Source organism: Heterocephalus glaber, unplaced genomic scaffold (assembly GCF_053883595.1).
Source record: "Heterocephalus glaber isolate CG9 unplaced genomic scaffold, H.glaber_assembly_v1.0 deba00001457, whole genome shotgun sequence".
Lineage (NCBI taxonomy): Eukaryota > Metazoa > Chordata > Mammalia > Rodentia > Bathyergidae > Heterocephalus > Heterocephalus glaber.
In genome coordinates this window covers 20,591,716-20,880,073 of record NW_028258305.1, presented here as the reverse complement: position 1 = coordinate 20,880,073, position 288,358 = coordinate 20,591,716, and the positions used below count along the sequence as shown (strand labels likewise).

General features: G+C 40.2%; 1 protein-coding gene, 1 non-coding gene and 2 pseudogenes across 6 annotated transcripts; 3 read left to right on the top strand and 1 right to left on the bottom strand.

Moving 5' to 3' along the window:
- Window positions 1-125,071: 125,071 nt before the first annotated feature.
- LOC101718266 (small ribosomal subunit protein uS5 pseudogene) lies at window positions 125,072-153,548 on the bottom strand (annotated as a pseudogene).
- LOC147826977 (U6 spliceosomal RNA) lies at window positions 145,916-146,021 on the top strand. Its single transcript, XR_015453310.1, has one exon. It is a non-coding gene; the product is annotated as a U6 spliceosomal RNA (small nuclear RNA).
- Window positions 153,549-165,087: 11,539 nt separating the features above from the next.
- Window positions 165,088-236,767, top strand: Foxn2 (forkhead box N2). 5 transcript variants are annotated; one of them, XM_087216414.1, is made up of 6 exons: window positions 165,088-165,108; window positions 190,904-191,454; window positions 218,205-218,299; window positions 221,744-221,808; window positions 230,690-230,758; window positions 232,354-236,767. In XM_087216414.1, exons 2-6 carry the CDS (start codon window positions 190,918-190,920, stop codon window positions 232,869-232,871), a joined length of 1,284 nt encoding a protein of 427 aa, XP_087072540.1. In that variant the 5' UTR covers window positions 165,088-165,108; window positions 190,904-190,917; the 3' UTR covers window positions 232,872-236,767. The 5 variants fall into 5 exon arrangements, with proteins under 5 accessions (XP_087072540.1, XP_004839472.1, XP_004839473.1 ...); XM_004839415.3 differs by lacking the exon at window positions 165,088-165,108 and adding an exon at window positions 165,409-165,548; XM_021253839.2 differs by lacking the exon at window positions 165,088-165,108 and adding an exon at window positions 165,639-165,763.
- A 2,580-nt stretch (window positions 236,768-239,347) lies between these two features.
- On the top strand, window positions 239,348-260,557 carry LOC147826976 (BAG family molecular chaperone regulator 2 pseudogene; annotated as a pseudogene).
- The last annotated feature ends 27,801 nt before the right edge of the window (window positions 260,558-288,358 follow it).

Sequence of the window (288,358 nt, the reverse complement as noted above, 5' to 3'; positions counted from 1 at the left end):
ATTCCAGGTTGAAATAGACTCTAATACCATCAAGTTATGAGGTCCCCAATTTTCTAGGGTTAGGTTCTAAGCAAGATGAATAACGGAGAGATTGGAGGACCAACATGAAGTCCACCCATATGTGGGCAATCTATAGGCACCCACAGATGAGAACATATGGGAATATTGATTTTGGGAAGGTGCCTGCCAGACATGGAGGAACATAAGACTCCAGTAGTATTAATGAAGACCTGATGCCAGGCCCCCTCAATGTGGTTGGGCCCAATGAAAGTATGATTCATATACCACTGGAGATGAAAGGGAACACAGTAAGGGCTATTAGTGACACTGGAGACCAAACAGAGGGGGACTTCTTCAGCCAAAAAGTACCAATCATGAGGTAGTAAATGCCAGCCATTGGAGTATACAGAGTGGCTACAATACCTACTCAAATCCCTGAAAGGGCCAGGAGGGGGCAGCCAGGTTCTGCCAGCATAAGAGTATCACTGGAAGAGAGGGGATGCTCAGGGTCCATGTAACTATATCAAAAACAGGAGGTGTAAGTATAACATGGCATATACCATGCCACTTACTTTTGGTGTACAGCTAAACAGAGGTGGAATAAAAAGGAATCACTTTACCTTTACCATCTTAGAGTTATAGGTAACTTGTGTTACCACTGCCAGAAAGAGGTTTTCTGGAGCGGAAGGGAGGCCATTTTTTTGTAGAATTTGTTTAGCCTGTGCAATAAGTTTTTAGTCTCTCCCCAGGTAGGTCCCAAGGATTGTGTTGTAGAAAGCAACAGATCCTCTCTCCTCTTCTTGTTGCCCCTTCCTAGTGGAGATTGTAGAGCCATTGCCTGAAGCTCAGGGATGAGGTTGCTTCTCACTTGGTGCCACATACAGCTTTTTGGGGAACCCAGAGAGGGCCTGTGGGTGATAAAACAGATGCATATCCCCTCCCTAAATTGAGCAATTTCTCAGGGCCCAACCATTCAGTTCCAGATAATGGGTACTGATATAAAACCAGGTCAGGTCTTTCTTTTGCCTATATAAAATGCTTTTCAACTGTTGCAAGTGCATCAGAATTACAATTTTAAAACACTAGAAAAGAGTGCTTTGGAGAGTTATTCCATGGAAAGAAGTTTCTCTACAGTGTCCCCCCACCCCATTTTTGTTTTAATAATTGAGTTTTAGGGAAACCATGGGCTCTTTCTACAATTGCTTGTCCAGTGGTATTATAAGAAGACCAGTGGCATATTTAAAATGCCAGAGTTGGAAGAATGTTTTCAAGGAATGAGAGGTATAAGCAGGACCATTATCGGTTTTATTTTGTAGTGGCAGGTCCAGAACAGAAAAACAGGAATGTAAATGATGTTTTACATGTTTGGCAGTTTCATCTGATTGGGCAGAAGCATAAATATAACCCAAATAAGTGTCTACAGTAATATGAAGAAATTTAAATTTCCCAAAATGCTTGTAGTGAGTCACATCCATTTGCCAAATTTCATTACCTTTTAAAACACAAGGATTAATGGCTGCTTGTAGAATAGATTTTAGTTGTTTTTGACATTTGGGGCAGGTATGAACAATTTCTTATGCTTGTTCATGAATAATTTGAAAGGAATGGACAAGGACTTTAGCTCCCTGATGGAAAGACTGATAAGAAGCTGTGGCCTTGTCAAGAGGAATAGAGAACATAACTGAAGTGTCTGCATAGGCATTGCCCTCAACTCTAGGGACTGGAAGAGTAGAATGAGAATGTATATGGGTGACATAAAAGGAAAAAGCATGCAGTCTAATCAGCTTTTGCAAATGTCTAAACATGTGAAAGAGAATTTTGTCACTGCTATCATGCATAAAAGTGGTTTCTAGAACTTGTAAAACTCCCACAACATAAGATGAATGAGCAACAATGTTAAGTGGTTTATCAGGAAAATGTTGAAAAGGAGCTATAGCAGCTGCAAATTCTGCCCTTTGAGTAGAGGAGTGTTGAATAGTGTAGAAATGCTTCCAGAAATTATTTTCTTTCCAAGTAAAAACTCCTTTACCAGTTTTTCTGGACCCATTGAGGAAGATAGTAAGTGTATGAGGAATGGGGCTAGGAGATAAGATGGAGGCAAGAGAAAAGGGGAGGAGTTGGAGACTATGAAGAATTCTAACATGAGGGAGAGCCAAAGTAGTCAGCTGAGGCAATTTGTAAGGATTCAGATTGTCTAAGAATGGCTTGAAGTTCAGTTTTAGTAAGGCCAGGATTAATTACATCAGGATCTGTTCTTGCTAACATTTGGCAGCAACAGGGTCTGCCCTATTCTATTAAAGAAACCCTTCATTGAGATTGAGTGCATAGCTTCTTCTTAGGATGGTGAGCTTGGAAAATCCATTCAAAAATTCCCAAAGATGGAAGGAATTGGCCTAAAAGTGTGGTAGGACTATGAGGTGTATTAAGAATAAGCAGATGAATAGGTTTATGTAAGTCTATCCAAGTAAGCTGTCTAGTGCAAATCCAAGCCTCAGTTTGTGCTAATTCTTGTTTAGCTTGGGGCAATGGAGTATGCAGAGAAGAGAGATCAGGGTCCCCCATTGAGGGTGTCAAATAAGTTCTGTAAACTATAAGTGAGAATCCCCATGGAGGGGTGAAGCCAATTAATTGCCTGAGGAGCTGTTGTAAGGAATTTAAAGTAAGTTTAGAAGGAATTTTAAGGGAAAGTCACTGAGGGTGAATAATTTTTTGAGTTATAAGATATCCCAGGATTTTTGCTAGCCTCTGCTTACAAAGACAGTAATGTCAGCTCCAGAATTTATAAGGCCAGTGAAGGGTTTTTGATTAACCAAAAGAGTGAGCAGAGGATGCTCAGATGATAATTTGGCATCCCAGAAGACTTACATATTACCAAATCCCTGCTTTTCTTGCTTCCTATTGTGAAATCAAGGAGTAAAGAAAGGAAAAAGAACAAGTTGAGCAAGGCAAGTTCCTTTGGGGAGAACACAATATCCTAAACTCCTTATCATAATTTTAATTTGTCCTTGTTACAATCTGAATTACTTAACTAGGAATAACTTGGACCCCCTTGCTAGAAACCCCAGACTTGCCCATGATTACACCTGCATGTCTGGATGGTAAAGGCCCCCAGATGCTGCTGGATACAGCTTTGACCTCATGGGACACCATTTGTCATTGTTCATGATTATGGTGGTGCAAAGGATGAGAGATTACTCATAGTCCATGTCTGGTTTTACCTCCAAGAGGCCCAGAGAGTCTGCTTTTACCTGAGTTGCCTCAGTGTCAGAAAGTCTCAGGAAAAACAGCCCTGCCCTGAAACTTCTATGGCTTTTTATTAATAGAACCAGGAAACACAGATAAAAGACAAAAGAAAGACATCCATATAGGAATTCATGTAGGGGACAGGGGAAGGACAGGGTGGTCTGCAGTGACTCATAATTCTCTAAACAAGCCATAGGGGAGAGAGAGAACAGTGGCTGGAGCAACCATATCTAAGGATAATCTATATTGTCTCCTGCTCAACTCTTGGCCTTGCAGGCCTGCTCTAATCTTTAACCATGCATTCCAGGAAGTCTGGGCCATTGTTAGAGGGGATTCTTTCATCTTAGCAATTGTTTCAATCACTCCTCCACTTGGAGTCTCCCCACAAATTGAGAATGCTAGAATGAAAAAAAAAAACATTGTCATGAAGACTTCCTTCAACAGACTGGATGCAGTAGAAGAATGAATAAACAAAATTATCTAAACTGAGATGAAAAGAAAAAAATAGTGGAGGAAATAGAATGCAGCATATAAGAGCTGCACTGTATGGGGTCAATATTAGTCTAATATGTATATAATTAAAGAAGTAGAAGACAGCAGAAATTTGGAGTCATAATGGCTAAGAATTTCCTAATTTGATGGAAAAAACCCATAAATCCAAGTAGCTCAGAGGGACCTAAACAAAAGAGGGAAAAGAAACTAAACACATCATAAAGAAATTGCTAAAAGTCAAAGATAATGAGAAAATATTGAGGTAACCAAAAGAAAAAGAAAAAACAAAAAAATACACATAAAGGAACAAAGGTAAGAATGACAATAGAGTTCTCGTGAGAAACAATCCAAGCTAAAAGACAATGGTGCAATATCTTCAAAATATTGGAAGAGAAAAAATTGTTATAACTCAGTTTCATAGCTGAAATTATTTCTATTTCTAAAAGATATTTCAGACACATAAAATCTGAGAGAATTCATTTATCAAACCTGAAATACAAGATATATTAAAAGAAGACAGGTAGAAACCTGACATTATTTTGAATGATAATATTATAAAAATAGACCCAATAAAGTATACATTTATTATCAGAATTAATATAACTTAGCAAAATACCTAGATGTAAATCCACATACAAAATGAGTATTTACCTGCTTCTGAAAGATGAAGTAGACATAGTTTTCTACTACTAAAATTTACTACTCACTACTAAATTTAATATTGGGGAATATTATACATATAACAAACATAAGCTTCAGAAAAGTGGAAAGAAGAGGGTGGACTGGTTAGGGACCTCAGGAGCTAAAGACAAGATCTCTGGGTTTTCTTTTTCCCGGGCTGGGTGTTAAAGAAGCTGGCAACCCAGAAATGTAAATGGTCACAGACAAAAATGAAAACAAAAACCAAAACACTAAAATCTCTGCCCTCTCAGCCAAAGGACCAAAAAAGAAATGATAAGCTTTTCTCTCTTTTTTTTTTTTTTGTACCAGGGATTGAACTCGGGACCTTATGCTTGTGAGGCAGGTGGCAGAACCACTGAGCTAAATCCCCGGCCAGAAATGATAAGCTTAACAAGAGAGAAAATTTAGAAAGTAAAACTGTGCTGTAATAGCCATACACCATAGAAAAACTTTGATCCCATACTAGCAAAGACAAGGAGGGGCTTAGACTTCCACCTTCCCAGATGCCTGCAGGTGTGGTGCCAGACAGCCAAGGGGGGCTCTCATCCCATCAGATGGTAATAAAGACCACACTCCCTGCACACATGCACACACCCTCAGTGAAGACTATGTGGGGAGCTGTGACTTCTACCTCTACTGGCAGTGATAAGGCAATCCTACCTTTCCCAGACACCAAGCAACAGGAACTCCCGACCCCACCCAGTAGTACTGAGGAGCAATGCCTCCCCTTTGAGTGTCAGCAGAATGAATGAGGAACCTGGACTCCTACTTCCACCTGAAGGAAATGAGGTGCCACTCACTCTTCCTCAGGCAGCATGACACAGAGACAAACAAAAGTTCTAAAGAAGATTTAGAGTTGCATAACTTATGACTCAAAATTTCTTGGTTTCCGTCAAAAAAAATCACTCCTCATAACAAGAGCTAGAAAGATTTCATAGGGAAAGAAAAAATAATCAAAATATGCCAACACTGGTATGACAAAGCCTTTAAGGCTTTCATGTCTCAACAAAGATATGCAAACTTATAAAAAGTAGAAGATGTAAAAATAACCAAATGGAAATTTTGGAACTGACAGATAATAGAATAAAACACTCAGTAGGAGCTGAGAAGGTAGCACACATTCATAATGCTAGCATCTTGGGAGGCTGAGGCAGGAAGTTTGCAAGTTCGAGCCCAGTCTAGGCAAGACAGCAATTTAATGAGATCCTATCTCAAAAAAAAAAAAAGGTAAGCGTTGAGGAGGTAGCCTTGTGAAGGCTGTGGGTTCAATTCTTAGTAACTGGGGAAAAAAAAAAGAATCAGCTAAGAAAACATTCAATGGATGGGCTCCATAGCAGAATAGTGGAGGCAGAAAAAAAGGAAGAACAATGTAAATTACTTAATCTGGAAAATAGAAAAGACAAAATATGGAAAAAAAATGAATAGAGCCTCAGGGATCTACTGAACTATAACAAAGTATTCATCTCATTGGAGATATGGAAGGAGACAAGAAAGAGGACTGACTGTAAAAGAGCTTGAAGAAATAATGGCTGAAAACTTGGCAAATTTGGCAAGAGACATAGTCTGCAAATTCAGAAAGCTGAGAAAACCCCAAGGAATCCCAAGTAAACCCAAAGAAATTCACAAGAAGACATACTACAGTCAAATATCTGTAAACTAAAGACAGAAAAAAAAAAAATCTTGAAACTAGTGAAGTGGAATGGCCACTTTACTTACAGGGGGAAACAATTCCAATGACAGAGGTTGTTTTATCAGAAATTATGGAGGCCCTGAAAGAAGTGACATAATCTTTTCAAGTACTGAAGAAAGACGTTGTCACTGGTTGTAATGCCTACAACCCCTGGTACTTGGTAAGCTAAAGCAAGAGGATTGAAACTTTGAGGCCTGATTGAACAACTTAGCAAGACCTTGTCATCTCATCTCAATGTAAGATTTTTAAAAGGCTGGGAGTACAGTTATGGTAGAGTGCTTGTCTAGCATGTGCAAGGTCCTGGATTCTATCCCCAGGACTGGAAAAGAAAATTGTCTATTCAGAATCCTATACCCCAGTGAAGATATCCTTCAGAAACAAAGGGAAAATCAAATCAATATATTCCAAGATGAAGAACAACTAAAAAAAAATAGGTGAGAAGCCTGACCCTCAAAGAGCAGCTCAAGGAAATTTTCTTAACAGAAAGGAAATAATAGAAGGAAATTTGAATACTCCAATAAAAGAAAGAACATAGTAAGCAAAAACATGGATAAATACAATAGACTGTTCTTTTGAGTCTTCTAAATGTTAAAGGTTGAAGTAAGAATTATAATGTTGTCTTATGTGTTCATAAAAGTATGTAATAGGGGAAATAGTTAAGAGAATTGTATTATAAGTGAGGAAGGGTAAAAGAATGTAAAGGAAAGTAATGTTATTACACTTTATTCAAAGGAAATAAAGAAAGCATAGAACTGGGCCCTACAAATATTACATAAATTTATTTTATAATTTTAAAACTCCCAAGAAAGACTCTCCAGTTACAGATAATTTCACTGAAGAATTAGAAGATACATTTAAGGGATGAGGATTTAGCTCAGTGGTGCCGCGCCTGCCTCGCAAGTGCAAGGTCCTGAGTTTGATCCCTGGTACTGAAAAAAAAAAAAAAAAAAAGGAAATTAGAAGATATATTTAAAACATGCCAGTTCTACATAATTTATTCCAGGAAATATAAGGAAAGAAAACACTTTCTAAATCATCTTATGAAGTTAATATTATCCTGATATCAAAATCTGACAAAAACAGTACCAAAGAAAGGAAGAAAATTTTAGATCAATATTTCTCATTAAAGATAAAAAAAATCCTTAACAAAATATGAACAGACTTCAATATGCAAAATAAAGTATACACCATGATCAAACAGTATTTTCCTGGACATGCAAGTCTGGTTTAATATTTGAAATGGGGTCACTGATACATTGCTGGTAAGAATGTAAAATGGCACAGCCACTTTGGAAAACTTTGTCATTTTCTTAAAGAATTAAACAAGGGCTGGGCATAGTGCTGCACATTTGTAATCGCAGCACTCCGCAAGCCTGAGACAGGAGTATCTCAAGTTAGTGATACAGAGTGGGACTGTCTCAAAATAAAAAATAAAAAGAGACTGAGATATAGCTTAGAGCAAAGGCCCTGGGGTTAATCCCCAGCACTGCAATCAATCAAGCAAGTGATTATCATGTGATCTAACAATTCCAATCCTGGACACTTACCTAGGAGAAATGAAAGCTTATGTTCACACATAAATCTGTATTTGTAATTGCCCACAATTGAAAGCAATCCAGGTGTTCTTCAATGAGTGAGTGGTTAAACTGTGGTACATTCATACCATGGAATACTACTCAGCAGCAAAAAAGGAAAAACTATTGATCTAGAACCTCTTTGATGAAAATCTAGAGAACTATGCTCTGTGAGAAAGTCAATCTCCAAAGATATGACATATATGACATGATTCCATTTATTATAGTATTTCTGAAATGATAAAATTATAGAAATAGAGACAAGATTTTTGGTTTTCAGGGATCAAGGAAGGGGTAGGATTGGAAGCAAAATGGATATATTTATAAAGGAGCAATATGAGTGATTTTTGTTGCAATGAAAACCAATAAGCTGGTTGTGATATTGTATTCTAAATTTGTTAAATGTTACCAGTGGAGTAATTTAGATAAAGGGTGCATGGGATCTTTCAATATTATATTTTATAATTGCATGTGATTCCACAATCATCTCAAATGAAAAATTTAATTAAAAGAAACAATGATTACATAAGAAAACTATCAAAAAACTTTATGCAAGTTCATTAAAAGTATCAAGTTCTTAAAAATAAGTAACAAGATAGGTGTGAGAACACTTTAAGACTATAAAAATTTACTAATAGAAATTAAAGACTTTAAATAAATGTCTTTTTCAGTGTTGCTAGATTGCAAGACTCATAGATTACATGTGAATTCTCTGTGAATGCATCTATAAATTGAGTGCAATCACAATAAAAATCTCAACACTTTAAAAAACATTTCACAAGCTGATTCTAACATTTATATAAAGGTACATGTGCTGAAAAATAACCAATACACCGCTGACAAAGAACCAGCTTGGAGGAAGTACTGCTGTAGATATCACAATTTATAATCAATAAGGCAACATGGTATGTGGATAAGGATAGATGAATAAACCCTTGAAGGAGACTGAGAGCCCAAGCACCAATCTGTACAAATATCATCATGTGATTTATGTAAAAGAGGGCTCTACAGAACATTGGTAAGAGGGACAGTCTTGTCAACACTGGGCAATTAGGTGTCCACATGGGGAAGTTTTAAATTGGAGTATTACCTCATACCCTACACAGGACTGAATCTAAATGGATTGATATTAGTCAATATATGAAAAGAAAAACAACCAAATTTGTGGAAGATAATATAGAAAAATCTTACAGAAGACTATCTTTATGACTTTGAAAATGTTTCTGAAAATATCTTAAAGAAGAAATGCTAAACAAGAAAGCACCAACCATATATGAAAAGATCAAAACAACTGGCTATTGTAAAATTAAAACTTTGGTTTATCAAAAGACACTATAAAATGTGAAACAATACAGAGGAAAAAAATATTCTCAAGACATTCAACTGACAGAGGACTTGGATCCATCCAGTAAGGGGAAAGGATTTTGACATCTCTTACAACTGGTTAATAAATATATTTAAAAGGCACTCATTGCATTCGTAAACAAGGACAAATTAAGACTACATTGGGAAACCACTACAAAAGCATCAGTTTGGCAAAAATCAAGAAGTATGACAATACAATGTGCTTGTAAGGATATGAAGTCATGGAAACTTACACGCTGCTTATAGGAATGTAAATATAGTAGTATTAGAAATAACTAGGTTAAAATGTAAAAAATAACAATAATAAATTGAAGATAGGCATTTTTTGTTGTAGTTGTTTTGTTTTGTGGTACTGAGGATTGAACCACAGCCTCACACATTCTAGGCAAGCACTCTACCACAGCTACACTCCTGTAACTGTATTTTGAGACATGGTCTCACTAAGTTGCCCAGGCTAACCTCAAACTTGGGATCCTTCTGCCTTGGCCTTCTGAGTAGCTAGGATTATAGACATGCATCCCCTTCATACTCAGCAAGATATGTATGTTCTACAAGTCAGCAATTTCACTTCTAAATATCTACCCTAGAGAAATGTATGAACATATATATTAGAAAATGTGTAACAAAATGACCATGCTGAAATTATTAATCAAAATCAGCCCAAACTGGAATCAACCCAAAATATTCAATGACAGTAGAATGAGTGATTAAACTGTGGTAAATTTATATATTGAAATGCTACACAACAATGAAAATGAACAAACTGCAACTACACAAAACAACATGCCACAATGTTGAATGAAGGAACTAAGGAAAAAAAGAATTCACATGGCATTTAAAGTTCAAAGACCAAACTATTTTTTTTAAAGGATACTTATTTGGCAGAAAGGAGAAAAAGAAATGGTTACTGTAATAAGTCAGGATAATAATTATCTGTAGAGAAGGAAGGAATGGGTTGTAATTGGAAGAGACACATGAAGTAGACTTCGGGCTGCCAGTGATGTTCTTCTTTGATCTGTAGAATGACTACATATGCATTGCTCACTAATTATTCACCATATCATATCTATGTATTTTATGTGCTTTTCTGTGTTTTGTGTTTTTGAAAGTGAAAGTTTATACGCACGTAGTTTTAAAAATCAGGCAAATGTACACTGTAGGACTCTGGCTGGATTGATTTTATTTCAGGGCCAGCCATATGACCAAATCAGGCCAATGAAACACAAGTCATTTGCTGAGTTCTTGAGAAAACACTTTCACCTTTTCCACTGCTTTCCCATCCAAAAAGGTCTGGAGCTCTGATGATGGCAATTCCCCCTCCACTGGCTAGTCTAGTCCAGCCTAATGTGGTACAAGCCCATGGACTTAGTACAAAAATAATCAGTTGAACATCCACTTTATTCCCCACCTCTCGTGTCAGCCCTAAGGTAGATATAAGAGAAGGGAAAAAGACAGTCCTTTTGTTCAGTGACTTGACAGCCTAATTTTGGAGATAGCACTGAAACATGTGCCACAGGGCTGGAACGGCTGGGCAGGTCTGAAGAGCAGGTACATGACTGCTAAAGAAAGCACATTTAGGACCTAGGAAATTTCTGGTAGCCCAACCTTCTCAAATCCCTTCACAACTAGTCTATCAGAAAGGGGGTGTGCTTACCACACCAAAATACAGTCGCTTTTTTGTGTGCAATCCAAATTCACTAAAACAGGGAACGCAAGAGGAAGTGTTAGAAATCAGAAGCTAGGCATGGTGGTTCACACCTGTAATCTTAGCTCTCTGGGAGGCTGAAGCAGAAGCATCTCAGGTTCAAGTCCAGCCTGGGCAATTTAGTGACTTAGTGAGATCCTATTTCAAAAAAGAGATGAGGATGTAGTTCGGTGTGAAGGCCCTGAGTTCAATCCCCAGTACCCTCCTCTAAGTCTCAGGTCCAGCAAAAATGAGTATACATGCTTTTAAAAATTTTTATCTTAGTACATGTTTGCAGTATATCCATTTTACAATCATCTTGGGAAGTTGGTACATGTACATAGAAATGAATATAAGTGTTGACCAAAAGATGCGAACTAGGATGATCAGAAGCACTATGTGTTAACAGCTCACCAATAGGCAACTAGCCCCCTGTCCATCAGCTGTAGAATCGCTAAGTTGCGTATCTGTCTACTCGATGGAATGCTACATGGCAAATAGAGTGAATGAAGTATTGCTAAATGTAAAAACATGGATGCTTTGGGAAAGAAGCCAAGGACAAAAGAGTAGATGAGTAGATACTATATGATTCCGTTTGTATCATGTGTAACATTTTAAACGAATTTGAACTTTTACGAGTGATGATAGTGAGAACCCGGGTTGGGAGAGTTCAGTGAGCGGAAGCGCCGTGAAGACCTCTGGGGTACGGGTAGTGTTTGGTGCCGCTCTGTTTTATGACGTGTGCACATTTTAGTGTGTAAATTATATTTCAATACAAAACTAAAACTACAAGACAGGTAAAACAAGTAAAAATTGGCTTCTGTATTAATTTCTACTTGTCCAGCATCTTACAAGTTGTAGAGCGTGCTCAAATAACCTTGTAAGGTATGAACTTCATCTGTGTCTTACAGATGTGGAAACCGAGTCAGGGTCAGAAGGACTAAATGACTAAATGTACGCGCTGTCACACGGTTGTCGAGGCGGACCCGGGGGAGTGGGGCTCAGCCCAGTCTGTGGCACGGGTCCCTGGGCCGGCTCTCCAGGGTCGGTGCGTAGCAGGCGCGGAGCCCGAGTGGGCGGCGGCAGCGGCTCGGGGCGCCCACGGCAGAGGCTCCTTCCGGGAACCGAGCTCTCGGGGGTGCGGCGCAGACCCAGGCCAGCCCTAGATACAGTTACCAGGCGCCAGCACAGGCCCGCAACGAATTCTCCGGGAGGTGGGCGTGCTGCAGGAGGAGAGATCTGACTCGCGACCCGATTCCTCCCGAGCATCTGTAGGGCAAATGAGGAGAGCAGCAGAGCCCAGGACGTGGGCCCGAGGACACGGACGTCCCCTACACCCCGTATCGTAAGGGTGTGTGTGTTGGGGTTCTTCATGCACCCTCCGCCGACTTCCTCGCCCCTCCTTTCACCCCAACTGGGCGCAGTGCGTACCAACCGTCGCTTAGCCCCCGCCCTGTGCTGGGAGCTCCTCGGTGCTTTCCGGAGCCAGAGGGGTTGGGGTTCCCAAGGTTTCCCCCTCCAGCGGCCCCGCCAGCCTTGGATTTCGCATCATCACAGCGACACCTGGTGACCGAGTATGGAAAGCCCGGGAGGCGGAGACCAGGACGGTTCCAACTCTGCCCTTTGCGAAGGCTTCCAGGACCCGGTGCCTCCGGGGCTGCCAATTCCACTTAGCCCTGAATCACATCCTGTCCTAGGTTGCTGTTTCTTGTGTAGTCATTTTAAATCACTTCACCCAGACCAAGGTTGTGAGGCCATTAAAAGCCCATCTTTTTAGGATCCTCTCATCTGACCTACTTGTTTTTTCAGATGCTGAAAGGCAGCGGGTGAGGAGTGAGGGAATTGTCCAGCCACTTAAAAATGAGGTTTGGACCGGAGCCTGGGTCTCCTGCGCATTCCCACCCCAGGGCTTTCTGTTGCACCATGCTGCTTCTGTGTGTCTCTGCCATGCTTGCGCTGATAGGGTGGCCAGACGGTAGGTCCTCCATAGATCGTGACTGCCTGGAAGGTCGTTTCCTTGCTTGTCCTGGAGTAAGTTTCCAATGGTCACCTGGACCATCTTTCCCCTGGGGCCTCATGGGAGGGAGTTCTGGTCATTAAAGCGGCACTCTCCTTCCAGTAGGACACTGTCCTTTCCGTTTATAAAGCACATCGTGTGGATTCAAGGGAAGAGGAAATGAAGATGAGATGCACAGCTTAAAAGTACCACCTTCTCCCTGAGAATCTTGGTAAAATACTTTAGTATAGTAGGTCTGGGGTGGGATCTGAGATTTCACATTTCTAACCAGCTTCTGGACGCTGCTCACGTTGTGAACTGCACCCCCCAACCCCCCAGACTGGGGCTTGAACTCAGGGCCTATGCACTGAAGCACATTTCCAGCTCCCCCTGCCTCCCTTTTGGGTTTTTGAGATAGGGTCTTGCTACATAGTTCAGGCTGGCCTTGATCTCACCATGGAGCACAGGGTGGCCTTGAATTTGCTATGATCCTCCTGCCTCAGCCTTCCAGAGTGCTGGAATTAAAGGCATGTGCCACAGTGCCCCAGTTGAATCGCACTTTGAAGAGCAAGGCTAACCACACCTGATTTAACTTCTGATAGGGCCAGGTGTCCAAGCTGAGCCCTTCCCTCCATCCCAGGCAACTGTGGAGGCCCCTCTGACCTTGGCGGTAGAGAAAAATGAAAGGCACTTAAGCACCTGTGAGCAGTGTGAGCCCTGGGGAGTCATTCCAAATCCCTTGCCTCACCCTCCAGCCCTGGGACACCCCTCCCAGAGATCCTGCCCTCAGGCCAACTACAGAAGGCAGGATTGAATGGGACCAAAACAGTGCAGAGAAAAGAGGAGACAGACTTGCTGTTGATGGGCCTCACAGTTTTCCTGAGCAACAACAGCCTTGTGTGGTAGCCAATGTATGTCCGGGTGCTAATGACATCCATATAAGCCACAGGGTTCTCTTTTTTAATTATAAAAACTTTTAATTTATATAGTTTAATTAAAATCTGTATTTATGGATTCTATATATTTTCATTTGTGTGATTCTTGTTCAATCACTAAATATACCACAAAAAATTTCACTAATGCAAAATTTGAAAAGAAGGAAATGGAACATTATGGGGCCTCTACTATGTGACCAGAACTGTGAGGAGCACTTTCTTGTCCCCCTTCAAAGAAAGGTGCTCTTACCTTGTTTTACAGATCAGGAGATGGAGGCCATGGAGTTTGGATACCAGGACCACCCAGCAGGGGCAGGAGTCCAGATATGTTTGATCAAAAAGTTTGTTAGTTGGGCTGCGCAAGCGCAATGACCCAAGTTCAATCCCCAGTACCAAAAAAAAAAAGTTTGTTAGTTGGGTGTGGTGGTGCATGGCTGTAATCCCAGCACTCGGGGAGACTGAGGTAGAAGGGTCACAAGTTTGAGCCCAGCCTGGGTAACTTTGTGACTTAGTGATAATAATAATAATGAAGGGCTGGGGACAAAGCTTAGTACAAAGGCTCCAGTTTCTATCCCCTGAAAAACAGTTTCTTTCCACTACAATAATAACACATGCTACCATTTGCATTGTGTTTACCAGACACTGCTCTAAGCAAATGTACTAATTTATATAATATTGACATCAATCTTATGTGGTGGATGGATACTGTAATCACCATGTCTTCCAGGTGAACAAACTGAGGCACAGAAAGGCCAAATGACTGGCCCAATATCACACAGCTAGTAAGTGATGAAGCTGAGATTTCAATCCAGGCAGCCTGGCTTCAGAGAACTACTCTCACACAACATGCAATAGTGCCTGTCAGTTTCCACTGATTTCTTCTTACAGTTGTGTAGAAATGACCTCCCTTCTACTTCTGTCATCCTTTTCTTGTTCAGTATGTGCTGTGTTGTCCTGGAAAATTCTTGTCTACCACATTAGTAAGCAACCACATTTCTGTTTCCAACTAGGACTGCCTAGGTCTTTGGGCTCTTTATGTGTCTGGCAGAGGCTGGGGTGGGGGTGTGTGTGGGGGTTCTTCCTGGAGAAACTGCTTCCTCATTGGCTGGAATTTGAAGGAGTTAGTTTCAGAAGTTCTCATTCGCTGGTCACTCTCTTCCACTTTGGCTGGCTGGCCTAAGAAGGAGGTAGAAAAGATGAGGCTCTGGGCTGGGTGGGCAACTGAGCAGAGCTAGCCCTGTGGAGACCCCTTGACAGCCACCATCAAATTGAGTGTGCACACAGGGGCCTCTCCCTCCTGACTGGCTGGGAAGGTCTTGTTGGTCGGTATGGTTTTGTATCTTCGCACTGCCTACCTCCTGTCTGTTTTTCCTACCTGGAGGGCCCAGAAGTGTCCGTGGCTTCACATTTGTGTGCTCAGGAGTTGAAGCCCTGTGCATCTCTTCCAGCTCTCCCGATGCTTGTGGCACTGTGGGAAAGTTATTTAAACTTTAGTTTTCTCACCTGTAAAGTGGGAATAGTGAGAATGTACTTCAAAGCACTGCTGTGTAGGAAAAACATGTTTAAAGGAGCCTACCATAGGTCAATTAAAAGTAGCTATTTATTAATATATTTTATAAATATATGAATGAATGAGTTGAATGAGGAAGGTTGAAAAGGCCAATAAAGGAAGGTTGAAAGGGCAATCTGATTTCCCTAAAGCCTATAGACAACTTCCTTAAAAGTGCACATTTAGAAATTTTTTATTTTGAGTGAGAACTGGCTAAAAAGAGAAACTCATTGAAGGTTGTATGGGAAGACTCAAAGGACAAACTTCAACTTAATAGCTTTGCTGGGGACTAGGCTGATCTTGGCAGGTGAAGGTAGGAACAGCCTCCCAGATTTTCCTGTGTCCCAGACCTGATCCAGCTCAGAATTTAAACCCCAACTTTCCATTGGAGACTTTTGTGGCTGGATTTTTTGTTTTAGGAAGTGGGGGGTGGAGTGTGGAATATGATGCTTTCTGGGAATGGAACACAATAACTGATTTGTTGCTGCTTTTGAAGTAGAAAGTAAGTTTCCAAAGAATTTAAGGGTGAACCTCCCCATAAGAGACTTTTTTTTTTTTGAGGTGGAGAAACAAAGTCTGAAAGCAACAAATAGTTTTTCTTGTATGTGGGAAGATAATAGACTTTAAAATAATAAAAATTTAAAAAATTGGTCCTTTTTAAAGCTTGTGGTGTCTAATGAAAGGGGTATTGGTCTTGAAAACCAATTATTCTCTAAATCAACATACCTCTGGTTTACTGAGGGTAGTATCCCTACTTTTTTTTTTTTTTGGGTACCGGGGATTGAACTCGGGACCTTGGGCTTGCAAGGCAGGTGGCGGCACCACTGGGCTAAATCCCTGGCCCTGCCTACTTTTTAATAAATGGATTGTATTTGACTTGTAAAAGTAAAATAAAATACAATTAACATTGCCTGTATGCAGGCTGTAATGAGCACATGACTCATGAGTTTGAAAACTCCTCTGACCAGGTTTCTAATGTGATTACAGTGGGTCGTAAAAGTGGATGAGGGAAACTAGTTTCCCAAGTTAGGGTGTCTATTTACCATCTACTGGAATCTATGACACTTTGGAGTAAGACAGTAATCAGCCGGGAAGAAATGACTGGTGTTGACTCATGAATCCATGCAGTGCACTAATTACAGTGCCTCAGTTTCCCTATTTTATAAAATGAAGAAGTTGTCACCTGCCTGCCTCCCTGTCGTGTTTGGAAAGTCTGGGGAGATAATGGTCTTTGAGTGGTTTGAAAATACAGAATACATCATAAGTGCTAAATAATAATAATAACAATAATAATAGGGAGTCTTTAATAACAGGGGTCCTTTGATAATACTCATCAAGTATAATAACATTACAAACCAGTAGGAACAAGACAGAGGGCGTCTCTGTCTTCTTAATCATGAGTTTGTCTCATGGGAAACGGGTGGGGGATGGAGCTGCAGTGGGGCTGCTCGTGGTGTCCCGGGAGGCAGAGCCCCTCCCGCGACTCCGGCCGCTCGGGGACTCTGCAGCTGACCCTTGGGTGCGTCGGGAGAGGAGCGGACAGGAACGCCCTGGGGACCCAAGGAGAAGATTTTAGTATTCCAGTCGCTAGCTGACTGGGGAAGGACGCAGGAAAGCTGTGGGCATGCTGCTCTGGCGATGGGCCAGTGTGGCCAACCACTCCTGCCACGAGGTGGCGACAACCCGGCTGGAAACGCGGGCCGGGTGGCCCTGCGGTCTCGACCGCGGACACAAAGCAGCCTCCTGTGCCGCATCCCAGCCCGAGCCCCCGCGGCTCAGGGCCCCGCAGACGCCTCCGGGAAGCAACGTCCCGGGTGCTCTTGGTGGGGCCCGGGCCAGTGGGGTCCAAGGCGGGGCGCCCTGTGGGTGCTTTCGTTTCGGTTGCGTGTCGGAACCGCCACGCCCTCGAGAAGCCTGGCTTTGGAGCCGCGGATTCCCATCGCGCGGTTCCCAGTTCCCAGTGCGGTTAGGGTTAGGGCTCGTCCTGGGCTGCAGAGCTGGGCGCTGGCCAGCCCGGCCTGAATTGCTTTTCAATGTCCAACTCGGCCTGAGCCCAGCAAGCCGGGCCCACCCCTCCTCATCTGGCCTTGTCAAGCACTAGGGAGCAGGGGAGGGAAGCCCAGAGCCACTGGAACCTACATTTCAATTGGCCACTGATCTGGCCATCCTCCTGGAGTGTGAGGTAGGAGTAAGGGTAGAAAGAGAAGTCTGTAATCCCAGCTACTCGGGAGGCCGAAGCAGGAGAATCACAAATTTGAGGCCAGTCTGAGCAGTTTAGCAAGACCACGTGACCCTGTCTCAAAATAAAAATAGAAAGGGCTGGAGATTTAGCTCAATGTTAGGGCATTTGCTTAGTATATGCAAAAGCCCTGGGTACTGGCGCGGGGAGCGGATATAAAAGTAGAACGCATGGACTGAACATGTGCCAGATACAATTGCCTTATTTAAGCCTCACACGCCATTATTATCTCCATTTTATAGATGAGGAAACCAAGGCTTAGAGATGTTGAATCATTTGCCCAAGGCCATACAACTCTTACATAGTAGGGCTGGGATTTGAACACAGATCCACATCCAGCTTCACTTCCTCCTTAGGCAGCCCCTGCTTCCCCACTGTGAGACAGATGGATGAAGAATACAGAAATACTTGGTACTTGGAGTGAGCTTAACACCGTGATGGACAAACACGAGTTATTTGGGGCTCTTCTTGCCATTAAACACAAGTGGGATGGAGAACTGGACTGGTACAGCTTCCTTCAACCAACTTCCTTCCTTCAACCAACGTTTACAACTCATGTCACATACCTGGGACTTTTCTAGACACTGAGACCTCTCAGGAAATGAGACAGAACACTCTTACTAGCCATGTGAGCAGCGCAGTGGTTTAGTGAGGTAGTTAGGAAGCTACTGGTTCTCACCCTAGCCCACTGTGTGAGATGCTGAAAGCCCCAGTTGAGGAAGACTGAGGGTACTGCTTGCTGCTGGCTGGCTGTCCTTGTCACTTCCTAGGTCCTGGCCTCCAGCTCTCTTCAGTACTCCCTTACTGTGTCATCCTGTCCCCTCAGAAGGGTCAGCAGGGCACAGCTAGGCCTCCTCTGCAGCCTGAGCCTAGGAGACTCCTTCTCCGAGCTCCTAGGTTTTCATAATCCAACCTCTTCCTCTCGCTTTCCAGCTCTGGAGTGTGATGCTTTCTGTATTCCATTTTCTCCAGTCATGCAATACTTATAACCAGTGCTGTGTTAGTAAATATTTAACCAGTTCTCAGAAAAACCAGAAAGAAACCCAGTTTGTAATGTGTGCCAGCTTCCATATCAGTCATTCAGCAGGGACAATTTTAAACTACCTACGTGGTATCTTTGAACTTCACAAGTTGGTTCGAGCAGATCCAGGACAAAAATGCCTGCAACCACTCCCCTAAAACAATGATGGTGAACCTTTTAGAGATTGAGTGCGCAAACTGCAACCCCAAACCTACTATTTATTAAAGAGTACCAACACTGCAATTAAACCTGAATACTGAGGTTTTAGTTTAGAAAAGAACAACTGTTACCTACTACTCTGCCCCTGGGGCAATGCTGGGGAAACTTGGCTCATATGCCATAGGTTTGCCAACGCTGCCTAGAATCTAGGGCCTAGGTGAAAATCTTGCTATTGAAATACCTACTTGGATTTCTATTTTCACGCTGGGCTCTGTCTGATAACATTTAAGCCTCTGAGCATCTGTTTTTGGATATAAAAGGAATTACTACCAGACCTTCCGATCAACAGAATTGTTGGAACAATATGAGATGATATTAATGAAATACTCTAAGAATGACTTCTAAAAATTGGGGACTATCGCACAATTTCTGGAAATGTCTGCTGGAAGGATAAAAGCTGAGGAGATGAAAGTAGGCAGAACATTTTACTGACTTTTGTAACCCAGGGTGACCTTGAGCAGGGGAGCAGGCTGATGACTCGGTGAGTGCGTTCTGATGTCACACTGTGCCTGTAGATACTTTGTCCTTCAAGAGTTCCGGGACTGAATATTGCAAAAACCAAGAAAAGAGCCAAACCCAAGGGGCAAGCCATTTATCTTATTCAGCTAATACTACACTTGTGGAGCAGGGTTGACGCATTCCATTATTCAGTTGTATTAAGAAACTTTATTTTTTCATAATTGATTTAATTTCTCCCTCAAGTTTCCCACTGAGTAGTGAAGGAAGAAAATAGACTTTAAACTTGCAAATCACCCGGATCTTCACTTCTGCCATTTAAATAACCTCTTTCTAGATGACCCAGAGGTTGAATAAATGCTTAGTCTTCCTATTTCCTCTCCTTGCTCCTTTCCAAGATGATCTTTGGGATGCATGGGATATGTGGAAGTCAGTATAACCTCTAAGCACAGGGAGAAGAGGACTCTGATCCTTATGTCCTCTGCTTTCTTGCTTGTCACTAGCCTGGCACCTGGACAGGCCTCATGTAGTCTCCAGTCTCTTCTTGGCACACACACCTGGCACCTGAAGTCTCAGATGTGTACCTCTGATTTATACCCCTTACATACCCGCACATCCACTCCCACATCCACATTGCCTCTGCAACCTGGACCCAGATTTTGGCTATTGGTCAGGCCTCAGCCCTTGTGCCATCTGATTAGTGCAGTTGGGAACTGGTAGATACTCTGTCACACATGGGCTTATGGGAGCTGGGTACACTGCCTGTTTCTCTTGCCCTCTCTGAGACTACACTGTGACTGCCCCTCACAGTCAGATGCAGCAAAGCTAATGGCTGGACTCTCCCTAGAGGCTTGCAGATACCACAGACTATGCCTGGGATGGAGACACCAAATTGGATTAATTTGGGTTCCCCATACCTAACTGGAGGCCCTTACAGCCTTCTCTTGAGAATGGGGCCTTCTTCTCTCTCTCTACTATGGTCTGTGTTGATATGGAGCCTCAGAAATCTAGGAACTATGGATTACAGAGAAAGAAAATTCATTGGCTTAGTGGTCTCAAAATATTATGTGCATGTGTGTGTGTTGTGTGTGTGTGTGGGGAGAGAGGGCACGATCAGAAGAGATAGAACACAAGATATGCTTTTATAATTTAAAAAGATAATTGGTTTTTCTGCTTGCTAAAGCTTTGGATGCATATTGTAAAATAAACGAACGAACAACCTAAAATATTTTTCTCATATGTCCAACAAAAAGATGAGGGCTCCTCAATTCTCTTAATTTGGCCAATAGCATTCAGGTGATAAAGATATTCTTCCTTTAGGATGTGTGAGGATCCTTTCAAGGGCTAACGAGCCATCACCCCTTCTAAACCACTGGGAATCTTCTTTTTTGAAAGTCAGGGAGGGCCCAGAAAGGATATTCCCTTGAGTTTGGAAAGTATGAGCCAGAGGAAAAGAATGAGTCCTGGGGCCAGGCAGAAAGGTGTGTGAGGGGTCAGGGGTTAAGGATGCAAAGCCTAGCTGAACGTGTGTGAGTCTGGAAAAATCTAGATTGGATTTCCAGCTGCACTTCTGCAATGCCTTCCTTATGTGTGTACAGGGACTCAGGCGTGACTGAGCACGTTCTACAGTGTTTGATTACACTTACAAAATTGGGTGGGAACATAGGTACTGTGATGTCCATTGTCTGTTACAATATATGCTGTGAGTGAAATAGGTTGCTGGGCACTGATGTAACACAAGTACATTGATGAGCACCATGTGTTTTTACTTCCGTTCTCCTGTGGCAGCCTCCAGACAGCCTCATGTGATGGAAAACTCTAGTCAACAAATGAGGAAATGGGGCCAATAGTGGTCAAAATGGCTGCATAGATCCCACAGACTGTGAAAAGTAGAACTGGGACCACCTCCGTCCAGGTCTCCTGATCCTGAGTTCAGGGTTCTTTTCTCCATATCAAGCCCACTCTGTAATGCAAGGGAGGAAGAACCAACCAACTCTCCTTCAATCTCTTTCCAAGGCTGAGTGTTCCAGATAAGAGCTAAGGTTCCCTGCTCTACTGGAAAGTTAGACAATTAGAGTGAAAATAGCAGTAACCAAATGTCCAGGGTACTCCAGGCAAACAAAACAATGTATCCAGAGCACCCAACCATAAAAGCCATGCTATGTTTGAGAAACTGTAATCAGTCCACAGTGGTCAGAGTTCAGAATTGATGTGAATAAGGCAAGATGACAAAAGCTTTCTAAACTGTGGTATAGATTGTATTATTGTTTATGAATTTTCAGTGACCTGCTCTGTGGGAATGTTGTGTTTCCCTGCTGTGTGGAATTCAGATTGTGGTCACATAATTTGTTCCAATGACCTCAGGTGGGATTTGTATAAAAAGAAATGAGTTAAAGAATTAAGAGAGATAAAGGAAAGGTTTAGATTTTATGATTTCACTCACTCATTCATTTATTTATTCAGTCATTCACCCAATAAGTATGCATTGAATTTCTACTTTGTTCAATATTGTTCTAAGAGATTTAGGGTTGGGTGTGGTGGCACATGCCTATAATTCCAGTTACTTGGCATCTAAGGCAGGAGGATCACAAGTTTGAGTCCTTACACTAATGTGTATAGCAAGACCACAATAAAATTTTTATTGTCTCACAAAATTAAGGAGTTGGGATATAGCTCAGCGGCAGAATGCTTGCCTGGGAAGGTGAGAGAGAAAGAGAGGTGGGGGGAGCTGGGGACAATATACCTTTCCAGGTCAGCCCTCAGTGACCACCTCCATCCTGGCCAACGGAACATTTAGCTACTGACCTCCTCGATGGATCCACTAATGTGTATAGCGCCGCCATGATCCAGTCACCTTCCAAACACATGAGACTTTTGGGGGACATTTTAAATCTAAACCATAAAAAAGTGCCTATGGAAAACAGTATGTGGGTTCTCAAAATATTAAAAATAGTATTGCCGTATAACCCAGTAATTCTTCTGGGTATATACTCAAAAAGATTGAAATTAGAAGCAGGGTCTTGAAGAGATAGTTGCACACCCACGTTCGGAGCAGCATTACTCACAATAGCCAAAAAGTAGAAGAAACCAAATGTCCATTTATGGATGAATGTATAAACAAAATGTTCTATGTGCATATGATGGAATATTATTCTATCTCTAAAAGGGAGAAAATGGAGGAACTTTGAGGACTTTGTACTAAGTGAAATAAGCCAGCCACAAAATGACAAATATTATAGAAAGCCACTTATATGAGATAACCTAGAGTGGTCAAATTCAAGGAGCAGAACATAGAGAGTGGTTGCCAGGGTAGGGGGAAGGGAGAATAAGACATTCTCATTTAAAGGGTACACAGTTTCAGTTCTGTAAGATGGAAAGAGTTCTGGAGACTGATTGTACAACATTGTGATTGTACTTAACACTACTGAGCTATACACATAAAAATGGTTAGGATAGTAAATGATATGTTTATATGTAGTATTTAACAGAATTACAGAAATAAGTTAGGTAGATATTTTAGGAATTATGTAAGGGGTCAGAAGTCTCTGGGCTTTGTTCAAGAAAAGAAAGAAAGTAAACTGAGATTAGACTGACAAATATAATTTATCTTTTGTACCATTTTGCCAGCCTCTGGATTGCCTAGGATAAAAGAATAAGATCATTCATATTAAATTGTCAAGTGGGCCGGGGATTTAGCTCAGTGGTTTCACCGCCTGCTGTGCAAGCACAAGAATCCGAGTTTGATCCCCAGTGCCAAAAAAACAAAAACAAAAACAAAAACAAATAAATTGTCAAGTGCTAGACACTGAATGTTTATGTGTCGAAATCCTAACCCCCTATGTGATAGTATTTGGAGGTCTTTAGGTCATGAAGATGTAGCCCTCATGAATTATATTAGTTCCCTGATGAAAGAGACCCCAAACAGTTAGCTTTTCTCTCCTGTCAGGTGAGGACACAGTGGGAAGGCACCAACTATGAACTAGGAAAAAGGACCCCACACACTGATTCTGCCAGCACCTTGACTGGATTCGTAACAGTCACCATTCACTTGAGAAACAGATTTAATATAAGATATTAATATAAGGTGGATTTACAAGGCAAGCTTACAATGGCTGCCTGCAGAGTCAGGTGTGGAAGAGTGCAGAAGGTCCATCTATGCACTGGAGATCTGAAGGATCCAGTCAGAAGTCAAAGGCCTGGAGCTCACTGTAGAGTTCCATGTGAGTCCATATCAGGAAGTCAAAGGGCCTGTGCTGCAAGGCTGAAGAGTCTGCACTGGAAGTCAGGAGACAGATGTCCAAGGCAATGGTGAAGACAGGAGCTCCTCTGAAGAAACAGAAGTGAGACTTCCTTCTTTTTTCTATCCAAGCTACAAACCTATTGGTTGGTGCCACCCATACCCAGAGTGGGTTTTCCCTCTTCAGTAAGTCCATCATTCAGTCACACCCAGAACTATGCTAAGCCAATCAGCTGGACATTTCTTACTCAAGTTGATACAACAGTTAACTATCCAGATTGCCAGCATTCAGAACAGTGAGAAATAAGTTTCTGTTGTTTATAAGCCACCTAGTCCATGGTACTCTGTTATAGTAGCATGAACAGGAAAAAGTCTTTAGAAACAGGTGGATTAAGGAAGCTAAAATGCCTTATAATATGAAAGGACTTGCTTAGCTGGGATGAAAGGCAGAAGGCCAAAGACCTCAGAGAAAAAATAACTCCAAAACCTACAGGTGGGAAATGCATCCCATGATAAGATAAAATAGCAAGAATATCTCTCCACCCTTGGTAGAAAGAAGGGATTAGCCAGCACTAGCATACTTTTCCTCGACTTACCCATTCCTCTATGATTTTTGAACAATTTATGAAATAATTATAATAGTTGAGCTAAAGTATAACCAGTAATATTGTTGTTTTTTATTAAAAGATCTATAAACTAAAGAACCAGAGTGGGGAACAGATGAAAATATAAGGGATGGTTATGAAGTAGTGTGATAGGATTTGTTCCCTTCATAAAGAAACCAAAACATTAAATATCCAGAGGAACATTGCCTTTTTTTAAAGATGTCAGTCTTGTTGGAAGCATTTGCCACTCATTCCAAAGACTTTATCCCTGAGTCCAAACTTCTCTTACTCTGGAATTTCCTTCAAATGCTGTGGCATTTATTTTTTACTTCTTTAAATGTTGGCAAACCTACATCCCTTGAAGGTCAGCTTGAGTTTCTGTTGAGTGGGCTGGCATTGTGCCACATCATCGTACCAAGTGGTACTATGTTTCCCAGAATCCCTTCTCTATGGAGTTCTGGGTTGGAATTGGTCTTGAGAAATTCTTGGGCAAGATTTGGAAGGTGGAATTGAGTCAGCAGCATAATGCTCCCTCTGGTGCTGGTGCCAGCTAGTGCTGGGGCTCCTTTTGTGGATCCAGGCTTAAGAAGCTACCACTGAATTGCCTACTCCAGCTTCTTTAACTCTGTCACCAGACAGGGTCCAAGGAGGTCACCCAAAGAAGAGATGGGGTTCTCAACTCAGCCTGCTGAGTAAGTTCTTGACTTGTGTCAAGGAAAAAGATTTTCAGGATGCATCAGTGTCCCTGGTCCACCTCAGCCAATCCTTAAAAGCCTTTTGTGAGGCCAGTCTGAGCCCCTGTATCAGAGTGTGCATCCTCCAGCTACTCTAGATGGAATTTTTTCCTATTCTCCTTTACTTTCTAAATTTGTCTAATGTGATATGCTTCACACCAAATTTCAGTTCTGGTTTCCATAGTTTCTGAGGAATCTTTATGGCTTGAAGGACAATTCAGTTCACCTGAGATCATTGTTCATGCTTCGTGGGTGATTTCATCATGGGGTGGTGTGTGATGCTCTGTTTATCCTGGAACCTGAGATGATTACAGGTCTGGAGATATCGCTCCAAGGGGGTCTGGAACAGGGCATTGTAAAAGTTGGTAATCAGTTGTCCTGTAAATCCTGAAAAGTAGTTATTCTTATCTTGGTGTCCTCAGTCTTCACAGGGGATGAGATTGGCTAGGAAAATTCGGGACAAATAAACCTTGTTTTGCCAAATTTTCCTAAATGATTAATATTCCTATGTGCAAGAGCTGAGCAGGAATTTGATCCAGAGTCTTAAAGTAATAAAGATGACAAAAAATTGAGTTTCCTTTTTTCTTTCTATTTTTATTTCTTCTGTATTACCTCATCTCCAGAGGCAGATTCCAGACACTGAGCTACCTCCCATCTCCAGCATGGCTGCTTCTGCTTATTGTGTTGAAGGCTTGGTTGCTGATGGGCTTTTGGGAAGTCATTGCATCATGAGCTTATAATATGATGGCAGGTAATTGAGAGGTAATGAAAATTTAAAAGATGAGCCCTAGTTGAAGAGAACAAGTCATAGGCACATGACCTTGGGGACTATGTCTTGTCCCCAGCCCCACCCTTCTCCTCTCTGGCTCTTCCCCCTAACTCTGCTTCCCAGAGCAATTTCCCTCAGCCATGCCCTTCCACTACAATGGTTCTGCCTCAACAGAGGGCTAAAATCAATGGAGTCAGCTGACCATGAGGTGAAACCTCTGAAACCATGAGCCAAAGTAAACCTTTTCTCCTTGAAGTTGATTTTCTGACATATTTGAGCACAAGTACAGAAAGCTGGCTAACACATACAGGTCATGAATATGAGAGTGGAGGCAGTGAGAGAACCACATGAGGTCCAGGTTGTTTTCACCCTCCCCACTTCATGTCACTTTTTTTCCTAACTGCTGACTCAGCTGGGTAAGACCTCATATCCACACCAGACACATAGGCAACGGCTTCTTTACCATCTCCACGGTTGTATAAAGTTTAATCCATAAATTATATTTCTTAATCTGTGTCACTCATAGTAGCTTTGCTTTTTTATTAAATACTGCTGTTGTGATTATATACAAGTCATTTAGGCACTGAAAGGCTGAGGGAGGAGAATCCCCAATTTGAGCTCATTCTGGGCAACGCACTGAGACTCTGTCTAAAAATAAAGAATAAAAATGGGCTGGGCATGTAGCTCAGTGCAAAGGCCCTGGGTTCAAGACCCAGTATTATAAAAAAATAATTTGGAATCAAGTCTGAAAAAATAAGGTAGATGAAAAAGCTGAGTAAATCTATTTTTGTATAGTTCACACATGAGATCTGAAGGTCATTCCGAAAGAGAATTTCCAAAATTATTTTGAATAAAGACTATTGGAAAAACAATATTCATTTGGACACACTTTGCAGTGTTTGCAAAATCCCCTATTTGACTTGTTTATAGTCACTCTCCACTATGCACTGGTTACAGAAGGATGATGTGACCCACAGTAAATGAGAGCACACACAGAAACTGAACGTAACCCAGTTACAGACTCTGTGTTGTTGGCTCAGAATACTGTTGAAAATGAGGGAGGACAGGGGAGTTGGGATGAGCCTGGGAAAGCTTCTGAAAGCAGATGAAATGTGATTGAAGCAAGGGATGGAGCTTTACATGGGATCCGTGTAAATCAAAGTACAGAGGTGCTGTGCAGCAGGGCACAAAGCCATTGACCATTGTGAGTGAGCATGTTGGGGGAGTAAGTTCACCAAAGCTCCCCCTTGCTGATGGAATCAAAACCAGACTTTTGCTTGAAATAGCCTTCTTCATGTCTGCACCCTGTGTATTCTTCATTCTTTTTTCACCTCCTCCATCCTTACACCTGCTTCCATCCGTATTAAGAACTTGAAGTGCCACTGTGTCTATTTATTCACTCAACAAATAATTCCACTATGTGCCAGGGTCTGTAGTGGAAAAGAAGTGTATGGAACCTGTCTTCATTGATCTTAGGATTTAAGGAAGGAGATGGATAAATTAGCAGGGCATTATATTGCAGCATGGCCAATGTGATAGGGTCAGATTAGCAGGTGAAAGTCAAGGAAGATGTCCATCAAAAGAGACCAGCTAAGACCTGAATGATGACCAAGAATTAACCAAATTAAGAAGAGTTAGAAGAAAAGGAGTGACAGGAAATGGGAACACCATGTGCAAAGGCTTGGAAGATGGAGAAAACCTATACTGGGTAGGAGCTCAAAGTATCTTCTAGTGATTGGCATTGAGAACGAGGACAGCTGTGGCTGGAGAGGAAGTGGGGACAGGCCTTGCAAACAAGCCCAAAGGAAATGGGAACAAGGGAAGCAGGGAAAATAAAGGCAATCATGGAAGCCAATGACCGCATAAGATGTTACCTGGAGAGGAAGACTATGACCTAGAGGCAGTGGAAATGGAGAGAAGTGAGTGAAAACCATCAAGAGATATTTAGGAAATAGAATAGACAGGTCTGAGAGGGTTGTTGGCTGGGAGATGGTGAATGTAAGAGGAGGAGAGTGACAGGCTGTGGACAGTGGCCAGGTGTTTTGTTGCACTGTTTAGTGTTACTATTCCTTGACCTAGAAAATGGAGGAGGAGGAGGAGGAGGCGGTGGCTGGGGACAGGCAGGTGATAATGACCCTGGTTAGGGACTTGGTGAGTCCACTGGGCCTGTGAGACATGCAAGCAGTAGGCAGGGAGGTCTGGAACTCAGGGGACTGATGATGGCTGGGTATACCAGCACAAAGTGATTAAAAACCATGACTGAGGTTGTGGATGGTAAAATGAGAAGGAAAAGGGAGCAGAAATAGAACTCAAAGAACAGGACACTTAGGACACTTAAGAGAGCGGCATGGAATGGAGATCCAGCACAGGAAACTATGAAGGTGTGACTGCAACTGTAGGAATCTCATCATCACCCAAGTGAAGAGAAGAAATTTGTCAAAAAGGAAGGGTCAGGAGGGGCCAAGTCTTCCAAGAAGGATCCTAATAAGAACAATATTAATTAGGACTCTTCAGTGGCAGGTGACAAACCAACCTGAGTTAGCTTAAAACAATAAGGAGGTGGATTTTAAAGATACAGAGTGTTTCATAAACCCAAGAGCAAGAAGGACTGTAAGCAAGAATGTGAAGGTCTTAGCACCGTTGACATTTTCTCTATCAGCTGCATCCTCAACTCTTTGTGAAGATGTCTTCCCTTGATTCATGGGGCTATATTGGGAGTAGAAGATGGATACCTATGGTTCTAATGTCGTGCCTTTTTTTGGTTAGAGGACTTGCCTAAATAAACTAGAATTCCAACTCTTGAGAGAGGGTAGGAAAGAAGGAGAGAGGGTAAAAAGGAGGGAAAGAGATGGTGGGAAGAAGTAGGGCTATGGAGAAGGTAGAGAGAGGAACATTGGGAGGGGAGCATGGTAGAATTGATTCAGATGACCATCCATGTTTCAGCCATCTATGGCTGCAATTAAGAATCTCAACGTGCAGTCTGGGATACTACAGGTTCATCTGATTGGGAAACAGGTCAGTTAAAGGAGATATCATGAAATGGGCCACTACCTTAAATTGGAAATTCTGTTATAAGAACTAAAAAATATCCATAGAATTTTGAGGCTAAAATGTACTTGTCAACTTTGGCAAGAGCAGTTTTCATGGAATCGATCTGCTGATCCATTGCAAAGGGCTGAGACTGGAATGGGGAAGTGAAGACAGTGTTCTAAGGCTTGCACATGATTCATGTTCCCCAAGAGTCATTGTGATTAAAGGCTTGGTCTCCAGGGTGCTGCTGCTGGGAGCCAGTGGAACCTCCCAGGAGCTGGGGCCTGGGAGGAGGTCCTCAGGCTACTGGGGACATGAGGTACTTCATGTGTGACCCCTTTGGTAGTTTTCATGCTATTCTTTTGGTGGTTCTCAAGAGTTGGTTATTATAAACAAAGCAAGTGTGATCCTACCCATCCTTTTTTCCCTCTACTCCTGGTTCAAGATGTCAGTACTTGCTTCAACAGGTCCTCTGTCCCTTTTCGCCTGTACCATGAGGCGATACAGCAAAGGGTGGCACTTGCCAACTCTGTGCTATGTTATTTGGATTTTTGGCCTCCAAAACTGTGAGCTAAATGAGCCTCTTCTTTGTAAGTATCCAGTGCAAGGTATTTCGCTATAGTAATTCAAAGCTGATTACTACACAGTACACAGAGACGACTCTTTCAGGTTTGCAGTGAAGAGTGTTGGAGAGCTGGTGTAGAAGGTTTTGTTTGTTGGTTTGCTTGTTTGTTTTTGAGCTTCCAAAAAGGAATACCTTTATATGCTAATTGGAAAAAATTATGAAGAATGGGAATAACAAAAATTTTGGTGTCTTGATAAATGTATGGAATCCCAAAACCTCTTGGGTGGAAGTGGACTCCAACACATAATTAGTGGGGAATGAACTAGTGTAGACTAGGCCTCCTATTTAAAAGAAAAAAAATTGCCTGTTTTCTAAAGCTCTCTCTCAGTTTGTCCCTGTGCTTTTTACTTGTTGTTTAATGTGTCACTCCTTTGGGAATGAAGATACTTGGTGGGAAAGTACAGACCTCATAGGCACATGGAAAAACAGATCAACATGATTAGTCTTCAGGAAAGTGCAAATTAAAGCTACAATGAAATATTGCTACTCATTCATCACAATGGCCAAAATTAAAGAGTAAACATACCAAGTGTTGGCAAGGATGTTGGGAGCATAAATTGATTCAATTACATTGCAAACTTTGCCAGTAACTACTAAACTTAAACGTACCTTATGATCCAGTAATTCACTCTATATCTTGTACACAAGATGTAAAAAATATTTATAAAGCTTTATTCATAATAGTTCCAAACTGGAAACCCTGAAATGTTTGTCAATAGGAAAAATGGATACACAAAACATAGAATAGTCATAGAATACTACACAGCTAAAAATAAATGAACAAAGAGATCACACTGTATGATTTCATTTATATGAAGCTTAAGAAGAAACAAAATTGATGACAGAAATCAAAATAGTGTGTACCTTTGGAGGGGTATAGACTAGAAAGAGGCACACAGGAATCTTGTGAAGTATTAAAAATGTTCTACGTCTTGGCAGTTGTGGGTATATACATGAGTGAAAATTATTCAAACAGAACACTTAAAATGTGTACATTTTACTGTAAGTAAATTATACCAAAGATACTCCCTGCTTCAATGCAGCTAGAAGTGAGATATTATTGCTCACCCACTAGAATGGCTAAAACTAGATTGTAACTTGTAATCTAATTTTTATAATCACTGCAAGAAAATGATTCAATGATTCCAATGTGGGTGGAATGAGCTGCTTTTTCCACTGATATGTCTCAGTGGTTACTGATGAAGAAGGTGTTGTAGGGTGATATCCAGGTACTGTGGTCTTTAGAGGCCTTCTGGGCCTACCAAATGGTACCCAGAGAGTCAGAACCCTCTCCCTTCTCTTCCCTCTGGCCAGCCCTGGGCAGTGGAGGGCAGTCTGAGGCAGTGTGAGCTCTTGGGATCCTGAAGATGAACATTTTAGACTCCAAGCCTGAGGCCATTTTCATGGGAGGTGAGTGGTGCTGGTCATTTTGGGGTATCTTTTCTCCAATTCCCAGACCTGCACTAGAAGGTTGATGGGAACCTTGAGGATCTGAACAGGATGATTTGAAGATTCAAATAAAATACCCAAATAAAGGCCTGTTCACACTTAGGGCACAGCACTTGTTTTTTGTTTTTTGGTACTGGGATCGAACTCAAGACCTCACACTTGCCAGGTTGGTGCTGTGCAACTGAGCTACATCCCTGGCCACAGCACTTGATTTTCTGCCTCCCCCTATTGTTTTAAAACATAGCGGAGCAAGGATGATAGGAATTAGGATTGAAATGACAGACAGTGAGGAGGAACTCTGCTTTCTCTTTCCTTTCTTGCACATCTGAAACCTTGGTGTAGATCTGCACACGACCACATCCATCTTTGCTCTGAAAATGCTAAGTTCTACATCCTCAGGGGAAAGGAGAGAATTGGGAAGGCTGTGGGTCCTTCCTGTCCCTGTGGTGTATTTCAGGTTGGGGCTGCTTGCTGGCAGGGGCACAGTGCCCTCCACAAGCAGACAGCATCACAGACGCAGGCCCTGGTTTCCTGCCTGCACTCTGCTTTTCTTCTGAGTATCTGAGATTGTGCTAACTTTGGCAGCACATATACTGAGTATCTGAGATTGAGTAAAATGAAATCTTGTCCCCAGGCTCGGTCTGCTCACTCCTTTTTCAGGAGGAGTCAATTCCAGCCGGTCATGAAGTCTTGGAGAACAGATGAGTGTTTCTGTTGAGAGGCATCAGTGGCCGTCAGTTTGCATCCAGCTTGGGTTTTGGGTCTTTTCCCAGAGAGTTCAGAGAGGCATCATGTGCCTCAGAGGTGAAAAATAAATTTGAGTCTGTGGAATCACCATGGATTGGAAACTATGTAGTTAGCCTTTTTACCATAAACATAACTTTAAAAAATTCAGAGGCTTTTGTGTTTTTCTCTCATGGAAAAAAATGTGGTTTTCTATACACATACACACTGAGGGGCGGGGTGGGGGTGTTCAGAACAAGATGTTTCTCATTTCATTTGTTTCAAGCAATAACTCAGAGGCTCTGGAGAAAATAAACTGTACATAAATAGTAGAAAACAGACGGCATCTTGTTGCTATGGCAACACCCTACTTATATCACATTAAGCTGATTCATGCCTTTTCTCACCTCACTGTTAATAAATTATAGTGGCTGATGAGAAGTAAGCTGGATGGAAGAGTTGGCATGGACAAGATGCATATTACTTTGTCATCCAATTCTGGATGTACCATGATCTTTTTTATCAAAAGAGAATGGTTACCCTTTACCAAGTTACGTATTTTAATAAATTCTTTTAATGTCTTTCACTAAAACCATGCAGATAAGAGTCTCGGGTTTGCTTTCTGGTTGCTCCAGGCTTACGGCTCCCATGCAAGAAGAAAATGCACATGAGCATAGAGCTTGTTTATTTTCCTTTTGCCTCATGTTCTTCATTCCAATTCAGGCTTCATTCCATTGTAGGGCTTTAAACAATCCCTCCATTCTTTTCAGCTGCTTTAATTTGTATATATTATATCCTTACCGATCTACATGCCTACATACACACACACACACACACACACACACACACACACAGTAACAACGTGACACCAAAAAACTGGGTGAGACCACTCCCAGTGCAGAGGAAGGGACTTCTGAGCTGCCATACCACCACTCCCAGCACAGAGGAGGTGAGCCGCATGGGGGCCAACAACACACATAACCCTTAGCACCTCCACCCCCATCAAAATAAGAAGACACATAAACAAGTCTCAAAACCAGCCTTCCAGATCACCTATAGCAACCCCAAAGGGAAATGAGACAGAAAATTGATACTCAACCACCTGGACTCCATGAACTGGCAACAAAAGAGGATCTGGAAAAAATGAAATCAGAAATAATTTTTCAGGTAACAGCAGAGATTGTGTTCATAGTGCAAGACATGATTGATAAATCTAGAGAGCAACTGAGGAACATGATGGAATTCCAACATAGGAAACAAATGGAATCCATAAAACAGATGCAAACAGATTTCCAGGAGAATAAAAACTCCATTGAAAGTCTACACAGCAGAATGAGCCAATGTGAGGATAGAATTTCAGATATAGAAGATAAGATTGCAGTTAGTGACCAGGAAAAGGAAAATTGCTTCAAAATTGTAAGGGACCATGAGAAATCAATCCAGCAGCTGCTAGATGATGCAAAGAACAATAACATAAGACTGATTGGCGTCAAAGAAGAAACAAGAAAGAATGCATATGACACAAAAAAACCGTTCACAGAAGTAATGGCAGAAAACTTCCCAAGTAGGGGAAAAGAATTTGACATACAGGTAAGTGAGGCATATAGGACTCCAAATAGCCTTGATCAAAAAAAAATCTACACATAGGCATATAATTGTTAAGATTCCAGAAACCCAACAGAAGAACAAAGTACTGCAAGCAGTTAGAGAAAAGAAACAAATCACATACAAAGGAAAGCCCAATAGAATCATAGCAGACTTCTCAATGCAAACCCTCATGGCAAGAAGAGCTTGGAGTGATGTATTCCAAGCCCTGAAGGAAAACAACCTCCAACCCAGATTGATGTACCCTGCAAAATGATCTTTCAAAATTGATGGAGAAATGAGATACTTTCGTGACAAAGAGCATCTTAGGAACTTCATGAATACCAAACCAGCACTCCAAAAAAATTTAGACAATATCCTAGGAAAAGACAATGAGGATCACAACCCCAGGAAGCACAGCAGAATGAATCCATCAGGTGCGACAAGAAATTAAATGTAAAGGGGGAGAATCCAACAAAAAGAAAAAGTCATGACAATGATAAGTCAATACATATCACTTATAACCATCAATGTTAATGGTCTCAACTCACCAATCAAAAGAAATAGACTGGCAGAATGGGTCAAGAAGCAAGATCCAACAATATGCTGGACACAAGAAACACACTTAATTCAAAAAGAAACTCATAGACTGAAAGTTAAAGGGTGGAAAACAATACTCCATGTGATGGGAGCCTGAAAAAAAGCAGAAGTAGCTATCCTCTTTGCAGATCAAGTAGATTTCAAACCAGCACTGATTAAGAGAGACAAAGAAGGACACTACATCCTTGTAAAGGGAACAATCCAACAGGAAGAGATGACAATCTTAAATATGTATTCACCAAATGCTAGTGCGTCCAACTATATAAAATACAAATGGACATGAAAAGTCATATATGCACTAATACAATAGTAGTGGGGGACCTCAATACCCCACTGTCACAAATAGATAGATCAACTAGACAAAAAATAAGTAATGAAATACTACAACTCAATCGAACTCTTGAACAAATGAACTTAACAGATGTTTACAGAGTGTTCCACCCCGCAAAATCAGAATACATGCTCTTTTCAGCTGCACACAGGTCGTTTTCCAAAATAGACCACATACTCGCTCATAGAACATGTTTAAGTAAGTGCAAAGGAATTGAAGTTATCCCCTATATATTATCAGACCATAGTGAGATGAAATTGGAAATCAATAGCAAAAGAAACCACAAAAATTTCATAAACACATGGAAATTGAACAGCACACTTCTTTTTTTTTCATTAAGTTTATTGGTACATTTTAGGTATAAAATACAGTTACATTCATCATTGGGATCTTGTACCTTGACATGAGTATCTTGCTTCTGATTTTTTCCCCTTCCCCCACCCTCCCTTCACCCCCTCCACCCTTCCCTATTTGCAAAGACTTTGTTTCCATTTTTTTCCTTTTCTCATATTTTTTCTTTTCCCATCTTTCATTTCCCCTATCCCTCCCACTTCCCCTACTCCTTTAGCCCTTTTCTTCCTATTACACAATATCAATTATACATTTTAAAAATTACAATATCAAGATTTAGAAGACAATACCACAGACTTTACAGACTTTAAAAGGATATAGAAAGCATATTACAAAAATACTTTTTGATATAAATTGGACAACTTCTAAGAAGTACCTTGGAAGAAAAATTAATGAAACTGACGCTGGAGGAAATGTAAAATTTGAATGGCACCTATTAAAGAAAGTACATTCCTAGCTTGAAAACCTACCTATATGAACAACAGGCTCATATACATTTTAACTGATAAATTATATCAAATATTTAAAGCAGAAAGAAAAAGATACATGATCCTGTCAGTAGTTGGAGAAAAAGTATTGGAGTAAATTCTAAAGCTGTTCATGGTAAAAGCTATTAGGAGACTAGAAGTAGAACAGAAACTTCTCAACAGATAAAAGACATGTACTCCATACTTCCAGGAAAAATGCCTTATATGAATGGAGAACATACAATGCTTTCTCCCTAAAGTGGGGAACAAGGGGAGATATGCCTACTCTTCGTCTGTCCATTAAACTTTGAAACATAGGCCCAAACCAAAATAGTCTGGCAATAAAATGACACAATGAGGATAGGATTGGCAAGGTAGAAGTAAAATCTTTATATGTAGATGAAATGATCATCTACAGAGAAAATACTAAGAAATCTTGAGGAGCCCCTAGAACTTGTATTTGAATTTAGCAGGATTAGAAAACACTAGGTATATATAAAAATTCAGGTCTATGTATACTTGCTATAAATGAAGAATTGGATATTTAAAAAGTTATGTAGGAGTACAAAGGATCCAGAAAAAAGAAAACAGTGTTGGAAGACATTTATTATCTAATTTTAAGACTTCCTCTAAAGCTACAGTAATCAAGGCAGTGTTGGTGTAAGGAAAGACATATAGATTGTTGGACTAAAACAGAGAATCTAGAAATAGAAGCACCCATATATAGTCCACTGATTTATGAAAGATTATTTAACATGAACATTTTATAGAACATAAAGTCAATTCAAGAGCAGAGGAAAAGACAGTGTTTTCAGCAAATGACACTAGAACACCTGGTATCGGTATATAAAAAATTAACCTCAACCCGTTATTTCCATACATAAAAATAATTAAAAGGATCTATGAACCTAAATATGAAAGACTAAAATTATAAAACTTTAAGAAGAAATTATAAGGGAAAATGTTTATAAATTTAAGGTAAGCAAAAATTTCCTAGGATATAAAAACATGATCCATAAAAGAAAAAAAATTGATAAATGAGATTACATCAAAATTTAGAACTTTAAATGATATCATTAAGAAAATGAAAAGTAGTCCTTAAACAGACCACATTTATTCAACATCACTGGTCATTTGAAAGATGCAGATGAAAACAACACTGAGATTCCACCTCACCCCACAAAGAATGGCTGCTAACAAGAAATCAACCAATAACAAATGCTGGTGGGGGTGTGGAGAGAAAGGAACCCTTCTCCATTGTTGGTGGGAATGTAGATTGGTGCATCCACTATGGAAATCAGTATGGTGATACCTCAAAGAACTAGGTCCCATTTGACCCAGCTATTCCCCTACTGGGAATCTTCCCCAAAGAATTAAAAGAATCATACCACAGCGATATATGTGCACCTATGTTTATAGTGGCACAATTTGTAATAGCTAAAGCTTGGAAACAGCCCAAATGCCCATCGACTGGAAACTGGATAAAGAAGATGTGGTTTTTTAATAAAATGGAGTACTACTCAGCCATAAAAAATGAGAAACTAGAGACATTCATAGCTAAATGGATGCATATTGAGGCCATACTCTTAAGTGAAATAAATAGGACTCACGTGTATATACTGAATAGTTTCTCTAGTGTGAGAAATTGAAAGTGTAAATAAGGATGAAAATGATTAAAATGAATAATTGATAATTTGAAATAAGAAAAGGTCCAAGGGTTTGGGGATAGTGGAAGGGAAAGGGGAAAGGGAAGAAGGCAAAGAAAAAAATTATGAGAAAAAAAAGTGGAATCCAACTCTGTGTAGATAGGGAAGGGTGGAGGGGGTGAAAGGTGCACAGGCAATGGGAGAAAAAATAAAAACTAAGTTGCATCATGTTCTTGTACAAACACCCAATGATAAATGTAAATGTGTTTTATACCTAAAATGTACCAATAAATATATATATTAAAAAAAAAACCAGATCACATTTATAATGCATATAACCTATGACCAGAATATGTAAAGAACTCTTACAGTTCATTAATAGACAATCCAATTAAAAAGTAGACACAAGAAGATGATAAATAGCCAGTACAGCACAAGGAAAGGTGTGCAACATTAGAATCAGAAAAATATTGCTCAGTACAATAACAAGATTGAATTACACACTCATTAGGGAGAAGTTCATGACTGTTTCTTTTTGTTGGATTCTCCTCTTTTACATTTAATTTCTTGTCTCATCCCATGGATTCATTCTGCTGTGCTTCCTGGCATTGTGATCTTCATTGTCTTTTCCTAGGATATTATCTAAAATTTTTTGAAGTGGTGGTTTGGTATTCATGAAGTTCCTAAGGTGCTCTTTGTCATGAAAGTATCTTACTTCTCCATCAATTTTGAGAGATAGTTTTGCAGGGTACATCAATCTAGGTTGGAGGCTGTTTTCCTTTAGAGCTTGAAATATGTCACTCTAAGACCTTCTTGCCTTGAGGGATTGTTTTGAGAAGTCTGCTGTGATTCTGATGGGCTTTCCTTTGCATGTAATTTGTTTCTTTTCTCTAGCTGCTTGTAGTACTTTGTTCTTCTGTTGGGTTTCTGGAATTTTAACAATTATATGCCTATGTATAGATTTTTTTTGATCAAGGCTATTTGGAGTCCTATATGCCTCACTTATCTGTTTGTCAAGTTCTTTTCCCCTACTTGGGAAGTTTTCTGCCATCACTTCTGTGAACAGTTTTTTTAATGTCATCTGCACTCTCTCCTGTTTCTTCATTGACTCCAACCAGTCTTATGTTATTGTTCTTTGCATCATCTAGCAACTGTTGGATTGATTTCTCATGGTCCCTTGCAATTTTGAAGCAATTTTCCTTTTCCTGGTCACTAATTGCAATCTTATCTTCTATATCTGAAATTCTATCCTCACATTGGCTCATTCTGCTGTGTAGACTTTCAATGGAGTTTTTAAATCTCCTGGAAATCTGTTTGCATCTGTTTTATGGATTCCATTTGTTTCCTATGTTGGGATTCCATCGTGTTCCTTAGCTCCTTTCTAGATTTATTAATCATGTCTTGCACTATGAGCACAATCTCTGCTGTTACCTGAAAAATTATTTCTGATTTCATTTTTTCCAGATCCTCTTTTGTTGCCAGTTCAGAGAGTCCAGGTGATTGAGTATCAGAGTGTTCCATCTCCTTTCTCTTTGGGATTACTGTAGGTGATCTGGAAGTCTGGTTTTGAGACTTGTTTCTGTGTCTTTTCATTCAGATGGGGGTGGGGGGGTGCTGTTGGTGCTCACGTGGCTCACCTCCTCTGGGTTGGGAGCAGTGGAATGGTGGGCTGGAAGTCCCCAGAAGCCCCTTCCTCTGCCCTGGGAGTAGTGTAACAGCAGCCCGGAAGGCCCCAGAAGGCCCTTCCTCTTGGCTGGGAGTGGTGGTACATGGCCCAGAAGCTGCTACCTCTGGGCTGGGAGCAGTGCAACATCGGTCTGGAAGCCCCTCCCTCTAGGCTGGGAGTGGTGGAACGGTGGCACGGAAGCCTCTACCTCTTGAACAGCACACTTCTGAATAACCAATGGGTGACAGAAGAACTTAAAAAAGAAATCAGACAGTTCCTTCAATTAAATGACAATGACAATACAATGTATCAGAATCTATGGCACACAATGAAAGCAGTCTTACAAGGGAAATTCATAGCAGTGAATATTCATATTAGGAAAACAGAGCCACCCAAATTAAACAACCTGATGCTGAACCTCAAGCTTCTAGAAAAAGAAGAGCAGGACAAACCCAAAGCTCATACAAGAGAGGAAATTATAAAGATCAGAGAAGAAATCAATTCAATGGAGCCTAAGAGAAAAACACAAAAAAATCAATGAATCCAAGAGTTGGTTCTTTGAAAGAATAAACAAAATTGACAAAACCTTAGCCAACCTTATCAGAAAAAGAAAGAAAAGATCCAAATCCATGCAATTAGGAATGAAAAGGGTGAAATTACAACAGACCCAGCAGAAATCCAGAGGATCATCAATAACTACTTCAAAAACCTATATGCCAATAAGATGGAAAACACAGAAGAAATGGATAGGTTCCTAGATATATACGAATAATCAAAGTAGAACAAAGAAGACCTAAAAATTCTTAACGACCCAATATCAATCAATGAAATTGAAAATGTAATTAAAAAGTTACCAACTAAGAAAAGCCCAAGTCCTGATGGCTTCACTGCTGAATTCTACAAGACATTTAGAGAGGAACTACTGCCACTACTGTTTAAACTCTTCAATGAAATTGAAAGGGAAGCAAAACTCCCAAATTCATTCCTGGAAGCAAGCATCACCTTGATCCCCAAAGCAGAGAAAGACCCAAATGAAAAAGAGAACTATAGGCCAATCTCACTAATGAACATAGATGCAAAAATCCTTAATAAGATACTGGCAAACAGAATGCAGAAGATCATCCAGAAGATCATACACCCTGATCAAGTGGGATTCATCCCAGGGATGCAGGGATGGTTCAATATACGAAAATCAATTAATGTAATACACTATATCAATAGAGCTAAGGACAAAAACCATATGATTATCTCCATAGACCCAGAAAAAGCATTTGACAAAATCCAACATGCATTTATGAGAAAAACCCTACAAAAAATTGGAATAGATGGTCTCTACCTTAAACTGATAAAAGCCATCTATGAAAAACCAACAGCCAATATCATACTAAAGGGTCAAAAACTGAAATCCTTCACACTAAAATCAGGAACAAGACAAGGATGTCCACTATCTCCACTCTTATTCAATATAGTTTTGGAAACATTAGCCATGGCAATTAGACAGGAGAAAGAAAGAAAAGGAATAAAGATAGGAAATGAAGAAGTCAAATTGTCATTATTTGCAGATGACATGATACTCTATATAGAAGACCCCAAGAATGCCACCAAAAGTCTCTAGACTTAATAACCAAATTCAGTAGAGTAGCTGGATGCAAGGTCAACACACAAAAATCAATAGCTTTCCTCTACATGAACAACAGACTCACTGAGAGAGAAATAGGGCAAACAATTCCTTTCACAATAGCATCCAAGAAACTGAAATACCTAGGAATCAACCTAACAAAAGAAATCTGACCTCTTCTCTGAAAACTATAGCACTCTGAAAAGAGATATTGAAGATGATATCAGAAAATGGAAAGACATCCCCTGCTCCTGGGTAGGAAGGAGCAACATAGTGAAAATGGCTATATTTCCAAAACTGCTATATAGATTCAATGCAATCCCAATTGAGATGCCAGCAGCATACTCCATGGACCTTGAGAAAACAATCCAAAAATTCATTTGGAAGAAGAGTCCCAGAATAGCAAAATCAATTCTAGGTAACAGAGACATGGCAGGGTGTATCACAATCCTCAACTTGAAACTATACTACAAAGCTACTGTGATAAAAACAGCATGGTACTGACAAACAGACCTGAGGACCAGTGGAACAGATTAGAAGATGCAGAAACAACTCCAGACACATTGAGCCATGTCATCTTCTATAAAGAAGCCAAAACCCTCACTGGAGGAAAGATAGCCTCTCTAATAAATGGTGCTGGAAAGATTAGGTTTCAACTTGCCAAAGATTAAAGCTAGACCTATATCTCTCGCCATGCACTAAATTAAAATAAAAATGGATTAAAGATCTAAATATTAAAATAGAAACTCTGAAACAGCTGGAACAGAGGTTAGGTAGAACTTTTGAAGACATTGGTGTAGGAAAAGATTTTATGAACAAAACCTCAGTTGCCCGTGAACTAGCACAAACAATCAGCAAGTGGTATCTCTTCTTCTTTTTTTTTGGTACCAGGGATTGAACTCGGGACCTTGTGCTCGCGAGGCCAGCACTGGAACCACTTGCTAAATCCCTGGCCCATGGGATCTCTTCTTATTAAAAAGGTTCTGCACAGCAAGAGAAACTACCAGCAGTGTGAAGAGACAACCCACAATGTGGGAAGAAATCTTCACCTGCTGTTCCTCAGACAAAGGTCTACTATCTAGAATCTATAAAGAACTTTTAAAAAATCAGACCTCCCAAAATTTTAAGACCTAATCCAAAAATAGGCATCTGAAATGAACAGACATTTCTCACACAAAGAAGTAGAAATAGCAAATAAACTTATGAACAAATGTTCTCTATCACTGGTTATTTGAGACATGCAAATAAAAACAACGCTGAGATTCCACCTCACTCCAGAAAGAATGGCTGTTATCATAAAATTAACCAATAACAAATGCTGGTGGGGCTGTGGGGGAGAGGAACACTGCTCTGCTGCTGGTGGCAGTGTAGACTGGTGCAAGCACTGTGGAAATCAGTATGGAGATACCTCAAAGAACTAGGACTGGAAGTCCCATTTGACCCAGCTATTCCCCTGCTGGGGATCTTCCCCAAAGAATTAAAAGAATCATGCCACAGTGATATATGTGCACCCATGTTCATAGCAGCACAATTTGTAATAGCTAAAACTTGGAGGCAGCCCAATTGCCCATCAACTGGAGACTGGATATAGAAAATGTGGTCTTTTTAATAAAATGGAGTACTCGTCAGCCATAAAAAATGAGAAATTAGAGACATTTATAGCTAAACGGATGCACATTGAGGCGATACTCCTAAGTGAAATAAACAGGACACACGTGTAAATACTGAATAGTTTGTCTAGTGTGAGAAACTGAAAGTGTAAATAAGAACTAAAAGGTATAATAGATAATGTGAAATAGGAAGAAAAAGGCAAAGGGGAAGGGAAAGGGGGAGGGGGAGGGGAAAGGAAAGAAGGGAATGGAATTCATATGAGAAAATGAAAAAATGGAAACAAAGTCTTTGTAAATAGAGAGGGATGGAGGGGTTGAAGGGAGGGCAGGGGAAGGGGGAAAATAATAACCAAGTGAGATTATGTAAAGGTGCAAATTTTCAATGATGAATGTCATTATATTGTATATGTAAAATGTACCAATAAAATAGTATTTAAAAAAAACTGGGTGAAAAGATAGATCACATGGGGAAAAAATAAGAACCAAGATACATGATGTAATGGTACAAGTTCCCAATGATGAATGTAACTGTATTGTATACCTAAAATGTAACAATAAACTTAATGGAAAAAAAAATCACAAATCATAATGGACTAATTATAATAATATATTAAAAATTTAAAAAACAAAAATCACAAACTTTTTACAAACCAAACTCTAAACTAACCAATAGACAATCCATGTTATAAAAATATTGAAAAAATTGAACAGATATCTGAAAATATGCTTAGTTATCTTAAATAAGTTTAGTTATCTTAAATGGCAAAAGTTGCAAATTTTCCTCTACACTAGATAAGGAAGCATTAAGTAGCTCTTTACTTCGGAGATTGATATGGTGGGAGAAAACAAGCCCTCTCAGACATTGCTTATTGTAGTATAATTTAGAATAACTTTCATAGAATTAAATGTAGCTGTTCTTATCAACATTTTAAATGTATATACTTATTACCCAGCAGGTCTATTTCAATGAATTTATTTACTGTATGAATATTTTTGTATATATGATTAAAGGTGTTTTTACAAGGATAGCCACTGAAACACTGATTGTAATGGCAAAATAAATCTAAAAACCCATTCAGAACATAAATGGCCATGAACAGATGGTTGGTTGACAAAATTAGTTTATTCATGCAATGGAATACTACATAGCTGTTAAAACAGAAAGGGGTTGAGAATATTATAAGTAAAATTTTTTGGGGTTTTTTTTTTTTTTTTGGTACCAGGGATCGAACTTGGGTCCTTGCGCTTGCGCAGCAGGCAGTGAGACCACCGAGCTAAATCCCCGGCCCGATAAGTAAAAATTTTTAGTGACAAGTAAAGTTATGAAGTTTCAGAACTATACGTATAACAATCCCATTTGTGCTAAAATATATTTTATAGTTGGGTGTGATGGTGCTTGCCTATAATCCCAGCACTTTGGGGCTAAGTTAGAACAGTCCCCAGTTAGAGCCCAGCCTGGTGAACTTAGCAAGACTGCCACAAAATAAAAAATAAAAAAGGGCTGGGGATGCAACTTACCGTGAAAATTGTAAGTTCAATCCCCAGCCCCTCCCCCATCTCTCTCTCTGTCTCTCTCTCCCAAAGGAAACTCAGAAAGGATTTAGAAACTCAGAAAAATTAAGAAAATTTAAACTTCATTTTCCATCTCTTTGAACTTTTAAATCTCTTTTTTACATGATGATATATTACCTTTATGATACAAAGCTTTTAAACAGTGTGTGTGCATGTGTGATTTCTTTATCTCCATGAAGAATTAGAAGATAATTAAAATGGTTACACCCACAGCCTAGCTGGAAATATATAAAGTTAATAAAAGTACAAGGAATGTTGTACAGCAGATATTGCTCACATGCCAATAATTAGCATGTGCAGTGGTATTCTAGGAAGAAGAGAAAAGTCCTTATGAGAGCTGTAAGTACAGAAGATAAGGGCATGAGCATCTGCCAGCATCTCAGTACAAGATGCCCCAAACAGTAGCAAAGAGAAGTGCTTGCTACTGCTAAAAGTGGAGCTGAGTCAGCTTTGCAGATAACAAATCACCGTCTCCAAGTCTCAGGCTGTAAGTGACTCAAGTCCATGCCAAAATTTATACCTGTTCTGCTTTTGAAAGCTCTTTGCCTGCTGGCAGTAAAAAGTGCTGATGGCTAATTTCTACTAGGAAATGTACAAGGCCCTGCAGTACAGAGAGAAATTGCTTCATAATTAGTATTGACCTTCTGTATAGGTCAAGAGCCTGAGCTGCCTGTGTGGTATTAACCCCAATGTAACCACTTGGACCATGTGTCTAAAACTCTGCATTATTGGAAGTTCCTTCTCCTGAAGAAACCAAGCATTGTGGTTAAAACCGTAGTTAAGATTGTAGGGTCAGTATCTGCATATATTTTCAGGGTGCACCACCTACCAGCTGTGTTTCCTTAGAAACATAACCTAATTTTTTTGTGGCATGGTTTCTACTCCTGTAATGTAGGAAATTATAGTATCAACAATCTCATTGGCAAAAGCATCATCACGTGAACAATACCAAGGTCTGCCTCCAGCATGAGCAATAGCTGGGCCCCCTTTTATTATGGCTGGAGAGGCTTCTGAGCACTTGGATGACTGAGCATGGTAAAATAAATCTTGGGGAAACTTCTTAGGTGGCCCTGTGAGAGCAAGGTGCTTAGCACTCTCTTCTCAAAGCAAAGTCTTTCAAAGGAGTTTTTTGTTTTGTTTTGTTTTTGGTACCAGGGATCAAACTCAGGACCTTGAGCTTGTGAGGCAGGCTCAGTGCCACTGAGCTAAATCCCCGGCCCTCAAAGGAGTTTCTTGTAAGAAATAAATTGTGTGGTGGGAGTGGTGGGGCACACATCCATAATCTCAGCACTTGGGAAGCTGAGACAAAAGGCTCACAAGTTCAAAACTATCCTGGACCACATAGTGAGATCATATCTAAAATAAAATTAGAACACACCATTCAGTTCAGCACTTCACGAGACTTATTGAACATAAAAATGACTATGGAGTTAACCAAGAAAGCTAAAGCTATTTTGAGACAACAAGGAGAGGAGTAGAATGTGTTAGTGCAAATCCTCAGCTGCTATAATAGGAAAAAATAGGTTATACAGAAATTGATGCACCAAGAGAGCAGAACATACCTTATCTGGAGAGAGGGTCATAAATACTACAAGAAATATCAAATGGGTGCTTTTTGGAGGTGGGAAAGCAGGATCAGTAAGGGCAGTGATTGTTATCTTTTATTGTGTCACTTTTAATACTACTTGACTTTATAAACTACATGAATGTTTAAGCACTTGGAAAACTTAGCATTTTGACACTTCTGAAATGATTCTTCATCCTTAATCCAGTATCTATGAAAATCTGAATCAATGACGTCTTAAAATAGGCTATTATGCTTACAGTCAGTTTAAAACAGAGAGAAGAGTGTATATTTTTCATCATTACTTTTCCCTTAACTTTATAGATTTAGCCTTTAAAAAGCTAAAGACAAATGCCTATATGTTCACAGATGAATGAATAAAGAAAATGTATTTGCATATAGTAGAGTAATACTCTGTTGTAAAGAAAGGTAAACTTGAGTCATTTGAAGGAAAATAGATTCACTTGAGACTATAATGTTAAATGAAATAAATCAGACAAACAAACTTAAATATTGCATGGTTTCTCTTATATGAGAAGCCCAAATTATAGATAGAGAGAAAAATAAAAGATAGGTAATAAAAGTAGGGAGGTAGATCTTTTTCAAATGGGAAGGGGATCACGAGATAGGGTGGGTAATGGAGGGAAAGAGGATGAAAACAGGAATGAAGATGTGTGATGTACATGTACCAGCTGCACACAAGGAATGTAGACATTATGAACTCCAAATATGTTCTAATACAATAAATAAAACTTTAAAAATATATCCATTCACAGAGCTGGGAGTGGTGACTCAAGTCCGTAATCTCAGCACTTGGGAAGCCGAGGCAGGAGGATCACTGTGAGTTCAAGGCCAGCCTGGGATACATACTGAGTTCAAAGCCAGCCTGAACTATATAGTGAGACCCTGTCTCTAAATAAAATAACATAAAACAAAAATAAAATTTCACAGAAAATATGATAAAACAATTGATGAAACTGGGTAAAGAAACATCTTGTGCTATTGCAAATTTTCTGCACTTTAAAAATTACACCAAAAGAAAAAGTCACCAAAAAATTCAAGAGACGTGAAAATCAAAACGGACAGTTCTAAAAGGAAAATTAGTGGTCTGAATTTATAAAGGAGACACTATCCTACATCTCTAAGAAAAAAATTTTAAAAAGGGAAATTAGGAATAAAAGGATGAGCCATGGAAAGCATATTAAAAAGTCTTAAAATGAGGATAACATATGTTCTAGATAGAAAAATAAAAGAAGGGATGCAAGTAAGAAAGAAGAGATAGAGATGGAGGTGCAGCTCATGGGGGTGGGGCAGAGATTTTGCTTCCAGACTAAAAATGTTTTCAGATACAAAAGGCTCATGAAGTGCCAAGCAGAATTCAGGAAGAAGAACAACCCTGACCTCATCCTAGTGAGATGTCTTCACATCAAGGATAAAAAGACATTTTATAATTTTCCAGACAGAGTTGGGATTGCCTAAATGAAAAGATAACCAAGCCTAGCTCAGATTTATTATCCACAACACTTGACTCCAAATATAGTGAAGAACATTTATAAACATTTAGAAAAGACTACAAATCAAGATTTCTATTCTAAGCCATGTTGTCATTATATATGAAAGTGAAAGACAGTCACTTGTTCAGATATATGATGGTACAGAAATTATATGAACATATGCTCTTTCCAAAGAAATTGGTTGGGAAGTACTTCAACCAAATAAAAATTAAAATCAGAACAAGGATCTCAAAATAGTGTAAGACAACAAATATAAAAGAAACTGCGGTAAACCATAAATCAGATGCATTTCATAGTTAAACCTAAATAAATGATGATAACATCACTGAAAACAGCCATGTAAAGATTGAAAAATGGTTCTTGATTTGGGTGTGGTGGTGCAGGTCTGTAATCCCAGCACTGGGGAGGCTAAGGGAAGGGGTTGGAAGAGAAAATTCAAGAAATGAAAAATTAAAAATGTTTAATTTCATTTAATGCTGGCAAGCATAGTTACCAGTTGATCAACCCACCAAAATTAAGGAAAAGGAAATGAGAAATATTTACATTAGTGATGTAAAGCAAGGTTAACAACACTAAGAGCATATAAATGAGTTGTAGTCCCTATAAAAATAAAAGCTCTCAAATATTTTTTTGTCTAGACCTTGCACAATCTTTGATAAAAATTTCTTATAGACTTCTGCCCAGATTTTTAGACTTCTGCATCAGACTTCGGCAGATGCATGATTGTCCCAGCTCTCTATTATCGACCTTTTGGTGTCTCTGGATAGTGTCCATTTGGAAAGGCAGGGCTAAAGACACTGATGTAGCACTTCTGTTCTTAACAACAGCAGCTTAAAGTATCCAGTAGTATGTGGCACTTAAAGGGACCCGAGGAAGCTCTTTAAAACTACTGAAAAGCTTCTACCTAATGAGATAGTCTAGCAATTTTTCCTAGTTTTGCATCTCCAGCTCAGTAGAAATATTTCAGTGATATGTGACCACCTGATGTGGAGTGTGGATTTCTCTATAATAAATCCCTTTGCTAAATGCAGGAGTTACAGACTTGCTGATGGCAAGAGTAGAGCAAGTGGGCAAGTGAAACTATCCTGGTGCTGGGAGCATTTTCCTATAGTTCAGTCTTGATAAACTCCTCCTGTCAGTGGAAGACTTGGACTCCTATGAGGGTTGTATACATTATCGCCTGACAGAGCTCCCAGCCACTTCTGGGCAATAATGTTGGCATTATTTGAGGTGGCAGGTATGATACCTGTCTTCTAACATATTTGGGTGAGAAGCTGAGTCAGCCGGGGGGGGAGGTTGGATGATTAAATGAGAAACAAGAGACTCTCAGTTAAGCTGAAGACTTCATTTACTACACATTTTTCTTGAAAAGTATGCATTTTTCCCCACAAAATTTTTTGGAAGTTATGTTATTGAGAGATAAAGTGAGATGAGTATGAGGAGGTTTTGTTTAATGCCCTATGTACTAGAAACCTGAAGGCCTGCAGCAGATTTAAATTCCAACTCTTGTTATAATTTTTAGAAGATTGTGAAGTTACAAAAATGCACATGAATCAAGTTTTTCTTTTGTATTAAATTCTTTTATTGGTACATTGTAGGTATACAACACAATTACATTTCTCATTGGGAATTGTACCTTTACATAATGCATCTTGGTTCTTATTTGTTCCCCATTCCTAGCCCTCCCTTCACCCCCTCCACCCTTCCCTATTTACAAAGACTTTATTTCCATTTTTTCCATTTCTCAGCATTTTTCCTTTCCCTTCTTTCCTTTCCCCTGCCCCTTCCACTACCCCTACCCCTTTGGACCTTTTCTTCCTATTTTACATTATTGATTACATGAATCAAGTTTTGATATACTGTATAATGGGTAGGTGAGGCTGTCCATTGTACCATTTCTTTTTTTTTTTCTTGAGTTCTTTTATTGGTACATTTTAGGAATACAATACGTTTACATTTATCATTGGGTGCTTGTACCTTTACATGATGTATCTTGGTTTTTATTTTTTCCCTATTACCTGTGCGCCCATCACCCCCTCCACCCTTCCCTATTTAGATAGACATCATTTCCATTTTTTTCTTTTCTTATAGTTTTTCCTTTCCCTTCTTTCCTTTCCCCTTCCCCTCCCTTCATGCCTACACCTTTGGGCCTTTTCCTATTTCAAATTATCAATTATTCATTTTAATCATTTTAACCCTTTTTACACTATCGGTTTCTCACACTAGAGAAACTATTCGGTATTTACACATGTGTGTCCTATTTATTTCACTTAAGAGTATGGCCTTGATATGCATCCATTTAGCTATAAATGACTCTAGTTTTTCATTCTTTGTGGCTGAGTAGTACTCCATTAAAAAAAAAAACTCCACATCTTCTTTATCCAGTTTCCAATTGATGGGCACTTGGGCTGCTTCCAAGCTTTAGCTATTACAAACTGTGCTGCTATGAACATGGGTGCACATTGTACCATTTCTATCTTTGGATTCTGAGGCATGGTTCGGCAGTGCAAGAACTCTGTTAAAAAATTCAATGAAAAGTAAATATATGGACCATGAAAAAATATAAAATAAAGCAAAATATTTTGTCTAAAAGAACTGTACCAAGAAGAAAATGATTAGGGTTGAAAATAAAGTTCATGAAAACACAAAGAAAGTGTTAGAGATTGAATTATGTCCCCTAAAAAGGCATGCTGAAGTCCTTGTGATCTTGCTTGGAAATAAGGCCTTTACAAAGGTAATAAAACTAAAATGACTGGCATATAACTGGTGAGATTTAGATACAGAGACAGACATGCATGGGGGAGATGGCCATGTGAATGGAGCAGTGCATCTATCAGCCTGAGAGCGAGGAGGATTGTCAGAGAACACCCATAGCTGGAAGAGGTGGGGAAAGATTCTCCCCTCACAGCCACTGGGAGAGCCTTACCCTCTGACACCTTGTTCAGACTCTAAGCTTCCAGAGCTGTGCAACAGTACGTTTCTGTTGTTTTAAGCCACCTAATTTTTGGTATGTTGTTAGAGCAGCACTAAGAAACTAATACACAATTTAGCAGAAACACCTCAGTTATCATCTGATAATAAAGATTTCAAAGCCACAAATGTTAAATGTGAAATGAGCATTCTATAAAGATAAGTAAGAACCCATCAAGGAAAATATAACATTTTTTGTTACCAAACATCAGCACAGTGAAGCATTTATGGCAAAAATGTTCAGAAACAGAAGAATGTGATAAAATTACTTTCAGATGAGAGGAAGATATTTCTCTTTCAGAATTTGGCAGCTTGAGTTGACAAAAAGTAGATAAGGGACAAACAGGACCTAATTAAGACAAGCAACAAATGTAATATGAGACAGACAGGTCATCAATTAAGTTATGTATTTACACCTACAACTACTTGGATATGTTAAATAAACAAACAAAAACATTGTAATTTAATTTCCTGCAATTATCTCACCTTCTTGACTGGGTGCTACAGGAACAGTACTTAGGTTTGCTAATTAATGGTATTTCCTCTCAAATAGTTTGTATTTTGTCCCTTTTGAGCACATATTCAGCGTTCTGATTTCTTCTTCCTCTCCCTAGTACTCCCATGAAGATATCTGTTAAGTTGTAACAAGGGGTCAGGGCTTGGATCTGTGTAGGTAAGACCTGGTGTCATCCTTGGAGATGACCTAGTCACTTTCTTGTCACTGAGACACAATACCCCATACCCACAGCTTACAAGAAGAGAGGTTTGTTGCAGCTCACAGTTTGTAGAGGTTTCAGTCCGTAGATGATTGGCTCCAGGGCAGGATGGCATAGCACAGGGGTGCAGCAGAGGACTGCTGTAACTCAGAAGCAGACTATTGCTGCATGACAAATCAACCCAAACTTTAATTGCTTACCACAATAACAACCATTATTGCCTTGTGCACCTTCTGTGGTTTAGGAATTCAGGTGGGCCGGGTGGCTCTGGCTCAGGGTTTCATGAGATTGCCTTTGGTCATTAGGTCCAGATGGATTCATCTCAGCAGCTTCTTTACTCACATATTTGGTGCCTTGGCTAGGGAGACTCACACGTCTGGGATTGGAACAGCTGGAATCCAATCTGTATGGAGTTTCTGCACATGGTCTGTTTTGATTATCTGTGATTGTGTAAAAACTCATCCCAAAAGTTACAAGTTTACAACAATGACAGTTACATATTATTTCTCACAAATTCTGTAGAGCAAGAACTTCACAAAGAGCTCAGCTGGGGGTCTGGTAAGGTTGCCATCGTGTGGCCAGCACTGGTTCAGGCTTTGTCCCTCACACACCCAGTGCCTAGGCTGGGGGTGGTGAAGTCTGGATCGGCTGGGATTCCTTAGGCATTTGTGTTTCTACTCAGTTTTTTTACATGGTGTCTCCAGCAAGGGTGGCCTCAAGGCATCCAGACTTCTAACATGGCAGCTAAGGGCTCTACCAGGGTATGCTCCAAGAAAGAGAACAAGGCAGAAGCTGAGTCAACTTCCATGATGTAGGCTCAGAAGTAATAAAGCTTCCCATCCACTGTGCTCTGCTGGCCAGTTTAGATTCGAGGGAAGGGTACATTGGCTGTGCCTCTTCATGGAGGAGTGGCAGGTTCTAGAAGAGCCTATGGGCCTAGAAATATTGTTGCAGTCATGCATAGGAGATACTGTCTGCCATAGTGACAAAGAGAGTCCAGAACGAACCCCTCCAACAAACACACTGCTTAACTTTGAGACACTAAGAGCATTCCACTTAAGATTGGAAATTAAATAAAGATGCTCATTATCACTACTTTTATTGAACATTGTACTAGAGGTTCCTAGAAAATGAAATAAGAAAAAAATACATACATAAAAGAAATAGAAACCCTGAAATCAATTGCAGACCATATCATTGAATAGTCAAATGAACATCTGATAAATTGTAGTTAGCAAAGAATTAACCAAAGTTCTTGAATCCATCAATATACAAAAATCAGTAACATGTTTAAGTAGCAGCAACAAGAGTAAAAACTGGGAAAAACAAAGACAGGTAAGACAGAAAAAGACCTATATACCAGCAAAGACCTATATGCTAGCAATATTTTCTTAGAAAATAGTATGTAAGTAAATACCACTGGTGGATGGGCCAAATACATGAAACTGAGTAGAGAAAAATAACTTGGACATTCATAGAAATTTAATGAATTGTAAAGATGGCATTCCACATCAAAGGACAGATGATGTACTCTTCAATAAGTCATGTTGATAGGAATGGCTTAATATTTCATAAAAAGTAAAGTTAAAACAATGATTCATTCTTTGCATAAAAATAAAATCCAGAGGATCTAAAATATAAGTTAAAAACTAATAAATAAAGCCATAAGAGCACCAAAGAAAACAAAATTGAAGGAAATGTATCATTTGCAAAAGCTTCAAAAATACAAAACAGGAATAAATTTAAGACAAGATATGAAGACCTCCACCAGGGAAACTATAAAACATTACTGAGAAAAGCTAAAGAAGACTGAAATAGTCAAGTTTATGAATTGGTAGGTTAAAGATGTCATTTTTTTATAAATTTAGCTATAGATTGAAATGTAAATCAAGTTAAGATCCCAATACTTTAAGACAAATCTTTAAGACTTTAAGATAAATCAACAAATGGACATGGAAGGGCAAAAATCCAGGAACATCAAGGGCTGGGGATCTAGCTTAGTGGTTCCACTGCCTGCCTCTCAAGCACAAGGACCCAAGTTCAATCCCCTGTACCAAAAAAAAAAAAATCCAGAAACATCAAGACTCTCCAGAAAGCGAGCTTGATTTGCCAGCTGTCCTGATTTACTCTAAAACTATGGTGACAAGATAATCTGCCTTAGGAACAGGAAGAAAGGGAAATGGAAAGTACAGAAACAGACCCAGACACAGGTGGAAATTTGGTTTTTTGAACAAAGCTAGGATTACAATCTCTGAAGAAAGAGCAAACTTTTCAGTAATGGCTCTGGGGCATGGTATGAGAAAAATAAAATTAGAAACATTGTAGATTATATATTTTTTTCCCCTTTTCTTTTAGAGGATTCTGCACTCCCACCCATTACTATACCATCTCCAGAACCTACCTTCTATGGTTTGGATGTGATTCGTCCCCACAGATTCATGCACTAGAAGCTTGGTCCCCTGTGGGGCAGGGCTGAGGTGGGACCTGGAGGGTGGGGCCAAGGGGAAGGGAATGGGTTCCAAGGCTGCACCTTCCTAAGTGGATCCACGCTGGCTCAGAGGGCTGAATTACTTCCTGGAAGTAAGGAGCTTCGCCACCTTGACCTGTTGTCCTGCTTCTTGCTTCACAGAGCAATGTCTTTAGGTGCACTTGTGCCATGGTGCTGCCGTCTGCCCCAGGTTCTCACCAGAGCTGAGTAGATGCTTTTGCCTTTCTCTTGAATCTCCAAAATTGTGATCTCAATAAACGTCTTTTCTTTATAAAGTACCTAGCCTCATCTTTTTTTTATATATCAACGCTAACAGACTAAGACAGGCTCAGTGGGAGGAAATCTTAAGCACGCTCCTACACCACATGAAAATAGATTGAGAGGTTCCACTCCTCTCACTGCAGAGGTAGGGGCCTCCCAGCCACCTTTCCACTGCTCCCAGGACAGAGGAAGGGGCTTCTGGGCTGCCGTATCACCACTCCCAGCGCAGAGGAGGTGAACCACATGGGTGCCACAGCAACCCCCAACCCCCCACATCGTCGAAATGAGAAGACATGTAAATAAGTCTCAAAACCAGACTTCCAGATCACCAACAGCAACCTCAATGGGAAATAAAATGGAACACTCTAATACTCAACCACCTGGACTCCCTGAACTGGCAACAAAAGAGGATCTGGAAAAAATGAAATCAGAAATAATTTTTCAGATAACAGCAGAGATTGTGCTCATAGTGAAAGACATGATTGATACATCTAGAAAGGAGCTAAGGAACACGATGGAATCCCAACATAGGAAACAAATGGAATCCATAAAACAGATACAAACAGATTTCCAGGAGATTAAAAACTCCATTGAAAGTCTACACAGCAGAATGAGCCAATGTGAGGATAGAATTTCACATATAGAAGATAAGATTGCAATTAGTGACCAGAAAAAGAAAAATTGTTTCAAAATTGTAAGGGACCATGAGAAATCAATGCAGCAGCTGCTAGACGATGCAAAGAAGAATAACATAAGACTGATTGGAGTCAACAAAGAAACAGGAGAGAGTACAGATGACATTAAAAAAACTGTTCACAGAAGTGATGGCAGAAAACTTCCAAAGCAGGGGAAAAGAACTTAACATACAGATAAGGGAGGCATATAGGACTCCAACTAGCCTTGATAAAAAAAATCTACACATAGGCATGTAATTGTTAAGATTCCAGAAACCCAACAGAAGAACAAAGTACTACAAGCAGTTAGAGAAAAGAAACAAATCACATACAAAGGAAAGCCCATCAGAATCACAGCAGAGTTCTCAACGCAAACCCTAATGGCAAGAAGAGCTTGGAGTGTCATACTTCAAGCCTTAAAGGAAAACAGCCTCCAACCCAGATTAATGTACCCTGCAAAATGATCTTTCAAAATTGATGGAGAAATGAGATACTTTCGTGACAAAGAGCATCTTAGGAACTTCATGAATACCAAACCAGCACTCCAAAAAAATTTAGACAATATCCTAGGAAAAGACAAGGAGGATCTCAATCCCAGGAAGCACAGCAAAATGAATCCATCAGGTGTGACAAGAAATTAAAAGCAAAGGGGGAGGATCAAACAAAAAGAAAAAGTCATGATAATGATAAGTCAATAGGTATCAGTTATAACTATCAATGTTAATGGTCTCAACTCACCAATCAAAAGAAATAGACTGGCAGAATGGGTCAAGAAGCAAGATCCAACAATATTCTGGACACAAGAAACACACTTAATTCAAAAAGAAACTCATGGACTGAAAGTTAAAAGATGGAAAACAATGCTCCATGTGATGGGAGCCCGAAAAAAAGCAAGAAGTAGCTATCCTCTTTGCAGATCAAGTAGATTTCAAACCAGCACTGATTAAGAGAGACAAAGAAGGACACTACATCCTTGTAAAGGGAACAATCCAACAGGAAGAGATGACAATCTTAAATATATATTCACCAAATGCTAGTGCGTCCAACTATATAAAACAAATATGAACGGACATGAAAAGTCATATATGCACTAATACAATACTAGTGGAGGACATCAGCACCCCACTGTCACAAACAGATAGATCAACTAGACAAAAAATAAGTAATGAAATACTAGAACTCAATCAAACTCTTGAACAAATGAACTTAACAGATGTTTACAGGGTGTTCCACCCCACAAAATCAGAATACACATTCTTTTCAATTGCACATGAGTCGTTCTCCAAAATAGGCCACATACTCACTCACAGAACATGTCTAAGTAAGCGCAAAGGAACTGAAGTTATCCCTTGTATATTATCACACGATGAAACTGGAAATCAATAGCAAAATAAACTGCCAGAATTTCATAAACACATGGAAATTGAACAGCACATTTCTGAATAACCAATGGGTCACAGAGGAAATTAAAGAAGAAATCAGACAGTTCCTTCAATTAAATGACAGTGACAATACAACATATCAGAATCTATGGGACACAATGAAAGCACTCCTACCAGGGAAATTCATAGCAGTGAATATGCATATTAGGAAAACAGTACGAGCCCAATTAAACAACCTGATGCTGAACCTCAAGCTTCTAGAAGAAGAAGAGCAGGACAAACCCAAAGCTCATACAAGGGAGGAAAAAGATCAGAGCAGAAATCAATGCAGTGGAGACTAAGAGAATGACACAAAAAATTAATGAAGCCAAGAGTTGGTTCTTTGAAAGAATAGACAAAATTGACAAACCTTTAGCCAACCTTATCAGAAAAAGGAAAGAAAAGGCCCAAATCCATGCAATTAGGAATGAAAAGGGTGCAATTACAATGGACCCAGCAGAAATCCAGAGGATCATCAATAACTACTTAAAGAACCTATAAGCCAATAAGATGGAAAACACATAAGAAATGGACAGATTCCTAGATAAGTATGAATTATCAAAGTTTAACGAAGAAGACCTAAAAATTCTAAATGACCCAATATCAATTGATGAAATTGAAAACGTAATTAAAAAGTTATCAACTAAGAAAAGCCCAGGACCTGATGGCTTCATTGCTGAATTCTATAAGACATTTAGAGAGGAATTGCTGCCACTACTGCTTAAACTCTTCAATGAAATTGAAAGGGAAGCAACACTCCCAAATTCATTCCTGGAAGCAAGCATCACCTTGATCCCCAAAGCAGAGAAAGACCCAACCGAAAAAGAGAACTATAGGCCAATCTCACTGATGAACATAGATGCAAAAATCCTTACTAAGATACTGGCAAATAGAATGCAGAAGATCATTAAGAAGATCATACATCCTGACCAAGTGGGATTCATCCCAGGGATGCAGGGATCGTTCAACATACACAAATCAATGTAATACACTATATCAATAGAGCCAAGGACAAAAACCATAAGATTTTCTCCATAGATGCAGAAAAAGCATTTGACAAAATCCAACATGCATTTATGATAAAAACCCTACAAAAAAACTGGAATAGATGGTCTCTACCTCAAACTGATAAAAGCCATCTATGAAAAACCAACAGCCAATATACTAAATGGTCAAAAACTGAAATCCTTCACACTAAAATCAGGAACAAGACAAGGATTTCCACTATCTCCACTCTTATTCAATATAGTTTTGGAAACATTAGCCATGGCAATTAGACAGGAGAAAGAAAGAAAAGGAATAAAGATAGGAAATGAAGAAGTCAAATTGTCATTATTTGCAGATGACATGATATTCTATATAGAAGACCCCAAGAATGCCACCAAAAGTCTCTTGAGTCAAGGTCTTGCTAAGTTGCCCAGGCTGGCCTGGAACTTGAAATCTTACAGCCTCAGCTTCTCTAGTATTACAGGGTAGGATTCTCTAGGATTACAGGCATACACCACCATCCCTGGATGCAATTTTTAAATATTTTATTTTATTATTTTGGCAGGGCCTTTGTCTGAGCTACATCCCCAACATTTTAAAAAATGTTTTAAAAAATTTAGACAAGGTTGTTAAGTTGCTAAATTGCCCAGGATGGTCTGCAATCTGCAATCTGCAATCTTCCTGTCTCAGCCTCCCAGTGTGCTAGAATTACAGGCATGTACCACCACCACATACAGCTATTTTTTCTGCCACCTTTTTTTTTTTTTTTTGGTATCGGGGATCGAATTCGGGACCTTGAGCTTGCAAGGCAGGTGGTGGAACCACTGAGCTAAATCACTTGCCCCGGCTATTTTTTGTATTATATTTCTTTTTACATTTCCCCCTTTCTTTAACTTCACATTTTAATTATTTCTTTCCTTCTTTTTTTGGGAGGTACGGAGGATTGAACTTTGGGCCTTCACACTGAGCTATATCTCCAACCCTTTAGATAGGGTCTTTCTAAATTGCTAAATTGCCAGTCTGGGCTTTAACTTGTGATCGTCCTTCCTCAGTCTTACAGACTGCTAGGATTATAGGTGTGTGCCACCATACCCAGCTTGGGTTTTTTTTGTTGTTATTGTTTTTTTGGGGTTTTTTGTTTGTATTTTAAGATACAGCCTTGCTATGTAGTTCAGCTTGGTCTTGAACTCACTATGTAACCCAGGTTGGCTTTGAACTCATGGCTATCTTCGTGCCTCAGTCTCCTGCCACCACACACAACCTCAGGTTATTTTTGATAATTTCTGTATTGGAAATCCTTGATGATCTAATGTACTAGTTCTTGTTTTGGCTGGCTTTCAATTATGATATCTTGTTCCTTCTTGTATTTTGTGATTTTTCTAATTACAATATTATATTTTTGGGGATTTTATCTATGGGAATTCTTGAGGCCTATAATAAAGGTAAGTTTTCTTGCACTAGGTACCTACCAGTATACTTTGTCCAAGAATACTTTAAACTAAATTCTTGCTTGACCAAGTGGTGGCAAACCTATGGCACGCATGTTATTAGTTTTTCTTTTTATGATTAAGATGTTAATGTAGAGTTGTTTTTTCTAAACTAAAACCTCAGTATTCAGGCGTAATTGCAGTGCTTGCACTTTGCCATAAAGAAGGGGGTTTTGGGTAGCAGTTTGGCCACTCATCTCTAAAGTGTTCACCGTCATGCTAGACTATAGATCATGGGAATTCAGGCTGTAACCCTACATGATTTATAAAAGCATGATTTTTTTTCTTTTCTATTCAGTAGTAAGTTTTAAGGAAGAGAATTGATTCTCTTGGAAGTCTCTGGAATATGTAGTGGGGAAATGGGTTTAGTTTCTGTTTCTCTTTTCCTTCCTTTCTTCCTTCATTTTTTCTTTCTTTTTTTGTGGGTGCCAGGGATTGAGCCCAGAGCCTCATACATGCTAGGATGGAAGCATTTTACTGCTGAGTTACATCCCCAGCCTTATGTTTAATTTCTTTAGGTTTCATAACATATGCCTCCTCACTGTCACTTAGTTATTTTGACCTGATTATGCTTAATTTTCTCTCTAGACTACTAATGGATTTTAAAACATGGTTGTTCATTGTATCATTTTTATTTGTTTCACCTGACATTTGGCCAGGTTACTGAAGTTTGGTGTACAGCTGGAAATGGACATCTTTTCTATAGATATATTATCATTAGTGATTGAACTGTAGCTTTTTTGATTTCAGGCAAATCTTTATTAGATTTTAAGGTATTTCTTACTTTTGATGTGAAGACAGGCTGTCCTTTAAACCAACTGAGGCAGGAGATTAGGGCACGGCAAAGTGGCTGGGCAATAGGGTGGAACCTATCAATCAGGAGGTTCAAAACACACATGCAGAACAGCTTTCATGCTCTGCACCTGACACAAATCAGAGTGCTGTCTTCAGTTCTTTTGACACAAGATCAGGCAGGGTTTTGATACCATGGCCTAGATTTGATGTCAGCATGGGGACTATAAAGGCAGGAGTCATGAAGCTCATGGATGCTGTAAGCCTTTGCACCAGCCTATTGGGCACTTTGCAAGGCATACTTTTTTTTTTTTGGATACCGGGGATCGAACTTGGGTCCTTGTGCTTGTGTAGCAGGCGGCGAAACCACTGAGCGCAATCTCCAGCCCAATGCAAGGCGTACTTCTTTTCCTACCATACCTGGCCCACATTCACTCTGCAGAGCACTTTTTTTCCCTTCTTGTCTCCCTACTTTTACCATTAATAAATATAAAACCTCTGTTTTTCACTTGTCTTGTCCAATTCTTTAATCAGAACAAGAGTCAAAGGGTCCCCTGGGCACAGCTTTTTCAGAACTCTAATCTTATCTTTTTCTTCACCAGATTAACTCTCCAAGAGTGACTTAATTTCTAAGTCGCCTCAAGTCCTGGGTGTAAGTCTTGGGGCACAGCACTGAGCCAAGATCTATATGTCTCTATTCTTGTCTCTATTCTTTTCTACCATCTTTGCAAATCTTTTTGTTACTTGAACATTACAAAGTTGTTATTTAGGATGAGAAGTAATGTCTTTTGAAATGTGCAGATTGGAGCCAAACAACTATGTGTAAATAGTTAATTATGTAAACAGAAGACATAGGTCCTTGACATCTATCAGGATACCCAAAGTCATAAATTTGCTATGAATAGCCAAATTTCTAAATACCACCACATGCTACCAGCCTACCCTACCTTACATAATTAGTGAAGTAATATCAACTGTAGACATGCCAAATCTAGCCATGCATAGTGGTACATGCCATAATTCTAACAATTGGGAGGCTGAGGCAGAAAGACGATGCCATGAGTTTGAAGCCAGCCTGGGATACATAGTGAATTCAAGGCCAGCCTGAACTACATAGTGAGACCCTGTTTCAAAAAAACCAAAGCCAAGCATGCCAAATCCACTGTGTGCTAATTGTTGTAAACTAATAATTGCTGTTCAGAATGGCTCTAAACAGAGAAGAAAGACAAGTCACAGTCCATGAGCTCCTCCTGATCTTCAGGGTGATCATCGAGCATCAGAGTTGGAAGAAAGACAGGAAAGGGATTACTGAGATAGATAATAACACTAAAACAAAAAGCAAATGCCTTCCCTACCACACACCAGGAGGCTTGCATTAATTAATTAGTTAATTAATTGTATTGGGGGTTGGATCCAGTGCCAAGCAGTTTACTATTGAGCGACCTCTGCCCTTTTAATTTTTTTATTTTGAGGTAGAGTCTTTCTCAGCTTCGCAAGTTGGCCTAGAACTTGTGATCTTCCTGCCTCAGTCTCCTAAGTAGCTGGGATTACAGACATTGGGTACCTTGTCCAGCTCAGAGGGCATGATTAATGTTTTTAGTGCTTCTTAAGGAACAACATGGCCAACAATGGTCTCCTTTGAAACTCTGAGTGTTTCCTCCCATCAGGATAACACTAAGCAATCAGTTATTTTCTGGCTAACCACAATCACTTAGATTTTTCACCTTTTCTGCAGCAACATTAAGACCTACTGCTGTCTTTTGTGGGGCTCTTCCCACAAAAACCAAAGAATTCTCATCTCTTTTGGGATTTTTCCCATCCACAGCTGATGGAGAACAGCAAGAAACACAGATGCTGCTGCCACCTGGGGGCTGGCACATCTCCCAGACTGCACAGTGACCTGGGTCCCCCACGTGTGTGGCCATCTATTCAGATTTGTGCTTTTACAAAATGACATGATTCTTCCTACAATGAAATCTCAGGATCACCTGAAGATAGTCAAACCAGAAAACATGTAGTCTGCAAATGCCTGTGACCAGGCATAGCAAAACTCGTGGAGTTTACTTCTACTGTAATTCTTTCAGTCTTCAAAGACTGGTTCTCATGGCATTTTACATAATTCAGCATATTTCATTTCCATCTGTTAAACTCTACAGAGAGTAGATTTTGTATTTGCTCTTGGAAAGAAACTGGAGACTTAGTTCATTGAAAGTTATCTGACATTAAACATCAAGACCAACCATGAGAACTGTTATTTTGCTGCTCAGACCTTTGCATTCATTGGCTTTCCATCTCCTCTGAGCACTAATTCTGAATACAAAAGAATCTAGCAAATTTCTCTTATGCCAGAGTTTATGGTTATTTTTCAGACAGGTTTTCTGTGTTCTTTCCTTCTTGTGAGTGGCTCTCCTCATTGCTGGAGTGATCACTTCGCTACTAGAAGCGAGGCAAGGGGAAGATTTGGCCGAATGATTACCGTCTTACCCACCTGGTCTGCTGAAAGGAAAGGGCCTGCCCAGGAGCACGAATCACAGGCTCTAGGACACCGCACAGTGCTGGGACACTACTAGAGATCTCTAGGGAAATTAGGTTTAACCTTTAGAATTTTATCCTTGTGTTTTACCCTCCAAGTAACACATATGAAAATTAATGTTGACTCAAAACTCAATACACACCCACAAAATTTACCAAAGGTGCTTCTATTCCAAGAAAAACTGAGTTGCCTTAAAAAAACAGCTACAGATTTTTTAAAAGATATGTTTTAATCTGGGTGTGGTGGTGTATGCCTATAATTCTAGCCACTTGGGAGGCTGGGGCAGGAAGATCAGTAATATGATTTTGCTCACATTTTATTAACCAAAATCACATTTTCCATTCTTCAGTGGAAGCGGAAGCTAGGTGTGGTAATACACACCTGCAATCCCAACTACTCACTGGAGCAACCCAAGTTCAAGACCAGCCTAGGCAATTTAGCAAGACTCTGTCTCAAAATAAAAATAAAAGGGATGTAGCTCAGTGGTAGAGCACCTCTGGGTTCAATCTATAGTACTGGGAAAAAAGTGGAGGGGGCTGGACCTGGAAGTAGAAAAAAGCTATTAGTGGATAGGAGTAAATTGCTACAACTATTTCCATTTTTAAAATAGACATACATTTTGAAGCCCCGACACATCCAAAGAAGAAAGTAATTGCCCATCAAGTGTTCACGTTCCACTCCCCACCCACAGGTCCAGTATCTAGTGATGTGACTTGTGCTCAGAAAGGCCCCACAACTGGGGTTAAAGTCTTTGCTGTTGTTGTTTTGACATCCTTAATCTTATCTGTGAATTTGTATTCTGTAAATGAAGTCCAGGAAACACACATCTGTAATCTTAGAACTCCGGGAGGCTGAAGCAGGAGGTTTGCAAGTTTGAGCCCTGTCTGGGCAATTTAGCGACATAGCAAGACTTGTTTCAAAATGTGCACATACAGGGGCTGGGGATTTAGCTCAGTAGTTTCACTGCCTGCTGCGCAAGCACAAGAACCCAAGTTTGATCCCTGGTACCAAAAAAACAAACAAATAAAATGTGCACATACAAACTGAAATCCAAACCTATAATTTTAGTGATTCTGCATATGATTTAAATGTTTGCATATCTGCATTTGAAACTGGTATTGCACAATACAGAGATGTATGCTACATTTTATGTTAACAGCTTAAAACCCAGAATGACATTAAACAACAAATAAAAACACAATGACTAGTCAAGAGAAAGGAAGCGTTAAATTTTAGTTCTCTTAATGTTGCCCCTGCCCCACTGTTTTGTGAACAAGGGGCCCTGCACTTTGATTCTGCACAGGGCTCTCCAGGTTATGTAGCTGACCCTGCCCACTCACAGGTTCCGGAGATGCGGTGTAAGAGGGGACTTACTGAGGTAGGAAGTGTGAGCTCAGAGAGACATTACAGGTCATCCAATCCAGTGATTTCTCTCTTCTCAGCAGCAGACTGTTGGGGTGAACATCAGTGCAGGTCAGTTCAATGCACTTTGGTGTGGAGGGGAAGGGACTGGGCTTGGAGGCTGGCCCTCCTGACCTCTCTGTCCATGCCCAGGCAGCGTGTGGGTGGCAACGGGGAGTCTCTGTGAACACCCTAGGATTTCCATTGAGGCTGCAGACACTGGTTTGCACCTAGCAGATTTGTATGCCACAGATTCATGACAGGGAAACTCAGAGAGAATGCAACCATGCTTGGGACCAGTACTGGGTGGTGACAGGCAGGGACTTCGGGGTGAGGAAAAGTTCTGGAGCAAGCCCATCTTTAGCATAGCAGATAATCGCTTCTTTTAATTTTATGTCTCCAAAGATTCCTTTGACCAAAAACCTCTCTCCTACCGGTTGACCAGAATAGTCAACATCACTCTTACTCAAGCTACTATGCAACTACAACTCCTCTCAAAGCTGTGGTCCTGAATCCAACAGGTTTTTGTGCTGGGAAATCTCTCTCTCTCTTCATTTTTGTTCCATCCAATCCAGTTCCGAACAACCACGAGAGCACCGGAGACCTCTGTCAGGCCTTGAAGTAGGGATGTGGGTGGCCAGGGCTCAGTCCCCCTAGGGGACCCGCAGTGACCCCTTCCCCTTCTGGGCCTCCCTCCCTCTCAAGGCCGGCTGGAAATGCGCACAACTCTGCTTCTCCACCCCTACATCGTACCTTCAATCTCCTGACATCATCTGGTTCTGGAAGAAATCACTCCCCACCCTCTTTGTCTTCTTGCTTACCACTTTAGTCTCTTCAATTCCTTAGGAACCCTGCAGAAGACAGGCAGAGCTGTGTCCCAGCAGCTGCTCCTGCTTCCCACCGTCCTTTCTCTCTAGTTCCCTTTGTCAGAGCTCTTCTCCAGAAATCTGCGAAAGCTCTCATCCTTGAGAAACTACCCATCCTGTTCTTGCCCTTGTGGGTATTTTTCTTTTTGTAATAACACATCTGACTTCAGTGGGTTTCAGAAAGGACAAGAAGTAAATTTGGGATTTATTCTATCATCAGGGATTTTCAGGGCTGAGGTGGAGTTTGGTGGTAGAGTGCCTGCCTGGTAAACCCCTGGGTCCAGTACCCTGCAGAAAACAAAAATAATTTTCATTTGTTAAAATGGTTTCTTTGTTCTCAAAAGATTTGTAGGCAGGATTCTTTGGAATCAATTCTTTATATATACATATAATATGCCTAGAAGTTGAATCCTAGAAAGTTGAATCACATTATAAAGGAATGTTTATTTATAGAAAGTCAGAAAATGATTAAACAGGTTATTATTATTATTATTATTATTATTATTATTATTATTATTGTAGGATCTAGCCAAGATCCTCCTGCCTCAGCTTCTCAAATGCTGGAATTGCAGCTCTGTGCCACTGTTCCTGGCTGATAAAATGCTTAATGATGTCTTTTCCTTCAGATACATTCTTCAAATTATTTCCAGCTTTCAAATGTGCATGTCCTTTAATTTCGTTTTTGTGCAGTAAAGGAGATTGATCCTAGGGACTTCACACTGTGTTAAATCCTAAATCCCCAGCATTTTAAAACAAAATTTTTTTAAAATTTTGAGACAGTCTCACTAAGTCACTAAGTTGTCCAGACTGGGCTTGAACTTGCCAATTCTCCCACCTCAGCCTCCCCTAGAGCTGGGATTACAGGTGTGCACCACCGTTCCTGGCTCCTTGTCACTCTTTTTAAAACTTCCATTTACCAGGGTTTTTGTTATGTTTTGTTTTTATAAAATAAGAGCAAAATACAAAAGAAGTATTTAAATAATGGTAAACTCATTCCTGCTTAGGAAGGAAGGATTGAAATCCACGCAAAAAACCGGTGGTATAGAAGTATCAGTGTACAAGGTTTCAAAAGGCAGATGGTATGAAAGTTGGTTGTCCCAAGTCAAGGACAGCATGTATGTACTGAATCATAGAAGTATTTCGGAATAACCACTCCTATCAGGGAGAGATGGTACACATACACCTGTAATCCTAGCTACAATGAGCCTGAGACAGGAGAATTGAAAGTTCGAGGCCAGCCCCATCAACTTAGAAAGTTCCTGTAGCACAGAGAAAAGGGGTTGCTCAGTGGCAGAGCAATCATTGGTCAGGGGAACCAGAGGCGGAAAATGACAAGAGATTAAGGAGCTGTGACAGAGTGGATTAATTTGAAGTTTTAGAACATACCTCCCATTAAATATCCATTAATAATGAGGAAAACACATCTATGAAATTACAGTACAGTTTGTTAAGCATAGGGCATTGTACCTAGTAGGTATTCGATAAATATTGGCTGCAACTGATTTATACCAGAGATTTAATCTACCTAGAACTTTTTTTTCAGTACTGGGGTTTGAACCCAGGTCCATCTCAATGAGCTACATCCCCAGCCCTTTTAAATTTTTTTAAATTTTGAAACAGGGTCTTACTAAGTCAGCAGTCACCTAAGCTGGGCTCCAACTTGTGATTCTCCTGCCTCAGCCTCCCAGAGTGCTGGGATTATAGCTGTGGGCCACCAAACCTGGTTCTTACCTCAGACTTTTGAGGAACTTGCCATAATAGCCAGTCTGTACTGTGATGGATGGCAGGACTCCAGGTGTGATATTCAAGATACTGTGTCTTGGCGTGCAGAGTTCTTGGAGCCAAAGGAGACTGGAAAGGCCTCAGAAGCAAGCTCTGTCCTTCTGCCTGGCTCTGCCTTGTAGTGAGTCATAGGAGCCAGAATTTCTCTTCCCAGGGGTGGGTCTTCTCCCAAAGCAGGCCATAAAACCTGGAACAGTCACTCACCTTTCTTCTTCTTCCTTGAAGACCCTGGCCTGGGAGAAGGAATGTGCCCAGAATCCCACAGACAGGTCCTGCGGGGGCCCCTCGGGGTGTTACAGTTGATAATTTCCTTTTGTTTAATCACTTCTGTGTCACGGAGCCTGAGGGTCAAATAGCTTTCTGGGTCTTTCTTTGGTGTTGTACAGAGCTGTAAATGAACTTACTATGCTTCTGTCCTGTTGGCCCAGCCTTTGTGACCTGAGCATTGGAGGAAAGGAATCCTCCATCTGGGCTCTTGTTCCTGCCCTTCTCATGCTACTAAAGCAAAGTCAGGCCCTCCTTGTTGACCAGGAGGTTTAGTGCTTTATATTGGCTTTTCCAAAATGCTGATTAACTTGAAGGATTTTGTTTTAGCAAATGAATGTTCCTGAAGCACAAAGCATCTGCAGCATTAATCCTTTCCAGGGCAGATTTCTTCCCTTCCCTTCCCTTCCTTTCTTCCCTCTCTCCCTCCTTCCCTCCCTTCTCCTTTCCTTCTTTCTTTTTCTATTATTGTGGTGCTGGGGAGGCAAACCACGGCCTCTGGAATACTAGGCAAGTGCTCTAGCTCTGGGCTCTGTCCCCACGCCCAGGTCTCTACCTGTAGGCGTCCCCACCTCTGGGGCAGATTTCTTTCCCAAGAATTTACCTTGTTGGCTATAGGCAGTTTACTCTCCCATAGTGAATAAGCACTTCTTACACTCCTTTTAAAATTTTTTATTTTGTTAGTACATATTAGTTATATAGAAAAATGAGTTTAATTTTGGATCATTTGCACATGCGTATAACATACTTTGATATTTCCAGCCCCATTATTCCTTCTGCCCTTCCCTTCCTCGTTCCTGTCTTCCTAAATCGTCTATTTTCATTTTCCCTCCACCCCCCCCCCCACGAGAGAAAACATGATATTTGTCTTTCTGGCTTGGCTTATTTGGCTTAACATGTTGGCAGGTTCCATCCATTTTTCTCCAAAAGACACGATTTCATTCTTTATGCGTGAATAATGGCACTGAACTGCTTCTTTGAGAAAATGAAACATATTCTATGTGAATAACTAGAAATTGAGCTCGGGTTAAAGAGAAGGGTGACAGAGGCATTAGCAATTGTGTTTTGGAAGGTGGGTTTTTGAAGGGGATTATTTTAGCATGAAGGCAGGAGGGCAGGGAGGAGTACCCACCCTCAGCTACCTGGAGAGTGCCTAAAGTGTGTCCTCAGCCTGCTCAGGAGGAGCTGAGGCCTGGAGCTGACCAAGGTGGCTCCGAGGCAGTTCTGCTGCTCTGTAGGAAAAGGTGATACAGGAGACCAGGGAAGGAACTCTTCACTGCGTGAATGGCTCCTCACTGCATTTTAATGTAATGGAGCGGTTCCTGTAATGTAAAAGGCTTTGACCTCAGTCCATGGTTGAAGCAGATTTATTGGGTGGTCAGTATTGATCTGGGTTTTAAACTTTAAAATTTTTCAGCCCGTTTGTTGTGTAAAGTAAGATGCCATTTGACTTTCAATTTGTGAATTTGATGAGAAAATATGAAGTGTGCACGGACGCTACGCCCTTAGTTTCCTGGAGTCGCGGTCAGCGCAGACCTCTCGAAATTCCCTGGACAGCATTTCCGCCTCCCCCTGTGGCTGTCCTGTGGGATAATGTGGCTTGCGTGTGTCTTGAGTTTTCCGGATGAAGTTTCGACATGGTTTTTATGTCTTTCCTGCTCCGCTAGGCTGGTGTCACACTAACAGCGGTGACGCCCATGATGATAACGATGACACTGTAACAGACTTCAGAAGGGACGAGGACCCCGGTGTGGGGTGGCTGTGCCAAGAGAAGAGCTGGTGCTGGCCCAGGTGAGCGAGAACACAGGCAGGGGAGTCTTCCCGAAGGAAGCGGCAGCAGCATTCGCCCGGCATTGTACAGAGGCAGAGCTGAAACAAGGAGAGCAGCTGGCTCCTTTTATTCATTTTATGTCTGAGAGAAAAACACGATAAAAGACCAGGCAAGGTCTGATTGAACTTTTTTTTGCCATCAAAGATAATTAAAACCGTAAAACGTGCCCCACTTGGCAAGCCAGGAGTCACCTCCAGAGTAGAGGCTGAAGGCTGTGATGCCAACGGAAATGCCCGCGGCCTCGGTAGTTTGATTCTTCTGTGCAAGGAGAGAGTGGTGTCTGTCACTGCTGGGTAAGTAGATCCCAGCCAGCACTGCCAGCCGTGGCCGGCAGAGCTCCCCTGGCCCTTGGGAAGTAGGCTGGCATCAATGAGGGCCAGGCACCAGTGCTTTGGACAATGGCTTCTAGGCACTGAAATGATTATACATGTGTGTGTGTGTGTGTGTGTGTGTGTGTGTGTGTGTGGTACTGGGGATTGAGCCTTTGCACTGAGCTACATCTCACGCAATCACTAAATTGTCCAGGCTAGGCTTGAACTGGTGATCCTCCTGCCTCAGCCTCCCAAAATGCTAGCATGACAGGCATGTGCTACTACACCCAGCTCATGTACTTAGTTTTAAGAATTAATATTCAGCTGGGTGTGATGGTGCAAGCCTATAATCCCAGCACTTGGGAGGATGAGGCAGGAGGATCACCATGAGTTTCAGGTCAACCTGGGTTACATAGTAAGTTCAAAGCCAGCCTGAACTACATGAGGGAGACCCTGTCTCAAAAAAACAAAACAAAACAAAAATAAAACAAACAAAAAATTAATATTCAAGTTGTTAAAGTTACAAAATAGAAAAAGCTAGTTATTAAAGTTTTAAATTTAGTTTACACATTATAATAGTCTATGTAATACTCTAGAACAATTTTAATAATCTCTTTGACATGGCCTTTAATTATGTTGTATATCATTTACAAACTTAGTAAGTTAAACTCTTTTAAATATTTCAAATGCATTTATACATTTAATAGGTTCTATTTCCTTTTTTAAAAATTCTTTTATTGGTACATTTTAGGTATACAATACATTTACATTTCTCATTGGGAACTTGTACCTGTACATGATGCATCTTGGTTCTTATTTTTTCCCCATTCCCTGCCCTCCCTTCACCCCCTCCACCCTTCCCTATTTACAAAGACTTTGTTTCCATTTTTTCCATTTCTCATAATTTTTTCTTTCCCTTCAAGGTTCTATTTCCTTTGAAGAGATACAATTCTCTGACCAATAAATACTTTCTCAAGAATTTAAATCTTTTAAATCTAAGAATAACATTTGTAAATATAGTGACTCTTATCTTTTTTCGACTGTCTGATACTATTAACAGCAATAGCTCAACCTAAAATCACAAGTTTAAGTAACCCTTCAATTATATTTTTTCATTAACCCTAAACTTAATCTGTGAGATACCCCAAGGTCCCAGATTCTTTTTTAGGGGAGAGGCAGTGTCTCACTCTGCAGCCCAGGCTGGCCTCAAACTGAGAGCAATCCTCCTGCCTCAGCCTCCTGAGTGCTGGGATTTTAGAGGTGTACCACACACCCAGTTGAAGTCCCAAATTCTTGAACATGAACAGTACATAAATGCCAAATATATAGATTATTTCTAATATTTTAATTTGACATATTTTATATCTGTACTTAATTATAAATATCTATTTCTAACCCATCAAGGAAATAAACATTCCATCTAAGCAATTTTATTTTTTGAGATTGGATCTCACTTTGCAGTTCAGGCTGGCTTTAAACTCACTATGTATCCCAAGCTGGCCCTGAACTCATGGCTGTTCTCCTGCCTCAGCCTCCCGAGTGCTAGGATTACAGGTGTGTGTCAGCTAGATAATTAAAAATATATATATTTTTGAGACAGGGTCTCACTCTGTAGTTCAGACTGGCCTTGAACTGACTATGTAGCCCAGACTAGCCTCAAATTTGTGTCAATCTTCCTGCCTCAGCCTCCCCAATGGTGGGATTACAGGCATGGGTGTGCTATCACAACTAGCATCTAAGTAATTTTTGTCTTTCTTTTTTTGGTACTGGGGATCGAACTTGGGTCCTTGGGCTTGTGAACCAGGCACCGTAACCACTGAGCTAAATTCCGGCCTGATTTTTATCTTTCTTTCCCTGCAAACTTTGGAAGAGTTGTTCATGGACCAGAGATGTTCTCAAGATTTGAGAGGTGGAGCTGGAGGCTCCAGGGTAGTTTTCCTTGTGGCCCAACTGTCTTTCTTCTTTTTTTTTTTTCCTTTTTGGTACCGGGGATTGAACTCGGGTCCTTGTGTTTGCAAGGCAGGTGGCAGAACCACTGAGCTAAATCCCCGGCCCTCAACTGCCTTTTGAGCTCTTTCCCTGGTCAGACCTCTTTCCCTGGTCAGACCTCTAGAACTTCTAGAAAGATGTCACATCATGTTACCTAATAAGGACTTCTCTGATCTACCTGGGAGATTACTGCATTCTGCACTTCTTTGATTCTTCAGACACTGGACCATCTTTGTGGCTAGCCTGAAGACCTTTGGACTTCCTGGAGTTTTTTCCCTATTTCCTGTGTGGTGAAGCCATGTCTTCTATCCATTTTAAAGTAATATCTGATTGAATTTTAGCTTTACCTCAAGTTTTAGTGGGAGTAGGTGGTGGCTTCCAAGGTCATTCTACTGATCATCTCCAGGAAAAGAAAACAAAGGGCCAGGACACGAGGACACCAGCAGCCAAGGGTTGTATAGAACAATGTAGGATCTGAAGTTTTTACTTAATATTTGCCAAACGTGACAATTAAATGTAATGTATCATTCTAGCTTGGATTCTGGTGGGTAATGAAGTAATGGAGGGGGTTAGAGGGATTGGCATAAAGAACTTTATCAGGATATTAACAGATTAACATGTTTCCTGTACAGTAGATAATGGCATTGTATCAATGTTAATTTTCTTTAGGTACTTTTATTGTGCTTATTTAAGAGAATGTCCTTGTTCTTAGTAAACACATATGGAAGTATTTGAGAGTGAAAGAGCTCATGTCTATTTCTCAATGACTCAGGAAAAACATTGTACACATATGGAGCCATGAAGCAAATGTGGCAATATGTTAATAGTTGCTCAATATTTGCAATTTATAAAACTGGTCTAGAAGATAAGAACTCACTTTTATGGGAGTCTGTATTTTTATCTTAACGATAACTATCTTTAACAGGTAAGTCAAGCAAGTATTTGGACAAAGCATGAATAATACTGTCACTTGGGAATCAGATGTCAACTAGACCTGTTGTGTAAAAGCTTCTAATTTTTTTTTTTTAACCCTCACTCAATATCAGGACTCAGTACTTATATAAGTAGTGCCTTGTGGTGCAGATGTAAAATAGGATTTACTGGGCACTGACTTGCAGATGTGCTAATCCCCAGGCCCGCATCTACAGAGGTGGCATGGTTGGACCACACTCTCTAGGTTGGTTTCCAGTAGGGAATCTCCCCCATCCCCCAGTGCTCCATTTACAGGGACAAAAAGCAGGGATTTTTTTTTTTCATCCCTGGAGATTGAATCCAGGGCTTTCATATAGAACCATATCCCCTGCCTTTTTCGTATTTTTTATTTTGAGACACAGTCTTGCTAAATTAATAAGTTACCCAGACTGGGCTCCAACTTGCGATTTTCCTGCCTCAGCCTCTCCAAGTGCTGGGATTGCACTACTCCCACCAGAGGAAGGAACATTTATATGAGTGTATAACAATAGATGAGAGTGGCCTGGTAAAGAAGGGGGCCGATGGAAAAGAAAGTCTAGAGCTTGGGAGCTGATAGCAGTCTGTTCTTCCATTGAGTTAATTCAGACCTGCTTAGCCAACTGGCACTTGAGTCACCAACATGAGAGGTCAGCCACCTCCAGGGCGGGGAAAAGACTGTTTTCCAAAATCATTTGCAGCTTAGAGCAGCCACATAACTGAACCATAATAATTGGATTTGGAACAGAAATGACATTCGTCCCGCAATGTCATTCAGAGGGAGCCCGTGGCTTTCCCTTACTTTATTCTTTCTCACAGAGTGGAGTGAAGATGGGGTGACCATGATTCAGCCTCAACCAAGAACACAAGAATGAGAACAACCCAGCAGGCAGAAAGGGGTGTAGCTCAGTGGCTCAGTGTACAGGCCCTGGGTAATTCCCAATGAAGAGAAAGAGAGAGAGAGAGAGAGAGAGACAGAGAGACTATTATTAAATGAGTTCCTACTATAATTGTTCTTTTATGCCAATGATCTAGTAATGTCTAGCCTCATATCTTTTTTTCTCAAACTGTTTTTGGTCTATTTCTAGTGCATCATTAGATATACAGTGGATGATACAATGCAAATTTAATGGAAACTGATCAGAAAGTGAAGCAGTAGTTTATAGAAGATACAAAAGTTCATGTCATGAAAGTGAGAAAGAACTCCTTGAACCATGAGCAAAGCCAAATTGAAAACAAATCTACAAAGGTATGACAGAATGAGCCTTCCAAGGAAAAGTCCTTGGAATATCACGAAGGACTAAAAAGAAATGAGCTACAAAACACACAACCACATGATGGATCTCAACATGCTACACACAGAGAAACATGCCAGACACAAAGAACTATGCATTGTACCAATTAATTTTTATGCAATTTAGAATAGGAAAAACTAACCTATGGCGGGAGAAATCAGGTAAGAGTCTGCTTGGGGAAGGGGTGCTGAAGGAGCTTTCTGGGTGATAGAAATAAATGTTCTATCTTAATATGAATTCCTGATTGAATGGTACACTTCAGCTCTGAGCATTTCACTGGATATCAATTATATCTCAAGATTATAGTTATCCATGTTTATAGCAGCACAATTAATAATAGCTAAACCTAGGAAATAGCCCAGATGCTCATCAACAGATGAATGGGTAAAGAAAATGTAGAATTTGTGTACAATGGAGTTCTATTCTGCCATAAAGGAGGATAAACCTTGAGTCATTTTTAGGTGAATGGATGCACCTCGAGACCATAATATTAAGTGAAATAAACCAGATCCACAAGTTTAAATATAGCACCGTTTCTGTTTTGTGAGAAACTCAAAGGGTAAATAAGAGCAAAATGGAAGATAGGTATCAGGAAGTAGGAAGAATATGTTCAAATGGGAAGAGAAATGGGGTGGGGAGGGAGGAAAGGAAGGGGAAAGGGATGAAAAAGATAGAATGGAAGGGAAAAAATGGAAACAAAGCTTTTGTAAATGTAGAGGGGAAGAAGGGTTCAAGGGAGGGGAGGAAAATGAGGAAAAAGAAAACATTATATATAGGTACAAATTCTCTACAATGAATGTGATCATTATGTATGGCAAATATGTACTAATAAAAATTTAAAAGATCAAATCATAAAAAAGATTATATTTATTTTTACAGAGAGACAGAGAAGTGCTTAGGAAAATTGACAAGATCTCAAATATTTTTCCAAAAGGTAATCCTGTTTATGGTCATACCATAAAAGTTAAATAAGGAATTAGCCTAAATTATAGCATGCTAACCAACAATTTTGTCAGAAAAATTATACACCCTCCAAAATAAGAAATATTTGGCTCATACTTTGCTCTAAGAATAACCACAGTTGTCATTTTGTGAAATATATACTAAAATATGCTTATAACTTTTCCTTTCTTTCAGTCTTTTTCTTTTTTCTTTGGGTAATGGGGACTTAACTCAAGGTGCTCTACAACTGAGCTATATCCCTAGCACTTTTTATTTTTTAATTTTGAGACAGGGTCTTATTAGTTGCCCAGAATGGCCTTGAACTTGTGATTCTCTTGCCCTCCTGAGTAGCTGGGATTACAGGAGTGTGCCACTTCCTGAATTTTAGGGGTGGTGGTGGTGGTAAGGGGGATCAAATTCAGAGGTGTGCTCCACTGAGCTACACCCCTAGCCTGCTTTATTTTTAAAAATTTATAATTATTATTATTAGAAGTTTTTTGGGTTTTTTTTTGATACCGGGGATGGAACTTGGGAACTTGCTCTTGCATGGCAGATGCCGGAACCACTGAGCTAAATCCCGGGCCCACAAGTTTTTTTGTTTGTTTGAAAGAGTCTCACTATATATTCCAGGCTGGCCTTTAACTCACTGTGTAGTCCAGGGTGGACTTGAACTTGCAGCAATCTTCCTGGTTCAGCCTCTCCAGTGCTGGGATTACAGGTGTGCATCACTATGTCTGGGTTGGTCTTTCTTTTCTTTATCCCTCCTCCCCTCCCTCCCCCTCCCCCCTCCTCCTTCCCTCCCTCCCTTCTTTCTCTCTCTCTCTCCTTCCTTCCTTCCTTCCCTTCCTTCCTTCCTTCCTTCTTTCTTTCTTTCTTTCTTTCTTTCTTTTTTTTCTTTCTTTCTTTCTTTTCCCAGACAGGGTCTCACTAAGTTGCCCAGGCCTGATGTGAACTTGGAATCAATCCTCCTGCCTCAGCCTCTGTCAGTTCTGGGATTAAAGACATGTGCCACCATCCCTGGCTAAAGATAAATTCTTAATCAAGTTTGGTTTCTCATTTTAATATTCATTCACTCAACAAACCAGGCACTGTTCTAAGTGCTTAGTATCTTCTGTCAGTGACCAACAGCCTAAGACTCCAGGCCCTGTGGGGCACACATTCTCACATGAGCAACAAGCATAAATGAAGGCAGTAGAGGAGATGAGGGGACTCTGGGTGCAGTGTGCATGTGCATGTGCTCTGAGGTTTAAGCAGTGGCTTGAATGAAGTGAAGTTCGGGAAGTGGACATCTGGGGGAGAATATTCTAGCAGAGGAAACAGCCAGAGCCAAAGCCCTGAGTGGAGTGCCCTTGTCAGTTTCCAGAGAGGGACAGAGGTCAGTACAGCGGGAGCAGGAGTGGGGATGGGCCCAGGTCAGGTGAGTGCTTGTTGTCTTTTCCTGGTATTCGATCCTCGTACTCCCTATATAGCTGGCTTTAGTGAGAGCAGGAGTTGTGTGTGCCTACAAGTGTGTGCATGCATGCATGCATGTGTAAATTCCTTTCACTCCCCTCTAGATGTATCCACCCTGAGGTTGTGCAGTCACCTCATAGCAATGTTGGAAACAGAACTCCCCAAGCACTCAGAGCTACTCTTCCTCCTGTATTTTCCATGTCTGCTAAGAGCGTATTTCTAGCCACCTAATAAAGCTAAAAACTCCTTCCCTCTCTCACCCCAAAAGCTGCACAAGATCTACCCCACCAGGCTCTGGAACTCACTCTCTCTCCCCATTGCTGCTTCGTGGTCACTGTGGCCTCCTTCCCAGCTTCCTGCCACACCCTCCTCATGCCCTATCTCAGCTTTCAGATTGGCCTCTTTCAAACTTGCCTGATTTCTTAACTCCCCCGCTTCAGACCCTGGGTGGCTGGCCCTGGCTACAGGGTAAATCCCTTACTCATCCTCCACCCCAATCCCACGCCTCTGGTCCCATCTCTGTCATGGCCCCTGGCTCCCACCACTCTAGTCTTCACCACCAGGATGTACTTTGCCTGTTCACGCCTGGCTAGGGGCTATCTGTAAATCTCCAAGTGCTTTCCCTCATCCCTGGGCTCGGGTGTGCTTCCTTCAAGGTGAAACTCAAGGGGAAGCCACACTGCCTCCTCCCTGTCCTCCCAGCTTCCCAGGCAAGCAGATGCTTCTCTGCACGCCCTAGGACACCTGCACACACCTCTGGCTTTGCCCTTCCAGTCACGAGTGTAATCACACTTCACTACTGCATGGTTTCACCCACTCTGAGTGGCTCCCGCCTCCCACTCCCTCCAGCATGCTCCTACCTCCCCACTTCCATATTTCTAGTCCTCCTTGAGCTCACAGCTCAGTTCAGCCAGTGCCTCCAAGAGACTGGTTTGTTTTATTCCCCTTTTCTTCCTACACTGAGTACAATCCTCCCCTGAGTATGACCACGCGTGCATGGGGTGGCAGAATTGGGGTTGGAACCATTTTCCTTTCCTCAGGCAGATGCAGCTCTATATTTGTGTCTACATTTATGCAGATTTAAAGTTTTAAAACCCTTAAAAGGCTTAAGGGTTATACTGCAGAGATATGTATAAATATGTACTCAGGAATCCCAGATTATTCTACAGCTTACTCATGTACATTCACACATATTTAAGAGGAAAGTTCCAGGCTGGAATGCAGCTTAGAGACAAAGCATTTGCCTATCGTGCATAAGGCCTTAGGTTCAGTTCCCAGTACAGAAAAAAAAAAAAGCAACAAACAAACAAACAATAAAAAAAAGAAAAGTTCTATCCTTAGGAGGTTGTTTGTGACAACATTCCTACCAATAGGTATTTATGGGTCTTGATATCACTGCATAAATATGTAACTGAATACTTATGGCTGAGTATATTTATATACATACCATTTATAATTTTAGGATGTAAGTAGTTACTACTAATCATCTACTACTAATATCTAGATACATGTGTAATTTTAGAGTTCCAGCAATAACTGACATTATAAATATTGCAATCATGTGACCTCTAGCCACTCAGCCCCCAAAGGAAAAGTCACTTCTCACACTAATGGTGTTTCTGCCCCCTGGAGGGAATGGAAAGTGCTCATTGTCTCAGCAGACTCAGCCATTCAGCTAGCTGTCTTTGAGCAGATGACAGTGGATTTGTCGGTGGGGAAATGCTTGCCTCTTTCTCCGGGATCCCAAGAGCTGTGAGGTTCCGCCCAGTGCTGGGCCAGTTCCCTTCCAGGCTTCACAGTGTTGGGCAGAGCTAGGACTAGGCCAGGACCGAGGCGCCTCCCACACCTCCAAGGCTGCTGGTGCTGCCAGGAGCCTCCTGGCTTCCTTTTGTGATCAGCCGGTGTTAGAAGGCTGCAGCAGATGGCTAATTACCATAATGCACAGAGCTCTTGAGGGTCCTGGGTGCAAACCCAGGCGTGACCGAGCCAAGAGCAGCTGCATCTGCTGCGGCATGTGGCACTAAAATTAGGCTTTACCCACACACCCATCCGACCTTTCCAACAGGAGGCTGCCGGCATGGTTTGGAACAGATGGCCAAGAGAAATACAGGGAAAAGCCCTCTTGGCCGGCTGTTGTGTTTCTTTTCCAGCCTCGCCAGCTGAAGTATCAGAGTTGACATGAAGCTCATTGTCCCTATCCGTTTTGCCTTCTCTCACTGTGTTTATCCTCAGGACAAGTCTGATCCCTGAGCTTCCGTTCTTAGTAGCCAAGCAGTCATCGCGGTGGAGAAACTTGGTCTCTAAACCAACAGACATTTACAGCAGTTTGTGCCTGCCAGCCCCTGCCTGGCTCCTGACCTTGGCAAGCATTTGTCCCCACAGGAAAATGCCCGCCAGATAATTTGGCGCTCCCTGGGTGACACTAGACCCACTCTTTAACTTGGAGGCATAGAAGAGGCCCTTGTTCATCCTAGGAGTTAACATCAGATCATACTAGATAACATCTGCTGTTGACGTTGAAGGCTTAGAACTGAAAACAGAATATAGTAACAAAGTGAAGAGTTTTTGTTTTTTTGTAAATCAGGATTCCTTTAAAGAATGAACCAAATTTTTGCTTAAGAGAAATGTTTGACATCTGGGGATAGTGCTCAGTGGTAGAGCATTTGATTTGCCTGCTCAAGATCCCAAGTTCAACCCCTAGCACCACATGCACACACACACACACACACACACACACACACACACACACACAGAGGAAACTCTCAGTATGCAGGTGAGACACAGCAAGGATGCTTAGCACAGGTCCTCTAAGGCACAGTGCCTGAGCAGGGTCTCCTGGCCTCTGGGTCATAGAGCAGAAGTGCTTCTAGGTGAGCCTCTTGAGTGGAACAGGACGTTAAGCCCGAAAGCAGGAGAAATTAATAGGAGTTTGGTTGTTAGAGAGCAGAAAAGTAAGAGATTGAGCAATATGTATGCGCTTGCTGCAGGATTACCCCACGGCCACCCCATCTTCAGTAAAGTCTGCTATGCACAGAACAGTCGTGTGTGACTCAGTGGTGGTGGGTGGGCAATAGAAATCAAGAAAAGGCGCTGACTCTGAATCTTGATCTATACAGGAGGCAGCATGTATAGTCTAAAAAAAAAAGATCCTCAAACAATTAATTCTGCAAAGCAGGAAATGAGAACTAAAATTGACTATGAATTTTCCCCTGGGACTTTGAAAATCGAGGAAAACTCTGAACTTTAAACAAATTGAGGAATTAGTCAGTCTTGGGCAGCTGTAAAGGGAAGGGTGACCTTGGTTACACTATAGCATACATGTTTATAGCTAAATATTAAAAAGCACAGCTTTTTAAAATATAGAATGTGTATTGGGCACATTTAAAGTAAAAATCCAGGGTTGGGGATTTAGCTCAGTGGTTCCACCGCCTGCTTCGATAGCACAAGGTCCCAAGTTCAATCCCTGGTACCAAAAAAACCCCAAGAACCCCCCCCCCCAAATAAAGTAAAAATCCTTTTTCAGATATGCAATCTGATCCTGAAAAATAGACCTCAGTTTGTTTCTCTGAGTTTAATCCCATCCTTGGTGACCCATCCAAAACTCCCATCCTCTCCACTCAAGAGTCGTCTTACTCCCATCAAGGTCCTGCTACAAGGTGAGTTTGGAGGTAACACGCTACCTGCTTCAGGCTTCTGAGCATCCACCAGTCTGCAGACTCCTGGGCTGGGTTTGGCTTGGCTGGGACCCACAGCTTTGGGGTGAATGCCCTGAGCTGGTGGCTTCCTAGAGCACTGGGGCCTGCTCCCTACTCCCTGCCTCTATGGCACAGTGGGCTGCCCACAGTGGGCTTCACTCCCACCCAGCATTTCCTTCCCCAATTCTAGTCCAAATCTACTTTCAATTTTAGGCTGGTTCCAGCCTGCAGCTCCTACTCCTCAGTCCTGGGCCTAAAAAATTCCATTTCTCCCTGGGTTGCCCTCATTGAAGATGATAAAAAATTTCACTGGGTAAATGCCATTGCTTTAGGTATTGCTTTTTAAAATTTTTATTTTAATATAGAAGAAAATAATATAAGTGCCTCTATTTATTTATAGACCAGAGCTTTCTCTGTTGTCCAAGCTGGCTTTGAACGCATGCTGCTCCTACCTCAGCCTCCCAAGTAGCTGGATTGTAGGCATGTGCATGCACTGTTGCTTTTTTAAAAATGTTTCTTATTTTCATATAAACCAAAACAATCCTTTCTGGTTACTTAAATTTATACCATAATTTTTTCCCCCAATCAAATCCTGGTCTCTAAATCCAACATCCGTTCTGTCTCAAGAATCTGGGGCCACCTGGGGATTTAGCTCAGTGGTTCCACCTCCTGCCTCGAAAGCACAAGGTCCCGAGTTTGATCCCTGGTACCAAAAAAAAAGAATATGGGGCTGGGGAAGTAGGTCAGTTGTAGGGTGCTGCCTAGCACTCCTGAGGCCCCACGTTTGAACTTAGTGCTGCAAACACAAAAACAAAACAACAGCAACAACAACAAAACCAGTTCAAGAATTTGGAAATGTTGCTAATATTGGTATTCATTGTTGCAGAACATGAATTGCATCTGGTCTTCTCAATGATAAGATCTTGCAAAGTCTGGAAAAAATCTTTAATGTTATCAATTTGTTCACAGATAGTGGACTAAATTGGCCACTGACCACAATGTCTAATCTAAATGTTCTAAATGCAGTAGAAAAAGAAAATGACATTACAACAAAAGTGTGCACAAATGCTTTCCTTAGAGTGAGGAATCACAGTACATAAATATAATTTTTAGGTGAACTTGGTTGCATATCCAAACATTTGTGGAGGATGTTTTAAAATACAAATTCTGAGGCCCCATTTAGGCCAATTGTGTTAGGACCTCCAAGAGGAGGGCCTGGGTGTCTGGGCCCTAGCTTGTTCCCAGGTGGTTTTGACAGGCAGGTAAATTACAAACGGATAAAAAGAAAAACCGACAGACACACTCCTGCCTCACGGAGTTGTTTCACCTACCTTAAAAAGTGAAGCTTTCTTCTCAGCCTCACAGTGATTCACATCCAAACCCCTCAGGCTTCTCTTTTCCTTAGTTCTGGTTTGTTGACAGCAGCAAGCTCTTTTTCTTACTCATCTCAGGTAGAACCTCTAAGTTGAAGTTGAAACAACTCATTTCCTAATGAAATGATTCTGCCATCACCGTTTGCTATGTGACAGGTGCTTTGCTGTGATAAACATGTGGAGAGTAATCTCCTTCCTTGGGACAATGTTACATCACACCTATTGCTCCACATATGTGAGCTCCTGGCCCCAGCCATAGACTGCAGACACAGACAGGCCCACAGCTGCGACAGGCAGGTTGAGAGCTTAGGCCATGGCGGGCTCTCAGCTACCTTTCGTAGCCTCGCCTGCCAGGGCGGGAACATTTCACAGAGTCATGGGTCTCCACTGTGTCAGGCAAGCTGTCCACTGTTTCCAAAAACCTCTTCCTTTTTATTTTTAAAGTTTTTTTCGGATTTTCTTTTTGAGGCAGAGTCTTGCTATGTTCAAGGTGGTCTTGAATTCACAATGTAGCCCATGCTGGCCTCATACTCCCAGTGATCTTTCAGCCTTAGCCTCCTGAGTGCTGGGATTACAGGTGTGTGCCACACGCCCAGCTCAAGAACCTCTTGTAGAAAGGTACACCTCAAACTTCCAGTAGAAGCTGAGTGCAGTCATATTTGCAATCCCAGCTACTCTGGGGCCTGAGGCAGGAGGATTGCAAATTGGAGCTCAGCCTGGGAAACTAAGCAAGACCCTGTCTCAAAATAAAGTAAAAAGGGCTGATGTGTGAGGCCTTGAGTTCAATCCCCAGCACTATACAAAAACCAAACCATGTAGTGGGGTGTGGTGGTGCAAATTTGTAATCCCAGCACTCTGGGAGGCAGAGGCAGTAGGATAGCAAGTTGGAGACCAACCTGGGACTTAGTGACTTAATGAAACCCTGTCTCACAAAAGGGAGTGGAGGCTGGGAATGTAGCTCAGTACAAAGGCCTTGGGTTTAATCCTCAGTGCCACAACAACAACAACAATTTTCATTAGACTTTATATCCACAGAGACCTACTTCTATCCTAGTTGAGCAACTAGACTTTAAAAATTAGGCTCAATAGCTAAGCGTGGTGGCACACACCTGTAATCCCAGCATTCAGGAGGCTGAGACAGGAGGATTGCCATGAGTTCAAGGCCAGAGTGAATTACATAGCAAGGCACTGTCTTGAAAAAATAAATAAAAGAATTGGGCTCAATAAAATTGGAACTCATTTATTAGGTGATTAGTGTATCTCATCTATTGGTACAATTCCCTGTGAGATTTGTTCTCGCTATTCTCCTCTTTGTTTTTTGTTTTGGGGGCCGTGTCTGTGCATGTGAGGCAAGTGCTCTACCACTGAGCCCCACCCCAGCCCAATCCTTCCCTTCTTTAAGCATCCTGAAAATGAGAAAAAAAATTGCAACTCTTTGTATAGCATTAGACCGTGTGATTCATAAAATCATACTTTATCTTCTTATTTTAACCACATAAGACAACATGCAAAGTGAGCTCGTTTTCTCCTCCCTAAACCCGCTGCCTTTGTCCTCTGGCTGCGTCTTTTACCCAGAGATGCCAATCAGTCTGAAGTTGTGCTTCCTAAGTGACCTCTAACCCATCCCTTTCTGCTCTTGGATGCAAGTCTTCCATTTGACTTCCAGGCTATGAATTTTTTCCTTAGAGTCCTCCCAAAATACCTGTTATCTCTATTCTTACTTCTTCCTTTGGTCCATTTTTGTTCTGAAGTGTCTGTCCTACAATGGTAACAGGCCCAATTTCCTGACTTACATTTTGTTATAGTATAGTGGGAAAGAAAAGACTCCCCTCTGTTCTCTGGGGATTGCATAACTGACTCCAGGAGCTAAAAAGACTGTGGCCGAGTAACAGAGAAAGGTATACTTACTCATCATGTGCACAAAGCATCTCATGAAAGGAAAGTAACCTAGCACAATGGTCAGCTTTCTGTTACTATAACAAATACCCACCAGGTGTGGTGGCCACACCTGGAGTGCCAGCACTTAGGAGGCTGAGGCAGGAAGATCACCATGAGGTCGAGGCCAGCCTGGGCTACATAGTGGGTTCAAGGCAGCCTGAACTGCATAGCAAGACCCTGTCTCAAAAAAACACCAAAAAAATCCAAATACCCAAGATAATCAGCTTACATAGAAGAGGTCCATTTTGGTTCACAGTTTTGAAGGTCTCAGTCTATGCTCGCCAGAGGCCGTTGCTTCTGGCACTGTGGCAGGCAGCACCATGGCGGAGTGAGCAGTAGAGTGGAGCTGCTCTCCTCAGGGTGGGAAGGGAAATAGACAAAGTGAAGTAGTTCCCTTCCAGGGCTTCCCCCAGTGACCGGAAGTCCTCCCACCATACCCAACCCTCGGTGATTCCCGACCTCCCAATAGTGCTGTGCTGAAGACGATGCCTTTAGGGGCACAGGGCCTAAAGGAACAGTCCAGGAGCAAGTGATAGCGCCCAGTGAGACCCACAGCTTGTGTGCCGTCTTCATAGAGGAGAGGGACTGGGAGAGCAAAGATGTGGGAGGAAGATGAATGGGCCTGGGAAGAACAGAGGATGCCTGGGCACGGTGTCAGCCTCCAGGCTCTCTCCCATGACACCATCTTATCTTCCTGGTGGCTGAGATTCCTAGGTCAGAGTTGGTGACAACTGGCTTCTGTAGGAAGGACCTGTTTTAGGCAGCTAAGGGAAGCTTATCTTATCAAGTTCCTCCCTGTGTTTGCTGTCCCTAACTGCTCTCATCTGATCACTACACATTGTATACCTATATTAAAATATCACCCTGCACCCCATAAATATGTAAAATTATGCCAATAAAAAATAAAAATTATAAACATAATTTCAATATCTGTCACTACAAGTGAAGTAAATGGTTTATTTTGTCCAGTTTAATGAAGTTGGAAGGCAGAGATTGTCAGACAATAATAAAATAAAATCTAGTGATATTATCCCCCCACACCCCTGTCCCAACTAGGGATTGAACCCAGGGCCTTTTGACTTATACCTCCAGGACTCCCTGCCTTTTAAAATTTTTATTTTTAAAAAATTTTGAGGCTGAGTCTTGCTGAATCACTAAATTTCCCAGGTTGGGATTGAGCCTACAACCCTCCTGCCTCAGCCTCCCAGAGTACTGGAATTACAGGTGTGCACCACACCCAGCTATGATATCCTTCTTAAAAGAGACACAACTGAAGCATAGAGACATCAAAAAGTTGAAAGTAAAAGGACAGAAAAAGTGAAATCAGGCAAATATTTACCAAAGAAAGGTGGTGTAGTTCCTGAAAGGCTTGGTACCTGTAAATGTGCCATGAAGACTGACAGTTTTCATGCAGGACCCCTGCATGGTGAAGGGGTGCACACAGAGTCTGAGGACACACCGAGAGGGAGAGGGAGTGAGGAGTTAGGGTGGAATATTTTTATGCGGGGACAGGGTCTCGCTATGTAGCTCAGGCTGGCCTCACTGTGTATCCAAGTTGGCCTCGAATTTATAGTGATCCTCCTGTCTCAGCCTCCCAAGAGCTGGGATCACAGGTGTGTGCCACCACACCTGGCATTGAGTAGAATTTTAAAGGGCATTCCATTCATTCACCTACAGGGTAAATTTTCCTGACACTCAGTCTGGCCTCCTACTCTTGATTCCTGAGGGAACTCCAGTACACTTATGACCCCAAGGGGAAGGAAGGTTGACTGTCAGGGAGGACGATGGGACCTGTAACTATTGCTCTCCCTGGCTTGGGGCAGCTGGAGGGAATCCATATGGATGCGTGCAGGTCAGAGGTCAGGCTCAGGTCAGCCTCAGGACGTCTGGCAGAAGACAAAGGATGGAGGGGCAGGGGGTAAGGAATACTCAGAAACCAGTGAGACCCTGAGGAAGATCACGCAGGTCCATGAGGGGAGGGGGCTGGGAGAACAGAGCTGTCGCCAGCAAGAAATGGGCCCATCCTGAGAAGGCCTGTTGTCCTGGGTGGGCCACGTGTCAGTCGAAGCACAAGGCAGAGGGCTGCTAGGTTGCTGAATCCTGGGCACCTCTGTCACTAAGGCAGGTGACATTGAGCACTAAGACAGGCGGTGGGGAGGGCTTGAGGTCCCCTAGGTCAGCCCAGAATGTCTTCCATCTCTCCAAACAGGCTAGGGCTGGTCCTGGAGGGCCCGACTACGGGGAAGAGGGAGTCTGAGCTGAGGACCAGACAGACTCCCATACCCTCACTGGTTCCCATCACTGCCCTGCTCTGGGAACAGGCCCCCCACTGAACCAATGTACAGGAGCGACTTTATCCATCTTTCTGCCCTTCCGAAAAAACCTAATAACATGAAAGCACTGGAGAGGGAGGCACTCAGGGGCAAGTTGGAAAGTTGAGGCTCAGAGGAAGCTTGTTGTCTCCCATTGGCTGACGACAACAAGCTCTGCCTGCAGCTCCCAGTGCCACGCAGGAGTTCAGAGGCTCCACCCAGCCCAGAGCAGGGGCATCACTGCCCTGTATATCAAACACCATGTAATGACTGCCTGGGGTTAATCAAACAGAATCCCCAACCCAGACCTATTCCATTTCACCACAAAAGAGGCTTTAATCAGTCTTTTATCAGCGTAGTGCTCAGGACGAAGAAGACTGCTTTTGTTTGCTCTTATAAGAGACAAAGGGAGAGCTGGGATCAGCCTGCTCTTGGAGTACAACAAGTGGATTGTCCACACACAACAGAGCATTCAGGGCCATGGGAGGGGAAGGCAGGAGAGGCCCCATGAATCTACAAAAGTGCTCACTGTTAGTGGTCATGGCCCTGAGTGTTTAAATTCAGGCCACATTCCTGCTGGAGCTTCCAAAATATAGGAGGACAGAGACAGAAAGACCTCAGTGTGCTCTGCGTAAGCCTAGCTGGCTTCAGCCTGGGCAGGACATTCTTGTTTGCTGCTTGCTGAAAGGGGAAAGGAAAACTGACCTTTGGTTCTGGCACTAAGCTCTGCTGAGGCCTCTGGGGGGTGGATGGGCCATGGGTTCGAGTTATGAGCCTAGGTTCTATGCCAAGTGCACCTGTCCTGCTGCCCAAGCAGATGAGACAGGAGGAGAAAGGAGACAGGAGGAGAAAGGAGACAGAAGGCAATGAAGAAGAGAGAAAAGGGAATGACATTTAAGCCACCTGATTCAATTCTGCCTAACAAATATTTGAACACTCGTGGGGAGGCCAGCTGGAACACACCTGAATACAGAAACAAACAGTTGCAAAACCCACCCTTTTTGCTTACAGTCAGAGAGTGTTAAAGCTGAGAAGGTCTCAGATCGTCCTTCTTTTATACTGTTATGGTCTTTAAATGAGGGCATGAGCTAAAGTTAAAAAAGCAAAAAAAAAAGGATTCAAAGCAAGGGGAGAAACAGCCCATTTCATCCGGGCCTCTAATTCCAGCACGGCGTGGGAACGTGCTGTGTCACTGGGGGCGCCATGGAGAATTAGTGACCCAGTCTCCTCAGGCAGCTCCAGGAGATGGGAAGTTCCCAGAAAGAAAGTGCTGATCTGTGACCCCCCTGGCTTTTTAGTAGCAGACAGGTGGTCCAAGGCCCTGTCTTTGAGAGCCCAAACCAGGACTCAGCCAGGAGCCCTGGGGGGCCTCACCACTCGATCTCCCTGGAAGAGACCAGTGCTGAAACCCCTGATGGTGCCATCAACGACCTCAGGGCAGCCCATCCTCATGGATAGGTGGCCATGAGGGGCCTGGCCTTTGAACTCATCATTTGTAGGGTTCAGAGTTTAGGTTTTGTTTTTAAACCAAGATTTTCCCTTCTGCTCTAGAAAAAACTTTGCTTGGGTCTGGGACTCTTTGAAGGAACAGAAGGAAGAGGAATGGGTGAAATTAGGCTGGGCAAAAGGAGAAAAACAAAGGCTTCCTGCACAGGACCCATTCTGTGGTCCCTCAGTCCCAGTTCTGGTGGAGGCAGGAGTGGCCATTCTCATTTTTTGCTAGGTGTTGCTGACCCCTGCTCTGAGATGGCTCAGGCTTTACATATCATGTGGTTTCACTTATAAGAGAAACCCAATATATAAATAAGGTGCAAAATAAAAGACAGACAGTAGAAAAAAATGGCTCAACTTCCGTGTACATATTCTGAGCTGTAATTGCAAAATTCCATTGTTGGTTCCCATTCTCTCATCCTGCTGTAGATGATAGGTCATACATTGACAGACTGATTCAGATCCGAATGCCTGTGCAGAGCCAAAGAAGGCGCTGTGGGGGCCCAGGTGGATGTATCAGGTTTTTTCCCCAGCACGCAAATGGGAGTGGTTATGGCAAAGTGGTCATTAGCTAAATTAGATCAATGAACAGGGCCAGTGGGACTTGGTGACTTATCCCTTTTGATAATCATTGCTTGTAAGACATATTAATTATGACTTTGTTTGTACTGCAATAATGGGACTAGAAGCTTTTTACTTTTTTCGGGCTTCAGTAAAGAAAGTAGCCTCAGGTTTTTTACTTATGTTCTTGGTAATTAAGTTCTATCTCCAAAATAAAAACCAATTTCTTCTTTTTAAAACCATTATGCAAGGAATGTCATATAAAAGCTATTTCTTAAACTAAGATCTTATAAAATAAATAAAGGGAGTTTTTCTATTTATAAGACCAGCAAAAAGCTGTTTTTAAAAATCTTAATAGGGAAATGCTTGTCAATTCTTCCTTTCTTTCTCTCTTTTTATTTCTCTTCCTTCCCTTCTTCTTTCCTTCCTTTGTTTCTCTCTCTCTCTCTCTTCCCATCTTCCCTTAAAAAATGGAGTCCTTCCTTTTGGGTTTTTGGGTTAGTTTTAACTGAAGAAGAGGAAAACAAATATATTGATGAAATGGACTTTGGTTGTTAAAATATGGCCTATAAGAAAAACACAGAAGTAGCTGGGTGTAGTGGTGCAGGCCTGCAATCCCAGTACTCTGGGAGGCTGAGGCAGGAGGATCTTAAGTTTGAACCTAGCCTAGGCAACTTAATGACTTATCAAGATCCTGTCTCAAAATAAAAAATAGGCTGGGGACACGGCTCGGTACAAAGGCTTTGATTCCAATTCCTAAGTCCCAGTTTAAAAAAAAAGAAGAAAGAGAAAGAATTGCCCTGTGTGGTTCTCCCTACATAATAAACAGTGGGCTCTTTACCTGCTTGAAGCTGCATCTGTGGCTCTAAGCACACTCCTGACCCTCAGCTAAGTGTCCCCGTGCCTTCCTCTAGGTAGAACTACGTGAAATTGCTCTTTTTACATGCCAAGGACAGTCAAATGCTTGCAATTTCAATTTCAATTCAGCCTAATAGCAATTTCTTGCTATCACTGTCTCTAAGGTAAGGTATTTTAAATGTCTTGCTTATTTCATGGCACTTACTAGTCACCACTCCCTGTGGATGCACAGTGAGCTCCGAGAGGTAGCAGCAGCACCATCTCATCCCAGGCCAGATTAACAAGCCCTTTTTGAGTCCCCCTCTTTCCTCCAGATACTGGTTTTGTGTTGGGAATTCCTGGGGGAGGGCAGGTCCGAGCCGTGGGACAGACATAGGACCAGGGAGTGGCCAGGTGGTGGGAGGCAAGGGCAATCGGAGGATAACCTCGATGCAAGGCAGGCTGGAGGAGGAGGAGGTTGTAATTATTTATTTATTATAAAATTAATTTTATTGGTACATTTAAGCTATACAATATAATGACATTCATCTTGAGGGCCGCCTTTCTCCAAAGGAGATGCACAGACAGCTTGAGGACCTTCCCTGCTGAGATGTTCAGGGAGCCTCAGGCCATGGGAGGTAAGGGGGAGTGGTTGGCAAGGTGGGCAGAGCCTGTGGGCCACCAGGATTGGGGAGTCCTGGAGCTCTGACAACCACATACTAAATCAGTAACTACCCATCGGTAGCATTCCTCCCGGGACTTAAATGTGCACATGCGTTTGTTACTGTAGACATTATTCTCTATAATATTCTAGTGTGGGGTGAGTGCTAGCGGAGCCATCACATCTTAGATCCTTGAGGTTAGGACCATGTGTCATCCTGTCATTTCTCCAGAGCTCATATAGTCCCTAGCAGATGTAAGTGCCTAGTGAGTGCTGGGTAGACTGGGTTGAACGGAATGCACTCCTACCTATGTATAATGCAAGAGTATGCTAGCCCTGCCCGGGCTTTGTTGTGCCTGCCTTCTGAGGACTGCAGTGGCCTGGGCCACTGGGCTTTGCAGTCTCCTGTTGTCTGCACTTCTTCCTACAAGGCCTCATTCAAAGGGCAGAATGGCCCCTGCTGGGCACAGAGCCCAGCCCAAGTCTGTCATGTCCTCTGGATTTCATGTTCTCAGGGCCTCCCTCAGCTGGGCCAGCTTCCCTCTGGTCAGCGCTTGCTTCACCTCCACTTCTTCCCAGGCTGCTTCTGAGGCTAAAGGCCCAAGAGGCTCCCAGCCTGGTTGGTCGGTTAAGAAGGAAATACTTACTGCTAGGGCAGGCAATTCGTGGGGGTGGATCATACCTGTGGGTTTCCCAGGGGGAAAAGTTTGATGAAAGAGATTCTATAGGCCAGTGAAATTGACCGGTCATACACTGAAGAATATCATTTTTAGGCATCTTCCCTTACCAGGAGAGTGGGAGATGGGGTAGTTTGTCTTAGAAAGGGACTATGGGCTGAGCATGACTGAGCTCTGACTGGTGATTTCTATCTACCTAAATTTTCCTACTCTCATAATTGTCTACCACGGACTAGAGTCACCGAGACCTGAACTCTGGCCAAGTTGTCTGTTCTATCCTCACTCCTCTTTGGGCTAAGAACTCTGGTGCATCTTAAAACTAGAAATTCACCATACTCACAAGCTAACAAATTATCCTGACTCACCTTCAATGATGCTAGCAGCAGACATGAGATTTGGAGTCAGAGACAAAGGACTTTATTACTCACTGCTCAGCAAGTGGCATGAGCACTAGTAGAGTTCCCTTTGCCCCCCAGTCCCATGGAAGCAATGTGCCCACACGGATGCCTGCAGATGCTGTGGGTTGTAGTGGAGAAACTCTGAGCTTAGGGGACCTCAGTCTTCTATAATGGGCAGTGAACATGCCTCGTCTATGCTCCGAAGGTAGACATGCTCCGTTACACTGGACAGTAAGCATGTCTCACTTTCTCTCTAGATGAAAGCACACTCTCTTTCTCCCAAGCGTGTTTATTTATTTGTATTAGAGATTAAGGGCTGGGGATTTAGCACAGTGGCACCATGCCTGCCTCGCAAGTGCAAGGTCCTGAGTTCGATCCCCAGTACCAAAAAACAAAACAAAACAAAAAACCGTATTAGAGATTGAACCCAGAGTCTTCACACTGACTGCAACCTCAACTCTTTCTATTTTTTATTTGAGATAGGGTCTCACTAAGTTATTAAGCTACTTATGGTGGGTTCAAACCTCCAATCCTTCTACCTCAACTTCCCAGAGTACTGGGATGATAGGTGTGTACCACCATGCCTGCATCCAAGGCTAGTTATCATACAGTATTTCTGCATATTCTGAATACCTCACTCACAAAATGTGCGGAAATGCAAGATATCCCTGGGGAGCTGTCTCCTATCACTAACTGAAGCCCTAACCATCCATGTCCTGACACTGGCATGTTTACTCCTCAGGTGATAGGGAACACTTACTTTCCGACTCTAATTCCTCTTCCAAGCTACAATCACAAATATCTTTCTTCAGTTTAACATTCCACCCAGATGTCTTCAATGGTTATATCTAAAATATCTAAAATGATGTACTTCTTCCCCCAAGTTTCCAGTTTAAACTAGTGAGACAAGAAAAATTATGAATTATCACCATTTTCTTTGTTTCACCAGTTAACACCCTATGAGTCTCCTTCAATTCCATCTTCTTCCTCTTCACTCGGAACCAGCAAATTATAAAGGTCTATCAGTTCTTCCTTTGAAATACTTTATCCTCACCCTCATTTTCTTCCTGGCCATTTATATTGTTATTAGCTTAGTTCAGAATTGTAGACCATTCCTACACTGCTCAAGGGATGTCCTAACTAATTTTCTGAATTTCTGCTTCTCCTTCATACCACTTACTCCTCTTAAGGGACAGTTTGATTATACTCATTTAAAAGTGCTGGATTGTTTCTTGTGGCCTGTTGGATAGAACAGTTCAAACTTCCTTCCTTACGTCTTGCTACTGTGTTCTGCTGTGTGGCACTGTCCCCTTCTCTACCCAATAATCCCATACACGACTGGTCTCCACCCATCCTTCTCTACTACTCAGAGTTCTCCATGCCACACCTCAGCAAACCCACTTCATCCTGGAAGTTCTTCTATAAGTTCAGGTCACACTCATTTCCTTTGTTCAGTTGCATTTATTTCAATCTTTAGCCTCATGCTGCCTCATCTGGCTACTCAATTATTTTATATCTTGTGTGCCCATCTAAGTTTTCAGTTCCCAGAAGGGAAAAACTATCATTTGTATATGTTATGGCTTTTGTCTAGAGCCTCATGTGGTCATGGGTGGGGCATTTCAGAGGTGGTTGGATCTAAGGTGTGTGGTGCTGTGATTGAAGTTGTGATGCTGAGATTAAGAGTGCCCTATCCTGGGTGTGAGTGCTACCCGCCCTAAGGGTGGGTGACCTAGATAGAATATAAGGGACAGAAAGAGGGTTGCTGTTGTCGTTTGCTGCTAGTGCTTCTGCTTTGATATTTCTGCTGGCTTCTGCCTGCCATGAACTGTTTCTCCTCTGTGATGCCCCTCTGGCATGCACCACCCTTCCTTGGAGCCAGCCAACTATGAACTGAAACCTCTCCAAACTGTGAAATACAATAAATCTTTCCTGCTTTAACTTTGGGTGCCAGGTATTTTTTTCTTAGCAACGAGAAAAGTAACTAAGATGGTATACTTCATATACCACTTAGTGTCTGCTTAGGCACAGACCTGGGCAAAATGCAGAAACCTGACCATTCTGTTTGTAATCACAAGATGAGACAGTTGCATCTCAGCCTCCTCATCTGAAAGATAAGCTAGAAATAGTTCCTACATTGCAGGGTTGTTGGAATAATTAAATTAGATAATATGGGGAAAGTTTAGCACATTACTTGACATATAGAAAGAACTCAAAGTTGACCATAATTTTTTTTACTTGTATATGTTTGCAGTACATGTTTACATTCCTTTTGAGTATATTCCTTGGTATATGTACATAACACATCTTAATTCCTTTTTCCATCCCCTTTCCCCCCTCCTTCCATCTCTATAGTGATAAATAAGTGCATGAACTAATGAATGGAAAGCTAACCAGAAAACCCTGAAAAAAATATTTGTGCTAGCATTATCCTGATCCATGGGAGAAGCTGGACAGGAAGTGGGGAAAAGCTTAGCTTCACCCTTCACAAGATGATTCTCTGGGTTAAAAGCTAATCTGGTAATAAAGGACAGTGGAAGAATCATCACAGTGGGGTTTTCTTGTCTCTCTTCTGTTCCCAAGTTTCTGTTTGCCTCTCTATCCACCCTAAGGCTCTGGAAACATAGGTGGTACCCTGGAGAATCCCCAGGTGTAGCCATGGGTCAGAGGGATAAGCCTGTTTCCTGACTGAAGTTGACAAAGTATCCAGGGACAAGGCAGACAGCCATGCTACCAGGGCATCTCTCCCTCTCCAAATGCATCTACAAGCAAGCACAGAAGCGGCTGGTTGTGGGGAAAGTGTCACTGGCTGTCAGAGCCACAACATTGCTTGATGTTTACTACAAAAAGCACACACTAATTGGCTGGGCAGAGAGGCAAGAGCCCTGTCTTAAAGAGTAGAATGTCCTAGGGCTGGGGTGTAGCTCAGTGGTAGAGCACTTGCCTGCCAGGAGTGCTTGGCTTAATCCCCAGTACTGTGGGGATGGGGATGTTATAGTATCCCCAATCCTCTTCTATTAGCAAAGTACTCTGATTGTCACTTAGTACCTTTTAATGTCAGATACTATGACAAATAATCCTCAAAACAACCTGGAGAACTTTACAGTATCCATGTTGAAGCAAAGGACATTTAGGAGCACTGAGGAAGTTTTGTGTCTGGTTACACAGCTAGAGAGTGACGGTGCCAGGGTTCAAACCCTGGGATGCCTGCCTGTAAAAGTCTTGGCACACTTTCCTCCTATACCAGGGGGCAAAATGATCCAAACAATTCCCGTCTGCAATTCCTACTCAAGTGTGCTTTCTGCCACACCCCACTAACTTCCTTTTATCATTTATCAACCATTACCACAACCACACAAGCGAGCCGATCAAAAGCTTTTCTGAGTGGATTTTCTCAGTCTGGAGGGGGGAAGGCAGAGGGGGTTTTGAGCCCCTTAGGAGGGGTGAGGGGACCAGCTCTTTATGTAACATCTTAAAATTTTTTAAAAATTCTACTGTCAGATAAAACTTCAGTTATGGCTTTTCCTATCACCAGGAGGAAAATATGGGCTCCAACTGAAGCTTCTGATTCGGAATCTGTTACTATATTTTAAAAGTAATGTCAATTGACAATATAATGGAATCCTAACCAGTCACTTTGCTGGCTCTAAAGCACTTTGCTGGCTCTGGACTCTGGAAAGGGGATGCCTGGTAGGAAACCAAAGGCATAGAAATGGGTTTTGAGAATTTTGTTCCTAGCTGGAAATAAACCCACATTAGGGAAGGTTGAGGTCAACATTCCCAAAGGCAGGGAAGGTAGAAGCTGAGCAGACCTAGAACGTACATTTGAGCTTCTGCTGCCTCTTCCAAGGGTAACGGCAGACTGGGCTGGGGTCTTTCCTGGAACAGGGGTGGTGGGCTGTGGCCAGGGATAACTCCCTCCTGCTGTAGAGAAATTTCTTGATGACCTTGTCTCAGCACCCCTTTCAGGGGACCCTCTGCCCTGGGTGTACAAGCCCCCTGTTACCCCCGTCAGCACCCCAACTTGGATGAAGCAGCTTCTCTACACCACGCTGGGGCAGGGCAGAGGCTGGGCCATCATCTTGATCACTGCACTGTTTCATTCCCATTCAATTGAACTAAAGAGTTAATCAGGCAACCGTTTTAAAATGAACTCGATCTGTTACGTGGGCTCTGATTGCTTCAGGTATTTTGTCTGCCTTTTATTTTGCCAAGTGCTATTGTGTGCTGAATTGTGTCTGCTCAATTCCCCAAACTATGTTGCAGTTCTACCGCTTGGTCATGGCAAATGCAACCTCATGTAGCAAAAGAGCCTTTGCAGATGTGATTAAGTTGAGGTGAGGTTATACTAGATTAGGGAAGCTCTAAATAAGGTGACAGAGGCTGTGGAGATACACAGACATGCAGAGAGGACGCAGCCACGAGGAGGAGGTGACAGGGACATCCCCATCCAGCACTGCGGACCCCACCAGGAGGTGGGAAGAGCCACAGAGGATTCTCCCTGAAGCCTTCCCAGGAGCCTGTCCACACCTTGATTTTGGGCTCCTTGCCTCCAGAACTATGAGACAGCAAATTTGTCTCTTAAAGCCAAACAGTTTGTGGTATTTTTATGCTCTCTTAGGAAACTAATAGAAGTGTTTTCATGCACAGTAATCATTTTTTCCCGATTTTGCATTCTCCTCACTTATCAAAGTTCTTGGCAGCATGATAGGAGCTCAGTGAGTGCATGATGAATGGACAAGTGAGTTGGTTGTATACATGTACAATCTCTTCACGTAGATGATATCAATATACTTTCTGATCCATTTCTATTGCAAGAAGTCTGTGAATCTATAAATCCATGCATACGGACTGAATAAATAATGTCTACCACATAAACGTACTTCATAGATTTACTTAAGAGTCATACAAATAAACAGAACTACCAACTGGCAACAATTCCTACCCAAAAAGTCAAAATGCAGTGAATATCTCTTAATAGCAAAATATGAAGATTTACAAAAGCAAGGGCCTGTTGTCTTCTCCACATTTTCTCTGAAGATGTCAAAATTGTTTCATCATTGCAGTAGTGTATGACAGCTACCGCCACAGCCAGACCCTCCACTGTAGTCTGCCCTGTATGATGGTCTGTGGGACTGATTGGGGAAGAAGCGTTCAGGAGATGATCCATTCCTGTACATATCTCTCCTGCTGTCACCATGTAGAAGTTGCCTTGGATTTGTGAAACAGATGAATTTGAAGTCTTAATTTTTTTCCAAATGGCATTTCCCATAGCCTTTCTCTCCTCATCATTGAAGTGGATTTTCCATCCTATTCTGCATGGGATTGGCACGGAATTAGTTCCTATCACAGTGTTTCCCAAAGTACACTCCATGGGTCACAGGCATCAGACTTACATTTTTATTTCTTTTCTTTTCTTTTTGAGCAGGGTAGCTGGCCTCAAACTCATGGCCATCCTCCTGCCTCAGCCTCCTGAGTGCTGGGATTTCAGGCGTTCACCACCACAACCGGATAGAACTACCTTTTCATGTACTGAAATTAGGACAGTGAGGTGTAGTTCATGATGAGACAAAATTTTATCTCAGAAGAGAAAGTACAGAGTTAAACCCAAATCCATAGGGAAATCTAGTGTGATGAAAGGAGCAATTTAAATCATGAATGGTGATGGGGTGTGAAGCAGATTATGCAAGAAATGACATTGGGGAAACTGAATAGCCATCCTAAAAGAAGTTGGAAGCAAATCTACATCTACTAGAATAAATTCCTTATGGATCAAAGTCTTAAATATTTTTAAAAAATCTATAAAGGTACTAGAAGAATCTATGTGACAATTTTTCATAATCTCAGAGTTAAGGCCTTTCTAAGCATAACATAAAATGCAGAAGTCATTAAATAAAGGATTAATGAGTTGGATAATACACTTTATTAAAAGCTACTCTGGAGAAGCTATCAAAAGAGAACTCAAAAGACAAATGACACTGGGCTGGGGATGTAGCTCAGTGCCATAGCATCTGCCTGGCAAGCACGAGGTCCTGAGTTTGATTCCCGGTACCAAAAAAAAAAAGACAAAATATTTACAATTCATATTGTAGCCAAAAGCTTAATTTCTCTAATATATAGAGTTTCTACAAACCAATAAAATAAAGATCAAGAGATTCAGTAGATAAATGGCAAAAGGCAGTGAACAGACTTTACAAAAAAAGTATAAATGATGCAAACATTTAAATATGCCCATCTTTCTGTGATAAAAATGTAAATGTAAACAGCAATGAGGTACATATCTTTGCTCTATCATATTGGCAAAGATAAAAAGACTGATAACACACTTTGTTGATTTGTTTCTGGGCAAAGGGCACCTATCTGGTAGGAGTATAAATGGATATAACTTCTGTGAGTGGCAATTTGGGTATATCATCAAAGTCATTGCCCTTTAGTCCAGCAATTCTACTTCTAAGTATTTATCCAGAAATACTCTGTGTAAAGACATACACACCTGATCACTCATGGCTACACTGCTCACAGATGGGAGAGACTGGAAGCAATATGCACAGCCCGTCAGCAGTAGGTGGTTAAATGCATTATGGTACTGTATACTCCCACCATGGAATATTATGTAGTCATCAAGAAGGATGAAGGAACTTTATATACTGATATGGCATCATCTCAAAGAAAAGTTAAGTGGGGGAACAACAAAGCACTATGGAGAAGAGTGTATACAGTACACTATCATGTGAAAGAAGAGACAAATAGGCATGCAGTTTTTGTTTAATGTGCATAAAATATTTCTAGAAAGATACGCAAGAAACATTTCCGATCCCTACATTACAAATCCAGGAGCCTGTTCTCCAGTCACCAGCACTGTTGTCACATTCTCAGGACCCCTTGGCAGGACTGGCCTTGCTGGGACCCTCAGTGTCCTCTCTTCTCCACGACCCTTCAGTACACTCTGGTTCCCAGGGTTCAGCTCAGCACTGCTGTGCCAGAGGGGACTGAGCCCCTGGGTGAGCTGCTTGAGTGAAATTTCTGTCTCAAGTCAATGGCAGCTTTTGCCTAGAGTGGCTTGGTCTGTGAACATAGCTGATCTGAAACTACACAGGAGGTGAGGTAATATCGCTGGGCATGGTGGCACATGCTTGTGATTCCAGACACTTGGCAGCCTGAGGCAGGAGGATCAAAAGTTTGAACAATTTAGTGATTCAATGAAGCCCAGTCTCAAAATAAAAAGGGTTGGGGTAAATAATCATATTGCTACAGATGTAGCTGACACCAATGGCACAAATGTTTGAACAGAATCAGGCCTACACAAGCATAATGGTTAACAGACAGCAGTTACCAGGTAAGGAGAGACAAAAGATATGTGAGCTCCGGGACTTCAAGTTCTCTGATGTAGAAATCTGTGCAGCGAGGTCTGGTGCTGCAGGGTGCTCAAGGGGCTCCCTCCAGGCCTGGAGACACAGCTTCTGCCCAGTGAGTGCAAGGTCCTGGGCTCAAGCCCCAGTTCCACAAATCATCAATCGATCAATCAATCAGCCCCTCCACGTTCTCATTCAGGTAAGTGACTGTAGGTGACTATAGGTGGCCAAGTAGGGGCAAGGTGGTGGCAGAAGGTTTGAACCCTGTATCAGGCATATGTGCAGTTTGGTGTCATAGAAAGAGCCCTGGACCAGTGCCAGGAGACCCGAGTCCAGGCCCGAAGCCCTCCGGTCCCTTGTCCTGGCAAACGTGCCCCAGCCTGACCTTTGCCCACTGGGGCCTCTTGGTTCTCAGTGTCCCATCTCTGGTTCCAGGACCTTGTTCTCTGAGTACCTGCCACCCATCCCTGATGGCCCGAAGCAGACACTTGGCCCTCCTAGGACTGTGAGAACAGCACATTCCCAGCACGGTGGCCGACCTATCACTGTTGTGATCTTGGCCACGCTTCCAGCCCTGAGCCTGAACTTCGTGTCTTCATCAGCTGAAGCCCATTCTAGGAGGTGGGTCATTTCCAGAGGGAATCTGGTACTTGTTGGGCCTATAGAAACCTCTTACTGTGAGGGCAGAACTGATTTTTCTGTACTGCATATGTATCGTCCTGGTCGTATTAGGATAATGAAATATTTCTTGTTTTTCCTCTCCTCTCTCCTCTCTCCTCCTCCCCTCTTCTCCCCTCCCCTCTCTCTCTCTCTCTCTCTCTCTCTCTCTCTCTCTCTCTCTCTCTCTCTCTCTTTCTCTTTCTTCTTTCTTGTCTTCATTGGCATTAAACCCAAGAGTGCTGAGCTCCATCCCCGACACTTTTTCTTTTGTTACAAGGTCTCATTTTGTAGTCCAGGCTGGCATTGAACTTGTGATCCTCTTGCTTCAGGCTCCCAAGTAGCTGAAATTATAGGCATAGGCAACTGTACCTGGTTTACTTTGAGTTTCTCACACAAGAGAATGCAATATTTAAACTTGTGTGTCTGATTTACTTCACTTAACATTATGGTCTCCAGATGCATCCATTTACCTAAAAATATCTCAAGTTAATCCTTCCTTATGGCAGAGTAGTACTCCATTATATATAAATATCATATTTTCTTTATCCATTCATCTGTTTTTGGGCATTTGGGCTATTTCCAAGATTTAGCTATTATGAATCATGCTGCTATAAACATGGGTATGCATGTATCACTGTGGTATGATGCTTTTAGCTCTTTCGGGAAGATGCCTAGAAGTGGAATAGCTGGGTCAAATGGAACCTCTAGTTTTAGTTTTTTGCCACATCTCACAGTGATTTCCACAGTGCACAGTGGTTGTACCAGTCTACACTCCCACCAACAGTGGAGAAGGGTTCCTTCTTCCCCATAGCCCTGCCACATTTGTTATTGGTTGATTTCTTGACAATAGCCATTCTTTACGGAGTGAGGTAGAATCTCAGTGTTGTTTTAATCTGCATTTCTCAATTGACCAGTGATGTTGAGCATTTTTTCATATATTTATTTGCTGTTTCTACTTTTTCATCTGAGAAGTGTTTATTCATTTTGTATGCCCAAGTTTGGATTGGGTCTTTACATTTGGGGGAGTCTAATTTTTTTGAGCTCTTTATATATTCTAGATATTAGTCCTCTACCTGAGGAGTAGCTGGTAAAAATTTCTGTAGGTTGTCTCTTTACCCTGTTGCTGGTTTCTTTTGCTGTGCAAGAAACTTATTTTAAAAAAAGGAACAAACATCACATCAGCCTTTGAGGATTCTGTCAGTCCTCAGTTTTGAAGGTCCTCTCTCTTCCCACATTCAATCTGTGTATTGAAAACGGTTTCCACTTTTTCTGGGGAAGTGGCCTCTGCAATGTTGTCCTCAAATGTCAGCACTGTGAATAAAGCAGTTGTTTTCTGCTTTAGAGAAAACTCTTCCTGATCTCTTCTCTGACACAAGTAAGCAAGTTTCTAAATTCTAAGAAAAAAGAATTCAGAATTTGTTTGGTTTTATTTATTTACATTTGTTTGAGACAAGGTCTCATTTGGTAGCCCAGGCTGGTCTCAAACTCACCACGGTCCTCTTGCCTCAGCCACCTGAGTGCTCAGATTACTGGCATGCAGCACCATACCTGGCTCCAGAATTCTTATTCTAGGAGAAGAATTCAGAATTTCCTAAACATTTGATATACTGAAAAATCTCAAGGCCATCTACAGTTGAAATGCTGAGGTTTTTCTACAAAAATATACCTTTCATCTTCCCACTGATCAGTCATCTTAAAAAGTAATTTTCATTATTTTAAAGTAACTTTCATTATTTTACTGCCTGCTCAAAAATCTTTGAGTGTCTCATGTTTACAAGGCAAAGTCAGGTTCCTCATTCTGGGCATTCAAAGCCACCCACAATTAGGTCTTATTTCCTTTTTCCATTTGTTTATTTGAGTGCTGGGCCTCACACATGTCAGGCAAGGGCTCCACCGCTGAGTTGCATCCATAGTCCCAGGTCTTATTTCCTACTAATTCCCTGAAAAACTCTTATTTCTTTCTCTTCTTTTTGTTTTTGTTTTTTTGGCACAGGATCTCACTCTGTAGCCCAGGTAGGCCTTGAGCTCACTAGGTTGCCCAGCAGGCCTCAAACTTGCCATGATCCTACTGCCTCAGCCTCCTTGAGATTATAGGCATATACCACCTTGCCTGGTCCGAGAACTCTTATTTCAAACCAGAATGATCTGCTCACTCCGTCTATAAAATATCTTACATAGTCCTTTTTTGTTCCAGTACTGGGATCGAACTCAGGACCTTGTGCTTGCCAGACAGGAGCGGGCCACTGAGTTACAGCCCTGGCCCTTACATATTCCTAATAACTGTCATTTCTCCTTCCTTGCCATTTACTGAACATTCACATGTCTTAAATGTCCAGCTCTGTTCCCCTCCATCATGGCGGAACAGTGGAAGCTGGAGTGCTGGTACCCTACCCCCTGCTACTTGCTGGGAATCTATTCTCTGTCCAGTCCTTGGTTTGGCAGGTAATCTCATAATAGGCCTTGCTTTTTTTTTTTCTTTCCTTTTTGTGATACTGGGGCTTGAAGCCAGGACCTTTGCACTGAGCTACATCTCTAGTCCTTTTTTATTTTTTGAGACAGGGTCTTGCTAAGGTGATAAATTGCCCAGGCTGGGTTTGAACTTGCAATCCTCCTGTCTCAGCTCCCAGATTCCTGGGATTACAGCCGTGTGTCATCATCCCTAGCTGATAGGTCTTGTATTTTTAACTTATTTTTCTATTCCACTCATGTATATATTTACATTTGCATGTTTCATGTTTGGCTTTGAGGTCAAGGATTATATTTACCATTGACTGGCACACATGGACTTACAATATTTACTAATTTCAAGTGATTGACAGTTAAAAGATGAAAACCCTTTGCTTTCCCGTAAACTCCCCTTCTTGCTTTTTTTTGTTTCCCTTTCTGCACTAAAGTTTGAACTCAGGGGCTTTACCACTGAGCTACATTTCTAGTTCTTTTTGGGTTTTGTTTTTGGATATAGTCTCACTAAGTTACCCAGGCTGGCCTTGTGATCCTCCTACCTCAGTCTCCCAAGTAGGTTTGATTACAGGCATGTACCAACCACCATGTCTGGCCATACTCATGAGTATTTTGTTTTGTTTTTGAGACAGGGTTTCACTACGAAGCCCATGCTGGTCTTGAACTTGCAGCAATTCTCCTGCCTCAATCTCCCCAGTGCTGGGATTATAGGCCTGTGCCACCATACCTGGCTAAACAACTTGTGTTGTATTATCAATCATTTCTGATCCAAAAGGCCAATAGTTTTCTTTGTGGTTGGAACTCATGGAGAATTCCAAGTTTTAGCCCTAGCAAGGAACTCTGCACGAGAGGCACCTGGACTGGCATCTCCGAGGCTTCCACCTTGCATCTGGGAAGGTGCTGGCCTGCATCAGCTCGCTGTGGCCTGCTTGGCCCTCTGGCTTCGTGGGTAGGAGGCACAGGTTTCCCCTGGGATTGCTGCCCCAAGAATAAACAGCCAAAAAGGAAGCAAAATCACACACAAGTTAAAAACAGACTCTGGGAGACTGAGGCAGGAGGATCAAAAGTTTAATGTCACCCAGGGGACTTTAGGGACTTAGTGAGACTCTGTCTCAAAATAAAAAACAAAAAAGGTCTGGGGATGTAGCTTAGCGTGAAGGCCCTGGGTTCCATCAGGCTAGGGGTTGGGGGACACGTCTTCATTATGACTTTTGAGTCCTTTTTGATTCCTTCTAACTTGAGCTCCATCCCAAGGCTCTCAGACCTGTTGGATTCCACAGGGCATCACCGATGTCTACCACCCGCTCCCAAATAGCGGAAGTTTCAGGCACGAGGACCTGAGTTCTTGCTTCATACTCCCAGCTGCCTGGGGCTGGAGCGTTTTACAGCCAGTCGTATACTTCGGGGCCGGATGTCCTCAGCTCTCTTCCCCAGCCCTGCTCATCTGTAGAATGAGGGCAATTGTGAAGCTGAAGTGAGAATTGGGGAGGTGACCTAGGCAGAGTGCCCCCCACTGTTATCTTTGTGGCAGACTGGAGCAGGGTGGGGCGGGGAGAGCGGGTCTGGGTCTCCAGCTGTGTCCAGCCTACACCCTCACCCCTCTGCGCAGTCCCGGTGTCCTCGCCGAGGACTAGCCTGGGCCCCTGGCATCTCTAGCCGCACAGCTGCTCCTTGGGCCCCAAACACTTGCGTCCAAGACAGCACGATGACTGTATTTCTCTCAATGTAACCCGATCCAGCTCAGTGTCCTTGTCCACAGGTCCACCCCACTGTGCTTAACCAAGACTGGCTTCAGCCTTCTCTCCTTGCCATCTCCCTGAGCGGCCTGAAGCACCAGGACTCTGTGGAGATGTGTGTCTCACCAGCTGAGCTCTCAGGTCCCTGCCAGCTCTAATACTGTTAGCAGAGGAGAGCAACTTCCAGGCTGAGAAGGATTCGGAGGAGGACGTCAGGCAAGGACATCCCGTGGCCGGAGTTTCCTAAGCAGTGGTGGCTAGGCGGATTTGTGGAGCAGGGAGGAGCAGTGGGCAGTGTCCAGGAAGGAAGAGCTTAGCAGGCCTGGCAACCAAGTGGATATGAGGAGCAAAGGCCTGGGAATGGGATGGTTCCAAGAGAAAAGGAGGCTGAGAGAGGAGGCTGGCTTAGGGGGAAGGGAATTAATTCTGTTTTGGACATAATGTGCTGTTTAGCAATCCCATTCCACAGCATAAACCCCCAGGAGATGCTTGGACCTGTGTAACAGGACACAAGTGGAAAAATGTTAACAGAGAGATTGTTCACGATGGCAAGACTGGGAAATGCCCATGACCAGAAAAAATAAATCAATAGATCAACAAATTATAGATCAATAAACTCTGAGCAGCCATGGCACACACATGTATGGGGGAAAGCATGGCTCCAGGTGTGGTGGGCAGAGTGTGCCAGTTATTCCTCCAATTCCATTTTCTCTTCCTCACACAAGAACCCAGATATACAGCTAAGCAATTGGCATCAGTTGAATGATTACATATCCCACAGTCCTGTGATTAAGATTTGGCCAGTGACAGATAAGCTGAAATGTACGTCACTTCAGATACATCTCCTTAAAGGTGGGAGCCTACCCTTCTTGACTCTTTTCTTCATCCTGCTGCCTGAAGTGTGAACATAATGCCTGGCACGTAAGCAGCCTTCTGGATTGTGAGGACAACAGCCATTCTCTGTGAAATGGTAGAGCAGCAGACTGAAAAGACTGCAGGTCTCTGAGGAATTTTAGGGAGGCCAGTTCTGGGCTTGATAAAGTGAGTGGGCAATAAACCTCCAAATTCTCAAAATCTCTTATGCCTGTGAGAGCAGAAGGAAGCAGGTTTCTTCTCTTCATCCACTTACCTATAAAAGATTATGACAGCAGCTGCAATTTAGATATGAAGGGAAAGGGACAGCGCTTCTCAAGCTCTGGAAGAAAATTAGATGATGATATTCAATAAAAGTCAAATAAAATTAATGTTAAAGCTGAGGATACAGAAACCAATATAAAAGGGTTAATGAACATTTAAATATAAAACTTAGAATGTCATTTATTGTGGGTCTGAGTGATGGAATTGATTTTTGTTTTTCTGTGTTTTAATGAGGTTCATATATAATTTTGATAAAATATCAACTCTGTAAAATTAAGATTTTTTTGTTTGAGTTTTGTTTTTGTAGCACTGGGGATCAAACCCAAGGCCTCACATGTACTAAGCAAGCTCTCTACCACTGAGCTACACCCCCAGATCCTCTTTTTAAACTGTGTTTCCTAGGCTGGGCTCAAACTGACAATCTTACTGACTCAGCCTCCTTAGTAGCTGGGATTACAGGTGTGCGCCACTGCTTGAGTTTTTTAAAACAAAGGCATTTTCCTGTTGTCTTCGGGAAAAAATTTGTGACTATGCACAAATGAAAATGAACACTTGTTCCCAGCCCAGGCACTAACAGGACTTCTGTTCCAAGCGTTTGATTTTACTATACTTATGACCAGGGGTAGTGACTATATAGTAGCCACTTTGGAATGCAAATTCAGAACAAATCCATACTTCTTCCTGAAGGCAGTAGTGGAAGACTGTAATGTATTTTTTTTTTTTGTCAAAGGGAATTTTTAACCTCACTAACAAATATGTTTAAAAATAAAGTAGGTAGGGAATATTTTATCTTTGTTTCACAGACGAGCAAATAGCAGCCAAGATAATAGACCTCAATAGTGGCAGACCAGGGACTAGAAGTGAAATATTCTCATTTCCAGACCAGATGTTCCCAGAGAAAGGCAGTTATTGTTATTTTTCCCCTTGCTGAATATGACTGGCTTTCCTGGCAGCAAGAGCACTGACATACCCGGAAGAGCCATTGTCTCATAGACTTGTGTGCTGGCAAGAGGACCCTGGGACTGTTTTATTCGAATTCTGCAGAGGGGCCTCTCTGGCTCAGCTCGAGCTAGAGAAAAGCTGAGGGGCCTCCAGGCTCCCATCACAGCCCAAGCCTTCCCCCTTCATATCTGGTTTACGTATTAATGTTCCACATAAGACTTCCTCTGAAAAAGAGGCATGACTTCCACAAATAGGTTTAAAACCACTGATAGCCTAATCCTGCAGAAATAGATAGGTGATTTAATATAACTGTAGTGTAATGAGGACGTTTGAAGAAGAACTAACCAATTGAGTGGAGAATAAGCAATCTCGGACCAAGCTTATTTTGGGGCTGTGTGATATCATTCCATTTAAGGGCAGCTGCTTCTCTATATTCGCACTTCCCCTTTTTTCTAAGCCACCAGCTCACTGGCTCAGCTCATGCGCACAGATTGAGAAGATGGTAGATTTGATGCATGAACAAGAATTGAGGAAATTCTCAAATGTCTTGCTTTGTAATTTTTCATGTTCTAACTTTGAACATTGTGTAACCAGGAGCAGCTGGCTACAGTGAATGATTTGGATCCATTTTAAAGGTAGCAGAAAAGTTCTCTATTAGATATAAACTTTCTGAGGCTGATGAAGTCAGTTAGATGCAAGTTGGAGGTAATATAATAATTTATTTTTATCCAGTGGTATTTGGCCCAGATTTTAAAATGAGAAGCACTCAGTCTCCTCGCTCAGTAGCTGGGAACCTCAGGCAAGTGCACAGGGCACACCGGTGGTCAGTTTGATCGCTTGTGAGAGGGAACTACTGTGAGGACGAGGTGGAATGACACACATTAAGTGCAAGCTCCTCCCCTAAGTTTTTCATTTCCTTTCCTTCTCCTTCCTGTAAGGTTTAAATGACATTTTTATGAATTGAAGTTTATTTTAAACATAAAGGAGGACAAGCTATAATATATGGTCAATTGTTTCTTTAGTGAAGAATCATTTTGCAGTTGAATCATAAGCAGTCATCAGTATACTGCAGTGAAAAGAGCCATGGGCCAATAATCAGAAGACCTTGGCTCTCATCTCTATTTTGCCACACACAAATTGAACTTATGAAATAACCATGCTTATAGATCACAAAGGGTTGAATAGATTTATGATGCTGGAAAACTATAACCTCTCTGGGTTCAGTTTCCTCATACATCAGGTACATTTAGATAACTACATCCATCTGCTGATTAATCTCACATTTGCCTTTTATGTGGCAGGCATTACTTAGATGATGACAATACAGAGAAGAACATGACAACATCCCTTTCCTTGTGGACTTCTGTTCGGTCAGGGACATAGATGATAAATAAGCAAACAAAATTAATATAATTTGTTCAGGTAGTGATATAGTATTCAGTAAGCAGGTGACCTCTAAGTTTTGTATCAGCTAGAAAATGATAAAATACAGCTCATTTTTGGTAATGAATCAAGCTTTCATTTTTTTAATGGAATTAATTGAATACAAATAATTCCTGTAGATAAATTTGTAACTAAAAATTGAAAGAGTATTAGGATGATAGGAGACCTGAAAGATAATCTGTAGAAAATGTTAAAGGATTGAGGGGATTGTATTGGGAAATACGTTTGGCTGCATGTGGAAAAGTTCGGAGATTCAAGATGGAGTTGCTCGTGTCAGGCCCTCACCATCAAACAAAGGTGGGAGGTCATGAAGGAGGGCATTCCGTGCAGGTATACTGATGACAAGTGCTATCACAAAAGATTGCCCTGACCACAGCCACTTCTATGAGGACCTCTGTCCCCAAACTGTCTGTCCAACCTTAGATAAGAACCACCTTTGTTATTAACCCACAGGCCCAAGGATTATTGTTTCAAAATAACTTATGGAAGTCCTCCTCATTTCTCCTTTAAATGCTACCCTTTACCCTGTCCCCTTTGGGTGTTTTCATGGTTTCCATTGGCATGTGTGTTCTGCATTGCAGTGCCCCTTGCTTACTGCCAAATAAATATATCATCATCATCATCATCATTTTGCAGTAATGGGGATTGTACCCAGGGCCTTCACACTGACCTGCATCCCAGCTCTTTTTGAGAAAAAATTTCACTATGTTGCTAACTTGCCCAGGTTGGGTTTGAACTTGTGATCCTTTTGCTTCAGCCTCCTAGAGTGCTATAAGTAGCTCATTATTCTTTGGAGAGTGTTTCTTATTTAGTCAACACATGTAACCCAGAAATATCCAATAATAGTGGCTTAGGGCCAGGGATTTAGCTCAGTGGTTTCACCACCTGCTGCACAAGCTCAAGGACCCGAGTTTGATCCCTGGTACAAAAAAAAAATAGTGGCTTAAAGAATAAGTACTTCACGTTTCTCATCAATCAGCAAGCCCAAGTGCAGTTGCTCCAGGGCTAGTCTGAGTCTGGCACCACAGTGGCCTCAGGGTGGGCTGCTCTCAGCCATCTTTACCACAGACTTGTTCCCTTGCTCCTCACTTCCTGGCTGCAAGAAGGCAGGTGGAGGCCCCTCCTGCAATAGTGCACCAACATTTCAGGCAGATATAAGACAGAAAGGAAAGGGCAAAACTTAACTGCCAGCTGAGCTTGCTTCCTTTTAAAGAGTGTGTCCCAAGGCCCCACGCAGCAATTTCCACTTAGCTGGAGCTGGACCACCCTGACATTTCTCAGCTGAGCTCTTCCCTCACCCAAATGAATTCAAGATGATGTTAAGAGGAGGAGGGTGAGGAGAAACACTGCTAGACTGTGAGGAGTATCCAACCCCAGGATGAGCCAGACTTCACCCAGAAATATTATTCTGAACATCCGTGGGACAAACGTTTGCCAAGGAAAATCATTACTAGAAAAATTTGACGAGAATCTTCTTGTCCAGCAAATACTGTTTGACATTCAAATGACCTCCCATTCCCTTCTCTAAGCTTCACTGCCCGTGGAACTGTTCAATTGAGATACACCTGTTCTTATTGACTCAGTTAAGCCCACCTGTGATATCAACCCAAGGGCTTGGTTCGAGTAAGAATGGAAACATCCCATTTAGCTTAAATGATTTTCTATTTTATGCTCTCCACATAGGGTTAAGAAGACATAAACAAACAAAACCAAAGGATGAAATAAATAGGTAGGGAGTCATTTTGAAAGAGAAGAGCAAGAAAATGAAATCCAAGGGTGACAGGCACACGCAGATGCAAGGCCTTGGGATTAAAGGAGGTAGTGGCAGGCGTGGTGATTCACACCTATAATCCCACCACTTGGGAGGCTGAGCCAGGAGAATCACTGCCAGTTCGAGGCCAGTGAAGTTTAAAACCAGCCTGAACTACATAGTGAGACCCTGCCTCAAAAAAAAAAATAAAGGAGGAAGGTGGGTGTCTATGATCATCTGAATCCTGGCAGTATAAATATTTGTAGAAAGTCTGGTTTAAATGTTTACTAAAATTCACTATAAAATTGACTAACAGATATACGGGCACATACCGACCGACCGATGCCTGGGGTGGGTGAATCCCTGGGCTTTCTGCAGGCATAACCTCACCATGGCGTTCAGCGATGCTCTGGAGAAGAAAGTAAGGGGCAGGTAATGGGCTCAGTGCAAGGTCGCTCCACACAAAGCTGTGGACACAGGGACCTGAGTCTGTGTCCCTGGCAGTGGTGGTGGCCAGAGAAGCTGAGGATGGGAAGTGGTGCTTGGAGGCTGCAGATTTGCTACTCAGCAATTCCAAACCAGGCTTTCTCAGGCTGAAGGCGGAACAGGGTCCCAGGTGATTTTGATGGACACCGAAGTTTCAAGAGCCACAGGTCTAGATGAATATTTCCCCGATGCTGATCCGCGGGCCTGCTGCATCGCAATCCCTTTGGGAGTTTCCGAAAATAAGGAAGGGATAGTGGAGAATTCAAAATCATGTTTCTTGGTAAAAACTTGAAGTGTAGGTTTTGGAATAGACGCTTAAGGGCAGGTCCAAATACTGCGTGTGTGTGTGACAGGGTCTCACTATGTAGCCCAAGCTGGCCTCAAACTTGCTATCCTCCTGCCTCAGCCTCCCAGAGTGCTGGGATTACACATGTGTGTCACCACTCCCAGCTAATTCAAATACTTTAATACTGAACAAGGTAGACCTAGTGAATTACTTCTTTAAAAAGGATGCAGTGAAGATGATAGAATATCATTTCCAAATTTAGGTCACAAAAGGTTGGCTCCTGCTTGCTTGCCCTCTCCTGCTTTCCCCTACGGAAGCCTGCTGCCACGTGTGAGCTGCCTGTGAGAGGCCTGCATAGCAAGGAACCGCTGAGGCCTCTGGCCAGCATCTTGTGAGGAACTGATTCCTCAGCTAAACAATCCACAAGGACCTCAGTTCTGCAAGGGACCTGGGTGTGAGGTTGAACACAAGGCATCAACAGCACCTGTCACACCTTGTCCAAGATCATCTAAGAGATCTCACTGCAGAGACACTGAGCCAGGCTGCACAGGACCCCTGACCTGCAGAAACTGGAAGACAACAAATGTTGTTTTAAGCTGCCAATTACAGGGGGTAATGTTGATATCTAGCAAAGAATAATTAATGCAAAAGTGCCTCATGCAAAAATCTTTACTAGTTTTTAAACATTTTGGCATATAAAAGAATGTTTTGGTCATAGGGATTCCCATTCCCATGGAATGCCTTATTTCTTGATATTACAATAAAATATTACTGTGCAGTACAAATTGGGGTTCATGCTAGCCATAAGGCAAATGTAATACAAGACACGGATTGGGTACTTTCTAAACAGTAAGAGCAGAATGAAACAGATAGGCCAGGGTAAGTGGGGGCCCTGAAGGATGAGAAATGAAATTCCAACTGGCTGGGTTCAGATCTGGGTTCACAGATTGCTGGGTTGATCTTTGGAGTTTCTGACCCAGTAGAACTGGGCTGAGGACAAAGAACTTGGATTCTAAGTTTCCAGGTGATGTCAATGCTGTGATCCAGGGACCACACTTTGGAAACCACTGCACTTGGTAACCATTGCTGTAGCTTCATGTTGCCCGAGTGATATGGTAATAGGCATGCAAAGGCATGGAAGGAAGGAAAGCCAAAGAGAGCAGACATGAAGCAATTGTAAGGCTCTTGGTGAGGTAATTAGCACTTGGGAGCAAGGAGCTCCATGGCCAAAGGACATGAAGAAAGGACAAGAAATATTGGGAGGGCTTGCTGATTTCAACAGTTCTCCTCCAGATACTGCAATTTGGACAGTTTCTTTCTCTAGCTACAGAGGGAGACAATAAAGCTACTGTCATTCCTAATGAAACAGCAACCCAGCCAGGTTCACTGCACATCTATGAGAGAGAGAAAGTACCATTCAGTGCAGCTCCTCCCAGTCAGGTGCTCTGAGTTCTATTCGATGCTATCATTAACTCTACCCAATCTGTTTACCTGATAGAACTCTCTTTGGGTTTCCAGATGGCCCTGGATCCCTCCTGAATCATCAGCTGCAGGTTCTGAAAGTCATTCAAACCTTTCAGATTGGTGCCTGGTCTGATTAACAGTGTAATTTTCCCTATGGGCATCCATTGACTATTTCCAAGTTGAAAATGATTCAAGTAGTCCAAAGACTACATTACTGTATTTATTCTAGGTTTTGAATGCATTTATTTCTTTGATATTTCAGAGATAGTGATATTAATACAGTGCTTTCCAAAAAACACAAGCTCAAGGGGATGACCAACTCCAGGTTTGTGGCATGTTTTAATGGATGTCATAAGCAATGGCAGTGTGGTAGTCAACGAAGAAGGCCTTTTATCTGCACCTTGGGATGCTCACTTGAAGACTGGTTGTCTTTGCATTTTCTTTATAATTCTTTGCAACTTGTTCCTCATGTAACTAGGTTAATATCCTAGTGACAATTTCAGACACCAGCTTATTTTTGCTATTTGGGCCCTGGCTGCCTTCCATCAATTTCTAATACCAATGCAATGCTTATAGTGCTAGTAGCATCAAAGCACTGTTCAGTTATTCATGGTCATTTTGCAAGGAAAAGAGGGAGCAAAGCACATGGAGGATTAAGATGATAGAAATTTACCCTCAAGAAGCATCCAGTTTAGCCAGGCATGGTGGTGCGTGCCTGTAGTCCCAGCATTCAGGAGGCTGAGGTAGGAGGATAACTGCCAGTTTTGAGGCCAGCCTGGGCAACATAGTGAGTTCAAGGCCATCCTGGAATACATAGTGAGTCCCTGTCTCAAAAAAAAAATAAATAAAATTTACAAAGAACCTTTCAGTCCAGTAGAGAGAGAAGCATTTGTGAACAACAGAACAAGTGGGATGGCACAACATTTCAAGGCCAAAATATAGCATCCTAAGTAGAAAATCACACATCTTAAGACTTTTTTTTTTAAATGCAATTAGCTTAATTAATTTCCAGTATTATCAGTAGTTTTTTGTGTGATAGAGACTGAATCTGAAAAGTAAACACACAGGGAATTCTTTTCTGCCCCCTCTCCCTTACCTACCATTTAAACTTTTCTGTGAGTAACAGCTTAACAAGCAAGTGCCCTGGTTGCCCTTAGTCCCTCCTCTCCCAGAGCTTGGTGTCCCTTCCCAAATTCCTGTTGGAATCTGCTTGCCATGGTAACGATCTGAATGGGTGGGACTTTCCCATGGATTCTAGGTTACGTGGGCTCTGTGGCCCGGGCCCCAGATGGGTGAATGCATGGAAGGCTCCTGATGAGAGGATGAGACAGGCTCATTTTCTTCCCTGGAGCGCTCCCTGGCTCTCTGCCTGGTACTGCCCAGCTTGCAAGTCCTTGCATCAGGTAGGCCCACGCTCAGACTCCTGGGATGCCAGAGCTGCCAACCCTATAAACTTCCCTTCTTTGTAAACAATTCTGTCTGTGGTATTCTGTTGCAGCAATGAAGACAAGTGAAGATGATGCTAAATGTCTATAATGCAGATTTTGTATGGTGAGCAAAACATCCACCTATATAGATACAGCAGCTGCATTCTTCGTTCCATTTTAACTTCACAAAAACCTTTCTTTAGGGTACCAACAGGTATACCTTTAAGCTGAACTAAACTAAGTACTCTCTTAAATTTCAGTATTTAAAAAAAAAAACCTTTTTAGATCTAGATAATGAGAGGGAGGTGTTTACTGGCAGAACTGCCGTAGAGTAGTTCCTATCCCATTGTGCTGCTAGGCTAATGCTGCATGCTTGCAGTCTAATCTAGGATGAAGCTGCTCCAGATGTCTGTACTCGGTTTCTCTGGGGCCAAGATTCTCTGCAAGATGTGAAGGTTACAAACATGGGATGCATCTCTGCAACATGATGTCTTTAACTCTTTTGGGAAGATACCTAGAAGGGGAATATCTGGGTTGAATGGAATTTCTAGTCTTAGATTTTTGAGGAATCTCCACATTGATTTCCATAGTGGCTGTACTAGCTTACATTCCCACCAACAGTGTATGGAAAAGGGTTCCCTTTCCCGGCAGCCTTGCCAACATTTGTTATAGTTTGATTTCTTAATGACAGCAGTTCTTTCTGGAGTAAGATGGAATCTCAGTGTTGTTTCAATTTGCATTTCTTTAATGACCAGAGATGTTGGACAGTTTTTCATGTATTTGTTGGCCATTTGTACTTCTTCAGAGAAGTGTCGATTCATTTCAGTTGCCCATTTTTCAGTTGGGTCTTTTATATGGGGGGGGGGTTCTTTATATATTCTAGATGTTAATCTAGCTAAATCTTGGAAGTGGCTTATATGTCTATCAACAGATGAATGGATAAAGAAAATGTATTTATATACCATAGAGTACTACTCTGCTATAAAGAAAGATAAACTTGAGTCATTTGTAGGAAAATGGATGCACCACCGCTTCTCGGCCTTTTGGCTAAGATCAAGTGGAAAATGGATGCACCTTGAGACCATAAGTTTACATGAAATAAATCATACACAGGAGCTCAAATATTGCATGGTTTCTCTTATATGAGAAACCCCAAATATAAATAAAAAGCAAAATAAAACATAGATAAGAGGAAATGGGGAGATAGAGCTTTTACGAGTGGGAAGGGGATCAACAGATGGAGGGAGTGGGGAGGTGGGGGGGGAGGGGATGAAAAATAAATTAAGATCTGTTATGTACCTGTACCAACTACCCACAAGGAATGTAATCATTATGTACTGCAAGCATGTACTAATGAAAAATAAAAAATTGAAAAAAATATAAACTTTACAAAATGACAAAAAGCTTGCAAAGGCATGGATTTCTCTGGGTCTTTTAACTTTGTATTGGGTCCATTTTCTCACATTCACCAGACAGTCAGTGCTTGGCAACCCTGACCCACAAGTATATTCACTCCCATCAGGTTGTTTACATCTACTTCGAAGGTCTTTTCCGTTAACCCTTTTCCTGACCCACCCTACAATTTCCTCTGGTTTGTTATTTGACAGACTTTCCAAATAATTGGCCTAAGTAATTTGCTTCCTTCCTACAAAAGCTTTTTACTGTTGCTGCCAACCTCTTTCAGAAAGCCCACATCTTTCTGAGCAAGACTCTAAGGTTCTCTGCAGCCTGAACTCTGGTACACGGTCTTAAATAATGGTCACAGTAAAACCATTGTGTTGTGAACTACTTGTTGGGAAACAGCACCAGGTATAAATTACAAACTTAGTTACAATAGTGTAACATAATTAATTGTGACCACCTAGAATAATGAGATTTACAGCTAATAAAACATTTCAAGGAAAGGGCTTTCCAGACCTGTTAGGATTGATAAGTAAGCATCATTCATTTCAGTCAATGTATCACTTGTTTTTGTGAAAAGAGCTCATTCTCTAAAATAGTTTCATTATTTCCCTCTGAAAACTTCTCCTTTTAGTCAAATATTTAATAAATCTTATTCTCATCAACTGTGCAAAGGCAAACTCAAAGACCACAAACTCCAAATGAGTAGATTCTGAATTTAAGGGCTGGAAGCATCCTTGGATTTGCCCCAAACAGAGATAGGATCTTATCTTTAGATGTAGTGTTGTGGCTGCCTCACTGTCCTGAATCAGTTTGAAAGATTTATTTTTCACGGTCATTTTGACTTTGGGGGAAGAGTCAGCAGTTGCAGTGCCAGATCCTGTGAATAAGATGAGGACACACCATAATGTTTTTACAAGCCTGCCTTTCCATTGGATGGTACTTGTCAGCACCATTCACTGTATTTTCTGTCACACCCCATAAAGACACTCATGAAAGAGGACTTCCAAAACTCCTTCAGAAAATGGGTAAGAATGATGGCATGAGCATGTTTGAAGCTAGGGGGAGTATTCTGAGAGATTGGTGTCAATGTGTCATTTACTGTAATAAATTTGTTAAAACAGCATCAAGACAGTTCCTGCTAAATTGCCAGTTAGCTTTTTGGAGAAATGGAAAACCTGATCTTCAAATTGATATGGAATTGTAGGGGCCCTCCAGTACCCAAAATGATATTTAAAAAGAAATAACACACACACACACACACACACACACACACACACACAAGGAAAAGGGAGAGAGAGAAAATGAGCTACAGTGACTAAAACAGCGGTACCAGCAAGAAAGAAAACACACAATCTTCACAGGCAGCAGCGTGGCAAGGGTTTCTGAGACACGAACCCAAAGCACAACCAGCCAAAGAGGGGAACAGGTGACGTGGGAACCCTCAGAAACCCTCTGCGGGCGTCTTGCTGGAGATCAAAGCTCAGACCTCAGCAGGAAAAGCTGTCAGCTGGGCACAACCCTCAGAACAGGAGAAAATATTTGCAAATCCCATCTCTTCTAAGGGCCCAGTCTCCAGAATATGTAAAGAACGTGTGCGGCTCATCAACAGCAAGATGCATTTAAAAACAAGCAAGTGAACCGTTGGGTATTTCCCCAAAGATGGGACACAGATGCGGTCATACCCTTATTCATCAGACAAATCTCGGGGAAGGCCGCCGTGATTCGCCACTTCACACCCACTAGGGTGGCTATCATCTCAAAGACACGTCATAAAAAGCACTGAGAGAAGCCGGGATCTTCCTGTCGCACTGGCGGGAAGGTAAACGGTACAGCCCTTTGGAGAATCGCCAGGTTGCAGTTAGCTCGGGACCCCGCAGTCCCACTCCTAGGTTTTTACCCAAGAGAACTGAAAACTCCCATGCATACCAAAGCGATTCGAGCGTGAGCCTGCCGCAGCCAGCCAGAGCCCACCCTTGACCCTTCGTCATATGACTCCTGAGGCCAGGTGTCCAGAACAGACAGGCCTTGCCCCGCAGCAGGGGGTCAGTGGCTGCAGGGTTTGGGAGGGAGAAGGGACTTGTGATGCAAATGCAGGCCTGGAGAGTAGTGATGCTTTCAGGAACTCCTGAACATACTAACAACCAACAATTTGTAGAAAAACGAGGCCAAGAGTAGTCTGAGAACTATGTCTCAACTAGAAATATCAAATTTTCAAATAAGCAAAAAAATAAATCTGTTAAAAATTTAAACATTGACCATTATAGTTTTATCACACCTTTTATCTCAGTTCTGTCAAGGAGCACCAAAGGCTTCCCGTCTCCCACTCCTAAGGCAAATCTAAAACAATCTTTTCATATGTCACCACTCCTGTCTCTGGGCTCTAGAGGTTAGGGCATTACTCAATATTTGTCCTTTTCTCCCCTAAAATTCCCCAATATTTAGTTCTTCCTGGCACCCTAACTGAGTTGGCTTCTCAAGTCAACCTTGATGAAGAATTTCCCAAATGTGAAAACGGCAGTGAGAAGTGTTTCAAAACTGGCAGATGAAAGGACCTGGGACTCTTACCCTTATTTCCCCAAGCCAGGTCTCTTAATGGCCAGGTATGAGTTTGGTAGATGATTGGATAATCTGAGATGTAAACTGGGTTGACAAACTAGAGCTCTATGTCCTAAATGTCCAAACTACCCACTACCCATATATTCTGGGCCCAATAACAATAGAAATACAAATTAATAGAGCCACTTTTGAGCTGTATGACAATAGGGTCTCAACATGTACTGAGTGTCAGGAGATATGGCTATAGCCCTACCCTCATCACTAATTATAATCTATATTAGAGATCTATTCAGTAGAATGATTTTTTTGCTTTGTTTTGTTTTTGAGACAGGGTCTTGCTGTGTAGTTTAGGCTGGGCTTGAACTCACTATGTAGCATAGGCTGGCCTTAAACTCATGGTGATTCTCCTGCCTCAGCCTATGGAGTGCTGGGATTATAGGCATGGGCCACCATGACCAGTTTATTCAATGGAATGGTTTTAAGGTTAGTGAAACCTTTTCAAAATCAGGCATGAGTGAAAAAGACTAATTCCACCGTTTGTTATTCCATCAGTAGAGTTCTAGTCTTTTTAATTTTGAAAACTTTTAGGTTTTGATGTACACTCTATTGAAATGCAAATATTCCTTGAAGGAATTATACCAATCTTTATCAGTTGATATAGTATAAGCAGTTTGTATTTTAGCAGAGATTGGTACGAATGCAATGCAAGCCAAAGAACTGAGGTTGATGACAGAGGAAGGAACATATTAAAATTAATTGTATCATATTTACAAAATTGCTTATGCTTGCCACTAGTCCTGTTGACCCTCTCTGGATCAAGCTTGGTGATCAAGGTCAAGCTTCTCCATTTAGGTGATAAACAACATGCTTGCCAGCTACTTGCCTTGAGCCCAGGCATGTTTCTCTGCCTCCCACTGGTGAACAGATCCAAATGTGCTTAGCTTTCACACAGTGTTTAGCCATCCAGCTGGAATTTTCATCTAGGACTGTCATTTACTATACACAGAGAAGTGTGAAACATGGCCCTAGTTATCTTTCTCTTTTCAGAAGAATCAATAAACTATCCTTAATGCCAGAGTTGATAGACAGCTGCATTTTAGAAATAATGAAAGGTAAGGAGGCTCTATTTTAAATTTTCTTCTTGGCTGTCCAAAACGTCTAGCCATACCACAAATTGAATCAAAAGACAAAATGAGTCCCAAATAGCTGAATTGCGGGTACAAAGAAAAGTTATAAATACCAACTGTGACTTCATGGTCAATTGCAGGAACAAAAACTAGAGTAGCCACCCATATTTTCTTCCTGATTGAGAATAACCAATGCCCTTGTTTATTACTATTTCATGTAAGATGTGCTGGTGGTGGTTAATTTCATAGTTTAATTCTTAGGTTACAGGATATCCAGGAGAGATTATTTCTAAAGTAGAATAATGAACATTAACCAGGGTCTAAGGAAGTGTGTAAGGAAGGGTCTAAAGAAGAGACCTTTTTAATTTCACCTTTTAGAGGATACTCAGGATTTTTAAATTTGTACAAAGGATCACTGCATTTTGTTAAATGAAAGGATGTTCAGATTACAACTGTTGTTTAGAAATAAAAATACAGGTCAAAGAGTGTGTATTGATATTAAGTGGCCAAAGGGGTGTCGTGATAGCTTTGGTGTTACTTTTAGCATTTATTCCAAATTTCTTATAAAAGACCTTCTTATACTGCAGACACTGGAGGGTTAAAAAGTACATTTCTGATTTCTCATTTAAGACAGTAGATTGAGTAGACACACCTAACTTTGCCTCCTCATGAAACCTTAAAAAGGTACAATGAAGAAATTAATTTAAAAAAAAAATAAACCTTCTGGTGCTGAAAACAGGAGACAAGAGCAACACTTCGTAAACTGCACAGTGGTGGTGATGAAAGAAACAAATCAATTTACATTAAAGGATTTTTTAAATTTTTAAGAATTAATGGTACTGTACTAGGTAACACTGGAGCCAGGTAAAGGGGACATAATGCTAACAGAGGAAGGAATTAATAAAAGATGTTTGAGAAGCAGTGAGATCCTTCAAGCTACTTCCCCACTCCAGATTACTGGGCAACTCTCCCTTTCTGTCCCAGCATAGCCTGCAGGTATAGCCACTGTGGACCAAAAGGAAGGTATAAGACCTGGGGGATGTCAGGTTCTGTACCAACAAATGGCCCACTCAGGTGTCCCAAACATAAGCATCTAAGTTGATATGTTTCACGTATTTGCTTAGCATTCCCAGTATTTTCATTCACTATTTGTTTTTAGTTTTTTTAAGTATTATTCTCTTGCTCAGCATTTCCAGTGTTTTCATTCATTGTTTCTAGTTTTTTAAAGCGTTGTTCTTTTTTAAGGTAATACATATAACTTAAGTGTAAGGCTAGAGAGTGTTGACAAAGGCACACACCCATATAACTCATACCCTTCCAGGACATAGAACTTTTCTAACACCCCAGAAAATTAATTCCTTACCTTTTTTTTTTTTTGAGACAGTCTTGCTATATAATCTAGGCCACCCTCGAACTCACTATATAGCCAAGGCTACCCTCAAACTCACAATTCTCTTGCTTCAGCCTCCCAAGTGCTGGGAGTATAGGTGTCCACCACCATACCCAGCTACTCCTTTACATTAAATCATGAACTGACAACCAAAGATTTCCAGACATCTGAGGAGAGATCCTAATGTGGAAGATAAAGACACACACACACACACACACACACACACACACACACACACACAAAAGCAACTTAGAGGAAAGAATCCTCTTAGGAAAAGCAAGCCATATATTATATATAATTTTATTAATGTCCTTAGAGAGATAGCATATTCTACACAATGACTGCTATAAAAAATCAAAAAATAACAAAGAGCTCTTAGAAATTGAAAATAATCTGTCAGATTAAGAAGGAGGTGGGTCCCAAACTGTCTGCTGACCACAAAGCATAGAGGCTCATGTCAGAAAAACCTGAAGCTAGGGCTTATGGAACACCCATATTCAAGCTGCCTTGCATCCACAGTGTCTTACCTGCAGTGAAAGTCCATGCATGGGCAATAAAGATGAGATATTAGCAGAAGATGTTTCTAACACAAATGTTACACTGAAGCCCAGGGTCTCTGTCTATTTTGGCAAGACTCTCCAGACCTTATATGCCATAATGAAAAAACCCTAAAAATCTGGCCGAAGAAGAACAATTCTCCTATAATTAGTTTACATGTTCACATGTTGTGTGGGGGTATGTAAGTGTGTATGTATGTGTGTATGTCTACATGTTTGCATATACATAGAATATCTCTGAATGGGCTATAGAAGGGGATATACTACTTTCTACTCTTTATTTATTTCTTATTTCTTTCTGTCTCCCCACCCCCATGGTGCTGGAATAGGATCTAGGGCCTCACACATGTTAGGCAAGTGCTCTACCACTGAGCTACACCCCTAGCTTTTTTTTTTTTTTTTTGGTACTGGGGATCGAACTTGGGACCTTGCACTTGCAAGGCAGACAGTGGAACCACAGAACTAAATCCCCAGCCCTCCCCTAGCCTTTTAATTTCCTTTTATTTATTTATTTTAACTCTGTACATGTGTTAGCTATTCAAAAATAAATTATTGACTAAAATACTCTTTCTTTTAAAAATGATAAGCAACATGCCCGTCATCCGAGCAATTCTAGTTTCAGGCATTTATTTTATGGCTACCCCTGCACACATGTGAAGCTATGTAAATAAAAGGCCATTCATTGTAGCACTGTTTATTATTGTAAAAAACTGGCAGCTGCCTAACGTCCAGTGAGAGGGAAATGGTAAGGTAAAGTATGCATACCAAACCATAGAATAATTTGCAGTCATTTTTTAAAAAAGAATGCAAATTTCATTATGTGTTGTATGTATCTAAGATACACAGTTGAATGAAAAAGTCAAGCTATAGAAGAGAGTGTAATTTATTATAAAAGTAGAGGGAGAGGAATAGTTAAAACAATTTTTAAAGAGAACAAAGTTGGAACACTTGTATCTTCTGATTTCAAAATTTACCACGAAGCTACACTAATCAAAACAGTATGCTATGGGCACAAAAACAGCCATATATACTAGTAGAATACAATAAAGAGGCCTGATGGAAAGCTTCATACATAATGACTGTGAAAAGGGTGCTAAGATTCTTAGGGGAATACTGTGGGAGATAGTGACAATTGTGAATTTTGTGTTTTTACATTGCTTGCAGTATGAATTTGACAGCAAGTGAGCAAAAGGAGTGAAATGTAGGAAAATACAGTCTTTGAGTACCACTGAGCACACACTTGATATATGTTTGTTTCAGAGGCAGCTTTTTATATTTACATTTAATCCAAGGGCATTTTTATATGAGCATTTAGAGAAGAAATATTGATGGATAAAAGAGCAATTGATTGAGAAGTCATAGCCCTCTGTAAATGCAGCCACACAAATGTACCATTTCCTGGCAGAGAACAAACAGCAGCAAATATCTGAATCTGAATTTTCTGAGATTTATTTTACGTTAATGAGGTTGCTATATAGGGCAGAGTAAGACAGAATTGCTTTGACTCTCAGGCTTTTTGAAGGCTAGCTGGAGCCTTCCAACTCTTGACCATATGTGAATTATCCACTTGGCAGATTACTGTTTTCTTGAAATTCAGCCAGTATAACCCTGAGTGACCTGTTCTGCCAAAGTTATATTTAGAAAACACTAAAGTATTTAAATATTAGACTATGCGTAAACTTAGGAAGTGAATATGTCTGAGATTTAAGAAATATATACATACATTTTTTAAACTAAAAGGAAGTGGTTTTGAATCATGCAAAGCTTTGAAATTAAAATTATTTAGAGCTGGCAAGTCCTTAAAAAGCTTTTGTCCAATACCTTCATTTTATAACCAAGAAAACAGACTCCGTGAGGTTTACTGACTTTCCAAGCCTAATGGTTCAAGATTTATCTTCCTTTCCATTAGTCTGCACATAGGAGGTTTTTGGAAATATTTTAAAAATTATCTGTGATATTGGGGAAAGATCCAAAGCCAGGTCCAAGCTCTCGAAAATACAGAGTTGCACCGCTGGGGCGTTGGGCTGATTTGCTGGGGTAAGTGGCCAGAGATAGAGCCTGCCAGCTGCTCCTTTACCCATCTCTGTTAGCTAGGGCTACAAGAAGGTTTTGGGAAATGGCCTCTTTCTTTGTATTTTATTTTGTAACTGAGATGTCATTGCCAGATGATATTTCTCTCCTGCAAGTACATCTCAGCGGCCTTTTGTGAGCCATGGACTCTCAGGGAAGAGCTGGACCCCCAAGGAAGCTGGAGAGAACTCAGAGCATGTGCCAGGGCTGCCAGAGGAGATAAGAGAGTGACCTTCACTGCGCATACTCAGTGCTTCCAAGCAGCTGGCTGCCAGTGATCGTGAAACTCCATGCCACGGAAGCTGCTCACTCATGGTCTGTGGGACTCTGCTAGGAAACTCCGAAGGACAGCAGAGAGGAGGCAGAGCTGTGTAGCCACAAACCCCAGAAGCTCATTCCAGCGCCCCTGGCTGCCTTTTAGACCCAACACCTACGATTGGGAACTTATATTTATTTACAAATGTATATAGATTTTTAAAATCTACACTATCTCATACCCATTAAGATATTACTGTTAAAACATCAAAAACAAAACAAACTGAGTTTGATCCCCGGTGCCAAAAAACCCAAAACAAAACAAAAAACCCCACAACATAACGAGTGTTAGCGAGGATGTAGAGAAATTTTAACCTTCGTGCACTGCTGCGGAATGTAAAATGGTGCAGCCATTATGGAAAACAGTTTGGAGGTGACTCAAAAAATTAAAAATAGAGCTATCATATGATCCAGCAATTCCACTTTTGGGAATAGGCCCAAAATAATTGAAAGCAGAGACTCAAATATTATCCATACACTATGTTCATAGCAATGTTATTCACAAAGCCAAAAGGTAGAAAAAATACAAGTGTCTATCAGCAGATGAATGAATAAAATGTAGTGTGTGCACACAAGATAATGTTATTCAGCCTTAAAAAAGGAATCAAATTCAGGGATGTAGCACTGTGCCTACCTCGAAAGTGCAAGGTTCTGAGTTCAATCCCAGGTCCCCCCCCCCAAAAAAGATAATGGAACTCTGAATATCTTACAAATTCAATTAATACTGCAGACTTTCTTTTTTTAAATTGTAAAACATACATAACAAAAATTTCATCATCTATGCTTGAAGGCGTGGTCTCCATGTGGTGGCATTGGGTTTCATGGAGCCTTTAAAAGGTATTTCATGGGCCCTAAAGGGAGATACTTAGGCCAATGGGGGCGTGTCCTCCAAATGCACTGTGGGTTCCTGGTCTCTCTGCTTCAAGTTTAAAGTCTGGTCCTTCTATGCACGCTCTCCATCCACCATGAGGTCCTCCTAGGACCGAGCCAGTGCAGGCACCACGTCCTTGAACTTCCAGAATTATGAGCTAACTCAACCTCCTTTTCATTATAAGTAGCCTGTGTCAGGTATCATTTTTTTTCTTTCTGGGAATGGAACCTGGGACCTTGTGCATGGTAGGCAAGCTCTCTACCATCTGAGCTATGTTCCCAGCCCTCAAAGTTCTTTTTAATTTGAAGAAAAACCACAGCTATCTTCTGTCCATTTCTCCCTTTGTTTCTTCCTTTCTTTATTCCCTTTTTTCTTCATCCTTCCCTCCTTCCTTCCAACAGATAGCTGTAGTTTACTTAATATGTGCCAAACACCATGTGAAATCCTGAAAAATATCCAATAAAAGATAACATGCACTGCTCACTGTCTAGCAGGAAGGTAACGGACGGTCATCTGACCAAGGTTCTGATCTCACTGGGAGACATCCTCCGTTTCCCACAGGAGCCTGCAGAGGGACACCTAAGGCAACCTGAGAGATGAAGGGAAAGTTGTTGGAATTTGGGGTGTCTAAGTGAAGTCCTGAAGAGTGAACAAAGGTCAGCAAGCTATTTTGTGTAACATTTTATAGTAAGAAAACTATAATTTGTGTATTCTTTATCCAAATAATATTTATTAAACACTAGGTTCTAAGTGCTAGAAATGAAGGTGAATAAGAAAGTCTTTCACTCATGCAGCTTGGGGAAGACAGTCAATATATGCATATACAAGTACACAATATTATCCAATTGTGGTGCGGGCTATGTAGAATAGATAGGGGAAGAGAAAGGGGAGTTTTTAGGCTGAGAGAGAAGAAGTCTCACTAACTTTTATAAGGTGGCTGGAGAAGGTCTTGCTTTAAGTGGCTTAAGCAGAGGACCAAAGGCGAGGAGGAAAGGAACCCTGGGGAAAGAGGTGGAGTTCTTGCCGTGGGAGTGTGTCAGCTGTGTCTGGAGGACAGTGTGGCAGGAGTAGGGGCAGAGTTGGAGAGGAAGTAGGATGGAAGGCATTGTCCTCATCATATGGGACATTTGAAGCCATAGGAGGACACTGGCATCTATTTGTGAGACAGAAACCACTGGAGGATTTTGAGGACAGGAACGGTGTAACTTGATTTGGGTGTTTTGTTTTGTTTTGATACTGAGGGATAAAACTGGGGCCTTCACACTAAGTGACATCCACTGCCTTTATTTATTTATTTATTTATTTATTTTTAAGGTACCTGGGACTGAACTCCGGACCTTGCGCTTACAAGGCAGGCGGGGTGCCACTGAGCTAAATCCCTGGACCTTTATTTTTTATTTTGAGACAGTGTCTCACTAAGTTTCTGCTTTCAACTCACAACAATTCTCCTGCCTCAGCCTCCCAGAGTTCTGGGGTTACAGGCATGTGCCACTGCACCCAGCTGATTTGAAGGGGTTTTTTGTTCTTTTTTTGTGGGGTTTTGTTTTTTTGGTTTTTTGTTTTTGAGACAGGGTCTCCCTATGCAGTTCAAGCTGGCCTTGAGCTCACTATGTAGCCCAGGCTGATCTTGAACTCATGGTGAGCCTCCTGCTTTAGCCTCCTGCATGCTGGAACGACAGGTGTACATTACCATGCCTGGCCTGATATAAGTTTTATAGAGAACATTTTGTCTGCTGTGTTCAGAAGACTAGAAGGGGCAAAGGTGAATATAGTGTCACCACTGTGAAAGAATATTGCAATAATCCAGGGAAAACTGGTTGTGGATTGGACTAGGACCGCCAGAGTTGAAGTTGTGGTGCCAACAGGATTTGCTGGTAGACTGGATAGCAAATGTGAAAGAAACAAAATAATCATGAATGACTCCCAAATATTTGCCTGAGCAACCAGAAGCATACAGCTGCCATCCATTAAGGTCGGTAGCCTGTAGGACAAACAGATTTGGGATCAGAGTAGTCAGGGAACCAGATATTAGGTTCTGGATACATCAAGTTTGAGATCCTAATTAAATATCCATGTGGAGATACCTGCTGTTTGTTATAGATATAGGTCTAGAGGTGTGACCATTAATCACAATATGTCAACTTGAATGGGTTAAGAAATGCCTAGCAGATTAGTAAAGTGCAGTTCTGGATGTGTCCATGAATGATTGACATGTAGGCCAACAAAGTGAGGGAAGAACACCAACCCTGGATGTGGGTGCCACCAACCAATAGGCTTGTAGCCTGGATGGAATAAAAAGGGAAAGAAAAAGAAAACATTCCTGCTTTGGTTAACTCTTTTGTGTTTTTTGGTACTGAGCATCGAACTCAGGACCTTGCACTTTCGAGGCAGGTGCCTGAACCACTGAGTTAAATCCCCGGCTGAAATATTCCTGCTTTGGAAGAGCTTCAGTCTTCACCATCATCTTTGGACATGAGTCTAGTTTCTTCCAACACACACTCAAACTGATGACTCTGCATTGAGCTTCCAGAGCTTTGACCTTGGTCTGGAGCTGCATCCTTGTTCCCTCTCATTCTGGGCTTGCATCATCTCAGGCTGAGCAGCTACTGACCCTTCAGGCCTCCAGAGCATGGATAGCCATTGTGAATTTTCTGTCTCTAATTCTATAAGCCTACCTAATAAACACTTTTGCATAAGTATACTTTTTTTATATTAATTATGTTTCTCTAGAGAACTTGACTAATGCAGTAGGGGTGTCCAACCTGTGGCCCATGGGCCACTTGCCCTCTCCCTGTCTCTCTTTTTAATGTTAAAATAACAAATATTTTTCAAAAATGAAATTTTGTTACTTTTATACATTAACTATATTATATGTTTTATACATGGCCCAAGAATGATTTTTCTTTATTCAGTGCAGCCCAGGCAACCCAAAAGATTAGAAAAGTCCAGCTGAAAACGTAAATTAAAAGTTTTCTGCTTATAACCCTTCAATCATCCATGATGATGAGATTCCCACAGGAGGAAGTGTTAAGAGAGATGAGGTCAAATGACTGAGCCATGGGTGCCTGGGACACTTCCGTAGTCAAAGGTCAGGGAGAAGGAGTGAAAACGGGGGGGGGGGGGACTGAGAAGGAACAGCCACAAATATGAAAGAAGAGCCAAGAGAGACTTCAAAACCAAGTGAAAACTGGCTCATTTAGGGAGGAGGGAGTGCTTACTGCATCAAGGCTGGGACAGCTGAGAGTGTACAATGAGAGCTGAGATTAGAACACTGAACTTCACAGCACAAAGGCCAGCAATGACCTCTTAAGAGCTGCTTCAGTGAAGTGATATGGTGAGTGCTTGGTTAGAATGCAGCTGAGAGAAAATTCTTCATAACTATTTGAATTTTCTATGCCAGATTTCCTTATCTATCAAATTAGTACCTTTCTCATAGGGTTTTTGTAAAAATTAAAGGAAATAATACATTTGAAGTGCCTGGTAAAGTTCTAGTACATGGAAAACCCTTCATTGGTATTAGCTATTTTTATGGTTTATATTATTAGTTTTACATTTCAACCATTAAGAGGGGTTGACATTATTTATCTATACTTTACTTAAGTTAATCACTTTTTAGAAGCTCAGAAAAGAATTGCCACATTGAATGACCAGTTGTCTTTTTTTGTATATTTCTTTCTTTAAATAAAGAAATAAAACAAAAGTATATAGACAAATGCAAAAAAAGAAGTGAAAGAAGAATTAAAGATAGTCAGAGATAACACTCTTAAAAGGGATCATAAAAAATTGAGTGTTGCTGGATGTATTTTTTAAAAGATGAGGTAAATAGCAATACATGGTAGAGAAAATGACCCAGTCAAGAGGGAAAAAATTAATTATATAGGTTAGGAAGGGGATGTCATTGAACAGGAAAGAGGAATGGAATCTGGTATCCAAGTGTAGAAGTTAGCCTTGCGAATGTAGCTAGTTCAGCTGTGACCAAGGGACAAGTACAGATGCCCTGGGTGGGAGATGGACCAGTGGGCTTGTGTGGAGTTTGTCTTATGGGCTTTTTACTTGCTTTCTTAGTACAATGTAAAGCAAGACCCTCAGCTAAGGGTAAGGAGGGGCAGAGGTGCTGGAGGACTGAGGAAAGATGGGCAAAGTGACCTAGTCATTCAGAAGGAACATACGAAGGGAGTGTGGACGATTACCCAACAGCTCTGCAGGCTAACAGAGGTCAGTGGTGACGAGCTGCAGATGAGACCAGCAGGTGTGTTTTCCAGTCATGTTTATGTGTGGCTGGCCATTCAAAAGAGGTGGACAGTTAGCATTATGAGGTTTGAAGTTTTGTCAGGCAAATACAATGAAAGGAAAGATGGTAAGAGACTAGGTGGGTGTGCAAAGGGTGGTTGTAGCAAGGTACCATGCAAAGTATGGTAGGAAAGTGAGGAAGTGAGGTTATGAGGGGAGGGCTAGGGAAATGGTAGATTCTGATGGAGCCATCAAGGGAGGGCATGGGAAAGGCAGGAGGTGGGTCAGAGAGGGGAGTCACAGGATACTGAGCGGAGGGAGAAGAGCTGTGGCTGGTGGGAATAACAAGGCATGGCTAATGGAGTGGGTGGCTATGGGGGTAGACATGGAGGTCCAAGACTCCAGTGGATAGCAGGGATTATTTGATGTCATAGGAATTACCCAGAATGAAGACAGAACAATGAGACAAGAGATAACCTCTCCAAGGCATATAAAGATTGCCCCAAGATCTGCAGACGGCTGCAGGAAGAAGGGTTGGCAGTTGCTCAGTCTTATGTAATAAAGATAGTCACACTTCAGTGGAAGGTGGGGTGAGGATGGTGATAGGGCGAGTTGAGGGGTGGGCAGTGCCTAGATGTGGCAGGAGAAACAGCTGGCACTTGAGAGAACTGTGAAGCCGCCATGGCCACAGAAAGTGGCTAGTTTTCTGTCTAGCCAAGAGAAGGTCAGGAATTTTGTGAGAAAGTTACTTCATATCTCTAAGCTGATTCCTACCAGGAAAGCAGAGCTACCTATTACTGTTGTAAGGTTAGATATGGTAAGACTGACGTGGACAGTGAGTGCCATGCTGAAGATTCTTGGGATGGGGAAATACTGTCTGAGCACAGTTGAGCACTCAGGTGTGTGCCTGCCTGAGGTAAAGTCCACCTCCCCTCCCGGAGCAGCAAGCACTCACACAGCTGTCTGAATCCTCTCTAGAGTCCAACCTGGGGCTGGAAAACACAGACCTCCTGCCTGCCTGCTGATTGGGAAAGCACTTCCGGATCTTCACCTTTCTCAAAACAAATGATGTGTAGTTTGTAGACAGGGCAGAGAGAGTTTGGATTCAGTCTTAAGTAGTGATTTTTACTGAATGTTCATAAAATCTTCTCTGGTTAAGAAGGACATGAGACAGGAGCTCTGACTTAGCCAGCCGCTTTACACATGCTCATCACTGGCGAGGATGGACAGTCATTCCCTATGGAATTTGTACAGAAGCTGGGTAAGAAGACCTGGCACCAGACCAGGGTTAATATGTTAGACTCTCCAATTTACCAACTTTCACCTTATAAAACTAGACAGAGCCAAAGCTTTGGGCCAGAGTCAAAGCAGGTTAACTTCTTTCAATTTTTCTGAAAATATAAATAATAAATTTGAACAATTTATAATAAATAATATACTACAAACGCTAGTAGAAATAGTAACCAATAAGACAGTTAAGTTTTCAGAGTAAAAGTTTTCAGAAGGTGGGAGAGTGGCAGAACAGTTCTTCCTAGATCAAATGGGTCATTTCACAGATGAGGAAACTAATGCTCAGAGAGTGTGTCTGATCCTATTATTCTACTCTTGAAGGCCCCCAAAGGCTGCTCATTCCCTGTATGATAGAAGCCGGAGCTCTCTGGCTCTGCACACGAAGCACTTCACAGCCTGTTCTCTGACCCCTATATGGAGCATATCTTCAACCTGCCAAGCACAAGAACAGACACAGGCAACTGAGCAGGCTGATGACGTGATGCCCTTCCAAAATGATTTTATTTTTAACTAATTTTTACTTATCAAAGCAACATATGTACATAGTTTAAAAGATGTCATGCCAAAAAGCTTGTAATAAAAACAACAACATTGTCATGGAGCTCTGCCTCCACCACTACCATCCTATTATCCAGAGACAATTACTTCCAGCTTTGTAAGCTGTCTCTACTTGCTTCCAAGTTTCTGGGTTTGTGATTCTCTACTAAAGTTAGATATTATCTATTGATTTCCTCTTATTGTAGGAGAGGCTATTATTACTCTTCTCCTTCCCCTACCCTTTCTTGCATTTTTCTAACATAGTTGTACCAATTTTTTATTAATCCTAAAATTCAATGTTAAATAATATAGCTGTAAGCACTGTTTGCTGATGACCAAGAAGCATGTTGTGATTACATTTTCTTTCCTTTTTTTTCTGCCATTTGTTCACTTTATTTTTCTGGTATTGTAGCTACTTCTGGAGCCTGAGTCCTCTGGATAGAGGCTCTGGTGTGGGTTTTTACAAGATGGTCAGTGAATTCTTAGTAGGGAGACTTGGTGGACACAGTCTCTTTCCAGAGGTCGGGGTTAGGTAGCTGGAGGTCTTGGAGATGAGATCATCAGTGGCCTCTGCAAAGTTGCCCAGAGTGGCAGAGCAGCCCAGGACAGAGGCATAGCAGTCATCACTGTGGCCATCAGAGCAGCTTCTCAGGCATGGGGGCTGTGACAATCCCTGGGGCAGGGATTAGGCCCGACACAGAGCCAGGCGGCCTCTCATTCTGCAGGTATGGGTCTTGCTGATTTGTTCCCCAGTAACCTCTATGGGGGAAAGGGACAATGGAAGAGCGTGGCCAGGATGACTGTCCCTCAGATGGCAGTGGCTATCTCCTTGGAGCACTTTACATCCAAACCAATGTGACTATTGGAGTCCCCAGTGGCAACAAATGCCTTGAACTTGGTCTGCTGGCCAGCACGAATTTGCTTCTGCATAGGCAGGATCATCCTTGAGGATGCACCCAGTAAATAATAACCTCAGAGTTCTTGATGCACAGGATGAAGAGATAAATCTCCAGGGACAGGATCTTCCCATCCTTGACCAACCGGCCCTGCTTGGTGATGGGGATCCACTCCCTGTCCTTGGCCTTACCACTACCAGATCTGTAGATTCAGCCCCTAATGCACCCACAGCCTCCCAGCCTGCTGCTGAAGCCTCCACAGAAGCCCCTGGGGCCTCCCATGCCACAGCACTGGGCCCTCAGTGGCCTCCCGAGGGACCAGCACCATCCCCATTTGGTATTTTCCTGAGGAAAAAGAAACTAAAGTTTCTTTCTTATATATCTTTTACTTTCTCTTGAAATTGATAATTGCCTCTGTTTTTTCATTTGCTTAGATTTCCTTAAAGCAATTGTTAGTGTTCCCATACCCACCAACAGCTCTGTAGAATACTTCTCAATAAAGATGTTCACATAACAAAATGACTTTTGTTCTTGTTGTTTCAGGGCAGAACCACCTTGACTCTGTCATCTCATAACTGGAAGTCTTCCAAATGGATCTTCTTATCATTTGTTCAAGGAGTTTCTAGAAGTGTTTGAGTGCTATGTGGGTCAAGGGTGGAGACGAAGGACCAATATGACAGAGAAGCTGAGCTTCTCAAGTTCCTCTGACTTCAGCTGGCTTGGTAAGAAAGCCACTGAAAGGACAGGGCTGGGTCTCATGGATGAGGCACAAAGTCCTGTCAGGATTCTTTCTAGAGATGGCTCCATTCTCCAGGTGGAGGGGAATGACTTGGCTGCCACCTTCACATTAGGACCGTCAGAGAGGAAAGAACCGCCGACACCCTGCTGTCGGAAGAAATAACGGGGGGAAGAGTTTTGACTGCCCCAGCTTACATCATGTACTCCCATGCTGGCCTGGGAAGCTCTGTTTGAACCACAACGGTGAACAAATGGAATTCCGTAAGAGAAGGGGAAGCAGGTGACATGAATGTTACCTGGGGGAGTCATGGGTGTCCTGCACAGTTACTGCATTAACTGCCAGCTTGGCACCACCTCTGACTGAACTTCTCCTTGAATGAGAGGGCTAGAAAACATAAGATCGCTCACTTCCCAGACACAAGTGAGCAGCTACTGTATGCCCCTGGGTACTGGGAATTAAAAGATGAATAAGATCCAGTTGCTGACCTCTGGAAACTCACAGTCTAACTGTCAAGAGAACCTTGTAAATAAACAATTGCAGCGCAGTATTCTGAATGCCGGATACTTAGAGAACAGAGAAAGGAGGCTGTGCCTTCCTCTGCGGGAAGGTATGTTGGAGTGGTGATACAAGCTGGATCTTGATTAACATAGACAGGCATTTGGCAGACGAGAAGAAGGGAATATTCTAAGCAAGGAGAGGGGAGTGGTGCAAAATCTCAATGTATTTGGGCTGGGGATTTAGCTCAGTGGTTCTGCTGCCTGCCACAAAAGCACAAGGTCCCAAGTTCAATGCCTGGTACCAAAAAAACTCAATGTATTCATTTGTTTACAAAAATTACTGAGCACCACTAGGTACCCTGCACTAGGGACACATTGGGGTATAATTCTGAATAAAATAAAGTCCCTGTCCTTCAGTTTTGGCGTCATGATGAAACTAGACAGTCAAATTATCAAACACATAAATATTTAATTATGAACTGTGATTTCTCCCAGGGAAAGATAAAGGCATCTGTGGGAATAAGAGGGCAAAGAGGTTCAGAGAGGAGGAACCCTGGAGAGAGCAGAAAAGGAGCCATCCTTACTGCTGGCTACCAGATAAGGACTAAACTGCGGATACCAAGTAAGCCTTTCAGAGACTTTGTAACTTCCCTATGTTAGTTTTGTTGTCCCCATAGTAATTAGCCCTAAACAAAGCCCTTAAATAGAGGGGGCCTATTTTGATGCACAGAAAGAAGGGGTATATGCCACCACTCCACATCCACTCTTAGAGGAAAATGACAGCCTCAAACTCGAGAGCATAACTGGGGAGAGTTTTCCCGTTTCCCAACAATCTCTAGAGCAGTGCAACCCTCCTCGCCTCCAACTGCTCCATGTTGAAAACTGATACAAGGAAGACTTCACAGCAGAGGAAGATACGCATGAGCTTCTCAGTTTGGCACTGGTGCTGTTGAACACTTGTATGATTCCCATAATCAACCATAGAGCCTGGGTCAGCCTCCATGGGTCACCAGGGCAAGCATCATTTTCCAAAAGAAATAGCTACTTTGTATTTAGTTTTTGGAAGAAGGTAGAGCAGAGTGAGACCCAAGAGAAATAGCCACTGGAAGAATGTTTTGGAGTCTGCTAGATCTGCTTCAGAGCTCATAATTTCCTTGCATTTATTCTGGAATGTGATTATATTAACCAGGCACAAATGGCAAGCACTTCACATTAACGACTATAATGTGTGCTTATGAAGGTGGCTTCTGCAGGCTAACTGCCTGTATTAGACTCCTTGTCTCCTCCACTTAGCAGTAATGTTACCTTGAGCAAATATCTAAGTTCTCAAAGCCTGAAAAATGAGGATTATAAACCAAGGCTAAGAGCACTACAATATGAGTGCCAATGAAATAACAACTGATGCAATCATCTCAGATTGGGTACCTCACTTAGACAGCAAGGACAGCTGACAGAGCTGACAGCCCTAATCCTAGGTAGGCAGACAGCACATGCAGCCAGCCAGACTGCACTTATATAACAGCTGATGGGCAGACCCAAATATTACCAGCCAATAGAAGCACTTCTAAGACTTTATTTTCTTAGTATGGAGGAGAACTGGTTTGTACTTTTCAGCTCTAAAAGATAATGGTAGCCAACTCCAAAGTGGCTCCTCCAAGAGCCACACCTCCAGGCACCCTTGGGTAGGTCTCTCCTGCCCTATTGCAGAGTTGGTCTATGTAACAGACAGAAGACATCGGAGTGATGGACTGTCACTTCTGAGGCTGTTTTAAAAGATTTGGGGGCTTCTGCTTGTTCTCTCTTGGACTACTCCCTCTGGAGGATGTTGGCTGCCATCCCATGGCGTGAAGCTTAGGAACAGACCTATGAAGCAGAAACCAGGTTTTTGTCTTGTTTTGTTTTGTTTGGGTTTTATTTTTGGTAGGAGTTTGGGGATTGTTTGTTTTTAGTACTGGGGATTGAACTCAGATACTTTAGCACTGAGTTATATTCCAACCGTTTTAAGTTTTTGACCAAGTGTCTCACTAAGTTGCCCAGGTTGGGTTCAAACATGTGATCCACCTGCCTCAGCGCCAGAGCTAAGGTGTCAGCTTAGCTGAGTGAAGACTGGAGGGAAGGTAGCAGCAAAGGAAATCCCCAAGCACCTTTCTGCTCCAATCAGATTGCAGGGAACAAGCCTCTAGGGTCTAGGTGCTAAGCTAGGGCTCCCTTCTTCAGGTGCAAGAGAAATAGGTCAAATGAGAAACACCACCTTTTCTGAGCCCCAAAATAATTAAAGCAATATCTAAAAGGGTAGAAAAACGTCTTACTAAGTGAAGAAAAGGACAGAAACAGGAAATCAGAGTGATGGAAGACACCTTCATCTGCTTCTTAATTTTGTCCCAGGACTACTACCTTGTTTATCTGCATTGTCCACAAGGCCAGACAGAAGCTGTTCTTAGAAACACCCCAATTATGCCCAACTGTGCACTCTGTGGCTCAGAACACAGTGCATTTCTCTTGTCCAGCCTCTGCTCACAGCCCATGTCCCCTCTGATAAGAGCTATACAGGAATGCAATCAGCTTTGGGGGCTACAAGCCAGGAGGTTTATTACCGGGTTGTTCATTCTCAAGGCAGCCACACCAGACAGGAAATAGTTTTGGGGACACAAAGAACAAAGGGAAGAATCTCATCTATAAGTTTGTGCTAACTAAATTGATTGCAGAAGAGAAACAGTAGAACAATTGAGAGCTAAGAATGGTTAGACAGACTAAGGAAAAGGGATCAGTTGGAGCAAGCTTGGAACTATTTTGGTGAATGTAGTTATGTGTTGAAACATTATTCTTAAACACAGTAGATGGAAGCATCACAATTTTTATCTGTTTTGATCACTGTCATATTCCCAATGCCTAGATCAGAGCCTGACACATAGTAGGTGCTTGTTAGATTTGAATGAATAAGTGAGAATGTGACTCAGTATAGCTCAAGAAGTAGTAGCAATATGGGTGTGGTGGTGCACACCTGTAATCCTAGTACTCGGGAGGCTGAGGCAGGAGGATCACTGTGAGTTCGAGGCCAGCTTGAACCACATAGCAAGACGCTTTCTCATTTAAAAAAAAAAATAGTAGTAAATCTCAAAAGGCATATTATTTAATTATGCACACAGACTAATGTTATACAGTTATGATTCACACTTTTTTTTTAGCAATCACCTCCCATGTAACTCAACAGTCAATGTGCATCATGCATTCCACTTGGATCCTTGGGTTTTAAGTTCTTTTTTCTCAAAACTTTAAGCTCCAGTGCTTGCTTCCACAGCACATATACTAAAACTTTAAGCTCCACTCATTTGTTAATAAAAGAGAAAAAACTGGCTATTTCAAATATGCTATAGGAAGAAATTATAGTTTGAATTTGTAGGTCAGTATCAACATACTAACAGAATTAGCTGTCCCTCGAGAGTTAGAAAATACCATATCACTAATGGGTATGAACTCTAAAGTAGTTGTCCAAAATATGGGTCCCCAAATGATTCACCTCTAGAGAAAATGTTTTTATAAGAGCAACTGTTTAGCTCAGTTTAAGGTTTGACTGGATTGCTGCATATATGCAGAAATCTAAGCAATTTTAACATTTTCTCTGCCATCCCTGCTACGGTAAAGCGACGTGAATACTACCTGTTTGGCTAGAATTTTTTAGTCTCTATCTTTAGGACTTTGAATCATTTCAGAAGTCTCTTGCTCAGTAAGCAAATCTCTCTATGCAAGGAGATTCCGAGGCACAATGTGCAGGTTGGAGTCTGCGAGGATAACACGACAGTCACCCACCTATTGTTTGTCCACTGCCAAGTGGGCCTGAGCCCCCTCTGAGCGTGACTTGGGAATAGTACCATCATCTGGAGCCGTTCTGTGCCGAATGGCAGCCATCTGCTCCTCAAGTGCCCGCTCTTTTTGAGCAAATAAAACAATCACCCCTCATGAAACCCATTAATTCATAGTCCTTCCAATTTCCTTTGCCCCACCTCGGAGCAGCAACCCTTCCAACAGCAATTCTTTGGCTGTCAAGAATGTGTCACCAGGAGCACACCTTGGAAATATTAAAAATGTTTGGACATTTCTAGCACAGAAAATTCTCCTAATTCCTTTATTGGAAACTTTTATCTTCCCATCTGTTTGTAATTGGATTACTCAGATGATACACAAAGAGTGGGTGAACCATTATTTACAAGATTTAGCTTAAAACACTAAATCTTAAAATGCTGTGTGATTTGTGGTATTATTGTTATTTATAGTCATAACTATATGTAGAAAACTGTGTTTTCTTGTCTTCATAGACAATCTACTACCTAAGATGAGGGATTTGGGTATGGCGAATAAAAGAAGTGAATTAAACTATTCATTTAGCAAGAATTACTATGCCTGCTATAGGTTGGCTTAATACCAATAAAAGGACACAGAAATGCTTTTATACTGATTGAGAGAAATCCTGGGTTGTTTTTCCTCTCAACCAGAAGGAACCTGCATCTATGTATCTGTCAATGAATTGATTTCTAACATTATATGTATCCTTGTTCCAATTTGCACTATAATTACCTTTTTTTTTTCCTGAGACAGGGCCTCACAATGTAGCTCAGGCTGACCTTAAACTCACAATTCTTCTGCCTCAGCCTCCTGAGTGCTGGGATTACAGACCCGCACCACCACGCTTAGCTGCACTATAATTACCTTTTGGTGGCAAGGGTTTTATAATTCTTATACTATGTACCTTATTAAGTCTAGGCAATTAGTCTAGGAAAAAAATATTCAAAACTTTTTAAACAAAATTTCACTATTTCTCAGACTGATCTCAAACTCCTGGGCTCTAGCGATCCTCTCGCTGTGGCCTCCCGATAGCTGGGACTACAGGTGCACACCACTGGGCCTGGCTCATGAGAATCTTTTTCTCTTTTCTGTCAAAACAAATAAAAACATAAACACACATCCTTGGAGAAGCCATATCACCATAGTCACAGCACTATGAAATTTGCCACATTGATACTACTCATGAAAGAGACAACAAAGTTGGAAGAGCCAGATTCTCAGACTTTCACATACCATCAAAAAGGTAGGTGTAAGAAGAGGCCAACATCCAAAAAGAATTACAAAGGCAGAGGTCTGCAGCTTGACTCTGCCCTACCTTTAAGCCTAGAGTGCAAAGGGCAGAAGGCTGAGGCAGGAGGATCCCCTCAGCTACATAGTGAGATCTCCTGAACTATATAGTAAGACCCTGTCTCAAAAAAACAACTCTTTCTAGAACCACTATGAACACAGGGAAGAGAAACAGACCTTAATAAACACACACACACGCATAGAAATGTATACAATTGTGTACACACATGTACACACATACATATGTGTATACACATATATGTACTTACATGTGTCTCTATTATATGAAATAGTGGATGCGTGAAGGAAAGTACTGGGGAGAAGCTGGGGAGCCACAGGGAAACTGTGTGAGGCTTCTTTCCCTTTAGGTCTTTGAAAGGCTCTCTTTGGCTTTTCCCTCACTAAGAAGAAATATGCCTCTGTGAGTCTGTTTTGTTTTTTGTTTTCTTTCAGTTTGCAGTTCATTAAGCAGCAGAAGGGACTAGGAACTCTTTTGAACAAAGGGCAACTTAGCTCTGGCTACTGCTAGCAAGCTAGTCACTTTAGAGTTCATAACATGGAAAAGAAAAGAAAGGTGCCTTCGGAGCCAGGCATAGTGGTGCACACCTGTGAACTTGGGAGGCCAAGGCAGGAGGATTGTGAGTTTGAGGCCAGCCTAAACAATATTGTGAGACCACTCTGGGATACTTAGTAAGTTCAAGGCCAGCCTGAACTTCATAGTGAGACCCTGTCTCAAAACAAAAAACAATAAGCAAAAGCCAAACAAACAAACAAAAAACAAAAAAAAAGGAAAAATGCCCTGGGTTTTTTCCTTATTCCAATCACTAAAGTAGAAGTGTTTTGCACTTCTCTTAAAAAGAACAACAACAGCAACAAAAGCCCCTCTCTTTTTTTAAAAAAAAACTAAAACAAGTTCAGAAAAACAAAAGTGTAGTTTAGCGAGTCCTTACAAGGCAAACACCTGTGTAACCACCATCTAGGCCAAGAAGCAGAACTCTGCCATCCTGACGCCCTCGCCCCAGCCTCTCCATATGCCTGTTCCAGTGACAAACTCCTCTCTCCCCAAACGGAACCTCTTTCTGGGTTCTAAAGAAATCCTTGCTCTCTTTATAGTCTTATCACCCAAGTACAATAAAATATCCAAGTGTGTATCCCTAGACTATTGACTAACCTTGTCTGCTAAAATTATTTCTTTTTAAAAATCTCTTTTAAACTATACATTCCTCCTCCGACTCTTTTAACACCTTACTGCTGAAGAACCCAGAACTCTTGACCTGTATACTCTCCTGCACTTGGAATGTCACCGGCAATACATCCGTGGCTCAGCTCAACAAGTTTCTCTGCCTCTTTAGTTCCTGCGTATTGGCAGCTAGATTCAGAATTCTGATCAGAGTCTACTTTGGTTCCTTTCGGAAGATGAGGTGATAGTGTTTCCTTCATATATGTCAGACATGAGTAAAACACACTTCTGGTTCTCTTTCTTTTTGTGAGGTCAGCAGCTGTTGATGCTCACTGACTATATCCATTAATTCTTTGGGGTTTAGAAAGTGGCAATATCCCATCATTCCTTTGATTAGTTGGAATACTTTTATGTGAAAGTAAAAGTAAATGCTTCCTCACATTTACTACTTAGTGACACAGTGGCATCGTGGATATAAAAAGGTAGGATAATCATTGATTCTTTCCCATTATCCATTTTGAAGACAATTAATTAGTTTCCTATCATGCTCCAAAACAGACTAATTTAAAAGAAACAGTCAGGAACATTATTCATATGCATCTATATGCACATATGTATAGACATGTATAAATGCACTTCTGAACACATGTAGATATCTAAATATAGGCCTTTGGATATGACCCTGGTAAGCTCTGATAGTTCCTCACTATCAGGGATGACAAGATGTTTGAAGCTCATCTTGTGTATTCACTGCTTGTTATGGGATGAATTGTATCCCCCAAAACTCCTGTTGAAACTTTAATTCCCAATACCTCAGAATTTGAGCTTATTTGGAAATAGGATCTTTATAAAGGTAATCAAGTTGAAATGAGGTCATTAGAGTGGATTCTAATGTACAGTGACTGATTTCCTTGTAAAAAGGGGAATTTGGTGACAGAAATACATGCAGAGGAGGACAATGTGAGGAACTTCGGATGTGATAGCTATCTGGAAGTCAAGGAGTGAGGCCTGATCAGATTCTTCCTTCACAGCCCACAAAAAAGGCGCCAACTCTCCAGTGGTTTGATTTTGGACTTCGAACAATAGATAATAAATTTCCGTTAATTCACTCAGTTTGTGGTAAATTTTTTTTTTTTGGCATTGGGGATTGAACTTGGGACCTTGCACTTGCGAGGCAGGTGGCAGAACCACTGAGCTAAATCCCTGGCCCTGTGGTAATTTTTTAATAAGTACTCTCTTTAAGACCTGAAATCAGCCATTTCTCCAAGATGCCCTGGCTTCTCTCAGTGAGAGGTGGGTAGTGTTTCCACATTTTAAGACCATAATCTGGCTTCAAGGGATGCACATTGCTGTAGGGTTGATCATTGTTTCTAGGTCTCTTCATTGGACAGAGATATGAAAGTCGAAAAGAAAATTATCTCTGAAAACAAAACCCAAAACTTTTTATGTAAAACAACATACAGAAAAGCACACATTTTATCCACCTCTGGGTCATTTCACTGTTTGCGATATGACAGTTGCTGTGGGTGTCATCAAAGCAGTGGACAAGAAGGCTGCTGGAGCTGGCAAGGTCACTAAGTCTGCCCAGAAAGCTCAGAAGGCTAAATGAATATCACCCCAACACCTGCCACCCCAGTCTTAATCAGTGGTGGAAGACTGGTCTCAGAACTATTTCTCCCAATTGGCCACTTAAGTTTTATAGTAAAAGACTGGTTAATGATAACAATGCATCGTAAAACCTTCAGGAGGAAAGGAGAATGTTTTGTGGACCATTTGTTTTCTTTTTGTGTGTGACAGTTTTAAGTTATTAGTTTTTAAAATCACTTTTTAATGGAAACAACTTGACCAAAAATCTGTCACAGAGTTTTGAGACCCATTAAAACAGAGTTTAATGAGAAAAAAAAAAGAGAAAAGCACACATTTTAAACATAACTCTAAGTTAGTGAGATATTTCCAATTCAAATATAAGACCATAGAATTTTTCATTTATTTTCTCCTGTATATAGTGTTCCATACCTGGAAATTCTAATTCTCCAGGACAGGGAATAAAATAAAATTAGAATATATCATAATCTGTTTATTTTATCTTGCAGTATTACATGTATTGCCAGCTCAGAAATACAAATAAAATTACTGAGAATAGCTAAAATTTATTCACATATTATTACACACCCTTACACTCCACCTGCTTTGTTGTTGTTTTGGTGTTGGGGATTGAACTCCGTGCCTTGTGCATACTGAGCAAGTGTTCTACCACTGAACTATACCTCTTGTTTCCTTCCCCACATAGTTTTAAAATTGTATGGTCTCTTTTGCTACATCCCTAAGTAATTTTTTTCCTCTTTTCTTTAAAGTTCAACAATTTTACTAAATTTTATATCTTGGTGTTGGTTGTTCTGGGTGAATATTTTCAGATATATGGTGTGTTCTTTCAATTTGTAATTTAAAATTATTTCTAATTTAAGGAAAACTTTCTGAAATTATGGTTTTAGTATTTGTTCTGTTCACCTACTTCGATTTCTTTTGGGGGGATTCTTATGTGTACGTTGGACTTTTTGGCTTCAATTTATCACTTTCTCTTGAATTATTTCTATGTCTTAATTTTTTTGGTACTGGGGATTGAATTTGGGACCTTGTGCTTATGAGGCAGGTGCCAGAACAACTGAGCTAAATCCCCGGCACTTCTTTTCATTTCTCTTAAGATATTATTTGTGTTCTCTCTCCCTCTCTCTCTTTCTGTTTCTCCCCCACCTCCCCAGGGTCTCTGTATTCCAGGCTGGCTTTGAATTCACCATGGCCTCAAATTCATGGCAATCCTCTTGCCTCAGCCTCCTGAGTGCTGGGATTACAGGCTTGTACCAACACAGCTGATTCATTTTTTCCCCTCATTTATCTTTTTCTATTACTTTTAACTAATTCTATTTATTTTATTCTTTAATCAGATTTTTTATCTCACTTTCCTCTCTCATCTTCCTTTTTCAAATTTTCCTATTTTCATTTTCTTCTTTCCCATCTCCTCCATTTTTATTAGTATTACTATTAAGCTGTATTATTTTTTAGCTATTTTGTTGACTATGCTTTTATTGCTGAATTCTTTTCTATTGTTAATGATGGTGCAGTTGTTTTTAGTACATACTTACTGTATGTCAATATTTGTTTTGTATTTGTGTCTACATTATTTTGCAGATTTCTTTCCTTGTTAAGGAAATTACAGTTGTAACTATTATCAGTTGTCACAGTATATCAATAACCAGTTTGAGGGCTGGGGATTTAGCTCAGTGGTTCTGCTGCCTCCCTCAAAAGTGCAAGGTCCTGAGTTTGATCCCTAGTACCAAAATAAATAAATAAATAAATAACCAGTTTGTCTTTGACTCTGTTATTATTGCTGATTTCCTTTCTCTTGTTAATGGCAGCATAGTTATTGTTTTTAACTGGCTTTTACTGCATGACAATATCTGGTCTGTCTTTATATTACTGTTAATATTATTGTGGTTCATTTTCTTCTCCATGAGTAGTATTAGGGGATCAAGCCTCAGAAGATTGGACACTTAGAAGACCCTCAAATATTATGCTGTGTAGTTTGAAGAAGGGTATAAACACCAAAACATAATCAAGTCCCAGGACACATCACAGCAAGAACCTAACTAACCAGATCTCCACAGTAGTGAGAGTTTCTCTACTCTAACTGATCTTAAATCCATAGTGAAAAAACAGTAGAAATATAAGAAATCAAGGCAACAAGATCCTCCCCATAATTCCTAACTCCATAAAAGTTGATCTCACAGATACTGAAGTAGAGGAAGCCATAGTCAAGGAACTCAAAACCAAATAGTCAAGATGTTTGAGGAGATAAAACAAAAAACATATAAGTAAACGCATACAATGTTTAAAAACCCCAGAGAGGATTTAATTAAACAGATAAAAGATTTAACCAATAGAATGTTTGACAAGCTTGAATAAGAAACAAACAATAAACTAATTGAGTTAAGGAAGACAATACATGAATGACCACTTAGAAAAATTATTAGAAAAGAAAAAAAAAAAGAACTAGAAAGTATGAAAAGAAAGCAGATAGAGATAAATGATATAAAAAATTCAGTGAGAGCATGGGTAACAGACGTGACCAATGTGAGGACAGAGTGTCAGACACAGAAGACACAGAGCCAAGTATGGTGGCACATATCTATAATCCCAACACTCCAGAGGCTGAGGCAAGAGGATTGCCATGAGTTTGAGGCCAGCCTGGGCTACACAGTGAGTTCAAGGCCAGCCTCAACTGCAAGTAAGACCCTGTCTCAAACATAAAATAAAATAAAAATTTAAAAAAGAAATAGAAGATACAGTAGATCATAAACTCAATGATACCCTAAAAACAAGACAACATGCAAGCTGGATCCAATAGCTGTTAGATGGCAAAACAAACAAACAAAACCCTCAGAATTATAGGAATAAGGGAAAAATTGAAGATGATTCAAGAGGCATAAAAAATTATTCCCTGAAATCATAACAGAAAAATTACCAAATATAGGGAAATAATTCAATATTGGAATACAAGAGGCATACATAATCCTAGATAGCCACAAGCAGAAAAGACCCTCTACATGACACATCATAGTCAAAATTCCAAAAATTCAACAAAAGGAGAGACTACTAAAAACTGTTAGAGAAAAACATCAAATAACCTACAAAGGCAAGCCCATCAGAATAACTGCAGATTTCTTAGCACAAACCTTAAATACCAGGAGAATTTCGAACAATGTTTTTTAAGCCCTAAAGAAAAAAATTGTCAACCCAGACTTCTATATCCTGCAAAATTAGCCTTCAAAATTGATGAAGAAGTAAAGATTTTCCATAACAAAGAAATACATGACTACTCACTCAGATTGCAAAAATACTTACGGGAATACTAGGCCCAGATAAGGAGCCAGCAGCACCAAAGATCACAAAGGAAAATATATATATAACTGGGAGAGATGTTAAACAAAAGGAAGAAAAACAAAAAAGAATCAGCATTCTCTGTGTCAATGGTCTTGATCCCCCAGTCAAAACTGGTCTCCCAGCCAGGGATTTAGCTCGGTGGCGCCACACCTGCCTCGCAAGCACAAGGTCCTAAATGCCCGGTACAAAAAAAAAAAGGTCTCCCAGTCAGACTGGGAGATTGGATTAAAAATGTAACTGTATATTGCCTACATGATATGATACACACCTCATCCAAAAGAAAGTACCTAGACTTGAAATGAAAGCATAAAAAACCATATTCCATTCAACCAGAGACTGAAAACAACCAAGAGTAGGTATCTTACTTTCAGATACAGTAGACTTCAAGCCAAAACTGCTCAGAAGATTCAAAGATGGCCACTACATACTGCCAAGGGGAACAATTCAACAGGAAGAAGTAACAATTATAAATACATATATATATATATATATACACACACACACACACACACACACACACACACATGTATATATGCAATGTAAATACGTATGTACTAAAAGTTGGTGCACCCAACTTAATAAAACCAAAACTACTGGACATGAAAAGACAGAGAGACACCAATAGAATCATAGCAGGGTTATGTTTTTTCATTATCCCACTCTCAATACACTGGTGAATCAGACAAAAAAAATCAATGAGGAAATATCAGAGTTAAACCACACCATTGAACAAATGGGCTTACCAGATATCTACAGAGTGCTTCATCTGACAACAGAATATACATTTTTCTGGACAACACATAGAACTTTATCCAAAATAGACCATATATTAGGCCATAAAGCAAGCTTAAATAAATACAAAAGAAATGAAATAATCCCCTGCATACTATTGAATCATAGCAGAATGAAGTTGGAAATCAATAGCAGAAAAAGTCGCAGAAATACACAAACACATGGAGATTAAATAATACAGATTCTGCCCAAAAAAATGTATACACACTTCAGGAAAAGAAAAATTGCATGATGTTTTTTCAACAGATGATGTTACCCTCGTATGGGTGAGCATAGAGGATGTCATATATCACAGAAAACCCAGTACATGGCCAGCCCCTAGAGAAGAAAATGCAGGCGCAGCCATCTGAATGACCAAGGTTACCCAAGCAGCAGTTCACTACACTATTAAATGTCAGGAAGTTAATGGCCACCACTTTGAGCACTCTTTGTGATTGTAGAGGCCAAAGGTAACTTGTATTATTAATCTCATAATATCTCAATAAATTTAGTATTAAAATATTTATACAAGTTTTTCTTTTCCTGAAGTATGTATACATTTTTTGGGGCAGACTCTGTATGTTATTTAATAATCAAGGAATCACAGAAGAAATCAGAGAAAAACTAAAAATGTTCCTAGAATTAAATGACAATTGAAGCACAACATAACAAAACCTATGGCACACATGAAAGCAGCTCTAAGAGGGACATTTATAGCTGTAAATGAACACATTTAAAAAAATAATGATCCCAATTAAAAAATCTAATGATATATTTCAAGGTCTTAGAAAAGCAAGAACAATCTAAACTAATAGAAAGAAATTATAATATCATTTATTTTTAAATTTGAGACAGGGTCTCCCTAAATTGTCTAGGCTGGTCTCAAACTTTAAATCCTCCTGCCTCAGTCTCCTAAGTAGCTGGGTTTACAGCCATGTGCCACCATACCTGGCTCTATTTGTTGTTTTGTGGGGATTTGGAGAGATTGAAAAATGATGTCACTAGTGCCTGATCCCAGCATCTTTTCAATCCTAATAATATATTCTTTTTTTTTGATACCGGGGATCTAATATGGGACCTTGCACTTGCGAGGCAGGCGACGGAACCACTGAGCTAAATCCCCTGCCCCTTAATAATATGTTCTTAAAAGTACATTTAAAGCAAATAATATTGTCCTCACAGAGATTAAAAGAAAATGGTCTCCTGACACAGCATATCATGTCACAGACCTTAGAGCCAGCAGGCTTCAAGCAGATCATCTGGCCCAATTCCCTGTGGTCAGGTAGGAAAAGCACCATTTGAAATTCAAAGTAGGTGGCAGAAGCTCTCAGAAATTAACTCAGAAGTAGATCCTATTATTTAGTAAAATTTTTTTTTTTTTTTGGTGTTTTGAGACAGAGTCTCACTATGTAGTTCAGGCTGACCTTTAATGAACTATGTAGCCCAGGCTGGCTTCAAACTTGTGATGATCCTCCTGCCTCAGCCTCTCATGTGCTGGGAATTTAGTAATTTTAAATTCTGATATTTTCTTATAGTGATCATATAATTAAACGTCTAAATATATAAATACATATCCCAGAATATTACTCATTCCAATTAAAATAAATAAGTACTTCAAAAGTACAAACATGGGGTTTATATAACATGTGCATATGAATACAAGTTAAAATTTCTATATTAGTTATTATAGTCAAGAATTGGAAATATTCATTTAAAATAGCTACTTTTTAAAACAAATCTGAAAATTAGCCAAAAGCAACATCCACTTCAACCAGCTTGTGAATAGCTTTTTGAGTGAGCCAGAATACTTGAATACAAATTCTTAATTAACCAAAGAATAAAATCTCTGGCAAAACAGTGGAGTGACAAAGTAGTGAACTAGCAAATGATAGAATTTTTAAAAGAAAGAAAGACATCTTTCTATAATGACAAAAAGAAATAACTATAATACAAGATGAAAATAACCTAAAAGCAAACAGAACATGTCATTAATAGAGTCCTCCATTATCCAGTGTTGCCTGCAGTGAGGAAACGGCAAGTGTAATTCTGTTATCTTACCATAGACAGTATGCACACCCTGTAAAATCCATCTCTTCATTTTCTGGTTGAAAAGATCATTGTAGAAAAGGGCCGCCAGGAATTGGAGGTCATGCTGATTTATTGGCAATTAAACCTGCAGGATTTCTGCACTCCCTTCAAAACAAAGTATCTGAGGCTATTCAGCCAGGATGATTACATAGTGGGCTATCTACTAAAACCCAGGAGTCTTTCTGTTACTGCACAACAGATACAACTGACTTGGCTGTATTTAGAAAATTACTGCTATTTTCTGTGCAGATTCTTGTTGTATCTTCCTCAAATCGCCCCAGCCCAAAGAATTACCTGGTTAGGCAATTTAACAAAGCAGAATCTTGCCAAGTGGTATATAATTCAGCTTGGAAATATAAGAACCTTAGTAAAAATACAAACATGAACTCAAAGAAAATGGATGTATTAGTAAATCTATATAAGGTGTGCACGATGCCTCAGCCCTAGGCTGAAATGATGGCCGGTTTGGATTGGTGTTTTAGGATTTGATATTCATGCAGTTTAAGTAGCTTTTATGCACTCCACGCCTCACCACAACCCACGTTACTTAGTTTAGCTGTTTAGATCATGGGTGTCATTTATACACAGGCTGGTCCTATAGATTTCCTCTTTTCCTACAGATGGTGACAGTCAGGCTTAGGTGACAGTCAGAGTGATGGAATTTCAGAAACACCGGCAGGTGGAGAAGAGAAGGAAGATAGGAACAGGTTGGGGAAGGATGGAGAAAAGTAACTTGAGTCAGCAATCACCCATGTCAGAGTGAATCTGCTTACACCGAGTTAGTTCTCCTTAGAAACGGGAATACGGCCACTGGCTGCCCACGGCCCACACCACAAGACCATCTGCCTCAAGCACAGCCTGCTCCCCTCATTCCTAGCTTTCTCTTCCTCCCATGGTGTGAGTGGCTAAGAGCTCACTGATCCATGCATCCATTCTTTCATTCACTAAATATTAACTGAGACTTTAATATGTGCTGAATAGTGTATATATGTGTATATTTATTATGTGATACTGCATATCACTGAAATGTACTGTTTTTTCATTTAATTTTTAATTTATAAAATTTTAAACAAAAACTATATACTTATTTTAGAAGATACAGAAAAGTATAAAAAAAATTTGAATCTACATGTAAACCCCAAACTTCTACTAGACATTTCTCTGTTTGTCTTTTTAGTTTTTTTTTTTCTTACCTCTTCTATTATTTTTAAGTTGAACTATTTCAGGTATACAAAATATTAGAGATCAGTAAAACAAATATCCAATGTTGGGATGGTGCCACATGCCTAATTCCAGCACAAAGTAGGCTGACCCAAGAGGCTTGTGAATTTGAAGCTAATACAGTGAGACCTTGTCTCAAAAAGAAGAAAGAGAAAACTGACAGCAACAACAAACAAACATCCACATGTCCATCACCTAGTTTTAAGTATTATACAGATTGATGAAAGCCCCTCCCCAGCTACATTTCATTGTCTCACTGGTAGGCTACTATCATCATGAATTTTATTTTTTATTTTTACCACATAATATATGATATATAGTATATTTTTACTCTATATATGTGAAATATCGGAGTGTGTGTGTGTGTGTGTGTGTGTGTGTGTGTTATGGTGCTGAACCTAGGGCCTTGTGCATGCAAAGTGTATGCTCTATACATCCCTAAGCCCTATTTTGTGTGTTTTTAAAATTTTTATATTAATATCATTGTGAATACATTCTTCTGCAGTGTGCTTTTATCTTTCATCTCTCATCATTATTTGAAATTTACTCACACTGATACCTGTAGCTCTACTTCATTGATTTTAGCTGTTGTACCATAGATTTTCCAGTGGATTGATAAGCCATAATTCATTTATTCATTCTCCTTCATATTGGAAGGTAAGTTATTTCTAGTATCTAACTATTAGAAACATGCCTGTGACTGACCATCGGCTCCTATCTTTCTGTGCATATGGGAGGAAATGTCTCTAGAGTACACACCTAGGAATAAAAATGTCCAGATAAAGGGTGCAAGTGGCCCTTCAGGGTGACCTTGTTAATTTACAACCCTATCAATAGTGTTAGTGTGGGGCTTGGGATTTAGCTCAGTGGTTCCTCCGCCTCCTTCACAAGCACAAGGTCCCGAGTTTGATCCCCGGTACCAAAAAAAAAATAGTGTTAGTGTAATGTAGTCTTTGTGTATTAGGAAATGGATGCACACCCACACTCACACATGCATGGCGTATAGATGGCATGGATGTCTTGTATGTTTGCAGAGCTCAGGGGACTCACGCCTGGATGTACCTGCTTGGGTCTCTCCCTCTCTTCTTGGCCCTAACTACTTCTTCTTACCTTCCTGTCCTTCAGGGCCCATTCCTGTCCCCCAGGAGGCCCTTCCTTATTACCAGGTTCCTTCCTGTCTCCTCTCCTTCACTTTCCCCACTACCCCTCCAACATACACGCCCACCCAGGAGGTGTGGTTAGCACTTCAGGGTCCCATGCTCAGCTCCACATCATATAATCAGCTCCATGAAGGTAGGAGCCATCCTAGGATCTATTAGTGCCTTCCCAAATCCAGTACCACATTCATGATGGGTTTGTGATGAGGTTGGTGAATTGTTGGTGGAGGTAACACCATTCCCACTGCCCCCCCCCCGCCCCTCAAGAATTTGCTCACATTCTTGGAGCAAAGTCCACCTTGGTAATATCCAGTGGAGATGTGCCACATCCCATTCCTCTCTAACCCTGGAGAAACTCCTTCCCTACGCCCTGCTTTCCTCTTACACTCTCTTCTCAGTAAATTCCCAGGGAGGGCAACACTCACAGGCTAATCTTGAAGCCACAAGATATAAAACTATTTTCTGAAAACCACTGCCACTAGTAGGGCAATAATACAGGGTCACAGTTCAACTTTGCTCAATGTGGATGAAGTCTACTTCTGAAAGCCTTTGTTCTACCCAGACAATGGAAACTTCTACGCCTGAGTAGCCAAGAAGTCCAGGGTGGATCTTGTCTTCTCCTCAAATATCCTGAGCGATATAACCTTTTTGGCATGTCTAATTCCAAACTGTGTGTTTCCCTCAACCGGATATCACCTACTCAGATCTATTTTCTTTTCATATTTTATGGACCCTCTTTTCATTGTGACAGTAGCATGATGTTGTGAAAAGAAAGTAGGCTTTAGAGTGGGATTGAAACTTCACCACTTTACAGGGTAATGTTAGGCAATTTAGTAAATTAGGTAGAGAAACCAATGCCTGCCTTATGGTGGCTGAGGGAATTAAACAAGATAATACAGGTTAAATGTGTTCATCCTGGTGTCTTGCTCATAGTAGGCACTTGACAGTGATCCATGTTCTTCCTTTCATTATTCTTCCTCTTGAATTATTTCTTGAGTAGAGATGGTGTAGGAAGTCACCTTAGTGTCTAAATAGGACTCTACCGCAGCCCACTCATCATCCTCTCTCCTGTTTGCATTCCGGAAATTCTGCCTATACTGATTCATTGTTTGGGGCTCCTAATTAACAGGGATTGTAAACCCCTTCTCCAATGTAAGGGAGTTTTAGGCACTTTGCCTGAGACAGAGAAATCTGACAGGAACTTGTGGCCAAAATGTGCAATGGGCATGGATTATCTAATCGCAGAAATCTCAGCCTGGGGGGCTGAAGGGCCTGAGTTTGGTGTCTCCAAGCAGAAAGGTTTCTTTTTGACAAATATATATGTATATATTTGGAGCTGGTACACAAACAGAAGTAAACAGCATCATTACAGCAGAGGTATATGATTCTATATACAGTGAATGCACTTTTTACTAGGGGTCTTTGAAAGTACTTTTAGAATACAGTGGTGCCTTGGTTCACAAACTTGATTCTTTCCACGATTCTCGTCCGAAACCAAGTTGGATGAGAACTAAATCAAATTCAATGGTTAGGTTCAATGTTGATCTTACGGGGAAATTTAATTCGATTCTCATCCAGTTTGGTTTGTGACCAGAATTGTGAAGAAAATTGACTTTGTGAACCAAAGTACCGCTTATTTTAAATTAACATATTATTGCATAAGTTATTTCATTACAGTTTTATGATAAATATCTTATAGATTGCCATCAATAAGATCCAGTGGTACTTCTCTTCTTGCATCCACATCAAGGTAAATGCTTTGAATGGTAAGCTGCTGCGAGGGAGCCAGGTCATTCTGAGCTCCTGGACTGAAAAAGTTATGGGAAGGCCTCAGCCACATTTTAAAGGATCAAAGTAGAGCCAGCCTAGATCACCACAGGACTTAGGTAACTTGAGACAAAGCAAAAAGGATTCATTCATTAGGAAGTGTGAGAAATGTCTTAGGGTTGATTTTATTTAAATGCCAACGTGAATTGATCATTAGCATTTGCAAGAGCTGTGCAAATAACACCACCTAAGGGGCTGAACCAACAAGGAATTATTTCAGAGCAATTAATTCACTTCCAAGCTCCTTGTATTAACATCACCTTATTTCCCTAGTGTAGCTAGACAATTTGTTTTAAAAATCAACCAAAAACTGTGCTATTCTGCCAACAAGATTACAGGGGTGAAAGAACAACCCCCTAGTCAAATGCAAATTGTAGTCATATTAGTATGCTAATGAGACAAGTGATAAACTGTGGGTCAAATTTCCCCTTCTTCATCTTAAATAGCACTTGATAAGGGCTTATTTCTAAATGTTTGGGAAACCCAGGAGCAGCAGCAATTAAGGTTTGTTATGTGCACATTATCTGTATATAATCTGTTCCACAATATGAAAAATTAATAGACAGGACTGAGCTAAAATGAGGCATAATTCTGCCTAGTGATTTACAAGTTATGGAGAAATATGGCTTAAGGGAGACATATTCAACCATTGTAAATTGGGAGCAAAATCTTTTAGAAATTTCTTGCATTGCAATTTCAAATGTTTTGTCTCACTGAGGAAAATTTAAGGAGGACCCAAGGAGGAAAATTATAGAAAAAATAGATGGAAGGATGATATGTTTTCACAAGAAGGGAGTGCTCGCTTCAGCAGCACATGTACTAAAACTGGACTGATACATAGAAGATTAGCGTGGCCCCTGCCCAAGAGGACACACAAATTCGTGAAGCGTTCCAAAGTTTAAAAAAGCAAAGAAAAGAAAGAAGATGACATGTTCAGGAATACCAACTTCTCTTTCTTGACCCCTTAGCAAAGGCTTTCCTGATTGAATCTGTCCCCTGATTTCTCATCTCTTATGTTCTTGTGTTCAATTTTTATAAGTCCATGTAAATTTGTGAATGGGTCTGCAGGTCTGGTTTCTGTAAAGCCCTGAGGAGACAGAAGGCAGCCAGGAGATGGCTGCAGAAAGCCTGCAGGTGGGGTCTCACTGACCCACTGCCCTCCCCTGTTCTGTGTGTGGCCACTTCCACAAGCTTCATAAATTACTGAATCTACTCAGGCCTCGTCTCTGACATTTGTAAAACAGAGATGATAAAGCTTGAGGTTCAAGGCCGTAGTCTCAACTTTGGCTGCACAGTATAAATACCTGAGGTCCTGAGTGGTGGTGCATGCCTGTGTTCCCAGTACTCAGGAGGCTGAGGCAGGTGGGTCAGAAGTTCAAGCCCAGATCGGACAACTTAGTGAGACCCTATCTCAAAATTTAAAAAATTAAAAGGGCCAGGGATGTAGCTCAGAGCTACAAACAAAAAAATAGAATCATGGGGGAACTTTACAAAACAATACTGATGACTATGCCTGATATCAGAGCTTCTAAATTTGTCAGCCTAGTCATTGACAAAGCACAGGGACTTTTAAAACTCGGTGATCATAATGTTTAGCTGAGGCCAAAAACCATTGTTATAATGTGTACTGTGGGAACTAAATAAAACAGAGGGTGGAGGAGCAACAATAAAGTAGGAGGTAAAAACAAAATCATGTTTCCTTCTTTCTCTGGTTAGTTTTCCTGTTTGTGTTGGTAGTTGTGTTTGATCCTAGCAGGAAGCTGAGGAACAGAGGGAGAATTCTGTTCAAAGATGTAGTTTATTTTTAAAATTTGTATTTTGAAATAATTTTAAACTGACAAAAATGTTGGAAGACCAGTACAAAGAATTCCCATACCCCTTCACCTAGATTGACCAATTAGTAACGACTGACCACCTCTACTCCATCACTCCTCCACTCTGTGTATGTGCATATACTCTTTCCTCTGAACTAGTTGAGAAGCAGTTGCAGAAAGTGTGCCACTTTACCCCTAAATAGTATGAATTTATTAAGACTAAAGATACAACCACAGGATAGTTATTTGGACCTTCTTTTTTTTTCAGGGTGTTTTCTTGTGTTTTTGTTTGGTTTTTGAGACAAGGGTTTGCTTTGTAGTTCAGGTTGGCCTTGAACTCACCATGTACCGCAGGCTGGCCTGGAACTCACAGCAATCCTCCTGCATCAGTCTCCTGAGTGCTAGGATTACAGGCATGTATCACCATGCCCTGCTTAAATATTTGGATTTTTTTTTTTAAACTGGGAATCAAACTTAGGGCCTTGCCCTTGCCAGGCAGGCACCGTACCCCTGAGCTAAATCCCCAGCTCTAATTATTTGGAAATTTTAACATTGATATAATACTGATTTATAGTCTGTTTGTAGCTATTTTGTTTCCAGTTTTCCCAATAATTTCTCATGATATCCCTTGCGTCACTCTCCTGCCTAATTCAGAGCCCAGTCCAGGATCATGCATAGTAGTCAGCGGTCACACTTCTTTAGTGTTTTTAATCTGGTATAATTCCTTTGTCTTTTGTGACACTGCCATCTTGAATACAGGCCAGTTGTTTTGTATGCCATGTCATCTTTTTTGTAAGCATACAATTGATTGAATATTTAGTAAATTTAGAGTTGTACAACCATCACTATAATTTAGTCTTAGAACATATCTGTCACCCCAAGTGTTCTCTTTTCCCCTACTGACACTCCTGTGTTAAGCAACCACTAATCTGCTTTTTGCTTCCATAGTTTTGCCTCTTTTAGGATGGGAAATAAGTGTCTGGCTTCCTTTAGCGTTATGTTTTTGAGGTTCATCCACTTGTGGCATATCTGTGGTTTACCACCTTCGTCGCAGGATGATATTCCATTGGGTGAATATAATACATTTGTGGGCAGTTTCTAGGATCACCCCAATGATCCCCCACTACCTGGTATCCATTCCCTTGGGTAACTTTCTCCCATTTGAGGTGGGCTGGACTGAGGGCCTTGCTCCTAACGACCAGAATGTGACAGAAGTGAAGAGATGTCACTTCTGAGATCAGGTTTTAGCAAGACCAGTTCTCCCAACTTGGTCATTCTCATTGTCTCAAACCCCATGGTCCCATTATAAGCAGCCCTGTAGAAGGGTCTCCAGGGCAAGGAACCAAAGTCTCTGGCCAATGGTTGATGAGGACCTGAGGCCTCATGGGAAGCTGATGTCTTTCTGTCCCATCTAGTCTTCAGATGAAGTTGCAGCCCTGGCCAACACCTTGACTGCAATCACAGAGAGCCTGAGCCAGTGACCCAGGGAAGCAGGATCAAATCTTCATTTTTTTTCTTGAGACAGAGTATTGCTATATAGTCCAGGCTGACCCTGAACTCCTGAAGATCCTTCTGCCTTGGCCTCCCGAGTGCGAAAATTATAGATGTATGCCACCATGCCCAGCTGACCTTGAACTCTTGATCCTCCTGCCTTAGCCTGCAAGAGCTGGTGTTTTCTTTTGTTTCATCTCTTCCTTGCTTCCCAAATCATGTCCTTTAGAAAAAAATGTTTTCAATCTACTGCACTTGCACAGTGGTACCTGCATTCCTTTAACTCTTACCTAAGGGTACAGTTAGAGTACATGCAGCTCAGTCCTCCTGTGCTGCTGTAACAGAATACTACAGGCTGGGTAATTTATGAAGAACAGAAATTTATTTCCTACAGTTCTGGAGGCCAGGAACTCCAAGATCAAGGTGCTGCTATCTGATCTATTAAGGCCTCTTGCTTTGTCTGCCCATGGTTGAGAGTAGAAGAGCAAGTAAATCGAATGGTGCATGAAGACACTCTCACAAGGGCCTAAATCCAATTCATGAGAGAGGAGCTCTCATGGCCTAATCCCTTTCAAAGATCTCACCACTTCAGAGCATCATACTGACAACACCTGAACTTAGGGGGCACATGTTCAGACCTCGGCAGTGTGCTCTTAGGACTGTCTGCACAGCCAGCACATGGACCATTTGGTAACAGTACTTATGAGTCTTTACTGTATTTGGCACTATTCTAACCCTCATATGCGCCAGGCCCCTTTAATCCTTTCAACAACATAGTCATCACCCCTCACTGGGTCAGGTGCTCATCACCCGATGTCCCTTCTGTGCAGCTCTCGGGGATCACATTCATATCGTGGGCTGGGGCTGTCTACGATATGCTCCACTGTCCTTGTGAAGGAGACAGGAAGGATTGAGTATCTTGCCTACCCTTAGTTGTAGGTGGCAGAGCCAAGATTTGCAGCTAGGATATTTGGCTTTACTCCAGGACATGAGCTCTTAGCCACTGTACTCTTCTAAAGAATCTCAAATTTTCAAGGTTCATGTTAGATATGGGTTGTATGTGGGCTGGGAATTTAGCTCAGTGGTTCCTCTGCCTGCCTTGCAAGCAGAAGGACCCAAGTTCGATCCCTGGTACCAAAAAAAATTTAAAAAATAGACATGGGTTGTAGGTGATAATTATTAGGACGTTGTTTCTCAAGGAGTGGACCAGGAAGGTAAATATTTAGCTGGGCGTGTAATGTACTGAATCAGAAACTCTAGGGTGGGCCCCAGCAATCTGTGTTTAGCAAGCCCTCCGGCTGAATTCTGAGGTAGGCTACTCTTTGAGAATCATTGCTTTAGGTAATAACTGACTTTTTTGAGGAAAAAATATTTTTAGAATTTTCCTTTAATTTAGAGAAAGTTCCTATTAAGATGAATTCAAGTGTTCATTATATTCTTGAAGAATACTAATCTCAACCTGGCACTGTGGCCCACACCTGTAGTCCTAGCTCCTCAGGAGACTGAGGAAAGAGGATCATTTGAGCCCAGGAGTTTCAGGCCAGCCTAAGCAATGCAGTAAGAGCCTGTCTTTTAGAAGAAAATGACAGGACAGAAGGAGAGAGAGGAGAGAGAGAGAGAGAGAGAGAGAGAGAGAGAGAGAGAGAGAGAGAGAGAGAGGCTAGTCTCACAGATTTCAGGGGAAAAAGCAAGGATGGTGTATTAGCTATAGCTTTTCTGTTCCTGGGACACAATACTAGATACTCACAACTTAAATGAGGAGAGGTGTAATTTAGCTCACAGTTTCAGGGCATTCAGTTCTTAGGCTGTTGACTTCAAGGCAGGAACTTCATGGCGGAAGGGCATGGCAAAGCAAAGCTGCTTAGTTCATAGGAGCTGCAAAGCAGAGTAGGGGAACAGTACCAGAGAGGGGGCCAGGGAACAGATCTAGTACCCAAGGTCATAGCTCCATGACCCACCCAGACATACCCAGAAGTGTGCTCCACCAGTCCCCCGACAGACCCCAAGCCAATCAAATTGATACAACCAAGCCGAACCATTCCAGGTAGAAAGAGGGTAGCTGCTCTTTGGGGTGTCCCTGTGAAAATGACTTACCTACCCACTCCCTCAGATTCTGCATCTCCTCGCACTAATGTTCCATAGGAGAAATTCCTTGGCTTGGGTCTACAGGGGAGTGCAGCTCTGCCACCCAGTTGTCCACCCATGACCACCTTGCCTGAGTCCAGGGTGGGGTGGGGCCACATACTACAACACCCAAGGGTTCTGATTTGATGGAACCATGTGTCAGAATCTTTTGAAAAGGGCAGGCATGGTGGCACACAACTGTAATCTCAGTACTTGGTAGATTGAAGCAGGAGGATCCACTGAGTGTTTAAGGCCAGATTGAATTATAGCAAGGCCCTGTCTCAAAAACAAACAAAACAATAACAACAAAAAAAATCTTTTAGAAGAGAAGGTGGGTGGAATAATTTACCTCTAATACACAATTTATGTTTAAAATCATGAGATAATGAATAGGCTAGAGGTATTTCAAGTCAGGGATGGTGGTATATGCCTGTTATCTGGGCACATGGGAGGCTGAGGCTGGAGGATCATGAGTTCAAGACCAGCTTGGCCTACATAGGGAGTTCCAGCCTGGCCTGGAATACATAGTGAAACCCTATCTTAAAAACAGACAAAACTAAACAAAAACGTATTTCATTCTGTCTTAGCTACTTTTCTCTCATTGTTGTGACAAAATACCCGACACACAAAGTTAAAGGGGGAAAGGTTTATTTAGCTCAGTTTGTAGAGGTTTCAGTCCATAGTCAGCTGGCTCCAAGGCAGAGTGGCACATGGCAGACAAGGATGGTGGAGGAAAACAGTTCATGGTGCCCACAAGGTAGCAAAAACAGCAAGGGATGTTAACAGCGTCTTGCTGCCCCTTTTATCTCATTCAGACTACTTAGGGCAGGTAGCACTCACACCCTTAATCCTAGTGCCCTTTAATCTAGCACTGCACCATGAATCAATCACATACTCTAGTTTGGCCATCTCTGAAAAAGCCCCACCTATGACCACATGAGGCTTTGAAGGAACATCTAAACACAAGCCATAACATGTTTCATCACATATTTGCAGTTTAACTTGTGGTATTTGAGCTTCTTAATTCATCTGGGAAAGAAAGAAGACACAGACCTGATCCAAGAGCAGTAGCCCAACACAGAGAGGCAATTTGTGAGATACTCAGTGTATTTCTCTATTAAATGGCAACAAGGACACCCAAAAAAGGCCAGATTAGCTGAATTAAGGTTAGCGTGTTTTCTTTTAGGGATGTGAAAATATATCGTAAAAGAATGTGAAATATAGTACTTGTTGGTAAGAAAATAAAGTCAGTGGCCGGGAATTTAGCTCAGTGGTTTCACCTTCTGCCTTGCAAGCGAAAGGACCCGAGTTCGATCCCTGGTACCAAAAAAAAAAAAAAAAAGAAAGAAAAAGAAAATAAAGTCAATAATATTCCAGACTTGTTCGAGGTGACACCACCATTGGCTGAATTATATACCTAGCTATTTCCTGAACAATTTGTAGCCTTTGGAAGAATCCTGCCTGGACCTTCCTCACCTGACTGCCCTGTTTCTATTCTACCACATTCTCCCTAGCCACGGCTGATTGGATCAGAGGTGGATGTGTCCCAGGAGAAATAAGCCATTCCTTTTATGCACCGTATTCCAAGACCCCATAGTTATGAAAGCTAGCAGTAGTTTTATTTTTTTTGTTTTGTTTTGTTTTGAATGGCATATAGTATTGATTGAACCCAGGGCCTTCACACTGAGCTACATCTTCAGGCTTTTTTTTTTTTTAAGTTTTTATTTTGATCAAGGTCTCACTAAGTTGTAAAGGCTGGGCTGGAACTTGTGTTCCACCTCAGCATCTCAGAGTGCTGGGATTCCAGGTCTGTGCCACCACATCAAGCTCAGTCGTATTTAATCAATCAAAATAGTGTGCGTGTATTTACAAGATTAAAGCATATTATTCAAGTATCACTGAACTCTAGGATTAGAAGGAATCTCAGTTATTTTCTAGTTAGTTGAAGGTCATCATTTTACAAAGAGAAAATTGACAGCTAGCTCAGAATCTTGGGTTCTTTCTATCAAGCTATATCACTTTCCTGACACAAGAGACAGCAATCATATCAGCAAGAAATGCATATTTCAAAGATTCAATTACTTTTAATGCTTAATTTATTCTTAGAAAACCTGACTGCCTCAGTGCTGAAAATAAATTATCTTCTGTAATATAATCTACACACAAGCAACATTTTATATCATGATTGCTGGATATCAAGCACATCCAGAAAAGAAATTACTGCAATTTAAAATGGAATTTTACTGACAACTACTAAATTTCCTTCCCTGCTTATTAATTTTAAATCATATAATAAAGTGAATTTAATGATAGAGTTTTATGAGTATGGGAAAAATTGCTTTCCCTTTTCTTAACCTATCAAATGTAATCAAAGATTAATAGTACTATGTGTTGTAAAAATTGGCTTATTTTCATATCACTGCTTCTGATGTTATAATTAGTTACTTATATAGAAAAAAGAAATAGAATACCCTCAGACAGGCCAGCTATGTAATTTGCAAGGCCTACTGAAAAATGAAAATGTGGTCACCTTGTTCAAAAGACAGGGAGAAACCAGGCATGGTGACACACCACCAGTTGGGAGGCTGGAGGCTGAGGCAGGAGGATTGTGAATTCAAGTCCGGCCTGAGCTACAGAGAGTCTGAAGCCACCTGGACTGGATAGTGAGACCTGTCTCAAAAAAACCAACCACAAAAAAAGCAAAGGGAAAAATGCTGTTAAAGCTATTAAGAGTCTTTTCTTTCTTCTGATACCTTTTCTCCTGTAGTTTTTGTGTGTCTTTTGCGGTCACAGGATACTTGGAGGGAGAGCGTGGGCCTCAGTCTAGACTGGTTTCTCACTTGCCCTCCACAGCCAGGATGACAGGACAGAAAAGAGCCCTGCAAGGGGCGGGTGCCAATCTCGGCTACACGCTCTGCCCCCAGGGCCCACAAACAGGCACTCCTCACCTCACCAGAAGGCACGAGGTACTCAGGGTTACAGATGGGCGAGACGCTCATGGCTGGCAGGACACTCGTCAAATGCACAGTGACATTGCCAGCCCAGAGTCGGGACAGCTGCTGTCACCCCTTGCCCCAAGATGATGCAAGCTACAGATGGACCTTCCCATTCCGTCCCCAGCTCCTAGCCCAAGGAAGAAGGTGCCGGCGAAATGCACCTTGCTCCCTGAGCGGGGCAGACTGGGGAAGGCCAAGCAGGGTTTAGAGAGCTAGGGCCTGAGAGAGCCAGCAGTTGAGGACCGGAAGCGGAGAGATGGATGGACCACGTGCCGCAAGGTCTTCCTGCTCTCCCTGTGTCTGTGCTGCCCCATCAGACTCGCCTAGGAGACACAGTCCAAGAGTTAAGAGGAAACTGCAGGGGATTTAGCTCAGTAGTTTCATCACCTGCTGTGCAAGCGCAAGGACCCGAGTTCAATCCCAGGTACCAAAACAAAACAAAACAAAACAAAACTACATTAAGAGGAAACTGCAGACATCTGCCCCTAAAAACAGTCCTTCTGAGTGCCACAGCCTGTGGGACTGCTCCAGTCACACCCCTGAGGCCAGCTCTGCTTCCAGAACTTGAGTCACTTCCACAGCCTGCCAAAAGCAAAATCACAAATACCTGCATGTATTTATGGGTGCATGCTTATATCTGTGTTGAAGTGTCTTTTTAGAGAAAATATGCTTGCTGGCACAATTCACAAGTTATGGTGCCAAGCAGTCAAAATAATAAAAGTAATTCTTCTAAAAACATTATATAGAAGCCCAGTGTGGCGGTACACACCTGTAATCTCAGCATTTGGGAAGCTGAGACAGGAGGATCTCAAATTCTAGGCTAGCCTGGGCTATACAGTGAGTTAGAGGCCAGCCTGAAGTGCATAGTGAGTTTCTGTCTCAATAAAACAAACTCAAAAAGAAAAGAAAAAGCATTATGAACAGCTTTGATTAAAAAAATTAGGTACAAAATATTTAAAAGATTTTTTAGCTTTCTTATGTAGTACAATTATAATAGGTGTCTAAATTTTAGAGGCTTTCAAGCCTTCAATGATGGGAACTACTGATCCCTTCTGCTACCTTTTTTTTTTCCTCTTCCACACTCCTGAAGTTATACTCTCCATCCTCAAAGCCTAGTCCAATTCCCCTCTTTCTTAAAGGTTCCCCAACTATCCTAATGTTACGGTTTCTCTCTCTCTCTCTCTCTCTCTCTCTCTCTCTCTGTCTCCTATTTTATTGTTCTTTATCTTCCAGTAGTTGTGTTTGTGTTAGTTGTTATTGTGTTTCCAAAGCAGAACCTTACTTTCTTTAAGGGGAATCTTCAGATCCTCTGGTATTTCTTCCAATTTTAGTATATGTGCTGCTGAAGCCAGCACTCCTCTGGTATTTCTTTACTCCTTATTTATTTACCTCTCTACTCAGGACTTAACAGTCTGAACTTACATTTTGTATACTCAATCAAAAATTCTTTAAAAATAGGGCTCCAAATTGTTTTTCTTGTTAAGAATTTGCTTAAATGACAGCAAAATTTTTATTGGAAATAAGAGGTGGTGAGAGACAGAGAACATAAAACCTTAGGTTGGCTGGGCACACTGGTGCCTGCCTGTGATCCCAGCACTTGGGAGGCTGAGGCAGGAGGATCACTGAGTTTGAGGTCAGCCTGGGCTCTATGGTGAGTTCGAGGCCAGCCTGAACTATATTGAGGCCCTATCTCAAAAAACAAAACAAAACAACAAAACTGAAAAACCCATAAAACCTTAGGCTGAAAATGATATGAAGCCAAATGTGATTCAGGGGACCAGAACACGGTCCAGCCTCTCACACCACCCCCTGTGCCCAGTGCCCAGGGCGCACCCGGCGGTGCCACTGCCTGCCTAACACAGTTGCCCTGCCTCCAGATGCTTCTGAACCTGCTCTCCCACTCTAGCTGTGAGTACTTCCCTTGGCCTCTCCCTCAAGGTCTTGCTTGTTTATGGAGGAAGCAACTGAACTCCACAAGTGTGCCAGTGGTGGACAGGGGGGACTCTGAGGATTTCTTCCTTCTTGGGTGACTTTAACACATTTAAAGAAAAGATGGGTAGTCAGATCCTAATCTAAAAGGAGGATTCAGTGTGAATATTGTCACTTTCATGGTCCCTTTCTTGCTTGCTTGAATAAGTCTGTGTTCATTGTACTAATCCTACACCTGAAACCTTCTCGCGAAGCCCTGCTGTTGAAAGCCTCCCTTTCGCCCCAGGCCAACCTTGAAGTAAGAATCAGAACATAGTCAAATCCCTTCCAAAGAAAATCCACCCTCCTCATATGTATAAGCCATGTAGCTTTTATTGAAGAGTTTGTAAAGGAGCCAAGGGAGGGTTTCATAAACCACGCCCTACAGCATACAACATTATTCATGCTCCCTTCAGTTTCCCCCTCCTGTCCTCCCAGTGGGATGGGGTGAATAGTGAGTTTCATCCTTTTCCCGCAGAGGCCAAGTCTCAGGTCCTCCTCTGCATGGCTCCTCCTGTCCTCTCATTTCTTTGCTGCAGTACAGTTATCCCAACCTACACTCCTAGCCTGGTCTGAAGGAGAGGGCCCTCCTGCTAATACAGCAGCCCAAGCAGAGACACTTGGACATAAAGGTCCCCTTCTGTGTGCATACAGAAGTGTGGGGTATGGTTGAGGCCTGGGAATGGAGCACCAAGGGTGTGTTATGAAACACATGGGGCATGCACTTTTAGGTGAGGAAATCTGAACATCAGTTTACAGCAGAGTTAGAGCCACATGTGGTACACACTTATAATCCCAGCACTCTAGGAGGCTGAGGCAGGAGAATCACAAGTTTGACCCAGCCTGTGCCACTTAGGACGATCCTGCCTCAAAATAAAAAATAAAAAGGCCTAAAAGTGTGGCTCAGTGTGAAGGCCCTGGGTTCAATCCCCAGTACTGGGGCTGGGGGGAGGGAGGAGTTATATTTAGGACACATGGGCTTTTTTATTGTAGCATAAAAAGAAATTAAAAACAAAGAGAAGCCAAAAGAAAATGGAAAATTCCCAATTCATGCAATTATTTGTGTGGTTAAATCATTGTCAATTTGGTTTAGTCTTTGTCCAAATAAGACACTGCAACAAAACTGCAACCATGAAACTAATTAATTAATGCAACAAATATTTGTTGCCTGTGTGTGATGTGCCAACTGCCTTCGAGATGCTTAAAATATACAAGCCAACAAAACAAAGGCTGCTACCCTCGTGAGGCGTGCATGGTAGTGGAGGAGACAGGCTCACCCAAAACATAGTGAATAAGCAGCTGGTGTGTTGGAGGACTGCGGTGGGGAAAATGGGCGTCCTAGGATACGGTCGGGGATATTTGCAGTATTAAATAAGGAGGCCAAGGCCAGCCGCACTGAGACAATAAAATTTGAGGAAAGATTTAAAGGAAATAAGAGCATTAGCTAAGCAGATATCTGGGGGAAAGGACGTTTCAAGTAGAGAGCGAAGGTCGCTGGGCAGGGTGTGCCCTGGGTGTGGTTAGGAGCCCCGGGATGAAGCTGGGCGGCGGGGGATGGGTAGATCCTGTAAGACTGGCAAGCGTGAAGACTTGGGCATTACTCTGAGCGAAATGGGGAATCCCAGGGGGGTTTTGAGCTGAGAAGTGGCAGGAACTGAGAAATTTTAAGAGGATCTTTGGCTACGTAAAAAAAAAAAAAAAAAAAAATACTGCCTAGGGGCTGAGGGTGGAGCGCTGTGGTAGAACCCTTGACAGCTGGTTCTAGGCTGTGCCAGGCCCTGAGTCATTTCTCAGTACAGGAGAGAGAAGGAAGGAAGGAAGGAAGGAAGGAAGGAAGGAAGGAAGGAAGGAAGCTAGCTGCCTAGGGAAGAGTAGCAGAAGGGAGTAAGGAGATTATGAAGGTGAAAGGTGACCGAGGGGACCTCTGATTCTAGATGTAGTCTGAAGATATGAGAGAAAGAGGAGCCAAGGATGTCTCCAAGGTCTGGGGCTTGCCCAGCCAAAAAGACAGAGCGGCCATTGACCATAGTTTTTAAAAATGACTGCGTATAACTCCTACAAGACTGTAGAGCAAAAAGTTGCTATATACAAGGTAACCTGAAATCTATTTATTTGTTTGTTTATTTTTTCCGTATTATGGATTGAATTCAGGGCCTTCTTGGTTGGGACCCTGGGTTTATAATCCTCCCACCTCAGCTTCCCAGAGTGTCGGGCTTCCAGGCATGTGCCACCACACCCAGATGAAATCTCTAACACTCACTGCCTTCCCTAAACATGTACAGTAAGTCATTTATCAAAAACCATTTTCACCACGGCAGGACTTAATTTTGAATAAACTCTGTTATATAGCCAGCCAATTGCAGCAGATACAATTTATTTCACTCTCCTAGCAATAAAGAAGAAACAGTCTTCTCTAGCTTCACACATACAATCCTTTTAGGTGATTTTAAAAAAATTGTAGTAGACTGACTTCTTGGATGTTTGTTTAAAACTAAGAGCAGCTAATATTTATTGAGGACTTATTACCAGGTACTTTAACTTGCTCCCAAGTTCATCTGTGGACTTCCTTCTAAAAGCAAGGGTTAGGCACGGTGCATGGCAGCAGCACTCAGGAGGCTGAGGTAGGAGGATCACTGTGAGTTTGAGGCCATTTTGGCCTATTTAGGGAGACCCTTTCTCAAACAAAACAAAACAGAAAACAGCCCTATCATGAAGACGATATTAAGAACCCTATTAAGTCAGGTTAGCAAGAGCCACCTACCTTGATGTCTAGCCAGCCTCAACTGATTGGTTTCCTCACCCACCCTCACCAGGTGAAGTCCTATAACTGTGCTCATCTTCAGCAAGAATCCTGTCGGGTGTAGGAGCCGAAATTCTCCCTTACCCCTGATGTTTCTCTTAGTAAGTTTCTACCCAGGGCCCTCTACCCTGCTCTTTGGCTGTATACTTAAACACCCCTGTGGTGTTTTTTGTTGTTGTTGTTACTAGGAATCGAACTCCGGACCTTGTGCTTGTGAGGCAGGTGGTGCCACCACTGAGCTAAATCTCCAGCTCTACTTTGGCTATATAAATCCCCATTGCCCATGCTGTATTTGGAGCTGACCCTAACCTCTCTCGATTGCAGAATCCCACTGCAGTGCCCCTCATACCTACTGGGATGGTTCTAGATAAAGTCTGAATTTTCTTTTTCTTTAACAGTCATCTGTTGAGATTTTTTTTTTTTAATGCAGATTGTTATTTAGTCAGTGGGTCAGGATGGGGCCTGAGATTTTTTTTTTTTTGAAACAGGGTCAAGGTTGGCCTTGAACTCACTATGTAGCCCAGACTGGCCTCAAACTCAAAGTGGTCCTCCTGCCTCAGCCTCCCGAGTGCTGGGATTACAGGCATGCACCACCACACCTGGCCAGGGCCTGAGATTTTGTGTTTCCAACAAGTTCCTATCAATGCCATGGTTCTGAGTGTTCAGCTGCACTTGTAGTAGCAAGGAACTAGAATGATCTTCAACCTTTTTTAAGTTCTAATAGCTTGTTCTACTCACCCCCAAAGACTCTGCTTCTGAAAGACTTTTCCCCATGTGGCTTTGTTTCCTCCTGCGGGCTTGGGGATTGAACCCAAGGCCTTGCACGTGCTGGTTAAGCACTCTGCCCCTGCACCATGTTGATAGCCCTGCCACAATGATCTTCATTTTTCCAAATGGTAAATTCTATATTTCACTTTATCCCCTCACCCCAAGTCTAAGCCTCTGTCTTCCCATCTATTTGTTCCATTTTCTCTGGCCTGTCCGTCTCTCTCAGTAATATTTAAATTTCTGGGCATTTAAAACTTTAGATGAACATCGAATGTGGTGCCTCAGCCAGTTCATCTCTGCCAGAGTTGACTGGAGGGGCTGAGAGATTTGCCACGAATTATTTCGAGGTGGTGAGGGTGACACATGCACCTAAATTTAGATCGTAATGAACTTCTCCTGATTAAGGAGTTACTGTCTTCCACCCTTCCACTCTTTGTGTAAAAAATTTAGCATACACTTGAGATTGATTATTTTCTTTCCTGTGTTAGAACTTTCAAGCAGTTCCTTTCTGAAAGCAACTTTCCCCCCACAGTATCCTGTTTCCGCAGAGGGGTGGGAGGCTGTCCACCCTCAGAGCTGTGATTACCAGAGTCAGATTCCCCTGAGGTCTTTACACAGGCTTGCATCTCCACATCCAGCTCTCCAATGCTGAGCTAGCACACTTTTTCTGAAGAGGTCTAGGTAAGCCAATATTTTCAGCTTTTGCAGCCATAGGTTCTCTGTTGCAATTACTCAAATCCATAATGCAAAAGCAACCATAGACAAGAAGCAAGCAAATGTGTGTAGTTGTGTTCCATCTTAACTTTATTTTCCAAAACAGAAAGCAAGCCAGATTGGGCTGCTGGGCCATAGTTGGCTGACCTCTGATCTACAAGCACCTGGTGGCTGCATCAGTCTGGTTACAGCTCCTGGGAATTTGGAACCAGGATCGTGTGACTGAGTCTTGTAGTAACTGGGAGTTGCTGAGTGGCTGGACAGGGCAGACTGGGTGAGGCAGAAGGTAGAGCCAAGGCCACTACTGGGGACAGCCACACTGGGCCTTGTGTCAGTGGGCAAGTACATGGAAAAGCCAGTCTTCAGAGTGAAGCAGACTCCTGAAGCCAAGACTGGAGACTAGATGCTGAGAGAGGAAGGAGGCCAGAGAGTTCTTACTACGATGGCCAACCTTCCCATGGTAATGTGGTCTCGTAGAAGCCCTGCCTGTTTTTATATTCATGTCCTCCTTTACTTCAGCCAATTGGCATGACTTTATGTTTCTTGCCACCAGATAAGTTGTAGCCTGAGCAACCTTTTCCACTCCAATTCCCCAATGCCTGCTGCTCTCTGTCCCACACAACTGTGTGTTCACAGTGCCCAGCTTTTTGAGGTGTGGTTCCACCCATCTACTCTGCCTTACCATCTCTCTTCATCTTTGCTTAGAAATCGTTTCCCATGTCTGAGTTAGCTCTTGGTTCCTGTATTGGTCAACTTTTCAATACTATACAGAATACCTCAGACTGGGGATTTAGCTCAGAGAGTAGCTAGAGAGCTTGCCTAGCACATGCAAGGCATGTTCAATTCCTAAACAAGGGTGGGAGACTATAAAGGCTACTTTTTTTTTTCATAAAGGCTACTTTTTAAAGACAAGAGATTTATTGTGACAGAAATGAGAGGCTGTGTTTGGTGTGGTCTTGTTGGCAAAGTGTCAAGGCAGCTCAGGGCAGCACATGGCAGGAGACAGGAACAGCACGTTGTCTGTGCGCTGTTTGGTCTCTCTCTTCTTATAAAGCCACCAGTATTCAATCATGGTGGCTCTGCCCTAAGGACCTTATCTAATTCTAATCACCTCCCAAAGGTCAGAGTCAGATTAAATTGGTGCTTAGTATTTCCCAGTGGAGATTAAACTCCAGCAGGAGCTTGAAGGGACCAACCATATCTAACCAGGTCTGCACTGCTCTTATATATAAGGCCCTATTACTGTACTTGTAACACCACATTATACTTTTTGATATAATAATAGACTACTTGTCTGTGGTTTTAACTACAGCCTTCATCTCTATAGGGCCTGGAGGACAGTAGGAACTTAATACATTCATTTAATGAATGGGATAAAAGTATACAATTTACATCTAAATCTGTAAAATAGGGCTAGGTTGTAGCCAGCCTGAAGATTCAGGATCCTTTGACATTTTCTCCATCTTCATGAACCAAAACTAACATAACTATTGAATTTGTTCATAAGTAACAGACTTCAGGAATGTACTTTATAGGCCTTTTTTTTTTTGCAACTTCATTAATAGTTGTCATAGTTTAGATCTAAAATGTCCCCCCAAAGTCTCATGTGTTCAGAGGTAGGAATTTCAGAAAGTAAATGGATCACAGGGCTATAACTTCATTAGTGGATTGATCCTTTGATGAGATCCTAATCCCATAGCACTACTGAAAGGTGATAGAAACAGGAGGTTGAGTGTAGTTGAAGGGAGTGGATCATGGGTGTGTGACCCTGGGGACCACATCTGGTCCTTGGTCCCTTTGTCTCTGGTCTTTCCTTGCTCTCTCTGATTCCTGGCTGCCATGAGGTGAGGAGTTTTCCTGTACCACACCCTCCAACAATGGTATTTCTGCTTTGAAGCTAGCCAATCATGGACTGAACCCTCTGAAATCATGAGCCAAAATATAACTCTCCTCCTTTAAATTGTGTGTCAGTTATTTTGTCCCAGTGTCACAAAGCTAGCACAAGTTTTATTCAAAGCTATCTGACTGAGTTTATTTGCCTGGATACAGGATTAGTAATTGAATATGTTAACATTTTCTACTAAAATCAGAGATTTCTTGCCAAATGAAATCTATCATTATGAAGAGTCTCCCTTACCTTCAGTAGTGTTTTTTTTTTTCTTAGAGTCTACTTAATCTGATATTAATATAGTGATGCCAGCCTTGTTTTTGGTAGTATTAAATGGGTTAGGTTTTTCCCATCCTTTTATTTTCAAAGTTTCTACATTTTTATATTTTGAGTATGTCCCTTCTAAACAGCATGTAGTAGGGTTTTCATTATTTGCCCTGTCTGACAATTCCTGGTAGTTGGTTACAGCCCAGATTTATTCCATCTCTTAGTATTTATAACCTTAGATAATTCCCTCCCCTTGATTCAAGGATGGGCCTATAATGTTTTGTTTTGGCCTTGAACATACTATGTAGCCCAGGCTGGCCCCAAACTCATAGCAATCCTCTTGACTCACCCTCCCTAGTGCTGGGTGCGTGCAGCATACACCTGGCAGTGTGTGTCATCTGACAGAACTGGAAGAAGTGACAGTGTGCTAGTTTCAAGCCTAATCCTCTTGAGAGCCTGGGGAAAGTGTGTAAGAAGTCAGCCTGTACCTCCAAGGAGACAGTGTGGAAAGGCCATCTGGAGACAAGTCTTGAATCTACCTATTGAACAATGAAAGAACCCAGATGACAGTGAGAACCAACACTCACATGATCTCAAACTGTTCCAGCTACCTCCAAGCCATTGGAGCCAGGTGCCAGGCATGAGTGCAAAGCAATCTGAACCCATTCCTACTGGAACAAAAGGTCTAGGCTGCCTGCCTCTCCAGTACCAATATTCGAAAGACCAGTATTGGTAGAAAACACTGAGGTGGATTCCAGGCCAGCCCTGAGGAAGACAGATGGGCAGGCTCCTCAAAGCTCCATCTTCACCAGGCTCCAGAGCATGCAAGGTTTTCACGGGAAGTGAAGGAGGCAGTGAGGCTGCAGCAGCTTCTTCTCAGAGCTCCATGATGGATTCCAACCTCTGGCTAATTCCTAAGGTAAGGTGTTACAAAGGTCATCTGGGTTCCGTGACTCCAAGAAAGGTTTAGCAGTTGACATTTAGATGGGGCCTTCTCTTCAGCCAAAGGATTAGAGGGAGGTTGAAGGGCAAAAGGGAAGGGGAAGCCCCTGTTACACATCAGCCTAGCAGATATCTGGAGAAGAGAGGCACTGTCTCCATCATGTCCTATCTGATTACCCACAACTCATGGAAAATAACAGAATCCAGTATTAACCTACTAAATTTTTGGGTAGTTTGTTACATAGCAATTGATAAGCAAAAGAACTGTCATTAAACTAGGGTCTATTTTCCCTTAGTATAAGTAATGATACATTACCCATTATTTGGTTGGAGATGTAGCTCAGTGGTAGAGCATTTATCCAGCATGTACAAGGCCCTAGGTTTAATCCCCAGCACCAACAAACCAAACCAAACAAACAAAAATCTAGCTTCTTTCTTTTGCAGTGCTGGAGGATCAAACGCAGGGCCTCATGCATGTTAGGCAAGTGCTCTACTTGAGCTGTAAGTCCCAAAACTACTTTCTATTTGGCTGTCCTATGTGCTGATTCTTCTTATATCTTACATTTAGATTGTTGTTTTTTATTACTCCATTTCCTCCCACCTCCTTCAAATTAGAAATTGCTCAGCATGATGGTCAACTTTATATATCAATTTAGATGTGCTATGGTACCCAGATGTTTGGTCAATTATTCTAGATGTTTCTGTGAAAGTATCTCTTAGATGAGATTAATGTTTAATTCAGTCAGGGATGAGGCCCACCTACGTTATGGAGGACAATGTGCTTTTCCTCAATACCCACTGATTTAAACATTAATCTCATCTTATTTCAGTCCCATCCCTACTCATTCTCTCAACTCTTTCTGGAATGGACAAAGGAACTTGAGATTTGAGATTTGAGGAGATTTGAGCCTTACTCACTGAGATTATTGCATGTACCCATCCTGTCTGGGTTGGATCAGTCAGTGGAGAGGAACAACAGAGATAACTTAGCAGATCAGGGTGCAGTAGATTCATTATTTAACTTTGAATAAGTAATATCACTTTTTGGGTTTATCTTCTCAACTACAATAGATTGGGCTCCTGGATGCATCTTCTGAAATATCTTTCAGTATCTCAAATTCTGTGATTCTTCTAGGCTTGAGGAAGACTATTTAGCCCCTTGAGTTAAAAATGGATGGAGAAAGAATAATGAAGTGGGTATTGAAGTTCAGTATGTCAGGTATGAGATTAGATTAGTGCATACCTGTAAGAAGATGAAGACCTAGATGTTAGTGGCCACCATGGCAGTGACCAAAACAGAGAGAAAACAAGGCCGATGCCGAAGGAGGCTAGGGCCCCTTGGAAGCCACTTTCAACCTTCCTTCCTTCCTTCCTCTGTTCTTCCCTGTCTTCTACACTCATCCTCCAGGAACTTTCCATTTGTCCACAGAAGGAGGCAACAGCGATCACTCTGAGGGAGGGTCTGGAGCAACTCCTGCTTAGCTGAAAAGCACTGCACATCAGCCTTGTGACCTCTTCCTCTGAATGCAGCTGCGAGGCCTCTGGGACAGTGGAAGGAAAAACAAATGGAATCACAGATGTCGTAAAAGTGCTGGGTTTTCATCTGTGGAATGAAAGGCTCAAGCATTCCTGGTTTTGGTTTTATTTTCAAGACAGGGTCTCTCAATGTATTCTAGGCGGTCCAAATTTGCAGTGATTCTCCTGCCTCCATCTCTGGTGATGGGAGTAACCGGGTTGAGTCACTACGCAGCCCCTCCTTCATTGTTTCTGTTTGACTGATTCTGACGTCCATTTTTCTCTGCAACACACACTGACTTTAGTTTCTACAAAATTTCTCTTTCTTTTTTTTTTTTTTTTTTTTTTGGTACCGGGGACCGAACTCGGGTCCTTGAGCTTGCGCAGCAGGCGGCGAAACCACTGAGCTAAATCCCCGGCAATTTCTACAAAATTTCAATGAAGCAGTCTAGCATGGTAGCTCGCGTCTGTTAGCTTAGTAGTCTGGGAGGCTGAGGCAGGAAGATGACAAGCTGGAGCCTGGTGTGGACAATTTAGCAAATAAGCTAGACGCAAAATAAAAATTTAGGATGTGGGGAGGAGCTAGGGATGTGCTTTCCAAGCCATTCGGGGGAGGGGCGGCTCTGTGAGAGAGCAGCACCTCGGGAAGCGCACACTGTCACTGCAGCCCGGGAAACTGGCGGCCACCCCAGCCCAGCCAGGTACTCTCCTAGGGCCCCCTGGGACCGGCCAGGCCTTTCCATTTTCCCGCCTTGTCAGAATCCACTCCTGGGCCCTTTGCCCTCGGCCCCGCCTTCGTGCCCAGCAGTCTCTGACGCCCCGACCCACCCTCCCGCCCCGCCCTTCCGGGCGCCACTTCCCCCTCCCCGCCCGCACGTCCCAGCGGTGGGAGGTGGAGAGGCTGGCCCGGAAGGGGGCGGGACCAATCTCCTTGGCGCCGCGTTGCCATGGTAGTGGGCAGGAGGGGAGGAGGGGAGGAGGGGGGAGAGGGGTGTGAGGTGCCGCCGCCGGCTCTCAGCAGCTCCGCTGCCTGCTCGCGGCCGCGTCTACCCGGAGGCGGCTGCTGAGGCCGCGGGAGCCGAGGCGGTCCCTGCCATATTGTGTGCTCCCGCTAGCCCTCGTCGCGGCGGCCGCGCTCACGGTGAGTCCGGGCGGGCGCGCGGCTGTCCCGTGACGCGCGCCGACGTTTTTGCCCCGCGAGGACTGAGCGCGGGGGAGTCCCGGCTCGCGGCTCGGGCCGAGGGCGTCGAGGCGAGTTCCGAGCTCCGCCCGGAGGTAGCTGCGCGCCCGGGAGCGCTGAGGGAAGTGGCCGAGCCAGTCGTGCGTCCTCGCTCACCGCGTCCGGCGGGAAGTGAGGTGGTCTCAGGGGCTCGGCGGGCGGCTGGGGTCCCCGGCGGGCGGCGAGCCGACTTCTCCCGCTCCGGCGGCGGCCGGGCCTCGGGGCAGCAGTCGCTGCGAGCTGGGACCCGGCGTTTGCGCGCCGCGACAGGGACTCTTCCTGCTCGCCGCGGGCCCAGCGCGGGTCGGACGCCGCAGCCGGGAGCGCGGGACAAGTCCGCGAGCGTGGGGCGCCCCCACCCCGCCGGCCGCGCCCGACCCCGCGGGGCGCCCGGACCCCACCGCTGCTCCCGGAGTCCGCGGCGAATTCCTCGGAAAGCCACACTTTCGGGATCTTCTTGCACTTTAGTCTCTCGCTGTACTTCGTTTCCTCCTCATGGGGAAAAAGTATTAGCGTGCAAACAAGTGACACAGACTTTCTTCTACCCCAACTCCGAGGTGCGGGAGGAGGTGGGTATTTATTTCCAGCTTCCCGGCTGCTGCCTCTCCGGTGGTGACAGCCACGTGGCCGCCGAGTGCAGCAGGCGGAGCGCTCCAGCGGTTTCTCGGCTGAAGCTTTCCTGGGAGCTCCGGGCTTTGCACTAGCCCTGTAGCTTCGCACACAAACCTGGTGTGTTCTGAGATGGGGAAAACTGAGCTGTTCGTTTCACCCAAATCTTAAGACTTACTATTTTTTTTTTGCCATCCTGGCAAGGTGTATTTTTGCATCCCCTATCGTTTTGGTGATTCATCTTTAAAATCTCAGTAGTGTTAGGTACCATCAAAGAGTGTTTGGGGAATAATAGAATAGTGCATTATGGAATTAACCCCCCCCCCAATTTGAATTTCAAAACCGTCACGAGAGGTTTTAATACGGTATAACCAGAAGTATTCACATTTGGTGCATTTCTTTTTTATAGTTTTAGAAAAATCTCATTTTTCCCTTTTGCATAAAAATTATGATGCAAAAGTCGTAAATTCACCGGTGAAAATACTTTTTTAGGGATAAAATAAATGCTAGTTGGATTTGCATATGTGCACTTTCTTATGCCTTTTTAAAAAAATTAGTTAATATCGGATGTTAACATGAACAGATTTGTTTGAAGGGAATGAAATTTACTTTTTAGACTATGTAAATGTGAAATGTCAAAGAGGTGAAGATAAACTTCTGGAAAGTTTGGAAAATTGTAAAATTTAAATATAATCCTAAATTTAAATATAATCCTTGGTTATTAACAGTGTTTCATTTTGTGAATGCTTGGTAGATTTGAATGATTTCTGTATATAATATGTTTTTATTTGAATCCATTTTGCTTGAAGAATTTTAAACCAGAAGAAAATGCTAACATCTGTAAAAAATTTGTATGAAGCCATACAGCACCATTTATTAGAATTTTAATTATGACAACTGTGTTTAGTCACAAATAGAGAACGATACTGAAGAGGTAGTGTGAATGTCAAAATACAGTTGAAAAACGAGTGTGCTGATCACTAAGCAGTGCTTAGTTGAGAAGAAAATAGATGATGAAATACTTATATAAAGCAGGAAGCACTGAATGTACTGCAAGATAACTTATTTAACAGCAGTAGGTATGGGATCGGTCAAAGTGAAACTTTAAAACATGCCGCTTAAACAGGACTTAATCTAATGGCACTTTATTGCCTAGATACTCTTTGTATGTATTTGTGTGTGTGTGTGTGTGTATTTTTAATGTCCTTTTTAAACTTTTAGATTGTTATTTTAGTAACTGGGCTTTGATATAAATTCAGAAAGGACCTCCAAAAGCAATTTTGAGAGCCCAATAGTTGACTGATATCTTAGGGAAGAAAAAGGTCTAGATTTGATCTTCTTAGGTTGAAGAGATTAACACGTAGAAATAAGTTTACAGTGTGAAAGGCTATATAGTTAGGAAGATCCAGGCAGGAGCTGTAAAGGTTAAAAGGAAAGGGAGCCCCTAGAAGTTTGAGTAGACAGAAGAGGATTGTTGTAGAGAGTAAGGCTTTCTAAAGTGGGGCCTTCGTGTTACCCCTATGAATCTTGCTGTAGATTAGACCACTCAAATGACCGTACCCCTAGTATCAAGACTGAATCCCACATTTCTTAAGACCTTTCATGTTTTGGCTCTAGTCTTTTCCCATCTTAGTTTTCCACTAACCTACAGAAACTATCCCTTATTCACTACCTCAGTGTGGTATGACAGTTTTACTTTATACCTATGCTGATAACATTTTTCTGTTGGACATGCACCTCTGTACATCCTCTTAACTACTGAAGATCTCTCAAGCTTGAGCCCTGGCTGAAATCAAAAGTCCTGTGGGCCTTAGAATCCTAGAGTTGTAGATCCACTTTCATGTTTCCAACTGAAATTTTTTTTCCCTTCTCTAACAACCTATAATTTTTTTGTGCTGTAGCATTCGATACTTCCTTGTTTGCATTTAGTGAATATTTTTTGAGCATTTACTACATGCCATGGCCTTTTATAGGAATTGAGGATACAGTTTTGAACAAGACAAATTCTCATATACTTTATTAGATATCATTCTAGGTTTCATCACCCCAACTGTATTATAAGGCCTTTGACTACTTAGAAGAGTCTGTTTTTGTCTGGTACTAGGGATCGAACTCAGGACCTTGCCCTTGTGATGCTGGTGTGGTGCCACTGAGCTAAATCCCTGACCTTTACTTAGAAGAGTCTTATTTTCTCAAATACATGGTATTCACTTAGTAAGAATTTTATTTTCTGAATAAGGAAAAGTAAGAGTTAAGGTGTGAGGCAGAGAGTTGGATGGAAAGAGATGTCAGTCTTTGCAAGTGAAGGGTGGAAAAGAATAGCCAATTATGGGTGGCTTTGTTTTGAGTTTTAATTTGGTTTAGTACCAAAGTTTTAAAAAAAAAACAAGCTGGGGAATGATATAAAACCTTTGTTTAAGCTGGTGTGGTGGTGCACGCCAGTAATCCCAACACTTGGGAGGCTGAGGCAGGATTGCTGCAAGTTTGAGGCCAGCCTGGACTACAAAGCAAGACCCTGTCTCAAAAAACCCTTTTTCACTATACAGACTAGAACGGAGAGAAATTGGAAAGACAGCTATGGAAGGAAAAACTAGTAATTGAGGGAGACTTGGGAGGGTACTCATTATCAAGAACATGGTTTACTGAGATGAGCAGGAGATATGAAAGTAAACATGACTTGTTTAAATACTGCATTGTTTCTCTGGTGTGAGAAACCAAAAGTGGAAATAAGGATCAAAAATGTATGCTAGATATTGGGAAATGGGAAGAAAATGTTCAAATGAGAAGGGAACAAGGAAAGAGGGAGGAGAAAAGGAAGGAAGGGACAAGAAATAAAGAATAGAAGAAAAAAATGGAAACAGTTTTTGTAAATAAGGAAGGGAAGAGGGGTTGAAGGGAGGGGAGGGGAATGGGAAAAAAGAATCAAGATATATCATGTACAGGTACAAATTACCTATGATGAATGTGATCATTATGTATATCTAAAATGTACCAATAAAAAAAAAATCACACACGAAAAAGAAAATGAACATTACCTATAAGTGACCACCCATTGAGGTATGGGGTAAGCTAGGTGAGGACTAATGTTAGAAATTTTTTTTTTTTAACTGAGTTAATAGTTGAAGTTGAACTAAGATGATCCTTAGGGAAACTAGCACTTAAGGACATTTTGGTCATAATTAACTTAATACTGTAGACTTGTGTAATGCCTATGGTATTGGTATATTAATACTCTTATTTCTACTGTATGAGAATTTTTTTTTTTTTTTTTTGTACCGGGGATTGAACTCAGGACCTTGCGCTTGCAAGGCAGGCGCCGGAACCACTGAGCTAAATCCCCGGCCCCCAATTTTTTTTTTTTTTTTGGTACTGGGGATTGAACTTGGGTCCTTCCGCTTGCAAGGCAGGCGGCAGAACCACTGAGCTAAATCCCCGGCCCCGAGAATGTTATTTTTGTCTTGCCACCATATGTAAAGGGACCAAAGAGAATGTTTTAATTATTCATTTCTAAAATATAATGATTTCTTGTTTTCCATATTTCCTTTATGCTAATTTTTAAATAAACCATTCATTTTAGAATAGGTTTTTTTGGCGGGGGGGGGGGTGGTGGTTGCTTTGTTTTTTGTTTATTTTGAGAAAGGCTCTTTCTATTTAATTTAGCCAGCATTGAACTCATTATGTAGCCCAGGCTTGGTATAGAACTCATGATCCTTATGCCTTAGCTTCTCAGGTTCTGGCTGTACTGTTTATGCACCACTACCCTGGCTTAGAATAGTTTTAAATTTACAGAAAATTTGCAAGATAGTACACATGTACCTCACCCTGTTTTCTCTGTTGTTGTTGTTTGTTTTTTTTTTTGAGGCAGGGTCTTGGTACCTGTTTAGTTCAGGCTGGCCTGAACTTACCATGTAGCCCAGGCCTGAAACTGACAGTGACCCTCCTGCTTCAGCCTCCCTCAGCATTCCCTATTGTTAAGTTCCTATATTACTGTTACATTTGTTACAACTAAGGAAACAAGATTGCTGTTATAATGCTATTAACTGAACTATACCTGTTACTTAGATTTCTTTAGTTTTCACCTAAGGTTTTTTGTTTGTTTGTTTGTTTGTCTTTTGGAGACAAGGTCTTACTGTGTAGTTCAGGGTGGCCTTGAACTCACAGCGATCTTCCTGCCTCAGTCCCCCAGTGCTGAGAGTACAGACAGGTGTGGGACACCATTCCCAACTCACCTAATAATATCCTTTTCTATTCCAGAATTCCAGTTTTTTGGATTTTTTCTGATTTTTGATGATGACGGTCTTAAAAGTTTACATGTATTAAAAGAAAAATCTTGCCTCCTTGATAGAATTTTCATATGTATGTGGTGTTTCTGCTACTCAGAAACTTTTTTTTTTTCCTAAGAAGTGTTTGAAAGATGTGCTGGGAAAAAGAAAAACTCATGGGGAAAAAAACAAAACCTTGGGTTCTTTTCTTTGAGGAGCCATGATTATGGAAAAGGAAAATGAGATTGAGGATATAAGAATGCTAGTCAAAGCGGGAGGGCGTTATTTTTTTGAGACAAGGTCTGGCTTTGTAGTGCAGGCTGGCCTTGAACTCACAGGTTGACCTCAAACTCTTGGCAATCCTCCTGCCTCAGCCTCCTGAGTGCTGGGATTACAGATGTAGGCCACCATGTCTGGCTTCTAGTCAAAGTTTTGAAATTTATGATAAACCTTTTTTTGGGGAGAAGTCGCTTTATACTTACCAGAAGAGTAGAAGAATAATGCTATTCTAACATTTGGAATGCTGTTGATAACACAATACTGATTTTATTGGAGAATAAAATTTTTTGCTTCTTTAAAGACTTGTTGAATGAGGATTCCAGTTAATTTTTTTCTAGTAAACTGAGTTAACTACAGAGCATTCTTACTTTGAACTCTAATTGAAATTCTAAAACTTTAAAAATTTAAGCCACTTGTGGTGGTATATACCTGTAATCTCATCACTTGTGAGGCTGAGGCAGAAGGATCTCTGTGAGTTGGAGGCCAGCCTGGGGCTACATAGTGAGTTCAAGGCCAGTGTGGACTATATAGTGAGACCCTGTCTCAAAAAAAAAACTTAAAAAATTTTTTTCTAAAACTATGTTTACATCCTGCTGAGCAGAATTCAGTATCAGATTTTGTAGTATACAGGGTTAATGTAGTTATTTTGAGTTTTATCCTTACAGATAAAGAGATGAGAAAATTGATAAATTTGCATTCTTTTCATTTGCTTTTCTTGAAAGAGGAAATACCAAAAAAGGGGGGCAAATGTAAGTTAAGATTTTGATATTCTTTTTGCTTCCACTGTGACTTTGTCCAATCAGTGCATTCTAGTTGGGCATGATGGGAATGCCAGTAATTCCAGAGCCCAGAAGGCTGAGGCAGGAGGATTGCAAGCAATGGAGAGTGTAGGCAATATAGTGAGACACTGTCTCAAAATAAAAATAAAAAGGGCTAGAGCCGAGTGTGGAGGCATATGCCTGTAATCCCAGCATCTAGATGCTGAGACAGGATTGCTGCAAGTTTGAGGCCAGCCTGGGCTAAATGGTTCACAGCCAACCAAAACTACATAATGAGACTCTGTCTCAAAACAAAACAAAAAGAAAAAAGGGCTGGGAATGCTGCTCAGTGGTAGAGCACTTGCCTAGCATTTGTGAGGTCCTGCCCAGTAGTACACAACAAAACAAAAAAATGGGGGGTGTGTGTACACACAAAGCTGAATATTTGAACCCAAGTCTATCATACTAAAAATGTATATTCTACATAGTATAATGTGAGGTGTGTAAGAAAATGGAGACCCTGTCTCAAAATAAAAAACCATGGGGATGCAGCTTAATGTGAAGGACCTGGGTTCAATCCCCAGTATCAAACAAAGAAGAGTGTTTGCTAGGAGAGTTGCCTGTGTCACCAGGAAGAAGTGGGTCAGAATACAAGGTAGTTTCCTTTCCACCTTGATGTTATTGCCTTGGGGCATTCTAGCCCACTTTGGTAGGAAGGCTACTACTTTTTTGTTTTAGTGAGTTAAATGCGAATGTGGTGTTATTCCCTAGGATTCAAGGAGGTTCAGTCATTTGTCAGATTGTGTAAGTTGGTGGATTTGCTTGACTAAAAAGCCTTAGTCTTTCACTTTTCTAGTACAGCATGCTGCTATATTTAGTCACTCACGTAAATGTTTGCTCACTAAATATTATAGTCTGTGCTAGAGCATAAAAATGAATGTTTTGCATTTTGCTTATAAGGGTTTATATTCCAGTGTAGTATTTCTTTCTTTTTTTTTTTTTTTTTTTTTTGGTACCGGGGTTGAACTTGGGACCTTGCACTTGCAAGGCAGGTGCCAGAACCACTGAGCTAAATCCCCGGCCCAGTATTTCTTAAATGGGTGCTAGACTCAATGTAATAAATTGTGTCTGGCATTTCTTAAGAAAATTTCAGTGCAGTGTATGTGTATTTATGTAAACTAAAGTAAAAGTTAATGAAAAGTTTGAGAACCACTGATTTCGTGGAAGAGATGGGAAGGCAAGCAAATAATTATGAATAATCAAAATAGCAAACACATTGTATAATAAATTTCGGTATAGGATGCTAGGGAGGGCTTTCAGAGAGATAACAGCAATTTTAAATCAGTGGATAGAGGGCCTTAAATACCTCTAAAAGCATAAAGAAGTGCAAAATGTATTCCAGAAGGCCCACGTGAAACAATAGGAGTCTACCTATATCTGTTTTGGGGAATTTGTGAGCCAGAATATCAGAGTTAAGATTTTATTAGGCTGAGATGGTTTTTCTGGATTCTCATGATACTGTTCTTTTGTTAAAATGCCATGTACATTGTGAATCTTGGTTGTCAATTTAATTGGCTTGAGAGATGCCTAGGAGATAGTAAAGCACTCTCAATGGCCTGTCTAGGTGGCTCATGGAGGCATGACCATGGGGACTGTATCTGGTCCCTGGTCTATTTCTCTCTGGCTCTTTTCTCCCTCTCTACTTCCTGCTGTCATAAAATGAGTGCCTTTCTTCCACTGAGCCCTTCCGCCATGATGTTTCTGTCTTAGAACCTGCCCACCATTGACTGAAACTTCTGAAACTGAGTGGAAATAAACCCTCACTCCCTTCAGTTATGTATATCAAGTATTTTGTCCTAGCAGGATAAAGTGCATATATGCACATACACATGCACACTTACATGCACATGCACACACAGTTGTTTCCATGACACAATCTAGGAATGATTTTAGAGATACTTTTTCTTTTTGGTACCGGAGATCGAACTCAGTACCTTGTGCTTGTGAGGCAGGCGGCAGGGCACCATTGAGCTAAATCCCCAGTCTCAAAGTTAAGTGTACTTTGCTGTTTTACCATTTAAATTACTTTTTTTTTTTGGTACCAAACTTGGAACCTTGCACTCGTGAGGCAGGTGCTGGAACCACTGAGCTAAATCCCTGGCCCTAGAGATAGAAAATTTGCTCTTATGACATGTATAATAAAATCGTGACTGAATACAGATATTTTATGAAAGCCATTATATCCAAAAACAGTTAAGCAGTTTTGAGGTGATTATCAAATGTTTCTTTTCTTATGTTGTTCATCTTCAGGCTATTACTTATGGACTAATAGTACTATGTGCTAAAGTTTTAAAAAAATTTATAAGAGAAAAAGTTGTTTACTGTTCCTTCTGATTGTGAAGACCACTATTCAATTCTGAGAATAGGAGTGGTTATTGGAATGTAAATACCAAACCCCTTTCTGTAAGCCAGTTAGGAAATTTTACCTACAACTCTGTGTTGTTTAGCTTGTGCTATTTTCCCCCCAAATTTTGCATTTTTGTCAGCATTTAAATATTGGTACACTTCACCAAAAATCTAGAGGTGTATTCCCTGTGGAAAAATTAGATATTGTGGCAGTGTTAGTTTTATGTAATAATTGGCTAAAGCTTACAAGAAGCTTCCCCTTTTAAAGGAAAGACATTCCCCATAATTCTCTGTATCTTACACCAGCCCCACTTTACTTACTTATTGTCTATCTGGCCTGTGTAGGCATTTGAATTGTCTGCTTTATATTGTACTCTGTGAAGTGTTTTTTTTTAAATTTAATTTTAGCTTATTCCCCCCACCCCCCAAGCCTCCTTCCCTCCCTGTGTACAAAAACTTTGTTTCCATTTTTTTCCTTCTTTTTTTCACTTTTTTTATTGTCCCTTTCTTCTTGTGAAGTGGGTTTTTTTGGTTTGTTTGGTTTTTTTTGTTTTGTTTTGTTTTGGGTACTAGGGATCAAACTCAGGACCTTGTGCTTGGGAGGAAGGCACCAGAACCACTGAGCTAAATCCCTAGTCCCTGTCAAGTGTTTTTTAAATGGAGATTTTGATTTGTGAAAAATGACTCTGCCAGTATTGGGGAGGATGGATTGGAGGAAAATGACAAATGTCTAGTTAGAATGTCAGTGCAGTCGAGCAGATGAGATGACCTTTTCTTCATTTGAACCCATCGTACTTTGTTTTTTTGGTTTTTTGAGAGACAGGGTCTCATTGTGTAGTTCAGGGTGGCCTTGAACTCACTCTGTAGCCCAGGCTGGCCTCGAACTCTTGGTAGTCCTCCTGCCTCAGCCTCCTTAGTGCTGGAATCACAGACATGTGCCATCATACCCGACTATATGCCCATTGTACTTCCTGCCTTTCTCAAAGTGTTTAGTATACAGTATTACTTTCTCTTACAGTTATATATACGTGTTACTTGTCTCTTCAGCTAAATTATAAATACCTCATGTATATTCACTGGATAAAATACTTGTTGATCTCTCTCTCTCTCTCTCTCTCTCTCTCTCTCTCTCTCTCTCAGCAGAATCTTGCTATGTAGTTCTGGCTGGTCTTGAACTCACTATGGAGTCCAGGCTGGTCTTGAATTTGCAGTGAACCTACGTAGTGAGACTGTGTCTTAGTTCCTCCCAGCACACCCCCCCTCCCCCAACTAATGTCATTATGTACACCTAGGGGCATTCTTAAATTATGGAGGAAAAAATTGGATTTAGTACCTTAATACTGACTGGTTAGAATTTTTGGAGCTAATTGCCTGGCTGCCTGGCAGCCTTACTTCCCTCCCTCCCTCCCTCCCTCCCTCCCTTGCTTCTTGAGACAGGGTCTCACTATGTAGCCCAGGCTGATCTTGATTGAACTCACTATGTCATCCTGCCTCAGCTCCCAAGAGCTGGGATTACAGATGTTCAACCACCAGCCTGGATCATACAATATTTCTTTCTTTAAAGATAACAGTTTGAATCGAGCATGCCTTCCTGTTCTTCCAGCTAAGACTTGGGAAGCTGAGTCAGGAGGATAGTTGAGTCTAGGAGTTGGAGGCCAGCCTGAGCATAGCAAAATCTTGCTTTTTAAAAAAAAAAAAAAAAAATCAAAGAAAAACACCAAAACAAAACACAAGGATTTAGAAATATGAATTAAATGATCAGAAAGCCTAAAGGAAAATCCTTTTTTTTTCCTGAGACAGGGTCTTGCTGTGTAATTCAAGCTGGACTTGAACTCACTATGTAGCCCAGGTTGGCCTCAGACTTGCAGCAGTCTTCTTGTATCAGCCTCCCAACGACTGAGATTACAGGTGTGCACAGCCATGCCCAGCTTAATGGAAAATTCTTGATATTTAGAAGAACAAAAAATTAATTTGTACAAGGTCAAGATATTTAACAGATATCAAAGGCTTACTGTGTGTTAGGAATTGTATATATGTAAATAAATATAAATCTATTGACATAGATTCAAGCCTACTATGTGAACATAGTAGGAACTTTCTCTAAGGGGTAGAGCTTGAAGGAATTGGAGTTATAGTCACAATGGGGTTTCTTAATAGTGTATTAATACCTTTAATACATTTGTTCTATTTGTGTTTATAAACTTCTCTATTAGTAGTTCTTCATTCTTTCTGTTTTTGGTACCAGGGATCAAACTCAGGACCTTGAGCTTGCCACGCAGGTGCAGTACCACTGAGTTACATCCCCGGCTCCATTAGTAGTTAGTTCTTCATACAAGTGGATTTACTTAGACTTCCTTCAGTACAACTTTAAAATAACCTGTTCAAATGAAATTAAAGTATTATTTTAAAAGTTTTCCTATGTGATACTTTTTTCCAAATACCAATCAAGTGCTGGGCATGGTGGTACATGCTTCAAAACCTAGCACTCGGGAGGCTGAGGCAGGAGGATTGCTGCAAGTTCGAGGCCAGCCTGGGCTACATAGTGAGCTCAACACCAGTTTGAACTACATGAGACCCTGTCTCAAAAAACAAAAACAATACAAATACCATTCAAGCAAGGAATAGAAATTCAGGAAGTGAAAAGATACTATAAACATTGATCTGTCTCAAAAGGAAAGTAGCCTCTTTCTTGTCCAGTATTCTTTATATTATCAAATGGAACTAGTATCTGACCTTATCTATAGTAGTGACCACTAGACTACTTAGCTCTTTTCTTTCTTTCTTTCTTTCCTTCTTTCTTTCTTTCTTTCTTTCTTTTTTTGGTATGGGGGATTGAACTCGGGACCCTGCACTTGTGAGGCAGGCAGAGGCACCACTGAGCTAAATCCCAAGCCCTCCTTAGCTATTTTCAGCTGCAGTTGATATGGCTGCTTTGCTTTAGATATATTTTAATTAGTGCCTATTAACTTTACCAAATACTGGGTTTCAGTGTGGTGTTTTCATACATACATATAACATATTTTGATCATATCCATCCTTCCTTACCCTCTCTTACACCTCTCCCCCCACTCATTCTTTTCCTCTTATAGTCTTCTTTGTACTTTCGTGCTATGCTTTTTTTGAAAATTTTTTTTATTTTTTATGATTCCACATGTTAGGGAAAACATGCGATACTTGTCTTTCTGAATCTGGCTTCTTTTAACATGACCCTTCAGTTCCATCCATTTTCCTACAAGTGACATAATTTTGTTCTTTTTTATGGTTCAGCAGTACTCCATTGGGGCTGGGGGTTTAGCTCAGTGGTTCCACGGCCTGCCTCGCAAGCTCAAGGTCCCGAGTTCAATCCCCTGTACAACCCCCCCCCAAAAAAAACAATACCACATTGTATATAGATACCTGTTTACTTTATCCATCCATTGATGGGTACCTAGGCTGGTTCCATTTCTTGGGTATTGTGAATTGTGTCACAATACACATAGGTATTAAGTATAGCAATAGTATGCTGACTTGATATGGCTAATTTGAATTTATATTCTGTGTAAATTTACTTAGAAACTTAAAAATGCTCCAGAGATATTCTGTGTAGTAACATAAATATCTTTAATAATTTTTAGCTTATTTTTCTTAAGTGAACAAAGTTTGTTTAGACCTACTTAATTTAGTTCTGTGTTAAATTAGTTATACTTTTGTTTTAAAATTTACATAAAAATCGGTGTACTAAATCAACCAGTATAGCATCCTTAGTTTTACCACACATGCTTTCCAAATTTGACATCAAGGTGCTATTAGTAAAGTTTTATTGTCTGCCTTTATTAAATTTATTTCCAATCATGAATATATGCTTAGGAGACTTTTAATTTTTATTTTTATTAGTTCATGTTTACAGTACATACATTCATTTGATTACATTCACCATGAGAAGTTAATACATGTATAAAACACATAATTCTTTTTACATCCCTTTTCTCCTTCTTCCTCCCTCTTCCTCCATTTTTTGGGCTCCTTCTCTTCTGGAGAAGAGTTCCCTCTTTCCTATTATCTATCTTTTCATATGCTCTTGAAGAGTTCCTTTTCAGTGAAGCAGTTTAGTTGGCTGTGGGAGATTTACAGCATGACTTACTATGGTTTATATTCAAGGTATTGAAGTCATATTACACATAAATAAATTTTGGTGATAGGGAAGACCACTTTTTTTTTGGTACCGGGGATCGAACTCGGATCCTTGCGGTTGCGAGGCAGGCGGCATAACCACTGAACTAAATCCCAGCCCCACATTTTTTTTTTTAAAGGCAGGGTCTTGCTATATATTTCAGGCTTGACTTGAACTCACTATGGAGCCCAGGATGCCCTCAAACGGGTGATCCTCTTGCCTCAGCCTCCTGAGTACTGGGATTACAGACATGCGCCAACATGCCCAGTTTGTAAATATTAAAATACCAACCACATTTGCCCTTGTACTTTTAAGACATTGGATCTGTTGATTTTTACGTTTCTGTGGCTTTGTTTCTATTGAACATTACTTTTAGTATTCTAATGCAAGCTGCCAAAAAGTCGAAGTGCTAATTGGCCAGTTGGTCACTACATATGATTTATAGGACAAGTGATACTACTAATTCTAGATGGTATATATTTTTGTATTAGTGGTTATTTTTGTTATTTAACTTCTGTGCTGTCAGTTTTTCCTACCTTTAACATTTTTTTCACACAGCATTGATTGCAATCTCAAAGTTCTGAGAAGGTAGATTTTTCTAAGCTAGATTAACTGAAAACTAGTGGCATTTCTATTCTTAATCTTATGTTTTAGATAATAGTAAAAATTAACAAATTATTTTGTCATCAAACTTGTTAAAACATTTATTAGAAATTGCCATTTTCCTTATCAGAGAAAACATTTTTCACTCAATTTAGATCTTTTTGTGGTATTGCTTTTTTAATTCAGTATTTGTATGAAAGGCAGGATTGTGTGCTAGGGATTCATTGTAAAGAGTTTTTGTTCAGTATACAAAAAATACTAGGTTTGATCGTTAAAAGCAGTCTCTCTGTCTCCATCCCCCCTCTCCCCCTCCCCTCCCCCTCCCTCTCCCTCTCTGTCCTTTGAGATAAGGTCTCCCTATATAGTTCAGGCTGGCCTTGAACTCACTATGTAGCCCAAGCTGCCCTCGATGCCCTTGAACTCCCTCCAACTCCCTGTGATCCTCTTGCCACAGCCTCCTGAGTGCTAGGCTTACACATGTGCCACTACTCCTGGCCCTCATTTTTTAAATTTATCAAATTATTGCTTCATTTTACCTTCCCTAAGAAACTGATGAACAACTGTTATGTTTCTCTTTGAAGACAAATGCAGCAACATTGGCTAGGGGAACTCTATATTCAATACAAGTGACACAAAATTATTTAGATAAAAGTGGCATATCTTTCCAAAATGTATCTGGGCAAATTAGGGTAGGAGAAAAGTAGATTCAGTGGTAGGTTGCCACACAGATTCCCCCCTCCCCCCCAAGTTTTAGTGTTTCCTGCTTTTGGCTTGGGTTGGAGAATGGGTGCCCCCTTCTCCCTGCTCCATGTTAGTTCCTCTGTTTAAACCTTATTTGATAAGCAGTTTATCCATGAGACAAATCTTTGCCCCTTTTGTATTCTCCCTTTTGACTATAAAATGCAGCTGTACACATTTTTTGTTTAGAGACAATGGATCACATGCTGTTTCACCTAAATCTGTGACCAAAAGGCTGTTTTATCCCTAAGAGGCCATAATGCTTTAGTTGTCCTGGTTATATGACATATGGCATTATAATCAAATATACATCTTCTTACCATACATTTGGGATTTCAGTCTGCTGTCTAATCTCAGGATTGGGTTTTTAGGATGGGTACTATTTGTAATGGAAGAATATTGTTAAATCAATAGAAGTCAAAGAGTTATGTCTTATTTTTTTCCTTACCCAAGGGTTACCAAGGTTTTAGATACTTGAGATAAGAGAATATTTTTAAAGCTCTTGTTTGTTAAATCTCTTATATAGTGCCTTGCAAAAATTATGTTCTTAGTGAATGTTAGACTTTGCTTTGCCAACAACTCGATAAATTAACAGGAAGAAAATTGTTTTTCTTTTTTAAAATGAAGTCTTCAGATTTAGAAAATAATTGAAATTATAAATTGAAAGTATTTTATATAAAGCTATTAATATAATCTTATACTGTTAAGTCTAGTAAATACAGTGTTTACTGGTTAGAACCAATGTTTCACTTTTTTAACTTGTAAAATTTACTTCATTTTAACTTCCTTTTAACTCCTTGAAAAATAGCACCTAATTATAATTAATAATTATGGTTCATTCCTAAGGAAATTGGGAGATGAGGAAAGGAGAGACAGTGAATGGAATTTTTTTTTACTATATAACATTTTAGTGGCAAAGCTTACATTATAGTAAAGAATTGAGGTAATTGTCAGGCAGTTCCAAGAAAATTTACAAACATTTGGGTTTTTATGTATGCTGTGTAGCTCTGCAGATTTTTGATTTTCTATGAAAAAACTTTGTTTACTGATCTGAATTAAGTGAATGCCTGTGTTTCTTTGCTAGGGTTATTGTAGCTTAAGTCAAAATTTTTTATTTTGGTTATAAAAGTAATTGGATGGGAAAGCTACAAATCTTAGATGGTACCTGCATTCTGGTTGCTCTTCTGACATTTGTGAGATTGTTTGAATTTTCTGATGACATTAAGTTCTTAGTTTGCAGTAAAATGGGAAGTCAATAAAAATAGTTTCCAAATGTCTTATGACCACCTAAAAAGAATTAGAAATTGTAAACTAATTAAATGTAACCCCAAAATCCTGTTCATTCATCATGTGCTGCAGGACTCAATGTTGAAGTATTAGTGGGGCTGATTTAAATAGAAAGCTAGAATAGTAAGGTCACAATAGTGAGAAACAACTCTGGTTAGGTTAGATGTTGTACAGTTTTGAGGTTAGTTGACCTTGGCTTTAAGTGTAGGATTGACTGAAGTATCCTTCAGGGTGTTTCAGGACAGTTGCTCAAGCATCGATTTTGACTTCATCCCAGGTCAAGTAGAACACAACAGATGGCATGGCTCTTTTTCACTCTAGAGTAGACTTATTAGAAAGAACAAAATTGATTTTCCCCACAACCCAGAAAGGGTAATGAGGACAAAATACTTAGTGACTGGCTGGGGGATGTAAGGAAGAAAATAGGTTGGATAAATTTACTTTGGGGTGTCAAGAATTTATATCATAGTGTATTTTGATTTGAGTCTTTTTCAATGCTGTATTTTATCTCCTAATAAGAATTCTTAGATAAAGTTGTTTAAATATAAAAATTTAACAATTAAAAAATGATAGACAACATAGACTTGGGGCTTTTAGGAACTATACGTATAGGTAAGATAGAAACTTAAAATTAAAAATGTAGCATGAAGAGAATAATATAATTTTAAAATCATTAAAAATATTGAACAGATAAATTGAACTGAGTTACATGTAATTATTCCTTATTTGCTATGGATCTATTTATAGTAACTTACTAAAGTATATACTAGAAAGCTTAACGTTCATGAGAATTGTTGGGCTAAGAGCCTGTGCTGGGGATTGAACTCAGAGCCTTTCCACTGAGCTACATTCCTGTCTGTTTTTAAATTTTATTTTGAGACAGAATTTTGCTAAGTTGCCCGGGCTGGGTTTAAACTTGGGATCCTCCTGCCTCAGCCTCCAAGAGCGCTGGGATTACAGGTGTGCACCACCACACCTGGTTTGAAAGTTCTAATTTTTAAAATTCTTTTAGATTATTTAAACTACAAAGATTTGAAGTAGTGTTCTGTCATGTAGCGTGATTGGCAAAAATATAGACATAAAGTACATGGAAACAAACTAAGGAAGTGAAAGTTGCATCACACGGAAATGATTAAACATCAGTTGCAGTGCTCTGCTGACCTAATTCAGCTGCTGCCTTGCCTGTGGGCATCATTGGTCATGAGGGAGAAAATTTTTATCTCCAAACTTCAGAAGGTATTGTTACTGATTTTATACCCTGATTTTTGTATTTGAAGACCACAACATAAATCTACAGCATATAAAGAAAGCTAATAATTTAAAAATTACTAACAGTAATACCAGTCATTACCATCTCTGCAGCAAATATTCATTGTAAATTTATCCCATACCTCTGTTCTAAATGCTTTTTCTTCTCACTGTATGAAACTAGGTGTAGCATTGTTACAGTCCTAAATTGAGGCGACTGGCAGAACTGAGATTTGAACCCAGGCAATATCTACACAGCTCAGACTCTTTACCTTCTGTCTCCCTGTCTCCAGATGTGATTAATATCAGCATTCATGACTTGGATTTTACTCCTGTGATGTTTTATTAATAAAATTGTTTATCCTTCACAGTTTTAACTTCATGTATATAATTTCTTCAAGTTTCTGTGCAATACTTTTCATTTTACAGGAGTATACTATTTGCCATAGCATCTAACCACTATGGTAATAGCCATGAGTGTAGTGAGAGTGAGAGGTTTCTTCTAAAGGCTTCTTAGAAAAGAACCAGGACAGGCTCTTTTGAATAAGTATATATTTCAGGCTTCTCTTCAACCTTTTACCCATATTGGCAGACATAGAAATACTGAACATAGGACCAGGGATTTAGCTCAGTGGTTCCAGCGCCTGCCTTGCAAGTGCAAGGTCCCAAGTTCGGTCCCCAGTACCAAAAAAAAAAAAAAAAGAAATACTGAACATAGTCTGGTATAGCTAATACCATAGCTTAGGAATATATTAAAATTCATTTACGCATTTACATACTTTTGATATTTTATTAATGACCTATTTTCTTGTCAAAGGTTGCTTATTCAGTATCCTCAACTACTAAGCCACCTATAGATACAAAGGGACTCCTGAGTAGTTGAGGAGAAGAATCATAAAGTTTATGTATTCATATGTTAAGGTAAGGTCTTTACCTTTATTCAGATCAAATCCTAATGAAATTTTTTCGGCTTTTCAAGTCTGTAGCAGATAATCTTTAAATTAATTTCTATGATTTAGAAACTGAAAATAAAATTTTTTCTTAACCTTTTAAATGGAAGAACATGTTCTAAGCTGATAAAAGGCTACTGATGATCTTTAACCCCCCCCTTAGTGTGAATATACATTTCTCTAGGAATACAGAAATATTAACATGCTCATTATGATATGTAGCCTGATACCTCCATGGGATATAACATCACATACACATTGTTATTTCTTAAAATCCAAAAGTTCTTGAATTTATTTTTCCTTTTGTTTTTTGAGACAGAATAACTGCTATGCAGTTCAGGCTGGCCTTGAACTCACTATGTGTAGCGCAAAGTGGCCTCAAACTGGAAGGGATCCTCCTGCCTCAGCTTCCTAAGTGCTGGGATTACAGGCGTATGCCAACATACCTGGTGATTTTGAAGTTTTAAATATGTTTGGCCCTGGAGATTTCAGATGAGGGATCATAAAGTCATACAAATACAGTGTCTACAGTACAAATAAAGTCTAAGATACAGAACTAAGAATATTAATCCAGTTATCTAAACACAGCAATGTGAGATCTGTCAATGTATAGAACAGTGTTTCTCAAACTAGAAGAGTATATGGATCCCTCTTTAATTAATACCATTTATTTAAACAAAAAAATTTACAAACTATTTCATGCTTTGTCAATTACCCAACTTCATCCTGTCCCTGAATGGGACCGATTTCATCTGAGTACTGTGTATTTGTTTAGTCCACCAAATGTCTTCTTCCCCCAAAAGTCTGTTCCTTTTTGCATTTTTCCTTATAAAATTTCTCCCTACCATGAAATGGAATAACCACATTCTTGTAATTTATTTACATATATGGACCCAGCCTTATGTCCAGAAATAACTAGAAAACAGGTTGCTGGGAGTTATACTTACTCGAAAAAAGGATGTCTTTACCTCTAATCTACATGGTAAGAAGGTGAATGTGGCAGAAATAGAAAGCAGACCCTTCATGTGGTTTGGTTGTATGACTTCCCCTTTCTTCATGGCCCTAGCCTGCAGCCCACATTCCCTACTTTGGTACCAATTCTTACTTGTAACAGAACCAGCTGTCAGCAAGCTCATGCTTTTAGCCTCTGAGTTCCAAGTTCGTAGATTTAGATCCATTTTTTAAAAAAATTACAGGGCCAGGGATTTAGCTCAGTGGTTCTGTTGCCTGGCTGACAAGCGCAAGGTCCCGAGTTCGATCCCCGGTACCAAAAAGAAAACAAATTTTAAAAAAATTACAGCCAGATGTGATGGCCAACTGCCTGTAATCCGAGCACCTGAGAGGCTGAGGCAAGAGGATCACTGTGAGTGATACATGGAGAGATCCTGTCTCAAAAAACGAGAGAGAGAAACCTCAAATTGAGAATCACCAACCTTAGTTCCTGAAGTAATTTTCTTTAATAATGTCACTGATTCTTCTCTTTAAAAAATGTTAAAATACATTTTTTATACTGTTATGGAAATGAAAATATAAACATTTGCAAAACTTTTAGCCCCCAGAATGTGTCCATGGAAAAGACTGAGAAATGTTGATAGAGTGGCAAATACTCCCATGCACTTTAGCAGTCTCTAAGCATTATGCTTCAGTGAGACGTTCTGTGTAGTAATGACTCTGAATAATAGTTATAGGTTAATGTGTTTCTTGGTATTTATAATTTTTAAAGGAAATGAGGAAGAAGTCCCTGTTTTTAAAAATGTACGTAGAGCTTTTGATAGTTGCCTTCTACCTCCAGACATATGTCTTCTGCCTACTTCTAGTTGAGAATCACCAACATACTGAGCAACTCTTTTTGGTTGGGAGTATGTCAGATTTATCCAGTGTGCTGAGACAGAAAACCTTTATGTACTTAACTGAGTTGCCATCAGAAACACATTTCAGAGTTTACCTCCCACAGCATGGTGAACTATCTGGACCAGCTTTCTGCTGAAAACATCCTAAAATGCCAGATAAAATAATCTTAAATGCATCAGTGTTCTGGCACAAAAGTAAAGATTACCTAGTCCACACACTAAGTGGAAATCCATTGAAGTAGGCTGAGTTCTGAAGCTGGCCCTTCCCTTGAGGGTATTTGCTTCTATTTTTATGGCTTTATAAGGGTCAGAGGTCAGGAAGCAAAACCCAGACCTCGTTAAGATAGAGCATCTAGCAAGAATAGCCTTCCCCATTAATTTGGAGGCCCATATGGTGAGCCATTCAAGTGTTTCATGATCTAGAAATTCTTTCCCTTCATGTTCCCAGAAAATTATCTTTCAGAATATTGTTGCAAACAGGAAAGACAAAATCTTTACTGAAAATTTGCTACCACAAACCAGCGCTCACACTGGTGTGCAACATGAATCCGCACTAAAACCTCAGAGAATTTTAAATGGTCCTGGACTGTTATTACTTCCAACGGGACTGCTAAAACCTAACACAGTCTCATTAACCAGGACTTCCAACTGGTAAAATTATAATGAAAATAAGTAGTTTATAATAATAAAAATTACTAGCCATCCAAAGAACTGACACCAAGTATAAGAGACTAAGTGGAATCAGACCTGCCAATAGTTCACGTTTGGGAATTGTGTAAAAGATAAAGTAAGTAGATTTAATATGTTCAATGAGAGGATTAAAATGAGAAAAAATAAATATTTTGAAAAAGAATCAAGTTTTAGAAATGAAAATTTGAAAATAAATTCAAAGGATAGGTATGAAAACAAATGGACTATTGAGGAAAATTGGTGTAATGAAAGGTAAATCTGAAAATTCAGAATCCAATATAGACAAAATGGAAAATACGAGATTAATAGAGGGAAATTTTTTAAAAGAACATTATATTCTAAGGAGCATCATGTTTCAATAACAGTAATTTAAGTAGAAGACTAAAAAATGAAATACTAAGCTAAAATAGTAGTCTATCTAGAATTTTAGCTAGCAAACATCTTCCAAGAGCAAGGGCAAAATAAAGACATGCTCAGATGAATAAAATCTGAAAGTTCATTACCTGACAGACAGACACACACACACAGATACTCACCTTGTACTGGGGATTGAATCCAGGTTTTCTGGAGTATTCAGCACACATTCTGGGGCTGGGGATTAAGCTCATTGGTTCTGCTGCCTGCCTCACAATCGAAAGGTCCCTAGTTTGTTCCATGGTACCAAAAAAAACCCCCACACGTTCTGCTGCTGAGCTACACTCTCAAGTTTAGATTGCTTTTTAAGTAGGTGGGAGATGGCATAGGTATAAAGTCTTAGGAAGAAATGATGATCAAAACGCCAAGTAAATGGATAAATTAATAAAAAAAATTGACCAGATAAACAATAATGACAGTGTCTTGTGAGGTTAAAGAGAGAAAAGGGGCTGGACATGGTTCAACACTTAGAAGGATTAGCGTGAGTCCAAGGCCAGCCTGAACTACATAGTGAGACCCTGTCTCAAAAAGCACAAATGATCATTTTGAGAAATTCCAGTGTGTCATTTTTTTGTTGTCATAGAGTAGAATATCACTATAATATTGAACATAATATGCAGATGTTGAGATCTCTTATTAGATACCCTGGGAAATTTATGAGCTGTCCTACTGTGGAAAAAATGGCATCTTTAATTCCCAAGCCTGCTTAAGATACCACCATATTAATTATACAATGAAACTCTAGATGGGTTCCACAGTGATTGTACTAGGTTTATTTGAACTCTTCTAAAATTCTCCTTGTAAGAAGAAAATGTTCCTTCCTAAAATGTCGCTTGAGGTCTTGACATAAATCTGTACTTTGCTAAATTGTCTTATATTTATCTACTTTTTTTAGCAGTTAGTCTAGAAATTGGTTTAGTGGTTGTGTTAATTATTTAGCTAAGCTAATTATATTTACCACCACCACCCCGTGCGAATTACAGTACTGTATATTTTTCTTTTTCTTTTTTTTTTGGTTTCTTGAGATAGTGTCTTACCATGTAGTTCAGGCTGGCCTTGAACTAACTGTGTAGCCCAGGCTGGCCTCAAATTTATGGCATTCCTCCTGCCTCAGCCTCTCGATTGCTGGGATTACAGGCATGCACCACCATGCCTGGCTCTACACATTTGCTTTATGAAGCAAACTGATTGTGTATATTATTAGTGCTTTGCCAGTGAATGGTTTTAGTTTAAGACAGAGTTTCATATAAAACTAGAATTTTCCAACGAAAACACAGTTTTCTTTAAAAAATTTGGGTATGTGTATATACACCTTTTTCTAGCAGTGTTGCATATTATTGTACATTCCTGAAAATGCTAAAATTGTGCACAGCTGCTGGGTCAGCTCACCCAAAACATTGTAGATTTGTGTCAGAATGGTAATGAAAATAGTGAGAACAGAATATTTTAAAACATGAGTCATAAATAAATACTATAGTCAATTTAGGATTTTTTTTTTTTTAAAAGATGAAGATCTGAAAGGAAGGTTGAAGCTACAGCAGTGTAGTGAGTGTGAGATGCATGAGAGGAGCTCAGTAAGCATTTCCCAGAAAGAGCTTGTGGCCACGCTGCGCCCGCCTGAGAGGGGGAGCCTGGGTTGAATGAAAATTGTATTCAGCACTGTACATTCAGTAGCTCGCTGCTTTCCACTGAGTGAGCGTGTTTTGGGTTTAGCTGTTGTTATTGATAGTGCAAAAAACATAGTCTGGGCAAAGTCATGTACAAACTAATGTGATTTTTATGTTGTGCTAAAGCTGATGCCATTTTTAACTGATGAACTAATTTGTATTACAGAAAAGCTTTGTAACAGAATAAGAATCTTAAGAAGTGGCTTCTGTTTTTGTCTTAAGCTTTCTGATAAGTCTATGACCTTTTTTGAATGGACTTGTGAATGTGTATATGGGGGGAGGGACAGAGATTTAGGTCAGTGGTGCCACCTGCTTCCTAAGTGCAAGGTCCTGAGTTCATCCCCCATACCGGAAAAAAAAAATTTGCAAGAGAGAGGAGGGAGGGAGGGAGGTTAGAAGGAGAGGGAGGAAGGGGGAGGGAGAGGGAGGGAACTAAAAGTGTTTATTTGTTAAAAGGGTCTTGCTATGTAGTTCATTCTGGCCTTGAACTCACTATGTAGACCAGGCTGGCCTTGAACTTGATATCCTCCTGCCCCACCCTCCCGAGTGTAGATAGTCATTTTAAATGGCTACTAAATATTATATTGAATAGATGTGGTTTAGTTACCATTTCTCTGTTGTAGGATATGTAAGTCACTAATAGTTTTTCATTATCTTTAGTGTTTGGACATTTGGTGGAAGAGGAAGAAGAAAAAAGGCACTGTCTTTTTCTTTATATGGGATTGTTTTATCAAAGTGACTTGTTGGAATTGTTGGAACTTGGGACCTTGCACTTGCGAGGTGGGGGCCAAAACCACAGAGCTAAATCCCTGGCCCTGATAACTTTTGATATATATTGTCAGTTGGCTTTCCAAAATGGTCCTAGGTCCTTCCCCAAGTTTGTACATTATATGGTGCCTGCCTGTAATCCAGCACTCAGGAGGATTGTGAGTTAAAGACCAGCTTGGGCTATATATCAAGATGCTGTCTCAAAACAAGACAAAACCAAAATTGTACATTACATATATTTTTAAACTATTACTAATAAGGCAAATACAAATATTTTTAGTACTAATATCTGTTCTTACTATATACCGGAGCTAAGTACATTACATTCAGTGTCACAGTTTGGTTTTGTTTTTCGTTGATCATTAGTGAAGCTGGATGTTACAATTGATTTGTAAGAAAAGATCATTTGCTTATTTATCTTTTGTGGTGGACTTAGTGTTCTAAGTGGGTAGTGTTCTAAATTGTTCTGAAAGGATAGTTTAAGAAGTTATTTTTTTCCTCTTAAAATACAATGACAGGGGCTGGGGATTTAGCTCAGTGGTTCCGCTGCCTGCCCTGCAAGCACAAGGACCCGAGTTCGATCCCTGGTACCAGAAAAAAAGTACAATGACAATTCAAATATTAATAACAGGAACGTAGCCTCTCATTGTCCATACTTGATTTTTAAACTTTGTATACAAAGTCTACACTTTGTGTAATTCTTTGACATTTTTGGTACCATACTATTGCTTTACACATTAAAGTAATGGAATTTTATTGTAAACTTGTAATTAAGAGGAATACCATATTTGCCACAATCTAAATTAGTTTCTGATGAAACTATTTAATCAGTAGTGACTGAGACTGACTTTTGAGTACATGTTAACTCATTCCTTTTTAAGTACAGTGATGTTGCTAAAAATAGAAGTCTCTTAACTTTAATGGACAAAAGACATAGATGTTGAATTCATCCTGGTGTATAATTTTGGCTGTACATTTTGTTAGTTTTAGAACCTTAGGGAGATGGCTTACATTAATTCTCAAAGCAGTTAATATAGCATTTGGTACAGAGTGTATGTTGATTTTATTTATATATATATATATATATGGGGGGGAGACCACCACCAAAGTATACATCAGGAAAAGAAAAACTTGTATAAATATTTTAATATTAAATTTATTAGACATCATGAGATTAACACGTTACCTTGACCTCGACAATTACAAGAGGTGCCCAAAGTGGTGACCATTGTTTTCCAGATAATTTATTAGTACGACAAACTGCTGAAGTGTGTATACTTTTTTTTTTTTTTTTTTTGAGACAGGGTCTTACCATGTAGTTCAGGCTGACTTTGAACTCACTGTGTAGCTCTGGCTGGCATCAAACTTGCAGTGATCCTCCTAGCTCAGCCTCCTGGGTGCTGGGATTACAGGCAAGTGCCACCACACTGACTGATCACATTTTAAAGTCTCTATGGAACCAGGCGTGGTGGGGCGTGCCTGTAGTCCCAGCACTTGGGAGACTAAGGCAGGACGGTTGCAGTGAGTTCAAGGCCAGCCTGAATGCATAGGGAGACCCTGTCCCCCCAAAAAATGTTACTATGTTGAAGTCATAGAAATAGCAGAATGGTGGTTACCAGGTGCTGTGGGGGAAGCGGTGGACAGAGAAAGGAGAGATGTTAGTCCAAAAGTTTTAGTTACACAGAAGGACTGAGATCTAATCCTCCATTGCACAGCATGGTGACTGTAGTCACAATTGCTAAAATAATCGATTTCAAGTGCTCTTACCACAAGGAAGTAAAAAATGTGTGAAGTCTGGATGTGTTCATTAGCTTGATTTGATTATTGTATAATGTATACATTATCTTAATATCATTAAAATTAAATAATTTGAAAACATACTTTTAGTACAATATGCTTGAAAAATATTAGAAATGGTTTATGTGTTTTTTGCTCTTACAACTCTGGGCCTCAAACTCAGGGCACTCTGCTACTGAGTACCTCCACCCTCAGACCTTTAAATTTTATTTGGAGACAGGGTCTTGTTAAGTTGGCCACGCTGGCCTTGAACTTGTGATCCTCCTGCCTTAGCCTCATGAGTAACTGGGATGGTTTACCTTTTTATAGTAAATATTTCAGATTTGAGGAAAGGGTATATTTGGAATTACTGTTTAAATACTATTTCAAATTTGATTATTTTCAGAATGAAGCTATATGTATGACTATTACAGTAAAATATAGATCATTCAGGAATATAGATTATGAAGTCTTATAATTCAAAGATATAGCCCATTTGTTTTTAGTAATAATAACCATTATTATTAAGTGGTTATTGTAGGCTAGGTACCAGTTGTATTATTTAATTTTGTTAATATACTCATACATATGTTATAAAACTGCATTTTATTTACAGCTGTTTCAAATAATAACTTTTGTTCTTCGTATTATAACTATCAGTATCTTCATTATAAGAATACTATGCTTAAATATTATATGGGATAACTAATTGCAAAATTTCTCTGATTTGGGGATATTTATATATATACACCGTATTTCCTTTCTCCAGAATTTATGAATCTTGGGTATTACATTGATTGATGATTCTTTTCTTTGTTTCAGACCTATAAGAGTAAATGGGTCCAGTCATTGGAATGACTCCAGATAAGAGAGCTGAAACCCCAGGAGCTGAAAAAATTGCAGGACTAAGCCAGATTTATAAAATGGGAAGCTTACCTGAAGCTGTGGATGCTGCCCGGCCAAAGGCTACTCTCGTGGGCAGTGAGTCAACAGATGATGAATTGACAAACTTGAACTGGCTTCATGAAAGTACTAATCTTCTTACAAACTTCAGCTTCGGTGGTGAGGATCTTCCAGTGGTTAGCCCACTGTATGACATAGAGGGAGATGATATGCCATCCTGTGGACCATCCTGCTACCAGAACCCAGAAAAAAAATCAACCACCTCAAAGCCCCCGTACTCCTTTAGTCTTCTCATTTATATGGCTATAGAACACTCTCCAAATAAATGTTTGCCTGTCAAAGAAATTTATAGCTGGATTCTGGACCGTTTCCCGTATTTTGCTACTGCACCAACAGGGTGGAAAAATTCTGTTCGACATAATCTATCTCTAAATAAATGTTTTCAGAAAGTGGAAAGAAGCCACGGCAAGGTCAGTGTTTATGAACATTGCTATATGAGGGGAGTTTAACATGGAATTCTTAAAATGTGGACAAATCAAAGATAAAGTCAAGTCAGATTACTTTGAGATTAACATTAGCTCATCATTCCATTTTACTTGAGATATTTTTAAATTTCTTAAGTATTTCTCTTTTCTTTTCTTTTTTTTTTTTTTGGTACTGGGGATTGAACTTGGGACCTTGTGCTTGCGAGGCAGTCACTGGAACCACTGAGCTAAATCCCCGGCCCCAATTTCTTAAGTATTGATAGAAATCTTAGCAGAATTATGTTCAGTGTACTATAGTTACCTAGATTATGCTTTTCAGTGTCCCAGTGTTCTTAGATTTTTAGTATTTCTGTAATTCCTGTTTATTCTGTGTGACATCAGTCTTATAAAGTGTAGACCATTTATATTGATGTAAATGATATGATTGGGTTTAAATCTAAGTTTACTTTGAAAATGTGCTTTGAAAAAAGAACAGATTTTCCATAGGTAGGAGCAGCAGTATACTCTGCATGCAGGGAGTTCCCATGTTCTCTATGGGGGAGAACACAGGAGAGCAGTGTGGACAGGTGGCGTGCATATGAAGGAGGGGTAAATATCATGCATTGTTTGCATTTCAGTTTTGAGGTCAATTCAGAAAACATTTTAAGACAAGGATATGTTGAGATTTTCCTTTATTTCACTTGTGACAATGGGAATGGTCAAGCAATACTGTCTTATGCAACATAAATTCCTTGCCACAGGAAAAGTTAAGTAACTGTGCAAATGGAGTTAGTTCAGTGAAGATAAGGGATTTGAACAATTGGTAATTTGAATAGTTGATCTACCTGCCTCATGTCTATATCCATTGACTTGTCTTGGCCAACCTAAAACTACATCATGGGATAAGATCAGCTTTAGAAATTAATCTTTTCCTTGATTTGTATTATTTTGCAATTTATTCTTGCATGCCTAGACTCCATCTTTTTCTTCTACTGTTAACCTTTTAAACTTTAGTGTTCCCTATTTTCCCTTTTTGGTTGTTTCAGTGTTTTCTTGGGTAATCAGGTCCATTGCCATGGCTTCATATACTATCTGGATTCTAGTGACACCCAGATCTTTCTTAAAGGCCAAACCTAAACTTGCAACTAATTGTTAGACCTAGAAGCTTCTCAATCTCAGTTTATACAAAATTGAATCTTACTTTCCCCTCTTATCTCTTAGGGCACTTGTGTTGAACCTATGGCACACATGCTGCAGCCAGCTGTTTGTTATCATTGAAAGCTCTAAAAGGTTCACCATCACTGTCCTAGGGTGTATCTGTATTTTAAGCCAAAAATCTGAGTCATCATGGATATCTACCTTTCACAGTACCTAATTATTTAAATGTTAAACTTGAAGGGAATTTAGAGATTATCCTGATGACCTTTCTTATTTTATAGTCAGGTAAATGAGACTCCAGATAGGTAATGTTAATTGACTATTGAAAAGCCAAAGTTTAGAGTCCATAAAGCACAGTACCTGCTGTCACCCATACATACCCAAGAATTATTGATTCCAGCGATTTCCTTCAGTTTCTACTGTAATAATTGGCCTAGTTCAGGTCTTTCTCATTTCTCATCAGATTGAACTATAATATGAATATGTATAAATTGAGGAGTCAGGCTCATCATAGAGGCACACACCTGTAAGTCGAGCACTCTGGGAGTCTCAGGTAGGAGGATGGCAAGCTTGAGCTCAGCCTGAGCAACTTAGCAACTCTTAGTGAGATCCTGTCTCAGAATTTAAAACTTTTAAAAGGGGGCTAGAAATGTAGTTCAGTGCGAAGGCCCTGAATTCAGTCCCTAGTTGTAGGAAGGTAATAGGTAGGTAGGGGTAGGTGTGTGGGTGGATGAATGGATGGATGGATGGATGGATAGAGTCCACATGGAGGATTAGAATCAGATGTTCCTAGACTCAGATGTGTGACTTGAAATTAGTCTTATTTTACTTCAGTTTTGTGACTAGTGAACTTAATAATAGAGTAGCTTATATAATATTAAATAAAAGCTAGACGTTTTGGTGTAGTTTTCACGGTTCTCCAGAATTTGACCTCTTTGCAGCCCTTTTCATCAGTCCATGACCTACCTTTCATTATGTTACTAGCTATTCCATTGTACTACAAAAAGTTGTTGCTTATTTTGTTTGATCTATCTAATTCTCTGTGGAGTTCCCTGTTCCTCAGAGCCCAGCTACCTCTCAAGCACTTCCTTCATGTGCACATCCACTTAGTATTCATACAGCATTTTATACAGTACATACCAGTTATGTACAAATTTATGTCTTCCACCAGGGCAGGTGTGAATGTGTGTCACAAGCTAATGTGATCCTTATTTCAGTTAAAATGGAAACAAAAACTCAGGCAACAGCATGAATTTATAGCCAAAAGCTTTAATTGGAGAGGAAGAGAAAATGGAGAAGGGTCTTGACACAGCTTTCAGAGATCAGGCTGGCTCCATAACAAAGGAACATAAAAGAAAAATGGAGGACTTCAGTTGAGGAAGTGAAGGGGGCATAGCTTTGAGAGATAAGACTGGTCTGTTAACAAAGGGAAGGAGTCAGTTTTTAAAGGGTTACTGAGATGGGTCAGGGTCTGCTTGATTATTATCTCAGTCTTGGTTGAGAAGTCTGTGACTTGAGGGGGCAATCTGGTTTCCAGGAGATGACTGTTTCTTTTTTGGGTGGTGCTGGTGGTGGGTGTCTCCCTGTTGTGGAGGTTCTGCTGAAATCCTAGGCAACTTCAGGATTATGGCAATGACTGGACACTTGGAGGTGCCCCTTCCAGGGCATAAAAGATAGTAGATGAATGTTCCTGCAAATCTTTTTATCTTGGTGTCCCAGTTTTATGGTTAACATGCCTATATGTGGAGCCGAGCAGGGATATAACCCAGAGTTTTTTGTTTGTTTGTTTTGGGGATTGAACTCAGGACCTTGTGCGTGCAAGGCAGACGGCAGCACCACTGAGCTAAATCCCTGGCCCTAACCCAGAGTTTTAAGATAATAAAGGAGACAGATTCAAAGTAATTTTTAATTACCCATTGGGCATCTGTAGGCCCAAGTAAATAGTTTTTAAGCAAAAGCAGCTAAGTCCCTGTCTCAGAATAAAACATAAATCATGCTTTTAATTTGTATCAGGTTAAGGGCTTGTTAGTTTGTCCTCTGTCCTTCTGTGATCATACCCAGCAGTTTTATTTTCTCATGTAGTTTATGTAGTTTATTTTTGGAGACACTTGGCAAGGTCATCCTGGCTTTAGTGATGCACTGGGAGAGTGGAGGGTGATGAGGGAAGAATACATACCACACTTTTAATGGGCAACTGGTCCTGAGTGAGGGCCCAGGCAGGGGTGCACCTGCCTTTTGTCCCCTTGGTGGTCTCTGTCCTACATGATCAAAGAATTTATTATAGTAGTCACTGGGTTATCTTTCTAGGTATCCCCTAACACTGTGATGTGATCATAGGTGGGTATGAAGATTCCACCCATGCTCCTAAGCACAACTGAATGTTCCGAGGTAGGCAAAGACAGTTGGTTCTCTTCCCCTCTTAGATTGAGAAAGAGAATCTCCTGAGAAATCCACAACCTTTTCAAAAGCTCAACTTTTTTTTCATTTTAATGCATTATTTTATTTTATTTTATTTAATGGTAACCTGTGGATGGACATTTAAGTTTCTAATTTTTTGTTATAAAACACTGCTGCAGTGAAAGTAGTACATACATTTTTTGCTTGCTTGTCTAATTTCTTCCTCAAGCTAAATTTCTTGTCAGATTGTTGCAGTAGAAACTGGATGTGATAGTGCACACCTATAATCCCAGCACTTGGGAGGCTGTGGCAGGAAGAACGGTGTGGGCTACATAGTGAGTTCCAGCCCAGTCCGAACTACATAGCAAGGCCCTGTTCCCCTCCCCAAATTGTTGCAATAGTGAATATGCACATTAAAATTGTTGATACATATCACCAATTTACCTTTCAAATGAGAAGTAACAATACATTTTTCCTAACAGTTTTTCCATATCAGATTTTCCATACTTCGGCCAGCACTAGGCAATGTCTTTTTTAATCTTCAATCTAATGAAAAGTAATATGCCATTATAATTCTTTCTCTTCTTCCCTCCCCTCTCCTACTGACTCCTCCCTTTCCCCCTTACCTTAGTTACTTTTCTCTCATTGCTGGGACAAAATACACGACACTCAAAGTTAGAGGAAGAAAGGTTTATTTCGCTCACAGTTTATAAAGGTTTCAAATCATAGTTGGCTGGCTCCAAGGCAGGGTAGCAAGGCAGACAGGCAACACTGAAGAGAAACAGTTCATGGCGGGCAGAGCAATAAGGGGGACAACCATAGCTCTTTCTATCCTTTATATCTTGTCCAGGCTACTTAGGACAGGTAGTATTCACACTCTTAATGCTAGTGCCCTTTCCCAGCGTCACACACTCTTACCAACTCTGAAAAAGCCCCACCTATGACTGCATGAGGCTTTAGGGGGACATCTAGGCACAAACCGTAACAGCCCTCTTTCAGTTTCTTCTCTCTTTTTTTCTCTCTTCCCCTCCAGGAGGGCTGAGCTACATCCCCAACCCTTTTTATTCTTTTACTTTGATCAGGCTGACCTGAAACTCACTGTCCTTCTGCCTCAGCTTCCCAAAGGCTGGGATTACAAATGTGCATCACTACACCTGGCTATAATTATATTTCTTTGTTTATTCAAATTAGAGATATTTTGTTAGCCTCTAGTTCTTTTATCATATAAATTAAGACATTATGTCTAGTCTATTTGTTAAGTAAGTAAATTGCTAAGTAATAGTAACAGCTACATTATGGAGTATATAACATACCAGAGATCTATATCCTTAACTATTAAGATCTATATCCTTAACTATCCTTAACTATATAGTATACTACTACACTATACTAAATCAATATCTAAAATTCTTCTGCCTTAGCTGTAATTTAGAAATTGAGTTTTTTGTAATAACCCTACTACTAATAGCAAAGACTCGATTTCTATGTACTGTCTACCTTTCTAAGTATTTTATATTAATTAACTCAATACAAATAATAACTCCACGAGGTACGTACCAGTGAGGGCATTAAGATAGAGAAGAATCATGTGCTTTGCCCAAGTTCACACACTAATAGGTACAAAAGTTGATATTTGAACCCAAGTAATCTGGTGCCAGAATCTGTGCTCCTGACCGTTAGTAGAAATATAACATAGAGGATCAACAGAGAAAAGTTGGTTTTTTTAGTACTGAGGATCAAACTCGGGACCTTGAGCTTGTGAGGCAGGCGGCAGAACCACTGAGCTAAATCCCCAGTCCAAAAAGTTGTTTTTTTTTAAAAGCCTAATAAAACTGATGAACCTCTGCCAAAATTGATAAAGAATAACAGTAAAAGGCATAGATAAGTAACATTAGGAATGCTATGGTTAGATAGTGCAAAGAGGATATTATGAAGATATTTATGATGATATTTGAAAATTTTGATGCAAGTATTTTAATAATACCTAGGAAAGAATAAAGAAAAAATAATACCTAGGAACATATAACTTTGTAAATCTAAAAGTAGAAAATGTAAATAATCTACAATAATTGAATAAATCAAAACAATAGTAAAACAGGGCCAGGGATTTAGCTCAGTGGCACTGCACCTGCCTCGAAAGTTCAGGGTCCTGAATTCAATCCCCACTACCAAAAAAAAAAAAAAGAATAATAAAACAAATAAAACTCTTCCTCTTCCCTCAAAGGAAACATCAAAGCCACATGATTTTGTAGCATTAACTTTTACCCAGCAATGACAGAACACACAGTTCTACTCTTTTTTTTTTTTCTGGTAGTGATGGTGGTGGTAGGACTGGGGATTGAATTTAGGGCCTTTGCACTGGGTTACAGCACAGGCTTTTGTTTCTTGAAACATGATCTCACTATGTAGTTCATTTCAGACTGGTCTTGAACTCACTATGTACCCCAGCCTGGTCTCAAACTCACTGCAGTTGTCCTGCCTCAGCTTCCCAAGTGCTGGGATTACAGGCCTGTGCCACCACCTGGGAAGACAAGGTAGTATAAATAGATTAATAAACCAATGAAGTAGTATAGAGAGCCTAGAAATAAATCAGTGTATATGGAAAAACTTTATATAAGTAGTAAGAATATTTATTCTCCTTTTCTATTTTAAAAATTTATAGTAAGAGTCACAGCTTTCTTTTCTAACATTATTTAAAGCTGTATATTTCTTTATAGCTACTGCTTTAGTTGCATACTGCAAGTTGTAATTTATATTTTCATTATCAAAGTACTTTCTAATTTTCATTGCTATCTTCTTTAAGCCATAAGAAACTGTTGTTAAACAGTTTTAAATGAATATTTTTTTCAAGTTAATTTTTTGCTATTCTTTCTAACCTACCAGCATTATAATGATATTTATGACACTATATTAGTTATCTATTGCTGTATAACAAATTAGCCCTAAAATTAGTGGCTTAAAACAAGCATTTATTATCTGTCTGGCTATGAGAGATTCTGATCTTTGAGATTTGTTTTGTTTTGTTTTTTGATACAAGGTCTCATTTTGTTGTTCAGGCTGGCCCTGAACTCACTGTGTAGCCCAGGCTAGCCTTGAACTCGGGTTGATCCTCCTGCCTCTGCCTTCCAAGTGTTGGGATTACAGGCGTGCACCACCATGCCCAGCCCTCTGATCTTCGAGATTTATTGACACCTCCTTTATGGCCTACCACATGTACGTAATTGGTTTTCATGAGTATTCCATGTGTAGTAGAGAATATGCATTCTCCAGGTTTTGGATACTATGCACTATGATTGTTAATCATTTTCAATTAATTTATCTTAGTCACCTCCTTAAAAGCTCTGTCTCCAAATACAGCCATACTGGGGACAAAGAAGACTGCCTAGTCCATAACACCTGCCTATCCTTTCTTCCTTCTCTTTGCCTTCTCTTAAATTGATTACCTTCATCAGTCCTCTCCCCCATTTTATCCCTTTTTTACTGATAACTTTAGTAATGTAATCCTCTTTTTTTATAAGTTACATATTTCATTATCTTTTATAGTCTCTGTTCATTTAGATTTACCCTCATAGTTGCTAGTATCATTATTTACCACTGTTTATATATTGAGAATTTCCTTAGTAAGCTTCTTTAGATAGTAAACACTCGATTTCAGTTTGAAAATTACTTTTAGTTCACTCTTGTTCTGTAAAGGATAGTTTAAACTGGGTGTGGTGGCACATGCCTATAATCCCACCTCTGGGAGGCCAAGGCAGGAATATTACATAGTTTAAGACCAGCAGTGAGACCTTGTCTCAGAATTTTTAAAAAAGCCTGAGAAGTGTGAAGCTCAGTATGAAGGGACTGTATGGCAAGTATGGCAAGAAAGAATGGCAGCAGGTAGTTTAGTTGTGAATGTGCATTCCTAAATTTGTTACTGCTTTTGAGTAATCATCCTGTAGTATAATTGCCTTATTCTTTTTTTTTTTCACATTAAGTTTATTGGTACATTTTTGGTATAAAATGCAGTTATATTCATCATTGGGATCTTGTACCTTTACATGAGTATCTTGGTTCTTATTTTTTTCCCCTTCCCTCGCCCTCCCTTCACCCCCTCCACCCTTCCCTATTTGCAAAGACCTTGTTTCCATTTTTTTCCCTCTTTTCGTAATTTTCCCTTTCCCTTTTTTCCCTTCCCCTACCCCTCCCAATTCCCCTGGTCTTTTAGACCTTTTCTTCCTGTTACACAATATCAGTTATACATTTTTTAAATTACAATATTAAGATCTAGGAAACATTACCACAGATTTTACAGAATTTAAAAGGATATAGGAAGCATATTACAAAAATCTTTTTTGAAGTAAATTTGACAACTTCTAAGAAGTACTTTGGAAGACAAATTAATGAAACTAACTCTGGAGGAAATATAAAATTTGAATAGCACCTATTAAAGTATATTCCTAGCTTGAAAACCTACCTATATGACAACAGCAGGCTCATAAACATTTTAACTGATAAATTATATCAAACAATTAAAGCAGAAAAAAGAAGGAACACTTCTCCCCTCATTTTAGGAACTCAACATTGTGCTAATCCTAAAACTGGATAAAGATAATAGAAGAAGAAAGTATGAACATAGATAGAAATTTGTTTAACAAAACAAAATATTGGAAGTCAGATCTGGCAGGATGTAGAAAGTGGTTTTGTTATAGGGATGGCAGTGTTGATTCAGCATTGGAAGATCCACCACCATAAGTCATCATTTAAACAGAGGAAAGGAAAAAGCCATATGATCCTGTCACTAGTTGGAGAAAAAGTATTGGACTGAATTCTACAGCTGTTCATGGTAAAAGCTATCAGGAGACTAGAAGTAGAACAGAAACTTCTCAACAGATTAAAGACATGTACTCCAGTGCTCGCTTCGGCAGCACATATACTAAAGACATGTACTCCATACTTCCAGCGAGAATGGCTTATATAAATGGAGAAGATACAATGCTTTCTCCTTAAGGTGGGGAACAAGGGCAGATATGCTTATTCTTTATCTGTCCATTAAACTTTGAAACCTAGTCCCCACCAAAATAGTCTGGCAATAAAATGACACAACTAGGATAGGATTGGCACGGCAGAAGCAAAATCTTTATATGTAGATGAAATGATCATCTACAGAGAAAATACTAAGAAATCTCTAGTGGCCCCTAGAACTTGTACTTGAATTTAGCAGGATTAGAAAACACAAGGTATATATAAAAATTCAGGTCTGTGTTTACTTGCTCTAAGTGAAGAATTGGATATTGAAATTTAAAAGTTATGTAGGAGTACAAAGGACCTAGAAAAGTTAAAAACAAAAACAAAAACAGTGTTGGAAGACATTTAGACCCAATTTTAAGACTTCTTCTAAAGCTACAGTAATCAAGGCAGTGTTGGTGTAAGGAAAAACATATAGATCATTTGAATAAAACAATCTAGAGATAGAATCACACATATATGGTCCACTGAGTTTTGAAAGATTATTTAACATTAGCATTTTATAGAATATAAACTCAATTCAAGAGCCGAGGAAGAGGTAGTGGTTACAGCAAATGGTACTAGAACACCTGGTATCCATATATAAAAAATTAACCTCAATCCTTTTTTTCCATACATGAAAATAACTTGAACGGATCTATGAACCTAAATAAGAAAACCTAAAAGTATAAAACTTTAAGAAGAAATTATAAGGGAAAATATTTATGAATTCAGGGTAGGCAAGAACTACCTAGGATACAAAAAACATGATGTATAAAAGAAAAAAATTGATAAATGGGATACCATCAAAATTTAGAACTTTGAATGACATTGTTAAAATGAAAAGTAGTCCTTAAACAGACCATATTTACAATGCATATAACCTATGACCAGAGTATATAAAGAATTCTTAGAGCTCATTAATAAGACATCCCAATTAAAATGTAGACATAAGATGATAAATAGCCAGTATAGCACAAGGAATGGTGTGCAACTCTAGAATCAGAAAAATACTAATCAGTACAATAATAAGATTGAATTATACACTCATTAGGGAGATGAAGTTAAAAGTTTTAAAAGCCTTGTCATGACTTTTTCTTTTTGTTGGATTCTCCCACTTCGCGTTTAATTTGTCACACCCAATGGATTCATTCTGCTGGGTTTCCTGGGATTGTGATCCTCATTGTCTTTTCCTAGGGTATTGTCTAAAATTTTTTGGAGTGCCGGTTTGGCATTCATGAAGTTCCTAAGGTGCTCTTTGTCATGAAAGTATCTTATTTCTCCATCAATTTTGAAAGATAGTTTTGCAGGGTACATCAATCTGGGTTGGAGGCTGTTTTCCTTTAGGGCTTGAAGTACATCACTCCAAGCTCTTCTGGCCTTGAGGGTTTGCATTGAGAAGTCTGCTGTGATTCTGATGGGCTTTCCTTTGTATGTGATTTGTTTCTTTTCTCTCACTGCTTGTAGAATTTTGTTCTTCTGTTGGATTTCTGGAATCCTAACTATTATATGCCTATGTGTAGATTTTTTTTGATTAAGGCTAGCTGGAGTCCTATATGCCTCCCTTATCTGTATGTCAAATTCTTTTCCCCTCCTTGGGAAGGTTTCTGCCATCACTTCTGTGAAAAGTTTTTTTTTATGTCATCTGCACTCTCTCTTCTTTCTTCATTGACTCCAGTCAGTCTTATGTTACTCTTCTTTGCATATTCTAGCAGCTGCTGGATTGACTTCTCGTGTTCCCTTACAATTTTAAAGCAATTTTTCTTTTCCTCCTCACTAATTGCAATCTTATCTTCTATATGTGAAATTCTATCCTCACATTGGTTCATTCTGCTGCGCAGCCTTTTGATGGAGTTTTTAATCTCTTGGAAATCTGTTTGTATCTGTTTTATAGATTCCATTTGTTTCCTATGTTGGGATTCCATCATGTTCCTCAGATCCTCTATTTTTTTATCTGTGTCCTCTCTAGATTTATTAATCATGTCTTGCACCATGGGCAAAATCTTTGCTGTTTCTGAGTAATTATTTCTGATTTCATTTTTCCCAGATCCTCTTTTGTTGCCAGTTCAGAGAGTCCAGGTGGTTGAGTATCAGATTGTCCCATCTCATTTCCCTTTGGGGTTGCTGTAGGTGATCCAGAGGTCTGTTTTTGAGACTTGTTTATGTGTCTTCTCATTTCCACGGGAGAGGCTGCTTCTGGCGCCCACGTGGCTCACCTTCTCTGCCCTAGGAGCTTGGGATGGCAGTGGGGGAGCTTCCTTCCGGGTGCTGGGACCGGCTGAGCCATAATTGCCTTACTCTTAATAACCTGGCTTTTCTTTCTTTCAGAAATGTCTCCAGAAAAAAAAAAAGTCTCAAGAATTTCATTGTGCCTTTGAAATTTGTCTTTGCCATTCTTTTATTATCTGAAACTCTTTTTTTCTTGTTCAGATTTTCCTTTTTATCTTTCTGAGCTGTATTCCCTGTAAGTTTTGCTATTTTCTAGTTTACTTATTGTTTCTTCAGTTATGTCTAGTATTTGTTTTACCCTGTCCATTGAGTTTCTAATTTGTTATACTTTTTATTTGTATGTAGTTCTAGTTCATTTTCAGATCTATTTCTTTGTATTATTGTCTTGCTTCTTGACTATATTCAAACTTTTAAGTTTGAAAAATATTTAATGTTGGGCCGGGGATTTAGCTCAGTGGTTCCGCCGCCTGCCTTGCAAGCACAAGGACCCGAGTTTGATCCCTAGTACCAAAAAAAAAAAAAAAAGAAAAAGAAAAGAAAAATATTTAATGTTATCAGATTATCGTAATCGCATTACCTGAAAACCTTTCAGGTATGCTTCAGTTGGCTCTTTGCTTGTCTCTTGTCTTTTTATCTCCTATGGGATGTCAGAATAGAAGATCAAGTTAATCATATTTTGGCAGATGCAGAACTAAAGCTAGCTTCATACAATTAAATTCCTGGCTTCTTTAAATTACTTTTCTACAAGCCCAATGATAAAATTAAAATATTTTAAAAATTATTATCTGTCAGTTTTAGGGTTTTGGGGGGGTAGGATGGGGGGGGTCCATCTAATTATATATTCCATCATAAAGTCCTAAATAGAGGTACAATTTAGTTGCCAGACCATATAACCTGCTCTGTTATCATAAATTGCACAATATAGGGAAATAAATTGATCAGAAGCTGTATCAATAGGTCAAAAAGAAAGAAAAAATTAGAAGAAGAAATGTTGTATTTAAACAAACCAGAAGTTTAAAAGCAAGCTAGAATTTCAATTTGCCCTCTTGATAGATGTAAATATTTTCCTTGCGGACAAAAGCCATGCCTTTATTTTTGTGTGTCTAGTATGTAGTAGCATCCCTGGCCCACAGTGGGACCCAATTAATGTACATATAAGTTAGTGGGATGTGTGAGTATGTGAATTGTGTGAGATTCCTTGATGAGACAGTGGGAGAGGTCTGGTATTTTCACAATATTCAACATAACAATCTTTCTTCCTTTAATGACCTATATTTTTAAGGATTATCATGTTTTCCCATAAAGTATTAGCTCTATGTTTTTAGCCAGATTCTAATTGCAATATGTGATCTACCCGTCTAATTTTTCACTAGATTTAAATTCCTGTTTTTCCTTTTATAAAGTCAGTTTTTGAATATGCTGCTAGGTAGAAATTATTTCTTTTGTAGTACTGGGAATTGAAACCCAGGGCCTCATGAATGCTAGACAAGTGCTGTACCACTGAGCTATATCCCACCTCCCCTTACATTTTATTATATTTTATTAGTATATGTCAACATTACATAATGATAGGAAGTTGATACATGCCATTTAACATATATTGATTGCTATCCCATTGCCCTCCTCTGCCTTTCCACTGATCCCCTTTCTCAGTTCCAAAAGTCTACCTACTCGCTTCCTGTTATCTCCTTTAATTAATTTTTTAGGTTTCTAATATAAGAAAATGTAATATTTAATTTTCTGAGTCTGACTGATTTCACTTAACATGATGGTTTCTAGCCATCCATTCTCCTGCAAATGACATTGCATTCTTTATGACTCTTCATGATTCTTCAATATTCCATTGTATGTGCACTACATTTTTTTTCTTTTTTTCCATTAAGTTTATTGGTATATGTTAGGTATAAAATAGTTACATTCATCATTGGGATCTTGTACCTTTACATGAGTATCTTGGTTCTTATTTTTTTCCCCTTCCCTCGCCCTCCCTTCACCCCCTCCACCCTTCCCTATTTGCAAAGACCTTGTTTCCATTTTTTTCCCTCTTTTCGTAATTTTCCCTTTCCCTTTTTTCCCTTCCCCTACCCCTCCCAATTCCCCTGGTCTTTTAGACCTTTTCTTCCTGTTACACAATATCAGTTATACATTTTTTAAATTACAATATTAAGATCTAGGAAACATTACCACAGATTTTACAGAATTTCAAAGGATATAGAAAGCATATTACAAAAATCTTTTTTGAAATAAATTTGACAACTTCTAAGAAGTACCTTGGGAGACAAATTAATGAAACTGACTCTGGAGGAAATACAAAATTTGAATAGCACCTGTTAAAGAAAGTATATTCCTAGCTTGAAAACTTACCTATATGACAACAACAGGTTCATATATATTTTAACTGATAAATTATATCAAACATTTAAAGCAGAAGAAAGAAGAAACACTTCTCCCCTCATTTTAGGAAATCAACATTGTGCTAATATTAAAACTGGATAAAGATAATAGAAGAAAAAAGTATGAACATAAATAAAAATTGGTTTAACCAAACAAACTATTAGAAGTCAAATCTGGCAGTATGTAGAAAGTGGTTTTATTACAGGGATGGCAGTGTTGGTTCAGGATTGGAAGATCCACCACCATAAGTCATCATTTAAACAGAGGAAAGGAAAAAGCCATGTGATCCTGTCACTAGTTGGAGAAAAAGTATTGGACTGAATTCTACAGCTGTTCATGGTAAAAGCTATCAGGAGACTAGAAGTAGAACAGAACCTTCTCAACAGATAAGCCATGTACTCTATATACTTCCAGCAAAAACGCCTTATATGAATGGAAAAGATACAATGCTTTCTCCCTAAGGTGGGGAACAAGGGCAGATATGCCTGCTCTTCATCTGCCCATTAAACTTTGAAAGATAGGCCCAAACCAAAATAGTCTGGCAATAAAAAGATACAATTAGCATATGATTGGCAAGGTAGAAGTAAAGTCTTTATATGTGGATGAAATGATCATCTGCAGAGAAAATAGTAAGAAATCTCTAGGAGCCCCTAGAACTTGTATTTGAATTTAGCAGGATTAGAAAACACAAGGTATATATAAAAATTCAGGTCTGCATATACTTGGTATAAATGAAGAATTGGATATTGAAATGTAAAAGTTATATAGGAGTACAAAGGACCTAGAAAAGTAAAAAGAAAAAAAAAGTGTTGGAAGACCTTTATTATCTAATTTTAAGACTTCCTCTAAAGCTACAGTAATCAAGGCAGTGTTGGTGTAAGGAAAGACATATACAGATCAATGGAATAAAACAGAATCTAGAAATAGAACCAAACATATATGGTTCACTGAGTTTTGAAAGATTATTTAACATTAACATTTTATAGAACATAAACTCAATTCAAGAGCAGAGGAAAAGATAGTGTTTTCAGCAAATGACACTAGAACACCTGGTATCCATATGCAAAAAATTAACCTCAACCCTTTATTTCCATATATAAAAATAACTTGAAAGGATCTATGAACCGAAATATGAAAGACTAAAACTATAAAACTTTAAGAAGAAATTATAAGGGAAAATGTTCATGAATTTATGGTAGGCAAGAATTTCCTAGGATACAAAAAACATGATGTATAAAGAAAAAATTTGATAAATGAGATTTCATCAAGATTTAAAACTTTAAATGACATCGTTAAGAAAATGAAAAGTAGTCCTTAACCAGAACAAATTTACAATACATATAACCTAAGACCAGAATATATAAAGGACTTTTACAGCTCATTAAACCAATTAAAAAGTAGACACAAGAAAATGATAAATAGCCAGTACAGATACGTATTGACTTATCATCGTCATGACTTTTTCTTTTTGTTGGATTCTCCCCCTTTGCGTTTAATTTCTTGTCCTGCCCAAGGGATTAATTCTGCTGGGCTTCCTGGAGTTGTGATCCTCATTGTCTTTTCCTGGGATATTGTCTAAAGTTTTTTGGAGTGCTGGTTTGGTACTCATGAAGTTCCTCAGGTGCTCTTTGTCGTGAAAGTATCTCATTTCCCCATCAATTTTGAAAGATAGTTTTGTAGGGTACATCAATCAGGGTTGGAGGCTGATTTCCTTTAGAGCTTGAAATACATCACTCCAAGCTCTTCTGGCCTTAAAGGGTTTGCTTCTGAGAAGTGTGCTGTGATTCTGATGGGCTTTCCTTTGTATGTGATTTGTTTCTTTTCTCCAACTGCTTGTAGAATTTTGTTCTTCTGTTGGCTTTCTGCAATCTTAACAATTATATGCCTATGTGTAGATTTTTTTTTGATGAAGGCTAGTTGGAGTCCTATATGCCTCACTTATCTGTATGTCAAGTTCTTTTCCCCTGCTTGGGAAGTTTTCTGCCATCACTACTACTTCTTTTTTTTTTTTTTTTTGTACCTGGGATTGAACTCAGGACCTTAGGTTTTCAAGGCAGGTGCTGGAACCACTGAGCTAAATCCCTGGCCCATCTGCCATCATGTCTGTGGACAGTTTTTTTATGTCATCTGTACTCTCTCCTGTTTCTTCATTGACTCCGATCAGTGTTACATAATTCTTCTTTGCATCGTCTAGTAGCTGCTGGATTGATTTCTCGTGTTCCCTTACAATTTTGAAGCAATTTTTCTTTTCCTGGACACTAATTGTAATCTTATCTTCTATATCTGAAATTCTGTCCTCATATTGGCCCATTCTGCTGCGTAAGCTTTCAGTGGAATTTTTAATCTCCTGGAAATCTGTTTGCATCTGTTTTATGGATTCCATTTGTTTCCTATGTCGGGATTCCATCATATTCCTCAGTTCCTCTATTTTTTTATGTGTCTTTTCTAGATTTATTAATCATGTCTTACACTGTGGGCACAATCTCTACTGTTGTCTGAGAAATTATTTCTGATTTTATATTTTACAGATCCTCTTTTGTTGCCAGTTCAGGGAGTCCAGGTGGTTGCTTATCAGAGTGTTCCATCTCGTTTCCATTTGGGGTTGCTTTAGATGATATAGAAGTCTGGTTTTGAGACTTGTTTACGTGTCTTCTCATTTTGATGCGGGGTCGGGGGGTGTTGCTGGCACCCTGGCACCTCACCTCCTATGCGCTGAGGGTGCTGGTACAGTGGCCCAGAAGCCTTCTCCTGGGTGCTAGGAGTGGCTCACCTCCTGTGTGCTGAGGGGGGTGGTACAATGGCCCAGAAGTCTCCTCCTGTGCGCTGGGACTCTAGTTTTTTTTTATCAGTTGATGGGCATCTAGGCTATTCCCACAACTTAGCTGTTGTATTATAAAATAGTCTTTTTTTTTCCTTTGGTACCAGGGATCAAACTCAGGACCTTGCTCTTTCAAGGCAGGTGGCGGCACCACTGAGCTAAGTCCCAGGCCCTAGGTTGAGTCTTTTTTTTTTTGGTACTGGGGATCGAACTTGGGACCTTGTGCTTGTGAGGCAGGCACCAGAACCACTGAACTAAATCCCCGGCCCTAGGTTGAGTCTTTGGTTTTTTTTTGGTTGAGTCTTTTGAGGAATCTCTATACTGATTTCTATAATGGTTGTGTTACATTCCCACCAACAATGTAACAGAGCCTCTCTTCTTTTGAGTCCTCACTAGCATTCATTGTTTTTTGTTGTTGATTGGTTGTTTAGTTTTTGTGTTTGTCTTTTTTTTTTTTGAAACAGTGTGCTTCAGGCTGGCCAAAAATTCACAGTGATCCGTTTTCCTCAGCTTCCCAAGTGCTACAATTATGGGCATGTGCCATCATGCCGAGCTGTTTCTTTTCATTTTTCCTAGCTGTTTTTAAATTTTTTGGGGGTACCAGGGATCAAACTCAAGACCTTGCGCTTGCGAGGCAGGCACGATGCCATTGAGCTAAATTCCCAGCCCTGTTTTTGTGTTCTTGAGGATACATAGCGATTCTGACTGGGGTGAGATAGAATTTTGATATAGTTTTAATTTGAATTTATCTGATGGCTAGAGATGTTGAACATTTTTTCATATACTGTACTTTTTTTAAAAATTAATTTTATTGGTCCATTTTAGGTATACAATATAATGACATTTATCATTGGAAATTTGCACCTTTACATAATCTCTCTTGGTTCTTATTTTTTTCCCCATTCCTTTGTCCTCCCTTCCACCCCTCCATCCCTCCCTATTTCAAAGACTTTGTTTCCATTTTTTCATTTTCTCATATTCTATTCCCTTCTTTCTTATCGCCTACCCCTCCCACTTTCCCTTCCCCTTTGGCCCTTTTCTTCATATTTCACATTATTAAACCTTTCAGTCCTTATTTACACTTCTAGTTTCTCACACTAGAGAAACTATTCGGTATTTACACATGTGTGCTGTTTCACTTAAGAATATCACCTCAGTGTGCATCCATTTAGCAATAAATGTCTCTTAATTTCTCATTTTTTATAGCTGAGTAGTACTCCATTTTTTAAGAACCCACATCTTCTTTATCCAGTCTCCAGTTGGTGGGCAACTGGGCTGCTTCCAAGTTTTAGCTGTTACACATTGTGCTGCTATGAACATGGGTGCATATATATATATCACTGTGGTATGATTCTTTTAATTCTTTTGGGAAGAGCCCCAGCAGGGGAATAGCTGGGTCAAATGGGACTTCCAGTCCTAGTTCTCTGAGGTATCACCATACTGATTTCCACAGTGGTTGTACTGTGAGACCTAACTAAAGTTTGACTCTATCTTAAATAGAAGACAGTAAAGTGGCCTTGACATAAATTTCACTTCACTGAAGTCAACTATTCCCCTAGTCTCCTTTGTGCCCATAAACTAGTGATAAAATGTCCTTGCTGTGGGACAACAGATTAAAAAAAGAGACACAGCTCCTAACTCAATCCTCTGTCTGCCCAGAAAACAGATGCTCCCAGGCCCATTATCTATAAAACATTCTGTCAATGTGCTGATTGTTCCTTTTTCCCATAAACTCTACATGCAGCCACCCCTCAACCCCCCATGCTTGCTAAATATCAACCAATCATGTGACTGCTAAATAGAACATCCCCAAACCTTGCAGTAGCCACAATAAAAACCCTGCTGATTTGAAATTCGGGGCTCTCAATCCTGATCCGCTGCGTTGGTGACGATTGAGTGCCCCTGCTCGAGCTTAAATAAACAACCCTCGTGTGTTTACATCGAAATCGGCTCCTTGATGGTCTTTGGGGACTTCGCAATCTGGGCACAACAGTACTAGTCTACACTCCAACCAGCAGTGGAGTAGTATTCCTCTTTCCCCACAGCCCCAGCAGCATTTGTTATTGGTTGATTTCGTGGTAGTAGCTGTTCTTTCTGGGGTGAGGCGGAATCTCAGCGTTGTTTTCATTTGCATCTCTCCAATGACCGGTGATGTTGAATGTTTTTTCATGTGTTTATTTGCTATTTCTATTTCTTTGTGTGAGAAATGTCTGTTCATTTCAGATGCCCGTTTTTGGATTGGGTCTTTAAATTTGGGAGGTCTGACTTTTTTTTAAGTTCTTTATAGACTCTAGATAGTAGACCTTTGTCTGAGGAACAGCAGATGAAAATTTTTCACCACATTGTAAGTTGTCTCTTCACACTCTTGGTGGTTTCTCTTGCTGTGCAGAAGCTTTTTAATAAGAAGAGATCCTACTTGTTGATTGTGCTAGTTCATGGGCAACTAAGGTTTTGTTCATAAAATCTTCGCGTATACCAATGACTTCAAGCGCTCCACCTGACCGCTGTTCCAGCTGGTTCAGCGTTTCTATTTTAATATTTAGATCTTTAATCCATTTTTATTTTAGTTTAGTGCATGGTGAGAGATATAGGTCTAGTTCTAATCTTTGGCAAGTTGAAACCCAATTTTTCCAGCACCATTTATTAAAGAGACTATCTTTCCTCCAGTGAGGGTGTTTGACTCCTTTGTCAAAGATGAGGTTCCTGAATGTGACTGGAGTTGTTTCGGCATCTTCTAATCTGTTGCACTGGTCCTTGGGTCTGTTTCTTTGCCTGTACCATGCTGTTTGTATCACAGTAGCTTTGTAGTATAGTTTCAAGTTGGGAACTGTAATACCCCCTGCCATTTCTCTGTTGCCTAGAATTTTGCTCTTCTACGTCTCTTCTTGTTCCAAATGAATTTTTGGATTGTTTTCCTAAGGTCTGTGAAGTATGCTGCTGGGATTTCATTTGAGATTGCATTGAATCTATATAGCAGTTTTGGAAGTAGGGCCATTTTCACTATATTGATCCTTCCTAACCAGGAGCAGGAGATGTCTTTCCATTTTCTGATATCATCTTCAATCTCTCTTTTCAGAGTGCTATAGTTTTCAGAGAAGAGGTCTTTGATTTCTTTTGTTAGGTTGATTCCTAGGTATTTCAGTTTTTTGGATGCTGTTGTGAAAGGAATTGTTTGCCCTATTTCTGTCTTAATGACTCTGCTGTTGATGTAGAGGAAAGCTATTGATTTCTGTGTGTTCACCTGGTATCCAGCAACTTTTCTGAATTTGGTTATTAAGTCTAGAAGACTTTTGGTGGATTTCTTGGGGTCTTCTATGTAGAGTATCATGTCATCTGTACATAATGACAATTTGACTTCATTTCCTATCTTTATTCCTTTTCTTTCTTTCTCTTGTCTAATTGCTGTGGCTAATGTTTCCAAAACTATATTGAACAAGAGTGGTGATAGTTGACATCCTTGTCTTGTTCCTGAATTTAGTGTGAAGGATTTCAGTTTTTGACCATTTAGTATGATATTGGCTGTTGGTTTTTTATAGATGGCTTTTATCAGTTTGAGGTAGAGACCATCTAGTCCAATTTTTTGTAGGGTTTTTATCATAAATGTGTGTTGGATTTTGTCAAATGCTTTTTCTGCATCTATTGAGATGATCATATGATTTTTGTCCTTGGCTATATTGATATGGTGTATTACGTTGATTGATTTGTGTATGTTGAACCATTCCTGCATCCCTGGGATGAAACCCACTTGGTCAGGGTATATGATCTTCTTGATGATCTTCTGTATTCTATTTGCCATTATCTTATTAAGGATTTTTTGCATCTATGTTCATTAGTGAGATTGGCTCTCTTTTTCGGTTGGGTCTTTCTCTGCTTTGGGGATCAGGGTGATGCTTATTTCCAGGAATGAATTTGGGAGTGTTGCTTCCCTTTCAATTTCATTGAAGAGTTTAAACAGTAGTGGCCGTAGTTCCTCTCTACATGTCTTGTAGAATTCAGCAGTGAAGCCATTAGGACCTGGGCTTTTCTTAGTTGGTAAGTTTTTAATTACTTTTTCAATTTCATTGATTGATATTGGGTTGTTTAGAATTTTTAGGTCTTCATTCAACTTTGGTGATTCATACATATCTAGGAATCTGTCCATTTCTTCTGTGTTGTCCATCTTATTGGCGTATAGGTTCTCGAAATAGGTTTTGATGATCCTGTGGATTTCTTCTGGGTCTGTTGTAATTTCACCCTTTTCATTCCTATTTACATGGATTTGGGCCTTTTCTTTCCTTTTTCTGATAAGGTTGTCTAAGGGTTTGTCAGTTTTGTTTATTCTTTCGAAGAACCAACTCTTCATTGATTTTTTTGTATCCTTCTCTTAGTCTCTATTGCATTGATTTCTGCTCTGATCTTTATAATTTCCTCCCTTGTATGAGCTTTGGATTTGTCATGCTCTTCTTTTTCTAGAAGCTTGAGGTTCAGCATCAGGTTGTTTTATTGGGATTGCTCTGTTTTCCTTATAGTATTCACTGCGATGAATTTCCTTTGTAAGACTTTCATTGTGCCCCATAGATTCTAATATGTTGTATTGTCATTGTCATTTAATTGTAGGAACTGTCTGATTTCTTTTCCTCTGTGACCCATTGTTTATTCAGAAATGTGTTGTTCAATTTCCAGGTGTTTATGCAATTCTTGCAGTTTCATTTGCTATGGATCTCCAATTTCATCGTACTATGGTCTGATAATATACAGGGGATAACTTCACTTCCTTTGCACGTACTTAAACATGTTGTATGAGCGAGTATGTGTTCTATTTTCAAGAATGACCTGTGTGCAGCTGAAAAGAATGTGTATTCTGATTTTGTGGGGTGGAACATTCTGTAAACACCTGTTAAGTTTATTTGTTCAAGAGTTTGAATGAGTTCTACTATTTCATTGCTTATATTTTGTCTAATTGATCTATCTATTTGTGACAGTGTGGTATTGAGGTCCCTCCCTTCTATTGCATTTGTGTTTATTTGATTTGTCATGTCCATTAGTATTTGTGTTATATAGTTGGGTGCACTAGTGTTTGGTGCATATGTTTATGATTGTCATCTCTTCCTCTTAGACTGTTCCCTTTACAAGGATGTAGTGTCCTTCTTTGTCTCTCTTAATCAGTGTTGGTTTGTCATCCACTTGATCTGCAGAGAGGATAGCTACTCCTGCTTTTTTTCAGGTTCCTGTCACATGGAGTATTGTTTTCCACCCTTTAACTTTCAGTCTATGAGTTTCTTTTTGAATTAAGCGTGTTTCTTGTGTCCAGCATATTGTTGGATCTTGCTTCTTCACCCATTCTGCCGTTCTGTTACTTTTGATTAGTGAATTGAGACCGTTAACATTGATAGTTAAAACTGATACCTATTGACTTATCATTGTCATGACTTTTTCTTTTTGTTTGAATTTTTTTTGTGTGTTCTTGATGATAGCCATTCTGACTGGGGTGAGATAGAATTTTGATACAATTTTAATTTGCATTTATCTGATGGCTAGAGATGTTGAACATTTTTTCATATACTGTGTATCTTAGCCATTTTAACTCTTTTGAGAAATATCTATTTGGTTCATTTGCTCACTTTTTAATTGGGTCCATTGTTTTATGGGAGTTGATTTTTGAGTTCTTTATATATTCTAGATACTAATTATCAGAAGAGTAGCTGGCAAAGATATTTCTCTTCTTCAGTGGATTGTGTCTTCACTCTGTTTTGGGTTTTTTTTTGTTTTTTTTTTGAGATGGGGAGTCTCACTATGTAGCACAGGCTGACCTTGAACTCACATCAGTCTTCATGCCTCAGCCTCCCATGTGCTGGAATTAAAGATGTGAGCCACCGCGCCGGGGCACTCTGTTGTTTATTTTGCCAAAAGCTTTTTAACTTGATACAGTCACATTTTTTGATTCTCTTTATTTCCTGTGCTTTTGGAGCCCTATTTAGGAAGTCAGAAGTCTTTGCTTGGGCCTATGGCTTTCAGTGTTTTCCCCATTTCCAGCAGTTTCAATATTTCTGGTTTGAGACAGAGTCTTACTAAGTTAGCCAGGCTGTCCTTGAACTTGTGATCTTCCTGCCTCAGCCTCTTGAGAGCTGGGATTACAGGTATGAGCCACTATACCCTATTGAAAATGATTTCTGTATATGAAATACAGACACAATATATAGTAAAATACTGTTTTTGAAAAATTGCCTTGCTCATTTTCCAAAGGAAAGGATTTTGTTATAATGGGGAAATTCCAAGTAAGGAAGGAGGTTGGAAGATAATATAATTTTTATTCTACTGTTAGAAATTTTGGCTATGTCCTTTCCAAAGTGCATCATTAGATTTTTATTATTTAATTGGATCACTTAATTCTTTTCCACTTTTAGAACTGCTGTATTGTATGTACACTTAGAGCAGTACGTAAAGGGTAATATTTACTAGTAGATATTTAGAAATATGAGATAGGATTAGAGATGATGTGGTATGATTAAAGCTCCAAATTTGAAAGCTATCAGCCTCAAGGAAAATCTAGGAAAAGTACAGTGTAGTGAAGCCAGGGAAGAAAACTTTAAGTACAAACGGCCATAGTGTCAAATTGTTGAGATAAACAGAAGCCAAAGGATTATGGCTTGAAATATTATAATCCGTGGCATGCTGATAAATGCCTAACAATTGGCAGGAAATAAAAGGTTTAGCTTTTGCAAATTTCTGTAATATAAATATTTCCATCATGGGTAACATCAAGCTACCAATATAATTTTTTTTTTTTTTTGTACCAGAGATCGAACTTGGGACCTTGCACTTGCAAGGCAGGTGGTGGAACCACTGAGCTAAATCCCCAGCGATATAATGTTACTAAATGTGGGGTAGAAATGTTTATAATCAGTACTCTACTACTATATTTAAGAAATTCATATAATTCAACAAAGAGAAAATGTAATTGAAAAATGGCTGAACATGTGAACAGGCAATTCACAGAAATAGCCAATAAACCTATGTTAAGATTTTCATACTCATTAGTAAATATGGACATACAGAGTAAAAGAACAACAGTAACAGCAACCACCCCCAATTCATTTATATCTATTAGAAAGTAAAAATGTTAAATATCTGATAATACCAAATTAGGTGAAGACATGGGGAAATATTGATAGGAGTATAATTTTTTTTCCTTTTTTCATTTTCCTCTGCAAATGGAACCCAGGGCCTTATGCAAAGTTAGGTATGCGTTCTATCAGTGAGCTATATATCCCTAGACTGGAGTGTAAATTAGTATGACCATTCTAGAGAGCACACTAGCAGTAGTTACAAGAATTACAAATGTACTTCTTTTTTGATCTAGCCGATCAGATGTTGCTTTCTCCCCTAGAGTAATTTCATACTTGTCCACAAGAAGATGAGTTAGTGTAGTCACTATAGTGTTGTTTGTAATAAAGATGCAGAGCAATATATCAAGTGTGGTACACTTTGTGGTAGTGCTCAAAAAGAGACTTGGTCTTGCCCATAATTTTTAAATGTATGCATTATTTATGTAATGTGAGGGTTTTTTTAAGAGTAGAAAATATTTATTGAGAGAAAGATAGCTTCTAAGAGAGACAGAAGAGGTCTAGTGGGTGGCCCAGTAGTTTTGAATATTCAGAGAAAGAAAAGAATTAAGGAAATAAGAACTAGAGAATGGGAAGGTGTACAGTGCAGAATATGGGTACAGTTTGATAAGGAGAAAGAAATTCTTTTTACCATTTAAAAATAAGGATAAATATAGAAATTGTAATATATTGGAACAAAAATTGGCAAGCTGTCACAAGTCAAGGTAGGAGTGAAGGAACTTGTAGATGATGGTGGTCATAAAAATCAGTAGAGCACTTTGCTTAAATGTCTGAGATTTAGACAAAAAGAAATACATTCAAGTTCAGTGAGGAATGTATATGGATTTTTTTCTTAACTTATAAGACCATTTTTGAGTTAATCCCTTGAAGTGACATTATTTTTTGTTCCAATCTGTGGAAGCGAAGTAAGTTATACTTATTTCCATTAAATGTTGAAATTGACTTTGGCAACCTTGACAGCACTTTTTTGATGATTAGCTGCTATCTATAAATGATAATCTCCAAAGAAGGCAAGATGGCAAGGTTTAGATCAAACTTTACAAGTTGTAATCATACCCAACAAGCTAATGATTTTTTTTTCTTTTGTCCTCCATTCCACAGTTATTTCTCAAAAGACAGATCTAAAAATCTTGGTTTGTTACTGGTCTGTCTCAGGATTTTAAAATTACAAAAGGTAGACATGGTAGTGTTTTGGTTTGATGTAGTTCTGGTTTATGCTTTAAATGTTAACTCCTAAATCTTATATATACTTTTCTAAATTTTTATAGACCAACTAAAACATTATAACTGAGATTTTAATCCAGAAAAATGGAATTAAATTTTGTTTGCTTTAGTACAGTTTTAATCAGTTACTCTTTAACTTGGTGGTTTTAAAAGCCATTGAAGCTGGGCAGGGTGGTACAAGTCTGCAATTTCAGCACTTGGAGGCTGAGGCAGAAGAGTCACAGGGAACTGGAGGCCAGCCTAGACTACCTAGAGAGACAGACCCTATCAAAAACAAACAAACAAAAAAATCCACTGAAAAGGTAGGACAAGTCAGATAATTCTTAAAATATGAAAGACAAGCACATAACATTTCATCTCCCAATTTATTCTCTAAAACTTCCATTAAGATAAATCTTTTTTAAAGTTTGACCCCTGCTATATTCCTCATATCTTCAAAACTTTCAGTGGTTTCTTACAAAATTAAATCCAGTGTAGTTGCAAAATGCAAAATAGTAAAACACATATTTCCTGTTTCCATTGCACAAAAGATTTTTTATGGTGAATTTAGTTTAAAAACAATACTAAAACTATTACTTGTGTTCCATTATCTAAGCACAATAACATAGAGGCAGTTTTTAAGTGAGAATTAGTTAAAAATAAGTTCCTTTTTGCCTAGACTAGCAAATACATGGTTTTATCTCCTCTTACTGATAGTTCATGACCAGACCCAGTGAAAGGAAGTGCTGCCATGGTAACATAAACCAGACTGTTATTTGAGACCATACTCAGGATGCTTAACTGCCCCGAAACTGCAAGTTTTCAAAACCAGTTCTTGTAATTTGCTATTTCAAGGAAGTGGCAAGTCTACTGTGATCAAAACAATTTGTAGTCTTTTCACAATAGAATTTGAAAAGTAAACTTGAAGTCTAGAAGTGTAATCCTAGGAACACCAAGATAGAACATGGCTAGAATTATTGAAATAATTGTCTTGCTCAAGGTATGAAAAATAACCCATAATATATATCTTTTCTATATGAAACTGAATTGGTTTTGGAGCAAAGGATGTGGGTGTTAATGCTTTAAAATTTTATTTCCCTATCATCCAAACACATTTATCATCTGGGCAAGTGACTGTGCACGTGATTAAGTTTTATCGCTTAATCCACAAATACATTTATAAAACTTTTCTTGGAAACGATAGCAATGTCAAATACTTGTTGAGTGTAATTAATGTGATAGCTTACTACTGAATGCCAGTGTGCCAAGTACATCCATAGGTTTTCTCTTCCTATAGATTTAAGTTGCTAGGATGTTTAACAATGACTTACATTCAGTTGTTGCACCTATCCACAGCTGACGTTTCTTTCTAAATTTATTTTGTCCCTTGTTCTTTATTACCTTTTTTCTTTTATTTAGAATTCGTTTTTTTGATGGTTTTGTTAGACTTCTTCATTTCTTAGGAGTAAAAGAATGAGAAGGTCTTGTTTGTTACTCAACCAACATTCAATAACTTACTCAGTGCCAGTTACAAAATAACTCTTTTGGTATTCATTTATTTTGCAACTGTGTTACTTATACATAAATTACCTTATTGAATCTAATCAAAGTTCTGTGAAGTGGCCTGAATTGTTCTTTTTTTTATGGGTGAAATGTGAATGAAAGGTAAGGCTCTGCGAGAGTAACTGATTTTATCCAGTATCAGATAGGCAGTCAGTAAGCAGTGATCAAGATCTCAGTTTTTAAGCCTGTGGAACAATATTCTTTCATTATGTCATTCTTCTATAAAAATTATGACACAATACTCAGATAAAGAGTCTGGCTAATGGACTAATATTAATTTGAAAAAGTTTAGGAAGTGGAAGCACTGAGGAGATTACATTAAATCTTATATATATATATTTTATACAAGCAGAAATGAGCCAGGGAACAGGAAGCAAGTACATTTTTATTGGTTTTTTTTGTGGTGGTGAGGATCAGCACAGGGCCTCACACATGCTAGACAAACATTTTACCTCTGAGCCATATCCCCAACCCAATTTTATTGTTTCCTAAATAATTGTTAATGCAGTTGTAATTTGCAATTCAAGAATTTTTACAATACAGAAGCATAATGTAAAACTTGATGTTAATGAATTTGAACCTCTCTAGTCTTGTGAGCTAGTGGAAGTTTTGTACATCACATGGTGGCTATAAGCATGCTTAGCAAATGCATTATGATTTGTTATTGTGTGCAAAAGATACCACAGGGCTTTTCCTCAACATTTATTAAAATCATTCTCACTGTGTATGTATAAAAGCCCTCAGGTTGCTGTTCGTGGTGGCTTACACCTGTAATCCCAGCACTCTGGCGGCTGAGGCTGGGGCATTGCTGCAAGTTCCAGGCCATCCTGAATGAACTACAAAATGGAACCCTGTCCTAAAAAAAAAAAATTCCAGGCTATTAATTGTTGTACATTTTGTTTCAGGTTAATGGGAAAGGTTCCTTGTGGCGTGTTGATCCAGAATATAAACCCAATCTCATGCAGGCACTGAAGAAGCAACCTTTTTCCTCTCCACAAAGGTAAGGATTTGCCATATAACTGTCCATGATGATCTAGATTTTATTGTGTGACATGAAGAAACTTAAAGTTGTAAGCCTTTTTTTTTTTTTGATATCCGGGATCGAACTCCTGACCTTATGCTTGCAAGGCAGGAGCCTATACCACTGAGCTAAATCCCGGCCCCTAAAGTTGTATGTCTTTATAAATTTGTTTAATTGTATAGAAAAGTCTTTATGGATGACATTAGCCTAAGACATTTTTACTTAGGTTTAATTTGTGTTAAACACAGGGAAACAAGAGGACAGTTGAGAACATAAATTCTGAGCCAGGTGCTGAGGTTTATACCTATAATCCCAGCCACTCCAGAGGCTGAGGTAAAAGGATGACAAGTTTGAGGCCAGCCTGGGTAACTTAGTGAGGCATTGTCTCAAAATAAAATAAAAATGGCTGGAGATGTACCTAGGTACTAGAGCACTTGCCTAACATGAGCCCCTTCTGTGTACACACAGAAACACATGCACATGAGGGAAATTTAGTCATTACAATATTATAGAGAAAGTTATAATTTCAATTCCAAAAAAATTAAATTATTTTAATTATTTGCAGTACTAATGCTATGACTCTTAAGACATGGGAATTTTGTTTAGCAATAGGGTGTACTTATATTGCCCTGGGGTGGCCTACAACTCAAGAGCCTCCTGCCTCAGCCTCCTCAGTGCTGGGATTACAGCATGGACCACCACTATGGGTGTCCAGCTTATTTAAAAATTTTAAATGTGATGATTAACAGTTTAATATTTTTATATGCATACTGCATTTATATTTCTTTTTCTAAGTTTTTGTCTTTCATAGTATTTTAATGTTTAAAAAATATATTCATGTCTAAAATTTTAAGTGGCAAGTAAAATAATGCTTTGACGGTTTTTTTCCTTTTTTTTGGTAAATGTTATTACAGTGTATTTCCTTAAAATTTCTCTTGGCTTTTATTTTTAAACCCAGTGGCTCCTATTGATTTTTCTACCTTTCTCATTTAAAGTTAAATCTGAAAATTATGTGACCTCTTTGGGTCTGATTTTGTTTTCTTTTCCTAAGCAGTCTAAATCTTTAAAAATTCTTATTATATACATTCATTTGAGTTGAAAATGCCAAATTTTATTAAGGTAACTTTAAGGTGGTTTGTATTGCTTATTTTTTTGAAAAACATAGCCAGGCATGGTGGCGCATGCTTGTAATCCCAGCACTTAGGAAGCTGAAGCAGGAGCATCACTGTGAGTTCAGGGACACCCTGTGCTAGAGTAAGACCCTGTCTCAAAAAACAAAGAAAAGGGCCAGGGATTTAGCTCAGTGGTTTCGCCACCCGCTGCACAAGTGCAAGGACCAGAGTTTGATCCCTGGTACCCCCCAAAAAAAGAAAAGAAAGAAAAGAAAAATATTAAAAGGATTTTAATAAATGAAATATTTCAAGCATATTCATAGGAGAAAATACTAATTTACTTTCAACTACAACAATTATGAACATTTCATATAGTAGTTTGTTTGAATTCTCTCTTTGGCACTGTTCTAGGGATCACACCCAGAGCCTTTGTATGGAGCTACGTCCCCCGCCCACCCTCTTTTTGTTTTTTTATTTTGAGACCCAGAGTCTTGGCTAAATTGCTAAATTGCCTGGGCTGGGCTGTAATTTAGCCTTTTCTCCTGCCTCAGATTCCGTGAGTGCTGGAATTACAGGTGTGTACCACCACACCTGGCTCATTTGAATACTTGGTATTAGCTTTTTAAGGACAAGTTATAGCTGAAATCCAGAAACAAACAAACAAACAAACTAGGAAAGCTAAAGTTGAAATGTCATTGGTATATATGATCCATAACTAGTTGAGAATTTAAGTTGTTCTCCTGTTCCAAGTACTAACCAGACCCGACTCTGCTTAGTTTCCAAGATCAGGCACATTCAGGGTGGTATGGCCATAGACAATTTAAGTTGTTTGCCATGTTTGAAGATTAAATGGATCATTGAAAATGGAACTACTAGGTTAATTTCTCTTTATGAAGTAAAGCTCTAAGAAGTTACCTGAGTTTATATCCTCATTTGGGAATTCATCTGTTCTTTATTAGTGTTAGTGTTTATGAGGTGTTCTGCTAAATAATAATTTAGAAACTAATAGAAAGTTCTGTTTATGTTCACTTATTTGTTTTATTTAGGGTTTTTTTTCTTGCTGTTGTTTTTGTTTTTTGAGAGAGGGGCTTACTATATAGTTCTGCCTGACCTTGAACCTACCTCAGCCTCCTGAGTATACAGGTATTGCAAGTGTGTACCACCACACCCAGCTTTGTGCTTTTCTTTTTAATTAAAAATTCAAGGTGGGAAAATTTGCAGTATTTTTTGTAAATCATCATAAATTTTATTGTGTGTGTGATGTGTTGCATTTTAGGGTTTTTAGCCTTTAGATATTAAACAGAAGATTTTGTGTAAAGTACAGTAAATAATAGCAAAAAGGTTATCAGTATTGGCTTTAAAGCCTTAGTAATGAGACATTTTCTCCTTTTTGTTTTGCAAAGTAACAGTTCCATCTGATATGCTTTTGAGTATGTAACCCTCTAATAAAGTATGAGGAAGAGAATGAGATACAGTATATGTAAAAATTGTCGGTAGAAAATTAACTTTGTTAACAAAATTTTTTGTACTATCACAATTTCCAAGAATAGAAATAATTTTTCTCAAAAATTTTTATTTTCTGGAAACAAAACAAAACTGTTAGTGTCTTTCCATATAGAAAGTTTAATTTGATAACTGATATTTATTAATAAAACCAGAAACTTAACAGTTTGTTATTATTACCATACAGTCTTCCTTAAACACTTGTTTTGGTACATGTTTTCAATTTCTGTGATAATAGCTATATTAATATTATATAAAATTTAAATATCTAATATAAAACCAAATAAGAATTTAAATGTTATCTATTGTTCTATGCATTTTAAAATCACTATTCTTTTTTATTGTTCTTCTTGTTTTTTTGAGGCAAGGTTTTGCTATGTAGATCAGGCTGAACTTGAACTCACTATCTAGCCCAAGCTGGCTTCAGACTTGCAGATCTTCCTGCCTCAGCTTCCCAAGTGCTGGGATTACAGGCGTGCACCTCCACCCTGGCTTAATTGCATTATTCTTACTTACTTAACACAACAACCCTATTTGAGAGATTTAATTATTCCTGTTTTACAGATGAAGAAACTAAGAGATTAATTATTTTGTATTAAAATATCCAAATAATTATGATTTAATCTTGGTCCCTATGCACTTTCTGCTTTAGCAGACTCTCCCTAAACTGAGTATCATTAGCAAAGAAAACAAGATAAAAATAGTTTGTATTTTTAGTGGTACAGATTAGCTGTATTTGTGACTAAATCCTACAAAAAGTGAAATAAAGATGTTATAAGCATATTTGTCTTTTCTGTTCATTTTTCAGTGGTTCTTTATCACCTCACTATTTAAGCTCTGTTCTCAAGCAGAACCAGGTGCGAACTCTCAAAGGTATGTGTGAAGATTAATCTTTTAAGTCATAAAAACACAGCTTTAAATTTAGGATTTTGGGGTTTTTTCCCCATTATAAATTATACATTAATTGCAGAAGACTTGGGAAGTAAAACAGTTATAAAAAGAAAAGTTAAAGTCACCCTTATTCTATGTTAGCATTTTGGTATAATTTTATGCCATATATGTGAGTTGATATGTTTTTGCATGTATATATGCATATGCCCACGTGTATACACACACACACACACATACGTATTTTTTTCTCAATAGCCCAAGGCCTTGAGCATGCTAGGCAAATGCTCTACCATTGAAGTACATTTCCAGCCCTGTTCTATTTTTATTTTGAGACAGAGTCTTGCTAAGTTGTCCAGGCTTGACTTGAACTTGCCATCCATCTCCATTGGCCTCCTGAGTAGCTGGGATTATAGGCATGCGCCACCATGTTCAGCTTTCACTTTCAGTTTTTCCTTGAAAATAGGATTTAATTTCTCAGTGATTCTGTCAGTAGAGTTATCTTTACCTGTGCTTGTATGGCCCATGATCTAAGGATGGCTTTATATTTATAAAATGGCTGGGGAAAAATATCAGAAGAGCAATAATATTTCAAGACATGAAAAAAAACTAAGACAGCTGAGTTAAGTAGTTGAAACAGAGACTTATATATTATATCATTGTTTTTGTCTCCTCCTGCAAAGCATACAATATTTATTTTCTGACCCTTTGCTGAAGAAATTTGCTATCTCTTAGGCTAGAATATAGTTCAGAATATTTCTTTTATAGGTTAACTGTGAAGAACCTTAATTTAGGAAGCTAATAAGTTGACTTTCAAAGAATTTTTTCATGCTTTTAAAAATCAAATCAAATTCCAAATTAGTGAATTTTTTTCTGCTTATAATTAATTTTATATATTAATAATATGTTAAAATGAGTTTTTGGTACATTGTTGGTTTGAAGTCTAGAGACATTTCCATGACCTACAAAAATGAGAATTCTCAGACTAAAAGCCTTTCTGTTTATCAGAGACATTTTTGCTCTTTGGACCTATACTAAGCTGAGGCTCAAAACCAGTGTTGATGTTTGTAAAAAGAGAGGCAAAGTGGGTGAAAAAGCATTTGGAGAACTCTGCAAAATGATTAAGTTGGTAGAGAATTGGATAATGTTTTGCCTTAACATAAGGCAAGTACAATACCGATTTTCCTGTTACTTTCATGGGTAAATGTGTTCTCTTGCATCTAGGTATTGCTGAAACTCCCATCTTTTTATTGCCTCAGTAACTTCTGATTCTTATACTCTCAAGTTCAGTTCATACACACATTATGAGAGCATACTCTTTGTAGATTCTCAGGTTTAATTTAGTTAAAATCTCATCTTGCTCTAATTCCATTCAAATCTGGCTTCTTCCTTTGGGGAGCAGACATTTCCACAAGTCTCTCCTGCTAGTTGCAGCCATAGTTTTTCATAACTAGAGCATAGGTACTACTTCTTCATCAGATAGCTTACACATATTATGCATTATCTCTCCAGGGCTAACACCTTATTTCCCTCTAGCCTTTTATACTCAAAAGAATTACCTAATCATAATTAACTAAATGGGGAAGGTGATTTGGGATTCTAGATTAAAACAACTACAGGTCTGTTCTGGAATAGAATGCAAAATTCTCTTGTTTTAAAGAGAAAAACATGAAACCTCAAGAAAACTTAACCAAATTTATATCAAATCTGATTATTTTAGGGCACATTCATAAATTTTGAGAGAATTAGCTTCTATGTTTTTTATTATTTCTAGAGAAAAGTTTGAAAAACGCCAAGTGGATTAAATGTTCACCACAAGTAATTATTGAGCTCCTGTATTTTTCCAGGCATTGTAGTAGATGCTTTGGGATATGCAGAGATAAGAGACTGAGGCCCTGCTGTCAGAAAACAGTTTAATTGAAGAAGAGTAAAAAATTAAAGTTAATGAGGGGCATAAAAGGCCTCTTAGAGAAAGAAGTGTGATAGTTGAGCTGGACCTCAAAAGTTGGGAGGATACTTAACTGCTAGGAGGACAGCTTGCCAAAGAGCAGGGAGAGGGCACAATGATAGCAGGAAACAAGGTTGGCTAGGGGCCTGTCTAGAAGGTTGATGAGTGCAACTGAAGCCTAAGCCAGTGTTAGTGAACCTTTTAAGAGGTCTCACTGATACAAACAGCCCGGTGTGGCACATATGCCGTAGGTCTGCCACCACTGGCCTAGGCGTACAGAAGGCCAGGTAGATGTGGTCATTTAGCATGGGCAAGGGGAAGGAAGCAGAGGTTTACAGTGTGCTTATTTAGCACAATGAGTTTAAACTTATTTCTCTAAAAATAACACAGGAAGCAATTAGTTGCTCACTGTGATAATACATCACCTCATTCAGTCCTTACAGCAGACCTTTGAGGAATTGCCCCCCCCTCCTTTTTTTTTTTACAAATAGGGAAACAACTTTGGAGAGATTAATTTAAGGTCACACAACTACTAAATGGCCTAAATACTGTAACTGGGTGACATAATCAGTTTTGTATTTTATAAAGATTTCTTATTGCACTTCACTTCATAGAATCAACTTTTCTAATCGTTATATTAGAGATACAGTTAGACAAGTAGGATTAATAACAGATTAGGTTTAGGATATCCAGAAACCAGTATCAGCCAAAACTGATGCAGCAGTTTGTTTAAAGTATAGTTGTCTCTTGCTCAACTTGCTAATTTTATGTGCCAGTATCTGTGTTGCAGCATTGTATAATACATAGCTGGAGACATAGGACTTTGCATACTGAGAGCAAAAAAAACTTCTTGGTCAAGATTTTGGCTTGGTTTGTGTTTGGAATAAATTCATGTTTAAAAATATTACTCAGCTGTACTAAGATAGTGTTCCAGGCACCAGTCTCTATCAGTAAGCAAAACAGACAAAAATGGAATTCAAATTCCAGTTGGTAAGTTTTAGTATTTATACTAAAACACCTAGTAAAATAAATATAAAATTAAGGCAGTTGGTGTGTGATGTTAGGGGCTAAGTGTACATCTAAATTGAATTTTAAGGTTGCAGATTTGTAGAGTTTATATTTTAGTAAAATGAAAGTGAACCAATGAGCCAGACAGCTTAAAGTATTGGTAGTTTATTGAAATTGTCCGACTCTGAAGAATTACAAGAGCATTTCTCCATTTGCATGCCTTGTAAATGTGTATGCTAGTTTTGATAGAGGGACGATAAATCGTTTTTTGGTTATTACTGAGCTTATAACTGTTTAAATTCTAATTTTACAGTTTCCATATCATTTCCTTAAACATAGGGATTGAGAATCAGATGGCAGAAACATGTTTGTCTTATAACTTTTACGTTCACAAGCCTAAAACTGATATTTTGATTTTTTTTTTCTCAATTACTCTTAATCATGTCCTAGGATCTTGGCTAAGGAAATGTAAGCCAGGAAATAGAAATTAACAGTTTTGATACATCTTTATTGTTATGGAATTAGGATATTTTGAACTACGAAATTTTTTGTTCCTGATGACCTAGGCATGTGAGATAGATAATATAGCAAATAGTATTGCTATTTAAGGAGTAGACACCTTTAAAATAGCACAAGTACTTTATCTGTGAAAAAATAACATTATGAAGGATTTTCAGTGTGACAATAAACAAATGAGTCTTCAATTTAAATTTAATACCCAAACTGATTGGGTTATACTATAAATAAAATGTTTGTAAATTCTACCCAGAGAATTTTTGTTGCTTTTGATCTAAGAAGTTCAAGATTCTGCCTTGGACAAATCATTGATAATCAAGTGTTCTTGAATACCACAATGTTTTGGGTCATTTCTTTGCTTATTTTTAATAATGAGGTTAAACTTTAAGAGTTAATTGGCAAACCATTGCAGAATACATGTTTTAAAAACAGTCTAAATAAAATCAAATATAGGTAAAATCTTTTGCAAAGAAATGTATCGTTTCACAAAGTTAATTTCTTTTCTTTTTGGACACAAGGTCTCACTATGTAGTTCAAGCTAGCCTTGACCTACTATGTAGCCCAGGCTGACTTTGAACTTGCAACCATCTACCTGCTTCAGCCTCCTGAGTGTTGAGATTATAGACATGCACGACTACAAAGTTAATCTCATGTAGTAGAATTCAAGTTAAACCAGCTATAACAACTTCTCTACCAGTAATATTTTCCTATCATTCTACTTTTTTAGAAGCAATACCTAGCCAGGCATGGTGCTGTATACCTCTAATCCTAGCATTCTGGGAGACTGAGGCAGAAGATCAGAAAGTTCGAGCCAGCCTGGGCAATTTAGCAATTTAGGGAGACCCTGTCTCCAAAAGAAAAAGAGTGTCAGGTATGGTGCATGCCTGTAATCCCAGCACTCAGGAGGCTGAGGCAGGAGGATTGCCACAAGTTTGAGGCCAGCCTGGGGTATATACTGCGTTCAAGGCTAGCCTGAACTACATGGCAAGACCTTGTATCAAAAAAACGAGAAGCCGGGGATCTAGCTCAGTGGCGCTGCGCCTGCCTGGTACCCCCCCCCCCCAAAAAAAAGAAAGGAAAAAAAAAAAGAGAACCGAGATGTTGCTCAGTGTGAAGGCCCTGAGTTCAATCCCCAGTACTGCAAAAATTAATTTTAAAAAAAGAAAGAGTGGGCCGGGGATTTAGCACAGTGGCTCGGCGCCTGCTTCACAAGCTCAAGGTCCTGAGTTTGATCCCCGGTACCTAAAAAAAAAAAAAGAAAGAGTACCTAATTTTATCATGTGAAAAATTCAGAAACTAACAAAAGCAATGATGTTAATATAGTTTTACCAAGACATTTTCAGGATAAGCCTATTAAACTGTTCAATATACACTTTATTTTTAATAAGAAAGTTTTATAAGTATTTCATTTATTAGGTAATAAATGTTTTGTAATTTGTTCTTCATTATAATATTGTTTCATGTTAGATTCTCTACCTTAGCACTACCTCCCTCATTTACAAAATTGCAAAGTATGTTGATCCTCTCATGAAAATAAAAATTATTGCTGGGCATGATGGTGCACACCTGTAATCCCAGCACTCTGGGAGGCTGAGGCAGGAGGATCCAAAGTTTGAGCCCAGCCTGAGCAATTTTGTAAGACTGTGTCCGCCAAAATAACAAAAGTCCCAGGGATGTAGCTCAGTGAGAAGGCCCTTGACTCAATTCCCAGTAATGCTAAATAAATAGATAAGTGAATTCATTCCTGGAATACAATCCTTCTGTCAGGGGTTTTACCTAATGCCATGGGCACCTGGCTGAGGCAGAGTGGACTCTGAAGTCCGGCCCACAGTCCACTCTTCTGGCTGCACAGGCCTTGAATAGGGAACCCTTTCCCTGCAGGACAAGTCACCCTTCTCCAGATCACACAGAGAGACAGTATGGTGATAGCAGATGCACTCCTATTTTTCATAGACAAACACTTTCAAACTGTCTCAGGTCTCATTCTAAAAGAGAAATTGGAGTCTTTGTTTTGCCTGGCCTTTCGATTATGACTTGTGGGACATCACTGATTCAGTCCTTTATACTTAATGTGCTTTCTGCTTGGAATGTTTTTCCCGCACCTCAACTCCCTGAGGTTTTGGCCCAGCTCTTCTCTTCCCCTTGAGGACTTCCCTGGCCTCTCTATTTAAAATTGCATTCAGAAATGTGTTATATACCAACTCCCCACAATGAATATAATCATTATGAACTGCAAACATACTAATAAAAATTTTAAAATAAATTTTAAAAATTTGCAGCCACCTCCCTAGCATTTTTCTCTCCTCCCTCCCTCCCTCCTTTGTCTCTCCCTTTCCCTCCCCCTCTTCTCTCTTTCTCTCCCTCCCTTCATTTCCTTCCCAGTGCTCATCACTGTTATATTATGTTTTAATTCTTTGGGTTCTAAGAGGTTAGGGATTTTCCTATTTTGTTTTCTGCCATATATTCACAATGTAGAATGATGTTAAGCTCTCAGTAGGATATTCAGTTTATTGAATGAATGACAGAATAGAGCATTCCCAATATATTCTATTATTTCCCCAAAAAATTTCTTAGAGCCTACTATTGTTGTAGGCATTATGGTAACATAGAAAATAAGACAAAATTTCTACCCCAAAGAAGCTGACAGTGTAATTAAGATGACAACAGTGTAGACACTCTTGTTTCATAGGGTCACAGTTTATTCAAGGGAAAAGAATTGTATGGTATTGTGTGCTGTCTCATTGCAGACAATATGAGAGATGTATCAGAGCCTGATAATTAAAGTCAATAACAGTAACATTTCCAACCTTAAAAGAGTTTATGGGCAAGTCAGGGAGCAAGCAAGTCAGTATCTTCATGGCTTTCTTTTTAAATCCATAATAGTGTTATAAGTAGATACTACAAGTAAATTAGAAAACTGTAGTGCAAAAATTTCCAACTTTAAGATATAGATAGGGCCAGGGATTTAGCTCAGTGGTTTCACTGCCTGCTGTGCAAGCACAAAGACCTGAGTTCAATCCCCAGTATCAAAAATAAAAAAATTAAGATATAGATAGAAGTCGTCATATCTGGATATTCTTTAAATTTCATTCTTTATGTAAAAGCTAATGTTTTATACACATTTTCGAATTTTCTCCTCCCTCCCCCTCCTTCTCACCCCCCCCCCGTTTTTTTTTAACTTAGTATGTAGCCCAGGCTGTCCTCAAACTCAATTTTTTTATTTTTTTCTTCAATTAATTATTCAGACTTATACATCACCAACATGGAGAAAAACTTATATAAGTAGGTATGAGAAGATATAACTATCTGCTGATTTTACCAGCATTTTAAAGCCCTTTTTTCTCATGAAATAGCAATATTTATGTCTGACCTTGTGAATACTATTTAAATCTCTAGGGCTTATAAGCTTGTGAATAATTACAATGGAAACATTACATATTAGTAATATTTTTGTTGCCACAATAATTACTCATTTAGTTGCCAGGCATAGTGGCACATACCTGTAATCCCATCACTTGGGAGGCTGAAGCAGGAAGATCACCACAAGTTCAAGGTCAGCCTGGACTGCATAGTGACACCTTGTTTTAGGACAAAACAAAAATAATTCATTTAGCATTTATAGATTGAGATGACCTGGACTGACCAGTTATGTGTACTTTTTAATTTTTATTTGTATTAGTACATGTTTGCAGTACATGTACTAATATTAAAATGACTATATTCATCATGGGGAGTTTCATGTACATAACACATCTTAATAGTTTTTATGTCTCCTCTCCTCCCATCTTTTCCCCTCCCTCCATCTCTTGGTCCCCTTCACATTTGCAAAAGATCAACCTCCCTGTTTCCTATTATCTATCTTTTATTTTACTCTTTAATTTATTTATACTTTGGGTTTCTCCTATAAGAGAAAGTGTGCAACATTTTAAGTTCATGTGTCTGATTTATTTCACTTAACATTATACCTGAGGGTGCATCCATTTTCCCATAAATGACTCAAATAAATCCTTCATAGCAGAGTAATACACCTTTGTGTATAAATACCACATTTTCTTTCTCCATTCATCTGTTGATGGACATATAGTTCCCTTCCAAGATTTGGCTGTTATGAGTTGTGCTGCTGTAAACATGGGTATGCAGATGCTACTGAAATATAATGTCTTCAACTCTTTTGGAAAGATACCTAGAGTAGGGAGTAGCTAAGTCAAATGGAATTTCTATTTTTAGTTTTTGGGGGGAATCTCCATAGTGATTTCCATAGTGGTTGTACTAGTTTACACTCCCACCAACAATGTTAAAGGGTTCCTTTTACCATACAGCCTCACCAGCATTTCTTACTTGATTTCTTGATCATGGCCATTCTTTCCAGAGTAAGATGGAATCTCATTTTGCATTTCTTTAATGGCCAGAGATGTTAAACCTTTTTTCATGTATCTATTGGCCATTTGCACTCCTTTGGAGAAGTACCTGTTCATTTCAGTTGCCCTATTCTGAGTGAGTCTTTTATTTGGGGCGGAGAGTCTAATTTTTTTCTTTATATATTCTAGATATTAGTCCTCTGTCTGAAATATACCTGGCAAAAGTATTTTCCCATTCTGTAGGTTGTCTGTTACTCTTTTGGTTGTTTGTTTTGCTATGCAGAAGCTTTTTAATTTGCAATGATCCCATCCTTTGATTCTTGGTGTTATTTCCTGTGTATTTGGGGGTTCAGAAAGTCTTTGCTTGTGCCTATATCTTCAAGAGTTTTACCTATTTATCTTCCAGCATATTGTTTTAATATTTACATCTTTGATCCATTTTGATCTAGTTTAGTATGTGGTGAGAGTTAGGGGTATAGATTGAATCTTCTGCATGTGTATAGTTAGTTTTCCCACTACCATTTCTTGAAGAGTCTGTCTTTCCTCCAGCATGTTTTTGGCCCCATTGTCAAAGATCAGATGGCTGAATGTGCCTGGGGTTAGTTACATGTATTTTTATCTTCTCCAACTAGCATGAGCTTAATGTCACATTTAACTGCAGATATGCATACGATATTATTCAAGGGAAAAATGTTCAAAAGTAGTAATGCTCTACACTTTCAGCTAATTTAGTTTTAAGGATGAACCTTTTGAAATGCAGTTCAAATGTTTATTTTCATTCTGAATAAAGAGAACTTGTATTTTCTCTAGTACCTCTCCATTCTTTTACACAATACTGTTCACAAAACTGTCCCATAGTTTAAGTGAACAGAAGCACATTGCACAATAATATATATGATGTTTAATTTATGTCTGTGCCTTTTAAGTAGGAAAATGTACAGCAAAATCTTGGTGCTGATTATCATTGAGTGCATGCAAATACTTTCATCAGCCTCTCTTAAAGGACATTAATATTGCCACTCTTTTCCCTTTTCAGAATCTGATATTGATGCTGCCACTGCAATGATACTTTTAAATACTTCTATAGAACAAGGGATTTTAGAATGTAAGCAATCATGCTTTTTTTTTTCAAAATAAATCTTCATGAGTACCTTTTCAAATTTCATTTAGAATACAAAATGTTTTAAGTGTCATGGCAAATTACTTTCCAGTTAAATTATTTTAAGCTGAATAACTTAGTGTCAGTTTTATAGTTCCATTTATTTATATGAACAGTTGAAAGATTGAAGTTAATGCTGAGAAATTTTTTTACATTGACCAAGAAATGGAGAATATAGCATATTTAGAAAATGACCTTAAAAGAGCTAAAGATAAAAATGAAAGGTATCAATAAGAAAAGATAGGGCCGGGGATTTAGCTCAGTGGTTTCGCCACCTGCTGCGCAAGTGCAAGGACCGGAGTTCGATCCCCGGTACCAAAAAAAAAGAAAGAAAAGATAGGAAAGCATATTTATAACTTGGAACAGGAAAAGCTTCTTTAAGAAACAAAACACAAAAATCTGTACAGGAAAGTGATGGGTAAATTTACGGTTCTGACAAAGAAAAATACCTTCAGGAAAAGTAACCAAAGGAGGCTGTGGGGAAGCTCAGTGGTAGAGCACTTGCTTGGCGTGTGCATGTGTGCAAGGCCCTGGTTGCTCTCTAGCACCACTAAAATAAAGGAAGAAAGGTAACGTAAACAAAATACTGCAGAATTTTTTAAACCATATATTACAGACAAAAGATTAACATTGAGTCTCTGAAGGATCCTACAAGTAAGAAATTAAAAAGAAAGCAGTTCAACAGAAAAGTCAGCAAGATACAGAAATAAGTGGGTCTCAGAAGACAAAATAAATATGGATAGTACACATGCAAAAAGGTGAACTACTGTAGAAATGGAAGAAATGGAAAATACAGGATTGAAATGCCTTTGTTTTTGTCTCAGAGATGATAAAGAAAATAATGGCTAAGCTGTGCATGGTGGCAAATGCCTGTTATCCTAGCACTCTGGGAGACTGAGGCAGGAGAATTGCAAGTTATATCCCATCCTGGGCAATCTGATAACCTAGCAGGACCCTGTCTCAAAATTTTAAAAATAATAACAAATAATAAAATAAAAAGGTCTGAGTCCATACCTCAGTCTAAAGGCCCTGGGTTCAACCTCCAGTGTCTTAAAAAAAAAAAAAGATTGAGAGTATGGGAATAGGTTTTGTCATATACTGTTGCATATTTGAGAATACCAATAATAATTTAAAATGCATATAACCTTTTACTTAGCAATTGTATTTCTTGGTATTCCTCCTAGAAAAGTATTTGCATGTGTGTGAGGAAAGTCATCCAGAGAATTTTCATTTCAGCATTATGTATAGTAGTAAAAAATTGCAAACAACCTAAATACCAACAAATGGTTAGCTAATCCAACTGCTATATTCATATTGAGGCATTCTGTGCAAATAGTTTAAAATAATTATATGCTCTATGGAAAGGGCAAAGCATATTATTAAATGCTTTTAAAATGTTTCAGAGTAATGAAATGAAAAAGCTTATAAAACATTAATAATCTAAAGCACCTCATGTTCAGGAGTGATAACAGTAGTTTTCAGTGGTCTGTTTTTGCAATCAAATGGATTTGACCTATTGATGGAAGTGCTGTTTTCCACAGGTGAGAAGCCTCTTCCTCTTAAAACATCATTGCAAAAAAAGAGGAATTATGGCCATGCATTTAGTCATCCCAGTGCTGTACGATTACAAGAGAGTGATTCGTTAGCCACCAGCATTGATCCAAAAGAAGATCACAACTACAGTGCCAGTAGCATGGCAGTACAGCGGTGTGCATCCAGGTCAAGCGTGTCTTCCCTGTCCTCTGTAGATGAGGTGTACGAATTCCTCCCAAAGAGTAGCCATGCGGGCAGTGACGGCAGTGAAGGATTTCATAGTGAAGAAGACACAGACGGTGATTACGAAGATGACCCTCTTGGAGACAGTGGCTATGCGGCACAGGCTTGTGTAGATACCTCTCAAAAAGGGCAGCCAGGCAAAAAGATGCGAAAACAGTCGTGTCAGGAAATTGATGAGGAGCTCAAAGAGGCAGCCGGATCTCTGCTCCACCTTGCTGGAATTCGTACGTGCCTAGGTTCCCTAATAAGTACTGCAAAAACACAAAAGCAGCGGAAAAAATGAAATACTGGTTAGTGTGAAATTATTTTAAAGTGTGGCAATACTCTTCTACTAAAAGGGATATCAAAGCCATAATGGACTTCTTTAGTTTTAAGGTGGGGGAAGGGTGCCAATTACTTGTTTCCTTCAAAACATTTTTGGTTACTTTTTAAAAAAATTTTTTTATTAAATAATTGCTGTTAGGATCATGTTCAATGATAAATATGTGATATAAAAACCTAAAAGCATAACTTTGGTGATGTGTCTCCAAGATTTGGAAGTTTTTATGTAAGGGAATGCCCAGTCTCTCTCTTAAAACTTACAGGAAAAAAATCTTTTTCTGTTAATACATCAAAATGTAAGACTTGGTAACTCTATACTTTTTTTGTTTTCCTTTCCACTGTAACTAACTGTAACTGTAGTTACTGATCCAGCTAAAATTTTCCCTGATATCTTTCTCATATACTCCTGTCCTGACACACAATCTATTATGATAAGATTTAGATTTTTTTGTCTTATTTTTTATTTTAAATTACTTTTTGTTGCAGCACGAGCAAAGTCAAATATAAATTGAAAAAGATCTTAGATGTCTAGGAAGTCCCTTTTGGTTAACATAAGTAGAGAATACAACAAAGAGTTCTAATTGCTTTAGAAAAAGCAATTTTGGGATGTGATTTCATCTAAATACTCTTAATTCCTATTATGATACAGTAGTATCTTTGAAATATTTTTATTGAACAGATATTGCATAGCATTCATTGGAGCCCTTTTATTCTTTCCCAAAATGCTTTGCAACCATTGTTAAGTTTTAGCCACTATCTGTCTTTGTTGAATAGAACTTATCCAATGAAAAGATATAGCCGTAGAGTTTGTTATGGAGTAATATCCATTTTGACATACTTTTGCAATAAAAGAACCTTTTACTTGCTTTCTAAATACACTGCATTCTGAGAGTCATATAATAGGAATGGAGTGTAGTAAAACATTTTGAGTAATTCCTACTTATGTTGTCATAAGGTAAGGTAGGTCATTTAGGAAAAAACTTCTTTCCAAATTTTGCATGAGTTACAATTGCTGAATTAACTTTTAAAAGACATAATGAAGCTGTAGAGATAAATACCTTCAGGGATTTAAAACTCATGAAATTAGATCTTATACAGTACTCTTTGAGAAGACAGTACAATACTCACATGTGCCATTAATCCATGCTAAAAGATTTTATATTACTATTCCAAAAGTGCATTGACTAAGGTATTTTAAATATTTAAACAAAATCTGCTTATATAAGACAGTTTTTCGTATCATTTACTTAGTTTGACTATATTATTCAGAAAGAACAAGAGATACTAATACTATAATTCATTATATATATATATGTATTTTTTACAATGGTGGTAGCAGCTTTCTAAAAGTTTGGTCTTGTCTGACGGTATATCCTATGTCATAGACAATGAACTTATTTTCATTTTTCTCATAATTTATATACATATATATACATACAGTGTCAGGCTCAATGTTAATTTCCTGCCTTCAGCTGTTTTTATGACAATAAAACATTTTTGTGGATTTTTAAAGAGACGGCTTATTTTAACTTTGAGCAAAACTGTCAAATGAGAAGAATAATAACAAAAGCGTCTTTTTCCATGGGTAAGACTTTAAGCCAGGGATAACAGCATTAAAGTTCTCTGTTCTGTTTATGTTAATACATATTTTTTTTGGTACCGGGGATCAAACTTGGGACTTTGCACTTGTGAGGCAGGCGCTGGAACCACTGAGCTAAATCCCTGGCTAATTTTAATTGAATCTGGATGGCCACATTAATAGAATTGGTGCTGTTGAAATCTAGTAACTTTTTCCTTTGTCGATAATATAGGATGAGACATTAAAATTTTTTCCTCATGTCATATCAACAGAAAATGACTAAACTAATTCAATCTCTTTTACTATAGAGAATGAATAAAAGATGAAAAAATTCATTTACCACACTGTGAATAGTACAGAAATTACAAATATCAGTTTAATAACAAAATATTTTTAAGTTCTTTACTGTGACCTCTGGATAGAGCAGTGTAACACTCTTCAATGATTTGGTCCCACTCTGCCTTGTTCTCCTAGCATTCTGCACCACAGCGGTACTCCTGAGTCCTGTCTGTCGGACACTCCTTACAAGGAAAGAAAAATGACCTACGATAAGGAGGGGGAGAGTTATTCTCAGCTCAAATAGGGATCTTAAAAGTTTTTTGTTTCAATATATGTAACAACTTTAAGTTCTTTGATTTTTCTCTCCCTCTTCATGTACTCTTCCCACAAATTCAGATGTTGAAGCTACATTCATCACTTGTGAGGAAGATAAACTCTTGTATACTAAAAGCTAACTGGGAGAAGTTGCACAATATTTTACACTTGAGTTTTGTACAGAACTCAGTGCATCACTTTTCATTTACTAATAGACTATGGCAGTTATTTTCGAAAGAAAGAACCAAAATTTTTAATTATAGTCCCCTCATGACTTCCATTGAGACAATGATCTAAGTCTTCAGCTATGTTGATACAAATGTGGCTCATCACCCTCCACATAAAGGAAGTCATTCTGAGTCCTATGGACTAGAAATCATAATGCCCAGTCATTAAATTTTGCTGCAATGAAAACGTAGGTTAGAGAGGTTACATACTTTTCAACTAAATATTTTAAAATTGTGACTTAAGCTAATATGTAACTTGCCTTATATCAGTATAATACAAATTTTGTTGCAACAAATTCCAGTTTGTAATAGATTTCTAGTAAAAGTTTTGTCTCTTGGCACAATTAATCTTAACTTTTCACCTCCCAAATAGAATCAGTGTTTCTTGAATATGTATTTTTGCATTTTATTTGTGCAATATATTACTAAGTTAATATTTACTTTTCAAATTCAGAGAAAGAAAACATTATCTGTATTCATGGAAAAGCTAAGTATTGGTGGATCACCTCCCTTTTTCCACCTTTAAGCTTTTCTTGTCCTCCTAGCCAATGTGACTTCTCTTAACTTAGAGTCCCTGTATATTGTAAAGTTTAGTATATAATTTTTTTTGCTACTTTCTGAGGCATTATATAAAAGGTTCATGCTAGATAGTTAAATATACATTAGCATAAATTCAAAGCTAGAGAAAGTGTTAAGGAGGGAATGTATGTGTTTTGGTAGACCAGGAGGCCCTTCCCAGCAGTTTAAACAACAGATTAGCAATAGTTATGAATATTTCATAAAGTTATAAAAACTGTCTTAACTACTATAGTAATTTAACACCCTTTTGAGGGAACTATAGTATTTAAGAAACTTTGAGACTTTCTGGTTTACATATACTTTATAGATTTTCTTAGTTTGAAATGTGTAAACTTTGATTTAAATGAGGTTTACTTCAGTGTTAATGATGTAGTCAAGTTATTTATTGAAAGGCAAAATAATAGAGTATTCTAATGTTATACCTGCCATTTTTTTCTTTACATCTAACTGCCAGTGCCACTGTCAAAACTTGTTTTTAAAATTGTTGTACATTTTTATTAAACTGCTTAATTTTCACATATTGTGTTGCCATCATACAGTGTATAAAAATGTATAATTGCCAATCCATTGTAATTATTATTTATTTTTTAAATGAAAGTATAAGAATGCTTTCCAATTCGAGACATTTATTGAACTGTTCTTCTTTTCTGGTGTAGTGTAAAAATTGTCCTGGGTTTGAGTTGTAACTGCCAGTAGATGAACAGTCACAAGTGAACCACTTCTCAGTTGCCAGTCTTTGCTCCTATTAAAAACAACTTAACGAATGTTTAGTTTTTGTATCTAATCTCTGATTATTAAAATGTTTATAAAGTTTATTTTTACCAAAGAGATGCGATCCATTATGATAAAGCATTGCAGAATAAACTTTGTTTTATAACACTTTTGTGGTTTCTCTGTTCTGTGGGGAGAGGTATAATGGGGTAGTGTCGATGTTAGGTAACTCCTACTTCTACACACACACTTTACATTGTTCTGTTACAAAGTTGGAATCATACACATTAAAGGTTTAATTTCAGAATTTTAAAGAATCTGGTTTTACTATTTTTATGATTTTTAGATATCTTAATCATTGAAAGCCAAAATACTGTTAATTAAATGAGTCTCTTCCTAAAGTTGAACTTTTTCCTATTTATTTATTTATTTATATTATTATTATTTTTTATTTGATAGAGAAAGTGTTTGTTTTTGTTTTTGTTTTTGTTTTTTGGTACCGGAGATCGAACTCGGGTCCTTGCGCTTGCAAGGCAGGCGGCGGAACCACTAAGCTAAATCCCCAGCCTTTTCCTATTTATTACATATATGAGACATTTTGAAATAAAAATAGAGAATATGAAATTATTTCTAAGTACAGTAATGTTACTTCAAAAATACTAATAATACCATCTGAAAATTGGAACGTCCAATATAAAATGGAATAATGTATAGAAGCAACATTTTACACTTTTTTTTTCTGGTACCGGTGATTGAATACAGGACCTTGTGCTTGCAAGGCAGGCACAGTGCCACTGAGGTAAATCCCTAGCCCCTAGAAGCAACACTTTGAGCTTCAATTTCCAACCCCTTTAAACTTTTGTAATAGTAATTTAGTATTTTCTAGATGGTGTTATTTGAAATGAGTTAAGACAGCCATATTGATTTTAAACTACCCCCCCTTTTCTGCCATCTCTGAAATACAGAGTCATTTACAAATTATAACCATTTGGGGGTCATGTGTTTCTGAAAATTTTATTCTCATTGCATTCATCACTATCTACCTCTTACTATTCTGAAAGGGAAAGAAATTATACTTTTTTAGAAAAATAGCTGGAAATAAAGCTTGGTAATAAAGCACTTGCCTAGCGTGATATAAATAAATGTTTGAATAGTCAGTGGGGGAGAAGAAAAAAAATCTAAGCAGAAGAATTACAAATAAATTATGCATATACTTTACCCTGAAGGAATGGTGGCACGGCAGGATTTTCTTAAACTGTGGGCTATGCTTGATGACTAAGGCTTCCAAAGACCAGTATCCAAAGGAAGCACCTTTACAATGGAAAAACTTGATAACTAGACCTTTAGCCAGGCAGCTTAAGTCAGTGCCAGCAGTTGTCACTCATGCTGATAGCGGGTACTATTGATAGGATATGAAAAATGGACCTTTGTGATATTCCCGGAGCACATGATCTAATTGAGGTAGAGGTGTGAGGTAGGAAGATACATTCAGTAGTTCAGCATCCTACAGTATTCCTGACTAGTAATCCTCAAAACTTTCAAGGCACAAAAACAGCCTGAGAAGCTGGGACATAGTGGTACATGCCTGTAATCCCAGCAGTTGGAAGGCTGAGGCAGGAGGATCTTGAATTCATGGCCAGCCTGGAAATAGCAAGACTATCTCAAAACAAGTTCAAGAAACTTTCTCTTCCATGAAGGGGAGCCTAAAGAGACGTAATAACTACACATGTATATCTTGGATGGAATCTTGGAACAAAAAAAAAAAAGTTACTGTATTTAAAAATAAGAATATATCAATACATTAATTGTAACCTGCACCATACTATTATACTTGTTAAGAGATTAAGAGAAACTAGGGGAGAGGATTTATAAGTATACAATTTTTCAGTAACTATAATAAAAAGCTGCTGGAACTAAATTTAGCAATTGTACCAAATACATCAATATTTTTCAAATTAATTGTATACATGTTAGCAACAAACTGAAAAACCTAAATATTAGAAAATACCATTTACAGTAGTTTGCAGAAAATGAAATAAAAGGGACATATTTAACAAAATATATGCAAAACAAAGAAAACTTAAGCATTCGTGAGAGAACTTCAGATCTAAATAAATGGACAGGTACATGGATTCAGACTTAAATATTGCTAAGATAGCAATTCTCTCCAAACCATGCATTCAATTCAATCCCAGTCAAAAGTTTGGCAGGCAAAAAGAAATTAGGAAAACAGTATTATTCACAGTACCGTCAAAAGAGTACTTAGGGTTTTTTATTCATTAAGCTTATTGGTACATTTTAGGTATACATTATGATCACATTCAACATTGGGAATTTGTACCTGTACATGATATATCTTGGCTCTTGTTTTTTCCCATTCCCCTTCCCTCCCTTCCACCTCTCCACCCCTCCCTATTTCCAAATGCTTTGTTTCTGTTTTTTCCTTCTTTTCTCATATATTTTCTTTCCCTTCTTCCCTCCACCTCCACTTCCTTTTCCCCTTTGAACCTTTTTTTTTTCCTATTTCATATTATCTAGTATACATTTTGATCCTCATTTACACTTTCAGTTTCTCACACCAGAGAAACAATTTGGTATTTACAAATGTCTGTCTTATTTATTTTACTTAAGCGTATAGCTCAATGTGCATCCATTTAGCTATAAATGTATCTAGTTTATCTTTTTTTTTGTACCAGGGATCGAACTTGGAACCTTGTGCTTTCAAGGCAGGCAGCGGAACCACTGAGCTAAATCCCCGGCCTAGTTTATCATTCTTTTTTTTTTTTTTTAAACCCACATCTTTATCCAGTCACCAGTTGATGGGCATTTGGGCTGTTTCCAGGTTTTAGCTATTACAAACTGTACCACTGTAAACATGAGTTCACATGTATCGCTGTGGTACGATGTTTTTAATTTGGGGAAGATACCCAGCAGAGGAATAACTGGATCAAATGAGATCTCTAATCCTAATTTTTTGAGGAATCTCCATATTTATTTCCACAGTGGTTGCACCAGTCTACACTCCCACCAGCAGTGGAGCAGGGTTCCTTTTTCCCCACAGCCCCACAAGCATTTGTTATTGGTTGATTTCTTGATAGCAGACATTCTGGAGTGAGGTAGAATCTCAGCTTTATTTTCATTTGCATCTCTTGAATGACCAGTGATGTTGAAGATTTTTTCATATGTTTATTTGCTATTTTTATTTGTGTCTGAGAAATGTCTGTTCATTTCAGATGCCCATTCTTGGATTGGGTCTTTAAATTTGGTGGGATCTGATTTTTTAAAGTTTTTTATGTATTCTAGATAGTAGACCTTTGTCTGAGGAACAGCTGGTAAAATTTTTTCCCACATTGTGGGTTGTCTCATCACATGGTTGGTGGTTTCTCTTGCTGAGCAGAAGCTTTTTAAGAAGATGAGATCCCAGTTGTTGATTCTTTGTGCTAGTTCTTGGTGACTGAGGCTTTGTTCATAGTCTTTTCCTACACTAATGTCATCAAGTGTTCTACCTAACCTCTTTTCTAGCAGGTTTAGTGTTTCTGTTTTAATATTTAGATCTTTGATCTATATTGATTTTAGTTTAGTGCCTGGTGAGAGATACGGGTCTAGTTTTTGTTTGTTTGTTTGTTTTGGGTTTTTTTGGTACCGTGGATCGAACTTGGGTCCTTGTGTTTGCGCAGCAGGCAACGAAACCACTGAGCTGAATCCCCAGCCCTATAGTTTTAATCTTTGGTGAGTTAAAACCCAATTTTTCCAGCACCATTTATTAAAGAGGCTATCTTTCCTCCAGTGAGGGTGTCCGGCTCCTTTGTTGAAGATGAGGTTGCTGAGTATGTCTGGAGTTGTTTCTCCATCATCTAATCTGTTCCATTAATCCTTGGGTCTGTTCCTTTGCCAGTGCCATGCTGTTTTTATCACAGTAGCTTTCTGCTATAGTTTCAAGTTGGGGATTGTGATACCACCTACCTTTGTTGCCTAGAATTGCTTTTGCTATTCTAGATCTCTTCTGGTTCCAAGTAAAGTTTTGTATTGTTTTCTCTAGTTCTGTGAAATATGCTGTTGGAATTTCAATGTGGATTGCATTGAGTCTATATTAGCAGTTTTGGAAGTATGGCCATTTTCACTATATTGGTTCTTCCTATACAGGAAGAAGGGATGCCTTTCCATTTTCTGATATCCTCTTCAATCTCTTTTTTTCAGAGTGCTGTAGTTTTCAGAGTAGAGGTCTTTTACTTCCTTTGTTAGATTGATGCCTAGGTATTTCATTTTTGAGAGGATGGTATTATAAAAGGAGTTGTTTCACCAGTTCCTCTCTGAATGAGTGTTATTCATGTAGAGTAAGGCTATTGATTTTTTAGTGTTGACTTTGTATCCAGCTACTCTACTGAATTTGGCTATTAAGTCTTAGGTGGAGTTCTTGGTGTCTTCTATATAGAGTATCATGTCATCTGCAAATAATGACAATTGAACTTCTTCATTTCCTATCTTTATTACTTTTATTTCTTTCTCTTGTCTAATTGCTGTGGCTAACGTTTCCAAGAGTATATTGAACAGGAGTGGTGATAGTGAACAGCCTTGTTTTGTTCTTGATTTTAGCGTGAAGGATTTCAGCTTTTGACCATTCAGTATGATGTTGGCTGTTGGTTTTTCATAGATGGCTTTTATCAGGTTGAGACAAAGACCATCTATTCCAACTTTCTGTAGGGTTTTTATCATGAATGAGTGTTGGATTTTGTCGAACACTTTCTGCATCTATTGAGATGATCATATGGTTTTTGTCCTTGACTCTATTAATATACCGTATTACATTTATTGATTTGTGTATGTTAAACCATCCCTGCATTCCTGGGATGAATCCCACTAGGTCAAGGTGTATGATCTTCTGGATGATGTTCTACATTCTGTTTGCCAGGATCTTACGGAGGATTTTTGCATCTGTGTTCATTAGTGAGATTGGCCTATAGTTCTCTTTTTCGGTTGGGTCTTTCTCTTCTTGTGGGATCAAGGTGATGCTTACTTCCAGGAATGAATTTGGGAGTATTGCTTCCCTTTCAATTTCATTGAAGAGTTTAAACAGTAGTGGCAATAGTTCTTCTCTAAATGTCTTGTAGAATTCAGCAGTGAAGCCTAGGCTTTTCTTTGTTGACAAGCTTTTAAATACATTGTCAATTTTGTTGATTGATTCTGGGTTGTTTAGAATTTTTACATCTTCTTTGTTGAACTTTGGTAATTCATATGTATCTATGTCTGTTCTTCTATATTTTCCATCTTATTGGAGTACAGGTTCTCAAAGTAGAAATTGATGATCCTCTGGATTTCTGCTGGGTCCATTGTAATTTCACCCTTTTCATTCCTAATTGCATGGATTTGGGCCTTTTATTTCCTTTTTCTGATAAGGTCGGCTAAGGATTTGTCAATTTTGTTTATTCTTTTGAGGTACCAACTCTTGGCTTCATTGATTTTTTTGTATCGTTCTCTTAGTCTCTATTGCATTGATTTCTGCTCTGATCTTTATAATTTCCTCCTGTGTATGAGCTTTGGGTTTGTCCTGCTCTTTTTCTTCTAGAAGCTTGAGGTTTAGCATTAGGTTGTTTATTTGAGCGCACTCTGTTTTCCTAAATGGGTATTTACTACTATGAATTTCCCTCTTAGGACTGCTTTCGTTGTGTCCTATAAATTCCAGTATGTTGTATTGGGTTTTTCACTTAATTGTAGAAGCTAATTTCTTCTTTAATTTCCCCTGTGAGCCATTGGTTGTTCAGGATTGTACTGTTCAATTTCCACGTGTTTATGAAGTTCTTGTGGTTTCTTTTGCTATTGATCTCCAATTTCATGGCTCTATGATCTGATAATATACAGGGAATAACTTCAGTTCCTTTGGATTTACTTAAACATGTTCTATGAGCAAGTATGTGGTTTTGGAGAAAAACCTGTGTGCAGCTGAAAAGAATATATATTCTGATTTGGTGGTGTGAAACACTCTAAATATCTATTAAGGCCATTTGTTCAAGAGTTTGGTTTAGTTCTAGTATTTTGTTGTTGATTTTTTATCTAGTTGATCTGTCTATTTGCGACAGTGGGGTACTGAGGTTTCCCACTACTATTCGTGCTTATTTAATTTGTCATGTCCGTTAATATTTGTTTTATATAGTTGGGTGCACTAGTATTTGGTGCATATATATTTATGATTGTCATCTCTTCCTCTTGGATTGTTCCCTTTATAACGATGTAATGACCTTCTTTGTCTCTCTTAATTAGTCTTGGTTTGAAGTCCATTTTGTCAGCAAATAGGATAGCTACCTCTGTTTTGTTTTTTGTTTGTTTGTTTGTTTTTTGGTTCCTGTCACATGGAGTATTGTTTTCCATCCTTTGACTTTTAGTCTATGAATTTCTTTTTGAATTGTGTTTCTTGTATGCATGATATTGTTTTATCTTGCTTCTTGATCCATTCTGCCAGTGTATCTGCTTGGATTGGTGAATTGAGACCATTAACATTGATGATTATAACTGATATGTATTGATTTATCCTTGTCATGATCTTTTCCTGTTGTTGGATTCCCCCCACCACCATGCACCTTTACATTTAATATCTTGCCTTGCCTGATGGATTCATTCTGTTCGCCTTCATAGAGTTGTGACCCTCATTGTCTTTTCCTAGGACATTGTTTAGAATTGTTTGGAGTTGGGCTGGGGATTTAGCTCAGTGGTTCCGCCACCTACCTTGCAAGCGCAAGGACCCGAATTCGATCCCCGGTACCAAAAAAAAAAAAGAATTGTTTGGAGTGCTGGTTTGGTATTCATGAAGTTCCTCAGTTGTTCTTTGTTATGAAAGTCTCTTATTTCTCCATCAATTTTGAAAGATAGTTTTGCAGGATACATCAATCTGGGTAGAAGGTTGTTTTCTTTTAGGGCTTGAAATACTTCACTCCAGGCTCTCCTTGACTTGAGGGTTTGTATTGAGAAGTCTGCTGTGATTCTAATGGGCTTTCCTTTGTATGTGATTTCTTTCCTGTAACTGCTTTTAATATTTTGTTCTTGTGTTAGATTTCTGGAATCTGGACTATTATATGCCTGAGTGTAGATTTTTTTTAATCATGGCTAGTTGGAGTTCTATATGCCTCACTTATCTTTATGTCAAATTCTTTTTCCCTATTTGGGAAGTTTTCTGCAATTATTTCTGTGAAAAGTTTAATTACATCTTTTGTGCTATCTCCTACTCCTTCATTGACTCCAACCAATCTTATGTTATTCTTTTTTGGATCATCTAGTAGCTGTTGGATTGATTTCTCATGGTCCTTTGCTGTTTTTAAGAACTCTTTTTGTGTTCACTAACTGTTATATTGTTCTATTTCTGAAATTCTTTCCTCACATTCATTTATTCTGCTGTGGAAACTTTCAATGGAGTTTTTTATTTCTTGAATATTTGCTTGGATGTGTTCTATGTTTTCCAATTCTTTCCAATGTTGAATATTCATTGTTTCCATCATTTTTCTCAGCTCCTCTATTTTTTTTAATCTGCATCTGCTCTAGAGTTATTAATCATATCTTTCATTATGGTCACCATCTCTGCTGTTATCTGAGAAATTATTTCTGATTTCATTTTTTCTAGAGCCTCTTTCATCTGTTTTTTTACCTCCCTTGTTACCAGTTCAGGGAGTCCAGGTGGTTGACTTTTAGATTGTTCCATCTCGTTGGCCCCTAGATTTGCCTTTGGTGATCTGGAAGTCTGGGTTTGTGTCTTGTTTAGGTATCTTCTCATTTCTATTTTTTGTTGTTGTTAATATTTTTGGTTTAATCCTTGGCTTGATGCTTGTACATTGCTCATTGTGAGTGTCTTTATTGCCGGTATTTAGAACCCCTAGGGAATGACTACTTCTCAGAGGTGTCTTCCAGGTATAGCTAGTCTTTGGGTTTTGAGTTTGTAATGACCCTTTGCAAATCTCAGTCTCAGTATATAAGGAAGAACTGCTGACTAGAACAATCACATCACCTTGGCCAATGTAATACAATCAGCATCAACAATAGCATCAAACACAGCTTAAAAAATAACAAATTGTAGCAACTATTTATCTGTCACCCTCAACCACATGAACTAGACTTGTGGTTATATATCAAAATCCAGGACCAACCAGAAGTATGTTTCAGGGGTCCAGGGATTTAGATCAGTGGCACTGCGCCTGCCTTGCAAGTGCAACTTAGTATCTTCTTCCTAGGTATTTTCCCCGAAGAGTTAAACTCATAATATTACAGGGATACATGCATACCCATGTTTATAGCAGTACAATTTCTAATAGCTAGATCTTGGAAACAGTGTATATGTTCATCAACAGATGAATGAATAAGGAAAGTGTGGTATATATACACGATGGAGTACTACCCTGAAATAAAGAAAGATAAACTTGCCCGCTTCGGCCGTGCAGCAATGGCGCAGGTAAGGATCCACGCTAAGGCCAATGAGGGCCACTTCTGCCACTCGTCGTTCTTGGCCGACTGCTCAGGCCGCCTGCTGGAGAGCCTGCACCACCTGGAGTTGCGGGTTGAAGCTTTGCAAGAAGCAGCAACTTCTTGTTGAGCAAGAAAAAGAAGTCCTCCTGGAAATGATCCACAGCATCCAGAACAGCCAGGACATCCGGCAGATCAGCGATGGAGAATGAGAAGAATTGAATCTGATGGCAAACCGTTTGATGGGACGAACCCTCACCGTTGAAGTTTCAGTAGAAACAATCAGAAACCCACAGCAGGAAGAGTCCCTGAAGCACGCCACAAGGATTACAAATGGCATGGTCAGCAAGTTCCGGGATGACCTGGGCAGTGCCAACTGTCAATTAATGTCACTCTACAGTGTGTGTTCATCTGAGGTGCCGCCGGGCCCAGTGGATCAGAAGTTTCAGTCTATAGTGATTGGTTGTGTTCTTGAGGATCAGAAGAAAATCAAGAGAAGACTAGAGACTCTGCTTAGAAACATCGAGAACTCAGACAAGGCCATCAAGCTGCTAGAGCATTCGAAAGGAGCCAGCTCCAAAGTTCTGCAAGCAAATGCCGAGCGCAGACTGAACTAGTCTCTAAGCCTACGGGCACACGGGTCACGTCAAGATGCTAAGATGCTACTTTAAGTGATACTAGTTCTTTATGTCAGGCATAGCCACTTACTTGATAGGAACAGTTATTTCAGATGAGGAAACTATTGCAGTGCCAAAGTTCTGCAACTCAACTGAAACTAGTATTTTAATTATCTAGACATTTTAGACTGAATTCTTGTCTCATACTAGTATCTAGCACTATGTATTTTACTATTTTGTAGATGAGCATAGTATGTGGGGAAAGTAAAGTTCAGCTAGGGACAAAATGTCACTGGTCTTTGCTACTGGGGCAGGGAAATGGCTCTGGGACTGGAGCCTGCAGAAGCTCCTGCCTTCTGCAGCGCACACCCAGTGCAAAGAGGAAGTGTGCCTCGAGGATTCCAGGGAACACAGGAGAGCCTGTCCTGCATCCTCCCACTCATACAGATGTCTCCAGGCATCTGTATGCACCAGATTACTTTGAAGCTAAAGATTTATTCATAATATATTTTTACATACTTGAACAAATGGCTTAGAATGCAAGACAATCACCTTTCATTTTACCAGTGTGAATAATTACATATCCACTTGGTCTCTCAAATGCATTCTTCTAAAATTTCTACGTTGTAACTTGCCTTTTCTTAAAATGCTGCTTGTCAATTTAAAAGGCTGTCTTTGCGTAGCTGTGCCATAATGCACTTGTCCCTTCCCTCCTTGAACATATGGGTTGTTTGGAGCTTGTTGCTGTTACTGAGACATGCTCATGTACACAGAGATTTCTCTTCCTTGTATCAGTTCCCAGCATGGGGTGCACTGGGTCAAAGGTTTATACATTTTCATGGCCTGACACTTACTTCTACATTTTTTTGGCATAAATGTTGTGAGTTTTTACTGTCTTCATTAATTAAATGTAGCCATTTCACTGAAATCTTCTCAACACTGATGATTAAATTTTTCTAACATTTGGGCCAGTGATTTAGCTCAGTGGTTCCACCGCCTGCTTTGCAAGCACAAGCACCCAAGTTTGATCCCCGGTACCAAAAAAAAAAAAAATTTCTAACATTAGACATAATAAAAAGAAAGATAAACTTGAGGCATTGGTAAACAAATGGATGCAGCTTGAGAACATAATATTAAATGAAATAAGACACACAAGCTCCACTAGCGCGTGGTTTCTCTTATATGAGAAACACAAGGAATAAAATAGAAGAGAGATAAATAGGAAATAGGGAGAGATCGTTTCTCAGCCTTTTAGCTAAGATCAAGTGTGGAAATAGGAAGAAGTTCAAGTACTTCCACAAATTACAAATTCCAGTGTTTTAAATATATTTCAATATATATGTTAATTGGTTTCATTTATACTACTAGTTTATCTTAGTTCCTTGAAAGATTGGTGTTATGTTCTTTTTTGTAAGAATCTTTTTGGTTTATGTCTTGTACTCTTGAGTAACTATTTTGAAGATGATTATACAGTGTAATAACTATTGATATTCTTTTGTTATTTGATTATGAAATTTTATTTTTTATAAAGTAAAAAAAAATTTAAAGTTAAGTTTGATAGGGAATTGGTTATCCAGGTGATAGAGCAGTTGTAACAATGTGGATGAACCTGAAAGCTGGTCTGTTAAGTGAAATAAGCCAAACACAGAAAGACAACGACCATGTCAGAAGTTAACAGTAGGATGGTGGTTGCCAGATGCCGGGATGGGTGGAGGGGTGGGAAAGATGGGGAGAGACTGGTGCATGGGAACAATAGCACTGTTAGGCAGCAGGAATGATTTCTAGTGTCCTGGTGCACAGTAGGGTAACTATAGTCAACAGTAATTTAGTTTATGTTTCAAAAAGACTAGAGGAGAGTATTTTAAATGTTTCACCACAAGCAAATGATAAATGTTTAAAGTGCTGGCTATGCTACTTACCATGATTAGATCATTATGCAATGTATACATATATAGAAATATATTGTAATCCACAAATATGCACAGTTTTTTTTTTTGGTACCAGGGATTGAACTCGGGACCTTGCGCTTGCGAGGTAGGTGCCGGAACCACTGAGCTAAATCCCCGGCCCTGTTTTTTATCAATCAAAAATTAAAAGCCAGCTGATAAAATATTTCCTATAAAAATATCCAGACTGGATTAACTGTGAATATTATCTGCCACAACTGTCTATTATATGTATAAAAGAATAGCTCCAATTTATAACCTTCAAAAAAATCTTGGCAGGCTTTTTTGAAGAAATTGAAAAGCTGATTCTAAAATTTGTGTGAAAATGTAAATGATTGAAAATAGTCAAAATTAATTGAAAAATAAAAACAAAACTGGATGACACATCACCTGACTTCATAATTAAAGCTAAAATATGATTAAACAGCATGAAATTAGCATAAAATATATATGCCAGTGGGACAGAATAGTCCAGAAAAAACACATAAATACGAGCAATTGATTTTTTTTTTTTTTTTTGAGACAAGATCTTACTAAAATACCTAGTTTCCCAGGCTGGGCTTGAACTTGCAATCCTCCTCTCTCAGCCTCCTAGAGTTCTGGGACTATAGACATGTGCCACAATACCCAGATGAAAAATTGATATTTTACAAGTGCCAAGTTAACTGAACTTGAAGGCTTAAGGAATACTTTTTTCAACAAATGGTGGAGGAACAATTGGATATACATGTGGAAAATGATAATCCTCAACCCCATTTCTCACCATATGTAAAACTTCATTTCAAATCAATCATAAATCTAAATGCAAAAGCTACTGTAACTGTGAAACTTTTAGACAAAATCTTTCTGATGTTGAGGTAGGCAAAAATACCTTAGGGCACAAAAAGCAAAACTGTAAAATAAAAAACTATAAACTGATCAAAATTTAAAATTTTTGCTCTCTAAAAGACATCATTCAGAAAATAAAAAGGTAAACAACATTATTGGAACAAAATATTCACAATACTTAAAATCTGGCAAAAGATAATATTCATGATGTATAATAAATTCCTACAACTGAATATTGGAGACAAACCCAGTAAAGACACCAATAATTTTTTTTTTCAGTAATGGGGATTGAACCTAGGGACTTTGTATTGAGCTACATCCCCAGCCCTTTTATGTATTTTTTATCTTCAGGCAGGGTCTTACTAAATTGCTGAGGCTGGGCTTGAATTTTTGATTCTCCTGCCTCAGCCTCCCACAGTTCTGGGATTACAGATGTGCAACACCATACCTGGCTGGGTAAAATATTTGAACACACGTTATCCAAATAAGATACATGAATAGACAAAAAGACCATGGAAAGATGCTCAATGTAACAATATACATTAAAGCCACAGTGAGATACCACTGTGTACCCAATTTTGAATGTCTAAAATTAAAAGACTGACAATACTGGTGTTTTAAAAAGGTGAGCATTTGGAAATCTTCCCTGATGCTAATGGAAACGTGAAATGGTACAACTACTATGAAAAAGTGCTTGGCTGATTTCTATAAAGTTAAACAAAATACTTATCATATGACCCAATGTATTCATTTGCTGGGGCTGCCATAACAGAATACTGGGTGATCTAAACAACAGATACTTCGCCAGGTCTGAGGCTGAGAAATCCAAGGTCAAGAGATGTCTTCAAGGAGCTGGTGTGGTGGCGCATGCCTGTAATCCCAGCACTGGGAGGCTGACTATGAGGGTAATGAGCTCAAGGCCTGTCTGAGCCACATAGTGAGTTGTTCTTCAGAAAAAAACAAAATAAAAAAGATATCTTCATGGTTTGGCTCCTTCTGAGGCCTCTCTCCTTGTGTGCTGATGTCTGCCTGCTCATCTGTAACCTTATGTGGGCACACACCCTTACTCTCCTCTGCGTGTTCAAATGTCATAAGGATACCAGTTAGAATACACATAAGAGGCATGACTGAAAAATATGGTGTGTGTTTAAATTTAAAAAGCATTACAGTAAAAGACACATTGCCAATTTCTGAAGCAGTTCTGGAAGTCCTCTTTCTCGAATGTCTTTAGTTGCACTGTTGTGGCTGCCTGCATGTCCTGAATTGAGTCAAAATGTTTACCTTTCATGGTCATTTTGAGTTTGGGGAAAAAACAGAAGTCCCATGGTGCCAAATCTAGTGCATAAGGAGGATGAAGACACTGTAATTTTTTTTGTTTTGCTTTGGTTTGGTTTCTTGAAAGAGGTTCTCACTATGTAGCTTGGACTGGCCTTGAGCTCACTATGTAGCCCAGGCTGGCATTGAACTCATGGCGACCCTCCTGCTTCAGGCCTCCTGAGTGCTGGGATTACAAGCATGCACCACCATGCCCAGGACCATAACGTTTTTATAAGCTCGCCTTTCCTTTGAATGGCACTCAGCAGCAGCATCCGCTGTACTTTTGATCACATCGCATAAAAACACTCACGAAAGAGGATTTCCAGAACTGCTTCAGAAAGTGACAAGACAAATGGGATAAGTATGTTCAAAGTGGGGGCAGTATGTGAGGAGGAGTAATAGAATGTGTCTTTTACTGTAATACAGTTTTAATTTAAACATTCCCTGTATTTTTTGATCACCCTTGTAAGTCATTCAATTTGCATGGAATTTTTTAACAGACAAATCCAATCCTATTTAGGAGAACAGAAAGCAGATGAGTGACTGCCTCATGCCAGGGCTCAAGGAGGAGCAGGAAAGGGTAAGGAACACACAGGTACAGAAGGAAGAAAAGCTTCTTGATATTCTATTTTTGCAAAACAAAAATAGTTCATCTTATTTGAATTATAGAATAAGAGAAGTAGTTAAAAAGTATTAATAAGCAGCAGTTGAGAAATTGAAATAAATTGAGCAGTGTCTGTTACTTTCAGAGCCGATAGTGGAATCAAAAGCCATCAAGTCACACTGAGGGCTCCTAGTAAATGGAGAAGAATCGAGAGACAAACAGGGACTGGTTCTGAGGAGTGTGGGCAAGTCCAGGGAGACCAGTCACTGTGAGTTCAATGGGCGCGCTCTTGTTTTTTCCAGACTTCCATTCAGAACTCCCAGGTGTAATTTAGTACACTGTGATGCATATTATCTGAAATCCTGCAGCACTGATGGAGTGCTTTCCTTGCCAGGCACAGCAAGCGCTAAGCCAACAATGTTTACACATTGTTATTTTATTGAATCTTCACATCAACTCTGAAGTTAATGAGGTGAATAGTATCATTCATAAATGAAGAAACTCAGGCTCAAGGAGCTTAAGTTGTCCATGGTTACACTAGCTAGTAAATGATTTAAAAACCAAGTCTGGGCCCAGTAAAGTGGCACAGGTACGCCTGTAATCCCAGCACACTGAGGCAGGAGGATGAGAGTTCAAGGCCAGCCTGGGTTATGTAGTGACCTTGCCTCAAAAAAAAGCAAAACAAAGAACAACACACAAAACAAACAGACAAAAAGACAAGCAAATCTGGGGCTGAGGATGTAGCTCAGTGGGAGACCACTTGCCCAGGATAAATAAAGCTCTGGGTTCCACTTCTAGAGCACACACACACACATGCACACACACATACACAAAGCCACCTAATCTGATTCCTAAATCTGTGCCCTAATTATCGAGATTTACTGCCTCTAGGTTATTGGAATGAATATTCAAGCTCAAGAATCTGTTTGGCAATTTATTCATTTATTCAACAAATCTTCATGAAGCACTTATAAAATGCCCACTGCAGTGTTGAGTCTTGGCAGTCTGGCAGGGCACAAAACACAAAAGTGTGATGGGGGAAGACTATCTACTTAAGAACCAGAAACAATGTATCACAGCCCAGAGTGCTTTATTCCAGCACTCTTGGAGGCTAAGGCAGAACTTGGACCTCCTACATTTAAGAGCAGCCCAGGAAAATTAGTGCCCTAGCAAGACCTTGTCTCAAAATTTAAAAAAAAATTTTTTTTCAAAAGATCTGTGAATATAGCTCAGTGTAAAGGCCCGAGGCTCAATCTCCAGTATGAAAAGATTAAAAAAATCAGAAGTGATAAATAATACGAGTGAAAACAAGGCGAGGAAGAAGAAGCAGAATTAGGTGAGGGTTGCTATTTTAGATGGGGCAGCAAGGGCAAGTATGGGGCGGTCCCTGAACAGGGATTTGAATGTTCCACAGGAGTGAGACAGAAGGATCTAGAGGAAGAACATTCTACTTAGGGATCAGCAACGCAACAGAAATGGGAAAGTGCTGTAAGGGACAGCATAGGGAACGGCCAGCGTGCCAGAGCAGACTACAAAGGAAAGACTGCTGGTGAGGCAGAGACCGACACAAGACAGGACAAACTCCTGGGCCATAACCTGTTACTCATTAAAAGCATCACCTGCGTCTGTTCATTTGTGCTACTGAGTATTGAACCCAAGGCCTCTGCAGTGAGCTACATCCCAGCCCCCCCGCCACCGCCTATTTTTTTTGGTACCTTGCGCTTTTGAGGCAGGTGTCAGAGCCACTGAGCTAAATCCCCAGCCCCCAGCTCCTTTTAAAATTTCTTGATCTTCATTGGTATCTATCTCTTATTATCCTAAAACTTTGGGGCGGATCCCTACTCAGCTCTGCATATCGGCCTGATAGTCATTTTGGGAGTATCTGGCCAAACAAGGTTGACGATTCCAAAATTTATCTCATCCCCCTTCAAGACTGAGAACAGCAAGATAAGAGACTGACAGGGACTTTGAACCCCCATGAGCACCCAGAAGTCTCTGGTTGTTGCCATAAACTTGTAGTCACCTGGGACTCCATCACAGCCTTTACCAGACTGAGCGTGTCGCAAGCACAGTCACCTCGTGCAGAAAGGGCAAGAATAAGGAAGGACTCCTACAAAGCCACCTTGCAAAACCAGACCAGAGGGCACGATCAGGCAGACTCTACCCATCCCCAACACCGAGGGCTGGGCGTGGTCCTTTGCTAATGGACCCGGCAGGTCCTCTACATCAGAGCTGTGCCCGCTCAGCTCCAAAAGCTGAAGTCCCTTCCCCCATTTTCTCTTACTTTCTAACTCCGCCGAATAAATCTGCTTAAGCCTCACGCTGCATCCTAAAATCTTTTTTTGTAGCAGTGACTCAAGGAACAAGAAACATTCAGGTTCCACAGCTCAGGGAACACCATAGTAAGAATTTAGAAAGCAAGACCAGAGTAGTAGGGAGCCAAATTCACATTTTCAAAGGTACTAGCACACCCTGAGATTTGGAGATCGCTCATAGAATATCGTGCGTTCGTGCGTGCGTGCGTGCTTGCGTGCGTGTGTGTGGTGAGATCCTGCTTTATTGCCCAGGCTTGCTCCAAACTCTCTTGTGATCAAGTGATTCTCCCGCCTCAGCTTCCATAGCTAATCCTAAATACAAATTCTCAAGGAAGTACCTTCTAACGCAGCAACATGGCCAGTACATTAACCTGTTACCTTTATCCTTCAAACCAACGTAACTCCTACCCCCACCCACGTATAATCCAGGAAGTTAAGGAAGAAGCTGTTCCTCTAAGCTAGTAGACATTTTATTAATAATTTTCAAGAGGGTGAAATCTAACCTATTCTCATTTGTATAAAGGTCAGCCTACCTTATTGAAAAATCGATTAAAATACACTCTACTTTTAAATATACCTGAAACTAAGCCATCTAGGCTTTTAAGGGACTTAAAGGATTAGAGAGGAATAATTTTATGGTTAACCTGACAGATTTCATTAAGTCATTCTATTATTTCCTTAAGATCATGCTTACCATACAGAATCTCATAATAAGGAGAGGAAAAGTAAATAAGAAGCTCTCTCTTGATTGAACTGTAGCACTTCAATGCTACATCATCAAGCTTTAGATCACCCACTCACGAACCCTTCAAGGAACTGCCACCTGGCAAACCCTGTAAAAACTCAGGGCTTGGTCTCTTTCCAGTTAAGTGAGCAGAACTTCCCCTTCCCATCAAACTAAGATTTCATTTAGGGCCGGGGATGTAGTTTAATGCTAGAGAACCTGTTCAGCCTGCCTAAAGCCCTGGGTTCCAGCCACAGCACCACAAAAACACAAACAAGCAAGGAAACAAAAATTTAAAAGAACTCCCACCCACTTTCTACCTCCACTTGCTTTTTTTTTTTTTTTTTTGGTTACTGGGGACTGAACCCAGGGCCTTCATGCTGAACTATATCCTCAGCCCTTCTTTACTTTGAGACAACTAAGCCACTAACTTACCCAGGCTTGGCTTAAACCTGTGATCCTTCTGCCTCAGCTTCCCAAAGTGCTTGGATTACAGGAATGTGCCACCACACCTGACATCAATCTGAATTCTTTAAGGAAATTATATTATATATTAAATTGGTTTTTTTCCTGAGTGAAAGGGTTTGATAATTCAAAGTACACGTATGTTCTGGAACTTGACACTGCGTGAATACTATCTTTCCCTTCTTTTAAATGAATGTCCCAGGGAAATGTATAGTCAGCTTTAATTCACTTGAGAACAATGCTGATTATTCAAATGAGAAATGACACTGCTGGACAACTTATAGCCAGCTTTAGGAGCTGCACAGCGTACACACACACACATTTCAGCTGAGACACTACAGGTCCCTATCATCAGGGCCATATATAATGTATTAGCTCTCCCTCACTAATTGCTTTCCAGTAGAACTGCAGAAAGGCGTTTTCTCTCTCCTGTTTCCCATGGGGGTTTTGCCTTTGTTACAGCTCAACTATAAGCTTTCTGTGGAGTTTCAGCTTTTGAAATAGAGCATTAATTGGAAGCAATTATCCAATTATTCCAGCTGTGACTATGCTGTATACAGAATATTTACCAAGAAAAGAAAGCATTTAGCAGATGATTTAATATAGCAGCCTGGCATAATAAATCTGCAAGCAGCACTACTGTTGCATAGCTGCTGTAGTACATGGTGTAAGTCAAATGATAAAACAGAAAAGACTATCAGGCTTGATTTTCCAAGCCATGCAAACATGTGTGATGTCGATTTCAAAAGTAATCAAAGAGTTTATGCTTGTTTATTATCTGAAATGTGTGAGATTTCTCCAGCTGCTTGATTTTAAAAGTAGATATGCTTTCAGCTTTAATCACTCATTTTTTTTTTTTTACTCTTTTGCTGCTTCACATGCATATTATACCCTGAGTCTTATTATAAGGCTATTCTTGAAACTGATGCTTGGACCCATGTTGGGCACCTCCCGATAAGCACCAAGAAGAACCTGCTTTGTGTGAAATTCCACTCTGCAGCCAGTGACTCCACAGTGAGCCTCCAGGAGTCACTTTCTGCCTGTGTTCTGTTCAGCTTCTGAGTGCTGACCCAGTGCGTGGTGGGGAAAGGCTTGGCTGGGCCAGCCTTGATTCAGTGGATGTGAAGATAATCCATATGCTGTCCAGGAATGTTTTTATGGGGGCAAATCCACTACCAACACCCACAATATTGGCTCTATAAGAAATGGAGGAAATGTTCATCAAATTCCTTAGCTGCATGTTAAAGAAACAAAACAAAGGAATCAAAGCACATTGCTACCAACTCTTGGGTCATCTTATTGGTGCTCTTGACAAAGAGATGCCTCTCCTTTATGTGCTCTGATGTCACCTTTGTCCAATCACCCCCCTTCCTTGTGAGAGTGGAGGAAACTCTGGAGACAAGGTGAGTGACAGCTGGGGCCAAGCAGCAGTCACTAGGCAACAAGATGCAGCCTTCAGCCAGCCAAGAGGATTTGAAAGCATTTAACCCTGGGATGTCTGGGCTTCTTGCTGGAATGGCTGTGATCTCTGGACAAAGGCCTCAAAGGAAGAAGGCAGCTTGTTTCCAAACCTGGGCTTCTCAGGCAACATGGGGAAACCTCTTTCTTAGACTAAGAACATCACTCAGTTTGAAAAGACAGGTGAAGTTAGAAATTTTTTAAACCTCTTTTTCACAAGAGTCATGGTATGAGCCCCAGGAGCATCTCCACAGTCTGTGTAGAATTGTTATTCAGTGGCTGCTGCAGGCCAGGCTGTCATACAGGCATGTGGTCTACTCACAGTGCTCTTTCAGAGGGTGCAGAGCTGAATCAACTCTGTGCCCCTCACTCCACTCCAGCCTGGGCGGGGAACCTGGAGGAGGCCTCTTGGTCTGACTTGTTGCCCCAGTGGGCAGCCATTTTGTCCTCCGTCTGCCACAGGCAGTGCTTTCTCCTCACTTGCGCAGAGTTGGTGCATGGGACCTTGTATAAGGGCCTTGCAAGTTCATCTTATTTTTCCAAGTAGTCAAAAGTGTTGCAAGATTATCTCTCCTCTTTCACATGACTCTGCTATAGGATTTAGCCCAGGGCTGAACAGAACTGGTGATCTCATTTTCTAAGTGGATTTCCAGAATCACCTCATTCAGATTGTTCTGGGTTTTTTGTTAGGGTTTTTTTTTTCTGCGCTGGGTGGGGGGTGCCTTTTAGGCTTTGTCTCATGAAACTAAGATTTTTTTTTAAAGATCTATTGTTTAATGTTATTTTCTGTCTCTAAACAGCTGATGAAACTAATATCTATTGTGTAATGTTATTTTCTGCCCCTAAACAGCTCCACAGTGTAATGACTTCCTTGTTTCCAGATCATGATGCAATTGGCAGACACTGTGAAAAGAGCTCCCTGAGGACAGGGCTCACCCTGTGTCTTATAATGGTGCCTGGCACTTGGGAAATGCACGCCTCTTTGCATGAAGGAATTCTTCGATTTATTAATGAACTAATGGCATTTACTTGGAAGAGATCCAACAAGAGAGTGTTATATAATACACTAGAGTTGTCAGAAACCTCCCAGGTCATCAGGTACAATGCTCATTTTGCAGCTGAGGAAACTAAGCCCCGATAACTAAGGGATTCGCTCACCTACTTAGCAGTATAGCTAGTTTTGCCTACAATTGGGCCAATGTGGAGACTAATTTAGATTGTAATCATGTGGAGAGCAAAGATCATTTCTGTCAACCTTGCTGTATGCCTTATCTGTATCATTAAACCTCTCCTAATGAGGTTGAAAAAACAAAACTCAGATCCAGTTCAGAAATAAACCTGCTGTGGTTGGTTCATTGGGGCTGTGTTTCTCCTGGAATATAAAAATCACATATCATTGGTGATTTTTACTTTGCAAAGTCTACATTTTTTTTTTCTGTCAGTGAAAGTTTTTACAGTCTACTTAAGGAGACAGCACTAACACAAGATAAATTAAACAACACAAAATTTACTGTGCTGGACATTTCACATATTTTATTTAATCCTCTCAAGTGGTCATTTTAGGATATGAAACTGTATCTTATGCTAGTTTCCTGTGTGTCCTAAGTCTTCTGTATCCTAAAATCAATTTTCACAAACTTCAGCCATTCGTTTTTCATAGTGACTCTTATTTGTACTGTTTCTTTAAATTGATCCACTTTTTATTTTAGTGTTTTTCTAAGTTGTAATATCCCCTAATGGGTGTACCAAATACATATTTTTCCTCGTGTACATTAAAATAAATATATAATTATTAATATTTTTTAAATGTTAATATATTAAATATCTAAAAGCTATTTATCTACATGTCTTTGGCAGTATCTGCGTCACCCTGGGGAAACAGTTGGACACTGTTTGTATGGGTTTTAATTTATTTATTTATTATTTTTTAAAATATAGCTTTTGTTCTTTCTTTCTTTCTTTTGGTACTAGGAATCGAACTCAGGACCTTGCATTTACCAGCCAGGCACGGTGCCACTGAGCTACATCCCCAGCCCCATTTATTTTTATTCTATTCTTACTTCTAGTCATTTATCTGTTTGTTTGTGGTACTAGGTATTGAACTCAGGGCCTTCACACTGAGCTACATTCCCAGCTCTTTTTTACTTTTTATTTTTGAGACAAGGTTTCCTAAGTCACTGAGTTGTCCAGGCTGGACATGAACTTACAATCCTCCTTCCTCAGCCTCTTAGAGTGCTGAGACTACAGGTGTGTGCTACCACGCCCAACTATACTCTGTTTTGAAACTTGCAGTGGTGTTAAACATAATCAAGTGCCAGATAGTGCTATGAACTGTGCAGTGGAGGAAAAAAGATGATACTGATTACAGCTGATTTCATTTGATCCTATTAAGACTTCCATGAATTGTCTGAGACATTATAGTCTTGTGCTCAAATTCAGCTGCCAGTCCAAGCTTTGCCGATGAGTGGTGCAACCAGACACCTGTGTTTCTTTGTCAAGGAGCAGACTGGATTAGATGAACTCAGCATGCTATGAGCCCAAACTGTGCATTGTTATTTCTCCTACAAGTTAGACAGAAGACCCCCACACACAGGGAGACCCCACACAGAAACTTAGAATGCATCAGAAGCACTACAAGAAATCTGAATTTGTTATAGCCCCAAGTAGACTTTCAAATGATTTCTTTAAAGGGCAAAATTTAGGTATGCTGTTAAACAAGACTATAAACAAAATTGGCTGGGTGTGGAGTGCATGCCTGTAATACCAGCACTGGGGAGGCTGAGGCAGGAGGGTTGCTGTAAGTTTAAGGCCAGCCAGGACTATATAGCAAGGCCTGTCTCAAAACACCAAAACCAAACCAAACCAAAACAACACTAAAACAGCAGGCTAGGCAAATATGTTAAGCAAGAAAATAAAGTGGTTATTGTAGTTAATATTAAACAAGACAGAATCTGAGACAATAGGATATGGAGAGATATTTTGTTCAACAAAAGTGGTATACACCGAGATGTCATAATAGTTGTGAATTTTTATGGACAAAATAAGTAAAGCAAAAGTCAGTAGAAATAGGTAGAAAACTTGACAAAAATCAGTTACTGTGGAAATTCTTATAAACTGCCTTCAGAATTTATAGACACATAGAACAAAATAATTGAGTTTAAATTATGTGTACTCAGTAAGCTTGGATAAATAGATATGTGTAAGATTACATATCTAACAAAAATATATATCATTGGAAAAAATATATATATATATCCTTGGGTTTTTTTTCCCATTTTTTTGTTTTGAGACAGGGTCTCCTTCACTATATTCCAGGCAGGACTTGAGCTCATTGTGTAGCCCAGGTTGACCTTGAATTTACCATCCTCCTGCCTCAGCCTCTCAGAGTGCTGGGATTACAGGTATATACCACCATGCCTGGATTATCCTTGTTAAACAGATATTTGAAAAACAAAAATTATACTCTCTGACCACAGTAAAATAACAGAAGGAAAAGGCAACTTTCCCTCTCACCAAATTAAATCACTTGGAAATATTAATTCAAATCTTTCAAAGAGGATATCAAAAGTGAAATGACAGATAACTAATAAACAAGACATTAATAAACAAGCTAGGCATAGTGGCATAGCACTCTGGGAGGCTGAGGCAGGAGGATCAGCAAGTTTGAGCTCAGTGAGGGCAGCTGGGCAATTTAGCATCTTATCAAGTACCTGTCTCAAAGTAGAAATAAATAAGAGCTGGGATGTTGCTCAGTGTTGCTCAGGATCAGGATCCTGGATTCAATCCCCAGTATAAATAAATAAATGTGTTGGAAAAAGTCATAAAGTTGAATGCTTTTGTTAATAAATGTGAAAGGTTAAATAAACGAAAGAAGGTAGAAAGAAGAACAAATAACATAAAGGAGAAAGTAAGTAAATCATTACAACAGAGCTTATAATAGAGAAAATTTGGAAAAGTTCATCAGTTGGGAATGTTAAGATAAATTGTATAGATTATAATAAAATACTACAAAATTATCAATAGGTGTACATGGATATGTATACATGTAAAGTATTAGGATATATGAAATATTGACGTAAAAATCCACGATTTATTGTTAAGTACAATGGGAGATTATAGAACAGAAGGTGCAGAACTCACCTGTATAAATTTAACAAATGACTTAAAATCTGTTTATACATGAAGAAGTCTAAGTGATTCATAACAAATTATTAAAAGAAGTTATCTCTGGGGTATGAGGTTGACAGGTAGGTACTTTATGTAATTAATTCTGACTGTGAAGTTTTGCACTGAGTATAGGGGGAACCACCTTTGTAAATAATATGTAGGTGATAAATAGGCAAGTAGATAGAAAAGTAAACTTGTACCTAGGTAGATAAATTGAAAACTATTCGGTTAAGATTTCTTATCTCTCCTGCTCTTAACATTTGAGATCAAATATAACTTATTTCCACTATTTTCATTATACTCATATTGTTGGCTCTCTCTCTTCTTTGGTTTTTTGAGACAGGGACTTATTAGGTAGTTCAGGCTGGCCTTGAACTCACTACATAATCCAGGCTGGACTCACATCTAGGCGATCCTCCTGCCTCAGGCTCCCGAATGCTGGGATTACAGGCGTGCACCACTGCACTGGCTTTTCTTTCTCTCTTTTGATTCCTTCGTCTGTGGGGCACAGAAAGGAAAAGGAAATAGCTCATTTGATGGCGCACTTCTGAACCATATTCTTGGAGTTCTTCCTCACACATCTTGTTTCTTCAGATTTTCTAGTAACTTTAAGCCATTACATATCTTTTTGTTTAAGCCATTAGAAAGGATTCTATTTCTTACAACAGAACCCTGGACAATTCAGGGAGTTATGAATGATCACAGTGAAATAAGTAGACTCATAATTTGGCTTATTTTGTGGACATGTTTAAAGCTGCCTTAATCAATCACTGAAAAACAGAATGGAATTATTTCACTTTATTGGGAATTTGCTGAATAAAAGTTTAAAAATGAAGCTGAAGAGTTGGTTGGCTTGGGCCAGGGATTTAGCTCAGTGGTTCCAGCGCCTGCCTCATAAGTAGAAGGACCTGAATTCAATCCCTGGTACCAAAAAAAAAAAAAAAGAGTTGGTTGGATGGAAATGGTTGATTGTTGGGATTATGAGTAATGAGATACCTAACGTATATGTAGACTTTGGAATTCTGAAGTAATGATTAAAACTAATATCAATAATCTTTCCTTACTGAAGAAATTCTTTGGCCAGTTTTTCATAGAGACAAGCAAAGAGTCTGACTGGTGATTCAGAGACTCCAAGTGTGTCATGAAACATGGGTGTGACAGGCACAAGAACGAGCCCCCTTGACAGCCGGCCAGCCTCGTTAGAATTCCGGAACCGGAGAGTCTGCTTCTGTTCATGGTAAGGGGAATGAGGTAGCAGATGGATTAAGTGAAGAGATTTTCCTAGATTATCTAGGTGGGTGGTATGTAATCATAGAGTCTTTAAAGGTGGGCGAGGGAGACAAGAGAGTGAAGACATGTGGCACAGGGATATAACAGGAGACTCAACCTGCCATGTGTGGCCTAAGGACGGAAGGAGCCATAAGCCAAGAGGCAGGGCAGCTTCTAGAAGGGGCCAGGAAACAATTCTCCCCCAGGGCCTCTGTAAGCCACCCAGCAATGCTGCCAACACCTTGATTTCTACTGACTTCTGCCTGAATTGATGAGCTCTGCACCCTCTGCAGTCTCCAGAGCAGGTCTAGAGATGATAAACCCAGGTCTGCAAGTGCTCAGCAGCCTGTAGAGACAAAGACAGGGTGGGAGTTAGCAAGGACATGGATGGGGAGAGCATGCTTTCTTCCCCAGCCAGCGAGGGGACAGCCAGAGACTGGGGGGGGGGGCTAGAGTTGGAGGACTGCCGTCTGCTTTTCAACAAAAGAAGCCTACAGGTGACAGACTGGAGAGGAAGTCATTTGCAGGCAGGGATGTGTTGTGTGTGTCCTTACTGTTTTTTAAATAGGAGATTTGGGCTGAGGAATGCTTGATTGGGAGTGGGGAGGGCCCCAAGGGAAGGTAGGAGTGAAGGAGACCCTGGAGACCCCAAGGTGAGGGAAGAACTGGAAGCTTCCGGCCAGAGAGGAGATAGCAACCTTGTCTGAGAGTCTTGGGAGCAACTTGTAAGAGCACAGCCAGAGAAAAAACCTGCAAAGGCACAACTGCCACCCCTTCGGGAACCAACGGTGGCTTGGGACTGTGGGGGTGAGGGTATCCTTCCCCACTAAGTCCCTGCCACAGGGTCCCACCTCCAGGGGTCAGAGGCCCAAGAAAAAGGAGCAGGTGGGGAGGAGAGGTAGCCTCCAGGAGCCCTATGGCCCCACTTTCAAGCATGCAGGCTTGTGCAGGGTGGCCTGAGGGGAAAATTCCCTTTCAGCTGAAAGAAGTCAGGACTGGTGTCCACTTAGCTCAGTTTGAAAGCTCAACTGACAAAGGGACCAACAGTTTTGAGATCTGCCCAAGAGTTCATGGGGGCAGAAAGAAGCACATCTCAAAGGTGGACTTGAAATAAATGTGGGAAAAAGAAAATAGTTGTCTCATTACTACATCTCTATTTTTATTTTTTAATTTTTGAGGCAGAAGCTCCCTATGTAGCATAGGATGGCCTCAAACTCAGGATCCTCCTGCTCTAGCCTCCAAATGCTGCAATCACAGGCATGTGCCACCATGCCCAGCTGTGCCCACCCATCTTGTTCAATACAACAGTCTCATTTTATGTGGTTTGTGAGGCTTTTTGGTTTTTTTTGAGACAGAGTCTCACTACATGCTCCTGGCACGTAGCAGACAATCAGTAAACAATAGTTAAATGAATTACTTCCAATATATGCAATGAGTTATTGTATGGAATGTACCATATTTAGTCATTGGTCTGCTATTAGTGGTTACAGTACATCGTAAACCATCACGTCTAGGTGGTTTCCAATTTTTATTATAAACCAGTTTTAACAAACATTCTTATTTTGGTGGTTTTTTTGTTTTGTTTTTTGAGACAGAGTCCCACTATGTAGCCCAGGCTGGCCTAGAACTCGTAGTGATCCTCTTGCCTTAGCCTCCTGAGTAGTGGCATCACAGATGTGCACCACCATGCCTGGCTTTATTTTGTTATCTTTGTGCACTGTTTAACCTTAATTATTTTCTTGGTATAAATACTTAGAAGAGGAATTGCTAGGCCAAAAGGCACAAACATTTCATTAAAACTGAAAATTGCTGTCAAATTGGCCTTTCTGGAGGGATTTTGAAGCTAAGGGGAAAAAAATTCCAAGGACAGAGTTTATTTTATTATCTTTGCATATTTCTGGATATTTCCCAGGTCAAAGAGTTTAGCATAGCTTCCACCCAAGGAGTTCTGCAAGGTTACAAGTAAAAATATATCTCCTATTTTAGGAACTTTTCCTAGGGTCTGACCGGATGAAATGGAAGGGGAAACAGAGCATTCAGCAACAGAAGCTACTGTAACCCCTCAGCCTCAAAAACACTCAGCTCAGAAAAGAGCAGATTCTTTTCTGAGCACTACAAGGAAGAATTACAAGTCAAAATACAACCATTAACTGAGCATTTCCAAGGTATGGCACTGAGCTGGCTGTCCTGGGCAGGGGAGGCCCAACACCACAGTGCAGGGTGCAGCTCTTCCACAGCACACTGACTGCTTTAGAGTACATGGCTTCCGTATCCCCGATGCACATGCGCGCGCGCGCACACACACACACACACACACACACACATTTTGCCCACTGTTAGCTCGCCAAGGAAGGGAGCTTGTTGGCTTCATCTTGCATCCTGGGTACACAACACGAGAAACATAGCATGTGAAATATATGTTTGTGAGATACAACAGAACTGCCCTCAAGGTTGGCACAAACCCTGAAGACCATACATGTGCTTGGGAATGACTCATGTCAAATGTGAGAAGCTAACCCACCCTCATCTTGATTTCTCACACTAGAGACTCAGGCAGGTTTTTAGGTTTTGAGCCTTTACCCTCAGGTGGTTCTGCTGTCCCCAGATTGGTTTAGCACCAGGATCTAGGCAGAGCAGATCACTGATGAGGCTTCCTTCTGCTCCCTTGCATGCAGTAGCAGCCCAAAATGGATGCCCATAGACTCTGAGCCAAGGAACCAGAAAGCGCTACTTCTCTTTAGGACCTGCACACTGAATCTGCATTTAGAGCCATGGCAGGCTCCCCAGACATTGTCAGTGAGCGAAAGATGTGATGGGGATGCCTAGCTGTCACCTATTGTCCTTTTACTCCTATTTCTCACCTCAGAACTCAAGTTAATAGAGACAGCAATGCTTCTAACTAAAATATGACACTCCCAGGCCTGCCTTGAGGACAGGAATAGCCAATGAAATATAGAGTGGTTTGTTGAGACTTCCAGGAATACTCCTAAAGGAAGTTTATTTATCTACTTAGTGGCTTTGCTCTTTCTGCCTTCCTCCTTTTATTCTTCTTCCTACCTAGGTCATAAACACAATGGCTGGAGCTTCAACAATCATGTGACCACTTGAGGATGGAAATCAATGTTGGGAATGTTGGAAAAAAAAGGAGGTTTGGACAAACCAGCTCAACACTTTCTACTCCCTGATTTACTTTATTTGTGAAAAAAATAAGCCTCTATCCTGTTTAAACTGTTTTCACTTTAGGATTCTGTTTGTAGGAGCCAGAGATAATTGCTAATGAAGTGGCTTTCTGTGGGGTGAAAGGCACAGTACTCCCCACAAGGAATATAATCATTTTGTATTGCAAACAGATACCAATACAAAAATTTTAAAAGAAAGGCATATTATTGGGAGCATTTTGAACTTTTATTTGTTGTTGTTTTTTGCATTTTGAAATAAGGCCTTGTTATGTAGTTTAGGCTGGCCTTGAACTCACTAGTATCCCAGGCTGGCCTTGAACTCACTGTGATTCCCTTACTTCACCTCCTAAGTGCTGGGATTACAGGATTGCTCCACCATGCTTGGATTTGGGGCATTTTTTTTTTAAAGGGGAAAGATTGTATTTTTTGTTGTTTTTGTCATAATGGATAAGAACACTATGTGTGTGTGTGTGTGTGTGTGTGTGTGTGTGTGTGTGTTTGTGTGTGTATATATATATCTCATTCTGTATTTCAGGGTGGACTTGAACTGCCTTTGTAGCCCATGTTGGCCTCAAACTCACGGTGATCCTCCTGCACCACCACACCTGGTTAGTACTTATATTCAGTAGATAAAAGCCTAGGATATTCTGTCCACATGTTTATATAGATTTAAAACAACAATGACAGCAAAATGTTTAAAATTAACTGTGTTTCAAACCTAACTATATATTTATTTACATATGAGAGGGGTTTTAGGGCCGGGGATTTAGCTCAGTGGTTTCGCTCCCTGCTGCGCAAGCACAGGGACCTGAGTTCGATCCCCAATACCAAAAAAAAAAACACATATGAGAGGGGTTTTTTTGGTATGGTATCCGACCTTCCTAATTTGCTAGAACTCTAACTTCTATGTAAAACAAAGAAATCCTTTGCTCTTTGGAATCTGACTAGTATTTGTTGACCATTCACAAAGTCACATCATCACTGGCAATACTACCTTGTATCCAAGATAACACACTTGTATTAACCTGTTGATAGTTGTCTCATTCATGATGAATGATGAGTAAGTAAAGCATTTGACTCCTTCATTGTATCTTCTAGTTTAGGTGGGCCCAAGTATTTCCATGCTTCATATCTTATTTTATTTATAAGGTACCTCACCTGTGGGGGCTTTGGCTAGAGATAAGTATGAGATGGATGTGCAGAGATAAAGGGAACTTTGGAGTAACAGCCCAAACTTCCTGGCATGTATAGTTAAAGATTATAGACTAGCCCACAGGACAAAATTAAAGTAGGATCAAAAGACATTACCTTAAAGAATGTATGGTCTGGTCCTTGACTTTCCCACAGACTGATACATTATTTAGATTAGCTCTAAGGTCTGTCATGTAGCTGGCTCCCTGTTCCTTCCCTACCCCTCAACACAGATCCCTGTATGGATATTTTTTTCTTTACTTCCTGGACCTATCAATAAAAAGCCACAGAAGCTTCAGATTTAGGCTGCTCCTGGAGGCTTTCTTATTCTGAGATCACTCCATAGAACAGTCCCTCCGAGTCATTTGTTCATCTCCTGCATTGCCATGGTCACTCACAGTGACAAGCGGTGCCCCATGTGAGGCTCATGTTAGTACAACTGAACGCAGAGGACAAACTTTCTAAACCTAGAAAAGAGACAAGGACATCCAACTCTTCATCCCACTAAGGGAACACACACAGCCATGGATAAGCCTGGCAGGTTTGCAGCAAGGTTGTAGGTTAGATTTATCAGCCCAGAGGTCTTTTAACTGTTCAATTGCTAAGGGATGGGGGCAATCTGTTTATTTTTCTTTTTGTTCTTCTACTTTTGGTCCTTCTGCTTTGCATACTGTATGGATCAAACTTTACCCAAAGAGGAAAAGCAATTTAAGCAATATTTATGATGTCTTTTAAAGACATCTGAATATAAAGTTACTGAACCTCAATTTATCGAACTCCTAATTGTTATCCACCAACAATGTCCTTGGTTCCTGCTGGAAGACAGCCTGGAGGTGGAGGACTGGGAACATGTGGGTCAAAAGTTGAGACAGCTATTAGGTCCTATAAAGGCTGTGGACTTTGCTATCTGACATCTTTGCAGGGTCGCTATTCAATCTATTCAAACAAAGGAGGTTCCCCTAAAAAGTCTTCCTCTTCCTCCTTTGGCTCCCTCTGAAAGCCCCATTCTGCCTCCAATCACCTAGGGGACCAAAAGAGGTGGCCAGAGTTGCGGGGGGGGGGGGGGGGCGCGGTTAATTACAATACCATATGCCAAATGGTCCAGTTTTACAAAAGAGGGTGGGGAGCTAAAGACAACAAAAGTTAAGCCAGTAAATTATGCCAAACTGGGACAAATGTATCAGGAAAATGGAACCCCTATCAATATTTTTACAAAGGCTCAAGCATGCCATGGCAAAAATATCTGAGAGTGCACTCCAATTTAAAAGCAATTGTCCTATGTGCGTTTGTCCAAATGTCTGTTCAATTTGTGCTAATAATTGGTTATAGCACCTGGACTGTTTTGTTTCTTTCAGTTTCTTTTTCTTTTCTTTTCTTTTTTTCCCCCCTTTGGCTCTTTTTGAAATTTCCATGGAAAACGGTGTAGGGTTTTCAGACAAGACATTATCTCAAATGCTTGTGGTTCACATAGCTTAACAATGAGCTAATTTAGATCTGCAAGCAATAACTTAAAAATTTTTTATTGATTAAATTTAAAAACTCAAGAGGTAAAGATGAATATGGGACCAAAAGTCCTATAATGGGAAAAAAAGACACCAGTTAGGAATAAAAACACAAAGCTTCTCATTTCTGGTGTGCCTGTCTGTATGTATGAGTGCCACTCTTGCAAGAGTATGGATTAAAGCTTTGATTTTGCTACCTCTGGAGTCCAATTTGGGTCTAAACAAGTTCATTTCTAATAATTGGGGGCTCATCTGGGAGATTCTATGCTTGTGTTGACCAGGTCCTGGTGGAGAGGGAGATATGTCCTGCCCCATTTTTGGGTGGCCTGCTCTGCCTGGATATTCTATCTCCATACAGAAGCCATAGAGTACCCAAGACTGTTTTTCTGAAGACAGCAAAACCGACTGAGGGTGAGATAAAGCAGATACCTGTGTTGATCAGACAACCTCATGCACAGCCAAAGAAGAAATTAGATTATGTATTTATCTCTTGGTGGTCAGGACATTTTGGGGAGCCAGATATGTGACTGAGGTGCCCTAGATTGGGGTTAAATGTACAGTAAAGCACCTCTCAGGTTGCACATACAACTTCCATTAGAGGGAGTTAGAAAAACTCAGTCACAGAGACAAAACAAAACTAAAAAAATAAAATTCTAGGCCTAGGGAAACAAGAATAGGGAAAAGAAGTTTTTTCCTGAGACTTTGCTCCAGATGGTCTATTGGATATAAATGCCACTTCTTAAGTTTACAAAAGCCCTTTATTACAAATCTTAGCTGATTGATAGATTTACTTTTGGCTTCCAATTTGAGCTGGTATTTTTGTTCAATTGATATGCTTAAAATATTTCTTATACATTGTAAATTCTTAGACTACAATTGCAGGATTTATATGCTCTTCTGCTGCTTCAGTAAAGATAAGGTTTATTAGCAGCCAGTCAAAATTTTAAAGGGACACCTTAAAATCCAAACAGCAACTACCAGGTTTATTATAGAAATATTACAATAAATAGGATAAAGAAAAATTATAGCGAAAGCTATAAGTATAAAAATATATTTTTATGTGAGAAGATTTTGTATGATACAGATAGCATTTTTTTTTTTTGGTACTGGGGATCGAACTCGGGACCTTGTGCTTGGGAGGCAGGTGCCAGAACCACTGAGCTAAATCCCCAGCCCCCCATTTTGTATGACAAAGTTCTTGCAAAGAGAGAACTACCAGCAAAATTAAAAGGCTCAAGTATGTTGTGAAAAGGTTTATTGTGGAAGACTGACCTGTTGATTATCTCCAAAGCAGGCTGTAAGCAGTCCAGGCTGTAAAGAGTTAATCCCACAATTGGCTTGTTTAAAGAAGTGAGTCTGGCCAATGCCTACATGACTTATAGGAACATTGAGGATGGTGCACAGCTCAGTATCAGCCTCTCCAACAATGACCATGGCAGAGGCAGAAACAGCCCAGGAAGCTGTGAGGCTTAAAATGGAATAACATGGCAGCCAAGGTCAGAGTGACTCTTGCCAAAATTCTGTTCCCAGAATTAAAACCTTCTTAACTAAAAAGACAAGGTTAATCATTAAGCACAACCTATATCTGGTTGCTCTGTTCCTAACACAAAAATACTTTGTCTCTTCTTTTACAAGCCTTGTCTGTGTCAGCAACTTATCCCTAGCAGCCACATGTAGCCTCCTCACCCCAATTTAATCAATGATTTTGTCACCAATAAATATCAGCAGTTCTGCCTGCTCAGGGTCTTTGCTGCTTGCTCAGCTTCACCACTCCAGTTCCCTGTATCTCAAGTCCGTCTCCGAGTCTTTCTTCTCACCTTGTATTGTAGTACCGAACTGGAGATTGGGGTGGACTGCAGGGATCTCCTATAACTGGCACCCAATGTGGAGCTTGAACCCGCAAGGGATCACCTGCTTGGTAAAAGCTGTTCAGAGTGGCGTGGTGTTTTGATGACATTTGGCCCTCGAGTGACAATTTTGGGGATGCCTGACTGAGGAGCAGATAAGTGCTTTCGACAAGAGAAGGAAATCACCTGGGTTTAAAACATGAGGTATTCACTTTCGGCCAAAGAGCAATAGTACACCCAGTTGCTCCACACCCTTCTTAAACAAGCAAAATGCACAATGCCATCCAGCAACATTGTTAGGATGCTCCAGGAAACAGTTAAATACAATGCTTGGTGCCTGCAGGTGGGGACTTTAAATATGCAGCTTTGGGAGCATGTCAGAAATAACCCCTGGAGAGAAAAGAGGAGAAGTTATCTCCCCTGAGACCTTCACAATCTGGAACCTTGTGCCCTGCCTTTTTAGGGCCCTTACAACCAGGTCAAGGAGCCTCTCCAACTTTTGCTCCATGGCAATCCACTGCTGCCAAGGACCATTTGGTTTTGTTTTTAGAACAACTGCTTACCAAATCTGCTGGCTTGCCCCCTCTCAAAAAATGTGTCATCATTACAGACAAACCCCAGTGCTCCCCCTCCAGAGGAGGTCGAGCTGCCTCCCCGCCCACCTGAGTTGCTAAGACCACAGGGAATGTATGGAGGAGTTGGGAACAGAGGTATGAGGGGAACTGCTTGGCTTTAGTGCACCAGGATGTGCACGTGGGGCACTGCAGGCAGACTCAGGGGGTGTCCAAGAAAACTTACAACCCCAAGTGGAATTCAGAAGTGGCCCACAAGTAAGAGTGGCCCACAGATGACTATCAAGCAGCGGGTAGGACAGGCCTGTAATGAGAGTGACTCACAAAAGGTGGGTGCTGGGAAGTCAAACTCAGGAGAAGTCAAATAAAACCCACATCCAGGTTGAAAATAACCAAAATGAGAAAATAAATAAATGGAATGAAAACAGCTGGGAAAGCTCCAGAAAGCACAGAGCAAAACAGTGAGAAAAACACTCCTAGCTGGGGCTGGGGATTTAGCTCAGTGGTTCCGCCACCTGCTTTGCAAGTGCAAGGCCCCAAGTTCGATCCGTGGTACCAAAACCAAAACAAAACACTCCAACCTTTAAGCGCTCCAAGGCCTTTGCTCGCTCAAGCACTGACCATCCAAGTTCCCCATCTCTCTTTAATTCTGTCTCTAAGTCTTTCTGCTCACCACGCATCATTGAGCAGGAGATTGGGATCCATTGCAGGGGTCCCAATAGTTTGTAGAGAATGCAATTTATAGAAATTATGTTTAGTTATTTTGGGCTTTTGCTCCTCTTGGTTTGGTTGAGCCCATACTATTCATAGGTGACTAGGGGGGCTATGGCCTTGACTCTTATACCATCAGTCACTCCTTCCCAGGTCCCAGCTCTCCTCTCTGATCTAAGTGGTGCCTTCAGATTAAGGCTATAACTCTCATGTCTAAGATCTATACTAAACATGAGATTATTTTTACATGAGTAACACAGACACCTAAGCTGGTCAATGAGAAGAAGCAGGGAAAGGCAGCCTCCTTGGGCAGTTCCAATCTAGTTTATGACATTCATTATTGCTGATTTCATGATATACTAAAGATTTATGTTTGCCAAGTGTACAGATCTTCAAAGATACAAAACTAAAAGACTTCTCATCATATTGGTGACTTCCAAGCTGAAGTGATTTATGATGGTAAACTTTTAGGCTCAAATATCTGGCTTTCCCTGACTTATGTTCTAGATATTTTTCAAGGTTTATGCTTTTCTGATGGTTGTATGTATGTTACGTATGTGTTATAACACTTGGAGATGCTCAAACACTGTGCAGTCCAGGCGTTGTCACATAAATTGCATCTTTGAACAGGTACATTATTCTTAGATGGTATTCTATTGAAGGATGACAAATTTAGGTAAAAATGTCTTCATGTCATTTAGTATAATAATGTCATTATGATTGTTATCTTGAAATGTTATGTTTCTCTTGATCTCAAGTTTTCTCTGTGAAACTTTATAATTGTTATCTGTTAACATTCCACAGGGATTTGACTTCTAAGACAACCATGATTGATAAGAAAATAACAGTTACCTGATCAGGGGAGCCCTCAAATTTTCCCTTTCTTTTGATAAAATACTTCACAGCCTCCAATTTCTACCCTTATCTGTTGCTTGTATCTTATCCCCAACCCATCCCAGGTGCTTACCATTTTCCTTAATGGATCCAGAAAAATTGGTTGGTAAAGAAGTTTTTACTTGGAAAGAAAATAATTCCTGGAAGCATTTCTACACAGTTCAACACCCATCTACTCAAAGGGCCAAACTTGTAGATGCTATAGCTGCTTTTCAACATTTTCCTGATAAGCCACTTAATACTGTTGCTTATTCAGCTTGTGTTGTGGAAGCTTTACAAGTTATAGAAACCATTCTTATCCATGATGGCAGTGATGAAATTCTCTCTAACATATTTAGATGTTTGAAAAAATTGATTAGGCTGGATGCTTTTCTCTCTTATGTCACCCATATATGTTCTCATTCTACCCTTTCAGGCCCTCTAGTTAAGGGCAATGCCCATGCAGACACTTTAGTTATGTTTTCTATTACTCTTGACAAGACCACTGCTTCTCATCAGTTTTTCCATCAGGGAGCTAAAGCACTCATCTGTTCCTTTCAAATTACTCATAAGTAAGCATGAAAATTGTTTGTACCTGCCCTTATTGTCAAAAACAACTAAAATTAATTGCACAATCAGACATTAATCCTCATGGTTTAGAAGGTAACAAAATTTGGCAAATGTCTATAACTCCTTACAAACATTTTGAGAAACTTAAATTTCTTCATGTTACTGTAGACACTTGAGTTATATATATGCTTCTGCCCAGTCAAGTGAAACTATCAAACATGTAAAATATCATTTACATTCCTATTTTTCTTTTTCCAGGACCAGGAACTGAACTCAGGACCTTGCACTTGCCAGGCAGGCACAGCACCACTGAGCTAAATCCCCAGCCCTACATTCCTATTTGTCTCTTATGGGTCTACCATTACAAATTAAAACCAATAATGGTCCTGTTTATACCTCCCATTCTTTAAGAACCTTCTTCCAACTCTGGCATACTAAATATGTCACTGTTCTTCCTTATAATCCTATTGGACAAGAAATTGTAGAAAGAGCCAATGGTCTCCTTAAAACTCAATTATTGGGCTGGGGATTTAGCTCAGTGGTTTCAGCACCTGCCTTGCAAGTGCAAGGTCCCGAGTTCGATCCCCGGTACCAAAAAAAAAAAACAAACAAAATTATTAAAACAAAAGAGGAGGAACATAACAGAGAAACTTTCTCCTATGGAACAACTCTAAATCACTCTATTCTAAATTTTTAAAATTGTAATTCTGATGGCTGAGGATTTAGCTCAGTGCTTCTGACATCTGCCTCAAAAGCAACAAGGTCCCGAGTTTGATCCCTGGTACCAAAATAAATAAATAAATAAATAAAATAAAATTGTAATTCTGATGGACTTACAGCAGTTGTAAAGCATTTTATACTGGCAAAAGAAAGATGAAACTCACTGGTTTTGTATTGGTACCCATTATCTGCCCCTGAATGGTTGGCCCCCATGTAATTGCTCACTTGTGGGAGCGGATATACATCTGTTTTATCACCCACAGCCCCTCTCTGGGTTCCCACAAAGGCTGTTCATCCACATCATGTGGGACCAAGTGAGAAGCACTCCCACCCCTGAGCTTCAGATGGCTCTACAACCTCCACCAGGAAGGGGGAGCAAGAGGAGAAGGCTGGCACCATTACTCTCTACAACACAATCTTTGGGACCAACCTGGGGAGAGATTAAACAGCTCACCACACAGGCTAAACAGATGCTACCAAAAAATGGCATCCTTTTCACCCCTAATAGTCTTTTCCTCGCAATGAAAGCACAAGTCACCTATGATTCCAAAATGGTGAAGGTAAAAACTTTCCTTTTCTCCTTAGGTCTACTCATTTGTATTTCCAATAAATGGCATAGTCCATTGGGTCCATGTTCTTATACCGCAGTATATGCCCTGTCCAATATTCTGACCTTGGAAAATTGAGGGATCTATAATTTAATGGTGTTATCATCCAGTTCAACCTAGAATTTTAGTTTACTTTTTAATTAGAGTGGCAGCCCTACCTTATGGAATCCTCGGCTTGCTGGACCTTTGGTATATCTTTCTTCTGGCACCTATTTATGTCCCCTTTAAAAAGCCTGATGGCATTTAGCTATTCTTTTCTTTCCTTGTCCTGTCATAATCAGCAGCTATCTACATAGATAAGCACACATGGATTGCTAATGATACCTCTGATCATCTCATGATTTGTATCTTTGATCCATATATCCTGATCCTTACTAAGGAGGGACCTATTTTCATGATTTACAATTCATCCACTCCTCAGTACTGACCTTTTAATGTTCTCAATATTACTTTGCTTGCAAATTCCACATGGCACACTCCATGTGTCACTAGTAATAACATGTCTCAATTAAATATTAACTCATATTATGGTGGTTAGACAAAGTGCTGAAGCCTGGCTCCCCACCAGTCTTACACATGACTGGATGGGAAATTCTGCTCTTGAACAAATTACCTCAGCACTTGAACATATCAGACAAAAACAGTTTTGGGTGTTTTGATTGCTGCTATTGTAGCAGCAATGGCATTGGCAGCTACCATAGCTATAGCAGCCATCACCTTAATTCATTCCATCCAAACTGCACAATCCATGAATGGCTATTTTCAAAATGTAACTTCTGAGCTCTTAACTCAAACCAGTATCAATAAGGAAATTTTACAAAGATTTGTCACCCTCGAAGCTGCACTGGGATGGCTTGGCGATCATCAAAAAGCTCTTGTGACACATAGTAGGCTTAGTTGTGATGCTGGTTACTGTTTTGTGTGCATCACGCCAATTCCATTTAATCATTCTGAATACTGGGACAAAATCCAGCATATGTTCCATAGTGCTTTTCGTGCTGGTCTCAATGGAGAGATTTCCATTCTCCAAGGCTGATTACAGGCCCAGTTACATCAACTTCAACTGGAAACTTATAATATTGCTCTGACATCTCAATGATATTGCCTATTGGCTGAATCCCCCAAATTTGTTTTCGAGGCTCAATCTAGGCATATGGATTTGGATTGCTACTGGAATCATTTTCTTTTTGCTCTTTTCTTATAGTCCTAACAACCCTCTGTACACTGTTTCGGCAGATGCTGTGTGCTGAAGCCATGATGACCTTTCCCCACCAAGCCCAATATCTCCCTTCCCTTCACCCTATACTTTTTCTCAAGCTCAAATACAAAAGAGGGATATGTGGGAACTTTGACCAGAGATGGATGTGCAGAGATAAAGGGAGCTTTGGAGTAACAGCCCAAACTTTCTGGAATGCATGGTTAAAGATTATAGGATACGCCACAGGACAACAGTCAAAGAAGGATCACAACACATTGTCTTAAGGAAGGTATGCGCTGACCATTGTTCTTCCCATACGCCAGTAAATTACAGTGATACCTCAGTTGTCGATTGGCTCCAAGCTCAATCTTTCCACTACTCAAAGGACAAAGTTCGAAAAAAATCTGCTCAGTGTTCATAACTTAGCTTGTCAGTTGAACCAAAAATCCAACTTGAAAAAACCTGCATGGGCCGAGAGTGAGTCCCATCTTGCCATGGACACAAAGAGGTGACATTCAGTCTAGGCAATGCTCTTTCCTTGTGTACTTTTTGGGCCTCAGAACCAATTATTTGGTTTTCCATTATTTCTCATGGGAAAAATATGTTCAGTTCTCAAACTTTTTGGTGTTCAAACATGAATTTGGAACAAACTGAGTTCAACAACCAAGCAATCACTGTATTTAGATTAGCTCCAAGGTCCATCATGTAGCTGGCCCCCTGTTTCTTCCCTGCCCCTTGACAGAATCTCTGCACAGATTTTTTTCCCTGTTCTTTATCTTTGCTTCTTGGACCTGTCAATAAAAAGCCACAGAAGCTTCAGATCGGGGCTGCTCCTGGGGGCGTTCTCATGCTGAGATGCCCTTCACAGAGCAGTCCCTCTGTGCCTCTCAGATTTCTGACAAAGTCTTGCCTCTGAGTAATTTGTTCATCCCCTGCATGGCTGTGGTCTCTCATGGTGATATTTCTCCTTTACATCTTCCCAGCCAAAGTATTTTACTGATTCTTTGTTGCTGTTGTGCTGGACGTTGAACCCAGGGCCTTGTGCAGCCCAGGAAGGTGCTGTACCACTGAGCTACAACCCAGCCTACTGGGTTTATTGTTGAGAAGATATATAAGTAGTTTATATTACCTATAAATTTTATCTCAGGATCATGTGGCCTGCAGATCTAGGGAGAGAGTACATTGGTCTTAACAGTCCCTATGATCCCAGCTGATACAGACAAATACATATTCAGCCCTGTCTGCCTTCTTTGCCTTAGTGCTGAGAGGCAGAAAGGACTGACAATAGAGATCTGCATATCTGAGGTCTGTACTTCAGACCAAAGCAGGCATGATATTTGATATTTGCATTCATCTGTGGCGAGCATGGATTTGTGCACAAACACAGAGGATGCCTCCCATGCACTATCATTTGAGAGTGAGTTCTCCCTGATAGAGTCACATATTAATGCAAGAGCACCACTAACAACTCCTGCACATTAGTTTGTTGGTGGACACAGACTGGGGCAGAGCCTGTGGATACTGGTGCAGGCAGAACCAAGACAGCTCTGGAGGTCCAGGGACTCTGAAAGAGAAGGAGGGGGAGAAAGCACTGGCCATCTGGGGCAGGGAAGGAGGCCAAGGGACACAGCATGCATACCAGGCCACCAGGGGAACCTTCAGCCAGCTCTGCCAACCCTCCCCTTCCCCTCGGCCAGCCTGCTGGAGGGACTAAGCTAACTGCATCCTGGCCTGCAATTGGAGCAGATAATCGGCATGCTGGCTCTGTGCACAGGAAATGTGTTCTGATGCATCTGGTGAAGTAGAACAGGAAGAATGGGGACCACATGATTTCTCTTGTGCCAAGGAGGGTGACACAAAGCAGCAGTGTCCCCCAGAGAGCCTGACCTGGCTGAGCAGGGCATGGAGAGCCCAGTGCGAACCCACAGGCCTGGACTCTCTTGGGAACCGGAAGACGGGAGGGCAGATGGTGGGCAGCCTGGGGCCTGGCTCTGTGGAGACACTGGCTCCTTCTTGGGCCATGTAAGTCAGCCTGTCTGTATCTCTATCTTTATCTGTGAGATAACTGAGGGGAAAAAGCCAAAACATGTTAAAATCTATTACTTGTTCCATCCAACCCACAAATGTTGCTTGGCAGCCTGCTGTGTGGTGAAGATGCAAGGTCCTGGGCCTACTTCCGGTTGAGCACTTCTGGCTGAACTTGTATAGGAGTGCAAGGGAGTAAAACAAACAAAAGTAAACACATCTTCTCCTGTCCCCAGATGAATCTCCCACTTTACCTTCAGGTTGGGAAGCACAGCTGGCCCCAGCCTTTACCAGGATTCTCTCAGAAGGACTATGTAGAGAGAAGCATTGCCCAATAACAGAAACCAAATGCCAATAGAAGTGTAAGGGTTTCTGAGGATGTGGTGACCAGTCCTTGATTGTCAGAAGAGCTTTTCTAAGTCCCTTGTGGAATCTTCATTCTTGAAAGAACCCTGTGCTGGGAACTGTGCTGGGGTCCAGAAAGGATGTAAGGGCGAGTTAGCAGCAGCAGCAACACACACACACACACACACACACACACACACACACACACACACACACACACAGAACTCTGGAATAGCATCTTCTTTTGGAATATTTGTCCTCACTTGCTCCTAGCCTTGAGTTAGGTTCTGACAGCTGTTTCCTGCAGTTTTCTACCTGATAGGCAAGGAGGCCTGGCCCCAACTTTCAGCCATGAGTGGAACAGAGACAGCTGTATTTCTTGTGTGACTCTGTGTAGTGAGAGGAAGATGACAAAGAGAGTCAAGGGGCAGAGCTGAGTGGGGCAGTATATGGCTGCCTGTAATCCTACCCCTCTGGGAAGCTGAGGCAGGAGGGTGGCAAGTTTGAGCTTAACCTGGGTAGTTTAGTGACTACTAAGATCTTGTCTCAGCATAAAATATGAAAAAATGAAAAAATGCAAAGGTCCTGGGTTTAATCCCTAGTATAAAAAAAAGAAAGAAAAAGTCAACTTGTTGTGATCCTGGGCAAGTTTCTTTATTCCCCGAATCTCAACATAGCAGCAAAGGTATTTTGTAGGGCTGGGGATTTAGCTCAGTGGTTTCGCTGCCTGCTGCGCAAGTGCAAGGACCCGAGTTCGATCCCCAGTACCAAAAAAAAACCCCAAAAACAAAAAATAAAGGTATTTTGTAAATCATGTTCTTAAGAAAAAGTTTTGGAAAAATTATCAAAGCACACAGAGTACACATTTGTAACTGAAATAATGACGTTTTTATTTTGCTTTTAGCTCAAGATTTGTTCTTCATGATCTAGTAGTTATTCAAATGAGTATTCTCTTTTAGTAAAATCCTTTGGCTTAGAGCTCTCCATCTAGAAATATTACCATTCATTACAAATGTTTAAATGCAGAAATGCATTTATATTTTTTGTATTAAGCTTGTTCATCATGCATAGCTTAGTCTAAATTACAGACACTGTAATCTCATAAAAGCTAAGTGGAGTGAAATTGTAAAATTTATTTTGCACATAAATAAGCTGTTAAAACCATCAAATTTTTCCAAAGATAAAATGAATCAGGGAATCACATGTCATTGTCATGACGGGCTCATAACTGATTTATTAATCGGTGGTTCCACAGTCAGATTTCTCCCTGGGCTTTTGTGAGGCTTCAATAAGAATATCAAGTTCTTGGTGCCCAGTAGGTATCTAATGAATGATAGTTGTTATTAATAAGTTTATATCCTCAAAACAGACACACCTACAAAGATACACACACACACACACACACACACACACACACACACACATCTGGCCCTTTTATGAAGAGTCCGACTGTGGTAGAAGTGGATGGATACTTGCTTCAGAGTCTGGTTATGAACCTAGCTGTATTCTTCTTGGATTTGGGAATGGGGTCATCTGAGTGCATTAAATATCCCTGAGAACCCAGTGAGTGCAGTCCTTCCTAGTTTAGCCCTTGAACTCACGCAGCCTGCTTAGCTGGGGATACAAAACTTGGAAGTATGGAAAACAGCCCCAGGCTGTGTTTGGGTAACTCATAACTGCCTACCATAGTATAGGCGGGCTTCAGACTTCGTGGTCCATCTAGATCAGTCTACATTTGGGCCTGGGATTACCAGTGCTGTACAGGAAGACTGTGGAAGAGAGAATTCATCCTCCTGGCCTTGGAGGAGAATTGAAGGCATTCATGAGTGGGAAGTGATTGAGGATGGAGAAAGCCAGCTTCCTCCAGAAGAGCCAGACCAAGGACTGATGGCAGGGCTTTCACAGTGCTCGAGAATTGATATATTGGGTTCTTCCAGCTCAGCCTGGATGAGACAAATTTGGGCTCTCTCTCTTGTGGTGCTGTGCCAGCCACCAACAATTGACACTGTCCTTTTCCCTGTCAGGCACACCTGTATGGAAGGGTTACTGAGATTGGAATGTCTGGATGTTACAGATGGCTCCAGCCACAAGAATTTTCAGTATCAAGTATGAGGGGAAACTTAAAGAGTTTCTTTGCTGTCTGTTCCCTTTTCCTCCCCTGTCCCAGTCTCCTGCGTTGCTCTCTGCTCCTCCTCCTGGAAATGGGAGCTTGGTCTGAGGAAGCACTCTGTGTTCTGCTTTTTGTACTGTGGAGCAGATCAGGTCCATCCAGTGTGTAGACTGCCTTATGCATGGGTCGTGCAGCCTCTCAGCCCTGACTCCAGTCCCCTCTGCTCCAGCTCCTGGGTTTTCCCCAAGTGCACTGCACACTCCCTTTGTAGGGATTTTGCCCCTCTGCTCCCTGCACCTGGAACCCTTCCCCCAGATACCTGCATCCCAGCCTCTGCTCACTCCTTTTTACTTGTCAGCCATGGTTGAGTATCAGTTCTCAGTGAGGCTTGCCTGACTCCCTCCCCACTCTCCTGATTCCTTCCCCTACTTCATCTTCCCAACCGTATATTAACCCACTGTAGCAGGTGCCTTATGCTCATTATTGATGCTTGGCGTCCCCCACTAGAACGCCACCTGCATGAGGGAAGTTGTTTAATGTCCATTTCCTCTGTGGCCCACGGCAGTTTCCAGGAGTCCCTGACTTCTCAGGGTCTGTCCCAGTGCCAAGCTCCTGAAGGTCAGAGCTCGTGCTAGGGACCTGGCTTGTCCTCAAGCCCCTATCCAAGCAAGCAGGCCAGCTCGCCAAGCCACAGGACAAAGGCTCCACACCCTGACTCAGCCTCCAGGGAGGACAAATGTCCCAACACGCCCTGCAGGGCCACTTAGTCATTTTCCAGGTACAACTAATTTGCTATACACGTTCTTTTCCAGCATGCGAATTGTTTCCTCAAAAAGACTCATACGTAGTGGGGTGAGGTCACCAGAGAGCAGCCTAGACAATGACAAACCCGCGTCGCGAGGTTCCTAGCTCGGCGCTGGCGCCCCCTGGTGGTGCTGCGGGTCGCGCCGGCCGCAGAGCGAGCCCTGAACAGGACCCTTGGCAGGACTCGCCCCTATTCCTCCATAAATATTTGCCAGTTGAAATATGAAATGAAAGTGGCTAGTATAATGCAGTCGTGCTTAGGGCCTTGTAATGTGTTGAATTTTAATTAAAAGTGAACAATCCCCCGAGGCTGACTAAAAAGGGGGAGCTGTCGCTAAAGTCAAGGTACAGCGAGGGGATTGCAGTTCCTCTTTGTTTACCTAAGACAGTTATTTGTGTTATGAAACACTTATATGTACATTAAAACCAAACCAAAAGAACATAAACCCCCATGTCCTCTCCACCCAGGCCCCAGATTACCAAGATTTTGTCACTCACTTTATTTGTCCTTTTTTATTTTTTATTTGCTGTTTTCCTCCTTAACTGTTGTAACCCAGACATAGTATTTATTTTACCCTAAATCTTAGTGTGTATTTCTTAAAACTGTGGGCACTTTCATATAGAGCCACACTCCATTATCATATCAAAAGGTCCATAACCCCTGGAGAAGTCATCTAAATGCCCCTATAAACAGTCTACATTTAGGTTTTCTTGAAAACGTTTTACCGTTATTTGTGGAGCCCCACAGTGCACAAGTTGTATTTGGTCATTATGTCCTTTAGTTCCCCTCTTGATTGACTTATCCTTAGTATGGCAAAATGCATAGGTGTTAGCCGGCGGATGAATTTTGACAAATGTGTTCCCCTAGTAACCCACTCTGTCACCTAGATAGAGGACATTTCCAGGGTCTCAGGAGGTCACCTCAGTGACTTTGAGTCAACATTGCTCTGATTTCTTTCACCATGGATGACTTTTGCCTGAATTTCTTACAGAATGGAAACTTACAGCATGTACTTTTGTTGTGCCTGGCTTTTTACAGCTCAGCATAGAGTTGTTGCCTGTTCCCTGTTGTTACTGAGCTGCATTCCATTGTCTGCACCTGTCACACTTTGCTTCTGGATACTCTAGCTGCTGGCCATCTGGATTGTTCCCAGTTGGTGCCATTATGAATAAAGCTGCTATGAATATTTTGCGTGGACATACGTTTTCATTTCTTTTTTCTTCTTCTTTTCTTTTTGTTGTTCCTGAATCTCATCAGAAAGCCCTGTGGTGGCCTAGTTGCACAACCCCAATGAAGGCACTAAGATCGGTCAGCAGATCACGGAGTGGTGCCCAACTCCACCCCAGCCTGTGTTGGGCCCTGCCTGCCTTCCTGAACAAATGAACTGTGCTTTGAGTCAATTATCCTGTTATGAATTACAAAATGCTAGTTATTAAAAAGTCTATCATCCCTCCTGATTCTGTGTAAAGAAGCTTCCTTCATTAACTTCTCATCATATAGGAAAGGCAAAAAAATGTTTGACTGTCTTTAATTGCTAGAGAGAATTTTAATTTCACTTATGAATTGGAAACTTTGCAAAAAACCAAGACAAGAAAAGTTCTCACAAGAAGTTTTACTCACAATATAAAACAACCACTGTGCTTTAAGAAAAGATACCTGTTCTGGAAGAACATTGACACAGTGGACTTGGATCCATATAGTAATCATTATAATGATAATAAGTACTAACATTTGAGAAACATTTCCCAGAGGCTGAAATTAATCAACTAATTAAATTTTCATGATAACAGTTATAGAGAAAATAAAGACGACAGTCTTTGTGCAGGTCAAAGAACCCTGTCCCCTTTGAGGAAGTTGTGGATCCATCTCTTTATTCAGTCGACCTGCATTGAGGGCTCCCTGCCTTGGGAAAACAAAGAGGAATTAGACTCAGAGCCTGTGAGGCCTCAGGGGGCCTCAGGGATGAATTTTGTCTCTGTGATTCCTGAGCCCTGCTCAGCACAGAGGTTCTTGACACCTGTCGGGGGACCTCAGGAACATCCTGAAGTTGTTGGCAACATGCCAGGTGATAGTATCACCTGCCCTCGTCACAGGTGGCAAATATATAATGGGCCCTGACCTGGGTGTGGGGAGAAGGAATGACTTGTAGCATTTGCCTGTTTCCGAGGTGCAAGGGCCCCCCTTGTGGCCCATTTAAAGCTGACAATGTGATGTCATAAATGCAGAGGTGTAGAGATCAGAACTGAACATCAGCACACCACCGCCCCACTAGGTGGATGTGATACACACGTGTAACTTCATACACACAGACAATAGATAAACAGTAGAGATGATAAAGCATTAGTAACATGAAGTAGTGGGTTTTGAGTGTTTCTTATCTTTGTAACAGAATGTATTTAATTATAAGTTTATGTCATTTAATTTCATTTTTCAGTACTAGGTATATAGAACCCAGGGCCTTCACACTGATCTACATCCCTAGCTGTTTTTATTTTTTGAAACAGAGTTTCACTAAGTCATTAAGTTGCCCAGAATGGGGTCTTGCAATCCTCCTGCCTCAGCCTCCTGGAGTGCTGGGATCACAGGCATGCACCACCATGCTTTATTTACATTTTAATGCTACCATTTACATTTTAATGAAGGCTGTGTTTAACAAGTGACCTGCCCATTTCCTGAAAATCAGACAGTTAGCAGTGAGCCTGCTCCTGAACACTGCTATTTACACTCGTTGCAGTCCTGCAGCACGGCCATCAAAATACAAAGCATGCTGCTTGGGACTTGGAATAATGTGGCTGGGAGACATCCTGAGTGGGGATGCTCAACAGCCTTAGGACACAGAGAAGGGTAGAGCTGGGTTTGGAAGTATTAGTTACTCCTTGACCCAACTGGGAAAGATATTTAGTTTCCTGTTACTGATATAACAAATGGCCCCAAACTTACTTGTTTTAAAAACACACAAATGTATTACCTACAATTCTGGGGTAGGATGTGAGCAGGGCCTCTCACGGGCCATGGCCACGTGTCAGCAGGCTGTGCTCCTTCTAGGCTGTAGGAGGGCATCCTTTCTCACACCTTCACGGGCTTCAAGAGCCTCCCTGCTCCTTGGCGCTCCATCCTCAAAGTCAACAGTGTTCACCCTGCCATCTCTTTGGGTCTGTCTTTGGAGAACTGATTAGCAACCTTAATTGATCCATATCCTTAATTTCTCTTTCCCTGTAATCTGACACATTTGTAGGGGCTAAGACTGGGCTGGTAGGAGGCTTCGTTCTCTGTAGGCTGCACCCTCCTGGAGTGCAGGGGTTCTGGACAAGGGCCTCGGGCCTTGAAAGGAGAGACAGTGAGGATCTGCCGCTAATAAGCAGCTGTGGAATAAGTGCTATGAAGAAAGTAAATAAGAGAGGAGAGCCAGGAAAGGGAGAGATTTTAATAGTCCTCCCTGGGAAACTGACATGTGGGCTAAGAACAGCAAGATGAGAAGCCACCATGCCTAGGCCTGGGGAAAGCTGGCTGCAGGTGGGGTTGAGCTCCTTCAAGCCACCCCAAATAAGTAAAAACAGCGTGTTGGCTAGACGGGCTCCACTTTAAGATAAGTCTTGCACCCAGGTTCCTCTTCCAACCAGATCTATTCATGCCAAGGACCTTGCTGTTCAGTGGTCAAATTCATGAGGGCAGGCACACAACTAGACGTGGTAAATAACAATGAACAACGTAAGGGCAGAAATGTGGGTCATAGTCCAGATTGTTTTTCTCAGTAGTGGGGATTGAACTCAGGCCCTGCACAATGAGCTCCTTCCATATCCCATTTATTTTTCTATCTATCTATCTATCTATTTATTTACTTACTTACTTATTGATACAGTCTCCCTAAAATGCCTAAACTAGGCTTGAACCTGGGATCCTCCTGCATTAGCCTCTCAGGATACTAGGATTACAGGTGTGTGTCACTGCACTCTACTGTGATTCAGAGTTGTTTGTTTTTGGTGACATCATCTTTCGAAGTATAGTTCAGGCTGGCCTTGAATGAACAGTGATCCTCCTGCCTCAGCCTCCTGATTGCTGGGGTTACAGGCCTGCGCTCCCCACCCCCTGCCTGGCTCGGTCCAGAGTTTTTAAGTGCTAAAGGACGTCAGGGAAAAGATCCCTGGGAGCACATGGAAGAGGTGACATCTGACAAGTTTGTGGGGCAGTGGGGGAGCGGGGAAGGCATTTAGAGCAAGGGGGAGCATAGGCAATGACAAGGAGGGCGCTGGGGGTGCCGGCATCATGGCAGAACTACTGAGGCCCAGGGCGGCAAGAGGGGAGGGGCTCAGGAGTTAGGGTCTCCTGTGGGAGTAAGAAGCTATGTCTAATCTCTGAAGTTGAAGTTCCTTATCTGTGGCAAGGGGCTGGAATCAGGGGAACAGTCAGGAGGCTGTTTTGAATCAGCCCAGTAGCCTCAGGTGAGCCCTTGAGGCTCAAATGTTATAGGATCCCACTTACTTGAGGTCCTGGAGCGGTCACATTCACAGAGCAGAGAGTAAAGGATGACTAGGGGTTTGGGGGAGGGAGAACAAGGATGTAACATTTAAAGGGTATGGACGTATATGTATAAATTTCCTGCCATTAAGACAAAGAGGAAAATAAAAGTTTCGGGAGGGGAAAAAAACCCATTGAAGCAGACAGGGAAGCAGGGCTGAGAGATGATCTGTGAGCTGTGGATGCTTCTGCTTCTGCTTCCCACGGCTTCTGAGACCCTGCCCTGGCATTATGTGAGCCACTCCGAGACCAGCCTCGCCCAGTGGTATCTGCTTCATGCAGGTACAAGTTCAAACATAGCCTGGGAAGTATGAAGCATGCTTTGGCACCCACAGCTTCATCTAGGACTCATTCACTTCTCACCTTTTAAGCTAAATAGTAAAGGGTTACCTACGTGGGGACACTTAACCAAACTTAGAGAAAATACAATCCGAAGTCAAGGTGGAGGATTTGGCTTCTAGTTCTGATTTTGTCTTCCTGTGACTCTGGCCACACCCACCTGGCTCTGCTTGTTCCATCTTTGGTCTTGCTGTAGCTGAGATAGGCAAAGTATTGGAGCACTGCCAGAGGAAGGAGTTGCAAAACTTTTAAGTACACAATTCCTATTTATAGTATGAGCCCTCAGAGTTGAAAATTATCAGATTCTGCTCAGACTTGTGCCTCAGGAGCACTCATTACTAAACCTGAACTTTGGAGCCAGCTGCTCAGGAAAACCATGTGGAGAGGAGTTTTTTCCTTCGCTACCCCCTCATGCCTTCTTTTCATTTCTTGTTAGAGTGTTATGCATTTTCTCTGGACTAAAAATAAAAATAACAACAAAGACAGCATATTATAATGAAAGCCCCCCCAGATGCCTTCCTTAATCCTTCCCTGCTATGATCTAATGTGTCCTCCCCAAAATTCATGTGTTGGAAATGTATTTCCTGAATTTAGGTAGAGTTAATGCATGGGAGGTAATTAGGATTAGTGAGGTCATGAGGGTGGGGCCCCCGATGATGGTATTAGTGGCTTTATAAGAGGAAAAGAGGCCTGAGTGAGCGCATCTGCCCTATCTTGACAGGCTATGTAGGTGAGGTTACCATGTAGCAAGGTGGCTCTTACCAGGTGTGGAGCAGACGCTGGCACAGGCTCTTGGGCTTTCCAGCCTGGAGAACTTCGAGCCAATAAACATCCCCCCATGAAGGAAATTAACCAGTCTGTAGTACTCTGTTGTATAACAACAGAAAACAGACTGACATCCCCCTATAGTCACCCGAAGGTGAATACTCTGTTCTCTATTGTTCCTCATCAGGTTCCTCATTGGCTGGGGAGACCAAGAAGCCAGGCCTGAGAAATGCTTCTTCATCTTAATGACTGTGTGGGGTGGTGCTGGCTGGTCCTCCCGTCACTGCAGTAGATGATACTATGTCAAATCACTCTGAAGTAGAATGAATGATGCAAAAGTTATGGATAGAGCTTTGAATTTTGAAAGAAGCTTTTGATTTTCAGATGTGTGCAAACATGAGAAACACAATCCACAGGTAAAACCACAAATATGTTGTTCTACTGTACCATGACATAGCATTCAGAGACTTAAACATCTCTGATTATTGTATTCTCGGTAATCTGATGACATAACTGGTCCCACCCTATATGACCACAGGAAGTTCCATACCGTTCTCAATCTCTATACAGTTGCTTCTCATATCGACAGCAGTTAGTCCTATAAACTGCTGATTGCATTGCTCCTGGGGAAACCGCAAGGTTAGTTTCCTGAGAGCTTCTGGTCACATTTTCATTGATCCTTCAAACACAAACATGTTGTGTGTGCATGTCTGTTTAAAAACATCTTATTTAATATATATGATTGATTCATTAACATTGAACCAGTGGTCAACAGCACTATCAGCTTAGGCCTGAACAAAGCTGATCCTATACCAGTATTTTCTTAGAAGGTATGTCACAGACTTCTTGCTCTGAGAAACATTGTCTGGTGCTAGACAGTACTGCACCACTGAGCTTGAGGCCCATTTTAAACAACAAAAATGCAAAAAATGAGGCACTAAGTGGACCAGCCAAAAGGACACCTGTTGTAGTGTAAGAATAGAAACAGGAAGCCGAGTGTCATCTCGTTTGACCTCACCTGGAAATGTAGGCTTTGGGTCACTCAAATCTTTTGCTTGCAAATGACTGTGCAAGTGTTGTGAATATTGATTTGGGGGTTGCAAATAAATTTTAGGCAAATTTGTAAATACAGAGTCCATGAATAATGAACACTGCACCAGGGCCTGCTGTAAGTCAGCAAAATCCAACATTTGCTCCCATTCTATGAATTGTTAGAGATGTGGGTTATAATATGTGCAACATGTTCAAATAAGTCACTCACGATTAGATTTGATAAGCTATTAAGGAGATGGCATTGCATTTTAAATCGCTCTTAAGTCAAGATCTATTCTTCAATCTTAACAAAGATTTGAGACTCCCAAAAGCATGCATCCCAAGATCTATTCAGTAACTCACTTTTCATCTTTGCCTCAGCAATGCCGTGAAATAACAAAATTGCTATGTACCCAACTACTATGCACATCTCCAGCCATCCATCCACCTGCTCCATGGCTCAAAAAGACCCAATCTTTGTGGCATGGAACTTATTCCACATACAAGTGAGGGAGCCTTTTAGATGAGCTGGATACTTCCTGCCTTGGTTCCCTTTTTGTCTTCTTGCACTATCTCCAGTATGGGAATGCTAGGCTCTGTTCTCCACCATTATCACTCCATGATGCCTAAGGAAGCCACCAAGTCCTGTTTTATGCTGGATCTATTGCTCAGGGTGGAGTTTGAATACAAACTTCCTTGCTTATGCTGCATGACCACAACTGATTCATCTTGCATGTAGGTGTGTAGGGAAAACAGCCTTCCTTTTCTGCACCACAGATCAAGTCTTCCTCCAAAAGAAGGAGGAAATGCCCTTGGAGGGGAAACGTCTAACTCATTAATTAATAATGTCCCAGTAAAAACAGTTTTGGTTTACAACAGCCCTTCCTTTCAGGAAATGATTGATTTTGAGTTTCATCCCTTCCCAAGATGGCTTCTCTCTGTGTGGAGAAAACACTATGTGCTCGGGGACAGGGCAGGAGATTCAGGATCTGTACCAACCAAGTCTTGATGTTTCTTTCTGGCCCTCACCATCTTCTGTCATTGTGGGTGCTAGCTTATACTGGTGCATCTGCCACAGAAGTTATTTGAGTAAGAGTAATCAAATCCCTCTCTCGTGGTATAGTCAGGGCTTTGGGGTTCTCCCAGCTGACCTGTCTCTCCTGTGTAACTAAGACCTATTGCCAGAGCTGACTGCCCCAGGGACAGGCACCTGACCCTAGTGGGGCCAATCAGAGAACTTCTTTGGGATTTTTCAAACTGGAACTAAGCAAGCTAGTTTCTCCCTGGAGACAATGGAGGCAAAACTGTGATATGGGAAATAGGATCTTTGGCTATTTTGTTCCTACCCCATAGAAGTGGACCTTCAGGAAGAGGCAGTGTGTGAGAGCTGCAGAAACATTCAGACCCCTGGTCTAAGTTGTGCCTGAGGCCCTGCAGCTTTTATTTTCCTATTATTCTGTATGATATCTTCATACCTTCCAGTAAATTCTCACTTAGGGCCCAAGCCAATTTATTACATTTCAGTTTCTGACATTTGCAACTGAAAAAAAAGGAGCCAAAACAATATGCTTTAATAGTCATCACAGCACTTGGATATATACCATTCCAAGAGACTTTTATTCATACCAGTCATTAAGTATACTATTTACAGGTTGAGAACTATCGCTGGCAAACATGAGACAATTGAGACATTAAAATTTTTCTGTTTTGGTGAGTTGTAGCATCCACACAGTGAAGTGCACAGAATAAACATTCTTTCCAAGGAAGTAGCATAAATTAACACCTGTGTAGTTGCCACACAAGTACGAAACAGGACATTGCCAAGACTCCTGAAGCCCATCTCATGTTGCTCCTAATAGTTACTATTCTCTGCCCTACAAATCACATTGTTTTTATGGTTATCAATTCCTTATGGTTATCAGTTCTCTTTCTAGTTTTATTACTCAACCATGCATCCCCAAATCTTTGAATTCTACCCATTTTTGAACATTATATAAATGAAGTCAGACATCATTTTATTTTTAAAATATCCAGCTTTTGCTGTTTTGGGTTTTTTTTGAGATTTATATAAAATCTGTAGCTTAGTCTTTCTCATTGTTCTTTAAAATCAGCCTTTTTTTTTGGTACTGGCAATCGAACTTGGGACCTCGTGCTTGTGAGGCAGGCGCTGGAACCACTGAGCTAAATCCCCAGCCCTTCATTGTTCTTTAATATTCATAACATGAATGTACAATCATTAACCTATTCATTCTGTTGATGGATATTTGGAGGGTCTATTGGTTTGTTTCATATTTTGGTTATCATGGATAAAGCTAATATGAGTATTATTGGTGAATATGTGCACACATTTTTACTGGAGATGTACATAAGAGCAGAGTTGCTCAGTCATAAATACTGTATGTATCTCTTCAAGTAGATAACATCAAATTTTCTAAGTGACTCAGTTTATACTCTTACCAACATTTTATGCAAATTTCTCTTGTTCTATATACTCACTAACACTTGTCAGAGTTTTTAATTTTAGCCATTGTGGTTTTAATTTCACTTCCTTTTGATTACTAATGGGGAACTATATGTCCTTTTGCATGTTGGTTGGTTGGTCATTTTGTATATCTTCCTTTTTGAAATCTTTTGGTCAATTTACTATTTGCTTGGATTTTGCTTTATTGCTTTGTAAGAGCTCTTTATATACTTGGGTTGCTG

Excerpts from the sequence above, each read along its gene's own strand:
- Foxn2 (XM_087216414.1), top strand. The coding sequence starts at position 190,918 with ATGGGTCCAGTCATTGGAATGACTCCAGATAAGAGAGCTGAAACCCCA. Across the intron at positions 191,455-218,204 it reads TGGAAAGAAGCCACGGCAAG|GTTAATGGGAAAGGTTCCTT; the intron begins GTCAGTGTTTAT and ends ATTTTGTTTCAG. Across the intron at positions 221,809-230,689 it reads CCAGGTGCGAACTCTCAAAG|AATCTGATATTGATGCTGCC; the intron begins GTATGTGTGAAG and ends TTCCCTTTTCAG.